At 37.9% G+C, this 288,358-nt stretch overlaps 13 protein-coding genes and 2 long non-coding RNA genes across 37 annotated transcripts in view; 7 read left to right on the forward strand and 8 right to left on the reverse strand.

Moving 5' to 3' along the window:
• Positions 1–1,784: 1,784 nt before the first annotated feature.
• Positions 1,785–28,834, forward strand: LOC114142930 (rho family-interacting cell polarization regulator 1-like). The gene is made up of 17 exons (XM_028014526.1): positions 1,785–1,942; positions 6,441–6,525; positions 6,641–6,772; positions 6,858–6,936; positions 7,818–7,841; positions 8,362–8,415; positions 10,471–10,620; positions 11,380–11,443; positions 11,518–11,561; positions 11,653–11,778; positions 17,008–17,156; positions 17,250–17,358; positions 24,908–25,450; positions 25,525–25,748; positions 27,429–27,519; positions 27,592–27,685; positions 27,762–28,834. The coding sequence occupies exons 3-17, from the start codon at positions 6,681–6,683 to the stop codon at positions 27,803–27,805; spliced, it is 1,887 nt and encodes a 628-aa protein (XP_027870327.1). The 5' UTR covers positions 1,785–1,942; positions 6,441–6,525; positions 6,641–6,680; the 3' UTR covers positions 27,806–28,834.
• Positions 28,835–29,261: 427 nt separating this feature from the next.
• vrk3 (VRK serine/threonine kinase 3) lies at positions 29,262–41,429 on the reverse strand. Of its 3 annotated transcripts, none has more exons than XM_028014530.1 (16): positions 41,332–41,429; positions 39,595–39,779; positions 39,377–39,511; positions 39,116–39,241; positions 37,864–37,992; positions 36,641–36,793; positions 35,070–35,110; positions 34,833–34,899; positions 34,542–34,626; positions 34,360–34,462; positions 34,177–34,269; positions 33,049–33,181; positions 31,881–31,998; positions 31,735–31,793; positions 30,686–30,826; positions 29,262–29,670 (listed from the first exon to the last, which is right to left on the reverse strand). In XM_028014530.1, the coding sequence occupies exons 2-16, from the start codon at positions 39,776–39,778 to the stop codon at positions 29,657–29,659; spliced, it is 1,581 nt and encodes a 526-aa protein (XP_027870331.1). In that variant the 5' UTR covers position 39,779; positions 41,332–41,429; the 3' UTR covers positions 29,262–29,656. The 3 variants fall into 3 exon arrangements, with proteins under 3 accessions (XP_027870331.1, XP_027870329.1, XP_027870328.1); XM_028014528.1 differs by having other exon boundaries at positions 35,070–35,113; positions 39,116–39,238; positions 41,332–41,428; XM_028014527.1 differs by having other exon boundaries at positions 35,070–35,113; positions 41,332–41,428.
• Positions 41,430–42,211: 782 nt separating this feature from the next.
• On the reverse strand, positions 42,212–58,003 carry rab27a (RAB27A, member RAS oncogene family). 3 transcript variants are annotated; one of them, XM_028015290.1, is made up of 7 exons: positions 57,658–58,003; positions 48,781–48,824; positions 48,518–48,686; positions 47,165–47,250; positions 46,981–47,084; positions 46,636–46,759; positions 42,212–44,208 (listed from the first exon to the last, which is right to left on the reverse strand). In XM_028015290.1, the coding sequence occupies exons 3-7, from the start codon at positions 48,668–48,670 to the stop codon at positions 44,013–44,015; spliced, it is 663 nt and encodes a 220-aa protein (XP_027871091.1). In that variant the 5' UTR covers positions 48,671–48,686; positions 48,781–48,824; positions 57,658–58,003; the 3' UTR covers positions 42,212–44,012. The 3 variants fall into 3 exon arrangements, with proteins under 3 accessions (XP_027871091.1, XP_027871089.1, XP_027871090.1); XM_028015288.1 differs by lacking the exon at positions 48,781–48,824 and having other exon boundaries at positions 57,658–57,999; XM_028015289.1 differs by lacking the exons at positions 48,781–48,824; positions 57,658–58,003 and adding an exon at positions 57,441–57,622.
• Positions 58,004–59,587: 1,584 nt separating this feature from the next.
• Positions 59,588–60,101, reverse strand: pigbos1 (PIGB opposite strand 1). The gene has a single exon (XM_028014035.1). It carries the CDS (start codon positions 60,053–60,055, stop codon positions 59,897–59,899), a length of 159 nt encoding a protein of 52 aa, XP_027869836.1. The 5' UTR covers positions 60,056–60,101; the 3' UTR covers positions 59,588–59,896.
• Positions 60,102–61,763: 1,662 nt separating this feature from the next.
• Positions 61,764–66,465, forward strand: pigb (phosphatidylinositol glycan anchor biosynthesis, class B). Its single transcript, XM_028014033.1, has 12 exons — positions 61,764–62,148; positions 62,255–62,378; positions 62,719–62,836; positions 62,930–63,034; positions 63,785–63,915; positions 64,544–64,684; positions 64,763–64,814; positions 64,878–65,089; positions 65,166–65,230; positions 65,301–65,520; positions 66,030–66,207; positions 66,282–66,465. Exons 1-12 carry the CDS (start codon positions 62,037–62,039, stop codon positions 66,393–66,395), a joined length of 1,572 nt encoding a protein of 523 aa, XP_027869834.1. The 5' UTR covers positions 61,764–62,036; the 3' UTR covers positions 66,396–66,465.
• ccpg1 (cell cycle progression 1) lies at positions 66,361–81,414 on the reverse strand. Of its 3 annotated transcripts, XM_028014032.1 has the most exons (12): positions 81,285–81,414; positions 80,753–80,833; positions 79,801–79,918; positions 78,968–79,053; positions 78,706–78,895; positions 78,523–78,597; positions 76,982–77,296; positions 76,770–76,885; positions 75,776–75,895; positions 73,917–75,208; positions 73,792–73,843; positions 66,966–67,111 (listed from the first exon to the last, which is right to left on the reverse strand). In XM_028014032.1, exons 2-11 carry the CDS (start codon positions 80,810–80,812, stop codon positions 73,813–73,815), a joined length of 2,403 nt encoding a protein of 800 aa, XP_027869833.1. In that variant the 5' UTR covers positions 80,813–80,833; positions 81,285–81,414; the 3' UTR covers positions 66,966–67,111; positions 73,792–73,812. The 3 variants fall into 3 exon arrangements, with proteins under 3 accessions (XP_027869831.1, XP_027869832.1, XP_027869833.1); XM_028014030.1 differs by lacking the exon at positions 73,792–73,843 and having other exon boundaries at positions 66,361–67,111; XM_028014031.1 differs by lacking the exons at positions 73,792–73,843; positions 78,523–78,597 and having other exon boundaries at positions 66,361–67,111.
• An 8,280-nt stretch (positions 81,415–89,694) lies between these two features.
• Positions 89,695–93,454, forward strand: LOC114143642 (uncharacterized). The gene is made up of 2 exons (XR_003595286.1): positions 89,695–90,303; positions 90,864–93,454. It is a non-coding gene; the product is annotated as an uncharacterized LOC114143642 (long non-coding RNA).
• Positions 92,691–131,460, reverse strand: prtga (protogenin homolog a (Gallus gallus)). The gene is made up of 19 exons (XM_028015874.1): positions 131,322–131,460; positions 129,109–129,411; positions 119,146–119,290; positions 118,750–118,883; positions 117,118–117,414; positions 116,877–117,036; positions 115,513–115,760; positions 114,395–114,559; positions 112,476–112,781; positions 111,308–111,496; positions 104,877–104,972; positions 104,611–104,797; positions 103,457–103,584; positions 103,189–103,359; positions 99,923–100,102; positions 99,709–99,832; positions 99,477–99,618; positions 98,639–98,758; positions 92,691–97,562 (listed from the first exon to the last, which is right to left on the reverse strand). The coding sequence occupies exons 1-19, from the start codon at positions 131,386–131,388 to the stop codon at positions 97,188–97,190; spliced, it is 3,537 nt and encodes a 1,178-aa protein (XP_027871675.1). The 5' UTR covers positions 131,389–131,460; the 3' UTR covers positions 92,691–97,187.
• Positions 131,461–137,815: 6,355 nt separating this feature from the next.
• On the reverse strand, positions 137,816–175,919 carry nedd4a (NEDD4 E3 ubiquitin protein ligase a). 3 transcript variants are annotated; one of them, XM_028014053.1, is made up of 30 exons: positions 175,783–175,919; positions 173,663–173,736; positions 171,665–171,691; positions 169,740–169,818; positions 169,609–169,647; positions 168,803–168,856; positions 154,473–154,523; positions 152,852–152,913; positions 152,638–152,740; positions 152,051–152,211; positions 151,832–151,952; positions 148,267–148,431; positions 148,033–148,116; positions 147,719–147,838; positions 146,283–146,528; positions 146,120–146,197; positions 145,928–145,982; positions 145,772–145,830; positions 145,380–145,445; positions 145,070–145,299; positions 143,123–143,244; positions 142,946–143,016; positions 142,764–142,859; positions 142,616–142,689; positions 142,471–142,531; positions 142,332–142,391; positions 142,138–142,245; positions 141,953–142,049; positions 141,137–141,209; positions 139,698–139,800 (listed from the first exon to the last, which is right to left on the reverse strand). In XM_028014053.1, exons 1-30 carry the CDS (start codon positions 175,831–175,833, stop codon positions 139,698–139,700), a joined length of 2,790 nt encoding a protein of 929 aa, XP_027869854.1. In that variant the 5' UTR covers positions 175,834–175,919. The 3 variants fall into 3 exon arrangements, with proteins under 3 accessions (XP_027869853.1, XP_027869854.1, XP_027869855.1); XM_028014054.1 differs by lacking the exon at positions 171,665–171,691; XM_028014052.1 differs by lacking the exons at positions 168,803–168,856; positions 169,609–169,647; positions 169,740–169,818; ... (1 more) ...; positions 173,663–173,736; positions 175,783–175,919 and adding an exon at positions 162,446–163,717 and having other exon boundaries at positions 137,816–139,800.
• Positions 175,750–211,444, forward strand: LOC114142671 (testis-expressed protein 9-like). Of its 5 annotated transcripts, XM_028014058.1 has the most exons (9): positions 175,750–175,938; positions 176,048–176,070; positions 208,532–208,583; positions 208,679–208,781; positions 209,003–209,094; positions 209,352–209,525; positions 209,657–209,734; positions 211,127–211,261; positions 211,347–211,444. In XM_028014058.1, exons 3-9 carry the CDS (start codon positions 208,563–208,565, stop codon positions 211,419–211,421), a joined length of 678 nt encoding a protein of 225 aa, XP_027869859.1. In that variant the 5' UTR covers positions 175,750–175,938; positions 176,048–176,070; positions 208,532–208,562; the 3' UTR covers positions 211,422–211,444. The 5 variants fall into 5 exon arrangements, with proteins under 5 accessions (XP_027869859.1, XP_027869860.1, XP_027869856.1 ...); XM_028014059.1 differs by lacking the exons at positions 175,750–175,938; positions 176,048–176,070 and adding an exon at positions 205,789–205,896; XM_028014055.1 differs by lacking the exons at positions 175,750–175,938; positions 176,048–176,070 and adding an exon at positions 207,164–207,386.
• On the reverse strand, positions 178,740–205,651 carry LOC114142669 (DNA-binding protein RFX7). Of its 2 annotated transcripts, none has more exons than XM_028014051.1 (9): positions 205,434–205,651; positions 194,353–194,386; positions 191,992–192,077; positions 191,074–191,196; positions 189,044–189,160; positions 187,392–187,476; positions 187,082–187,298; positions 185,616–185,896; positions 178,740–184,945 (listed from the first exon to the last, which is right to left on the reverse strand). In XM_028014051.1, exons 1-9 carry the CDS (start codon positions 205,628–205,630, stop codon positions 181,976–181,978), a joined length of 4,110 nt encoding a protein of 1,369 aa, XP_027869852.1. In that variant the 5' UTR covers positions 205,631–205,651; the 3' UTR covers positions 178,740–181,975. The 2 variants fall into 2 exon arrangements, with proteins under 2 accessions (XP_027869852.1, XP_027869850.1); XM_028014049.1 differs by having other exon boundaries at positions 185,616–185,899.
• A 1,767-nt stretch (positions 211,445–213,211) lies between the features above and the next one.
• On the forward strand, positions 213,212–218,470 carry LOC114142497 (testis-expressed protein 9). The gene is made up of 12 exons (XM_028013811.1): positions 213,212–214,493; positions 214,766–214,896; positions 215,146–215,209; positions 215,347–215,423; positions 215,572–215,617; positions 215,760–215,839; positions 215,921–216,060; positions 216,760–216,851; positions 217,020–217,193; positions 217,306–217,440; positions 217,964–218,098; positions 218,175–218,470. The coding sequence occupies exons 1-12, from the start codon at positions 214,446–214,448 to the stop codon at positions 218,250–218,252; spliced, it is 1,200 nt and encodes a 399-aa protein (XP_027869612.1). The 5' UTR covers positions 213,212–214,445; the 3' UTR covers positions 218,253–218,470.
• A 985-nt stretch (positions 218,471–219,455) lies between these two features.
• Positions 219,456–235,946, reverse strand: znf280d (zinc finger protein 280D). Of its 2 annotated transcripts, XM_028014960.1 has the most exons (19): positions 235,475–235,946; positions 235,148–235,271; positions 231,279–231,406; positions 230,214–230,419; positions 230,028–230,127; positions 229,738–229,947; positions 229,574–229,648; positions 229,379–229,473; positions 228,681–228,871; positions 225,662–225,819; positions 225,469–225,569; positions 225,226–225,372; positions 224,273–224,407; positions 223,957–224,192; positions 222,969–223,109; positions 222,812–222,880; positions 222,618–222,733; positions 222,493–222,526; positions 219,456–221,069 (listed from the first exon to the last, which is right to left on the reverse strand). In XM_028014960.1, exons 1-19 carry the CDS (start codon positions 235,689–235,691, stop codon positions 220,691–220,693), a joined length of 2,862 nt encoding a protein of 953 aa, XP_027870761.1. In that variant the 5' UTR covers positions 235,692–235,946; the 3' UTR covers positions 219,456–220,690. The 2 variants fall into 2 exon arrangements, with proteins under 2 accessions (XP_027870761.1, XP_027870762.1); XM_028014961.1 differs by lacking the exons at positions 235,148–235,271; positions 235,475–235,946 and adding an exon at positions 234,022–234,169.
• On the forward strand, positions 234,316–236,274 carry LOC114143164 (uncharacterized). Its single transcript, XR_003595184.1, has 2 exons — positions 234,316–235,087; positions 236,156–236,274. It is a non-coding gene; the product is annotated as an uncharacterized LOC114143164 (long non-coding RNA).
• A 9,838-nt stretch (positions 236,275–246,112) lies between these two features.
• Positions 246,113–288,358, forward strand: part of tcf12 (transcription factor 12) — an 83,271-nt gene continuing 41,025 nt past the window's right edge. For 2 of the 9 annotated variants that reach the window (XM_028014726.1, XM_028014729.1), the window contains exons 1-8: positions 246,113–246,304; positions 247,097–247,185; positions 248,152–248,224; positions 258,420–258,493; positions 264,790–264,892; positions 284,613–284,674; positions 287,364–287,496; positions 288,195–288,247. In XM_028014726.1, the coding sequence (XP_027870527.1) occupies positions 247,114–247,185; positions 248,152–248,224; positions 258,420–258,493; positions 264,790–264,892; positions 284,613–284,674; positions 287,364–287,496; positions 288,195–288,247 (570 nt within the window). In that variant the 5' untranslated portion in view covers positions 246,113–246,304; positions 247,097–247,113. Of the gene's footprint in view, positions 246,305–246,757; positions 246,953–247,096; positions 247,186–248,151; positions 248,225–251,602; positions 251,621–255,390; positions 255,512–258,419; positions 258,494–264,789; positions 264,893–284,612; positions 284,675–287,363; positions 287,497–288,194; positions 288,248–288,267; positions 288,291–288,358 lie in introns of those variants that run through there. The other 7 variants (XM_028014730.1, XM_028014731.1, XM_028014732.1 and 4 more) reach the window with 6 other exon arrangements.

The raw sequence follows: 288,358 nt of genomic DNA on the forward strand, positions 1-288,358 counted from the left end.
AATGATGTTACTGCGTTGGTCTGACTTTGAACCAGCTCCGAATTTTGTGCCCGAGTGATAAATATTCACAAGTTCAGGTATGTGGATTTCTTTTTGGATCACTGGAGCAACAGTAAGTGCGACTCAAATAATAAGAATTTGAAGTTGTTTTAATATACAATTATAAAACTCCTATAGAATATTTTTTCTCTGAGTTCAATTTCAGCTGCAAGACTGAAATTTGGGGCACATTTTTTGCCCCAAATGTGCATCCATAAACTTTTAATAACTGTTGCTCAATTTCATTTGCACACACTCAGAATGTGACCATAAACTGACAATGGTGTTTAGATTTCACGTGGTTTCTGAGAGCCACCTAGAGTTTCAACACTGATCCAAAGCTATACATAAAACAAATAAAAATGAAAAATACTGTAACTGAATAACTGCATTAATGGAGAGCAAAAGTTTTATTCTACTCGATGATAAAACTACTGGCAATAACTCTGTTAAATCTAGTTTGCTGACTACAGATAGTATTTTGTGGTCAGTTTTTTCTTTCTGTATTATTTTAACGCACACATTCCTCTGTTGACATATAGGGCAGGCAGAGTTTTAAAAAAAATACATTTTCGGTCTTTTTTCCATCCTTATTACATGTTTTCAACCAAGTTCTTCCTTTTAATGTGTTTGCTTGTACATAATTCTTTTGAGCTACATGTGGAAAACACTGCATGGATTTTAGGAAAATTTGGCACAAACACGTGGAAGCAGTTTGCAGTTCAGAACGGTGTTATTTTTAACCTTCTGCAAAGGGAATCCACACTTTATTATCCCAGTAGCATTAAGTTTATTCCTCCTAATTTCTGTGCCTTGTTTCCCCGATACTGTAATAATTAGTCGAAACAACATAATTTACCCAGCGGTGCAGCACACCACACGCTGTCAGCAAGCCAGCTGTATTTTATGAGTGAAAAGTGCCAGATGCTCGCCCCCATCGTCCCTTCATTCTCAGCCTGCGGGTCCAACTCGGACCAACAACCCTCGGGGCATCTACAGCTCAGATTTATCCGTCGGAACCGAACCGAACAGGCCGCTCATTGTGACCGCTGCTCTGGGAAAGCGTTCGTCTCCTGGTCCTTCCTCTTTCTCGGAATAGTCATGGCTATTTGTTTCCGCTGCTTTCTCTGTGGTGTCGCCAGCACAGAAAAGGGCTAGCAACGGAGAAAACAGTAACTGAGGCTGAGGGACATGTTTGTTGTCACAGCAACTAGCCAGGCCCAATTTCCGGTTGAGGGAGCCAGATTTCAAAATAATATCAATAATAATGATATAACTTTAAACAAGTCTTCAAATGTTTTGGAACAAGCAATAATAATAATAATAATAATAATAATAATAATAATATACAATATTATTGAATATTGAATACTCAATTTATTTCAGCAACTTTATCACTAAGTGAAGCATTATATAGATTAAATACACACCGATTAATGTTTGAAAATCCTTACATCTGTTATGATTATTTTCTGCTTACAGTTAATGTAAACATGACATTTAAAATTAGAATATTACATCACACTAATAATATAAAACATGTTTTTATACAAAAATGTAACCTTAACCTTTTTTTTTTTCCTAAATCAAATTTTGTCAATAAATAGGGAGAGATGTTTTTGCAGAAATCCCTTTTGACAAAAAAAAAAAGAAGAAGAAAAGTTTTTGGCCATTATTTTAAGAAGGTCACTAAATGTAACTTGCTGAGCTTTTATGCTGAAATCTGATCACCGGAAGTAGCCTTGGGTGTTCGCAGCTATCTTGATTTGGACACAAAAAACTGCGAAATCAGGGAGAAGGACAGCGCCCAGAATAACTGTAAACCTCTGCTAAGTGAGAGCAGCATCTCGCTGAGAATGGGACTCCGGCTCTACCCTCCGGGCTGTTGGACGCTAACACAGAGGTAGGACGCTGAACATTTATTTTATCACCAAGGTCACTGGAGGAACCCTGAGTGTTTTCTCTGGACATGAGTCCGTCCGTCGGGCGTGAAGAAGTTGTCTCGCTGTGATGTTTTCCAAATAATAACAGTCTGCCTTCAGGCTCTGGTCGGCTCTTCTCTTGCTTTGTTTATTTTTTTTTCTCGACTGTTTTGGTGTTTAAAATGCGTTCGGAGTTGATGGGGGTCCTTGTTTAGGACGGGAAGGGACTTTTTGTGGCCTGTGATGAGCCCCTCTGGTCGGCTGTGGGGAGGGATATGAACGGAATACAAAGTGTGGATGTTGAGAGAAGAAGCCTCATAACTTCAAGCTCCATCCCTCTCTGTTAGTGCGGGGAAAAGATCTTTGCGGTGTGTGTTTATTCGCCTGAGTGGCCTACTGCCACCGCCGGGTAAAGATAATCCAGTAATCTGGAAAAGAGGTGGCTGCATTTTATTGTAACACCACTTCCCCTTCCTTTCCACCTCCTCCTTCTCCTCTTCCTCCTGAAGCAGAACCAAAGTATGGGTGAATGCAGCTGTGGAGCAGACACGGTTCCCTTTAAGACTCCCAAAATCACTGATCATACTCACCGTTAAATAGTAATTGTATATTGTATTCAAAAACATAATCAGATTGAGGTTAATTTTACACGTTTTCAGTTAAAATTAGGGGCGCACTGATTGTCGTTTCCTGGCTAATCGCCGATTACCGATGTTTTTAAAAACCTGACCTACCGATTCCGATTTTGGCCGATACAATTTTTTAAAAAAATCAGAAATATTGCTATATCTATATATAGCAAGAAAATCACCGAGTTGATAGCAGTGGGATGACTATTATTAACTGCAAATGTGAAGACATGACTTGGTGGGTCCATTTATCAGTCAAACCTCTCTCACAGAAGAGGACAGTGATTGATTTTTAGACCTTTACTGAGGTAGCTAAGATCGGATTCACATGCAAGTATCAATCGATCACCAGTCTCCCAAAATGAAGTAAATCAACGCCAATAGATAGGTGCACCCCTAGATAAAATGCAGTCGGAACTAATTTTACGTGATTCACCTGATGGAAAAGAATGTATACCGAAAAATAAAAATCAGTGCAGTAATTGCTTTTATGAGTCACCTAATTAGTAAATGGAGTCCACCTGTGTTTAATTTAGCATGAGTATAGATCCAGCTATTTATTGAAGGTTTGTTAGAGAACATGAGCGAACAAACAGCCGGCCAAGGAGCACAGCAAACGGGTCAGGGAGAAAGTTAGGGAGACGTTTAATGCTTTGAACAGCTCAGAGGTCTGGTTACAATAAGACGAGATAAGATGAAGTTCACGTGGACAGAGGCAGAGGTGTCAAAAGTACTCACATTTTCTAGAAGTACAGGCTCTTGTATGAAAAAAATACTGTAGTAAAAGCAAAGTAAAGGAGTCCAAGTTTTGAAATGTACTTAAAAACAAAAGGTAAAAAGTCATTTTCACCTTGGAGAATACAAAATGACTTTTGACAAATCTAAAATACTTAAAAGTTCTAGTCATGGGGCGTGCTGTGGTGGCGCAGGGGGTTAGCACGCCCCATGTTTGGAGGCCTTAGTCCTCGACGCGGACGTCGGGGGTTCGACTCCCAGTCCCGACGACCTTTACCGCATGTCTTCCCCCCTCTCCTCACCCTCCTTCCTGTCTGCCAACTGTGGAAAAAGTATGAGCCACTAGCGCCGCAAAAACTCTTCGGAGAAAAAAAAAAAAAGTTCTAGTCATACCAAATACGTTTTTTTGCTCATAGAATGCGCTGTGTTGGTATGTAGGTTTTTAAAATACCGATACGGTCGAGTTTTTCTTCAAACCAAATCTCTATCAGGATAATTTAGATAACACAAAACACAGCACATTCGTCACTAATTGTCTTTTAAGCCAAAAATAGAATTTTTTAAAATAAAGCCACAGATGGGGAATGTCTTGATGTCTCTGAATGTGTTCCTCTTTTGTTTGTGATGTTACTCAGGTTAAAGTCTCCATTAATGTTGTTTTTCTCATGCCACAGTGTGCTCTCCTTCTTCTGCTTTGCTTTGGTTGCATCCAATTGAATGGAGAATTACTGACACTATAACACACTTTCTGTGCACAGATTTTGTCCTTGATTGGACCTTTTATAAAAAAAAAAAAAAAAATTTAAATCCTGTCATACACGCACACAGACACCTACGCTGTGAATTTCTGTGGCTATAAACAAGAAACACATGAAAATGAAATCAGAGAAGCTAATTCACCACAACAAAGTAGATTAGTTGATTAGTTCAATGAGAGTATCGATAAATTTGAAAATATGATTAATTGCGTGAAGTCTAGTGATTCACATCTCCTTTATATGTGACTGGTTTCCTAAGGAAACACATTATAATTTTTATGTTTTTCAGGAGCAGTATTGATTGTGATTGATTGTGTTGCTGTTTCATGTAGTCACAGCTATATAGTTACATAACAAACAAAATATAAATAGTTATTTTTGTCACTTTTATCACAATAGTACCACAAAGTATTGTGATAAAACCTTCAGTCCATATCGCCCAGCCCTGCATTGCATGACAAAATGTGGGAAATAAAACTGAATCCTTCTTCTGAGGCACTGGATGTTCTTTCTGTTTTGTTTTCCCAAGTCTTTGCTTGGCTCCTAATTTGAGACGAACAACTTACAGATTAAACAGCGAATGTGGAACGTTGTTCACTCACCAATGTATGGATTAATTTCTGGGATTTTTCTCAGCAGAAACAGCTGTCTGAACTTGTACTTTCACTGATTGTAATAAAGCTTTTCTGTTTTTTTTTTTCTTAGAATAATGTACTCCAGTCTTGTGAGGTGTTTGTGAACAGTGTCCTCTTTGTGTGCAGCTCCGTACAGAGAGGATTAATCCAGTTAATGACCTCTATGTGAAAAAAGGGATGAAAGCACATCTAACAGGGGGCAAACTGAGCGATTAGCTCTCATAGTTATTAATATAAGAGCAGCCTGCTGAGGAGGACTTGATGTGGGTCTAAAATGCATGGACGTGAAGAGATAAATTGGATTATTTCTGTCAGATTATCACAGCAGACGTTGATAGGCCATGTTTAATCTGTGAAACTAAAATTGATCAACTCCACCAATCCCTCCAGTCGACATATTCACACTGTTTTCCTAAAAAAGGTTAATCTTATTATGTAGCAATAATACTTTGATCAAATAAAAGCCATAATCTGAGTATTTCCTTTAGGACTGAAACGATTAATCGGATTAATCGAGATGAATCGAATTACTGAAATAATTGCCATCTAATTTAGTAATCGATTAATCATTAACTGCAGTATATAGGCTCAAAAAAAGGCAATTTGCTGAAAGAACAACATATTAAGAACAGTATTTTGGCCAAAACTGTACAAAAAATATACATGTAAAAAAATAAAATAACTATGTTCTACTCTGATCTCTTTAAGTGACAGATTTAGCTTGACTTTGTTCAAATTCAGTAAAAAAAAAAATCTCCTATTAAGCACCTTTTGCTATCAAATTAATAATCAATTAATCAAAAAAAGTGAACAGATCATCTCTACAGTTTTAAGATATTAAGTTAAGCAGAAAGATGCTATAAATGAAAAGCGAATACTAGCAGAATCTTTTATTATTGCATTTTAGACAATAAAATGTTTTTTATTATTTAAAAAATTAATTGTTTATTGGTATTTCTAATATTGCAGAAAACAAGCTTAAGTAGTTCAATAAAAAAATCTGCAGAATGTGCCAATTAATCGTCAGAATAATCAACACAATAATTGCTTTTAAAATAATTGTTAGCTGCCGCTCTAGTTTCCTCTGCAACAGGTGGAGCGCCTCTCTCCATCTGCCACAGTGAGACTTTCCCCAGCAATGCCGAGCAGATGCTTTGGTTGCCGTCCCATCCAAGCTCCTGCTGGACAGATTTGCTTTGCTTTAACTCTCTAATCTCTGTTGTGAGAAGATTATTACTCCTCCTGTTGTAGTTTCTGCTCCTCGCTGAGCTGAAGCCTCGACATTTTTCTTTTTTTCTTTTCTTTTTTTTTTTTAGCCTCTTGCGCTCAGTGGAGGGATGGTTTTCTTATTCTTAGACCAAACTTGAGTGGAGAATTTCCTGTCTAGCGTCGGCCAGCATCAACTTCCTGCACTCCGGTGCTGGACGTGGAGGAGAGGGAGGGGAAAGGGAAGGAAGGGGAAGAGAAGCATAAGCAGACTGTACTCCCTGCTGCTGTCAGCTGTGGCCTCTGTGGTTGCTGCTGACATGCTGCTCGCCATCTCAGACTTTCAACAAAGCGGCCTGGACAAACTGAGGAAGTGAAACGCTGTGCATGTCCTCCATATTCCTCCTCCCATTCACCCCTGTAATTACCAGAATCTGTAGAGAATCTCAAAACAACCACGTCAAATACAGACAGATGTGCTTTCCTTGTTAATGTGACCTCCTCATGTGATTGCAGGACATGTACTTCGTTTGTTTGTTAAAGCCGCAAAGCTACACTCAACCCTCCAAGCATGCAGTGATCGTGTTTCTCTGCTCAGCAGGTGAGTGGCGTTCCTTCTGCCTTGTTTCGCCGTCGCCTTGGTGCTTTCAGCTGGAACAAATCCCAAACCTCTTTATCAGAGAAGATAATTCTCCCTCTTCCTCCACTCTGCACAGTTTGATCCAAAAAAGAAAACGTGCCTTGTAAGGCAGCAGGATGTTCACAGGCTCCACCAAACTGCCACCCACTAAAACTCCCCAACCTGAGCGGCTGGATGAAGTTTATGCTGCTCTACGCAAAGGCTTACAGTGAGTGGAGGCATGAGTGGGTGTGGGTGGCTCCCTGGTGGAATATCAATTGGGGGGTAAAGATGTTTTTCCTTTGTCATGTCAGGTCATACCTGCAGGTCCACCAGCTGGAGCTGGACAGTCTGGGTCAGCAGATCAGAGAAAACAAGAAGAACAGTCGCCTGGTGAGAGCCTGTCCAGTCAAACCAGTCACCCCAGTATCTGTATCAACAGTGGCTATACAGCTATTATTGAGGGGGAACTTCATATTGAATGTAGGAATGCAAGCAGTTAATGGTTTGTTACAGGGTAGTGAAACTCGTTTTTATTTTGGGCCGAATCAAGATCAAGAACCGGTTGTGGCAGAAAGTATTAAGAAAACCCATTAAACAAACTGTTGAAATATGAATAAATAGCTGTGTCTGCACTGATGCAGACACTTCTTGAAATTAAATAATACTAAACATATTTTCACCTTGATCTAATTAGGAAGAATACAGATAAAACTCCTTATTAATTAAAATAATATTTAAGCACAAAGCTGTTATATTAAAGGTTTTACTTCTAAAATCTAGGGGCCTCATGAAAACCTATGCAGACTGGATTTGGCCCGCGGACCATCAGTTTGACACACGTGGTTTATTAGATTAAAAGTAGTTCCAATATATTATATAATACTGTATATTGACGCCTCCTCGTAGTGTTGTAGTTTGGCCGCCATCCAGTAGAAGGCGCCGGCGTTCACCCTTAATCTGAGCCAGTTGATGTAGAAACAAAGATGGCGGCTAATCCTGAACAGAAAAAGGGAAACGATCCAAACAGAGCCCGATTTCGGATGTAATATTTACTTTAGGTGGTTCTGTTTCGAAATATAAACACTCGATAAGCTCCTTATGTTTCACTTTTATGGCGCTCACTCAGTGGAGCTGCATGACGGAGCGGCCATTGAGGTTTTAAAGAAAATGTGTGCTTATAATCGTTAGTCGATTGGTAAGATCAATTTAGATTAACTCATTAGTCGATAACCTGTCTTTCTAATTGATTGTTTTTATTTATCTCTTGGCAGGGGTCTCTGTATGAGTTGGATAAGGTGAGTTTCATTCTGATTTATTTTTATGTACGAGTCTTATCGTCTGAACCAAACTACATACAGATCCATCTGAATTCAATGGATTTGGACATGTGTACAAATACTTTTGGCAATATAATGTATGTTTTACTGTGCTGGGGTAAAGAAAAAATTAAAATGTTCTGGATTTTATTCATGTGATTGGCTCCAAAATCATCTGAATTTGTCTACAAAATGCTGTAAATCAAAATTTAAACTATGTAAATGCTCAGACATCTAAATGTAAACATCTTTGTTTTTTTTTGTTTGACCTCGATGTTTCACATGTGATTGGACTCATTTCTGCCTGACCGTTTAGGCTTTGACAGGACACACTTTAAATGAGATATTAAGTTTTTATAGGTCTTTTCTGAGTAAATTAAGTAGAACAACAAGCCCCATATACTGGACTTATTTTGTTAATGCCAGCTCTGAAAACCTTTGTTTTACTGTCTATTCTCTATGTGACTGAATTAGCTGATGTATATTTCTTTTATTATAGCAAGTGAAAGCCATCGAGAGGTTCATGCGTCGCCTGGAGTTCCACCTCAGCAAGGTTAGTATGTAGATCTGATCAATTTTCTGGCATAAGGGTTGGAAAAAGACACAATAAGCAATTCTGTAGGAGAATAAAAGATGATTCCTGCAAAGATGTACAGCTTTGCAGTTTGTTCTCAGTTCTGTGGAGAAACATGTGATCTTGCAGCTCATATTTTAATTTTAATGGAGGGCGTATTCAATGTTCACTATTTTGATTCTCCATTTTTGTCATCTGCTAGCAGACTCAGTTATTATGAACTAATCTGACATTTCAACCTCTGGATTTTTAGCTACTGTTAGTTCATTGCAGAGCTTTAAAAACAAACATTAAGAACTTCATTCTGTCACCAATTGGAAATCATTGGAGTGACATCAGCTCACCTGTTATATGTTCACGCTTTCTACAGAAGCAGCTACATTTTGATTTATTAAACTCCAAAACTGAAAGCCTGGATGCTTGTTTTCTCATGGTTGGATGTCTTGCCCTATGTATCGTGTAACTGATAATTTTCTGCTCACCAAAAACACAGAAGCAGTATTTTTATGGCTGTAATAATAACAGCAAATCACAAGGTCATGTAATAACAAGCTATTCATTTTGCCCTCGGTTCTGTGGAGAATGTTATTGGCTTTCAGCTCATATTTTTAGTTTTATTGGCTGACATAGTTAATGGTAACCCTCTGGATTTTTCATTTTCATCACCAGCCGGCAGACATGCTTGTATCCCGGGCCTCAGTTATTGACACTTAAGTGTGTTTTTTTGTCATTTAGACTTTACGTTTTAAATTGATTTAAGTTTTGGTTTCTATGACTTGCTGTGTTCCTGGAGTACAAATATGATGATTGCAAGCAATAGTTTGATTGTTTCTTTCCTCTTAGCCACAATTCAAAACAAGAAAGATGAGAGAACATGCTGCTTAAGTAAAATAGATGTAATGCTCATATAGGATTCCTACAAATAATAATTACTCCTCTACATTTATCTGCAGTCCAAACTATATTTAAACCATTTAAAGCAACTATAGACCAAACAAGTTCCCAAGCTTATCTTGGTACCAAACAGAGGAGAACAAATAGAGATTAAAGTAACAATAACAAAAAAACAAATAATCTCCAACATCCATCCATCCATTTTCTGTTCACCCTTGTCCCTAATGGGGTCGGGAGGGTTGCTGGTGCCTATCCCCAGCTACGTTCCAGGCGAGAGGCGGGGTACACCCCGGACAGGTCGCCAGTCTGTCGCAGGGCAACACAGAGACATACAGGACAAACAACCATTCACACACACACTCACACCTAGGGAGAATTTAGAGAAACCAATTGACCTGACAGTCATGTTTTTGGACTGTGGGAGGAAGCCGGAGTACCCGGAGAGAACCCACGCATGCACAGGGAGAACATGCAAACTCCATGCAGAAAGACCCCGGCCGGGAACCGAACCCAGGACCTTCTTGCTGCAAGGCAACAGTGCTACCAACTGCGCCACTGTGCAGCCCTAATCTCCAACACTGTAGAAAATATTCCAGTTTGAGAAACTGTTTTATGGCTTTATGGGATATTTTTATTTTATTTGTTTTTCTTTTTTAATAGATTTTTTTCAACATGAATAGATATTTTTCATTCTTTTCAGATTTTATGCATATTATACAGTTTATTATACATTTTTATTTCAGTCATATAACACGGGGGTTGTTTGGAATAGCATTTGTTTAGCTTTTTTCAAAACCTTTCAAAGCAGCCGTCACCATCTTTAATAAAACTTTGAAGAATCTAAATTAATGAGTTACAATAACACTTAATTTTCCATTGGGATTACTAAAGTATTTTTGAATTGAATTGAATAATCCTGGGCATCTAATGAAGCATTTAACAGCTAAAGAGCAACACATAGACTTAAAGAGGTGGTTTGAAGTTAATGTTATCATTAAATACTTCTAATTTAAAGCTTGAGTGTGTGTTTTGTTGATTTAAAATAAAGAGTTCACTTTATAAAATAAATCTGTGCTTTCTGATCTACTATGATAAAAAACCTATCAATGCTTATCAATTGTTTGTTTGTGATATTCCCAGGTGGAGGAACTGTACGAGGCTTACTGTATACAACGGCGACTGCGTGATGGAGCGAGTAAGATGGTGGCAGCCTTTAACTCGGCCACAGGCAGCAAGGAGGCCCGAGAAAGCCTGAGCGAAGCCAATAAAGGCTACAGGGAATACACAGAGGCAAGTGGCTGACCTGGAGTCTGCTCGTTTTTACATAGCATTTAATCAAAGTCTCCCTTGCTAATTAATTTACAAATTTTGTCCAGGTCAGGGGTGTCTAAACATTTTGCTATGTGGGCCAAAATAGTCACCTCAAAAGCCATTGCAGGCCAAAATATCATTTTTAAAAACTAATGGCACCAAAAATTGTTGCAATTTTATCTACTCAGCAATAAACCAAGCATAAACTATTTTAATTAAACAAGTCATCAGATTTGTTTTTGTAGGAACGGGCTTGTAGATCTAAAATTTCAAATGGTTTTAGTATGCTTTTCTTTTTAAATAAGTTATCAAATTTGCTTATTTTTTTAAATTTATTGAAGAAAACAGACATTTTTCTCCTGATCTTGGCAATAAAAACAGGATGTAGGTCGGTGTTCATTTGAAAACACTTGCTTTGTTTAGCCAAATTTTAATACAGCAATTAAAAGCAAATTTCTGTGCACCAAGTCAATGAGGACATGTGGTCCTAGTTACCATGACAACAGAAGGAGACCAGAAAACTCGGACAAGATGATCACTTTGTGTTGCTTCTCACATTTTTGCAAGTAGATTTTAATGTAAAAGTTGCAGTTTTGTCCTAATTTCTTACTGAATTGTAGCTTACACTGAATTGTTCAGTTCAGTTTCTCTAACAGAGAAAGTTAGAAGAATGAATGAATATTGATTTAATTATTGATCTGTTAAGTGTGAGCCTGTTTTTTTTCCTTGCCTGTGTAGCACATGTGCTCCCTGGAGAACGAATTAGAAAGCCAGATGGGAGAATTTCATGTGAAGATGAAGGGTGAGTCACTCTTCACACTTGCTTTGCGACTTCCTTCTCGCGGTCCAGTTCTCATTTCTTTGTTGACGTCTCAGGCCTCGCTGGGTTCGCACGGCTGTGTGCTGGCGACCAATACGAGGTAAGGCGCAGCCACGACGGGCAGACACAGTCAAACCGTTGGTTTCTGCTTGCAGTGGCGTCATGTTGTGGTTTATTTTGGGGGCTGGTAGGTCCTGATGCGGTACGGCCGGCAGCGGTGGAGGCTGCGAGGTCGTGTGGAGGTCAGCAACAAGCAGATATGGGACAGCGAGGAGTTCACTTTCCAGCCTCTGGTCACAGAACTGCTGTCTATCAAGGTAATTAAACTATTTACAGGATTTTTCTTTTATAGTAAAGTCAAAAATGACTGGAAAAATGTAAATAGAAAATAAAATCACCTGGTGTGACTCAGTTAGAGCACTAAGCAGTGGTCCTTAAACATTTGATGGTGTAATTATTATTTTGTTTATTCAACGTTTCTAGGCATTACAAAGGGTGTATGGAATAAAGGGCAACTAATATCAAGAATATAGAAGAAATGTACAACTTTATTTCCATCAGAACAGTATTATACAGGTATTTAGCTTGCTATAGTCTCACTACATTTTTACTATTTCATTAATTTTGAGAGAACAAATAATAAATAATTTAATCGTGTGATTATTTAACTCTTACTGCAGAAGTAATGTAATTAAACATTGTTTCTGCAGTAAAAGGGAATGACTTGGTTATATTTAGTTCTTTTTGTTTGTATGTACATTATTTTATGGCCACAATTTCTTAAATTTTTCCACATTTCCTTTTTCTGCACGTCCCTAATAGTTCATTCTTTTACGCTTCTCTCTGTTTGGGAGGATTGCAACAATTTGCACCAACTACTGTACAGGAAATTAGTAAAATAACATTTAAAATGAATCAAGCTCTGTCTTCTCAGTTATTATGTCAGACTTTTTAAGCCACATGTGTCAAACTAGAGGCCTGTGGGCCAAATCTGGCCCGCCATAGCTTTTTATGAGGCGCTCTAAGTTCTAGACTAAATGTGCTTAAATATTATTTTATCAATCAAATCAAAGCATTTTTTATCTGTTTACTGCCAAATTATATCAATCAATCCCTCTGGTTTCTTGTGAATTATCGTGGAAATTCATGCAAAATCAATAAATCCCCGCACTTTTTTGCACCAATATATAAGTGGGAGTTTATTGTAGATTTTTCTCAAAATTGTCAAAAACTTTCTTATTTGTACTAAACAGCTGCCTCAACCTTAATTAATGTCATGATCTAATCTAATACAACAAGTAATAAAATGTTGCATTTACTGTCATAAATAAGCACAAATATTTCCAAATTAGTACCACAAACACTTTGATTTTTATTGCATAAAATCACAAAACAGTTGGGAAATGCTTTAGGCCCTGCAAAAATGTTCAATATTATTATTCACTTTTAAGAATGCACTGATATCTTTGTGAACAGATTTTTATCAATACATTCTGGCACAACTGGCCTTTTAAGAGCATTAATGATCTTGATTTGACCCAAAACAAAAATGAGTTTGACACCGCGGTTCTAAGCAGTTCTGACATGAACACAAACGTCTCCCTCCTAGGAGGAGCCACTGCACAGGTCTGAGGAAACATTTTGAATTATCTGATGTTGCAACTTCAATCTTTACTCCAGTATGGTCTTGCATTATTTCAAATCCTTATAAGCCAACAAATACAACCTTTAAACTGGTCCTGCAACAAACAGGAAGTCCTTGGAGCAATGCCAGCTCATGTTATGATCATATCTCCGAGCTCCTGCCCAGACATGAGCGGCTGCATTTTTTCATGTCATTGATGTGTGAAGCCAGAACTGAAAGTGTTTGTTTACATTTTCTCATTGATATATTATATGTATAATCGTATCTGACTAGATCTCGCTTCTAAATGTCAAAAAAGTAATTTTGTATGATGTTTTAACAGATTTTTAAAATTCCTTCTGTAAAATCCTGCTGGTTGGCTGTAAACCGTGAAATGTTTTCTGTTTTGTTTTGGCTTAATAGTGATCATATCAAAGTGATTTATTGTTGGATGGATTCCAGTTAGCAGGAGTTTGAAATGAGAGGGTGGAGGAGATGCTTTTGGGTTTGTGTTGACAGTGTGGGAAAAGGGAAGTTGATCAGCAGAAAGAACCTGCAGGAATAACCCAGAACCATCAAACTGGAATAAAGGGAATAAATCACTGCTATTGACATTGTGCTCAGGTTTCTGTAAAGTGGCAGAGAGGTGGTAATGAAAGGCTCATTACAGCAAATCTGGCTGGTTTAGAGGTTGGGCATCCTGAAATAAACAAAATAAATTGACACTGCAAGTCATTCAGAGAATTTTAAAGGATAAGAGAGACTTCTTTCCATTAATTTCCATGAGATGATTTAACTATTGAGAGTTAATCAATCATATAAAGCTTTGAAATTTAAAGGGGTCAAACTCATTTTCATTTTGGGCCGTATCAAAAATCTGAATTGTGTCAGAATGTTTTGCTTAAACCCATTTAACCAGTAAAATATCAATGAATAGCTGGTTCGTTCCTCATTCAATATGTGTTTCTTTAAATTAGATAATATTGCTAATTTTTTCACACTCATCGGTCCATCCAGGATTTTCTGACATCAAGAAAGGCCGAGGCGCAGTCACTAGAATGCCTGGGTTTTCGATTTCTCCCCAGAATGGCTGAACAGGGCCAAAAGGCCCTGAGTCCACCCTGATGACTCTGATGGCTCAAATTAGCATTCTTCTTCAATTGTAAATGTGGCCGTTGACCGTCAGGCCAGAATGTAGGAATGTGAATAGTCCATGTTCGAAGCATACATGAAGTGTTTTTGGAGAGATGTGACCTTTTGCAGCTGATCCATGATGTTGTGCTGCATTATCCAGGTCATTTTGCCAAATGTACATAGAGTTTGCAAAACATACAATCTGTTTCAAAAAATATGCAAAGGTTTTTCTAAAAGAAATTAGTAATGTTTCTCTTTGAAATAAAGCTAAGAGGGTATAAAATGACAGTTTAGAAATAAACTAACCAAATTAATTGTGTTGATCCACCTCAAAAAAATCATGAAAAAAGTGTAAGCAAAAGAGATCTGGGTCTCAGGAGGTTATAATGATTTCATTGTGCTTTGGTGCGCCAGTAATGGCTTTATTTACAGAACAATACGCCTGATGAAACAAGATTATAGAATGCAGGCTAAAGTTCTTCAGGTCAGGTCAGACGACCCATCTCTGGGCTACAAAAGGTAGAAATGTAAAACGACCCTTATCTGGTCATTACCGGGGTTTTTGACCTCCCTCCTGAATACAGAAACTGAGATTGGCATCCCTTCTTCAAGTGTGAATGTGGCCATTGACCGTCGGGCCAGAAGGTGGGAGTGTGAATAGTCCATGTTGGGGGTGGGTATCTATGATACCTACAGGAGATCAGATCTCCTGTAGGTAGTGCTCTTCAGTTTAGTTTCGAAGCATACATGAAGTGTTTTTGGAGAGATGTGACCTTTAGCAGCTGATCCATGATTTTGTGCAGCATTATCCAGGTCATTTTGCCAAATGTACATAGAGTTTGCAAAACATACAATCTGTTTCAAGAAATATGCAAAGGTTTTTCTAAAAGAAATTAGTAATGTTTCTCTTTGAAATAAAGCTAAGAGGGTATAACATGACAGTTTAGAAATAAACTAACCAAATTAATTGTGTTGATCCACCTCAAAAAAATCATGCAAAAAGTGTAAGCAAAAGAAATCTGGGAGACTTAGCACATGCAAATTTGCATGCAGCCTTTTGTGCTGTGGAGGATAAATAGGTGACTGCTTCACCTATTTAGTTCACAAGAACTAGGTACCTTGCACATGTACATAGCTAAATAACTTCTATTTTACTGTCAGTCCTGCACTTTATATTTTATATTTAGATTTATATTCATATTTTATACTGTATTTTATTTTACTCACAACATTGGAACCTCAAACATTATCCTGAGCCGTATGCAACGAAATTTCGTTCTGTATACACCCTGTGCATTGAAAATGACAACAAAGTCAGTCTAAGTCGAAGTCGAAGTCTAAGGAACAATTGTGCAACTGTGAGATGCGTTGAGGCCATTACCAGGGTACTTCTAAGGTAATGGCCCTAGGTAATGGCCCTATTTACTGAACAAAAGGGCTTCAGTGCAACGGGCTTCAGGCCAGTTGGACTATCTCTAGCCTGAATAGGTATATGTCAAAATGGCCTAACTCCAGCCATTCTAGTTTAAACACAATGTTTTCGTCCAATTTTGAGAAGAAAATTGCAGTAAAAATTATTTTAAAAAATATATGGGGATCTGTTGATTTTGTGGGAATTTATGAAAAACTAGAGGGACTTATAGATGTAGTCTGGAGCCTAGAGGGCCATGTATACAGCTGCGGCGGGCCAGAGTTGGTCCCCGGGCCTTAAGTTTGAAACATGCATTTTTTTATTTTAATTTTAAAAAATTGGTTTATATTTGTACTTAGCTTGAGATTATTTAACAAAAGATCTACCCCACATACTAATATACAAAAACTCATTTTTGATTGTTCTGATGCATTTTTTAATTTAAATTTCATTCTCTTAAATTATAACTCCGTCACAAAACATTTTTTGAAAATTATGCAGAAGTTGATGGTTTCTGTCTTTTAAATTTTTTATATATTTTAAAAGGTCCCAGAATTTCAGTACAATTTCAGTTTAAAAAATAATGGATAATAATGTAGGTTTCCAATAACCGAGTATATGTTGTCATTTGATTGTTTTTATTTTTTGTATTGCGTACCATACTGGGTTCCTACGGGTGATTCAAAACCTTGAAAATGTGTAAATTTAAATTGCTTTCAAGGTTTGGAAAGTGCTTAATATTCAAACATTCTAACATTTGATTAAAAGTGTAATTTTGGAAAGCATTATTTACAGTTGAAACCAGATATTTTTATACACCTGAAAAATACGGACATTTTTATTCTCACTGTCATGTTGAGGTCGTTTACCTTAACATGATGTGTTTGGATTGTTTCGATATGATGAATATTTATTACTCCTAATGACTCAGAGATTTATTGGTCTGTTACATTAAGATCGGCTTATATTTTATACTTTAAATAACTTTATTGAAATTGGGGGATTTTTCTTCTTTTTTTGCTGAATTAGGGTGTCTGAGAGATAAATTTCAATACAAAGTTTTACTCAATTTTCTCCATCCTTTAGAATGTAGAAAACCATCACAAAACCTTATTAACAACAGTAATAGATGATGTCCTATAGTACTGAATTTACCCTCTTTTTTTATTTATTTAAATGTGGTTCTGGAAAAGTTTGAAAACCTTTAAAATGCTTGAAACTGTTTTAATTTTACTGCGTTCAGAGTGTCTGTAGCAGCCAGACGACGCAGGAAAGTGTCCTCCATGCTCTGTTTGCTGCTCGCCCTTTCAATGATTATTTCATGTTGAACGGTTTCTGAGCGGCCGCGCCTCGTGTTTGCTCGTTTCTGTTGTCAAGGTGACGGAGCTGAAGAGCCTGGCCAACCATGTGGTGGTGGGCAGCGTATCCTGCGAGATGCTGGATCTGTTCTGCCCGCTGCCGCAGACGCTCGCCGTGGACATCAACGACCTCGGCACAGTGAAGCTCAACCTAGAGGTCACCTGGAGGTCATAAATTGTTCTCTCTCGGCGCTTCTCTCTCATTGCTGCAACTGCTTTTATCATAAAATCTGACTCCCTGCGTTGTTTTTGTTTGTTCAGTCCGTTTGACAGGGACGACCAGACGTCCTCGTCCAGCACGGTCTCCAAACGACTGCTGTCCAATCAGAGCCCTCCGGACACGCCGTCCATGCGGGAGCAGGTCTTTTACGTGAGTCCAATTAAACTGATTTGACTGTTTTCATTAAACAGTCGTCTTTATTTACACTGGCTCAGAAAGGTATTCACACCTTTTGAACTTTTAAGCTTTTTGTCACATTACAACCATTAACTTTAACATTTTATTGGGATTTTATGTGGTGAAACAATAAAAAGCACAAAACTGTAAGGTGGAAGAAAAACAAGTCAATAAAAAGTCAGAAGGGTAATGCATGAATTTCAATATCTCCCTTTATTCTGATTCATTTTAATCTCAGTACAGCTACAGCGGTTCTGTGAAAGTCTGGAAACATTAGTGAACAAAAAGGATCATGAAGAAGACAACAAGCAGGTCAGGGAGAAAGTTTAAAGCTGCATTACATCTAGGGCTGGAACGATTAATCAGATTACTCATGATGAATGGATGTTTGAAAAATTTAGTAATCAAATAATTAACTGGAGTATAGAGATTGAAATAAGGTAATTTGCTAAAAGCATATGATCAGTAATTAAGCAAAAACTACAAGAAAATACATGCATTTTGCATTTTTCTATAAATATTTACTAACTAATTCCATAGAAAAATCTCCCGCTAAGCCCCTTTTGCTATGAAATTATCAGTTGGTTAAATGACGAAACATAATCAACAGATCAGCCCTGCACTGTATCAATAAGTTTTTCACATGTTGATGCTAGCAGTATTTATGCAGATGCATCCTTTCCTACAGATGGTTTTTATTTTAATTATGAAAATGGCCACACGACAGTCAAAACAATACAAGAATAAAGTTTTAATTCTACCAGAATAAAGTCATAATATTAGGAGAATAAAATAGTGACTTCATGAGCACTCCTACATGAAAAACAATGAAACATTAAAATGAGGAAGGCTTTGCATCTTGTGAAGTTATACTTGGGTATCCGCCTTACAGATGAGGAAACACTTCATCTTTTAACACAACGAACTATTATCAGTAACAGGAGGTTGGAATATATTTTTGAAAGAATAACCACACAGACTGAGCTTTTTTTCTTATTTGAACAACGTTTTTCTTTTATTTTTGCATTTTTATTCTGCTCATATTATGACTACATTCTTGTAATTAAACAATAATAAATGGTGTACTCTGTTACAACTTACAGAAGAGATGTTAATAGCCACTTTTAGAAAATATTTTCTTTCATTTGTAATTTCTTCTTTAGAAAAGAAAGTAAGGGAAATAAAAATTATTAAAATCAGATATCGGATGTGGTATGAAATAATTTTAAGTCCAGCCTGACTTACAGGCAGAGGCGGGTAGAGTTCCCACAAATTGTACTCTAGTAAGCGTAGCACTACTTCAACATATTTTTACTCGAGTAAAAGTAAAAGCAGCCATCCAAGAAATTATTCAAGGAAACTAAAATAGTATTTGGTGAAAAGTACTGAGTAACTGATAAAATGATCAATCTTTTAATGTTTAAAAATTACATCATCAGACAGACCGAAATATAAAGTCAAGTGGAAATTTTGGTATTTTAAGGACCGAAATGACAATAATTCGTAAAAGTAACAAAATAAAGAAAAAGAAAAAATTTCCCAAAACAGTTTCTTTCAATAAAAAAACTTATGAAACTTTAACAAAAACTGTTTTTGGTTAAAACATGTTTGTTTTTCATTCAGTGGGTAGAAAATCTAGAAGTTTTACTCAAGTAAGAGCAGAAATACTTCATAATAAAATTACTCAAGCAAAAATAAAAAGCATAGCGTAGTAAAATTACTCCTAAAAGTACCGTATTTTTCAGACTATAATCCGCTACTTTTTCCCCCCACGCTTTGAACCATGCGGCTTATAGCCCGCTGCGGCTTTTCTGTGGATTTTTCTTCAACCACCAGGGGGCTCTGTAGCAGGAAGTGAATCACTGGAAGTCAAAATTGGAAATCAAAGAAAGTGTTTCATTTAGAACGAGCACATGCTAGCAGCACGGAGAAATGTTTTCAAACTCATAACCCCCTCATCATGGAAACAACACGAAGAAGTTCATATGATGCAGCTTTTAAGTTGAGGGCTGTTGATGTGGCAGTACAGGAGGGAAACAGAGCCGCTGCCCGTAAGCTCGGCGTGAACGAATCCATGGTTCGGCGTTGAAGACGGAGGGCTGCGTCCTTAATAGCAGATTTATTAAGTTGAAAAACCGAGAGCAGCAGAGATACCAGGGGCTTATAGCCCAGTGCAGCTTGTATATGTACGTTTACATAAAAAAAAAAAAAAAAAGAACTTTGTGGGTGCGGCTTATGGTGAAGAAGCCCGCTGCTATAGTCTGGAAAATATGGTAATTTTTTCCCAAACCGTTACTCAACTAAATGTAATTAGTTATTCCTCAACCCTGCTTACAGCTGTAACATGTGAAAATGTTAGTTTTTCTTTAAATAAACAAGAAAATGCTCTATTTTGTACTAATCTGTCACATAAAATCCCAATAGGTTACGTTTTTTCTTACACGACAAAAGGAGGGAAACATTCAAGTGGTTTGATTAATTTAGCTTTTTTGTGTGTGTATGATTCATGTTTATTCCTGTCATTTCACCGGCTTGCTCTGTTTCAGCTGCTCCCCAGTTGTTGTGTGTGTAGCCGTAGCTCTGGAGTGTGTGACGGGTTTCACAGAGGCTTGTGTGACCCAGCGTGTGGCTGTGGGACCCACGGCGCGAGTGGAGTGAATGGCAGCAGCGGGGGCTTGTTGTGTGGTGGCAGCAGCATGTTTGAGCGAAGCTGTGGCTGTTTGATAGTGGTTGAGTAGTGCTCCAATGTGTCCCTGCTCCTCTTCCTCACCCTGACGAAGAGCGTGCCTCATTGCGGGCCGCGCCACGGCCGCTCGCTGGCGGCGGCTTTTCCAGGTGTGGCGTCGTCGCTACGGTGGGAATTCAGGCGAGCGAAGCTCCACTTAATCTCATCAGAGCCGGTGTGTTGGGCCGTAGCTTTAGCGTAGTTTGTAGTTTTTAAAATCAAATTGATTGTTGTTGATTTCCAATCAGTTCCTGCTAACGTTTAATTTATGTTTAAACTAGTGACAACGAGGAATGGGCTGGGTGTCAGTGTAGAGCACATGTGTCAAACTCAAGGCCCGGGGGCCAAATCTGGCCCGCCGTAGCTTATCACGTGGCCCTCTAGACCATCAATAATTCCCTCCAGTTTTTCACAAATCTACAAAATTCACACAAAATCCACAGATCCCAATATTTTTTTTTCTGATTTCATTGAATTTTTTCCCCCTCAAATTTGGCCAAAAACATTGGCTTTAAGTGACTGCTCCTTATTTGATGCCAAGTTATAGTCTGTGACCGATACAGCGATTAATAAAAAGTGGATGGATTTTTTGATTGTTTTTTAATCAGTGTGAAAAGATGTTAAATATTGTTTCATTTTAAGAAGCACTTATTGAATGCTGAAACAGCTACTTATTGATATTGTTAGCTATTTATTGGGTTTTATCAGTACATTCATCCGGCCCTTCAAGAACGTTCAGATTTTTAATACTGCCCAAAATAAACCTCTACACCAGGAGTTTGACACTCCTGGTGTAGAGGTTTTAAAAAGACACATTTTTGCATTTATGTTTGGACTTAATGTTGGATGTTAAATTGATTTTAACAATCAAATGTTTGGTTTTTGAAGATGAAGAATAAAGTAGCAATTTTATGAGAACTCAAACATGAAAAATAAATTAAATGAGGAATGAGCGTATTGTAAATATACTTTGGTATATTTTTTTACAGATTATACTTAATACTTAATAGAAATACTTAATGTTTTAACAAGTTATTATTAGTAGCAGAACTTTGAAACAATTATGCAAACAACTGTCTATTCCAAAAAAGAACCACATGAACTGAGCTGCTCATGTCAGATCCTCATGAAGCTTTTCTCTCTCAAACTTGTCTCGTAATTTTAAGACCATTTTCTGGTAAAAAATTAAATCAATATTCTGATAATGGAACAAAAATTCTTGTAGCCTGACCCTGATTCTCACAGAAGGGATTATTGAAATAAAAAATATTATTCAAAAGGTGGCTTTTGTCATTTGTATTTTCCTTTCTTTCTTTTTTTTTTTATAAAAGAAAGCGTGGAAAAAAAACTTCTTAAAATTGGATCTGTTGTGAAAAAAAAGAGATAAATTTTTTTTAGCCATGTCACGCAGCTCTAATCTGACTACAAGAAAAGTCCAACTTTGATATTTAGAAATATTGTCAGTCATAAAATACACAACTATTATTAAACTAATAATACTTTGAAACTACAGGTGCAGGTTGGCTACCTGAGCAGATAGGCCAATTAATTAACCAACTCAATAAAATCAATAAAATGGCAAAAAGCACAATACCTTTATAACAACATTCATAATCTTTTCATTTTAAAAATTATGTTAAAACCACAAACTACATTGTATTTATTGGGATTTTATGTGATATACCAACGTAAAGTGGAACAACACTGTTAAGTGGAAGGAAGTTAATGCATGATTTTTAAAATAAATTATATAAAGTTGTGAAAAGGTGTGTCACATTACATGGACCAAACACATCTGTTCGTTGGTAGTAAGTTTATGTTTTATGTGTCTGTAAAAAGAGCTACTTCAAAAACCTCCAGATTAACAGGCACTGTGCCGTTACCTAGCAACCTCTGAGCCCAGCCCGTTACCTAGCAACCCAAGCATTGGTTCAGTTGCTTTTACTGCTTTATGCTGCTGGAAAAGACAAATGTTTTGTTGTTGACTTACCATTCAGAGAAGATATTTGTATAATATTTAGAGACAGTTGTATAACTGGGCATCTGTTGGCAGTTATTTTCTTGTGCGAGTGCAAATGTTAGTTTTGTAGGCTTATTTGGATTTTAGGTATTAAAAAAAAAAGTAACAAACATGTTATGTATAGGTCATGGACCTTTCCTAACCTCTTCAGGAAAGCACATTAAGTCACCTCTAAGATAAGCTCTTTATTTCCAGATGATGGGTTAAACAATACTGAGCAAGATGTTCAAAGCTGTGGATATTGTTTTATAAACTAACCTTTCTATAAACTATTCCACTACTTTATCCCCAACCTATCTGCTGTAGTCTTGGGATTTATAATGTTATTTATTCACTAATGTTCTTTAACAAACCTCGTAGGCTCTCACAGGACACACAGTTGTACTTTATTAACTTTATTTGGTGATTTGTGAAAGATTTAGCCTAGTGGCTTCAGACTGGAGAGCCTGAATACAAATGCATGCCGCACCTTTCAGAGTATATTTGTAAAAAACAGAGAAAACCATTTATCACATGCGTTGATCAGTCTCATAAAAATCCTAATAAAATACAGCGAAGATTAAGATTAAAGCCAAAGTATCAATAAATTAATATTTTCTGTTTTTCATGACAATGTATTAGGATCAGGTTATTTTAAATTTAGGTGTTTTTTGTTGTTGTTAGAATCTCATACCATCCCATGTTTACTTACAGCTTCATAAAAAGAAAGGCGATCATTTAGTTGGTTAATTATTTGCCAATAAAATCAATACAGCAACAAAAAGGAAGCTAAATGAATCATCTCAGCTGACCTTTCCACGACATCTTTAAAAGCAAGATGAGCCTTATTTGGTTGAGTTTTAATATCTGTTCCTCTGTTCATGTTGGATTCAGTCAAGTTTAGTACCAAACATCCACCGTCGTCGGCTAATCGGCTGAAGTCAAAGCATTCCTCTCCGTTTTCTAGTTTAAGATTTATTAGCTTCTATTCACAACTTAAAGTGCTTCACTCAGCAAACCAGATCCAGATTTTCTCCGTGTTTTTGTTCGCAACATGAAGCTCTTTTAATACTGCATGTTTACACACTGAGGACATCTGGGAATTAGTTTTCTCTCTTAAAAAATTACTTTTTTCCTTCTCCTGAGGTAAATTCACTCAGCAGATATGTAGATGATGCTCAGCACTGTTCAAAAAGTTTTGAATTATAATTTTGTTATAATTCAAAATTATAACATATATTATTATCCATATAATGGAGTAATATGTTAATATTACTCCATTAATATTTTAATGGAGTATTTTAATAAATTTCTTTGTTTTCTGGAGTTTGGTTCAGATCTTGAAGGACGTGAAGAAGCGAAACCATTTATTACAGAACATCTGTGATGAATGGTTCTGCTCCAGTTTAGGTTAATTTCTGCTGTTTAAATGGGACCTAGTACACAAAATTCATATTTTGCATCTTTTTCTACTTTCACTTGGGTTCCTGCTGGTTCTAAAAAACAAAAGCCAAAGTGCTTAAAAAAACACTTAGTTGTTTTCCTGGAATAAGTTGATATTTTTTGGTGTCTGGAAAATGAGCCGTTTCAAAATCCTCTCAATTATTAAGTCATATTTGACAGGCACTGCGCCTGATAGGTATTTTCCTTTCGAACCTAAATAAAAGAAAGAACCACAGACAACGTATATGAATTTTATGTAGAGCTTTTGCAAAAGGAGAAGGCTCTGTCAGAGTTCTCCTCCGAGCAGTTCTACAGAGCGTTCTGATCTGCTCTCACAAAAACTCCTCTTTTTATTGTCAAAGAAGAACAGGCAAAGGGGCAGTCAGGAAAACAACAGAGGTCGTAAAGCTTCTAACCCAAACATCTAACAACCGAGTTCCAGATGTGATATCTGATCAAAGGTCTGAGCCCGGTTCAAATCTCGGTCAGTACTGTCAAGAAAACAAAATACGACTGCTCAGAAGTAGTTACTAAATTAGGAGGTGTTCTTTAAAAGGATTTAAGGTCTGAGAAACTTAGTGTTATCTATTTCTCGTAAAGTTGAACAGACAGTAGTGACCTCCATACACACGTAAGGAAGAGAACACTTTAAACAGAAAATCACAATGATCTATAGGCTGAATGTGAACTAAAGTCAGAATAAAATGATAATACCAAAAAATCTCTAACAGCGCCATTACCCATCAACCCTCCCAAGCCCACCCCGTTACCTAGCAACCTGGTTTTGGTCAGCTGGTTTTATCGCTGTTTGCGCTGTACAATGGCTGCTGGAAAAGACTGGTGTTTTGTTATTGACTTACCATCCAGAAACTTGCTGTTTTCTTGTTGGTTGTGCAGGAGGCTCTACTTCTGCTTTTTAAAGACGTGTGGTTGTATAGTTGTGCATCCATTTTCATGTGTGAGAGTAAACGTTGAGTTAGTGGGTGGGCCAGCCGCAGATTATTTGGATTTAAAGTGACAGGAGGACCTGAAACATCTCATTCTGAAAGAGGGCAGAACTAATCAGACTAAAATATCATCTAAGAATGATTTTGTGCAAAAAATGTGATGAACATGTTTTGTATAGACCATAAATCTACCCTAATCTGTTCAAATCATCTTTAAATCTGGACCTAAGATGTGCTTTTAGTTTTCCACACCTATATAAAACACAGCTACTGTAGAGATTTTCCGTCTTCTGTTTATCCCTTTCAGTATCTGACTCATAGTTTGTATTATTATTGTTATATATTAAATTTACATTACATTTACTAACCTACGTGTTGAAGTGACAGGGATAATTCTTTCTTCACCAGTCTCTGCTGAAGCGTCAGGGAGAAATGGAGAACGGCACGGTTTGGTCCAACTCCTCTGAATCATCAGACGACTCCTCCAGTCCAGCTCTGGCTCATCACACTCAGAGGCTGACGGCCTCCAACCTGCTGCAAGCTACTCCCACCACTCAGCTGTCTGCTGCGCTGCCCAAGTCAAGCGTCTCCACGCCGTCGCTCTCGTCCAACCAGGAGGAGGACGAGACGGAAGGCGTGGACGTTTTCCCTCAACCTGAAGCGGTGCCGAACGGCCACCTGCGGGCCTCCTGCTCGGACTGCGGTGCCGCCGACAGGGCGTCTGTTCAGTCGGAGGACCTGATCTCTGAGGCCTCAGCCGACCTGAGCAGCTGCTGCCCCGATGAGTTCTCCACGCAGCTGGCTGTGAACGTAAAGACGGAGCCGCTCGAGGAGCCTACAGCCGAACAGACTGAAGCTGAAGATGAGGAAGAAGTCTCTGCTGAAGCTGCAGGAAGACTGCAGGAGACGCAGACCGTCCAGGAGAGCGAGCCAACGCCGGACGCTCCGACGGTGGGTTGAAGGCTAACTTCAGCATGTCTGTCTGTGACGCCGGGCGCCAACCTGCTGCGTCTGTTTCTCCTCAGGCGCCTTTTCCTACGTCTGCCAGCTTCACTCAGGAAGTCGAGACTGCCCTCGAAAGCTTCGACTTTCTCAACTTCTCAGATGTGGAAGAAGAGGAAGAGGAGCAACAGCAGGAGGGTGAAGACCAAGAAGAGCAGGATGGGCAACAGGAAGAGGACCAAAATGAAACGCAAGACGAGAAAATAGAAGAAGAAGAGAAGAATGTGGAGATGTTCTCTGAAGGAAGGTCAGTACCTACAGGATGAAATAGTTCCTCTGATTCTTTCTGCTCTGCATGTTTACTACAAAAAATTACAATTCAAAAATACTTTATTGATCCTAAAGGAAAATGAAATGTTGTTGTAACTCATATCAATTCAGATTATTCAGAGTTATTGTAGATAGTGATGGAAAAGTCTAATTTAAGACTTTTTAAGATCTTTTAAATGCGAGACTGTACAAGCATGAGGGCCACGCTAATAAAATAAAAAACAAATAAAATGACAAGAGTTAAGTCAAAATAATACGAGAAAAAGATCATAGTAATTCATGAATAAAGTCATAATTGTCCAATATTATTCTGGTAATATTATTACTTTTTTCTTAGTATTGTCCTAAAACTCCATCATAAGCTTGAATGAAACACAGGGCCCCATGGTTGGGGCCCCTGCTGGCTCCTATGGGGTTGGCAACAGAAGTGGCAAAAACAAACGTCGTCCTGCCAATTAGTGATTTATTTCCACTTACCCACGATGGATACAAAAAATGCTAGCTAGCTATTTAGCAACAATATATTAGAATATTAATGACTCAAACTTAAATACTAGATTGAATAGTCCTGCAACAATATTTAAGACCTGTGATTAATGTATTTAAGACCAACTTACACTTCTTATGATAAATTTAAGACTTTTTAAGAGTGTGTGGACACTATGGATAACTTTAAACACTACAGACATGTTGAAGGCAGGATGTTCTTAAAGAGACAGAGGCCCAATTTGAAGGCGTCAAACTGCAAAGGTAAATTTCTTTTAAGTTATCTTTGACATGTACAGCATCTTTACAACTGAAGGAAACTTATGTGTTAAAATGGCACTTTGTGCCTGAAATATACATGATGTGTTTGCTTTAGAAATGCCTTGATCCTACTGGTCAGCCTGTATTCAGTCTTAGGGAAGGAAGTGAAGTGAAATGAAACTTGGATTTTAAATAAATTTGGTTAATGGTTCATGATTTAATGAGGAGAAGCAATCATGTTTGAGTGTTTATAAAGTGGGATTCAAGGGCATTTCCAACAACAATTCAAAAACAAATTAAATAAATTGGAACTAAACTATGAATATTAATTTAAAACTACTTACTTACATCTTAGATGTAACACAAAGTGATTGTGTTTTCCAAGCTTCCTGGTGGTTTCTTTCTATTTTCATGCTAACTGGGACATCTACTCATTGACTTACACTCTAAAGTAAACCAGCCAAATGATTTAATTGCTCAATTAAAAACTGGGCTAATGTTTTCAAATTTCCTTCAAAATAATAAACAAACTGGGCGCCTTTTATTTAACAATGAAAACATCAAAAACCATTTGAGGTTTTGGATCCTTTTCTACAAAGAAAATTTTATTACTTATTTATTTAAAATATGTCATACTTAGTTTATTGATGAGTAGGTAAAAAATGAAACTTTTTTTCTGATTTTAGTTTCTAAAAATGACATTTATTTGGCTGCAAGTAATTTTGAGCTGGTAATTTTGGCCCAAACGACATTCCTGATATGGAGTTTGGTGATTTTCCCTTTTAAGTGATAGAATATGATGTTTTTAATTTTAAGATTATTTTTGATCTGACAGAAAGCAAATCATGAACAAATTTGTAAGGGTGTAAAAACGTTTTCGTCTTGCTCCGGTTTTTTTCTGTCTCATCAGTGATGTAGAGGAAGTGGATGGCCTGGAGTTCCTCATGGAGGCTCCAGAAGGATTTAGGAACTCGGACGAAGACCGTTTCTCAGAATCGCAGGTAAACAGAATCCTCTAGAAGCTCCGGTGTCACTCTGGCTGTTTTTATGTAAATATTTGTCTGATTTTAAAGGAGTCCAGTGTGGCGGATGCGCAGGATTTGGGCCAAGTGGAAATTCCAAACGATAAAGACGAGCGACGCAGCGAAAGCGGAGACGGACCTCCTGGTGAGACGCGTGTTAGTAAACAGAGGTGATATCTGTGAGTCGGACCGCCGCTTTATGATTCTGTTTCACCGTTCAGGAGAGGAAACCTCACAAGACCAGAGTCCTTCCACTCCCAGCTAGTCGGCCACTGCTGTTGCTACTGACTCTAACCCATTCGTCCCGCTCTGACATCCCGGGGCCATCGCGCTCTGCAGAATCGCACACCTCAAGGACGCTCCACTCAACGCTCAGACAAACAACCTCCGCCGCCACGGCGGAGTTTGTGCTCGTTTTTTCGCCTCGTTTACCAGGAAAACATGAATCACGCTCGTCTCTGGGTTAAAGTGGGACTGCACTTTTCACAGTTTACATTTCCATATACTACTTGTGTCCAGAAACATTTCAAGAACAGATCAAAGCGGCCTTCTGTTTTTTGCATTCGTTCGTGCATTTTATAAAAGAAATTATTTTGAAATGATTTTATAAGTTTTTCTTTTTCAGGCCTCAGAGAAGCATTCAAGTACCTAGTTGCATTAGAAGGTTTTAAGACCAGTAACCACCAGAGCTAAATCAGCCCGACGCTTTCATTGTCAGAGGAAAGACTACGAGCATGTGATGTTTATCTGCAGACCAGAAATTGTTTCTAAAGCAGGAATGTTCCCTGAAAACAATCCTCTCCTTCAATATCCGTCTCAGCGCTGCAGCTGAATGGACACCATCCATAATCTGCGAACATTGAGGAGTTCAGAACTCCTTCTGGGCCGGCCATCTGCAGCGTGCGACTATATTTAAACCTGCATGTGTAGCTGTCTCATGCTGCCAGCATGTCTGTATTAATAATAAAGCTTAACTGATCGGTTTAAGTGTGTAAGCTAGACTCTGCTCCAAGAAAACCCACTGTGTTCCAAAAAAAGACTGCCTCCAGGGGGCGCTGTCGTCTTTTAATGTTGTGCTTTTGTCTGTTTCTTCAAAAAGTGCCTCAAGTGACATAAAGAGATGTTAAAAGGTCCAGCAGTGGACGATGGCAGTGTTTATTTTCTGAATCACTTTAAGAGTGTGCACAATGAAAGATATTTACAGTTTCATATTAAGAATTGTATATGTCCCGACCTGTTCAAAAGGTTTATGTTCAGAAATGTTTAAACTTTATAAAAGTTTCTTTAAAATGAACATGTTCTGCTGGATTTGTCATTTTTCAGAGTTGCAGGAACCAACACCACCAGTATTTGTGCTTTTTACGTACTACTTTTAACTAGCTGACAATGTTCTGTTTCTCAAATATCTAAAACATCAGAGCTCTAAATATGAATAAGAAATGTTGAATATCTGTTAACATGCACGTTTGTGTTTTGTCTGAAAATAAAGTGCCTGGATAAACGGCAACAATGGCTCAAGTAAAAACAAAACCAGAATGGCTTACAAAAAATGTAATTATTTGAAAACTATTTTGTATTTACCCAGATTATTTTGATTTTAAAAGTTTATATTTAGACATTTAGAAGTGACAAAGTCAAAACGAACATACCTGTAAGAGGGAAACATTTTAAATACAAGAATTTAAAGTATCCATCAAATATGCAACATAGTGAACAACAAATATTTTAAACAAGAAATTCAGCTTACTTGGTTTAAAACTGTTTATTTTAACTTACTGTTGTAGTTAAATCTTCAACAGGAACGATGATGTAAAGAAAACAGTAAACCTCATCCTTTATTCACATTCAGAAAGATTCAGAAGTAAAAAAAAAAAAAACTCACAAGTGAAGCAAAAGTTTCCCAACCTGATGAAGTTTCATTAGAGCGGCGTCACATTAAACCAGCAGTGTCAACATCCTCCTGAATTTAAAACCAGTTCAGCTAATGTTAGAAACCTCACAGTGATGGTTATTGCTTGAAATGCCGACCAAAAACTTTGAACTGTTCAGGATTCAGTGCCTCGACAACAATCACAGATAAAAATTCAGCTATTAAAACCAAGAATGAGTTTTCCTCCTACAGTCTGGATTCTGTGAAAAGAAGGAGATAAAAAAAAAGATTCAATGCATTTACTTTTATACAACTGCTTTAAATATGTCATTAATGAAATCACAAATCTGACAAGCCATTTATTTAAACTTTTAGAGTTTTGAATAATCAATTTGTTTATTGTAAAAACATTTAAAGCAGACCAGGCGGTATCTGACAGATTAAAATAAAATCATCAAATCCCCAGAAATGATCTTCTATAACGCAGTAATTAAATAAACAGCACAATAAAGAAATTGTTGATAATTTTAACCTGAAAGTGAGAAGTCTAATTTATATTCACATAATAAGCATTTGACTATTTTCTTTGCTGGTTTGACTCCTTCATAGAACAACATGATTTTTACTGATATTTAATTACCAAGTGGTAGATTCTACACTGCAAAAACACAAAATCTAACTAAGTACTTTGGTCTAGTTTCTAGTGAAAATATCTTACAAATGACTTTTCTGCGAGTTACAGTATACTGTCTTTAGTCAATAATTTCTTAAAAATATTAATTCCATGGGCAGACTATTTCCCTTGTACCATTGGAAAAAAGTGAAATAATCTGCTGGTGGAACTAGTTCTGTTTTTATTGAGTTAAAACAATCTCCTGCATCTTTCTGAAAAGATAGTTGTAATTAGTTGTTTCAGAGTAAAGAGGGCTAAAAACTACAATGACGTATTAAGGCCAGGCTAAGAAAGAAAAATGTAATGACGAGAATAAAGCTGTAATAAACACATCAGCCTGAGATTATCATCAGTAGCAGAACACAGACTGTTACTGACGATAATCTCATGCTGATGTGTTGACAGAATACAATATTTATAAAAGAAAAGATGAAAAATCAAGCACCATCTCGTATCCTTCCACTTTACAATCATGCACTACTTAATGTTGGTCTACCAGATTAAAAAAGCTCCTTGTTGTGGGTGTTAATCTAAATAACTACAGAGAGATTCCTGACATCATGGTGGTGTTTTCAGTCCGGGCTGCAGGTGGAGTTACTTACCTAGGGGTAAATTGAGAGGCTGCTCCACCGACCCTCCCAGCTGCTGCAGGGCAGCACTGAGTCCAGTCTTCAGCATGGAGTAGTTTGGTTCCTCTGTGTACTGCAGAGACATCACTGCTGTCAGGAAGCCCTGAAATGCACCTACACAAAAAAACAAACAGGTATAAACAAACAGCAGGCCGTCCCATATGGTCAAGGAAAAAACAAGTGTGATATGTGCAACAGCATTTTAAAGCCATTATAGGTAGAAAAAAGGAGTAAATTTCCACCCAAAAAATGACATTTTTAATCTCAGAAATTTTCTAGAAAAAACAAAGAATTTATGAGTATGAAAATTTGCTAGAAAAAACCGAAAAATTTTAAGTTAATCTCAGAGATTTTGGGGGAGAAAAACATTAACATTTCTTAGTTTCAAAAGTTGAAAATTTCCAACTTTTAAACTCAGAAATTTCCAAGATTTTTCTGGAAAATGTACGATTTATTTTCCAATAAATTTGCAATTTTTCAAACAGAAATCAACTTTTTTTTCTAGACATAAAAAAACTAAATTATTTTGAGTTTTTCTTGGAAATGTACTCCCTTTTTTCTATTTACAATGGCCTTTATACGTTGTTTTAGATATGGACTAAAATCACTATCATGTATTGATCACTTCACCTCGATAACGATAAATTGATAACAAGGATGAGCTTCAGATTTTTCACCATTCAAAAAAACGACGGAAAATATTACGTTAACGTGACCAAAATGTTGCCAAACGATTGATAACGCATTTTTCATTTCTCCTCAAACGTAGAAGCAGCTAGCAAGGTTTCTACGTTTGAAATGTCCTCCATTTTATTCGTTTCTCGTCACTGATTGGACGGGGTGGGATCACGTGACTATAGCGTCTTAAAGGGTCACAAGCATAGCCTGCCTTTATGCAGCCAAAAAATGACGAAAACGATTACTTTTCTTTCCAGGTTTTTTTAAACATCGAAATTATCGACATGGGCAAAATGGCGTCGGTCATTGTCAAAAATGTGGGTGTCGGTTAATTTTCGGCTTACCTGAAACTTCCCTCTTCCCAAAGCAGTCTCTCAGCAGGGCTCTCACGTCTTTCATATACCTGGAAGAAAATATGTCAAAAGTTTTTAATATTTCTTGTTATTAACTAAAGGTATGATGAAAGTTTTGGGGTATTTTCTTTCTTTACCTCTGTTTCTCAGCGGTCACCAGCTTCGGATGGTGGAGCTCAGCCCACGGCAGCGTTCCCGTGTGCCACAGCAACATGCAGTAACCCAGTGACTGCAGGTCACTGCGACGAGACGGGGCTGAAACACAGCAATGTCATATTTTACCTCCATTCACGGAAGAAACAAAACACAACGTTGCTCATCTGCAGCAACCTGCCTGTTCATTGATCGTCGCATTAAAGAGTCTGCACAACATCACAATTATATTAGCAAGAGGAAAATCACATCTATGATTATGTTTGCCAAATGACCAGATGGAGAGTGGGTGCAGAGCTGGAGGAAGGAAAATAAATCTGACAAAGATGCATTAATACTCCAGTAGTTTAAAAAAACAACAACTTTCAAACAGGATTTAACTAAACAAAGCAGCTTCTGATTGCATTTTAATTTAAAATGTTTCAGGTAAAAACATTTTTTAACCCCCAAAAGCATTACCAACTATGAGAAAAAGATTTAAGATCACCTCTATGGAGACTTATTAGCTTGCACTACACTTCTTCAACCTATCGCTATTATAAATAAGCTTTTCGAGTGGTTTCAGTTATGGCACTTCTGACATGTTATGAGGAAGGAAACAGACATGCTGGTAACGAACCACTTAGACCTGAGCAGGGCATAAAGATGGACAGACACAAAAAAGGAACGAAGGAAATAAGACCAAAATAAAACAAGAAGGGAAGGAAATAAAGGAGGAAAGTCACAAGAAATAAAGGAAGAAGGATGCAAAGAAGTAGGACAGAAGTAGAAAGGAAGGATAGACTTGAGGGGGGGATAAGGAAGAAATGCAGGAAATAAAGAAAGGTTAACAGAAGGAAATAATCCAGTTAAAAAGGAAAGAAATACACAAGGAAGGAAGGATTAAAGAAGGAATAATTAAAGGAAACAAGCAAACAGAGATGGCTCGAAAGAAAATAAATAACGAAGGAAAATTGGCAGGAAATGAGCGAGGACACGAGGAAAGAAGAAACAAAGAGAGAAAGAAAGAAAAAGAGAGGAGGAAAAAATTAGAAAGACGTGGGGGAAAAAAGGACACAATCACAGGACGCAAGGGAGAAGAGAAGACCCAACTTCAGGTAATGTGGAAAAAAGTCAGACAGTACCAGTATTTTGTAAAAAGAAAACACACACCTGCTCCTTTGTGTGTGTCCAGGCTGATGAACTCTATGGCGCCCTCATGTGGCATTCTGCTGGACTCGCGGTACTCCACATGCTGGCCTCCTGGACAGTACCTGAAGGCATGGCAGTATCCTCCCAGGTACACCTACCAACACACACACACACACACACACACACATTCCAGTTACTGGACACTGCCAAGGTGTTGCTAGCCACAAAACCTTCCGCTGACATAAAATAAAAAACAAAACTAGCCAAAATTTAACATTTTGTAATAAACATAAGACAAAAAATCCCAAAAAACCTGCTGTTTGGAGAAAATATATATATAATGTCTCAGGTTGACTTCACAACAGACACACTCAGGTTCACTTTATTTATTCCAACAAAACAGTAAATTAGTCCAGCAGCTAATCGGCAACGGAAAAAGGGGGACAAGCTGTCAGTTACTGGTTGCCATGGTAACCACCAACCGTCACCGTTCACTCATTGTCTGAAAAAAAACCCGTTTTGGACTCAAAATTAATTTGAATAATAAATAAAACAATTTTGACAAACTTCACATCTATAATATTGTAAAATGGTTACATATATTTATATTATTGTTATATAAATAGATATACACACATATTTTCTCGTAAAATAACATGCTATGTATTTAACGTATGTATGTATGTATGTATATGTATTTATAATTTTGTATGCTATACTTAGTGTTTGGTTTGTTCCTGCAAAGTGACCGAGTGCTTAGAAAAGTGCTAGACAAATAAAATGTATGATTATAACTATTATTTATTATCATAACTATGACTATTATGATTATTATTATATATACACTTCAACACAGACCTGATTCACAATTTACAAACACAAAACAGAAATCAGAAAAAAGCCACAAAAATAGCAGAATCTCTAAGCCTTTTAATTTTATTAGTGTGAAAGCTTTAGGAATTCAGGCTCCTGAGTGCCTCCACTTTTTTGTGTATACCTTTTGCCACAAAACTACTTTCGCATTCAGTAAATATTGCATTTTTGCAGGAAATGCCAATTTTTCTAGTTTTTTTGAAAATTTTATTTGTTTGGTTTTGTTACTCAGAGGTACCACAGAGTCAAGTTTCCCACGGAGACGCTTTGTTTCACCTGTGATTTCTGCCCAGGTTTGACGTAGATGTTCTCTGCGTTGACGTCAGCATGAACGTACTCTTTTGAGTGGATGAACTCCAGCACGTCAAGCTGAAAGGAGCCGACATGTCACATTTTACAAAAAAAAATGTTTTCCTGAGAGCATAAAAGGCCGTTTCTACCCAACAGGATGACACTCACTATCCTACAGGCAAGCTGGAGAACGGCCTTCTCAGAGAGAAGCTCGTTTTCTTCTTCTAAGACGGATTGGAGGGAGCAGCCCATGTCGGGGAAAATCAGAAACCTACAATTTAAAAGGAGAAATATGTGATTCAATGTAAAATGCCATGACAAAAGGGGGAAAATGGAGACTGAATTCACACCTGTATAGGTCTGCATGAAGACCAAAACCAACACAGACGGGGATCCCCAGAAAATCCAGTTTGTTCTGCTTGATCCACTTCTCCACTACAGACAAAACAAGTCTTAAAACAAAGATCATCACGCAACATCTGTTTACAACCTGATCGCACATGAACATGAAAGCTAATGACAGATTTGTTTAAGGTTTACAAATCACACTGAAGCATGAGTCTGCTGTAAAACAATCCAAACAGGCAGAAACCTTAGTGGCGACACCGTAAATCTGCTATCAACCCATAATAAACTCCTACCTGATGCAGATTTAGCAGCTCTTTGCAGGAAGTTCTGCTCATTGAAGATTTTCCCATCTTTAGCTCCCTAAAATTTAGAAAATTAGTTTGATTACATTGATTCTGCACTGTAAAATTAACATTACTAAGAGTAACCAAAAATGATTGAGAATTAAGCATCGTTAGATGTGCAATTGAAATCACAGTGTGTTAAAAAATTGATGAATCTATGAATAGAGGACTCAGAAAACCACGGACCAGTTTGAGGATGTGATCGGCTTCTTCTGAATTGGGTTGAGCCGCTGAAAAGTACAAAGAAATATTACTGAATGTCACTGATGTCAAGCTCCTGGTGTTTGTTTTCCTGCGGTCAGTGTCCATACAGAATCAACTGCAGATTAAGAAGCTGAACAATATGCTTGTGTTGAAGAACTTCAATAATGACATTTAACAGAACAATTAAACCCTTTAAGCACTAACAGTGTGTGATGAGGAACCAGACAACTATAAATTATTCAATTATATTAAACCGGCTACAAAGCTATTACTTTGCTATAAAGGCTGCACATATAAACAGGGAAATAAAATAATCAGCTTAAATATGTGACATTAATCAAACTCTAATAAAAGTACTTTATCTGGAAATTCTTTCATTTTGTTAATTAAATCTTGTCTTAAATGTCCAACTGTCAGTCTTTATAGCCATAGAGACATTTAATGGCGACATCCAGATTTTTAGTCTTTATCAGACTAAAAAGATTAATTAAATTAATTAGAAGCTGTAACTAATTAATCATAATTAACTGCATTTTTTATGAAACACCAGTACATGCCAGAGAATAAAATTATATTTGAATAAAGTTTTTCAATGCCAACATGTTTTGACTAAAGTCTGAAACAATAAGTGATTTACCAACGTCTCCATGGCAACGAATGGATACAATGATCCACATGATGGAGCTACATTCCAACAGGTTGTTTAAGAGTTACAACGCGTGACGATGTGTAGCTGGACAGCCAGCGAACAGCTAAAGGCCTCCACACGAGGTTTACTTTTATTCATTGAAGATCTTTTATAAATGGATTCTTGGTAAAAAGGACAAAAGTTTTCAAAGATAGAAAGCGCACGTGAGTACATTATTCATGAGCCGTTTGCTGTCTCCTAACTGCTGAAATTCTTGTTGACATGGTTACCGGAGAACTATACGTCACAGATAGTTTGCTGTTAAGAGCGCTCACTCTGTCATATTTCTGCAAATACAACTTGACGAAGATCGTCTGTAACACAAATCTCACGCGCTGATCAATTTTCAAACCAAAACATTTTTTAGCCATTCTTAGTTAAACAATTTGCGAACTATGAACTTAACTACCAACTTATTAATGTGACGTATTTCCACAAATCTACAGTATTTGACCGAATGGCATCTTACATAAACGTTAAACAACAAAAGTTTGTTTAACTGGATGACATCATAAACTCTTTGAAATAATTTTACATAAAAATAAAACACCAGAGGAAAAAATGGTTCAGTGAACAGATTGCCATCTCAGTCCCCAGACCCAAATCCTGTAGGAATAGCTGCGCAAGGTGCTGAAGAAAACATTAATTTTGTCAAACATAAACATTTCCTAATGCACTAAATACTCAAAGTAAAAGCTGGATTGTTTTTTCAGATTTGAGAATTTGAAATTATTCAACTGCAATAGAAGTTTAATTTACTCTAAGGCTTCGTATAAACCTTTACAAAGGAAGGCAACAAATGCGACTGCAAAAAAAAGACACCATTCAACTACTGATACCTTTTTTTAACATCACATTATTTTACCTTCGTACAGGAGTTCTGTCATGTTCTGATCAATCAGCTTGATCAGTTTCCACGTCTTGCCCGACTGATCTGTCAGCTGCTCCCCTTCCGGCAGCGGCTCCGGCGAGGACGCGTGCTTCGCCTTCTTCGATTTGCTCCACCCTCCTGTTACTGCTGTTTATAGATAAACATAAAACACAGTAATTATAAAGTTTGGAACATCTAAGTAACTGTGTATGTTGCAATTTACACCAAACTGTTCATCAATTTAGAAAATAGCAAATAAAACAAACAAAATCAGACATATAAAAAAAATCTAATGCACAACGAGGAGAAAGATTAGAAACTGATCTCTCCACTAAAGTCTTCACTTATTTATTTTCATCAATAACAGTAATGCCATAGAAAAATCAAAACAGTTAAACCAGATGATATGTAAACCGATTTTGAATAAATAAATATCTTTTAAAAAAGCTAAAAATACAAGAAATAAAAACAAAAGCATTTTTAAAACTGGAATATGTACATGTGACATACTTACTTTCTGTATTTTCTTTTATTAAACTGTCCTACCTTATCCTTTTTTGTTTATTCACATCTTTACTGCAACCATTCCTTATCATGTTGCCATGTCAGAACCAATAGTTAAGTAGATAAAACAATGTTTATCCTTAAAAGAGCAACAGACAATTTCTAACTGCGTCTCCAAAAACTCAAATTCTTACCAGTTGTTTTTGACTTAGATTCTGGTGCAAATATCTCAGTACAACTGAAATAAGGCAAAACTAACTTACAAGTAACTTTTCAACAAGAAAGACTGATTTAAATTAAATACTAATACTGATTTAAAAAGTACTAGCTCCCCTGGCAGACATTTTTCTAATATTATAAATAATAATTGTCATTAATAAGTGAAATCATTTGTGGAACTAGAACTTTTTGAAAATCTATATTGAGGGATTATTGACTTCAAACAAGCTCCCATATCTTGGTGAAAAGTTGCCTCTAAGTTAATTTTGTCTTATTTCAAACGTACAAAGATATTTTCATTAGATATTAGACCAAAAATCCTTGGTAAGATTTTGTGTTTTTGCAGTCTCCAGCTCTCAGTTTAGCAACTTTTTTTTTTTCAAAGAAGTCTGACATCTTCTGTGGACAGCTAACAAAACAAATATAATACAGGAGAAAATACTACACTGTTTGATTTAATGAGGATAGCATAGAAGTGAATAAATGCAGCTTACTCTTCGATAGAAACTTGAAGGAAACAGAGCGCTCCATCTTTGATTCCTCTGTTGCCGTTTCATCAGATGCGATCTTTCCTGCTGCTGCTTCATTTTTAACGGGGCTGGAAAGTTTCCCTTTTCCCCTGACTGGAAAAATTAAGAAAATTTGAACTGTTATGGATTCTATCTTTTCCTCTATCTCTTTTAGCCTCTTTCATCTGCTTAACAAGCCGCAGCTTACATAACCATGCTTATGTGTGACTGCTGTCAGTCACGTGTAAACAGACTGAAACTGATTAGACTGCCCTGTAGGGAGGGTACAGATTGCAGAGAAGAATAAAAAGCTAAACTCGCGCTTTGCCTCACTTGGTTACATCCATAAGATGCTCACACTGAGCTCAGTGTGACCACAGGGCTGGACGGTGAATGTAACTCTGTGTCTGTTCCATTTGTATGACATGTATGGCTTGTAACATTTGATAATTTTTCAGCATTAAAGCCTGCTTTTATATATAACCAAATCTCATTATTTCTCAAAATAATAACACTGAGGGGTTCTGGTCGGGTCCTGAAACTGGTTTAATGAACCTGGGAGGTGAACAGAGACAAAAATGGAAGAACTCCAACCTTTCTATTAACTGTTTGCATCACTGCACAGTGTCTGCAAAAGTATCTGCACTTTTACATTTTTCTTTGTTATTTTATAGCCACAAAGTTCAATGTGGTTTAGAGATTTTATGTGATGGACCAACACACAGGAGAAAATAACTGACCTATTTTTCATAAACATTTACAAGCAGTCTTTTGTGTATCTGCATTAATATCCCAGAGTCTACATTTTACTGCAGCGACGGCCTTGTAATTATGCAAGCTTTTTTCACACTTTTCGCGCTTTCTAACGTAACTCTGCTTTAAACTTCTCCACTACTTTGTCCCTTACCCGTCTACTGAGTTCATAGGACTCCATTAAGTGCTGATTCTTCACTAATGGCAGCTGGATTTATAATAATTTTAAATTACACCCATGATGTCTCTTTAAAAAACAGCGGATGTCACTGGATTTTAGTTGGGGCTATTAAAGTAAAAGGTTTTAACGACCAGGCACATCACAATTTTTCTATTTTACATTTTGAAAGTTATCATTTTCCTTTCACTTTAAAATTCTGTGCTTCTGAAATTTGAGGTTGTAATGGGACAAATAATTAACATATTTAACTGTACTCTGTGTATAAATAGCTAAATTAAGCAGATTATTATTTTTTTAGCTCACCCTGTCGAGGAGATTTCACAGCAGAAGGTGATCCGGCCTCTGAGGTTGGTTTTGCCTCTGGTTTAGCTTTTACTGTGCCGATTTGCTTCTTTGGATCAGATGTTTGACTCCCAACACCCTGAACTACTAAAACAAACCAAGAATGTTCAGGTTCAGGACCACAAACTCTCATTCTCTCCTCCTCATCCTCTGGGTCAGAAAGTGCAGCTAAAACTATAATTTCTCTTCCATTTCTTACCATTTTTCTAGAATTTTTTGTACCTTTAGTCTTGTCATTTTTGACTGGAGATGATGAAGGCTCAGTGGATTTGGCAGGAGTTTCCTGCTCCAGGTTTTTTCGGGTCCTTCTCAGAGGAGATCGAGGTGAAAGGGGAGATGGAGTTTTACGGCCCGGGGCTGCAGGATGAAAATATTTACAATCCTAAAAACGTACATTTACAGACAACACTGATGGGTTTCGCAAACAACTGTTGGCTCACAGGTCAAAGTTGAAGGAGGGCTTGAGTTAGTTACAGCTGTTTTTGTTTCGTCCTTCAAAGAGACAGCTGAAATCTGGAGTCCAGCTTCATCAGGAGAGCTGGGAAGTTTCTCTCCACACGACGGGCAGAATCTGAAATCAGGCTGTAGCTTCGTCCCGCATTGTGGGCAAAAATGGAAAGGCATCCTGGAAGGGCAAACAGAGGCAATCAGTAAGGCAACTACAGATTTATGCAGTTTTTTATACAGACAAAAAATGTTATTGTACAAAATGTGGTTCCTCGCTGAATGAATATCAGACTCAAATCTTTTCATCTACAGAAATGTTTTTCTTCTGATTTTTAAAAATTCTAATTACTTCTCAAGATAAAAGTTAGTTTCCCAATGAAAGCTTTAATGTCAAATTTGACAACAGGAATCTCAAACCAGGTTTTAGATTTATGTTTTAGGTACTGGGATATAATTCATGATACATCCTACAACTTCAATGAATTTTAAAATGAAGAATTTGGTGCTAAAGCAGTGCTGGATTTTCTCTAATCAGTCAAATTATACAGCATTGACAAACACCTGCAAGGAAGCCACACACTTATGTGAACATCAACATAATTCTGGTGCTTCTTTTGGATTAGTTGAGTTTGTGTAACTTGGTCGAGTTCTTGGCACTGCTGCAGCTTTTAAATTTAGTTCACAGGTTTTCAGTGAGGTTGAGCTTGGAGCCATTGCTGATGCTTCCAGCAGTCTTGTTTAGCTACCAACACTTGTAGCTACACAGACCCTCAGCATGCTTCTACCACCGTCATGGTTTACAGTTAATACTGTGTTCTTAGGACAGAAAGCCTCACCTTCACCCATCCAAACATATTTCTTGTTATTTTGGCCAAATGTTGTAATCTTTTTCTTGTCACAGCATCCAGAAGATCTGTGGCTTTTCCATAATCAATCAGGCAGCTGCAAATCAAAAATATTCTTGAAAGTGTCCATTTTGAATAAGGAGCTTTCTTCTCAGGGTTGGTAACTTGGCTCACAGTGAGCCGGGCCCAGTTGTTCCAGTATCTCCCAGTTTGTGGTCCAGCTGACCCGCGATAATTTATGAAAATCCTGATGAATTTGTTTTCATTAAAGAAAACAGTTTGGGTCAAATGAGTGAAACTTTGATACGTTTGGGTGTTCCAACAAGTGTGGAAGCTGAACACATCCAAACTGGTTTCCAAATAGATAAATTTGATTAACTTTAATAAAACTTGCGTGTACAACAACCTGTAAACATTCAGGGGTTGCATCTGTATAATTGAGTCTGTAAGGGTAGTTTTAAATGTGGATTAGAGAAAATTGGGTTAAATTTAAACTTATGCACCTAGATTTTTAAAAAATCTTAGAAGTTGTTTGCAATATCACCTTATTAGATAATATCCGTATTACATAATGTGATGATATTTGGCCCTAGTAACAATACTCACCATTTAACTATATGATAAATAAAACAGGTACCATTTTACAGATATATAACAAACCAAAAATCTGTGTTTTTAACTAATTTATCTCAAACGTCTTCTATTTTTTTTACCTTGTAACTTCAGCTAGGTTAACAAACATTCAGAAAGACATAAATAGCAGCAATAAATACGCCTGTAACCTCAACTCACTGCCGAGTTTTACTTCTAACACATTATAACTTCGTACGATTGACTAAAACTCTCATAAATCTTGTATAAGCATTTTAGAAATATTTCAGATACCTTTTAAACACAACACCGCTGTGTTTAGGTTTCGCTTGGAATTCTTCTTCTCGGAATTAAATAGTGCTGCAAGTCACACGGTGGAGCAGATATGCCGCCCCCTGCCGGGCTGTACAGGAGAGACAGGCGGGCTTCGGCTGCAGCTCACATTGTTTAATTGGTTAAAACTCACAATGTTCCCGCTCCGGTTGTATTATCCTCGGTAATCGTTATCTATCCACAGTGGTTCATTTATTACCGCATAATGTTGTTCTGAAACTTGTGAATCAAATTAAAATCTTCTCAACAATACAAGTTTTGTATTTAAAATATAATACAAAACAGGGTCAATCTCAAACTTGCAAACTTCCATACTAGAAACACTTTCAATTACAGATTAAAACATTAAGTATTTTTTCCATCATTGTATTTCTCTATGCAGAAAGTGGTGAAAGTTGGTATTTGCCTATTTAAAAACATGTACTTAAAAACTGGAAAATGCTTGAAAATGTATCTTTCCTGTGAATAACTTAATATTTAGTTTTACATTTGGGTTGCACAAAGTTGTCCAACTTCTGTAGTTCCTCTGCATTATTTTTGTTTTTCCTCAAATGTTCTTCATTAAAAAATGGCAACTCCACAATTCATAAAATGTTGCATCCTTTCTTTCTTGTGTTCAAAGTACGACAGCTATTATCTGAAGTGACTAAATAATTTAAAATAGTATTCATGCAATATTTATTACATTGCAGCTAGTTCTAATCTCAATTAGGGACTTAAAGTGTCAAACATGTGACCTATTCATGGACTGGTTTCTTAATTTTGTCTCATTACACTCAGGTTTCTTTAACTTTTCCCCTGCCTTAAAACTGAGCACATTAAATGAAGAAATGAGTCATGATTTTACATAAATACAAACGTTTATTTCAGTCTTAATATACACATTTTAATATGAAAGCATGGCACATGTGACAGCATAATATATCCTAATAAGATCAAACCCACGAATGGAGGAAAAACATTCAAATATTTAAATCTGTGCACAGAAAGAAGATTATATGATAGTCTAAAAACACCTTTAGACATACTAAATAAAGTGTAAAAAATGTAAAGTGTGTGGGGAAACTATAAAAGACATCATTCCAGTGTTTTATGAGATTTATAGAATAACAGAAGCTCAACAAGCAGAAGGTCTTTAGAAATCATGCAGTGATGTTCTGACATGCTCATTTATAAAACGTGCCAACAGAACAAGCTCAGCTGATCGGGTTTCAAGAAACAACCCAGAAAATACAGACTTCTTACAGTGACAAAATAGATTTTATTAAGAAAAACTCTGATTTGGTACGTGGCAGATACACTCTACCAGGACTATCTAGAATAATAAAAAATTTCAGAAATGCATCACATCACCACCAAGAAAAACAGCCACACCTAACCCCTTATTTATATCCTATAACAACCATTTAAGTGTCTTTAATTTACTTTTTAAGCATTTTTATGTCCTCAGTTCTCCATTTTTGTTTTAAAGCGCCAATGGACAACATACTTTTGTAATATACTGTGAAATAACAGGGGACATTAATTAAATATATTGTTTTTTGCTTAAAGGCTATAATTATCACCCAGACACAAGTTTAATCTCAAACTAAATCTTGAATTTATTTCAGATTAAATGCCCAAATGAATTTACGTAGACCAAAAATGATGGATTTCAAATCTTCAGCTGATGAATCCAAACAGACTTTCAAAATAAAGGCAAAATGAGATTATGCAGAAATAGTTTGCGGTACGGGCTTCATAAAACAGTGTTTTATGAGGACCACTGATCTCCAAACTTAATCCTGGGTACAATACTTATATTTTACTGCTCAATTGAATTTCAACGTTTCATATTATATTTCAACATAATTTGTCACAAATTTAAGTACAGAACTGAATTAAATCAAATAAAGAGCCTATAAGCTAGAATTTTACGCGGAAAAAAAAAATGTTGGCAAAAATATTTCTTGAATTCCGGTTTCCTATAGTTTTATTAAATAACTTGCTTATCTTATCTTATCTACATATTGGAAAGTCATTTTTCTAACTGTTGGCAAAACCTGCACTTCAATAAAAGTACAGATTAAATAATCATGTAAACTGTCCACCAAGCAAACGCTGGAAGACAATAAGAGGTACATGTTCTCTGGCGGTGGCACTAGTGAGACTGCAGTGATCAACAAGGCGCTCAGTGAGGCATCACTGACACATAATCGGTGACCTGAAGTACATTCATTGCATTTTTTTCTCTGTACAGCAGTTGAGGAGTCCTGACAATAATATCAGCACAAGTAACATACAGGCTCAGTGTTCTTTAAATATCTGAATCTAGGATCCATTTCTAACTTTAACTTAACATGGAAACTGGAGATATACATTAGGATTTATAAAGGAAAATAAATACCCCACACTCAATAATAAGATTGATGTATTGAGAAAAAGGTACACTGACTACTGCTGACTCAGCACGTCAGTGACCGTGAACATGTAACACTCTGGATTGTGGGGAAAAGCGGATGGATAATGTTGGTGTTAAAGTTTTACTCGACAAGGTAATAAAACTCCCACTTTGTTTTACTTGGAAATCTTCCTTTTCTCCGCCACCTGATTTATAATGAAACAAAGATGTGCAACAACAACAACAACAAAAAATAATCCTTCTAACATGCACATTTGCCTCTATCGGACCCCTCAGACAGATCCGGGTTGGCGGGTCCGTTGGGCCGCACGGTCCCGTCCGGGATCCAGGACTTGTCGACGCACCTTTCCATCCTCTTCATGATTAGATCCAGCAGAACGTCGATGGCCTCGCTGACGTTCTGCCCGCTTGCAGCACTGGTCTCAAAGTATGGGATTCTGTAGAGAGGTGAAATGGTTTTTACTCAAGTAAAGCAATCAGGCCATTTTGTTAATTAGTTAAGCATCTTAAAAGAATCCTGGTTTAATGGTTATTATAAGGTCTACTGTCATTTGTCAGGTTTGTCAGAAATAAAATATAACTTTTTTTGTGCATTATTTAAAACTTTTCATGAACCAAAGGTTAAAGTATCATTTCATAGAGTTTTATGTGACACGCCAACAGAATAGAGTATAGTTGTTATGAAATGGATGCATCAGAAATGCATCGCATGCATATTTATTCCCCCGCTGTGACTCAATACTTTGTGGCTTCCTTGTTAAAAAAATATTCCCACACCTAGGCCTGTCGCAATAAATCAAATAATCCCATGATAAATTAAAATGAGCTCAATAATTTCCACTTCCATGATTTATTGTTTTTCTCTTTCTACCAAAAACTAGATGAGAAAAGCCTTCAGTCTGGCGCTTTTATCTCAACTAGCAAAAATTTTTTGAAGGATGATTTTTGTTAACAGTCGTCATAATTTATTTTCTTTGTTGTTTTGTTTATTTACTTTGGATATTTATTATGTCTTCCTGTTCCAGAGTTAAATGTTTAGTAGAATTTAAAGTTTATTGATTTTTGAGAATGTGTTCTTGCATTATTATGCCGTTACCATTATATTACTTGAAAATGGTCTCAAAACAACAATATTGTTGTTTATTGCAATAACTTCTGGGACAATTTATGGTCCAGCAACATTTGGTATTGTGACAGATTTACCCACAGCATTGCCTCCAGCACAAACAATAAGCATAAGGCAAGTGGTTTCTGGATGGTAAGTCAATAACAAAACACTTGTCTTTACGAAGCGCATACAGCAGTTAAACCAGTTGACCAAATGTTCTCCAGTTCCGTTGCGTTGCTAGGTAACGTGGCTGGGCGTGGCTGGGATTGGCTGGGGTTGCTAGGTAACGGCGCAGTGCCTGTTGAGTGTGACTTAACAGTTAGGAGGTTTTTGAAACGGCTCCTTTTCCAGAGCAACTTATTACAAAAAAATTTCAAGCACTTAGGTTGTTTTTAGAACAAATTAAGACCCAAATGGAAGCAAAAACAACATGGAAAATTTTGAATTTTGCGTAAAAGTCAGAGAAAAATCTCAGGATTTCAGAAATTCTAAATGTTTTCCTAAAATGTCGTCACTGTGAGCTACCTTTAGTCTTAGGTTTCGTTGTGAATACGTCCCTGATCTTTTGGGTGACCTCAACCTGTTGTGTGATCTTTGGTCTTTGTGATGCCGTTTGTTCACTAATGTCAACAAACGTCTGAGGCTTTCATAGAACATCTGTGTTTATGATGAGGTTAAATTACTCCCACGTGGAATCTGTTTTAGGAGACCTCTGATGACGACTGGTTACACTCCATTTTATAGGGGTATCTGAATAAAGAGGACCAAATTAAAAAGCATGGCAGTTATCAGATGTTTTATTAGCAAAAAAATATCATTAAGAACCTTGTATTTAGGTCTGTCATGGTAAATTTTGATGAACAATAAATTGTCCCAGTAATTATTGCAATTCTTTTGAGACTATAGTGGCAGATTAATGTAAATCACCCTTTTAGAAGCCAATAATTTAATTTTGTAAAGAACACTTTACATTGGAAGATATTTTAAATATCCAAAATAAAACATGACAACAAAATACAACTGTGGAAAAAGAAAAACCAACTTACCACCACAACCATGAAAAAAATTAACTATGAAGTTTCTGTAAACAAATTTGCCCTTAATAAAATAACTGAATGAAAATGATTTGAGTTCTTTTTAATTTATCGTGCAGTTAATTGGTTATTGCAACAGGCCTACATGTATTATGCAAGATCATTTTTACCGTCACATAAATCCCAATGAAATATATTGAAGTTTGTGGTTGCTAAGTGCAAACAAGTAAAAAAAACGTTTAAAAAAACTAAAAAGAGAGTGTAATACCTTTTCAGGGAAATTGTAATGGGATTTTTAAATTAGTATTTGTAAATCAAATTACAATTATGTATAATCAAGGAGCATTTAGGTTTCTTTAAGCATTTTTAAATGTCAACAAAGGTCTGCAACTATCACTTATTTAAGAGTCAAACTTAAAAGTTTTTCCGTTTAAGTAAAGATTGTATCAAAGTTAATTATCTGTTTACTTAAAACACCTGAGTTTGTGGTAATTTCACATAATTTATGAACTGCTGCTTGGTGAACTTCAGTAAAGGTGTGTCTAATGGCGTGAGACCAGGATATCTTACACATGTAAGCAAATATTTGCTTTTCGAGGAGGACCAGCTGCGTCTCTCAGTCTGCAGAGCAGAGTTGGGTCAACAACGCAGCCACTGCCTTCTTGACAAACTTTTGAGGGAGAGGTTTGTGCACAGATGGATCAGAAACCAGGCAGACGTACCCGTATTTCTCAGCCAGTTCCCGGGCCTGGCCTTGGGTCACGGCTCTCTGGTCACTCAGGTCACATTTGTTGCCACACAGAACCACATCTGGATTTTCACAGTATGCATGAATCTGTAGCTGACCTATGGGAAACATCCAGCCTTTAGTCACTTCAAAGCTTTAACAAGACCAATACATTATATTCAATGCACTGGAACAGTAGGAGCTGCAGAAGCTCATCATAGAGTTTGTTTATGTTATTACTGTCTGTTCACCAAGATAAGTCGGATATAATAATGTTACTAAATGTAAATGTGTATTGATTATGCCTCAGTAGCATTCAACCGGCCCCGTCAGGACTCACTCATCCAGTTTCTGACGTTCAGGAAACTTTGTTCATTCGTGAGATCAAACAGGAGCAGGAAACCCATCGCATCCCGGAAAAAAGCCGTCGTCAAACTTCGGAACCTGAAGAAACCATCAATGGAAGTAGATAATGTCAGTTAGGATTAAATTCAGAAACAGGAGCCATAAGGTGACCGACGTACCTCTCCTGTCCTGCTGTGTCCCACAGCTGCAGGTGGATCTTCTGTTGTCTGCCTGTTGTTCCATCTGGACCTGTTGAATTGTAGATCTGATGGGAACAAGAGACACACCAGGTCAAACATTTAATTCATCATAAACCTGTAGAAGGAAACTCCAAAACCCGAATGAAGTGTATCAAATTGGTAAAAAAAAAAAAAAAAATTAATAGAATAAATTTGCCACAGATTATTGATGGCAACCAGAAAAATGTACCAAAGGTTTAGCTGTGTACTAATAAAGTATCTGACTTTTTGGGTCTGTTTTTACTAACTTCGCAAATCTGGAAAGGGAAATTTATTTCATTTTTCTTTGCAACACGACTTGAGCTTGGTAAGGTTGGATGGAGATCGTCTGAAAGGTGAAGCTTGACCCCAGAATTTTTTTTCTTTGCTCATTTTGCATATTTTTCATTTAACTACGTAAGCTTTTAGACAATATTAGACATATAAAAAAAAAAAAAAAAATTTTTTTAAATATTAAAACATTTTATTGACTAAAATGCGACAAAATAACATTTTCCTGTAGAGAGCGCTTGATCACTTGTAGCAAAGGATTCATCTGCAGCTAACAAGTACGTCTCAAATCAACACGAGAAGCTCAGGCCTTTCTGCTTGACTTAATACAGTGTAGGTCTGATTTGTTGGTTATGATAAATAATTGGATAAAAAAGATGCTCAATATGAGATTTCCTTTACAGAATTTGAACAAAGTGAAGCTAAAACTTTGACATTTAATTTGTTCTGGGTAAAACATATTTAGACACAAAGGTTTTATTTAATCATCTTAAATGCAAATCATATTTTTTAACAGTTTTGGGTTAATTACTGCTCTAACTGTGCTGTTCTCTCAGCAAATTGTCTTTTTCCGAGTCTGAATCCTCAAATTAACAATTCATCAATAATCATAAATCATTAGGATGAATCACTTCAACCCTAACAACTACTAAGATTGATTTAGTCTGATCAAAAAGCCAATTCTTGCTTTTCAAATAAATATATGCAGATAAAACCAGATCTCCTTCAAAGGTTTTAGGTTAGCACCTCTAAAGGAAGACTACTGTAAACAAGAATCAGACTCAGCTGTTTGCCAATGGTTTGAAGTGTTTAATCTTCAGAAGGGCGTTGCCTGCTGTTAATTATACTTCATATTTCAGTAGCGACATCGTTTGTAAGTGCTAAACAAGTATTGCATAATATAATGGGAATACATTTAAGCCCCAAACCAGGCAGTTATGTAGAAACGCTGGTGTGGAGCCCAAAATCTGAATAATGGTATAAATCGTCACATTGGCTGTGATGAAAATCGTGATTTCTTACCACTCTCCGTTCTCTGAAGTCTATTCCCACTGTAGTGATGAACTTGTTGTTGAACTTGCCATCTGTGTATTGGTACAGGTAGCTGGTCTTTCCCACACCAGAGTCACCCAGCGCTAGGAACTTGATGAGGTAATCATACTCCCCAACAGACATGGTGAGTCCGTAATTTCTGAAACATGAAAAAGGAGCTCAACCAAAGCGTAAAAACACTGAATAAAGCTGTGGCTAGTGCTGATGTGGCTTAAAGTAGAATTTATTCATACCAGATCTGATTTTAATCTTTCTTTTTTTTCCCTCACTTTCTTTCCTAAAAAAAAAGAAACTGAGTAAAATATTTTCAAAAAGTGTTTTTTAATTCACTCAACCCTTCTGTTTTTGTACAACGGATTATCAGGGCAAGAATATACCAATAATAATATTAACAGAAAAGACTACATTTTACCAGAAAACTCTCCAAAATGTATATCAAAGTTTGCTCAACATTCCACATTTGACTTTTTTTATTTTTCATGTTCTCATAAAATGACAACTTTATTCAAAAAAAAAAATAAATAAAAAAAAATCTGAGCCTGGCTCTAATATTCCATCATACAATGGACCAAAATTCAAAGTCCAAATAAACAGAATGTTGTGAATCAAGATGGCCGCCCTTCAAACGCTGACATCACTCTGAACGATGGAAACCCAACAAGTTCATTGGTGAAGAAAAAAAAATCCCAATTTTTCAAAAGTTAATTCTTCAAAAACCAAAAATTAAATGAATGGTAAAATCAACCACCCAGCCCTACTTGTGGTAATTTCTCAGATATTACAATAAATTGTGTATTATAGTGTTGGAATCAGAATAATTATAATTAGTCTGACATTATATTGGCAGAAATATTCACTCCTTTAAATCCAAAGGATTTAATATGAAGTGGGTTCACCCTTTCCAGTTATACCAGCTCTGGTAGGAAGGCTCTCCAAAGGGTTTAGGGAATATCTGAGCATTCTTCAAGAAGAGCATATGTAAGGTCACACACTGTTGTATGAGAAGTGGAGCTCAGTCAAGACGGAAAAGGAAAGGATCATCTTCAAACTATTCCCACAAAGTTGGGGGCATGAAATTGTCCAAATATCTCAGTTTAGCGCAGCATTAAGAGCTCCTTTCAATGCAACCAAAGAGCCAAGCCCACAACATAATCCTCCCTCCACCAAACTTTACAAAATGCCTGCGCTCACCTCCTGCTAACGGCCAAACCCAGATTAGTTTTGGATGATTCATCTTTCCAGAGACACATCTCCACCGCCCTACAGTCCAGCAGTACGTTGCTCAACTCCACTGCAGCCGTTGTTTGCATACACATGAAAATGTAAGGCTTACATGTGACTGAATGTTGGTGGAAACCCAAACCAAGAAGTTTCCTTTCTACTAACCATTCCTGAAGGCAACATAAAGCTCTCCACCACGTTGCTACCAAATATTCTACAATAAATCTTTGGCCTTATTATTACAAAGTGAAAGAAATGTATGACTTGACTTATGATGCAGTGGAGTCCAGGGCTGCAACTAATGATTACTTTAATAATTGATTATTTTGATTATTCTGACTATTAATACAACTTTTTAAAAGTGGCACATTCTGCAGACTTTTTATTTGACCACTTAAGACTTTTTATACAGTATTAGAAAAACATTACAAGATTAAATTAAACAAGTAAAATTCCTCTTTTTGAATCAGAAAATAACATTTTATTGACTAAATGCAATAACAGCATTTCTTTAGTGTATGCTTGATTATTTTAGAGAAGAAACAAAAAATAAAATAAAATACTTCCAAAATCAGCATGTAAAAAGCTGAAAGCTGTTGTGTTGAATTCAGGGCATAACATATTTACAGAAAAATAAGGATTTATTTTAATTGCAAATGCAAAATGTATATATTTTTTGAGCAGTTTTGGGTGCTGTTCCTTCAATAAATTGCCTTTTTTTTGCATCTGTATGCCCAAAATACTTTTTGTAGTAAAGTTTATCTAAATTACTAAGTTTAAAAGTCACTACCACTCTACAAGTTCACCCTTTTATAGTAACAACTGGTTGCAAAAAAGAGCAAATGTATAAGAAATAAGGGGGATTAAAAAAAGAAAAGGTAGCCTATAATGCCACAGTGAGTACTAGTATGCTGTCACCAGTAAAACAATTACCCCTCTGTGCCTTTTATTCAAATAAATGGAGCAAACATTACCTTTACTGACCACTGCCTGGCTTTTAAAACAAACTCTTCAACAATATAGTTCATACCATCAAGTTATAGTTTCTATCTTAAATGTGATACTTTTTTCTTCAGAGAATGAAAAGCAAAAACAATCATCACTTGCTGCTAGTAGCAAGAAGATGAAGCTGTTTTTGACCGTAAACAAACCTGAAATGAGCAAAATTAAGACTGAATGCAGACCTGTGTTCATATTTGCATGGAAACTCTCTTAACTTGCCCAGACCATCGAAATGTAAGAGTCACTTCTTTTACGTCTGAAAATGAAACTGCCAGGGTCATCCACAAACTGTTTAAGTCAATTACAATAGAGACCTGTTTTAATTCGTGAGTTCATATTGAAACCTGTGAAGTCCTACTTATGACCCAAAATTACAAAAAATAAATAAATTGCTGAATTTCAACTATTTTAATATTGTAATAAAATGTCTGCTTTTTAGTGCTTAGAATAAACACAAATAATTGACTTGTCAAAGTTACTGGATTCAGCCAAAGTCCTGTCGCTGTTTCTTACTGTCCAACAACATTTTAAAGCTTAAAAATAGAGACTAACATTCAGACTTGAAGCAAAAAGATATTTGGGTTGAGTTAAATCCTGAAATTAAGAAATCATATTTAAAATTTCAGATGAAATCGAGGCTTTGCATCGGCTAATTAGGCATGTTCTCAGATGTGAAGTCAATTTATTTTTATATATGAAAAAAGGAAAATAAATTGACAGACTGGTTAAAAATAATGCTGCTCATCTTCAGGTAGCAACCAAATCCAGCTTTGTTGGACCAAAACATTACCAATTTATGCCAGTATTTTATTTAGAAGTACACAAATAATGAACAACAGTAGGATTTAGTAAAAAGGCAAGAAACACAACTTCTAGCATGCCACAACATCTAAAGTCCTATAAGTGAAAGTGTTTATTTTACAAAGTTGATCAAAGCAGCACTGATCCAATTAGAAAAGCTTCAGACATTCAACAGAAGGAAGTTAGTCAGTTTTCCTAACAACAATAAAAAACATGCCGTGCTCTGCTGAGTAGAAATGAAGCACAATCTGATGTTGAAAACTGAATTCTGTCTCACATTTCCTGCAATTCAACCCGCCTCCCTTCACCCAAGTTGTGAAACTGAACAGCGTTACAACAGGATTTGGTGAAAATCCCTTTTGCATGTCACTTTACTTTTGGGTTGCAAAATATTATGAAAACATTGAAACAGACAGGAAACACAGTTGATTATTGCAGTAACAAAACGAAGCGATTAATGCAACGTTTCCTTGCTCATCTCTAAATCGCGTGTGGGCATCAAGGCTCATAGATTTTAATCAGCATGCAGACCGAAAACACATAATGTGTTACAGTTACCCACTTACTGCAGACCAGAACGCTGTGCACCAAGTGAAATCAAGCATGCATAACACTTAGATAAACATTTCTAAGTGTTATGTTTATCTAAGTTGATAAATGGTCTATATCAACCATATAGACAATATGGTTGATGACAACTAATGTCATCAACCATATTGATGACATTAGTTGTCATCAATATGGTTATTGATGACAACAGAAAATATTTGCCACAACACCTACGTCATGGGCAAAAAGTAAAATCTTTTCACTAATGGTGCGTAAATTTATGTAATACGAAAACAGCAAATTCATCTCAACTCTAAAAAAAACAAACTTCTTCCAGGCACATAGTTCCATTTTATAGCATAATCAAGTTCAGTTGTTATAAAAATGCTATATATATATATACAGTATATATATAAATATATATATACTGTATGTATATATATATATATATATATATATATATATATATATATATATATAACCAGTATATATATCAAATATGACAAAATAAATGTTGCTTCCTAATTTAATGCTTTGAAATTGGGCCTCTGTTTCTTTAAAAACTCCTGCTCGTTCTGAAACCCCACCTTCAGGAAGTAATCACAAAATGATTGATTAACCCTTTAAACAGTTTCATTGAGAAGTAGCTGGTATTATGAGCTCAGTAGATATTCAGTTCCACCAGGTGTTTGCCAATTGCTGCTGGCTAGTCTGAAGGGGCTGAGAGGGAGAGGGCTGCTCTGTGAGGCAGAAGCTCCTCTGAGGAGGAGCTTCACCTAGAAAAGAGGAGGAGATAAACATTCGGTCCCTCCAGGCGTTTTGCAGAGCTGAATGGTTGCCATGGAGATTAAAGGATTTCTCAAACATGCATGAAAGAATCAAAGCAACAGTACAGGTATGTTTTTGATGATGGCAACATCAAATCATGATGTAAAGCTCAGAAAAGTTGCCGCTTTAAAATGAAATCCTGGGAGAAAAACAAAAATACTAATATGATTTCTGAGCCTCTATTTTATAACTTTTACTTTCTGTCTTGGTCTTCTAGCTGCTGGAAAATATGCAAATCATCACCAAATTTAGCCTGAACTACTGAAAGAAATTGCTCTCGGTGTTTTACAATGATCTATGGCAATCTTCTTGGTGAGTTCTCATTAATGCCATTCCTTTAAAACAAGGCGTATTATTAGGATGCTTCACTGCATTACTTCGTAAGTATTCTTCCTATCTGGTCTAAATGTTGTAAAAACTCTGTCAGTAAAAATCAATTTTCAAAGCATTTCAATGTCCAAATTTTATAAACATTCTGGCCAGTAAAAAACCCACTTCGTTTCGACTACTGGGTGCAAGATTTTCATTAGCAACACTTCACTAATTACTGGTGAAGAAGTTCAAAGAAGGCAAAGATGTGTCATATGATCAGTTAGGATTTCAGACAAGCCTTGCATTCTTTCCCTGCATGCACCACTGAGCCTTTCATCCGAACCCATAAGCTGATTAGAGGCTTGTGCAAAATCTGCAGTCATGGTAAATGTGGTGGACTGTAAATGGGTGCAAGAAACCACAAATTTGACCAAAAATGGTGAGTTTACAGTCCAACTTCTAACTGCAGTCATGAACTAAAGTCTTGTTTTGATTCACATAGGCAAGATGTTCAGGGTAAACTTTTATGTGCACCTTGCAGAGATTTCTGAGCTTCTAGATGTGACTCAAGCAGAATCATCTGGCAGAACAAATCTTGAAAATTTGAGTTAATTTTTTGTGCTTATACCAAATGAGTTACTTTTTCCTACAGATTAAATATGAATAAAGATGTTAGAATTGCAATCAAAACATAAAACTGACTTCTATTTTTTTAATTCCCTTAATTTTACTTTAACAGAAGCCCATTAAATGGAAAATGTCTAAATTAGATGTATTTTAATACACAGTTTAAAATTAGATCTCAATTTTAAGATAAGATCTAAACTGTAGCACTGCCACAGCTTAATGCCGCCATTGCTGTGGGTCAGAAAGAAAAATAGACAAGCTATCTTATGTCACATGAACAAGAATACAATATTTAAATATTAACCTATTTAGTAAGCTACAGTTTTAGTTATAAGGAAGTTGATAAACTGAAGGCTTCACACGTTTTGCAAACTTTCCACTCCTTTGACTGCTGCAACTTTAGCCCAGATTACACCTTTAAACTCCTCATATTTGTTTAGGGTTAAAGTTTTTTCTTTTAGTGAGAAAGAAGGTGGCTCTAGATCCGTCAATTTAGCAATAAATATCTGGTAACCAGGAAAGTTGATTTCAAGTTTATAGTCTGCACAAATTGTAAAAGGAAAAAAAATTGATTGCATAAAAATGTTAAAGGTATTTGTACTTGTTAAATAGTAAATTATGTTTGACGTCTAGTCTGCTTTTTATAGGAACTAAGGTGACCAGTTTTGCTGCTTAAGTCAGCCAAATATACCCCAGATTATTTCAATTTGTAAATGCCAGAATAATAAAAACATTTGAATTGTTTTTAATTATTTCTACTAATTCTGACATGTACATACACTTCCTTAGCATTTGGTAGAAACCCTATAAACTACATGACTACAGGTGTCCTTCCAGAGCTTGTATAGTTTGCTGTAATTTTGACCCATTTCTCCTGACAGTTCTGATGCATATTCTTTGATTGATGCCGATTGTACTTATAAATGGCAATTCTATCTCTTAAAGTAATGGCTTCTTCCTGTCCAAGTGGCCTTCAGTCCATGAGGACTTGTATTATTAGATAATGGAAACAGTCACCATCTGGGGGTTGATATTCATATTCCCAACCAAAACATTAAACAAAATTAAATATTTACAAGCTAAGTAATATAAAGATTATGTCAACTTATGAATCTGAAGAAAGTAATAAATTCTTTAAAAGGTGTCTCTTTAATTTGATATTCAGAACTGACCAAAAATAGGACAATAATACCCTAATTTTATGTCCCCCAGAAAAAGAAAAACATGTAAACATCTGATTTTAACTGAAAATCAATTACCATATTTTCCACACTATAAGTCTTGCATTAAGACTTTATCCCTATAGTTTTGCTGGTCCTGAACTTGTAGTTAGGAGCAACCTGTGCAGGGTATTTTTTTTACTCTTCATGATGTGTTTTTTGCAATAAATATTAATTCATTCTGAAGGAAATGAACCAAGAATTAAACATTACCATCTGCAGCCACGAGGAAAACTAATCACCAGCTGAAAGCTAGATGGCCAGAGCTGGAAGAACGAGTCCACAGTTGGATACATAAAAAAGATGCTGCTAATGTTTTGACAATTTGTGCTACCTCATCAGATTTCCCATCTAGATAGCTATATGCGTTGGTGCTATCTTTTGAAACCGCTGGAACAGCTATTGAGGCTGACAGTGTAGATGCAAAGGACACAAATACATAAATCACTCATGACTTTCCTTGGTGTTACCGCTTCATACAACGCAATTACCTTTCTATCACCCCAGATTCACTGCATGCGTCTCTGCTTCGCCCCGCTGCGCACTTCGCCAGCAGAGCCGTTCCTCACCACCCTGATTGTACTCCAGTGCATTTTTTCCTCTTCATGTATTTTGTTGATTAAAGTGACTAGTATTCCATAAAATACAGTATATATAAAGAGCCTATATTGTTGTTGTTTATTTATTTCTAAAGGAACAATGCACATCACATAATATGCCAGAGTTAGCCACAGAGGCTAGTTTTCATCTGTAGTCCCTTTGCATGAAAGCGATACATCAAGTTGGAGCTCTGGTACTTGATTGTGGTAAGGCACAAAGAGCTTTTCCTGTTTTCACTAATTAAAATCTAGTAAATTTGAAAACCGTGTCGTTTAAACAGAATAGCCACAACCATAGAGCACAAAAGCACACTTTTCCTCTTCTTATAGTCAACCTTAGTTAAACCCCTGAAAATAAACTCATTATTAGTATTTAATTAGTATTTAATTTCAGCAAAACCAGGTCACAGAATTACAAAACCACAAAGCTGGAAGTACAGATTGCGTCAGCATATTTCTGAAGATTATATCTGCCTAATCAGACGTTTCCTTACAGAGTACTACCACAGTTCTAACATGTCTTAATCTTGCCCAAGCTAATGAGCTGAACAGGGAAGTACAAGTCACAGTATGTCGTGTGTGGCATTTCTAACACACCAAGTCTTTTGCAGAACCATTTCTAATTCACCTTGCTACTCCCAGGTCCTACCACAGTTGTGCAAAGGAAGCCAGAGCATCATCTTCCGTTGTGTTGAGCAAGAGAGCAAAGCACTTTCGACAATTTTAGATAAGGTTATTCAGAAGCTCTCCTGTCTCCATCAGTCTGGAAACTCTCCAAATTAGCAACATGATACTGGTTTCATGACAAACAGGTGGAAATGTCCTACACAATAAATCCTGATCTGACGTAAGTGCCTGCAGCCTTTGTACAAGCCTAATATGTTAACTTTAAAAAACAGGCTTTAATTGCTCAGAAAGCGTGGGAGTTAATCTAACTTGGAAGCAAAAAGAAATGAGATTAAGACAGTCTCATGTTTCACAGAACCTTTTAACAAGTGAGTCCCTGTTCTACCAGAAGACCAGACCTCCCTGGAAAAGGCCAGAGAGAGGGCATTTAAATAGCATCACAGAATAACCTCTGGTGCCTTCTTTAAATCAAATTATTTTGTGTTATTTTAAGTAACAGAAGTTACTTGAAACAGTTTTAAATAAAGCACATATCTTGAAAGTCTGAGCTGAGCTCAATGCATTTTATCTCTTTCAGTGGGAGCGATCCTTGTGGCTGTTTCTGCCAGCCAGAAAAGCTTTAATCATTTGTCAAGGATAAAGTGGAGGACCCACCCTGGGCAGCGGTCCAAAGCAGTGGAAGCAGTGGGGATGGGGGGAATAATCCAGATATGCAAATAAACACTTCTGAGTATCTTATGGAGCTACAAATAAAGAAGGGCCAACATGAACCAACCAGTATCTTGAATCTTTATAAAAGTTGCTGCCACATTGCAGCACCATGTGAGGACTTATCAGCAGCAGCAACAGGTTGTAAGACGCATTTCAAACCGATTTCCACGCAAAGTCACCATCATCACCAATCAATTAACTTAAAGAAACAGAAAACCTAATGATCCTCAGCTGGTCCTCATGTGGCTGCAACTGAGGGGTCACCTGACCTCATATACATGGAATAATCCCCTTTCCTCCCAACTCTGAACTGAACTCTGGATTAAAAAGTCAACTTTCCAACTTACAGAGCCAGGAATATATCTAATAAATATCTGAATAAGTGAGGAACTTTACCTCGTCTTGTTAGTGTCGGTTATAGCTAACAGCTCTGAGACAGAGCAGGTGGAAAATGCTCCTCAAAGTAAGTTCAACATGACTTTTTAACGCTCCCACGAAGCAAACGCCAAGCAGAGTAAAGTTTTAAGTTTTCAGCGTCTTGCTAACTCCTGACGGATGCTATCAGCCAGCCTGGCTCTTACGGCTGACATTTCCTGAAAGCGGAGTTACTCACCAGCCCCGGGGCGTAGTTGCTGCTCGCTGCCTCCTTCTCTGTAGAAAAAATAAAACTCCCTAAAATAACCCGAGAATACTTTAGATTGACGTATTAAAGTAGCGCTTTAGTTTGTCCGTCGCCTGTGGCCCATCGGTGTACGTGGGAACAGCCTCATTGACTCTGAGCACCACCTTAACTTTCCGAGCTGTGCGCCGTCAGCCCCCCGGTGAGAAACGGCTCCTCCCCGCGGAGCTCACGGCGGTTAACCGACGACTAACGGCCGTTAACACAACGACAGCCGGGTCCACTGGGCTCCAGGGGGGGATACTTCACCAAAACCGAGACGATAGTCAAACCAGGATTGTCTGCTTATCCTGATTTAACCCATCATTAATTCAGTTTCACAAAAGCAGCGCCCAGGGCCGGCCCAAACTTGTTCAGGGCCCTCAAGCAGAACTTGATTTGGGGCCCTTCAAGCTCCTGCTGTCACCCTCTCTCAGGGAAAATAGCAACTGGCAAGAAGTCGCTAAAGTTGTCATTGCCTACAATGGATTATTTTCCATCTGCATGTAATTTTAAAGGATATTGCAGAGGAGAAAAAATGTAAAAGGAAAAAAAAGTCACTTTTATTATATCTGTAGCAGTTTCTTTTAGAAATTTTTCTCTTTTTTTAAGGATTTTTTGACTCTACTGGTCTTTATTTCACAGTAGATAGACAGAAAAGTGGGTTATGAGAGAGTGGAGAAGAAGAAGAAGAATTACTTTATTCATCCCAGCAGGGAAATTATTTCACAGTTACAGCAAGAATTTTTTATACACAGATTAACACACACACACACACACACACACACGACAGGAGCTGCGTCTGCAGGCAGCCAGCTGAGCCGGCGCCATTTTTGAAGGAGGACATGCGGCAAAGGTCGTCGGGACCGGGAGTCGAACCCGTGTGTCTAAGGCCTCCAAATGTGGGGCGTACTAACCCCCTGCGCCACCACAGCACGCAGGGGGTGGCGCAGGGCGCAGACATTCAGCAAAGCTCAACAGGCTGGGCTCGAACCTGGAGATTTTTCTTTTTTCAATGAATGCATACTTCGTATAAAACTCACAAGCCGATATCGGGTGAGTTATGTTAACTTTGGGGGGATTTCTATGAATATAAACAATATTCAAGTATTAGGAAATTATGAATTATAGTCAGTTTCTTTGGGAACAACATGGTGTTATTGGCCACAGGACATATTAGATCTACCAGGCATCAACTCATGTTCACTTGTTCACGTACTGTGATTTGCATTAGTAAAAATGACTTTTCTGAAGTGAACAGGGCACCAAAATTAGCTCCAACCCTAAATTTCTTCTGTTTTGTGCCACCTAAATGTTTCAGATCAAACTAATTTTAACATCAGACAAAGCTAACCTGAGTAAATACAAAAAAAAAAACATTTTTAAAAGGAGACTGTGCCTAATCTGCATAAACATGAAAGCTTTAAATCATGAATAATCTGACTCACCTAAATAGAACCCATGCAACAGCATCAAGAAAACATACACACAAAAATCTAGAACATATAAGAAACAAAGAGATTAAATAATATATATAATATTTCCCCAACATGCCAGCCAGTCCACTTCTAAATAAATAGAAACAAAGAAGATGCTTTATGTGTAGCCTAGTCAAAGTAGACTCATGTCTGATTGAGATACAAAATGTTTTCTCAATTTCATTGCATCAACAATTTTAAATATAACATTCACTAAATGTTTACAAGATGATTTTGCTTCCACATGAGATAATTTAGTGTCACTGGAATATTTTGTGTCATTTTTGTCAGACCTCTTGCCTGCATCTTTTACAGTAGCTCATGTATCTTAAGGCTCTAAGTGAAAGTTTGGCATAGAAAAACAAAACACTGGAGTGTATTGAAAACATTGAGAAAAATACTGCCAGTCATGATTCACTCAACATGAGAAAACATTTTTATTTTTTAGTTCACAATTCACTTAACACCATTTGCATTTACAAATGATTTCTTACGAATAATTGTAAGGCAGGTGGGTGTTTAAAACTGAAGAGTCACAGCATTTTATATCATGTTAAAAAAGTGATGTCATAGAATAAAATATTTTATTTTATCATTACGCAGGGTAACCCATAATAGCAGAAATTTATCCACACTGGTTTGAGTTTTGTTTTGCTTCTAGTCCAACGGTTGTAATTGTTCAGTCTATGAAGTGTTTCCTGGGAGAGGTGATATGCTCAGTCCGTGTCATTTCCTTTCTTTGGCACATCCTGGTTTTGGTGTTCAAGGCCCTTTAGTCGTGAATCAAAATAAGGTCTGTAGATGTAGATGCCACCAGCGACCCCGAGCACTGTGGCTAAGAGCAGCTGTGAGAACGGCAGCCTTTGTCGAAACATTACTCTTGTTTGACAAGAAATCCAAGTCTACAGACCCCAAACCATCCTGAAAAAGATGACAAACAGGTGAATTATGAGAACGGTTGAACAATTTCTGTGCTGTGTTGAAGTTTACATGCATAGCTTTTAAGACATTCTAACCTCACAGGCTGTTGAAGTTATCTGCTAATGCAATTTAAAAAAAAATATCGATATCTGGCGGTATACACCAGTATAACCACACTACAGATTTTTTATTTTCAAAAATGATACCAAAATGAAAAGGTAGTGTGTACAAAACACATTCTCACAGTTTCCACATGTGAGACAGAAAGTTGGGTGCAGAAAATTAAATGTATTTGATAATCTCATCATCATCAGTGCGTGCAGACACACTGCCAAAACAAAAAGATATAAACATTAATATATATATGAAAAAAAATAAAAATTGCCCCACATCAAGCTGGGATGCAATACCAAAATATATCTAAAAATCTGTCATTCTAAAGAATTGGCATCTGCCAATCTTCCCACGAGTGGGTGGCTTGGTTAATTCAGTTGAGGGTTGTAATTTAGAAATTGTATTAAAATCCTAAATCTCACTTTTTTATAGGCCTAAATTAGAATGTTTAATGTTGACAGGAAGATTGGGAAAATACTAAATAAGTATGGTTTATTTAAATAGGGTTGTGAGGGAAAAAAAATCCATCTTAATAAGACTCATACCAACTGTCAAGCACTGGAGGTGGAGGAAACCCAACTTTTATACACACATTTTACTTATTATTTTAAAATAATAGAGCATAAATATACAAAATGTAAGACTCTGAACGGTGTAAAGCTTATTTGAAGTATAAAACCTAAAGATAAAGGACCATTGATTCTTATAAAAGATAATTCACCAGTATTCAACAAACTCCAACAGCAGCACCGAAATGGCATCTTATTTTGAAAAGTCCCGACCGGATAATGCGTGTGTGACACCACCTTGACAATATGCTAACCTTTTCATTGAACAATGATCAAGCATGACATTTTTAACTAATGCAGAGATAATTATCTGCGACCTTCATCACTCACCAGTGAAGCACTTTATGTAAAGTGTCTGTAGTCACCAGACAGAAACGGGGAACAGGCAAATAAAAGAGAGGAAAGGCGTTAAAAGAGAAAAAAGAAACGGGACACTTATGTACGGACGGATAGCATTCTTCTTCGTCTGTTCTGACAAGTCTAGAAGACGCACAGCGCCACCGAGCGAATGACAGGAATTAAAACGTGGGTCATAAGAACAATGACAGAATCCATGTTATTTAATAAAAAAAACACATTTTTAAATAAAATTAGCCACATTAAGTTTTACTAAGATAGAAAACATCTATTAAAAGTTGCATGGTAAAGGTAGCCTTTTCTTTCTTTCTTTCTCTCTTTTGTTCTTTTTTTATAGCAAAAATAAGATTTCGTTTGACATGATTGTTTATATTTGGAGTCCTTGTTTTAATTAATAATTACAGATTTTTATTTGGTTCTAGATTTGGTTCTACATCATAATTTAATAGGTTAAAATGACCTATTAAATTATATTGTGTAATTTCAAGATATATTTATTGTAGATGTATACTAATTGTACTATTTTACTTGAAGGACAAATAGAAACAAAACAATAGTAAGCCAATTTACTTACAATGAAAAAACTAAGCCGACTGGAAAAACAAGAACTTTTACTTTGAAGTTGCGACGCAACCAAAACACCGGAAATAAGAGTGAGTGCGGAAGTGTTGATGACCCTGTGCAATGTCTCCAAACTAGGAAGTTAAAGCAGATTAAAATGGTTTTTGTAGAAGTTAAATAAGCAGGGAAATTTACGGAGTCAACAGCTGCAATCTCGGGTTGTATTAGTTTATTTAAACTTTGCAGTACGGAACTTTCCCTGTGTTAGATTCTTCGGGCTCTCGGCCGAGTCGTGCTCTGACATGTGAGCCATGCCCCCCACCAGCACCTAAGGATGGAGAACCTGCGCTCTCGGCTGAAGCTGGGGAGCAAAGCAAAGGATGTGAAGCTGAGGAAACGGAGGTCCCTGCTTTACTCCAAGGAGGATGGGAGACTTTTAAACCACGGTGCTGTGACTTATTCACCTCCATCTGCCATTGTTCGCTGCTGCTGCTGTTGAGTGCAGTCAGGAAATTCCTGTTCCCACTCAAATGCAGTGATTTATCTCCACAGGTCTACTGAAGGTGGTTGTCTTCACTGTGGTGTTCAGGCTGGTTAACTGTGTCCTGGTTCAGACCAGCTTTGTCCCTGATGAGTACTGGCAGTCCTTGGAGGTGGCCCATCGGATGGTCTTTAAATATCCTTGGTCAATGTCCATAATTATTTAAATAAACATTTTAATAGCATGAATCAGCAGTTCAGAAGACAGGTTTTCAAGTAGGCCCGTCACGATAACAAATTTAGCTGGATGATAAATGATATTGTTGATTTGAGACCATTTTGAAGTAAAATTGGTAATGACATAATAACACATTCTCAAAGATCAATAAACTTTAAAATATAATCACACGTTGTAGCATACAGATGTTTTGCACGAATAGCAGCAGTGGTGTTACTTTTGTTTTTGCATGGGAGAGATAAAAATCAGCATCTTGTTCTCTGGTTTTATTGTGAGATATTTTCTTTTATAATTAAACATATGGGTATCTGACCTGGGAGTGGAAAGCAGGAATCAGAGGATTCACATTTCCATTGTTCTTTGCATTCCTGTACAAAATACTACACCTTCTAAACTACGACACAGTCCATCTCCTGGTGAGTTGCTCTATTTTATTCTCGGAACAACACTTCTTTTTTTTTTTTGACTACATGAATCATGGAGTTCATGTGGTTTTGTTGTGGTTTCAGATTTGGCTGCCTCGAGTAGCTCAAGCTCTCCTGGCTGCGTTCGCTGATGTGAAATTCTACCTGCTCATCCGAACATTGGAAACTGAGGACGTCTCAAGATGGACGGTAGGAAAACCTCGTCGTTGTCATGTTCCTCTCTCCAGGACACATTCCTTTCCGAATACAACAAACATCTGGAACCCGGCAAATGAATTAAAGCGAGAACAGCTTGTTCACTTATAGGTTCTTCTTGGATAACTCTGCAGTTTCACAAGGATCATACAGAGTCTTGAAAAGTCTGGGGTTTGCTTGTAATAGTTTACAGATTTGTTTAAGTGTGGGAAACGGCAAACTGTGGAAAAAGTTCAGAATTTCAGGCTTTCTTCACTTCATGAAGTACAAAATCTAATCATGAATAATAAATGCAGGTGTTTTGACACTAATTTATGTTTAGATGACAAGTTCTATCTATGATTTGCCAAATCATATTTGTTCACAAATCAATAAAGCACTATTTCACAATGTTTTTTTTCACTCTTGAAATTTTAAATTCAGGTTCAATGTGGGTCTTAAACAAAGTCTGGTTAAAAAGACACTGAAGTTTACAAACTGTGTTTTGAATATTGTGCATTCAGCCCTGATCTGGTAAGTCCAAAGGTTCTAGTTTGTGAAATAGAGCTGATCTAAGCTCATCCAGACGCCATAAAAGCAATGGAAAATCTTAAGACGTTTTCAGTAATTTGTTGTTGATCCACTGAATCCACAGTAAATAATCTTAACTCAAGTACAACAACGTTATAACAAGTGGGGGAACAAACATTTAGATTGAATCTGGAGAAATGTGGAGTTTTGAAATGAACCTGTTCTGGTTTCAAGTTCTTTTGCCACCTGTGCTCCTGGTTCTCCTGGTTCTGCTGCACCAGGACTCTGACGAACACCGCTGAGACCACCCTCACCTGTTTGGCTCTGTTTTACTTCCCTCTGCCGGGGTCCAAAACTTACAGCAGGTGAATGCAAGTTAGAACATTTAAGTTCACATTTTGCATGCTATTGTTCTTCGTTTTAGGTCTCTACTGGTGCTAAAAACAGTCAAATGCTTTAAAAAAAACCCCACCAAGCTCTATTTTTTGGGAATAAATTAATGTGTTTTTGTGTCTGGAAAATGAGCCGTTATAAAAGTTAAGTCACATTCAACTGGCTTGTGCTGTTACCTAGCAACCCCAGCCTGCCCAGGGGCGTTACCTAGCAACCCCCTATGGAAGTAGAACAAGTTTAGTCAGCTGGTTTTACCGCTGTGTGGATACTTACATCCAGAGAAGAAGTCTGTATAATGTTAAAAAATGGCTGTGTATTTGCGCATCTGTTTGCAGCCATTTTGACGTAAACGTTGAGTTTTGGGGGCGTGGCCAGCAGAGGGTCATGTGGATTTAAAGTGACAAGAAGCCCTAAAACGTCTCATTCTGAAAGGAGCTAAACGAAGTCAGAACTGAAATCTCATTAACTAAGAATAATTTTGTGCACAAAATGTTATGAAAATGTTTTCTATAGCTCATAGACCTATCCTCATCCATTCAAGGAAGCACGATAGGTCACCTTAAAGTGACTTTATTCCTCACTGGTTTTGTTATTTTCCAGTAAAAAGTACTTGTCTCTGGTGGCCTTGGCTGTGCTTGTGCGCCCGACGGCCCTGATTGTCTGGTTTCCTCTGCTGATGTGCCATTTCTGGCAGGAAGAGAACAAACTGAGACTCATCACTCGTCGCTACATTCCTATAGGGTGTGTGCTCTCAGCCTCATGAACGCGTAGCTGGGTCTCGCCTCCTTTCCTCACTGCTTCATGTTCTCTCATTTCCAGGATTTTGGCGGTTCTGATTTCAGCACTGATCGACTGTCTGTTCTACGAAAAGGTAAAACAGAGCCAGTAGCTTATATGTCTAAGGTCAGATGGTAACAGCTGGTCTCTGTTCCAGTGGACTTTGGTGCAGCTCAACTTCATAAAGTTCAACATCCTGCATGGTGTGGCAGATTTCTACGGCTCCCACCCCTGGCACTGGTACTTCAGCCAGGGCTTCGCCGTCGTCATTGGCCCCCATCTTCCTTTCTTTCTACATGGATGCAGCCTCGCCTTCAGGAAATACAGAATCCTGCTGGCCACAGTTCTGTGGACTATTGTTGTTTACAGGTAATCTGAACTGACAAGTAGAAAATCATGATTGTGAGGTTTGCAGAATTAATTCATTAGTATTTTCTCTCCTCAGTTTCCTTCCTCACAAGGAGTTCAGGTTCATCTACCCTGTACTGCCGTTCTGCATGATCTTCTGTGGTTGGTTCCCACCTTTAATTAAACCCAGAGTGTTGGGATATATTCATAACAGAGGTGTGTTTTATCACAGGAATATCCTTGGCTCATCTCAAAGCGTGGCGGCGACCAGCTGCAGCCCTCCTCCTGGTATCCAACCTGGTTCTGGCTCTGTATACGGGTCTGATACACCAGCGAGGCACTCTGGATGTCATGAGCCACCTTCAGAGGCTTTGTGAGGTCAGCAGCGACTCCGCCCGCCCACAGTCCGATGTCTTCTTCCTCATGCCCTGTCACTCAACGCCCTTCTACAGGTACACACACACCAAAAAACAGTGTTCAGTGCAGTGGACTCTTAATTTTTTTCCAAACTGTTTTTGTATTTTGCACCAAATGTGTCAAACTTTCTTGCAAATTTGGTGATTTGCAAGAATGGCTGTTAAAAACGTCTATGAACTCTACTGCTTTTAATCTTTTTATCCTCGCACTTAAAGCTACAAATCAGACATAAAAAAAGGCTCCAAAGCTCCACAGAGGAACGAAGGTATAATATATAGTAAATACTTTAGCAGGAAATACTTCTTAAATTAGAGTTTTTTTTAGCAGATAGCATTTATTTAATGAAATCCCAGAAAACAGCAAAAAGTGTTTTAGCACAGGGATAAAATAGTTATTTTTCTTTTAGACCTAACAAAAGCATAAAAAAGACATGAGAAAAGCTCCATAAGTTGTGACGAACCACTACAAGGTCTTGCTGCTTAGAAGACTCAGCTGGTCTTTGTTATTTACACATGGCAGCTGACAGTCGTCTGTCTCCTCGTAGCCACGTCCACTGTCCTCTGAAGATGAGGATCCTGGAGTGTCCTCCAGACCTCGGAGAGGACGGCTATGCTGAAGAAGCTGCACAGTTTTACAGCAATCCTCTCCTCTGGCTCCGGAATGCCTTTCCATACAAATCCTCTCTGCCAACACATCTGGTTTTGTTTGACGTTTTGGAAAAGGTAAGGCACTAGCAAAGACTCTTTGTGCAAATGTCTGATGTTTAGATTAAACAGGTGTGGTTTTCTAACTGTAGGAAATTTCCACATTCCTGCAAGTGAATAACTTCACGAGGACAGCAGAGATATTTCACACTCACGTTCCCGAGGGAAGAGTTGGAGGAAGCATCTTTATTTATGAAAGGCACTGAAAGAACCCCCAGCAGAAACACCAAGGAAAATGTAACAATTTTCTACTGCAATAAATATTTTAAACTCCAATGTTTCCGTTTTAAAATCTCATTTCCAACCATAGTGAATTAGTTGTTTTCCAGTCTTATCACAGAGAAGCATTTAAAGCTGAAATAAAACAAGCGGGTCCAGTTAAAACGAGGCTGAGGTGGAATGTTAGAAAACAACGTCTGAACTCTGAAAGCTGATCTTAACCAAAACACTAACTGTCTACAAACTAAACACCTCTAGGATTGAGTTTGACCTGGTATATGATTATAAGTTATGTAAAACTTTCCTTTTACATGGTACTTTGTTTCATTTTTTGTGAAGTATGTATGTTAATTTAGCAGGATTCATAAGGAAAGTGAAACCTTTATATTGTTAAACACAGAACAATATTCAGCAGCTCGACAAGGATTGTGCAAACTTACAAAAAAAATACAAATAGAGAATGTGCGTCAAAAATAAAACTCACAATTTAAGGGAAACCCTTATGAATTATTTTCAGTATTTGGGGTCAAAGGGCATTGGGCCCAGTTCGATTTTGACATCAGCCATGTGCCTGTCTGCATTTCTTCCTGATCGGCTCCACCTGCGACCGCAGTGAGGACGAGATTTGCCCCTCGGTTGCTTCCTCTGCTGGTGCTTCGCCCTCCACTCTTCCTTTGGGTCTTCAGGTCTCTGAAACGGCCCCCTGTGGAGTAGAAACAAAAAACAAATAAATCACCATGAGACACAGTTAAGAGTTTTATAAATTATGCTGCATAGGGGATGCAGAAATTCAGTGGAAAGTAAAACAGGTAAGGTACTCGTATATATATTTTGTCAAAATTACCACAAACTTTAACTTGTTTTGTAGGAATTTTATATGACAAGGCCACACAAAGTACCGTAGTACAAAATTATGAGGTGAAAGGAAATTTCTCATAAATTCAAATCTGAAGAGTGGTGTGCATTTGTATTCAGATCCCGCTCCTCTCTTAACACTCAATAAAATCACCTTCAGCTGCCATCTAAATGAAAAATTACTTAATCTCAGCATAAATGCAGATGTTCTATGAAGGTCTCAGAGTTCTGCTAGAGAACAAACAGCAAAATTAAGACAAAATATCAAAAACATGGCCCTCCATCTAAACCAGACGTGACCAAAGTGAAAACTTCAATTCAAGAATGAACCGAACGTGGCCGTGCTTCATCAAGATAGGAAATGGTTACAAAGTAAACACAAAGTTTTCATAGGAACTCATCTGTTCAGTGACTTTTTACTCAACTTCTCACGAACAAAGCTAATTCATCTAAAACCTGATCATTTGTTTATTTTTCTGTTTATTACTATTTTTATTCAGTTATTTAACTTGCCTTTGAGTTTCTTTTTTTTATTAATTTTGTTCTTTCTTTTGTGCACAATGTCAATAAAATTACTCCTTATTCTTATTCAGCTAAGCAAAGTCAATGGCTTCAACTAACTCACTCACTCTCTGGTTACCTAGCAACAACCTGTTGAGTAACTCACATTGCAGCAGTTTAAATTTTTTCCACCGTGTCTCATAACTGCTTAGAAAATTTAAAAAATCGGACTTCCGGTTTGAACGTCATCGTGATGGCCGCGCTGTGAACGGGCTCCCTAGAGAACCTAAGAAATTGAAATCCCAACCCCACTTAAACGACGAAAACATACCTATAAAGGTGAAAAAGAACTGGGGTGAGCGAAATACTTCAAAACTGATGCTTTGTAACGCCAATAAGCGGACGTTTAAAGTCGAGAAAATATTGCTAGCATTTTAGCTAATGCCAACTGCTATTCATCTCGAACCTCCGGTCTGAAAAATTACCGCTGCACTTTTTGACTTGAACTAAACAAACAACAGTGATACTATGGCTGAATGGGAGACGGTATTGCAGGAATTAAGAGGCTTCCGACAGGAAAATAATGCGCATCTGGGGGAAATAAAAGAAGAAATTCGAAAGATGAACACCAGACTAGATGAGGCTGAGGATCGGATTGAAAAAGCGGAGGAGAGGATTTTAACCACGGAGGACGCCGTCACTGAAATAATAAAGCTACAGATAAAGCTGGAGGATAAACTAATGGACCTAGAAAGCCGTACACGAAGAGAGAACATACGCATTTATGGCGTACCCGAGGCGGCAGAACGGGACTCGGCGTCAATGGGGGACTTTGTGGAGAAGTTGCTCCGTGAGGGCTTGGCGCTGTCCCAAGACGAGCTCGACATACACATTGAACGGGCCCACCGCTCTCTAGGCCCTCCGCCTCCAAGCGACGCTCCCCCGCGATCTATTGTTGTGAAATTCCTCAGTTTTAAAACCAAAGAACTTCTCCTTCGCAAAGCATGGCAGAAAAGAGGATTTACCTGGAACGGCAAGCAAGTGAATTTGGACCATGACTATCCCCCTCTGATTTTGAAAAAACGAAGAGAATACGCAGACGTGCGCAAGATTCTGAAGGAGCAGCAAATCCCCTTTCAGACTCTCTTTCCTGCCCGGCTGAGGGTGAAATATGGAGATGAAACGAAGATCTACAATACAGTGGTGGAAGCTACTGAAGACATGTCCAGTAGAGGCTACGCTGTGCGGGTCGTTAAGTCACCAGAAACGGCCCTGGAGCATCTGAAGCAGCTGACCTGGAGCAGAGTACGCGGCGGACCGGGGAGTGGGCCAGCAAACAAGAGGCGGGACCCCGCAGCCGGCTACAAAGAAAAACTCAGAGCCTTCAAGAGGTCTTCCCCCGCGCACAAGGAAAATTAAGGTTTATTCACTCAGTTACTAACAATCAAGACTTGTATTTGGTTTATGAAGTACAATAAGTAAATAAGGCAGGTTTCTCACGGTGCTCTCTACACTGAGGCCATAGCCACCAAGGGCCCCTTCATTAACCGATGAAGAAGCTGCCTCTGGAGGTGAAGCAGGGTTCTCATCTGAGACCCCCACCTTGGAAGTCAAGAGTTCAGTTTGAGTTCTGTTTGTTCTTAATGTTGACTTTTTTATATGTTTTATGTTCAGTGTTTTTTAGAGTGAGCGGGGAGCCCAATAATCTTTGTGATATAATTAAGAAATATAAGTTAGATGAGTAGCAGGTTGATAAAATTGGTGTCAAACAACATTAATGGCTTACATAGTCCAGTAAAAAGGCAGAAAGTCCTATCTAAATTTAAGAGAGATAAAGCCCAAATTGTTTTATTGCAGGAAACACATCTACCGGATAGCGAGCATGTTAAGTTAAACAAGATGGGTTTTAAACATGTGTTTTTTTCGTCCCACAATTCTGGGAGGCGAAGGGGAGTGGCAATTTTGTTATCTGGAATTCTTAACTATCAACACATATCAGAGTACAAAGATAAAGAAGGTCGCTACATAATGATTACGGGCAGGATTGATGGTATCATGACCACCATCCTGAATATATACATTCCACCGGGCAGTGATTGGTCCCTGTATAGACAGGTTCTCGAAATTGCAACAACGAGGAGTCAGGGAACTTTAATATGCGGGGGTGACTTCAATATTTTATTAAACACCAAATTTGATTCTTCTAGTGGGAAAGGCGATGGACGAAATATTGGTAAGAGGATGGGACACCTCATGGACGATTTAGGATTAGTTGATGTATGGCGAGAACATCACCCAACTAATAGAGAATACACCCACTTCTCTCACCCTCATAACTTATATTCTAGGTTAGATTACATTCTTACGTTCAAGAATGATTTGTTTAAAATTAAAACCTGTGAAATCGGTCCATGTACAATCTCTGACCATAATCCAGTTTACGCTGATATTTGTCTGAATGGGAAAAAGAGATCTACATTATGGAGGATGAACACAAATATTTTAAACTACCCAAACATTAAAGAGAAGTTAAAAAAAGAAATAGAAAATTATTTAGCTCAAAATGATAATGAGGAGGTGTCACCAGGAATATTATGGGATGCAATGAAGGCAGTGATTAGAGGGAAAATAATTAGTATATCCACCCACCTAAAAAAGGAAAACATACAAAAACGTAAATACCTGGAAGATAAATTGTTAAAACTGCAACACGAACACTCTGTGACTATGAACGACAGCATTAAATCGGATATAGCAAAATTTAAAAAAGAATTAGACGACTTAAGCATGGTTGAAGTACAGAGAAAAATAATTTTTAACAAACAGCAGTACTGTGATGTAGGCGGGAAATCATTAAAACTTCTTTCATATAAACTCAGAAAGCAGCAAGCAGAGAGGACTATACACAAAATAAGAAATCCTTTAGATGGCCAATTAGAAACCGAAGAGGAGAAAATTCAACAATGTTTTCAGAACTATTACAGAAAACTTTACTCCCAAACCCATGTAGATAATAATCAAGATGTTAATACTTTTCTGTCTAATTTGGAGTTACCAACAGTGACGGAGGAACAAAATAAATTGTTAGTATCCACAATAACCAGAGAAGAAATTCACTCGGCAATTAAAAGATTAAAAGGGGGTAAAATGGCAGGATCAGATGGATTTGGCCCAGAATGGTATAAAATAATGCAGGACCATTTGACTCCCATCTTGCAGAAAACATTTAATTGGGTAATGAAGGGAAAAATTGTACCCCCATCATGGAAAGAAGCAATAATCTCTATAATTAAGAAAGAAGGAAAAGACAACCTAAATTGTAGTAACTACCGCCCAATCAGTGTATTAAATATTGATTATAAGTTGTTCACTTCCATCATCTCTAAGAGACTTGAAACTATCCTACCAGGACTAATACATAATGATCAAACAGGCTTTATTAAACATCGACAAACTCAAGATAACATTAGGAAAGTTTTACATATTATGAACCAGGTTCACAGACAAAAAATAGAGACTTTAGTGTTAAGTTTAGACGCCGAAAAGGCATTTGATTCTGTGAGGTGGTCCTTTTTATACCAGGTTCTTGAGAGATTTGGATTTGATAAATCTATAATAGATACTATATCTGGGTTGTATGATAAACCAACAGCCAAAATTAAAATTAATGGAGACCTTACTGAATCACTCATACTCGAGCGAGGGACTCGACAGGGCTGCTGTTTGTCGCCACTCCTCTTCGCCTTGTTTATAGAACCATTGAGCCAGTGGATCAGACAAAGACGGGATATAATTGGAATAAGGACCATAGGAGGGGAGCAAAAATTGGCATTATTTGCTGATGACTTGTTGCTTGTTATATCTCATCCTACTCAGGCTCTCCCCAAGTTAATGAAAATCTTATCAGATTTCGGTCTATACTCAGGATACAAGGTTAATGTGAACAAAACACAGGTTCTAGCGGTGAATTATGACCCACCAGCTGAAATTAAAAATTGCTATAAATGGAAATGGGAGGCAGATAGTATTAGGTACCTGGGGGTGGTGATCCATCGTGACCCTAATGAAATGTTTGAAGCCAATTATGCCCCCTTGAACATAGCCATAAAGTCAGATATCCAAAGATGGAACGCCATACCTTTTTTAGACCTACACTCCAGGATTGAGTCAGTTAAATTAAACATTCTCCCCCGATTTTTGTATTTATTTCAATCCCTACCAGTTCCCGTACCGTCAAAACAATTTGTAGAATGGGATAAGATGCTGTCCAAATACATTTGGAAAGGGAAAAAAGCCAGAGTCAAATACAAAACTCTACAATTAAAAAAGGAAAAAGGGGGTTGTGGGCTTCCATGTTTACGAGAATATTTTTGTGCAGCTCAGTTGAGACCTTTGATATGTTTGTGCTGTCCGGATTACACTGCAGGATGGAAAAATGTGGAAGGGGAAACGGTCAAAACAATGCCGATTAAAGCCATAATAGCTGACACAAAATTACAGAGTAAAATTAATTTGGCAGATGAACCAATATCACAAGTAATGATATCTGCATGGAACGAAGCAATTAGAATCTGTGATTTAGAAAATGCCTCTAAACTCTTAAGATGGTGCGCTTATGATTCGGATTTCCCCCCAAATCAACAGGACGATAGATTCAAGAAGTGGATTTCAAAAGGCCTAACTAATTACTATTCCTTTGTCCATAAAGGGACGTTCCAATGTTTTGAGACCCTGAAAAGAAAACATGATTTATGTGCAGATGACTTTTTTAGATTTTTACAGGTCAGAAATTATTTTAATAAAGAGCTAAAAGTACATTTACATAATTTGAGATTTGTGGAAACGTTTATATTACTAACTAAATCAAAACCAGGTAAAACAATTTCCAGGTTATATGACGCCATCCTGCGGTGTAAGAAGGACAGCACTGTTTATATTAAAATGAAGTGGGAAAAAGAAGCCAGCCTGACAATTTCAGAAGAAGATTGGGGCCACATCTGTAAGATTCCATGGACAACAACAAGATCGAAGGTTTGGCGTGAATTCTGCTGGAAAAATATTATAAGATTTTTTATAACCCCAAAGCAGAAACGATACCAGGGAAGGGGTTTTACCTGCTGGAGATGTGGAAGGGATGACGCCAATCATTTCCATATTTTCTGGGACTGCCAAACCATTCAGCAATATTGGTCTCAAATCCATAACCATTTACAGAACATCTTCACGGCTAATTTTCCTTTAACTTTTGAATGCATATTTTTATGTAACATACCGGTTGACAAACTGAACTACAACGATCAAAAACTTCTGTTCATTTTACTGGCCGGGAGCAAAAAGGCCCTCACAAGAAAATGGCTTAAACGGGAACCTCCAACAACTGATGACTGGATAAATGTAGTGAAAGAGATCTATATACTGGAGAGACTATCTTTTTCCATTAATGTGCGGAGAGATGCTTTCTACAAGATATGGTCAAAGTGGACAGAATATGTTAAACCTGTTGTGTCTGATTTTTCGTAAACCTTGCTGTCATTCAGATTTATGCTCTAATTTGACATGTCAATTATTGGTCGGTACTCGGGTCGCCCCGCCGCTCCCATTTAAGTTTTTTTTTTTTTTTTTTTTTTTCCTTTTTTCTTTCTCTCTCTCTTATCTAAACTTAGAAAATAGAGAAAGCATGTAACAATGTGAATGTAATCGGCGCAATTATATAATTGTATTGTAATGTGCCTTCTCAATAAAAATGTTAATATAAAAAAAAAAAGAAAATTTAAAAAATCAACTGCGAGGAGTGAAAACTGGATCAAACAGGAAAGATCACCTCACCAGTTTGGCAGTATTTTAGGTATTTAAAACAAAAATAATTTATCGATTATTATTAATACAAACTGATATGAAACTCTTATACCATCACACATTTTTCGGCCACATCCTCCTGCCCTAATTAGATGGAGGCAGAAGACATAACTGTCTTGTGCTGCATCGTGTTTAATGTTTTCTTCCCTGGAATCAGATTTTATTCCTTACATTATTTTAAGTTAGAGTCTCTCAATGCAGGAATTCCTCAGAGGTTGCATGCCTGTAAAACAAACCGGTCTTAGCTTTGTGCACAGCAACATTTGGGAGGATATTTCAGTCTGCAGGGGACCTACCGCGGACCGTAGCTCCTGGCGTAGCCTTCTCCGAAGAAGTGCCTGTAGATGTAGTCGTCGAGGTCTCCGAACACGTCGCCGTCCAGGCTGTGGTATTCATGCATGTCGCTCAGGTAGCTCTCCACTCTGCCTACGAAGTCTGTGAAGAGCATGCGGTCGTGGATGAAGAGTCCGTTTTGAAAGAAGCCGTTGATGAACGTCCTGAGTTCGTTCCAGTGGTAGAAGTGGTCGACCTCCTGCTGCAGGTAGCTCTGCAGCAGGAGGTCGAACTCTTCGGCTCTGATTGGCTCTGTGGCTTTGTTGAAGAGGTTCATGGACTCCAGGTAGGCGCAGTCGAAGACGCCGGTGCATCCCTTCATGTTGCTCTTGTGGCTACTCTCATCCTCGTCCTGGAGGACCTTCCCGGCTGATTTCCGTGTGTTGTGGTGGTTCTGGAAGGAGTCGGGTGTGCGTCTGGGTTCCTTCGCTCTGTGCTGCCAGCACTCCTCTGTGTTTGCTCTGTCACATTTCTTGCTGTAAAATCCCTGGGCTTTGTTGATGAACGTCGAGGCCGAATCTTTAAAGTGTCTGAAAGTTGATTTGACGGAGTCAGAGAACTTCCTCAGGTTTTCCTTCACGGCCTCCTTGGCTTTCTTAATCTGCTCCTTATGGTGGTGGACAAACTCCTTGGTGGAGTTTTTCACAGCATCGAACGTCTCCTTCATTTTCCTGGCCACTCCTTGTTTAGCTCTCCTCACTGTGGATTCTCGGTCTCCTTTGACCTTTTCCTCCTTGGTTTCCACGTACAGCCTTTCCCACAGGTCGGAGCGCTGCTGCTCGTAGCTCAGCCTCTTCTCCAGATCCAGCAGACGTTTCTCCAAATCTCCTGCTTCTGAACCACTCTGCCTGTCAGAATCAGAGACGTGACTCCTCAGAGCGGTCAGCTCGCTCCTCAGTTCCTCCGTGACCTTCCTCTCTCTTTCCAGCTTCTTCCTCAGCATGTGAGCTTCAGCCGTCATGTCTTCCCTCTGAAGGTGGAAGTTTCTGATGGTCTGCTGCTCCTCCTCCAGCTGCTCTTTCAGCCTCTGGTTTTCAGACAGCAGAGAATCGGCTCCTGCTCCCCTCGCCTCCAGATCTCTGATTTGGGAGCGCAGGTTTCTCAACTCGTCCTGCAGGACGGACAGAGACTTTTCCTCGCGTGCCATGGAGCTTCTCAGCTGGATGTTTTCATCTGAGAGACTCTGCTGCAGAGACACGATTTCAATCCTCTCCTCGGTCTGTTTCAGCATCTGCTCCAGGTTATCTCTCTGAGCCTTGATGAGAAAAGACACATATTTACAGCTTGTCTAATACTTAACATCTAACTTTTTTTTTTTTTTTTTTTTACATATTTGTGAAACTGTCTTTATGTTCTGACGAGATAATCTGTGGGAAAAAAACTGCTTTCTCTGACTTCTCCTAGTGCTAACTAAGAACAACCAATCAGAGACAGGAGGCGGGTCTTAGCGCTATCAATCACTCTGCTCTCTGCTGTGCTACAGCTAGCACAGCCTGTCATGAATGCTCAGGCTAGTTAGCATAGCTTCCAATGACAGAGGACAAACTGTTTTCCTGTAACAAAGAGTTGTTTCTCCATCATTAGCACATTTAGCAATCAACACATGAGGATGATTGACAACGATCAGACACGCCTCCCGGCTCTGATTGACTGGTTTTGGTTGGAAACGGTGGAGGAGATCGATTTTTTCACAGATTATCTGTCTCATATTATACTGTTGCAACATGGTGACATTTTTAACAAATATGTCTAAAAAACATTTTTTTAATAAAAGTTAATTAAAGTGTGGGTTACATGTCTGAACAGGAAAAACTGGATTTACCTGGATGTGAACTTGTTTTGCTTTGAGCTCCTGGTTTTCTTCCTTTGCTTTTTTAATCACTCCCGAGAGCAAATTAATAACCTGCTGCTCATCGAGGTCATCTGGCCCAAAGTCGCTCCTCTGGGTGAAATAAAAGGTTTTTTTCAGTTCATACAATCAAAGCAGTATATTTAAATGATCCTGTTTTTAATTTTGACTTTATGCTTCCCACTGCTTACAGGACCTCTATCAACAATAAATTTGTGTCAAATCTGAAAAAAGTAATTCCAGTGTGAAGGCGACAGCACCACAGTGCTCCAAGTTGTTTCCATGATGTTTTTAAAGGGAATTTCTTATTCAAAATTCATATTTTGCACGTTTTCTTACTTCCATTTGGGTTTCAACTGCTTCTAAAATAGCCCACACGCTGTTTTTTGGTAATAAGTTTAAATTCTTTTGGTGTCTGGAAAACAAGGTGTTTCAAAAACCTCCCAAATATTAAGTCACAATTGGCAGACACTGCGCTGTTACCTAGCAACCCCAGCTGAGCCTCAGCCCCGTTACCTAGCAACTCAAATGGAACTTGATCATGTTTGGTTTTACTGCTGTACTACGGCTTCTGGAAAAGACACGTGTGACGTTTGTATAATGTTCAAATAAAAATTACTGAAAAAACCCAATAAGTGACAAATTTAGCGACTTTTTTCTGTTTGTTGGAAGGTTTTAGTGAGATGGTTTTATACTGTGTGGTGAAAAGCTGCACCATTTTAAAGAATGGGAAAATTCAATTGCTCAAGGATTGTACCAAAGGTGGCCAGCACTGACATGGTTTTTGGCAAAAATAATAAAGAACTCAACAAATTTACAAGAAAATATCCAAATTTGTACAGAAACATAAAGCTAGAACCCTAAATGATGTACCCAGACATTTTATCAGCATGAAAAAGTTGATTTAAGGCGTTAGTTACACTCTAAACTTCCTGTTCCCTCAGCGGTGAGGTGTGTATTAACTAACCTGCTTTGTTAAATGCTCATCTCTGATACGTTGCTCAAGTAGACCCCTCACATCCGGGTGTTCAATCCCTCTGGTTTTCTCCACAGTTTTTTGTCTTTCCTGAATCTGGACCGTGCCTGGAGGAGAGATTGGTAAAACGGATCATTTTCACATCACAACAGAGGTCTGTAACTGCAGGCCTGCACATGTTGACGTATGAAATCTGGCGTTACCATAGAAGTGTCCAAAGCCCATGCTGACGGCGATGATGAGGGCAAGCAGGATGCATCTGTTGAAGACGTTCCCGCCTCGGCTTTGCTCTCTGTCCTCGTTAGCAGCGTTTGGTCTCCCCTCCGCCCAACCAGGTTGCTGCTCTTCTTCACTGGACCACGACTCTGGCAGCACCTCCTCGTCCTCCTCTGGATCAGTCACGACGCTCGTGGTATTTTTCCTAACCCTTCGTCTTCGTATGACCGGAGTGGAGCTTCGTCCGACCTCGTCGTCGCTGCTGCTTGAGTTTGTCACCAGTGGTTGCTGCGCTGGGAAAGCTGCATTTCACATCAGATTATGACAAAGAAGAAAAGACACCAACGCACTATGACCCCAAGATTTGGGGTTATAAACTTCAGATTTAAAAAAATCTGAAGTTTTTTTTAAATCACACAGGCTTCAGAGAAATAAAAAACCTCTGAGAAGTTCACATTTAACCTGTTATTGCATAATATCGGCTATCAATATTTTCTAAAATACCCTAATTTTGTGGGATAATGTAAAGCCACTCCAGGCTTTTAAAAGGTAAAATTATCCATGTAGCATAAAGTCATGATGCGTTAGCAGAAAAACACCAAAGTGTAGTTACATGTAGTAGTTACATGTCAGTAAAAATTAGAAAAAGTTCAGAGTATCAATTAGGGGTAAGCATTTATTGTAATGTTTGTTATTGATTGTGACAATTTCTTGATTATAAAAATTTTTGATTTATTGGTGTCTCAATACATTTCAATTGAGGATGCTAAAAAAAAACTTAAATCATTGGAAATTAAATTTTTTACTATTTTCTCCACTGTTTGTTCCACAGGAGCATCAATAAATATCAGTAAATTTTTAAATATGTTAAAATGTAGTTACTGTGAGCAGCTGTTTGTGGCGCTATGAACGTTCACAGTCATATAGTTGAATATTAAATAGTTTTCCATCATCATTTTTGTCGTTATTATAATAATATCACAAAATATCAAGATAAAACTCTAAGTTCATATCGCCCACCCCTAGTATGAATACTTCTGCAAGGCACTGCAAGTTAGGTTTTAACTACCATGCTTGATGGGTGTATAAAACCCACAAATAAATATTTTGAATTTGTGATTCCAGTGGTTCAGATTATTTTTGGTGAATAAAAGAAAGAAACCTCAAAATCATAAATGTTTCTGTCTATCACTACACAACAAAGATGGAAGATCAATCAATCGTCTCTTCTAATATCAGCAGGAAAGTGAATAAAGATAAAAGATAATACGAGGAGATCACTTTAGGGAAAATATATAATCATAATAAAGTTTATTGGATTTTCTAGTCTGTCTGCAGGGTTAAAAATTATAATGATACAAAATGTCACACTCATGCCTAAAATGTGCTCATGCAATCAAACACTAAAACTACCAGCCCACATTTTTCAGGCTTTTGAAAGGCACCCAGTGTTAGTTTGGTATGCTGCTAAACAAGGTTAGCATCACGTTACATTCATTTTGATTTAAATCAAGAAACGAGCCACTACCAGGGAGGCGACTCCTCAGGCGGTGACTCAAGTTCACCAGAGTTTGTTGAAGTTTCCAGCGACTCAACAACAAACCTGCTCCAGAAGAGGAACATTTGGTATTTGAATCGTTGCTGTCGACTGTTGAGGAGGGATTTAAATTATTTTGCTGAAGAAAACAACGAGGTGTGCAGTGAGTCTTACCCGTTTCTGCAGCAGTGAAGGTGTAATGACTGCTGCTGGAGGTACCGAGGTAATTCTCCTCAGTGCTGCCTGCCTCTTCCAGTTCCTCCTCCTCTGCATGCTCGTCCTCCTTCAGGTCCCTCAGAGTCACAATGTCAGAGTGATCACTGGAGGAGAAGACTTGCTCTCTGACTGCAGAACCGTCTCTAGCCTGCAGACGGTCATAAAACTGTAATTCTGGATTATTCTGATATTTTCTGTGTATAAATTCAGCTCCTCTCACCTCAGGACAGCACAGTGTCTCATCTACAGCCTGTTCTCCCAGTGTGACATCTAGAGAATCCGCAGCTTTTTCTTCAACACATAGAGCTGGTAAAAATGTAAAAAGAAAAAAGTTCAGTATGATTAGAACAAGCCTTGGATAATAAAATCTGAATCAGCTTTATTAGCCAAGCTTGTGCACAGCAATTGTGCGAAGAAACTTTGTCAATTAAACAAAAATGTATTTAACATTTTTATATAACAAGTTATATCTAAGCATACAATGCTTAGATATAACTTCACAACTAACTAAACTTAAATACAAGATAAATGCAGATGTACATTTTATATACATAAAAAAAAACACAAATAAAGCTAAAAAAGAAACTAATCTATTTTGTTTAAAAGTAAAAAAGGGAGGCAAAAGTTAAGGTTACCTCAGACAAATCATTTTACAAGGTAAATTCTCATGATTTAATAGTTCAATTGAATGGTTCATAACATATTAAAAATTCATGTTTTCTCAGAATTTAAATTTAGCAAAGAAGATGCAAAATAAAATGTTTTTGTGCAATGTTTATGTTCTATATAAATTGGTAATTAGTAAAATATTCATTTTAAAGACAATCCACCAAGTAATCGTAAATAAAAAGGACACCATTGCTCTGATATCGCCTGCTGATGTCTCACTACCACTCTGCAGGCTGGGGATTGACATGAAAACACAGCAAATTTACTGCCTCAACAGTTTCTCTCACTCTGCTAAAAGTATTTCTGCTTATAATTATTTATGACCTTTAAAATCAGCACTGCAAGCAGGGCTATCTAAAGGACAGCATTTAGCCAGATATTTACCAGCAGATACAGAGACCTGTGACTCCAGCAGCTGTGGTTCTTCCAAAGTGCGGCGCTCCACCAGCTCAGTTCCATATTCGCCCGCAGCCTCCGATCCCAGTGTCTCTATATCCGAGCCCTACAAAAGCACATCAGAAATACTGAAAAACTGGAAATGATGAAGGAATAGCATAGTTCATGCTTTATATGTACAGTTATAATAATGCCTCATCCATTCCTGAACCAATTTAAACTGTAAATATAGAAAAGAAAAAAAAGAGACAAGAACCAGGAAATTTTAAACTCGATTATCCCCAACAGGTGGGGATAAACATTGAATTCTTTTATAAATCTTTAAAACTGTCTTTGTTGATCAGTATCCGTGTTTCCTTCAGACTGTGAGATAACAGTAGAGAGCAAGACTTTGAGCAAAAAATAGGAAGGCTAAGCAGAGGACAGCAAAGTTGCCCTGCTTTCTCTTTTTTAACATTTCTCTCCTGGAACATGACAACTTCTGAAATGTTAGGAATCTTTGGGAAATTTCATATTTAAACTAAGAATCTATACAAAGTAATACACAAGGGGTTTGTCCTTTTCTAAAGCTAACTAAGCTAATTGTGCTAATTTCAAATATAAGACACTAAAACCAGTTTAAAATGTTAACTCCATAATTATGTTGACTTGTTTTAAAATATTAGTAAAACCCTGTTTTACAGTGAATGTTTTCAAACACACATACACACCCTGTGGTAGCACACAATTATTAATGAAAACTCATAGCAGGTAGGTTAAAACAAAATATTTGTAGTATATAAAAAACACACACACATATGTGTGTGTGTGTGTTTTTCTTAAAGTGAGATCAGAGCAGTCTTAGTTACATCATCCACAAGAATCTGATTTGTGCCTCTCTAATTGTGACTGAACAACCATATGATGCATGTTATTAAATACTATTTTTATAACAGCTTACCTCATTACTGATAATGGTCCAGCCACAGGAGGACTCAGTGTCACTTGATGTTTCTGACATGTTTGTCAGCAACAACCAAGGCTGTAACGAACAAATAAAGAGTAAGCTTTCCGTTAAGGATGCTACTCGGAATAGAAAACATTAATAAGCATTTTACTTTAGCCTCTAAATAAATTACAACCACACGGGTGAAACAGCGGCCTCATGCGGCGCTGCGATGTATTACATCTACAAGACTATGCGAAGCCACGCAGCCAGACAACAAAAACAACCATAAAAAGCTCAGATATCCGCAGCTAACGCTGGAGCTAGTAACTACAGAACCCATTACTGCTGCCTCTTAACACCAAATAACAACATACAGCTGATTAATTTCGACTGGTTAAGTCGCTTAACGTATTTATTATTAGCGTCACCCCCCAAAACACAAACACAACATGCAATTACTGCGATGTAGACAACGCCCATTGCTTTTTAAATGTGATTCATCCTCGCCAGATGCATGTAAAGAAAGAAAAACTGCTTGATTTACCTGTGTTTTGTGCGCAGCGACTACACAGCTGTTTGTAAGCTGCTCCACAGTTGCAATATTGCCAAAACCCGAGTTATCCGGTAACGGCTCGCTGCAGAGTCGACATTTTGGGGAAATGTAGTTTTTGAGTCGAATTACTGAAGAGGTACATAGTGGTTCTTGAAACCTACAGAACTACTTTTCCCTTGAGGCCGCGCGGCTCAACGAGGACGCTGCAAGCGAATTTTGCTGCTGCGGAAAAAACATAAACAAGGAAGCGTGACGAAAAAGGCTGTTGACGTTGTTTAATATGAGCTCTAGACAGAAAAACAACACCTTTCCTGAGCTTCAGAGACCAAGTTATAATTATTCTACAGTTTAAGATACGCCCCAAAACACAAACAACTTAAACCACACGAATAGCTACCTAATTAGGGTATTTTAGCACCTGAATGTGCTAAATTAGTACATTTTATATTTCTCTATGCAGAATAATTACAGGCATATAGATAGTTTTTCATTGAAATTACCCTAAAATAAAGACTCGTCAAGCTTACATCCAGTAGTGATCTGTCAAACTAAATGTAGGCCCACTGTGAAAATAGAAGCTGGGTAATGATGTATGGATTTTTCAAAGCCAAAACCAAGTAAAAAAGCTGATTCTTGATCACATCCCAACAAGAATTGAGCTGCATTTATAATCCTAATGATGAATAACTTCTCACAAAGCTGCAAAATCTAAACTTTACATAACTGAGTATAGTCTTCTAATCTATAGGTAACATCACTGGTTGATGAAAGACATCTGTAGTGGCGATTGATTGTCAAACCAAACATCCAATAAAAGTTCCATCAGCCACTATAAGGCACTGGGGTCAAGATTCTTCACGCAGGCAAAAGAAGTTTAATGTCCAAACTTGTTGACTGTCTTGGTTGCTTTTATTTTCCTTTTCAGCAAACAATTACAACGTTCAAACTTTCCTTTGTTCTCCTGTCTACTTCTCTTGCTCTGGTAAAAACCAGAGGCCCCAAACCCAAATGCCTGCTGGTCCTTTACCAGTCCTCTACATTTATAGAAAGTGGACTGACCTACCTTACTTCCTGTCTGACTCAGACAGAATAAATAAGAAAAAATAATAAAACAAAAGATAAATAGAATCAACAATTATTAACCTGCAAATTAACTCTGTAAATAATACAAAAAATAGAAATTAAAGAATAAACTAACAAAATTCAAATGGGTAAAGAAATAAAGAATAAATAGCTCCAACAACATCATATTTGAAACAAGAAGCAATAGTTCAAGATCTTTATTTCAAGATATTTATTTATTTATTTATGTATTGGAATATTAAACTTGAAAACAACTTCGCTGCGGTACTTTTAAAGGCACAAACTTGCACTAACGGAGCACTAATGAAGTAGCCCGCTTTGGTTTGTTTTGGAGCAATATGGGGGCATGGTGAACTCTTTATGACCTAAAAAAAATAATGTTTAATATCTCATAAGGAAAAGCTGCACAAACAACAGTTTTAATGGCACAAACCTGCACAAATGGAACAGTAATGAAGTAGCTCACTTTGGTTTGTTTTGGAGCAATAAGGAGGAATGGTGAACTCTGGTAAACTCTGGATGACCTAAAAAGTATTTTTTAATATCTCAGAAACCAAAGCTGCATAAATACGGTGGCCCTGAGGTGCAAACCACTTCAACAAAATCAAAAACACAACAACATTAGGGTCACCGTACACAAACGACAGTTTTAACGGCACAAACCTGCACAAACGTAGCACAAACCACTCAGACTATTTGCTGGGTTTTTTGACGTGGGTGGGTGTCAGCTTCACTCAGCTAGTGGGAAGGGCTCACGTGGGAAGTCTGGCTCTCTTTAGAGAACCGGCTCATTTGGCTCAGATCAATAAAAAAAAGAGTCGACTCTTTCTGCTCCAAAGGGGCTCTTCAGATTTTTTAAAATATTTTTTTTATTTATACTAAAATTAAATCCAAGCTGAACATTTAAGTAAGATCTGTTGACTGATATTTGCAAAAAAATAATCAAAGATAAAGAAAAATGTATTTTACAAAACTTTAAGCTGATATAATTTAAAGATGGATAAAAAAGACACCGATATATGAACAGTGAAGAGTTTTAAATTAATGGCACACTTAAATAATTATTACATAAGCTAGTTATTGTAATTTGACACTCTTCACTCTCCATAAGAGTTGGGTCATACTGGAGCAGCAGTTTGGTGTTAAGCTCTGAAAATATAAAAACAAATATATAGATCTCTCTCTCTCTCTCTCTATATATATATATATCACTCAACTAGTGGGAAGGGGAATATATATATATATATATATATATATATATATATATATATATATAGATATATAGATAGATAGATAGATAGATAGATAGATAGAGAGAGAGAGAGAGAGAGAGAAAGAAAGAAAATATATTGTAAACTTAAAAGAAATCTACAGTCCTACATTATAAAAAATACATATAAAACTTTGCTATTTCTTTAAATTATTCTAAATATACATTAGGAATAGCTTATGAATAAAACCTATAGTGCTATTAACATGAATTTTATTAGAGGTTTAGATCTGCACTGTTTCTTTACAGTTGGGCAGGTTTTACAGGTTTAGTTTTACCCTGTTTGGACTGAAAAATGTCAAATCTGACAACAGTGGCTAATGGCGCCATTTTTGTTATTAATGAGCGTGACGCGCATGCGCCATGCTGGATAGAAATATGACGCAGCTTCTAGGTGGAGCGTTTTTTTTAAAAAGATGCGGCTAGCACCTGGCTGCACGAGACACGGAACTAACGGTCTGATATTCATGAATTTTGGGACGACCTGGATTAAAAATGATATTTTCTGATCTCCCAAGAAGCGGAATCCGAGCGGACGCCCAGACTTATGACTGAAACTTTTGTGGATGCGATTGAAATCGTGTCAGTGTTTATCGAGGCCTAGTTTGGGGCCTTGTACTTGACCTACGAGCAGGCCGCAGTGATGCCAAGTAGGCCGCGGGAGAGCCACGTTTGAAATCGCTGCGTTGGTTATTCGGTAAGTTATTTTTCCCAGTTTTTTGTCTTTTTCCATCGATGACGTTAGTGAGGGCATTTTTTGTGTCTAAACAGAGCAGCACACAAGGAGAGACCCGACCATGGCCTCTCAGCGGCAGTTTGGTTGCTGGCGTCCCTGAAACATCTGAGGTGATATAATGGCGTCTGGAGCTAGCAGTTGATCGATTCTGGATATACTACAATCAAGCTGAGGATTCCCTTCAATCAAGCTGAGGATTCCCTTCAATCAAGCTGAGGATCGCTTCCGTCAAGCTGAGGATTCCCTACAAGGTGCCTGGCGGATCCGCCCGACCCATCAAAGGTTGGTTAAGTCAAAGAACTGTTCCAATGGCGGGTCCAGAAGACATCTCAGGGTAGGAGCTGTTGCGGGTTTTGCTACGCTGCTAATGTTGAAGGCCAACGCTAGGCCTCTTGGTGTGCTGGTTTGGTTTGATTCTCTGCTGAGAGTCAATGAGCTGAGAAGGATTCTGCTGCTGTAAATCCTTCGGTCTTTGGCTTTTTAGTGTTTGAAGCAGTTGTTGTGGTCTTGTGACCTTTTTAGGTTTAGGTGCAACTAGAATCTGATGTCTACAATCTGCAGTTCCTGGCTTAAAGTCAGTTGTGATGTGAAAGAGAGAAGGCTGCCAAGAACTTGGCAAATACAGTTTAGAGACTGTAAGAAGTGATTCAGCTTAGGCTTTGTATATATCACTATAATAAACCTTGACAACATACCTACTTATTAGTACTAATATAATGTGTCTATATTGACATTAGTATAGCTCCATTAGGATAATATTTATCTTTCCAATGAATATCAAATATGTTTTTGGGTGAAGGTGAGGTCTTTATATTTTAACATACATACTTTTATATTTTTTTGTACCTATTTAATATTTAGCTCCATACTTTAATAATTCAAAAACTCAAACAAATTTAATTTACGTTCAATTCAAATGCGAAAACCGATTCGTTTTTGCGCCGAAACAACGCGTGTCCTCGTGCAATTTCGTCATTTGACTTCATTTCGTCTGGACGAGGATGGACAACGGAGAGATCTCCTGGAGCTGCAGGCCGGAGGTCCCAGAGGTAATGTTCACACTGTAATCCACCATCTCTTATTTACAGGTTTTCAGCTGAGCTCCATGTTTTCCATCTGGAGAGGACCGACTGGGACCTGTCCTTCAGTGTTTAAGTTTGTTTTAACCCATTTTTTCTCCTAGACTAAGCAACTGGAGGACCTTTTGTTACAAATAACTTTTTTTTCTCATAGATGAAGCCACCAAAGTAGCTTCTACTATAACTAACACTCTTTTCTCCTATAGAAATACTCCTGGAGCAGCTCTTTTTCTTTTCCTGTCTCTCTCTTTATTCTGTACTCCTGGAGCAGCTCTTTTTCTTTTTCTGTCTCTCTCTTTATTCTGTACTCCTGGAGCAGCTCTTTTTCTGTCTCTCTCTTTATTCTGTCTTTTCAAATCCCTCGGGGGTAGTGACAGATGGCCTTTCATACCTTTCATACAGAGCCAACTTCTGGTTCTGCTGGAGGGTTCTTCCTGTTAAAGGGAAGTTTATCCTCTCCACTGTCATTACATGCATCTTAAATATGAGGCATTGATTTAGCTTACTTAACTGTTAACCAATTAAAATAATTGGTGCCGTCTTAGCCTCATTTTGAAAAGTCTTCCTGTTAAAGGGAAGTCTTAACTTTTAACAATTTAAATAATTAACCAATTTAAATAATTGGTGTATTATCAACCTTATTTTGGAAAGTCTTCCTGTTAAAGGGAAGCATTTCTTTTTGAAAATCTTCCTGTTAAAGGGCAGTTTTTCCATTCTTACCACGTAGATCCTCAGTAGGAGGCATTGCTTATGCTTAAGCTTATTTATAATGAATTTATGTAATTGGTGTAGTGTTCATTTTGCTGGAAGTCTTCCTGTTAAAGGGAAGGTTTTATTTTTGGAAAATCTTCCTGTTAAAGGGAATTATTTCTTTTTGAAAATCTTCCTGTTAAAGGGAAGTTTTTCCTCTCCACTGTCACCAGATGGGGTCCTCAGTATGACTCATTGCTTAGCCTCTAACCAATTTAAATAAGGTGCAATATAAACCTTATTTTGGGAAGTCTTATGTGGCTCCTCAGTAGGAGGCATTGCTTAAACTTACTTACTTGGTGCATTGTTAACTTTTTTTGGCAAAGTCTTCCTCTTAAAGGGAAGTTTTTCCTATCCACTGTCACAGCATACATCTTCAGTATGAGTCTCTGCTTCAACTTGCATAACTTTTAATCAATGTTGGATAGCTGCAGCTTTTTTCTTCTTTTATTTTTGGTAACCACATGCATCCCCAATGTCTATGGCGGTGGATGGTAGTTTTGAGCTCATAGAGAATTTAAGGCCTTAAAACCACATGGTATAATTGGTGCAGTGTTGGTCTCATTTTGGAAAGTATTCCAAAATTAGACTTTTGGAAGCTGTGGTATATAGACCGGGAAGCTATGGTATATGGACATGATATGGACCGGGAAGCTATGGTATATGGACCAGGAAGCTATGGTATATGGACATGATATGGAAGCCGATCAACACTTTTTGTTGAGATGGAACGATTACTCCGAAGACACCAGATGGCCTCGGATTGTGAATACAAGGCCAGGAAATGTGGTTTGGTACTCCCGGTAGCCACTCCTCAAGGCTATGAAGTCATCAGATGAGTTCAAGAAATTTAGTAACTAACGAGTACAACGAAGGGGTCGATCCATTCCATGCACAATACTCCACGCAAGAAAAACACGGTAGGTCATTTGAAATGTAGGAGTTCTGATCTTGGTTACAAAGATCTTTTTGGTTAACCAACAGTGGTTATCCTTGGTAACCTTTTGTTACCGAGGGTAATAAAAGGTTGTGTGTTTGGTGTTTGTTTTCACACGCAGTTCCAAAGGGTTAGGATTAGGGTAAGGGGTTAGTTGCCCTTTGGTCGGGTTTGTGTGAAGACGAACCCTACCGACTGGTAAGGGGTTAGTTGCCCTTCGGTTGGGTTTGTGTGAAGACGAACCCTACCGACGGGTAAGGGGTTAGTTACCCTTCGGTTGGGTTTGTGTGAAGACGAACCCTACCGACGGGGAACGGCTTAGTTGCCTTTCGGTCGGGTTTGTGTGAAGACGAACCCTCCCGACGGGGAACGGCTTAGTTACCTTTCGGTCGGGTTTGTGTGAAGACGAACCCTACCGACGGGTAAGGGGTTAGTTGCCCTTCGGTCGGGTTTGTGTGATAACGAACCCTCCCAACAGGTAAGGGGTTAGTTGTCCTTCGGTCGGGTTTGTGTGAAGACGAACCCTACCGACGGGTAAGGGGTTAGTTGCCTTTCGGTCGGGTTTGTGTGATAACGAACCCTACCGACGGGTAAGGGGTTAGTTGCCTTTCGGTCGGGTTTGTGTGAAGACGAACCCTACCAACGGGTAAGGGGTTAGTTGCCTTTCGGTCGGGTTTGTGTGAAGACGAACCCTCCCGACGGGTAAAGGTATAAAAACTAACCAACCAAACTTTATTCTTCAGTCAAATATGTGTATGGAATCCATTATAAAGGTTACTAAGAAGGTAATTTAAGAAGTCTCTTGAGTTTTTGAAAAGTGACAATTTCAGAGTTAAAGGGATTAACCTTAAACCTGCACAGGTCTTGTTGTCTTTCTGTCCTGTTGTCCTTCAGGAATCCTCCTGGATCATCTTTTTTTGTCTCGGATTTCGCCCTTCATCGCTCCCCATCGGCCGACAGAGGAAAATGGCTGAACTTAAAACATTTATCAAAACGACTTCAGTTTATCTGTTTATTTATTTCTTCCTACCAAAAACTGGATAAGTCTTCAGTTTGGTACTTTGGCCTCATCCAGCCATTGTTTCTTTTTTTTTTTCTTTTTTTTATGGACAATTTTGTTTAGAGATTTCATTATTAATTTTGTTTTGTTTATTTATTTTAGATATGTAAAATATCTTCCAACTTCTGTGTTAAATGTTAGAATTTAATGTATATTGATTTTTGAGGATGTGTTCTTGCATCATTTTAGTGTTACCATGGTTATGGCGTTTATTGTGATCTGTCTGTATTTATGCTGCCGTTTGTCATTGTCTATTTCTGCTGCATTATTTATTTCAACTGCTTTTGTTTTCTCAGTTATTTTTCTCTCCACAGAAGCTACACCTGGTCTGGCGTTGATTAGCTGTGGTTGGTTCCTGGAAAAGGTCATTGGCTGACATGATGTTGCCATCACCTAACCGTTCTCCCTCTCCTTTTCATTTCCACGAACATGGAAAGTTCTCCTGATCAGTTGACCTGTTGTTGTGTCTCTGCTCTGTCTTCTCTCAGCTCCAGTCGGTCATGGCAGATGGCTGCTGGTACTGAGCCCGGTTCTGGTTCTGCTGGAGGTTTCTTCCTGGTAGAGGGGAGTTCTTCTTCTCCACTGTCGCTACATGCGTGTTCTGTATGAGGGACTGCTGTAAAGTGAACAACTGGACACAAGCGATTTGCTTTCGCCCCCTGCTGGTCAGATGGAGTGAATGCTGTAAGTAATGACTCTATACAATCTGCTGGGTTTTATTTGGTACAACTTTTTAAACTACTTTAATAATCAACTGAGCTTATTGTCCTAGAAATTGGAGTATATGTGATTGAACTATAGTTACTTCAAAGTGCATTGAGATGACATTTGTTGTGAATTGGCAATATATAAAATTGAACTTTCGAACTAACAAATAATCCCCACCAAAAAACAATATAAAAAAACAAACAAAAACCCCAATAAACAAATCAAGAAAGTTCAAAACCCCCAAAATAGATACCAAAATATTCAAAACCATAAAATTAGATACCAAAACATTCAAAATAATAAAAGTAGATACCAAAACATTCAAAATAATAAAAGTAGATACCAAAACATTCAAAATAATAAAAGTAGATAGCAAAAGGTTAAAAGCTTATAATTATAACGCTAATTCACAACAATGTTATCAATGCATTTTATGAAAAATCATTTCAATTTAGTCAGATTACTATTGATCCAAGTTATCAATTCATACGTTAATTTATAATTTAGTTATAAAGTAATTTAAAAAGTTGTACCAAATAAAGCCCAGCAGATTGTAGAGTCATTACTTACAGCATTCACTCCATCTGACCAGCAGGGGGCGAAAGCAAATCGCTTGTGTCCAGTTGTTCACTTTACAGCAGTCCCTCATACAGAACATGCATGTAGCGACAGTGGAGAAGAAGAACTCCCCTCTACCAGGAAGAAACCTCCAGCAGAACCAGAACCGGGCTCAGTACCAGCAGCCATCTGCCATGACCGACTGGAGCTGAGAGAAGACAGAGCAGAGACACAACAACAGGTCAACTGATCAGGAGAACTTTCCATGTTCATGGAAATGAAAAGGAGAGGGAGAACGGTTAGGTGATGGCAGCATCATGTCAGCCAATGACCTTTTCCAGGAACCAACCACAGCTAATCAACGCCAGACCAGGTGTAGCTTCTGTGGAGAGAAAAATAACTGAGCAAACAAGAAGCTTAGTTTCTAACTATACTTTTTAGTTAGAAAATATTTTGTTTCTAACTAAGCTGGTTGTTTAGTTAGAAACACCAGAGCGCCACCTTCTGGCCTCTCTCCAGATCAGTTCAGGTCAGAGAATGGAACTGTTTCTGTCTTTGTTTTTTCCCCTCCGTGGGCTGCCACCTTATCGTGGTGGAGGGGTTTGAGTGTCCCAGTGATCCTAGGAGCCATCGGAGGCTTCATGGCTCTATTTGGGTCGGGTCTGCCAGGACAAACTGGTCCTAGGTGAGGGATAGGACCAAGAGCAGCCCAGAGATCACTTAGACATTTTTTAATCCAAATACGCAGCAGATTGCTGATGGACGAGCCCCGCAGCTCTTCCACTGGGCTCAGCAGGTTTTCTGGAGGAAACCCTGAAAGCTTTTCCAGGTGACGCTTCCTGATTGTTCTCCATTTTGACTTGAAACTTTCTTAGCAATCTTCCTTAAGGAATGCTGCAGGTATTTTGCTGTTTATTTAAGTAATATTTAAAAGTGAGTTTTTGAAAAGTGATTTCATTCTTAGTCATTAGAGTTTAACTTGGAACCTGCACCTGTCCTGTTGTCGCCTTCCTGTCCTCAATTTCCATTTGCATGATTTGTTTCTCTTTCTACCAAAAACTGGATGAATAAAGTCTTCATTCTGGTGTTTTGTAAACAAAATTGTTCTTTAATAAAAGGTTTAGTTGAAACCAGAAACTACATAATTTATTTTTTTTGTCGTTTGTTTGTTTATTTAGAATATTTTAAATGTCTTCCAGTTCCAGTGTTAAATGTTCATTAGAATTTAAAGTTTGAGAATGAAGAGGACTTCTTCCCTTTGTTCCTCCACTCAGCAGCTTCTTTCTTCTCAGTTGGGTTTTTATTTTCCACCACAACAACATAATAAATGTTGGTGAAAATAATTAATCTTTGATTTCCTGTTTGTCCTTTTTATTTGTGTCTGAGCAGGGAGAGTTTCACCAGGTGTCCTACAGCAGATTGATGGTGAGCCGAACCAGTGTGTCGCTACGACTCGCTTATCTGAGGCGCCATTGATGGAGGAGATTTGAGATCAAACAGCTTGAAAATGGCCTCACCTGTTGAGTTTGAGTTGCTATGTCACATTGAGCCAATGGAGGCTGGAAGAGAGGAGACACAGTGAGCTTCTCCTGCTGGGCAGAACTGAGAGAAGAAAATGAAGATTTAACTATACAGTCCTGATGAGAAGCCAGATGAACTCCATCTATCCATGCCTGGTTCCCTTCATCCATCTATCCATGCCTGGTTCCCTTCATCCATCTATCCATGCCTGGTTCCCTTCATCCATCTATCCATGCCTGGTTCCCTTCATCCATCCATGGATGAATAAATTTTTTCCATTTTTTAATTTTATCTCCAGTGCTTAACATTGTCCTTGATGTTTAAGGTTATATAAGGTTAAATTGTCATTATCTGTATCTGGAATGTTTTACTTTATCTCCAACGTTTAATGCAAAAAAGGAAACTTTTCTGGAGATGAAATTTGACATCTGATAAACATTGCCAATTATGTTAAACATCAAAGATAACGGAAAGCATTGTCCTTAATTAAATAAAAAAATCGGGGACAACGTTAAATATCCTGGATATTAAATGCTAAACATCAGAGATAAAGTTAAACATCCCGGATGGCATTAAACAGCCACGATAACGATAACCATTGGTGGCTGAAGCTTAACATTGACAATGTTAAACTTTGAAGATAAACATTGGGGGCAACTTTATTTTCACACGATTTATTTGAAATTTGATTTCAAGTCTGAAAATCTTGGACCGTTAAAGTTTTTTTTTTTTTGTACTGTAGTAACCATTAAACAATCTCCCTTTCAGTTCAGCCTTGTTAGTAGAGACACATTGTTGATGTTTCCGTCATACAATAACTTGCAATTAAGTATTTGCAAAGCTCAATGTAATTTTCACAGGTGGTGGAACATTATTGTCAACAGCTGCTGAAAGTAACTAGAAAAGTTACTTTTAATGTAACTTAATTACTTTTCAAATCAAGTAATTAGGAATTTAAGTTACTTTTTCAAGAATTAATTAGTAATCCGATTAAAGTTACTTTTGCAAAGTAACTATGCCATCACTGGTCACCACAGAGACATGAAGTTACTTGGATCATGTCCTTATTTAGGTTTTAATTCTTGAGATCCGGCACCCAAAGTCTAAAAAACTTCAAATGCCTTTTGAAAAGCCTGAGGAACGACAGATTGATGGAGTGATTTAAAATTTCTGCAGTTACAAGTATGAATGTGAACTGTTAATTTTTTTATTCAGTATCTGATATCTTTCTATTGTCTTCTACCGTAATTACAATTTATTTAATTAAAAGTGTTATAAATGCAAAGTGTCTAAATGTAGAACTGTTTTCATCATGGTTAAGAGGAAGTTAATTTAAATTCAAGCTTAAAAAAGTCATTTAAGGCTTAAATTCAATATTGTTGCATCCTTTCTCATGTATTTTCTCACTTTCAAAAGTATTTTTCAGTGTCTGTGTGCTCCCACGTTTGCTAAATTAAATTATATTAAACATGTGACTGTGCTGTTAGATATCAGTCATGATCAGCGTCTGTGATGTTTTATTCATTTTAAAACCATATGTTTTTGTTGTGTGGAAAATAAATCTCTCTGAAATAATAAACAGCATACCAAGCAAAATCTGTGCAGTTTAAGTGTAGAAAACAATTCTTTTAAAAAATTGTTAAAATAATCTAAAAACATAAAAATTTAAAAACCATGTAAAGAAAACACTTAAGAGATTTTTGTAATTTTATTTAAACTGAGAATCAGACTTTTTCATAAGGCAATTGTCTAAAATCTTTCTAAACAATTTGGAAAAAAAACATCTTGTAATTTTATGACAAATACATAACATGAGAATAACAGAAAATATCAAATAACATACTAATTACAAAAAGGTACATTCAATTTCAAAGCTTGAAACCTGTTTTTTTTTATTTGAGGGGAAGCGGCTGTGGATCCCCCTGAGTCAGACTGTAAATGACCCACAGCGCTCCACGGCTCAGAGAAGGGAGAAAACAGAGAGCGCGTTTTGTCCACTCCGTGCTTTATTCCTTCAAATTCACATAATCGGACAGGAACATCATTCCAACACCTTTAACGAGAAAGAGCAGCAAACCTTCTGCACTGAAACAAAAAAAAGATCGAACAAACAAATGAGGTAGCCCTCGTTCACCTGCATGAGATTTAAAGATCCAACTATGAACCAGGTTTTATGACAACTGGACTTATTTCAGCCTTGTTTTTAAAAAGCAGGATGCAATCTTTATCACTGCACATCACTTCCTTACAAAAGCTGTAAGGTTAAAAAAAGAAAAAGTTGTCATATTCTAGATTGGGTCTTTAAGTCACAAATACATGAAATACAAAGACACTGAAATTAAACAGTCATTGTTTTATCTTAGTGGAAGAACAACAGCACCTTATCCTGATTTAAAACTAACAATACATTATTTAGGTGGAAATAAATCCAGTTTCCAGGTTGCTCTCATAGAAAAAAAGATATAAACTGTGCATCAAAACACTGATAATATCATTTGACACAAAGATAGGATGTTTATAAACTGAATTTGGGCCAATGTGCAGCGGTGAGGATTAGAAAATAAATCTTTGGTTCATATTGTTTGCCTTTCAAAAGAAATTGAAACTGATTGTGTCACTTGTCATCTCACATGATTGAATCCTCTGCAGAGTCCTCTGATTAACGACACAGAAGCATGGCAACGTTTGTGCACCCACTACGTCTACAAACAAAAATCCAGTTACATTTTGTGACTTTTAAAAAAGATGCATTATCAAAATATAGACAATAAATCTGAATATAATGACACATTTGTTCTTTTTTTTATAATAAAGTATTCTCTAAATTATTCTGTAGAGGAGACAATTAGTGGGTGCACATCTACCTGCACTGCTGCAACACAGACCACTAATCAATATAATATAACATATTTATCTCTTAATATCACCTACATCTGTTTGCAATAGCTTATGAGGAACTCTGCAGAAGGAAAATTTGGTCAGCGTGCATAATCTTGATTATTAGAAGTCACTCCATGAAGCTGGACACTTCCTCAGAGTTTCAACCCACAACCTCCAGGACTCTTCGTCGCGGGCCAAGGCCACTAATGTGCAAGGCTTTGTTTGAGGAGCAACGCCTCAACTGATCCCTGAAGCCACTTTGGTCTCCTTTGATTATTTCTCTGTCCTCCAAAGATCAGCCGAGAGGCCAAAAATAAACTCAAATAAATCAGCAAACAACTCTTTGGATATTAGCGTCACGGTCACCGCTGCATATTCACCTTTAACATAAACTACGTGGCAGACAAGTGCTAATCTTCACCTACGCTAGCAGATAAAAAACAAACTACAAAGTAACTACAAGGTGTACTCCTCTGAAGTACATCATCTAAGAAAAATAGATTCTTTAGAGGTAAAACATTTTATGGTGTTCATTCTTCACTTCAATCTCTGATTAAACACTTTCCAACGCTTTCACTACAATCATTCTTCATGTGTCGCATCCTCACGTGAAACGGCTCCCTCACCCAGACCGGGGACGCCGCCCACATTAAGGCCAATTATAAAGCTTTTCTGTTCAGATATGCCACTGCAAGCACTTCTGGTGTGAATGTTTACACAAATCAAGTGAACACTGATCCTTGTAAAAACAGACACTGCAAAAGGGGAGGGGGATCTATCCAACGTCTGAACGGCGTGCTCACAACGTCAGAGGTACATTCAATACATTTTCAGCTTTTTGTCTGAAGGTAATAAAACATTAAACAGGTTAGTACTGAGAAGATACCCTGTCAGTTCGCCATGTAATACCACATGGCTTTTCAAACGTACTAAACCTTGTTCCCTGAGTTTAAGAAGAGAGAACGACAATAAAAACAATTAAAACGAGGTAGTATAAAACGCGAGTAGCAAGGGCAACTGCACCGACATACAGAACAAAAGCTGACATTCATCATTTCTCTCAATAATGGACAAAAAAATTAACACAAATATTATTAATACTGGCTCAGTACCTCAGCAACATCTGAGGGGTTAAATAACAAAGTGAATGTGAAGTTTAAAGCCTTCATTCCACACAGCAGGTGGAGTGAGAGGAGGAAGCTACAGCGCCCTTACCATCCGCCAAATCAAACAACGCAAAATAAAAGGGATGACAAACGGAGGAAACGGTCATCAGGAAGTAGAGCAAGTGATGCAGCTGAAACAGCTCACCATGCAACAAAAGTAGTTATTAAATATTTAGTGAAAGGTTTGCCCTGAGGGTAACCGAGGTAGATAATCTGCAAAAAGGATTCACATTTCCCTTCTGCTCCAGTGATAAACTCTCATAAATAATCTCAGAAATGCCTTTTTTTGACATTTCAGACAATCTTTTAACATTCATGGTGGGTGAGATTTTTGTTCCAAAATATACAAAAAAATGAAAAGAAAGTAAAAAAAAAAAAGACATTCACAGACAGAAAAAGTTGAACAAAATTACTTTCATACTGTCTTTGTTGGTTCCTATTCGTAGGAAGAAGCAACAAATTGATACAATGCTTCTCTGTGCTTCTTTACTATGTTTTCTCAAACTTAACTCACACACATTCAAACCTTGTGATAATTTCAGCATCCTTTTTAAGTCAGTGTTTGATTAATTGGTTCTAGAACAGTAAAAAGGTAACAAAATCTACCTGTAAAGCAAAACATTATTTGTTGATTTAGTTTCTGGATGTGTACTTTTGCTATGTTGGAAGATATTCAAGCATTTCGGATCCAATATTGGCCCTCGGCACGTGACGTCACTCTCTTCGAAACGCCGCCCACTCCGCCATGACGGACGTCAAAACAACCAATGCGCTCCTGTAAAACCTGTCAAAAACACGTGCTAGCCTAATATTGCCTTTATTTAGTTGATTTCGCAGTAAAAATGGTCACATGGTGCTGCGCGGTCGGCTGCACAAACAGATAAGCGTGAAAACCAAACTTGTCGTTTTATTGTACAACTTTTAATGAGGAAAGATGCAGCGGGGATTGATAGCAGCCGTCAATCATAATGACTGTCAGCCCTCGATGTAATCACTGATTTGCAGCGAACACTTTTTACAAGGTAAGAAGACTAATGTTCATATACTTTAAGTAAGTATGATTAGAAAGATATCAAGTGTCGCATCTAACCATCAGTAACCATGGAACAATGCCCCACTGCCACGTAGCCTAGCTTACCAAAAAAAAAGGTTAGCATCTTGTCTTTAGTACGTTTCTAAGTCTCCTCCTGTGTAAGAACGCTATTAATGACATAGTGATACAATCATGTGGTTTGAATTCAGGCAAAGTCGTTAATTCGATCAATACGTCAGGAGGGATTAAGTACGGGTTGGTTTTTTAAGCTAGCTGTTTCAAACTTATGGAAATACCGCCATCTGTGAGCCCCAACCAGGTGTGTTACGCTCAAAAACAAATTAGCCTGACTCGAATAAGAAGACGCCATGATTAAACTGGCAAAAACAACTTGGGAAAACAGGCCTCATTTCCTACATCCATCATGGCGCTGCAAATAATTAAGTGACTAGTTGCAAAGAGTCTTTGTTTTAAATATCTGAAATACTGCCAAACTGGTGACATGGCCTTTCCAGTTTTATCCAGTTTCCTCTTGTGCTATTGCACGGATTTTCTCATTTCACTCCACACTCTTTTTATTTTTGAATTTTTAAGCAGTAATGTGGCACAATGGGAAAAAAACTTGAACTGCTGCTGCTCAAGTTACTTAACAGGTTGTTGCTAGGTAACCAAAGAGTGAGTGAGTTGATTCCGCCAACCTTGGTTCGCTAGCTGTGAGAGGTTGAGCGGTTAAAGCCTTTCGTCTTTCTACATCTCAGAGGAAACCTGTCGGAGTTCAGTAAAATTATTAATCATTCTATCAGAAATCTTTTCTATTGATATTGATCATGTTTCTTTTACTATATATTTATATATATATAAATTATATATAAGGATTATATATATAATTATATATATTAATCTTGATTAATTACTATGTAGTCAGGTAGTAGGTTGATTTTGTTACCTTTGTGTGAACTAATTATCTGCACTCTTAGTTTATAATCACCAAATAATCCAGATGTGGCATAAACATGCAAACCTACTTTTCACCTGCTGTATGATGCCTGATTGAATTACACTCCCTTTCTTCCTGAAACACACACACACCTACACCCCAACTCGCAGAAGCAGCTACACACTGAGTTCACTCTGAGAACTTCTCTGGACTTCCTGATGACTGCAGCTGGCTCGGACAGACTCCTTCAGCTTGAGGCCAGCGGGACTCTTCTCCAGCAGCTCCCCGCCACGGTCAAAGTCTCCTCCATCCTCCTCCGTCAGAGACGGCGGGCGGCTGTTGGGACCAGAGTTGGTCAGCTCCGTGTCGTCATGAGAGAAGCGCCCTGAGTCGCCCGTTTCGTGGCTGCCCTCGCTGTTGGATGAGCCTTCTGCGTCACCGGGATGACCCAGGAGGTGCTGAAGAGCGGCAGAGTTGTTTGGAGAAAGCTCCTCTTCGTAGGTCAACACGGTGGCGCCAGGCAGGTAAGAAAGTGAGCCGTTTCTCTCGTTCTGCAGCACAGAGAAAGTTTGGTCAAACATGATGAAAGAGACACTGTAAATAATCTTGACTTTGAGTTTCTCAATCCAAATTGTCGAGCATGTTCAACAAACTAGAACTGAAACGATTAATCATGATGATTTGATTACAACAAATTAATGATTAAACATTAACTTGATTAAAAAAAAACATTTCGAAAGAAACTATATATTCAGAGCAGTATTAAGCAGAAACTGTACAATTTATATACATTTAATATTTTTTATAAGAATGTTTTAATCAAAACTCATTAAGTGTCCTAGTTTTAGATTCTTCCAGTTCAAATTGACTACAGCAATGCTTTATTATTGCATTTTAGGCAATAAAAAAATTTATTTCCTAATTAAAAAAGTTGAATTGTTGAATTTTTATTGTGTTTCTAATTTTGTACAAGTGGTTATTTGAAAAATCTGTAGAATTTTATATTTGATTAATTGTCAGAATAATTGATTACAAAAATAATCATTATTTGAGAAACCATTCTGATAAAGTTATGTTTGGTTGTTTTGGACTATTTGAGTCCAATAGTGGCAACTCCAAATATTAATGCAGATTCCCTCATCGTTCCCAATCATCTCAACGTTCCCTATATTTTCTTCTTCTCCAACCAATCACTGCAACTCGACTGAATTTTGACCAATCCCCTTTAGCCTTTCTTTCTTTGTTTTCTTGATGAGCTTCAAGAGGTCGTCACCTGAAATGGTTTTCACTTCATAGGTCAACCTGCCCTGTCAGGTTAATAAGTGGGATTTCTTGCCTTATAAATAGTCATGAAAATAAAGAAAACCCATTGAATTAGAAAGGTGTGTCCAAACCTTTGGTCTGTACTGTATTTTCTTCTTCTCCAACCAATCACTGCAACTCGACTGAATTCTGACCAATCCCCTTTAGCCTTTCTTTCTTTATTTTCTTGATTAAAAAGATTTGTAGTGAGATGTGTTTGTATTTAGAGGTTCCAGTATAAAAACCACTGGAGATGTGTTTTTCTTATTTTTCTTCCAAGTCACAAACAGTCTGTGACAATTTAAAGAGAAGAACTTGAACCTACCTGCACAATTTTCCTGTCCTGTTTCACTGCACTTCTAAAGAAAGACCATTTCTTCTTCTCCTTTAAATCTGGGCTGGACTGAACAGGGCCATTAGAATTTATGATCAGGCTGGTTCCACCCTGCAATAAAAAAACCCCACAAACATTTATAATCTAAATGTTACATTAGTCCTGATAATACGGCACCCCACGAGGCACAAGGAGGATTTGTTTTCTTTTGTGCTCCCTTGCAATAATTTGCTGGTGCGGCACAATTGAATACTGAAAGCCTCTTAGCTATAGTTTAAGGTTTTTGTGAGGTCTTGTTTGTGAGATATCTGAAGCTTTATATCTTTTTATTTAGGATGGAAATGAACCACAAACATTTGTGCAAATACAAAAGCAAACAGGCCAAACATGGACTTTACATCCCTTCTAAGATATAAACAGAAACTTTCTGCACAAAGAAAAAAACAAAAAACATCCAAACAATTTGGACTATTTCTGAGTTATTTTCACGGGGTAATAAAATCATCAGTTTTGATTGTTTCTCTATTGTGTTGATAATCTGAAGGATTATCTCAAACTTTCACAAACAGACATAAACATGCCGTGAATGAATCAACTTTCAATCAGTTTTTGCACCAAAGAGTTAAGAGTACATACATGTTTTCTCTGAGATTCTTTAATTGTAAATCAACATTTCTGACTGTATACAAAATAACACCAGAGTGCATTTGGTAATTTAATTACGAGGGAACGCAAGAGAAAAAAGTTTCCCCATATGATAATGGAAAGAATTGCATTTTTTTATAAACAACTTCTGATGCATCTGAAGTCTGTCAGCAGAATAATTTACCTTTGCATCAATGAAATGACCTCGACTCATCATCGGTACGGTCACTTCGGCCATCTGCACGTCTCCCTCCGGTCCTACATGTATTGCAGACGCAGCAGACATGCTTTCCCCGTCTCCGTAAGTTTTCACAGCTGATAGTTTCCTGAAAGAAAATAAACACAAAGCGTGACACTTTAAGTAGCTGGAAAAATGGAGCAAATAAATGCCCCCAGCATTCAGAGACGCTGCGTACCTGTTTTTGCCTCTGCAGACTATGATGAAAGCGCAGATGATGATGCAGGTAAGAGCGATGCAGACGCCCACACTGATCCCCGTCATTGACTTTTGGTCCAGGTGGTAGAAGCCATCAGAAAAACCTGCAGTGGATCACGACATGAAGCAACACTATGTAACAAGCCAGGTCTCATTTTCAAAAGCAAGCTGGTGTGAGTGTGGCTTTCACTGACCTGTGGAGAGAGTGGAGCCACGGGAAAGTCCGGCATCATGACCAGAGGAGGGGTCTGCTCTTACTGTCAGCTCCACCACGTTAGAAAACGGGCCGTCGCCCATGTTGTTGGATGCTGAAACTTTTACCAAGTAAACCTGGCCTGGACTCAGGTTCTCCAGCAGCGCCATGGTGATGCTTCCTGTGGTTGGATGTAACACTTTCTGAATAAACAGCTGAAAACGATGTTTTCTTTTTTCTAAGTAAATGTTCTCTCATTTACTTACATATAAAAGTATAGGACTGCAGCTAATAATTATTTAGTAATCAATAAATAAAAAAACTCACATACTGCAGATGTTTCATTCAACCACTTAATCGTATTTTTATACAATATTAGGAATACAGAAGAAAATGAAAATAAACAGATAATATAATTCCTTTTTTAAATATGAAAATATTTTATTGCCAAATAGTTTGATCGACTGTAGCGAATGATTCATCTGCAGCTTTAAAAGTACTTGTAACATCAACATGCGAAAACCTCACCCTTTCCTCCTTGACTTAATGTCAAATCTACTAGTTTATTTATTTATTTTTTATTAATAATTAGCTAGTAAAAGATGTTTAACACAAGATTTTTTAGCAGAAATTGAACCTTTTGAAGGTAAAACTAGGCGACTTTAGGAGTTTTAGGTAGAAAATATTTACAGTCAATGACGGTTTCTCATCATAATCTCCACTCCTTTGAATGTTTATTTTTATTGCATTGTTGTAATTTGGCACATTAAATAAATTAAAGAAGAAAAGAATAATTGCAAAATGTATATATTTTTTGTACAGTTTCGATTTAATTACTGCTCTGATTGTATTGTTATTTTAGCAAATTGCCAAACACATACTCCAGTTACTGATTGTTTGTTTATTTAATCGGTTGACAATTATTTTAGTAATTGATTAAGCCGATTAATTGTCTGGGAGAAGAAAAGGAGAGCTTAGTCTGAGCTCAATTTAACTTTATACGTTGGTATAAAAAAACAGGAGAAAACTGAAAAAATTGACACTGGTTCACACTCTGTCAAAATGCATTCAAGGATTACAACATGTGCCAAATTTAAATATTGCTATTAAATTTGAAATATTTTCCATAAAGTCATTAAATTAAACTTATTTAAAAAAAAGTAACTTTTTCTTGTGTTCCATAGAAATAGAAATTAAAAGAACAACTTTAACAAAACCACTCTATGACAAAAGCAAAAAGCAAATTTTGTTTTCAATTGCAACTCTAACTTTTCTGTTTATGTTAAGCTAACCAGTGTAGAGTTTGATGCTGTGATGCAGCAAAAGTGAATCCTCACTAGTCGACCATCTGAGGGTCAAATCCGGAGGTCAGGGGGCATCAGCTCTGTCCACCCTGCTTGCTCACCACCAGGGTCCCTGCAGGGGCTTCTGGGAGGTGGATGGGGGCTGGGATGAAGGAGGCTTTGTGAACTGCTTCACTTCTGACCTCTTGGCCAGTGGCGGAGGGGGTTGCTATGAGCTCTGCTTGTGTGTTTCCTGGGGTCATCTACACTTTAAGAGAAGCTCTACTGCATCACACACCAGACAGCAGGTTTATATTACTAAACTGTGACACTTTAATTATTTCTCTGTACATGGAGCAATAATGTGTGACTTTAAGGTTTTTATGTTCTGAAAGGATGTCTGTCGAAAAAATCTGTTATAAGGTGAATTTTAATTAAAATAGTAAAAACCAATTAAGGTTAAATAGAGCAAACATTTTCTTTTTAATCATATATAACCTAGTTGTTTTTTAGTTGTTAGCAGCAAGTCTGAAATATTTTTGAGGGCTGCAACTAATGATTATTTTTGTGATCGATTTTCCAGATGATTAATCAGATAAAACAACTTGTGCATTTTTCATTTAACCACTTTAACCTTTTTTATGCAATATTAGAACTACATAAAAAGATGAAAAATAAACCAACAATTAAATTCCTGTTTTAAGAATGAAAATAAAGATTTTATTGCCTAAAATGCAATAACATAGCCTTCCTTTAGTTAATTTAAACCGGATAAAGATTGGGTGAGTTAGTTTTTTTGTTGTTGTTTTTTTACAGACAAGATGTTTTTATCACAAATGCAAAAAGTTTATATTTTTGTGCAGTCTTGACCTAATTACTGTTCTGAATAGGTTGTATTTCTCAGCAAATATCCTTTATTTCAAATCTGCATACCCTAGTTACCAATAACTGAATTAATTGATGATTATTTCAATAATGGATTCATTATGATTAATCCGAATAATCATTTCCCCCTCTTTCTGAGGTAAAAACAGAGACCGAATTACTTATTCCATCTACTGTGTATCCATACTTACAAAATATTCATTCATTCATATCTTTTAGATGTGGTTTGCATTTATCTTCCAGCAGAACATCAAACCCTAAACATCCAGCCAGAGCTGAATTGGTATTGTTTAGATCAAACGGTCTAAACCAGGGGTGGGCAACTCCAGGTCTCCAGGGCCGGTCTCCTGCAACTTTTAGATACATCTCTACTTCAACACACCTGAGTCAAATAATGAGGTCATTAGCAGGACTCTGGAGAACTTGACTGCACTTAGAAGGTGATTCAGCTGTTGGATTCAAGTGTGTTGGACCAGGGAGACATCTAAGAGTTGCAGGACACCGGCCCTTGAGGACAAAGGATTGCCCACCCCTAAACAATAGACCGTCTAGACCAGGGGTGTCAAACTCCAGTCCTCGAGTGCCGCAGTCCTGCAACTTTTAGATGTGCCTCTGCTGCACCACACCTGAACAGAATAATTAGGCCATTAAGGCTCTGGAAAACTGATCTACACAAGGAGGAGGTCATTAAGCCATTTCATTCCAGTGTTTTGTACCTGTGGCACATCTAAAAACTGCAGGACTGCGGCCCTCGAGGACTGGAGTTTGAGACCCCTGGTCTAGACAAAAAGTCCAGACATCAATCCAACTTAAAATCAGTACTTGAAAGGTGACGTTCACAGACACACTTGATCAGGTCTGACTGCATTTGAGCTATTTGGCAAAGAAAATACACAAATGTTTAAATCTATAACTGTTGATGGAGACAAACTACAAAATATTTGAAGATGCAATTGCAGCAAAATGTGTTTCTACAGAAAAGAAAATGTTGAAAACAGTGCATCCCTTTGCAATTATGTGCTATTTTGTGTCCAATCCCTATTGAGGTTTGTATCTGTGAAGAGTTGTGAATACTTTCTCCATTAGTTGTCCTCCTCACCTTCTCTTTGCAGGACCTGCCATTTACCAGCAATCCAGGCATTTTGTGAGGCGTACAGTATAGTGTAGTGCGTTACGGCTACATTTGGCTCATCTGGGAGTTTCCACGAAACGAGGGCGGTGTCTTCTTCAATCAGCGTCACTTTGATGTTGGAAGGGGGTAATGTTGGAGCTGAGAGATAATGGAGGAAAGAACAAACTCAAGATGTGCACCAGTACCATTAGATGAGCAAGTTTAGATTCAAATAATAGCTAAATTTCAAACTTACCTTCAGGGAAAGTGTTTTGATAGACCACAGGGCTCCAGGGGCTGGAGAGCTGGTTGATATGAAGGCGTACAGCAAATTCATACTTAGTGTTCGGCTCGAGATCACGCACAAGAAGGCTCTGTTCACCTCTGCAGAGAGAAGACATGACAGGTCAGAAGACAACTAAATGAAGCGCTTTGCTCAACTGATTTTTGAGCTAAAAGAGCAAGAAAAAGTTGTAGCTGTAAGATTTAGGACTAATCGTTTCAGTCCTAAAACATACAACATGAGGCCACTACTGATGTTACTCAGTTTATAAGCTGGGCCAGCCTGTTTAAAGTGTCCAGGAGATGGAGATGTGGAGCTGTGCAGAGGATGCAGGAACACCAGCAGCACATGGATACTTCAGTAGGAAGGATTTAAGCTGAAAATGTGAAACAATTCCTCTAAATTCAGACTAAAAAGTTAATCAAAAGTTCAAAATACTGCTGGGTTACACAAAATAGTGATCAGAAAAGGGCTAAAGCACTAAAAGATATAATCACACAGCTGGATGTCCTGGAAAATTCCTTTCTGAAAGTTAAAGGGTTACAACTAACAATTATTTTACCAATTATTTTAACGATTAATTGATTAATTGAATAAAAACAATGGCCATATTTTGCAAATAAATAAAATAAAATTCCCTTTTAAATAAAAATAATTTTATTACCTGAAATGCAGTAAAATAGCACTTCTTTAGTGAACGATTTGTGATCATTTGTAGCAAAGGATGCACCTGCAGCTAAATGAATACTTCTGATAGCAACATGTGAAAAGCTCAGCCCTTTCTGCTTGACTTATCAATACAGTGTATGGCTAGTTTTTTCATTCAGAATTTGGACCAGGTGAAGCTGAAACCAAGCCACTTGAGGAGTTCTGGGTAGAACATATTTATAGAAAAAGAAATTTTTTTAATCTTAAACGCAATCTGTGTATCAATTTTTAAAAAGTTGTGGCTTAATTACTGTTCTAGTTTTTTTTTTTTTTAGAGTTAACGATTAATCAATTACTAAATTAGTTGACGATTACTTCAATAATCGATTAATCACAATTATTCCAATTAATCATTTCAGTCCTAAAAATAAATAATAAAAATACTTGAAAGTTGGTTTAGTCATCATGACAGTTCTTACGTTTGCAGGTAGAGGACCAGGGAAGCGTTCTGCAGACCGACTGGGTTGCAGCGGATGGTGTAGTTCAGCGCATGGCTGGAGGTGAAGGCCGGTCGGCCCCAGAACAGAAACACGGCCGAGGAGCTGTTGGTCCGGGCCTGGACGTTGTGAGGAGGCGGTGGAGGCGGCACGAGGCGATCTCGGACAGCTACCAGAGACGACACGTTGAGATTTAGTTTAGCTAAAGTGAAGTAAGGAAGTCAGAAGTTTTCCAGTTTTGGACTTACAGACACATCCAAGGGTGCTGATGGTCTGATCTGCTTGGTACCCATCTCCAACAGAGTTGTAAGCCAGGAGCTTGACATGATACTTCTTTCTTGGGTCTGAATTGAGAAACAGTTACAACGTTTAAATGAATGTAACTTATTCAATATTGGGTTAAAAGTTCAAAAGAGAGCTGGACTGTGTAAGGACGGTGGGGTTTCCTGGTGTGGTGGGAAAGAGAGGTGACCCAGTGGAGCAGATGCTTGGTGATGGGAGTCCTCTGGTCAGTTTTAACCCCACAAAGGGCAGCAGAACAGAGGAGCTCTACTATCCATCACCCTGTCAGCTCGGGTCTTTTGATAGCAAATGACAAAGCCTTTTCTTGGGCCTCGGTCAGGCCTGCCGGTCAGTGGCCACTTTGACTCAGGGTCTGAATCTGGGGGTCAAACAGAGAGGCAAAATCCCCAGGGAGGGGGCGCTGCAGACAGTCAGCAGCAGTTGTGACCTCTGTGGCCACGAAGACCCACTGGCCATGTGACCAAATGAACCTTTTACTCCTCAAACAATGAAAAGGCCAGGAATTAAATGCTGCATACGATTTCAGATTTTAAAGGGGACATGTTATTCTTCCTGGAACAGGTTAGGGTAGGTTTATGAACCATGTTCATCGCATTTTATTTTATTTTTTTACACAAAATCATTCTTAGATTTTAGCCTGGTACAAGTGGTTTCTGAAAAGTTAGTCGACAACCAAACACTTGTCTTTTCTAACAGCAGTGAACAGTGCATAGAGTACAGTGTATGTAGTACACTGCATACACTGTAGTACACTGCATACACTGTAGTACACTGCATACACTGTAGTACACTGCATAGAGTACAGTGTACTGTAGTACACTGCATACACTGTAGTACAGTGCATACACTGTAGTACACTGCATACACTGTAGTACAGTGCATAGAGCAGTAAAACCAGCTGACTAAATGTGTGAGTTCTGCTTGGGTTGCTAGGTAACAGGGCTGGGGTGGGCTTAATAATCAGGAATGTTTTGACATTGTTACATATTAATAGTATTAATAAAATTAAGTAATATAATTACTTATACTATTATAGAAACGGCTCAGTTTCCAGACACCAAATAAACATGAATTTATTGTCAAAAACAGCTGGGTTTTGTTTTTAGCACTCAGGTTGTTTTTAGAAGAAGTTGAGACCCAAATGGGAGCAAAAGAAAGTGGAAATATTTTTGAATTTTGCAATGTAGGTTCCATTTAAGATTAGGACAATGTTTATTAATTTCATAAAGTTAGTTGGCAAGTTTTGAAAAACACAAAAAAAGACACATGACCTCACCGTATTTTGTGTGTAGTAGGAGACAAACATGCCTATCAGTTGCTGTAAGGACATAAGACAAGAAGAAGATAACAGGAGGACGAGCTTGTTTCCATGGAGGCTGAAAAGTTTAGCAGGGGTGGAGCGGAGCTGCCTGCACCCCCCATGCAGCCCCGAGGAGTTTCACTGAAGCCACAGCAGGGCCAGCAGGTCAGGCTGAGATAAAACCAAAGAATCCAGGGAGGTGGGAGTGATATATGAGATGAGAGAAGAGTCCTACGCTGCAACAGTTAGTTGCAAAGACAATAAAGAGCAGCGGATTAATGAGATGAATGGTTCCTGTGAGTTTTTAAATGCTGAAATTAATCAAAATTCAACGGAAACAGCATCACTTAAAGCTAAACTCAGAGATTTTGAACTGTTTGTCTTGACTTCCAGAGTAGCTTTTTTTTTTTTTTTAAGTTTAGATCCCAGTGTCCACCTCTTAACAGGAGGAGGCATTTAGAGCGCACCTCTTCCCAGCTCTACAAATACAATGGGCCTGCCGTAATTATGCGCAAGAGGAGCTCTGAGAGGGGGGAAGCTTTGACATCTGGGCCATGACCTTTGACATGGAATTTGGGCAAGCTGAATCCTGCAAAAGGAGGGGATACACATCTCACTCTGAAAGGGGGGGGAGGTCCAGAAGAGGAAGTGAGTGGAAAACCAGGGAATCTCACAAAAAGTGGGAATTAAATTGCTGCTTAAAAAGGGATGTAGCAACATCCTGATAAGAGACAACTTAGTCAACAGGTCTGTTTTTTGGCTTCCTGGTGTGAAACCAAACATTACGATGCGACTAAATACAAAGTTGCATCCTTATGTTTTGGTAAAAATGAGAGACAATCTACCATATGATCTAGGATAGCCTATTAAACACTGATTTATTTAAAAACACTAATACAACTAAAAAAAGCACAAAAAATATAAATGTTAATGTTATTTTGAATTTTGACTAAATCAAATACATAAATACAAATATATAAAGCAAATACAATTTCAAATATCCTGTTATATAATATGTTCTACTGATGGATGGGATGGACTTGATGTTTTATTATGATATTTTGTGGTATTGTTGTGATAACCATCACAATAACTTTTGTCGTAGCCTTGTCATAAGTAAGAACTATTTATTATTTCTTTTTTAGGTACCGCATGGTTGTGACTGCATAACCCAGCAATCATAGCCACACAAACACCAATATTGTTCTTGTAAAACATTTCGTAATACGCTTCGTTAAGACACCAGTCTCATAAAAAATGTCTAAACTGCACACAGTGACTGTGTTTAATCATATTTATTGATACTCTCATTGAACAAATATTGGAGAAAATAATACAAATAACAATGCTGACAATATGGACAGTTCTGGAGGTCATTAATTGGAATTTATTATAGCAGCGATATATCAAAATTCTTACGATAAGAAATTTATCACAATAAATGATAAATAGGATAAATGCTCACCTCTACTACGTGTCCTTAAATGGCTGCAGAGCTTGTTTTGGGTGCCAGAAATAAAGATACTCAGTCATTTGTATATTGTTATGTTTGAACCATTTGCAGTTCCCTCCTTATTAAGTTAAGGAATTAAGTTAAGCTGAAACTTAATTCTTGTTGGCCCCTGAAGTTTTGTTGTGTTGCGAAAAGCCCCCCTGGCTGCAGCAAGCCAGACCTGAACGGGGGCCATAAATGTCAAGTCCTGCATGAACCCCCACACCACGGCATCCATCATCCTCCCCGCCACCTCCTCTCTATTGAACTTACTCACACAAATCAACTCTCGGACGTACGCTGATGTACTCGCAGCTTAAGCATGACACAACCTTTTAAAATTCTGCCTTTTCGTGTGTTTTCAAGTGTTTCTGTACACTTTTAGTCAGAGTGAGACGGGATGCAGCATGGCGTGACATAAATCTACATTTGTGCACGCAGCGCCGACTGGTGCCAACAGGTATGACGGGTATTTAGGCTTCGGCAGTAAATGCACCTCCAAGCAGTGTACACATGTGAGACAGGGTCAAACCACTGAGCCATTTATACCCAGCTGGAGCCGCTCCAACACATTCCTGCCTCTCATGGTGTGCTTTTAATCATGGGGATTGTCATAAGCGATAACTGTAAATGGCGGTTAGGGGCGACAACGCTCTAGTAGCTGCTGACTCAGCAGAATCCAATACTGCCACAGTTAAAAGTTCAGAGATCAATGGTGCTGGCAGAAAAAAGACACAGCCTCTGTGTTTTACACCAACTGGATTGTAGGAAATGTCATTTACAGAGCAGGGAGATTTAATTTGGAGTGATCACCTGCTGTAAAAGATCAGCCTCAATAAGCCTCAGCAGCCTGCGCTGCTTCAAAGCCACATGGTTCAAGTTACAAGGGTCCACAGTGTCGTTTACAGTAGAATTAGTCAAATATAAATCAAGATAAAAGTGTTGCATGAAAATAAATGTTTTCCAAATATGCCCTCATCTTTTAGGTCAAGAAAAATCACCTCAGCTATCAGGTTAAGATTTCCTCGATGTTAAGATTCATTAATTGCTTTTACTTTTGGTTTACCTGCCTTAAACAGTATGAAATCATTTTTATGTTATTATAGTGAGAAATATAATCTTGGAGATTAATCTTAACTCAAAGGTTTGGTTCAATTTACTTGTATTGGACGTAAAATCTACACAAGTTAATTTTATGGAAAGTACATAGCACAAATCACCTGGATGTCTTAATAAATAAAAAACATTTTACCTACTGAGGAAATGTTGGACGAACACTTTAGAAGAATATTTTTTTTTCAAAGAAGTGTCTCTTGCTGATTATTAAGTTAAATTTTTAGATAATTAACAGAGAGGATGTGGGATGACCACAGGTGGATTTGGTTTTTAAGTAATTTTGTTGCTTGAAATCGATGACAACCCTCCATATTTTCCATTCCAATAATGTGCAACTTTTCAGCCTCTTTCCCATTTATTTTGCCAATTTAATGAAGAAATGCATCCACATTTTGTCGTATTCAAGCAAAAATAACATACATTACATTATGTTTTAACCTTACAACATTGCATACTTTACATTTACATCTGGTTGTACCAAGTGCTGCAGCTCAGAGAGGGAGTTCTCAGACCTGCCTATTGTTTGGGCAACAACTCATTTGGCCAAGGGATGCATTTCCTTCAGGTCCTGGCTAATAAACCCTCTTTGTGGCTCTGAAAGCCAAACACAATGAGACTCTTTGATCTCCGTGCTCCTCAAGCAAAACTGCTCAAAGCAGTCATAAAGCGCGTGTTAAATCAGCCTCCACAGAACAGCTTTCTTCTTTTTAACACACAACCCTGCAAGAGCCTTTTAGCAAACAGGAACAAAACAACTATTCTCTTCATTTCAGCTATATCTCTGTTATTTATTTAGCCAGTTGCTACATTTAAAATACATTTTATAGTAAGAAAAATATCCAAAAAGCATAATTACATTGGTATAAAACTTAACATATTCAGATATTGCCAGTTTTCTACAGCCTCTTAAGTACATTATGACTCTTGCTAATGATTTTCAGCTATATTTAACACCAGCTGTGATTTACTGTGGCTTTCTGATCTCCTACAATCACAGAGCTTCCTGATTTACAAGTTAGCCACTGACCAGCTGGCTGACCCCTTTGGCCACAGATGGTCAGATGTCCAGCACACTGGCCGGAGCCCCGGCTCCTCTTTCAAACAAAACACAGAAAATAAATCTGACCTAAAGGGTCCGATGTGCACCCAAAGTCTATTCAGCAGGCACAGAAAAGCCCCATGCAGAAATACTGCTCAGAGGTGAAAGGTCACAGAAGTGGGATGTGGTTCTGTTCTCTCTCTAGACCCGGAGAACCTCTGGTCAACACATGACAAGACTTGAGCCTATGAATCATTCACAAGTTTGGGTGTCAACAAACGCGACGACTGCTTCCACCTGAATCCAAGACTTTTTCTGAGATTATGTTAAGTTGGAGAGAATGTGGAATGAGATCAAGATGAGGGTAAATTAGGGTTATAAGTAAAATCTCTACTTTTTTTCCAACTAGTTCTGGTTTTAATTGATTTATTTTTCTGAAAATGAATTTACATATGACAGAAAATATTTTCAAACAGTGGCTTTTATTTCAATCATCCCTTCTTTGAGTTTTACGATGGAGTAAGAGGCTCAGGCAAAAATATTTGTTGTTTTAATTACGAGAATAAGTTCATAATATTAGAATAAAGACGCCATTTTACCAGGTGAAAGTTTTACAATTACAAGAGAAAAGCTGTTTTAAGAAGAAAAAACATTGGATAATTGTTGCTTTTTTCATGTTGGAGTTCTCTACTTCTTAATTCTCCAAATATTATGACTCTCATATTATTTTGACTTTATTCTCATAAAATAAAAATTCTTAGTCTGGCCCTTGTATGTTGTCAAAGAGTTGATCTGAATTCAAAGTCCAAATAAACAGAAGCTCTAAAAAATGCCTGTCAAACAAGATGAACGCTTTGAACTATGGAAACCTAAAGAGTGCAATAGTGAAAATAAATCTAGATTTACAAAGAAAATTAACCTTCAAAAACCAAAGATTTGATTTATTGATCAAATCGATTTAGCCCAATAGCAGAGGCAAGGAGACAATCCAGACTTGAACCTCATCACTAAAGACAAATTGTTAAAATGACCAGTGGAAACATGCAAACAATTAAAAGAAGGGTTTGATTCCTGCGATAATTCCTCTAGCTGTACATTTGTAGTTAAACCTAGACCAAACTATTTTAGTTAGGTCTAGGTTTGGTCTCTTTGAGAACTGGAGAGCTTCCTGAGGAGAATAACTTTGGATGTGTTTCCATCACTAAAACTCTGAAATGATGAAGTGATAAAGCCAGTAAGCGGGCAATAGACAAATAAAACCAATATATAGGTTCAATATACCTCAGGCTTTACCCTTTTTTAAATTCCAGAGTGTCTGTTTAAGGTTTAGGACACAATAAAAACAGATCTCCCTGAAATAATGAAAGGATAATTAAAGGAGTCTTAGTCTACGGAAAAAGCAAAAAGTAATATCTGAAGCGAAACTCACCAAGGCCTCCAATGGTGTGTTTGTGAGCGGAGGCCTGCAGCTGGAGTGGAGCGCTTTCCGGCTGACTTTCCTCGTGGTAGAAGAGCCTGTAGCCGCGCACGCTGGCCGAGTTCCTGGGCGTCAGATGCCAGCGTGCTGAAATGGTGGTGCAGTTCAGAGGCTCCAGGTACAGCTCAGGAGCAAGAGGAACTGCACAGAGACAGAGTTAGAAACGCCTACGTATTAAAGCAGGATATCGGAAATGTATTTACCAAGGTTTTACATCATTTTATTCTCTGTCAGTCAGAATAAGCTGTGCCATTCTGATTCACAGAACACACCCAGTAATGGTCGCTCTTCCTCTGATGACTTTGAACAAGGGAATTTTAAAGAACCCCACAAACTTTATCCAAAATCGAGCCAAAATCGACTCTCCTTGATGTAAATGCATGGTGAAAATTAATTTTGTTCAACACCAAATTAACTATTTTGATAAAACTCTGGGCAAAGCGTTGTTTGACCAAGGATTGATGACGTTCTTGGTCAAACAACACTTGGTCAAAGGATTGATGCCGTGTTTTACGTGGAAATGCGCTTAGATGGCAATATTGATATTTCTCCTCAACAAGTCTGCTTCCACAATCCGGTTGTTGTGTCCACACCAGACATGAATGCTTTTGAGGAACTTTTATAGTCACACAATGCATAATTATGTACAATTGTACGATTCTTTACTAACTTTAATAATCACACCTGCCATAGCAGGGAGTGAAATTAATCTAATGAAACGCTCTTTTAATAGACGGTAAATTGTGAAAATAACTTGTTAGATATTGAAAGTTTCAGTTGTTATGGATAAACAGGCAAATATATTTAGTCACAAGATATTTAAAGAACTGCATGCAATTAAAATAAGCAAAAAAATACAGGCGGAGATTTGAAACTTAGGTGTAAAAGGGTTAAAGATGACTAGTAAAAAATAATCTCAATTGTTAGCATTTAAAAATATGTCCTAATAGTTTGTTTCTTTAGGAACTAATACTGAAACCCTAAAAGCATAAACCTAAAGCCTGGAAGTAGCTAATTCATTATCTGAACAACATCACAGGTGCAACAACCATAAAGCTTTCACTAAAATTTAGGAGCTTTACGTCCTGCTTGAGTCTCATGACAAATCAAAATGGTGCACCTTGAGCACTCGATGCCTTTGGCGTGCGGTGAGACGTCCAAGCGGACTGCTCTCCCCACCCTACACCGGTGGCAGCCACAAGTCGCAGAAGGTAGATGGTGTCCGGCTGCAGGTTTTCCAGGAGATGTTGGGTCTTCTCTCCAGGCAGCTCTATTTGTGATACTGCGCTCTCCGAACTGGTGCGATAGGACAGGCGGTAGCTCGAAACGCGCCCACGACTCAGCTTCATTGGAAGAGGTTGCCATGACACCTGAATGTCTGTGGGGCTGCGGCTGGTCAGGCTGATCTCCGGCGCCCGGAGAGGAACTGTGAAAGGGAAATACAGAAATAGATTGTGAAACAAATGGTTTTCAGAAGTGAAATTAAAGGCAGCTCTAACCCAAAGGTAAAGTTTGGAGCATAAAATAGTTGCACAAAAATAACGAGCTGATATATATGTAGGTCTTAACTAAAACAAATGTACAGTTTCTAACAGTTCAAATTGATAAACTGCTTTTTGGTCTTCCAAGAAAGATAAAATAAACTATTAGCCAGAATTTTAACAGGAAGTTATATGATAGACATTGTTCTTGCTGTACAGATCAATCAAAGAAGAAAATTAAATTCATCTTCTATAGATATATTAATTGTTATCTAGTTTTAAAGCGATCCAACCTTTGGATTTAACCTTTCACCTACTGAGACCCTTTTCTCGTCTCTGCCCACTTTAACTAACCTGCTGGATTTTATGATTTAGCCAAAATGACTCAGTAGTTTAAGTTTCTTTCTCAAAAATACTAAATGTTTTTCTGACCTTCCAAATTTGTGGTACAGTTTTGCTAAAAAAAGAAAAAAAAAGAGAGACCAAAACAACAATACTTAGGTGATCTTTATTTAGGCAACCTGCAAAAGGTCGTCCCTTTCAGGTGCCGTAAACAGTAATGTTTTGGTGTATTTGTTGCCATGGTTACACCAAAATCCACTTCTGATTGGCTGAACAGTCTGTCAAGACATTTTCTCTCTCATTGTCCCGATAGGCTGCGTTGTTTTCAAAGAGACAGAAATAGAAACTTTCATCCTCAATGGAAATCGAACTGATCAACTCGTGAACTGTTGATCAGATCACGAGTTGATTTTCTACATTATTTTTATCTATTTCTGGGTGCAACTCTGTAAGATTCCCTTTTTGTTTTTCACAACTGGGTTGTGAAACATTCCCAAGTACGTCGTCCGTTTCTGAATCTAAAGAACCTGTAGACATAAAAACCTGGAATAAAAGAGATCATCGAGTTTTCCTCTGTGTTCAGGTCACTAAGGTAAAGAGACGAGCGTAAAGAAACCAAATATCTCTAACAACTAGTCCAAGAGCAGAAACAGTGGCAGCACAAGGCCCTTTATAATTGTCCTGAGAGGATTCTGGTGTGATTGTTGGTGGATTATTTGGTGATTTGTCGTCTTATTACTTTGCTTTTTTGTTATAGAAGTGGTTATTAGTTGATTCATAGTAAGTTATTCAATACAGTCCATTTTATTTGTAAAGCACAATATGTTTACCCAAAGTGCTGTACAATAGGGACAGCTAAACCGAGACATTAATAATAAAACAAAACATTAATAGCGGAGTAAGACAGTAAAAAGACTACAGGTGTTATACGATGGAAAACAACAAACCAATTCACATTTTGTCAAAAGCAAAAACAGCAACAGAAGACACTTGCCAAATATTTAATGGCAACTTGTTCTACAATTTTGGCACAACAACAGAAAAGAACCTCTAATGGGATAATTTTTCCTTCTTCTTTTTAGTGCAATCGTCACTAAAGGTATACAATTCATCCATTAGAGGCAATTCATTTTACGGGCACGTTATGATACCGAGCTGGCTTTTAAAAACCAATTAAACTGATTGATTTGTTGATTAAAATGTCTATAGGCCTCACCGTCCTCCAGCGTGTGCTGGAACACGTGGTCCGACATGCGACTGGCTCCCATGGGCATGTAGGCCACCACGTAGAAGGTGTAGTTACGAGCCGGCTCCAGATCATCAATAATGTAGCGAGTCGTATCGTTTCCGATGACTACTTGATATTCCTCGTTGTTTAATCCTGGACAGAAGATTAGATTAGGAGATGATTAAACTTTATCAAAATCTTCACTCAGATCCAAAAACCTTGGATAGAAAAGAAAACCAAGTCCATAATTTACATCCAATACCTGCTATAAAATTAATTAGTCTTATTAGGTGTAATGATGTTAAAATTTCCTGAGAGCTACAATCACTTGCTGACTAAAATCTGCAAATTCTCAACTAAGATTTGTGGCGCAGAAGAAAAAAAAGACCAGCACTGATTCTTGACCTGGTAAACAAAATACTTCAGAGTAAACAAAAAGACTCTCTAAATAGACCGAAAGCCTCAGCAGGCTTCAGTGAAAAGAAACAATGCTTCCCTTTCTGTCAAATCCACACCGTTTTGTTGTCTGGCAGAATACACACTTTTGAGCACTCCATCACACAGACTAATTAGTTCCTCCTTGCTGCAGAGCCTCTCTGTCAACAACCTCAGGTGCAGAGTGCACTGTCTGATACTCTGTCAATGTCAATGGACAGCTATTCTTTCTGAAAGAGACCAACGTGATTGTGTTGAAAAAAAAATCTATACTGAGAGCTGAAAATCCCTGACAGATATCAGGGTTTCAGGAACGAAACAGAAGGAATTTGCTCAGCTCCTGTTTTGACCTCTTTATCCAACACCATGCAGGTGGTCCTTTCTTCAAGTTGAATTCTGTACATTTCCTTTCCAAAGGAAAGTCAGCAGCTTTGTCGTTAAGTACTGTGCATTTTTTTTGGAAACGTTGCAGTGTTTGAATGTGAGTTTTGTCATCAGCGGAAATCTAAAATACTTGAAGGTTTTTGTGCTGCTACAATGCATTCCCGTTGCTTTTCAGGGTGAATTATCAGCCAGAGAAAAAGACTATCCCTCTTGAAATTCTTGACAAAAACGACGAAAAAAAGGAGAAAAGACTGACTCAAAATCCAAAGTATCAGGACATTATTTACCTTCTGCTTTCATGTAGTGCACAGAATATGCAATAACTTTATCAGAGTTGTACTGAGGTCTGTCCCAAGCCAAGAGGATGGCGGAGCTGGACACGGTGTCAGCTCGGATATTTCTGGGCGCGCTCGGTCGGTCCTCTGACATCACCACGATGAGCCTCGCCATGGACAGGACTGACCCCAGCTCATTCTCTGCCTGGCACTGATAGATGGCATCGTCTTCCAGGATGATCTGGTTGATGACCAGTTTGCTAGAAGATAGAAAAATAAAGATCATAAAACCCGTTTATCTTCACCAAAGTCTCCCCGTTCTAAAAACCTGAAACCAGTGAAGCCGTGAGTGAGAGTCTCTTCGAACATTCAACATTAGTTGCGTTTCCATCAATCTTAAAATTGCAGCCACTGCAATTATGGAATAAATTTGTTTTTACATCAATTTTGAAAGAAAGTTACGTTTTTTGATAAAAGGTTTTACCCTAACCCAATACTTGAACAACTTGAACAAGCCTATTCATGTCTGATTTTAATTCCATTTCTTATTTAAAGGAAATGCCACAATTGCACAATTGTGTTTTTGCGACATCGGCACAATATCAGAAAAAGTTTTGCATACATTTCTAATGGAAGTGATTCTTAATAATTTGGCTAAAACATTGGAAAACCAACAAATGTTTTAAAATACAAATAACCTATGCATACTTTAGCTATTTTTTGTGGTATTTTTGTATTAAATAAATCCTGCATTAAGTTTCAACAACAGAATGACACAAGTATTGGTAATATTTATTATTTATTCCCATCATTACTTTGGAAACCAAGTGTTTTATTTGGTTTAAATCATTTTCCACAAACATCATCAAAGAAATTCTATTAATCCTCTTTTGGTAAACGCTTTATGTTTTGTCTTGCTTTAAAATCTAAAAGCAGAAATAAAATGGTGGTTCTTTAAAAATGAACACAAATTTCCTATTGTAGATACCTGTTAAACATTTTTACGTTGTATTTTAACAAAGAGTTATGTAAAATGAGTGGCTCTAGACATGTTTATTTGTCTCTGGTTTGTAAAGGTTGCTGACCTCTTTTCTCTGCTGTTGTCGGTCTATAATTACTGTAACAAGCAACGACGGTTAAATAAGGAGCAAGAACACATTATTGGAAAACCAACTAAAATCCAATCTACACTGCTGTAAATTATTCAGTTTCCTTTTTACTGCAGGGACAAAAGTAAATTATTTATTTAAGCAGCTTAGAACTGGTTTCCAGCCACTCTTAAAGGACTGTTTTTGCATTCATGTAAACCAAATTGAATTGTCAGGGAAGTCATTTTAAAACACCGAACTTCAGGTAAATCTCTGGTAGGAACAGACCTGTGGTACATCTTGATGCGCCCGTTGGAGTGAACTTTCTCTCCGTTCTTGAACCACGTAATCTGAGGCGCTGGCGCTCCCTCGGCTTGGCACACAAAACGAGCGGTGCCAGCGCGCGGACGGGTCAAGCTCTCTGGCCACTCCACAAAGGATGGAGGCGCTTTACAGCGGCACAAAAGCCAAGTTTCAAAGTTATAAATCATCCAAATTAAATTAATATACTGAATATATAAATCTTCACCTAGCACTGTGACGTTAGCTGAAGCAACAGTAAAATTGCGTGTGCCCGGAGTGGTGGCTCTGCACATGTAGACTCCGCCATGTTGGGGCTTGATGTCTGTGATGATGAGGTTACCATTGCCCAACACTTTGGTGTTGTAAACATCAATAGACTTGCTGTCTGCGCGGCTCCAGGAGATCAGGGGTCGGGGATTCCCTGTGGCCAGGCACTCCAGGATGGCACTCTGGTGCAGCGATACAGAGACATTCTGAGGCCCAGCGATGATGCGTGGCCTCTGAGGAAGAATGAGGCCAGGAGCTTGGTAGAGACAAAACACAGAGAATCAGTGATTTCACCAAGAGTTTCAGTAAACATGTAAAATTCACATTTTGCATGTTTTTGTTCTACTATTTGAGGTCTACTGCTTCTAAAAGCAGCCCAAGCGCTTAAAAAAAAATCACATCCCAGTTTTTAAGTCACAATCAACTGGCATTGCACCGTTACCTAGCAACCCAAGCCGAGCTCAGCCCATCACCTAGCAACCAAGCGGAACTCCAACAAGTTTGGTCAGCTGGCAAAAGGCTGCTGGAATAGACAAGTGTTTTGTTGTGCACTTATGATTCACTATATTTATATAGGCCTGTCACAATAATCAATAAACCAATTAATTGCGTGATAAATTAAAGCAACTTCAAATATTTCCACTGGCATGATTTATTGTTAATCTCGATTTTTCTCTCTTCCTACCAAAAACCGGATGACAGTCTTCACTTTGGTGCTTTGGTCTCAACTAGCCCTTTTTCTGAGGACAATTTTGTTTACAAAGACTTCAAACTTCATTTTATTTGTTGTTTTATTTATTTTGGACATTTAAAATGTTAAAATTTGAAGTTTACTGATCCTTTAGAACAAGTAGTTCCCAAAGTGTGGGGCGCTGTGCCATTGCAGGGGGGAGGAGGGGTGGGAAGCGGTATGAATGAAAAAAACCAACAAAAAAACAGCTACACAAAGTGTTTCACTGTAAAGATGGTTTGTAGTTTGTTTTGTTGCAACCTGAAGTGTGAAATAAACTTCAGTGGAGTTTGAAAACAAAATATGTGTACAGGTTTATGTCTGGTTGAACGATGTTTGTGCCCAGTTGATTTTATTTTCTTTTTTGGGGGGAATTTTATTGTAATCCATAGGGGGGCCAGAAGAAAATCTTTGGGAACCTCTGCTCTAGAATGTGTTCATGCATTATTATTTTGCCATTACCATTATATTACTTAAAAATGGTCTCAAAACAACAATATTATCGTTTATCACAATAGCTTCTGGAACAATTTATTGTCCAGCAAAAGTTGTTGTCATGGCCTATAATATACATATATTATGAACAATTGCACATCTGTTTGCAGCCATTTTCAGGTGCGAGTGTAAATGTTGAGTTGGGGCGTAGAAAGGAGATCAAAGGAGATCTCACCAGAACTGACCAGACTAAAATCTCATAATCTAAGAATGATTTTGTGCAAAAAATGCAATGAACATGTTTTGTATAGCCAGTAGACCAATCCTAACCTGTTCAATGAAGTATAATAAGTCACCTGTCACTTAAAGTTATGCTCTATTCCCAAGATTTATATCAAATAATTTTATCTGTGTGGGTTTACATACCTGGGGCTACAGTGAGAGTGGCTTCGATGCTTCGCCGCCGGCTGGCGATGTTGGTGGCTATGCAGCGGTAGTGCCCAGCATCTCCTCGCTGCACGCCTTGGATCTGAAGAACGCCGCTGGGCAGGACTGTGATTCTGAATGGCAGGGAAGGAACTACATGTCAGATAACAACTAGAAATGGACAAATAAACTTGATGGGGAACTAATTAATATTCCCTTAGCTAGTTTTGATTGGTAGTTGAAGGGTCAAACTCTGATATGTGTGTTGCTTTTTACATGCGTTCTAATCTAAATAGTCCAATTATGTTCAGTCTGCAAACACACTTATTTTCACTATGTTCTAAAAGTGTTAAAAAGTAACGCACATGATTTTAAACTGTAGATGATGTTGCATACCTGTCAGTGAAGAGGGGTAATGTGACCCGGTTGAACTCCCAAGTGATGATGGGAGGAGGATGGGAACTGATTTTACAGGAAAACCTGGCAACTGAGCCCTCAGCCACCACTACGGACGACGGCTGGAGTGCAAAAGATGGCATACCTGCACAAAGGAATAGAAATAATAATACCCTGTATTTGAGTCTTGGAAAAGGGATGCTTTAGTAGCATGTTGTAGAAAAAAGAAGGAAAATCCATTCTAACTCTGCAAAGTTTTCCTTTGTATTATTGCTGTGTTGTACAAAAGTACCGGTAAATCTCACTGATCTTTGCTGTGAAGAAGCAAGCACAACTGAATGCAGGTAAACAAAAATAAGGTTTGATGGTTCAAGTGATTCTGTATTGAATTCAGTTCTTTTAGCAGTAGTTCCAGTAGTTATTACTGTTTTAGTACCTTTTTTTAAAACAAACTATCTGAGAAAGCATTTTTTAATCTCAAACTGTATCACAATTATCAAAACTATTCAATACAGAAAAATATTGATTACTTTCTTGCCTTGATTCAGTTAAAACGTCATTCAGCAGAATAAATAATGTTTTTTTACAACAGTTTTGTGCACAAACTTTGAAGTGATTCATGCTGCTTTTTACGTGATGAACGTGAAGGGGGCGCTCTATTTGGAAATTAGATTTACACTGCAAACACATATACTGATTTGGCAGTATAATTTGATCTGCAAAATCACATATACTGCAGATTTTGCAGTATTTGTGAGAACCAATATTGGTACTGCAGGCTCATGAATCTCCGCTCGCTTTTCAGTTGAATTCATTCAGCTTCACTTCATATGTAAAGAAAGACTCAAACAAGAAAATAACGTTATAAAAGACAGTCAAATGAAAGATAGCTATGTACATTGAATTAAAAATGTTTAGGTGATGAACTATGAACATGAATTAAGTCATTTAAAGCTGGCTGAACTGATTATAAAACTAGTTCTTATTAAGGTGAACTGGCACAGCATTGATTTGCAGCATCCGTCAGTCAGTCAGTCAGTCAGTCAGTCAGTCAGTCAGTCAGTCAGTCAGTCAGTGGACGTCGTGCCGTAAGACCTAAAGCCAGAGACGAGCCGCGTGCTGCAGGAAGGTGTTGACTGCAGTAGAACAGCTACATCCTGCAAGGATAAGGTTTCCCTGAAACTGAACCTGGGTCAACAACCAACTGACCCACAAGTAAATGAGACCCACTGGGAACTATCAGCAAGGCCTTTTATGCAACCACAGAAACGAAGGGAAAAGAAACAGAAAAAATACAGCAAAAGGAACAAAACGATGGAAGAAAAGTTAACAGAAATGCTTCAGTCTTACAAATATTTAAGTTGCTTTTTCTATTTTTGTCAGAAAAACACCAACGGATTTCTGAGTTGTAAAGCTCTTTATAAATGTAGATATAACTTGGAGTCCTTTTATTCTCAGAATCTGCATCAGAGACACAGCAAACAAGTAAACGAAATCTAAACGAAGATATGTTCAAATTACATTTCCTACACTAGAAATGTAATCTAATGTAATCTAGTGTAAGAAACACAGTTTCTAGTGCAAAAATCTACACTTAAAATAAGACATGGCAAATTTGAAGTCAATAATGACTGATTATTGATTTAAAAATCTTTTGTCACGTAAAGATACGTGACAGATTATTGTCTTGTAAGTGAAACTAGTATTTTTTTAATCAATATTAAAGAATTACTGATTAAAACGAGCTCCGGTAACTTTCAGAAAAGTTACTTGTAAGTTAGTTTTTATTTACACTATAAACTGGACAAAAAATACACAGTAAATTTTGTAAATCGTTTTTTTTTCTGACACATCGCTACCTCTGCTTTTGAGAAAGCTGTGCAGGAAATTCGTGTGCTGCAGTAAACGCAGCGTGGTGAGCACGGAGGAATGATGGATGTCTCTGTGTAAGCAGCGCTGCCAGGTGTTATGGTGCTAAACAGCAGGAGAGCTCGGACTTCCAAAGGAAACAAAACAATAAATTATGACATTTACAAGCCTGACAGCAACTTTCTTATAAATCACGCTGACATCCACGGAGGGAAGAACAGCACATTTCAAACAATAAACGTTTTATACAGGTTCGATTTGGTTCTGTTTGGACATGAGGCAAATTGTGGCCTGGATCAGACGTCCTCCTCACTCTGGTCCCGTTTAATCAAATTAGTCCTGAGCTGTTAGCGCGTTAGCTTCAGCTCCTTGGAGGCTGTTTGATGTGACGATGGAGGTGAGAAAAGGCCTTTCTGACCGACAGACCCACCATGTGTTGACGAGACGTGGCTACAGGCTACGAGCTCTTCTCATCCTACTCTACCTATTCTACAGGGAACAGTATTGAAAAACACAGGACGGTTATTGATTATTGGTAACCTATTAAGGCTAGATGGAAAGAAATCGATCTGAGCTTCTTTGTATATATTTCAACAAATTCTATTTTATTATTCCAGTAAATTTTAAAGGATTTAGAGGCATTAAGTTATGCTTTCTTTCTTTTTCTGTCTGCAGAACACACTTATTTTAGTAAACGTAAAAGCCTTTAAAGGTATTAAGTGTTGCTATTTCTTTTTTCTTTTACTTTTTATGTCTGTAAAACTTGCTTAGTTTTACCACAACAAAAACAAAACATTTTGAACTCAATCTTACCCACACAAAAAAAAAACACAGGGAGGTTATTGATTATTGATGACCTCTTAAGGCTATCAATAAGAAATCTATAGGATCTGAGCTTTTTTGTATTTGTTTCAACAAATTCTAGTCTATTCTATTATTTCAGTAAATTTAAAAGAATTTAAAGGCATTAAATGCTGTTATTTCTTTCCACTTTTTGTTCTTTTTCTGTCTGTAAAACTTTCTTAACTTTACTAAAAAAAATAAACTTAACATTTTGAACTCAACCCCACCCAAACAGAAAATAAAAACACAGGGACATTTATTGATTATTGATAAACTATTAAGGATAGGTGTAAAAAAAAATCAATACGATTTGAGTTTCTATGTATATATTTCAACATATCTTATTCTATTCTATTATTGTAGTAAATTTAAATGCATTAATTGCTACTTTTTTCCATTTTCTGTCTGTAAAACTTGTTTACTTCAGTAAATCTAAAAGCATTTAGAGGTATTAGGTTATGTTTTCTTTTCTCTTTTTCTGTCTCTAAAACTTGCATAACTTAACTAAAATGTGCAAAAACAAAAGTTTTGATTAAACATTTTGAACTCGGCTCCACTCAAACGGAAAATAAATACCTCTGCCATTTCCTCAAAAGCTTGAAGAAACAGTTCTGACCATCTGCCCCTCTCTGCAGTCTCACCTCTCACCTCTGACCTCCACAAATCCTGACTAACACTCGCTCAGGCAGCTCCCAATTTGACCACCCAAACCAGTCCTGGTGCTCACTGCTGCTTCACTTAAACCTTTCATTAAAGGATTTAAAATGTACTTTGTGAAGCAAAACAATCAACCAGCTGCAAAATATTATTATATCAAAATTAGATTATTCAGTTTTAAAGCTAAAACATTGTTCTTTGTGCTATTTTTAGGAATAAAAAGATGCCTCAATGACAAAAGAAATACAAAACAAAGTCTTTCTGGATTATTTTACAACTTGATCACCGTTCAGTCTAAACTAAAATACCAAAGTGAAGCATATCTACCAAAATACTGTAGACTTCAGATTGTGGCAACTCAACAAACTAGCCAACAAACTAAAGGTCAGTGGAGAGGTCAAGCCCAAACAAACGTCCTCTGCAAATGGCAGGAATTAGTTCAGCCCTCTCTCCTCTAGTCGCTATGGTTCGTTCATTAGGAAGCATCACAACTTATGTAAATAATTATTTCTGCTAAATACAAAAATTTCTCATCTTTTTTTGCTTCCGTTTTGTTCTGAACCAGTCGATTACGATTTCCTGGCGTTGAAGGGAAATTTGGTTTGTTTACTCAAAGGGCTGGATGATAAATCGACTTTATCAATCAATCAAAATTTGGTTTTTGAAGATTTAATTTAGGGAAAATCTGGATTTTTTTTCACAGATTCTTTGGGAATGCATCATTCAGAGTGATGTCACCACGCCCGACGGCCACCATCTTGTTCAACTAGCGTGTTTTACCGCTTTTATCGATTTGGCCTTTCAATTCAGGTAAACTCTACCACAAAACATCAGCGCCAGGCTACGATTAAGAAAACAAAGTGTGTGTGCAAGAATAAAGGTACAAAAGCACAATAACAAGAGAATGGAGTCATGTGAAAATAAAGTTCAAATAATGCGAGACTAAAATGTCAATTTTACCAGAATAAAGCTGTAGAAGAATGAAATATTAATCTTATGAAAAAATAAATAAATAAAATGAGGAATGTTGAGCATTTAGAAAAGTTTTGATCTTGATAACTCTAGAAACATTTCTCCCATTGAAACAACTTTTTTCTTGTAATTTTAATAAATTTCTTTTGGTCAAATTGCAGTTTTATTCTGCTCAAATTATGACTATAATGTTGTAATTAAGCAAAACTTCTTGTTGCCTGGTCCTAATACTCTGTTGATGATTCAAACAAAAAACACTTTTTCTATCAGTTGTCATTTCATTTTTAGAAAAGAAAGCAAAAAGGGAAATCGGATCGGGTCTGAAAACACAGTAAGCCTACTTACTCAGTTGTCTTAAAAGTGACATTAAATAACATTAATATTGATCAATCTTGTCAGACCTTGAAGGCAATAAGTTCACTAAATCAACCTACAAACTCTCCCATTTGCTTTTCCAAGTCCGATACGTTTCCATCAGTTGTTTACCAGATGCTCTTTTGCTTAGTTCCCTTAAAAAACACAAAAAAACCCACCAATTAATCAATTAAGCGATAGTTCTTCCTTAAGTTCACTGGCCCCTGTGAACTTTCATAAGAATATGAAAAATACGATAAGCTGCGAGACGAATGCAAAGCTGGAAAAGGCCACAAATCAATGGCTGGCTGTTTGGCAGATGTGCCGCTGCGTTGCAGAGTGTGCAGGACAGTCCAGTGACCATTGGCCTGGCTAAACAAAGACCTATTCCCATGAGCAGCGTGACCTCTAGACGCTGCAGTGGGGGAGCTCTACAGGCCATTCATCCACCTCCTCCAGCTCCTTATCTCTGTCACAAAGTTTTCCAATCAGTCAACAGCGACCCTCCTCCGACAACAGAGGCTTCATTGTTTTTAATCCCTGTATCAGATCAGATTTTAAAAGTCAACCTGTACACCTACCTTTGCTTGGAAATGGTTTTATTCACCACTCTGGAGCGGACAACAAATAAAACTGTAGATAAACTTATTTGAACTCATGTAAAATAACAGAGAATATTGCACAAAAATAGTAGCAGCAGATAAAGTTAGATGCCCATCTAGCACTATTGAACTAAAGATTATATCCCAGTCTCGGTCCGGCTGCCTTCCATCTATTTACCAGTTTTAGGGAACCTTTGACCTCAGGGCCTGCTGCTCAGGGGAACCATGGTAACCTTTCGTCTCCAGGAGAGGAGAAAAACAAGATTCCAGGCTTTGAATTGTCTCCCTTCAGGGCATTTCATTCGTTCACCTCGCTGTTCACACTGTGCAGGGTTTGCTTTTGACTTATAGGGGGGTTTCTAATAGTGTCAAGTCAGATGCATGCCTTAGCAACCTAAAGAAATGTTCCTGAGCTGACATCCTATGGGACACACCAGGGAGGTAAAAATAAACTGCAGCGGCTCCTTTATGGCCTGTAACGTCTTTATAGCTTGGTCTGCAGCAAGCATTAAACATATTAACTACAGGAAATTACAAATATTCAGCCGGAACAGTACAAACAGAGCCAACACAAAAGGAGGCAGAGATGATCCAATAGGAGGGTGATACATTTCTTATCATGTAAGATTTTAATTCATCATTGTCGCAATAAATTCCAATTAATGACGTTGAAAAACCTCAAAAACTGTAAATATTGTCATTTTAACGTAGGCTGAAGACAACAATATAAGTGTTTCATGTCCATGTCGATAATTATTGATTAGTGTTTTGCTATAAATATCTGAAACAGTGCCAAACTGGTGACGATTCCTGTTTTATCCACAGTTTTCAATTTCTTTTTATTTTTAAGCAGCTGTGAGGCACAATGGTGAAATCTTAAACTGCTGCTGCGCCAGTTACTCAACAGGTTGTTGCTAGGTAACCAAAGAAGGAATGAGTTGCTAGGTAACCAAAGATTCAGTGAGCCAGTTGATTCCTTGTTTAGCTAGCTGTTAGAGGTAGAGCGGTTCTGGATCGGACTTCAGTGGATATTCTATGTTGAATATTCAATGTTATCTATTGCTATTAATCATTATTGATTTATTGCCCAGCCATATTTTTACAATTTTACACTATTTGAGAAAGTACTTGTCCCACTTCCAGATTGTTTCCCTTGTTATAAGTGAAATAATCTGTCAGTGAAATTAGCACTTTTTAATCAACATTAAGGAATTATCGACTTAAAAACTTTCCTGCATCTCAAAACAATTGCCTGTAAGTTAGTTCAGTCTTATTTCCAGTGTACTAACGTTATTTGCAGTAGAAATTAGACCAAAACTACCTGGTACGATTTTGTGTTTTTACATTTTTGCCATGTTGGCAAGTTTTCAAAGGACGGCTCATTGACCACTCATTTGGTTGAGGTTTGATGGAGCGTCCAAAAGTTTTAGGAGAGCGACATTTGCAGAGCCCTATCACCAATTAAATGGTAAAACCAGAGGTATAAACATGTAATATTTAGACTGAAATAATGGAGAGAAATATGACAGCATCTTCTGTTGTCTGTTGTCTTCTGGTCATGATAAAAACATGGAGTCAACTTTAGGAGGCATTCTCTCAATGAAAATCGCCATCAATCTGAAGTCTGTTGACAAACGTCACGCAGTGAAGCTCGGGTGTCACATTCCTTCCCATCAAAGCCAAATCCTGACCCACCTTTGTGGTTTACGACCCAATGTTTAAGGTTACCCTCCATCAACGCCGTGTTCCTCTACTGACAGCCAGCGGCTTCGACCTGTGTGCGAAGGGTTAAAACGCTCCCACAGAGCATAACTCCTGCACCAAACACATAAAGCATGTCAGGAGAGTTGGCCACATGTCCTGACCTCCACTTTCAACCTGAGCCGCTAACATACGACAAGACCTCCAGGCGCAAAAAGTTGCTAAACATAATTTATTTTAAGCCTGTTAGTCATATATAAACTACAGCAAACCACCCTGACGTTTTAATCAAAACACAAACTTACTAATGATTAACTTTTACGATGACTGTAATTACACTTCTTACTGCTTATCTGTCCACCTATTTAAGGACAACTGCCCTCAAAGAGTCCCGTTTCTTTTGTGGATATGGGAGGCAGCGGAGACAAAACCGGCCGGAGAGAAAAGCCTTTCAGTCGTCCATGGGAGTGGTGAGGCAGAAAACTATTGTGTGCAAAGCCTCCAATTCCTCCTGACCTGGGAAGGCCTGCAATAAAGTTTGGTCATTTAGACACTCAGGGTAAAGCCCCCAGAATGCCGGGAAACAACAGCTCACACCGGTGTGTGTGTGTGTGTGTGTGGGTGTGTGTGTGGGTGTGGGTGTGTGTGTGCGCTCATCCCCCACTGCTCCTCCGGCCTTCAACTGAGCATTTCTCAGGTATGTGAAAAGTTTATGAGCTTCCAGATCTTCTAGCAGGTCTAAGTGTCCATCCAAAAACAAACTGGAAAAGCTCGGTGGCAGCTTTTACTACCACTTTATTTCAAGCTACAGAGCCAGCAGAGTATTGATTAATTGATAAAAAATATATGAACTAGTGAGCAGTTTCAGAATGGCAGACATTAATTTCTTCATATAATAGAAATGAATGCTAAACTCACCCATCTGAACGCATCTAAATGAAATGTTCACTTTAAAACCTTCAACAGATTTATCAAACAACAAGCAGCCTGAAATGGGATGATAAAGGATAAATTGATAAATTATCCCAGCAATAATCGCGATAAACGATAATATTGCTCTTTTGAGAACATTTTCAAGTAATATATTGACAATGGCATAATAATCCACCTTTAAAAAACCCAATGAACTTTAGTTATGTGAAGAATACTTCACACTTTAACTGCAAGAGATTTTAAATATTCAAAATAAAATGGAAAAAAAAATCCGCCTACAAAAAAGTCTCTGAACAAAATCACCACTCAATTTAGTTCAACAACTAATGATTATATTGGTTATCAATTACTCTATTGATTATTCTGATGATTAATATTGATACAATATTTGAAATATGTTAAAAGATACAAATAAACCAACAGTTTGATTCCTTTTGCCGACAGGAAAATAAACATTTTACTGCCAAAAATGCAATAAAATCAAATCTGCAGATTCACTTGAAGAGTAACATATTTATCATAAACATGTTTTATCATAAATGCAAAATGTGTATAATCTTTGAACAGTTATGGAATAATTACTGTTCTGAATATATAGTTTTTTTAATTAATCAGCTGCTAAAGTAGCTGACAATTATTCCAGCACTCAGATCGCCATGATTGAGCTGACTGATTGGATTAATCAGGATGAAAATGATTGAGCTCATTTGGCTAATTGCTTAATGCGACATGTGAACGCTGTCACTCTGATGGAAATGCGTTGGTCAAAGTTTGGTGTGGTAGGTAGAGATGGCATAAGGTCCCAGTGGACACATCTCTGACCTTCCTCCCCCTTAAAATACGACAGGCGCTGCGCTGGAGGGAGAGCATTCCTAAAGAAACAATTCCTCAAGTGATGAGGGTGCAACAACATGAAAGCCCGGCCCGTGAATAGGGGTCATCTGCTGGGCCAGTTTCCTGGACAGCTCCTAACCTTTCAAATCTCCCTCCCCTTCATTAACACACCAATGGGCTTTTTCCCCAATCCAACCAACAGTTCCTCCACTCGAACTCTGAACACTTTGTTCTGCTTCCACGCTGCTGAAGGCACCAAATACATAAATAACGGTACGATTTCCTGTTAAACTATGATTAACATTAAAACCTCTGTGAAGCATGACAAAAATAACTTACATTTAACGTCTAGGTTGCATGTAGTTTTATCAAACTGATCAATCACCAGAGGGTGAATTCGCTCCAGCCATGTCTGGGTCGGTTTAATCCAACTCTGCGGACCAAAACATCAAATGGTTCGCCTAAAAACCTCGGTCTCAGTTCAATTAAATTGAACTCTGGTGCGATTCGAATGCATATTTGAATGCAAGCAGACCGGACACCGCTCCAAAAGCAGGAAGTGGACTACAGCGCAGGGCATTCTGGGTAAATTCAACCAAAACAAACGAACGCTAGTAGGAGAAATGGGTCATGATTTGTTTTACGCATTACAAGAGAGAAATCCTATTTTTGCTGAAATCTGGTGTTGCTCCATTTTTTGTTTACATTTGGTGAAGAAGGAAATTGAATTCAGTGTCTTCTTCAGATGTTTTTGTGCCATTTCCTTCAGTGGTTTTTGGTGCAGCGCCACCACAGGCGAGGAGGGAAACGGGTTTTTCAAAGTGCAATATGAAAGTGAACCGCACCAGATGAAAAAGTAACAAATGTTGCAATTTTGGTCCCGACCGTGACAACAATTTTGATTTATCGCATAAAAAAACTAACAGTATTATCTAAAATGTTATTTTTACTATTTTTTTCCACGGTTTGTTCCACAAGCAGATCAATAAATATCATTAAAATGATATAAATAATAATGATATAAATCACCCAGTAAGTAAGCAGCATCTTGAAGATTTTAATTTCAAGAGCAGTATTTGTCTCTATGAATGCTGTGACAGGCAGTCATACAAAATACAACAAAATATTGCAATAAAAGTCAATATTGTCCACCTCTAGCACTGAAATATCTCCTAACCGAAGAACTTCCTGTACTCACTTGCGATTGTGAGATGGGCTTTCTGGCTCAGGATTGTTCCGTACTTGTTTTGAGCAAGGCACTGATAGCAGCCTTCATCTGATTTGTCTCCTCTTCTGCTTTCCACCTCAGAAATAAAAAGGGAGCCGTTGGAAAGCAGGTAGACCCGTTCATTTTCCACGACTTTCACTCCGTTCCTGAGCCATCTGACGTCAATCGATGCCTCTCCGCGCGCCTGGCAGTCCAAAATAACCGCCTCCTTCCGCATGACCGTGACGTCATGGGGCTCTTTGACGAAAAATAACTCGCTGAAGCTTAAAACACCTGTGGAAGAGAAACAAAGAGAGAATAGAAGCTTATTAAAAACCTCAACACTTACAGCTCATAGTGGCAGTAATTACGCGTGTGAAAGAGGTTCGGTAAACTTTAAATAGGTATGACCAATGAAAGTGGAAACAAATACTTGCTCCTGTTTTATTTCACATTTAAAGTTTGGAGGGCGGCCAAATGGAGGTTTACTGTCCAGCTGCACCAAACAGCATTTCTGCTCCATTTACTTTAAAGTCACCTGCTGAAACAAATGATCCTGCTGCTCCATGTCTACATGAAAACATCGATTCACCACAACCAGAAACACTTTGTTTTGTCAAATGACTTGTGGTTCACCAGCTGGGATGCTTTTTGTGGTTTTAGAGTTAAGCTTTCATTCCTAACTCTGTGTTTCTAAGGGGTAAGACGTCCCAATAGGGTACGGAGAAGGTAAAGGTAATGGCTTTTTAGTCCTAAAAACAGTAAAACAAGTTTTTAATGGAGGTGTAGCAGCGTATTAAGCTGCGTATGACTGTTAAATGCCATTAATAAGCATTCAAATATGACCAAATTACATGTTTTGCCAAAAGTGTTAGTATCAAAACCAGAAGAGTTTCGTTTAAAAAGTTCATTTAAAAAATATTTTTATATTATTTCAACATGAAAAATAAATAAAAAGCTAGAAAATCTAGCACTGCCTCAACATAAAATCAACTTTAAAGTCTAGATTAGTACTTTAGGATAAAACATTTTCCTTCACAATTGTAAGAATAATCTAATAGGATTTATAAGAAAAACCAACGTCTTCAAGCAGTGTCGCGTTTTAGTTAAACAACCTGAATTAACTGCAAAGGGGTGAAGAGCTGCACAATATATACTGTTATTGCAATAAAGAATGATAGCAATAATATAATATAATAATGTCTGCAGAATCAGTAATAGTAAATATGGACAGACTTCAACTTTAATGCCTGGATCACATTATATTCGTGATAGATTTTATAGGCTCATTTAATCAATATTGTTACCACAATTTTCCTAATGTCAAAGGGCAAACTGTGGAAAAATACACTAAAAGTAACAATATAAATCTTACTGTAATAAGCTTTGGTGCAATAAGTATCATTATTTATCATTTTCACCGCCCCAGGATGACTAATTTATTCCAATAAATGATCAGATAAAACAGCATCACTAGCAGAAGTGACCTTGTGACCTCTCCTGTTACTTTTATTTAGTTTTGATCAAAAGAACGTAAGAAATAAATCTCTCTTAAAGTTTTTAAACATATTTCAATCTAACATCAAGTGTACAAAAACACACCACAGATTCCAACATGTGTTAAATTAAAATTAAAATGAAATTAAAGTAAGTGCACCCTAAAAACTGTGGATATGAAACTTAAATTTATCTGTATAATCCCTATTTTATTTATATGTACACTGGAAAAAAGGGAGAATGCAGCTCCAACTTTTAAAACAAATAAAGTTTGTCCAGGTTGCTTGTGAAGATAAACAGACGTAAATAAAGTAAGTTCACTAAACTGAATGCAGTTACTTCAGACCAATTCACGCCATTTTCTGAAATTGGAGCTGGATTCTCTATTATCAGCGCAGAAAAGCTTTGAAATTAGTTGCAACTTTTATTTTATTCGCAGTCATGGTTACTGGTTAGTGAGAAAGTGGAGAAAGTCTGAATAGTGTCACATTAAAGCAGCGAGGAAATGATAAATAACGACAGCAGTTTGAGCTACACTCGTGTATAAATCGTTAAATAACTTCAGTTTCCTCGACAGAAGTGAAAAGTTGACGCGTTTAATCGTCACAGAGTGAATCAGTCCAGACAGATTGAAGCTGTTAGCCTCATCTCGTCCCTCCTGCTCGGCTTTAGCGGCTCTAAACCAAACCAAACCAAGTTTTTCTCACCTGAGATTGGAAGGAAAAGGGCCAGAAGCAGCAGCCGCTGGTGTCGTTTCCCTTTCAGAAAAGCCATTTACGGTAATTGTCCACGCATGCCAGCTACTCTCTCATGGCTGTTTCCTCCGCATGAGCCGCACTAACACTGACGAGCTGCACAGAGATGCACAGGGGCAGATTCCCTCCTCTGGGATGGACGGAGGCAATTAATCACCCCCACTGAGTCAGCGTGAGGCCCAGCGCCCCCTGCAGGCAGGACGCACACGCTCCGGTTCAGACGTGTACAGATAAAACCCAAGATTTGATTCACACAGGCTATTTTAATGTAACAATATTTATTTAAATTAAAGGAATCACAACAGATTAAAGCAGGCGTGTTCAAAGTGTGGTCCGGGGGCCGTTTGTGGCCCTCTGAATGACTCAAATCTGGCCAGCTAGAGCAACAAAAATAATTTCTGATTTATTAACAAGGCTTCTGCATTCAGAAAGAGCCACTGATTAATATATTGTTGCTGAAAAACAACCCAAAAAACTAGGAAACAGTGTGGCCGTCTTTTAATAAAGTTATTAAGGAACCTTAGTTTGATTCAGATCTACAATTATTTACTGATCCTTCTTGTGTAAAAGTCTCTTTTCAATAAAATCATGCACATTTAGTTCAGTTTACTGAGGAGATACAATAACAGAGGCACATCAAATTCATTTGAATCTTTTTTTGTTTTGGCCTTGACAGTTTTGTCCCTCATGGCAAACAGTTTGCACACCACAATGGAGTTAAAACTATAAAAGGGAACAATCGTTCCTTCTTAGTGAGCTTTGCTCTATATCAGGACTATGTTTGTGTAAAAGCAGTAATTTACAACAAGTTGTGTCTAATTTATAAATAAGATTCCCTCAGAGTTTGTATGTAGTGTGGAACGAAAAACCCCTGAAAACTATTAAACAACAAACTGTGATGCACCAGAGAAACCAGAGAAACCAGTGAAACCAGTGAAACCATGGCTTTCCCCATCAGGATCCTTCCCCTCATCAATACGTCACATCGATGAGAGCAGATCCATCAGGATCAGAGTCGGGCTGCTCACCAAATGGTCTCTGCAGACCCTGAGAAAGAGAAATGTTGATGAAAATGAGTTTGTCCCTCAAAGTGTGACCCGCAATTACCAGGAAGCATCGATGGAGCCGGACAGCTGCTGCATCAATCCACCGTCCGTCACTGATGGAGGACGGGAACACACACCCACCATGGTACCACACACACACACCCCCACCATGGTACCACACACACACACACACACACCCACCATGGTACCACACACACACACCCCCACCATGGTACCACACACACACACACACACCCCCACCATGGTACCACACACACACACACCCACCATGGTACCACCCCCCCCCCCCCCCCCGCCCCCCACCACCATGGTACCACACACACACCCCCACACACACACCATGGTCCCCCCTCCCCCCCCCACACCCACACACCCACACAGCCTCCATGTGTCATTCAGCAGCAAGGACCAGCTGCAATAGAAAAATCCATCCATCCATCCATCCATCCATCCATCCATCCATCTTTCTTTGCTCCAGATAGACCATAAATATTTGGTACACTGTAAAACATTTTAAGGTGGTTTAACTTGAAAATGAAATTCCACCTGCTGCCTTGAAAATGCAATTTAAGTCAACAAGAAATTTTTTATTAGTTTTAGCTCAGAAACTAAAGTTCCTGAAGTTGATTTAACAAGAGACAAGTTGTTTAAACATTGTTTTTTAAGTTCATTAATCTTGAATTGTGAGTTTCAACTTAATGCTGCAATTTAAACCAAATAATTATTTCACAATATGCAAGAAAAAATAACTGCCCTCACCTGGTTAAAGAGCCACATTTATTTTACTCACAATATCAAGTTAAAATCTATTTATTTTACTTTAGAATAATTGGGGCCTGCCCATAGCAATGCATAAGGAGAGCAGCAAGTCAGTACTGCTCTCCTTATGCATTGCATGGCAGGCAACTATTATTCTACACCCAATAGAACGTCTCTTTATATCTTTATTTTTCTTCCATCACCGTTAATGCGGCTCGTACCGCTGCGTGTACCCCCACAAAAGTGGTATCAAAACGTGCGGCTCGGTGCCGAGAAGGGAGCTATTATTTTTATAAGGAATCGGACTTACGATGGCGACGTAAAAAGCGTCAAACGAGCCAAATTTCCAACTGCCGAAACGCAGAGCATAACTGACACCAACTGCCGCTTTTTTAGAGTGAGAAATGAAGAGAATTTTTGACCCCAAATTAATTTTGAGATCGCCGTCACGCCCACAAATATCGCACGATTGGTATCAAACTCGGTCATGACATCGATACGCATGCCTGCTCCGGTAAAATGTTTTCGAAATTTCTCTAGGGCTTACGGTTTTCTGTTACGGTGCTTCAGAGCAAAGTCATGCGCAGGATTTTCTGTCGCTCTCTCAGGCTCTCTCCCATGTATTTTCATATATTTCTCAAAAATTTCAGATCTGGGCACACCATTTCTTTCTCTTATCACTGTTAATACTGTGAGTGACGTAGAGATATGAATTGCGGGACTATCGGAGACGACAAATAGCCCTCTCATACGCTTCAAACGCTTTTCGAATATGTATTACGGTTCCCGAACGGGAAGGAGTTGTTTCCAATGCTTTTTTTAGTTCAAACTGGCTGGCTCAAACAGAGAATTGTTTCCACCTGCATGTCTCACTCACAGCTGACAGTTGGCAGAGAGAATTATTTACCATAGCAACGGAACTCAGGAGGCTATTGGCTGCTGGTTAGGACTACAAATACGCATCACTGTAGTTCTAACTATAGTGGAAGACCAGGAGGACTGAACTGGCCTTTACAACTACTTGCTGCTATGGGCTGTATTTAACTGATTTAACTCAGTCACCGTTACACATGGGATTAGTTTGGAACATTAAAATGAAGCATACTGAAAATTTCAAAATAAATGCCTTGAATATTTTTACATCATGTTATTGCTCTTTTTGGCTTTATGTGACTTTTTTATCCAAAGCACTGATACACATGGGATTAGTTTGGCCTTTTGAAATGAAGCATAAAGAAAATTTCAAAATAAAAGCCTTGAATATTTTTACATCAACTACTTGTGTTTTGAGCATTATATAACTGATTTAACCCAATGACTATTACACATGGGATTAGTGTGGACCTTTGAAATTAAGCTTAACAAAAATTTCAAAATAAAAGCCTCAACATGCCCCTGAGGTTAGTGCACCGCCGCAGGCGGTGCACTAATATTATTCTGCATTATCTTTTTCTCTCAGGTCAGGGAACTGCCTTGCGCAGCAAGGCAGTTCATTGGCATTAGCATTTTAGCTTTAATAAGCTATTAGCTATTTATTTTACTTTTTAGCCATGTTTAGTATACTGAATGGAGTAAGTCCATTATAGAAAACATCCTAGTGATGTCCCACATGCTAGTGACAGCAATGATGCTAACATTAGCATTTTTGCTAATGTTAGCTGATACACTTACTTTATCATACTGAACGGTGCAAGTACATGTTAGTCAACATTCTTGTCATTGTCCTCATATGATTGCAGCTTTCTTTAGCATTGATGCTAATTTCTAGCATCATAACGCTGGGTCCAAACCGACGGGCACACTTTGGCAGGCTCCGGTTAAATTTCTTCAGGAATTTTCTAGTTTGAATTCTTGTTTCAAACTGTATGAACTGATAATGAATTTTATTAAACATCACAATAAATTCTGCTCTAAAACATTTAATGTGAACAGGACATTATGCTCTAGTTTTGAAAACTTAATAAAACACAATTAAGTATCAATGTGTTGCAAGACTCAGATCAATGTAACACTTCAAATCAGGATACAAAATCGAGCCGCTAAGCATTCTGGGAAATAGTTCCCACTCCTGTCTTTTTCTTCTTTCAGTTTTTTAAGTGCTAACCTAAAAACTCTAGTTTAGTCATCTGCTGGAGGTTTGACTAAATTAATAGAAAGTTAACAAACTCATTACTGTAAGTTTATCTTTCACAAACTCACAAAATCTAAAACTCTCTAAATTTATTTGACTAAAAGAGTAGAAGATAGTCGACACAGTTTTTACAATCAATCAATCAATCAATCAATCAATCAATCAATCAATCAAATTTTATTTGTATAGCACATTTCAGCAGCAAGACATTTCAAAGTGCTTTACATCATTACAAACACAGAATCACAATGCAATATAGAATCAATCATTAAGTAAAGTTCCATCAATACATTTGTAATTGATTACATTTCAAATACAATTCTAAACAGGTGGGTTTTTAGTTTAGATTTAAAAGAAGTCAGTGTTTCAGCTGTTTTACAGTTTTCTGGAAGGTTGTTCCAAATTTGTGGTGCATAGATGCTGAAAGCTGCTTCTCCTCGTTTGGTTCTGGTTCTGGGGATGCAGAGCAGAACCAGAACCAGAAGACCTGAGAGGTCTGGAAGGTTGATACAATAAAAGCAGATCTTTAATGTATTGTGGTGCTAAGCCGTTCAGTGATTTATAAACTAACAACAGTATTTTAAAGTCTATTCTTTGAGCTACAGGGAGCCAGTGGAGGGACTTTAAAACTGGTGTTATGTGCTCTATCTTCCTGGTTTTAGTGAGAACGCGAGCAGCAGCACACAGTGTGCAGTGTTTCTGCAGTGACGTGTTTTGAACGGATCGGTTCGGTTCTCTTCCATAACGTGGGAAAGCGAGCCTCTCCCGGTCACTTCCTGTCTCCGTTCAGTCAATCGGGTCCTGGGTTTGGGCCGCAGGCGGTGGGTGGAGTGAAGCTCTGGGCTCGGGTCAGGCTCTGCTGCAGCCCGATCAATGTCCTATCACTCGTTATCAGGTTCTGCTTTTTCTGTGAGCGTGTTGGTCCAGAGGAACCAGCTTTCCCAGTACCATCTGGCGTTGGGTCAGTGTGGCGTCCCCCCGCCTGCGCCCATCCCCGCTGACCTCCAGAAGAGTCCGAAAGGCTGGCCTGAATTGTGCGTGACCTTTCCGCTGACCCCCATGGAGGGAAGGGGCTTTACTGCCTCAGTGCAGGAGGCAGAAGGAGACAATAGGACTGCGGCTCTGCAGCCGAGGATCACCAGCTTTCAGAGACAGAGTCCATTTTATACCGCAGGACATCAGCAAATCATGTTTTACTGATCAACGATTTAGCTGGTTTAGAAATCCTGAAATCTCATCAATTACAGTGAGAATATGCAGTTAAAAAATAAACATATTTTTACTCACTGAAGTTAAATTAGTCCAAACATTTCTCGTTTTATGTCACTCAGAATTACCAGAATTACTTATTTTTGCAAAATGTTGCAATACTAACAACTTTTCAGCAAGATATTAAAGCTTATTATAAGTGAATAATTCCTTAATATTGATTTTAAAAAGTATTAACTCCACTTGCAGATTATTTCACTTATAACAAGACAATTTTTCACACGTTTTAAGTGAAAACAAATCTGCCAGTTGAACTTTTTCATTTATGTTAAGAAATTATTTACTCAAAACAAGCTTCTATATCTTGCTAAAAAGTTACTTATAAGTTAGTTTGTCTTATTTCAACTGAACTAAGATATTTGCACTAGAAAACTAGACCAAAAATACTTGGTGGTACTTTGTGTTTTTGCACTGACCAGCGGATCCCACAGCATCATGACTCTGCAAACATGTGACTCGCAACGTGAGCTTCAACGCCCCCTGCTGGATCAATTCAGCATCCAAACTACGACGTCCTCAACAAAACCAAAACCATTACCTTGTACTACAGAGTAATGACACTCAATGGAGATTAGATGAGTTTTTTTTTTTTTTAAATGAGAGAATAAGCAACAAATATCGCTGCAATTGCACCCATTTAAAAACATTAAAATTGATGCTAAGAGAAATTATTTTCTGATCAGATTCATAAATAAGAGCCCCATGAAGGAAGTGTTAATGCTAGATAGAAACTTTACATTTACACCAAGTGTACATGATAATACATGGAGACAAATATTTATACTCTGTGTGTCTGGAAAATTATTAAGGCCACACTAAAAAAAAAAACAATCGTACTTTTATTTTGACGGATCGTCTCACTGTGTGACATTTCCTGTTGCTAGGCAGATTTTTTGTGTTTATGTTTCTGGTTTTCTTTGTAGTTCTTCCAAGATGACTTTACCACACAACAACTTTAATGAATTTAAGAAACAAGAGCTGTGTAATAAAAAAAAAGTAAAAACAGAAGCGATCTGTAATATTTCAGCCTGTAAGCGTAATTATGAACATGCTTGTGCAACCAGCTGTAGTTTTTTAAATTCCTTACAGTTCGTTTTAAATAATCATTCAAGCATGACAAAAACATCGAAATATAGAAAAGCTGAACATATTTATACCCATGGTGAGATGTTCCCAACTGTATAAGAAAAAAGCAAATAACTTGACATAAAGTCATTGCATCCGGGGTTTTATGTGTTTATTTTGCAAACATTTATATTCAGTCTATAGATATACTATAGGTAGTTATAATTAATGAAAAACAAGATAATTCTGCCCTTTTTCTGCTGTAATGTCGTCTCTAGCATACACAGAGATATGGTAACACCTCTAAAGTCTACATAACGTGTCACAAATGAAGGCCTTGGTATTTCTCTTTAAAATGAATGTGAAAGAAGAGAAAGTGCTTGTTTTAAGCAAGGTTCACGTGTAAACATTTAAACACATGAAGCAAAAGATCACGAGTGATTCAGACAGTCTGCAGTTTGGCAAAGGTTCAGAAGTAAGACTCGTCAACAAAGTGCTTCACTTTATAAAAGCAGGAGTAAGAAAAACGTCAGACAGGAAGCGGGCCGCGTCGTCTCCCACCCTCACCGATCTGTAAACATGGCAGCTGGAGTAAACACATTTCACCTGTCCGAAAATGTCAAAACTACTGCTCAAGTACAGCCATTTCATACAAAGGTATCACAAATTAGTTCTCACTTTGAGAAGAACAATCTGTACACAAAAAAACGTTGAAGATGCGCTCTCAAAAACGGAGCTGCAATCAGACGCTCCCTGATGAGATAAAAACGATGATGTCACAGGACAAAAAACAAAAAAAAAACGTAAGTAAAACTATTTAACATGTTAAGGCCACAATAGGCAAAGGTTGAAATTAAAACCCAGAGATAAAAGGTGAATTTACATCGATTCTTCCGGTGCAATCAAAGTGGAGAAAGACGCTGAAAGTAGGTATGTAAAAGGCACAGGTGTGTCTGCAGGTACGTTAACGCAACGTGAAATAAACTAAAAATTTAAGAGACACTTGGCTATTTTACATCGATATGTACATGAGTGCATAGTATCCAACACTGTATGCTGTAGCCACTTCTCCTTCTCCATGGATGACACAGAAACAATAATTACTGAAGCTTTTCACTGGTCCAGGTTCATCACTACCTCAACAATCTATTTATTCACCAACACATTTAGATTAACTAGTCGCTCAAACGTGTATGTAACGCTGTCCGCTGTAAATGGCTTTAAGGTCCATGCAGCTAAACACCTGAAATACTGGAATGAAAATTTTAAAATACAGGAAATAAACTGATGAGGAAAAAAAAGAAGAAAAGCTGTTCAAAATTATTTTCAAACTAAATCAAAACGGTTAGGTATTTTAGGTATTTTAAAACAGTGACAAATTTTGTTTTTTATTTCACAAAGAAGTAAAAAATGAAGATGTTTGAGCTCAGATGGTGACTCTGACTAACAGATCGTCTTTACTGCTGGTAGCGACTGATATGTTTCTGTTCTGTTGTGAAAAGTGAATAAAATAAACATTATTTTCCTGCTGATTGACGTAAAGCAAACTGAATGGTAATAAATGTTACTTTTGTTGAATGAAAAGAATGAGCTGGTCTCTCCTCAGGTGGGAGTGAAGCTGCTGAAAGTCAGTAGAACCTCGCAGCTTTTTGCAGCTGGATGAAGTTGGACTCTTCCACACCAGTTTCTCAGATATGTTCAGGGAGGCATGAATTCATTAATTCACAGTATTTATGCATATCGGCTCACAAAAAAAGTTTAAAAAAATCAACCTGTGTTTAACACATCACAGCATTTAAGCAGAACAAGTGACAGTAAATACATACACCTCTGAGCGGCTCCCGATAAAGAATCTGATTTGTAAACGTTGAAAGATGCAGATAAAAACAGGATCTGTCTCTTTTTTCCTCCGTCAGTGGACCGAGCGACGGCTCTGAGGTTTTCCTTCATCTGACCCTCAGCTGGCAGGTCGAGGTCCTGGTCGGGTTCGCTTTGACTGCAGCGGCGTCCGCTCCCCTCGTCCAATCGCGGCGTCCGTTAGTCGACGCCGTCGAAGCCCTGGGCGTTCTCGATGGCGATGTTGAGCTTCTCCCTGAGCTCCTCGAACGACTCGTAAGGAGGGAGGTCCAGACGGTTGAAGCTTTAGGAGAAAAAGAGGAAAATAATCAGGATCAAATCTGCATTGGATGAGAATCTCTAATAGGGATGAATTAGAATATCATGAAAAATGATGAAATCATTTTATTTGTTGTATGTATTTCAAACAGGTTTTCAAAACCAAGCAATCAGCAGGACAGAAAACATCTGCAAACATAACCAAGAACAAAATTATTTGTTTACCACTAGACTTTTATGTTTGAAGATAATCCTACCCCTAATCTCAATGTAATGAAATATACAACTTGCTGACTCAATAATTATCAATAATTTGAAATTCAACTATGTTATAATATTCATGTGCCTGTTCAATGTACTGTGTTAAAAAGACAACAAATAAATTATATTATAGACAAAATGGTTACAAACCAACAAGACAAGAAAATCTACAGATGGTAATAATAATAATAATAACAACAATAGTAGTACTACTACTAATAATAATAATAATAATTAACAATTGGACATACAACATCAGAATAATTATCAAATCCTTACCAAATTCTTCTTAATCTGTGTTATGTAACAATAAATAAAATAAAAAACAGAGAAAAAAAACTAATGATAACAATGACAGACAAAATAAGCAACTATTAACACAGAAAAAGGAAAAACTCATATATGTTTTAATTCCCATCTTCCATCTTCTGTCCAGTGTGAGTATCATAGCGTTGTATTTATTTTAAGCCGGTTGATGTTTTGACATTGTTTTAGCTCCATATTCATTTCATTCCATTGTTTGACTCCAGCTACTGTGATACAAAATCTTTTCATAGCTGTTTGGATGCTGCATATTTTGAAATTCAGTGTTAAGTCAAAGTCTAGTACAGAAGCCGACTGATGACCCAGAATGGAAAGTTGAATGGAAGGAAAAAGTGTGGTTGAAATGCATTTAAAACTCTATTTTACTTTCATAAGCTGAGATGCTTTGACTGCTTCTGTGCATTAAAGGACTCACTGACAGTCAATCATAAAAGCGAAGCTAAATTATTAATATTTTTGGTTTCTTTTAAAAAGATACATTAACATGTTTAAGAAAATTTAAATAAGGAAATCATAATAGACTTGTATTTTCTCTTACAGGCGATATTCTAGTTTTTGGGGTTCTGTGAAGCAGTGATCAGTACTCAGTATGCTACTTGTAGTAAACATGGTTGACATGATCCTGTCACTGTATCTAATAAATATGTGATCCTGTTATCTTGAATTAACACAGCAGATCACTGGAGGAACCGATTTATGAGCAAATATTTATGTTTCCATACATTTTTAGCCCAGTTAAATTTGATCAGGTTGTTTTTAATGGGTGAGGCGCTCACCAGGTGTGGGCTCTGGGAAGTTTATCACTGGTTCCCCATTGCTCGATGGTAAACAGCTGCGGTCCGTTAGAGCCTGAAAGTAACGACAGAAACAACATGAGACTTTTTTACTGACATCAGTTCAGAAAAACACAATAAAAACCAAAGAAATACAGACAGAGAGTTAAAGTGAAGTTAAAGCAAAAACTGTATTTGTTTGAGCATATGAAATTAAATGTGACAAATGTTTATTTTTAAGTGAAACAGAAGAAATGACAGGTTTTTGTTTAGGGCTGAAGTGATTAATTGGTTTAATCGTGATTAATTGATTATTGAAATATTCATCAAACAATTTAGTAATTGATTAATTGTTAACTATTTGCTGAAAGAACAACACGTAAAATTAAACAAAAACATTTAGAACATTTTGAATTTAATTTAGTAAAAAAATAATTTTTCTCTGTAAATATGTTCAAACCAGAACTCGGTGTAGTTTTAGCTTCACCCATTTCAAATTCTGCAGAAAACCTTTTGCTGTCTAATTATTACTGACTTAATCCAATTTCTAAAACTTTTAAATAAGTATTTTTTAGCTGCAGATGCGTCGTTTGCTACAAAAAATCAAGTGTTCACCAAATGAATGACATGTTGTTGCAATAAAATGTTTATTTTCTTAATTAATGGAATTGAATTATTTATTTTCATCTTTTAATGGATTTCTAATTATGTGGTTAAAACATCTACAGAATGTAAATTTTTTTCATCAGATTAATAAATTAATTGATAGAATAATTGATTATTTGAATTAATGCTGCAGCTAACAAGTATTTGTCTCACCATAAAGTTCTGCGAACCCGTTCATCGGGACTCTGGACGTCCCCGTCACAAACTGCAGGAGCCGGATTCTCTTTTCTGCGTCCATCAGCAGCACCGTCTACGCAAATCAATAAACAATAATCAATAAACAATCACATCCCAGCCAAATAACTAAATCTGACCTAAGGTGAGGAAAATGCTCTTACTTTCCAGAACCACTGAATGACCATGTGGTCGCCACAGTAACCGTTCTTGTACTTGGTGTTCTGCCTCCAGTCGTTCACGTCCACGTCTCCCAGGCCGCACATGAGCAGCTGGGGAAAAAATGAAAACAAGGAGAGTAGATTATAATCTAGGCTATCTCACATTTTAAGACCAAATCAACTAAATAAAAACTCACCTCAAGCTCATTCCCATCAAAAATCCTGATCAGATCCTTTGGTATCAGCTCAAAGAATCCCTGAAACACAAAGAAATTTACTTTTCTTTTTCTTTTCCTCCATTTTTATTGCTTTGCCACCTCAGAAACATTTAGTTACCTCTTTGAAAGCCGTCATCTGTTTCTGTATTCTGTTCACAAATCTCCACTGCATCACCAGGCTGCCACACACAAAACGTGACATTATGATAAACCCCTCATTTGAGCTTTTAGAGCAATAATAAACGTATCTGAGTTGTTCTTACTCAATGTATTCCCTCTTGTTTTCATTAGTGACAACAATCTCAGAGCCATCCGGTTTCAGGTCATGCTGGCGAGTCTGCAGGATGATATTTATTATTTATTACGAGTAATTTGAATGAAATATCTGGAGGAAAGAGATGCTGAACATACCTCTCCAAACAGCTCCTCATCAATGGTGAACCTCAGGTCCAAATCCTCCGGGTCGTTGTCCAAAATCCACTTTAAGGAGTTAAAGTACTCGCTGTCCTAAATTGAAACAAATGCAGATTGAAAACAGTTAAAAAGTTCCAGATAATTTTCAGTTCATCATCTTCAAACGTGGTGAAACTCACGACAGACTCCATGTCCTGCAGAGTGATCGGCTTCTGCAGCATCATCTTGTAGAACGGCCGGATGAAGAATGCTGGAGAGATAAACCGAGAGAAAAGGCTCAGAAAACATCCATTGTCAGAGCAGGAGGTGTTTTTATCGAGTTTGAAGCACTTCCTGTACAGGCAGGAAGTGCTTACCATCAAGAAGTTTGCCGTGAAACACCGCCATGCCAGCCACACGACCAATGAACTTGAAGTAGGTGAGGTGGTCTTCATTACACAAACCGGAGTTGGGGTTGATCTGCAGCGTGTAGTTGTCTCTGAAAGGAACAAAAAATGAACCTTTTCTGTTAATTCAGTTCTTCTGTTTGTGTGCGCGTTTCTAGAGGGAGAAGTGTCAGAAGCAACACCAACTCTCTGACTGATGCTTATCTGAGGTAACGTGATGCACTGGGTTTAGTTACAGAGGTGGTTATAGGGTGTTGGATGATAAAGAACCGACTTTAACCAGCTGGCTCAGATGAAACCAGATGGAAGAACAGACAAGACGTCTTCTCAATCAGCAACAAAATAACAGCAATGCTCTCTCTCACGGAGACTGAAGCTTGGCCTAATTAAATCCCTCTGACCTGAAAACTAACAAGTAGGCAACAGAAAGGGTTGTTTACTTCTCTACGTAGCAACATACTGTAGAGGCCCTTTCCTATACTTTAAAGTGATGCTGATTAACAGTTTTCCAGTTGTTTTTGTTAGTTTCTTAAATTGTATGTTGGAACATAAACCATTTTCTATTTGTGAGGTTTCTACATGACCGTTGCATTTAAAATGCATTAACTCAGCAGAGGAAGCAAGGTCACTGCAAAGACACAAAACCTAACCAGGTATTTTTGGTCTAGTTTCTTCAGCAATATCTTAGAACACTTGAAATAAGACAAAACTAACTTGCAAGTAACTTTTCAGCAAGATATATGAGCTTGTTTTATGTAAATAATTTCTTAATATTGATTTTAAAAAGTACTGGTTCCTCTGGCATGGAAAAAATGTCTTGTCATAGAAATAATCTTGAGATTTTGTGTTTTCGCATTGTAACGAAGCAAAGAAAATATTTTAATAGAATCTTTTCTTTCTAGCCGTCTGTCACAAATACAGTTTATTCCCTTATTTCTTTATTTTATTTCTGGAATGTGATATTTACCAAAAACAGCAGTTGACATAAAATAACATTCAAGCAACAATAGGATAATTTCTAAAAACTATTAACTGAGAAATTGGCATCAACAGCTGAAGGACGATGCAGCTGCAACTCAGGAGAGTTTATTGTAAATATTTATTATTTCATAAAGACATGACTCCTGCTCTTCATATTCCTGTTTTTACATTTTAACACGACACTGAAAGCAAAAAGCAGCTAAGATTCTTATGTTTTAAAATGGATTTGAATCAGTTTCTATTAAAGTAGAAACATTGGCATATATCACATTTGTAAAGTATCTAATTTAGACCTTTAATCAGACAATACAAACATTTATAATAGCTGTTCCACTGTTAAATATATCTGTTTAAGATAATCTTCAACACTTTGAAGGATGGCAGCTTTTCAACATGGCTTATCTGGACATAGTTAATGTTTTTTTATGGTTTGTTTTTATGGGTGCACTGATTTATCGATGCTGATTTCCTTAATTTTGGGAGATTGGTGATCGGCTGATGCTTACATGTGAAGCCGATATCGTCCACCGATCTTTTCTACCTCAGCAAAAGTCTAAAAATCAAACGCCGTCCTGTCCTGTGACAGATGTTTGACTGACAGACCGAATCACCAGATCATGTCTGCATATTAACAGTTAACAATAGTCGCCTCACTGTTGCTGACTCATCAACTTTCTTGCCATATTTAGCAACATTTCAGACAAAAAAAAATTGGCATCAGATAAAATCAGAATCAGCAGGTCAGGTTTTTTAAAAGATCACAATCAGCGATGGGACAGAAAACTGCAACAGTTGTAACAACTTCTACTCTGATGCTACCTTCCGATAAAACAAACAGCTATCTCAGCTCAGGTGAAAGAAGAGGAGTTGATTTTTAATTTATTAAGAGACTGAACAAAGGCAAAAGCAAATAAGATAATGAAATTTTAAACATACGTGGCAGAATACTCGAACAGTCCATAGTACGGGTTGAACATCTCCTTGGACATGAGGAAGAACCACTCTCTGGCCAAGCCGCCGTAGTCCAGGCCCTTTTCTCCCTCGAACTCCACCCACAGTCGAGCCTTCAGCAGCTCCGGCCGCTTCACCGCCAGGATGCGTCTGTAGGAATCCTCCAGCACCGAGTTTCGTTTCAGCTTCAGCTCAAAGCGGTTCGGGATGTCGGCCTTTGTTGGAAACAAACGGCGTTCAGCTGTTACCTGCAGGATCCGATCTGTAATCGCTGCTGCTGTCTGATGAGACTCACCGGTTTGATCAGCTTCTTTCTGAAATACTCGTACTTCTGCTTGTAATCTCGAGAGTAAGGCACGGCCTGCGATCAGACAACGGCATTAAGAGACAAAAAGCACTACAGCTTTTTACTCACTGCAAAAACACAAAATCCTAAGTATTTTTGTCCTGTTTCTAGAGAAAATATCTTAATAAATGGAATAAATAAGACAAAACTAACAAGTAACTTTCAGCAAGAAACATTCCTTAATTTTGATTACAAAAAAGTACTAGTTGATTTGTAAAGTGTCTGAAGAGTTACATGTAAGTTAGTTTTGTCTAACTTTAAGTGTACTACGATAGAAATAAATCAAACCTACTTGTGTTTTTTCAGTGCTTTTATGGGAAAATGTATCTTTCTATACTCACTGGACCAGTTATAGCCGAGTTCTGCAATCTGGGATCTTCCCACTGTGTGACTTTGGTGTCTATAAAATGAAATATTTTTTAAATGTCATCCACAGACAGTAGGAAAATATTAATACTGCATGAATTCATTTTGTAATTATATAAAAGCGTACGAACTGTGATCAATGTAGAATATCCTGCCATCTCCGTGGATCCGCTCCTCCCATCCAGGCTGCAAACAAAGAAAACATCGGAAACATGTCACAGAACTTCATGTCCAACAAACATCCAGCGACCTAAATATATAAATGTACACAAGCATCCGTCCCAGCCACGTTGTTACCGAGTGTCTGTAACCAAAGAGCTTACTGGCAGCGGGCCGAGGTCTTTGGGGTCGAGTGAGCCGGTCCTCCTCTTCTGCACAGGAATCCTAAGCCTGGGATCTTCCTGAGGAGCACAAACAGGTTGTGTTTCAGTCACAAATAAATAACGTCCGTCAGTGACGGAGATTGCAAACCGTTTCTGCTCTTACCCAGGTGGTCGTCTTTGTGTTGTGATTGATAAAAAAAGGTCTTCCGTTTGGAGCGCTGCGCACCTCCCAGCCCTGCGGTAAGGAGCCGAAATCAGCGGAGGCCTCTGCGCTCGGTCCGGGCTGAGCGGCGTCTGCAGGGCTGACCGCAGCCGCCTGGGGCGGCGGGCTGGAGTTCTGAGGCGGCGCAGATTCACTCTGTGGTGCCGCCGCCGGTGCCGCCGGTGCTGCTGGTGAGTCTGCAGGTTTCTGTCCCACAAATAAACCAATAAAGTTTAGTATGAGAATTGGAAGAAATAGAATCAATTATTCTATAAGCAGGACAGCTTTTGTGAAACCAAATTTAATCAAAGTTTAAAATAAATCTAAAGCTAAGATGATTATTTTCTCTCTCCCGTTTTCTCTTTCCCATCAAGTATCCTCCATCATTTCTAATATCGTTCTCCTCACTGATTGTAATTCAACCGAATCATTGCAACACCTTCATTCTTTCTTTGTTCAGCCACTCTGGTGCAGCTTTAATATTAATATCTTGTTGCCTGGCCTAGTTGGGACCAAGCCGTCATTTGCATTGTGCTAACCGAAAACCCAAAAGTTCCCCATAAAGCAAACTGTAAAACGTCTGTTCTTGCAGAGAAGGCCACACTTCCAGCTGATTTGTTAACCAAGTTCATTTAACTGGCGTTGCCCCGTTAATGATCTCCTAAATCCAGTAAAAGCAGGTTGGATGGGATTGGTTTTTGGTGGCATTGATTATACATTTTGGGTTGGTTTTGTTCAGTAGTGGGAAGCATTTAAAAAAAAAAAAAACATACATGGACAAAATAAATATTTTCAATTCAAAAATCTTTTTTATTGCTAAATTATTCAATAAATAGACATACGTGCTCAACAACAAAGATATTTGTTTTTAATCTGTTATTTAACCATCAGTTTGGTGTGAAGTATTATCATAGCCATCCAGCTTTCAAGTGTTTCCGGAAACCGAGAACCTTCACATAATGTGGGACGTTGGTGCTTGCTGCAACATGTTTTGCATTCAGATGATATTTTAGGCTTGGATAGGACGCTGATAGGGCAGCTCCTTTTTGCAGAACTTGCACACAACACTAGTATTTTCCAGGGTCCCATCAGAACATCTTTTAAAGCACAAATTAACCACCAGAGGGCCAAGAGAGGATCTACTGTTGCATATTGTTGCTTGGGCGTCAGATTTATGACAGTACCAGAAACGCAGAACAAAGATCAAGCGACTAACTGAGTTAAAAAAAGTCCCACCCATAGTTTTGTCAGATAAACAAAAAATAAACCTCTGCTATTAGTTACTGTATGACGTTTTCTTTACTTAAGGGTGTAAATCTCCACTTATTTTGTATTCTACAGCAAAATAAAATATGCTAAGTGAGCAGTATCAGAGTATAAATAAGAAAGCTATGTACCTGAATGACTGGACGCACCCATGTGGTGGTTCGGGTGTTGTGGTTGACATAGTAGCGTCTTCCTTTATTGTCACGCTTCTCCTCCCAGCCTGGAGGCAACTGAGGTGACGAGGGAAGTAACTATTGAACAATACAAATAAATAACACTGATCAGTAATGTATCCCATCTGGACAGACATTGAGTTCAACTATGCAGCAGGGAAAGAAGGAGCACCAGCTGTGAGACCTGAGGCGGAGCAGAGGCACTAATAGTTTAGCATGTGATAAAGTGAAACCGGATTAGTCAACCTTTTGAGGAGGCAGAAAATACCCACCACGGGACTGATAGGTTGTTCCTCTCTTGCAGAAGTCTGAGAACTTTCTCTGAGGCTGGAATGGTTTGAATTACTCATGTGATTCTGCAGCAGAAGACATGAAATCTGTTATCAGACAATGCAGATCAGCTTTCAGCCTCCCTCCCTTCCTTTCTCAGTGGAAGCGGATGTTTGTTTATGAACGTTTGTTAGTCTGTTTATGAATTTCAGTAAGAGGAACCTTGTGCTTCTCACATTCTGTGAACTGCGCAGCTCTCTAGTTGTGGATCGTGAAACACAAAGGTTCCTGTTCTCGTCGCTGAACGCGGAGAACGCCGGCGGCTCGCTGGATGAAGTTGATGTGAGCTGATGGTTTCTGGGGTGCAAAGTGGATTCGTCCTCTGTGATGATCTCCCAGCTCTGGAGCATAAGAGACAGAAACTGTGAGGTTAAAAAGCAAAGGATTCATACACAAAGTAGTGCTTAGTAGGAAATAAAGGAATACAAAAAAAACCTTTAAAAACAAAAAAAAGAGTAAGAAAAATATCATTTAGATAAGAAGTAACACTGATAAAATGCAGATAAACTCATAAAACATTCTTGTACTTTGAAACTGTAGTGTTTTCTCTTTTTTTTTGCCCTGCAAGGGGTCTTTTTGTAGGCTCTAGTGTCCCTTTTTTTTTTCAAAGTAGGCTGACAGGAAAGGGGGAAGGAGAGGGGGGAAGACATGCGGTAAACGTCATCAGGTCCGGGAGTCGAACTCGCAACAGCCGCGTCGAGGCTACATTTTGCCTGAATATGGGTCGCGCTAACCCCTCCGCCACCACGGCACGCCCAAAACTGTAGTGTTTTCTGATTTAAAGGAGCCAACAGGTTCTGAAAGCCTCGTGGTTTCAGGAAGTTGTCTGCAGAGTGTAGTAGGGTCAAGACCTTTAAGCAGACCAATAAAGAGATTTTAAATTCAATGCTTCAACACACACAAAGTCAAACAGGACAGACTTTGTTGGACTGTTTTGGACTTTGGGAGGAAGCGGAGTACCCAGAAAAAACCCACACAAGCACAGGGAGAACATGCAAACACCATGCAGAAAGGATTCAAACCAAAAACCTTCTTGCTACAAGACAACCGTGCTACTAACTGAGCTACTGACCAAAGATCTTAAAACAAAAAAAGCCTGATTGAGCTCTGAACTTTCTTGGTTTTAGAAACAATTCTACACTCATTCATTTTTTAATTACAGACACACTTACAGAGAGTAAGGTACCAAGTCCATGTGGAAACAGAAATATAAATTTGTGTAGCAAGCATATAGATATTGTTGAGCTGAGGCTCGGGAATGGAGCCTTGAGGAACTCCATAGAGTCATGCCGCTCTGCAACATAAAACCTCTGAGATCTGGAAAACCCGAAACACCGCAGACCTAAACAAGTTCACCAGATAACCATGCCTCATATTTAAAAGTATCAGATGCATCAGTAACACAATATGTTGTCTGCAACTTTTACCAACACATCACTGATGTGGTCTAGATGAAAATCTGACTGGAATACAGCACTAAAGTTTTTCTTTCCTCAAAAACAAACAAATTTGGTAATTAACTGTGTTTCTATTGATCCCAGTCAATAATGCTATGTAAGATGTGGGCCCCACACTACTTATTATTGAGGCGTCTAAACTAACGGGAGTTTAATCAGAACACCCTTCAAAACAAAGAATCAATTACTTAAATATTTTTAAAGCACCACATCAAGCCAGTAGGTCAAAGTTACTTTAGCTTTTTTGCGGTTTTGTTAAAAATGCTAAATTTTTAATCCAGTTTTTAATCTAGAACAATAACAGTTTCTCAACACAACACTATACTGTTATTGATAAAAAAAATGATTTGGTAAGTGGGAACCTATTTAAACAATTAATCCCACAGACTGGAAGACTATTTCATTAAGTCTCTTCTTTTCCGTATTTGTTCTGTCTTAGAACCTGTGAAGTCCGGAGTTAAATATGTGGAGTGTGTCGTTTCCACCAGGTTGATCAGATCGTCACTCGCTGTTATCTGTTGGCATCAGGCAGATAACGGAACAATGTTTCCATCAGCTTTTTATCTGAAATGCTGACGTAAGAGGATCGCAGCTTATACTCATAAAGCGTGATAAATGATATTTTATCTTGGAGCTTTTTGCACATCTACTATTAAATCTGGAGGCAACGTAAGCCTTTAGAAGAAATAAAGTTTAGGTTTTAATATGAAAATGTGTGACTTCTGGAAGTAAATTCAATCAAGTGTCATAAACAGGTATGAAAAGTATTACATAAGGAAGAGCCTTTGTGTTATTTTTAAGCATTAGACCAAAGGGTTGTACTGTGTATCAAGATTAAAGGCTTATGATGAGCTGAATGTTATCGGTTTCATTAAGGTGGGGCTAACTACACCCAGAGTTAAAACTTTCATTTAATCATCCAAAAAACAATTGAGACGTAAGGGTAAAAAACATTCAGATGACAGAAGAAAAAACCCAAAATGACTCATGTTATTTGGTTAAAAGCTCTTAAATGATATTAAATATACGCTTATCTATCTATTACTACTACAGCAGCGAGGCAGAGTCACTGATATCTGTTAACTTTTCTTAACTTGCATGATTGTGAGTTGAAGTAATACGATAAATGTGTTGAGAAACAAACATTTTCATTACAGAACGATGTATGTTGCTAGAGTCAATTAAATTCCCACTGCATTAGCAAGTTGTCATGTAGCTTAATGGATCAGCAATAGGGCTGGGCAGCATGGCTTAAAAATAAAATCTTTGTCATATCAGATCTGATTGAGATCTTTCTTTTCTAAAATAGAAATTACAAACAATGGGGAATATTTTCAAAAAGTGGCTTTTATTTCAGTCATCCATTCTGTGAGTTTTATGATGGAGTATCAGGGTCAGGCTGTAAGAACTTTTGTTTAATTACGAGAATACAGTCATAATATTAGAAAAATAAATATGCAATTTTACCAGAATGTCTTAAAATTAGGAGAAAACATTTGTTTTAGTGAGAAAAAACGCTTCTAGATATCAACATAACCATCTCAGTCTTTGTGGTTTCTTTGAAACAGACTCAGTCGTTTGTGCGTTCGCTTCAAAGTCCTAATACTGATAAGTTAAAAGATAAATTATTTTATTATCTGTAAAACTGATAAAGTATAACTTCACAACATGCTCAACATTTAAGTTTTTGTCATTTTTCATGTTGGTATTTTGATAAAATTACTACTTATTTACGATTTTATTATTATGACATTATGACTTTAATCTCATAACAATCAAAGAAAGACCTTAAGGTTTTCATATCCCGTTGTAGAGTTGACCTGAATTCAAAGTCCAAATAAAGAGAATCTGTAAAACAATACTGCCAAACAAAATGAATCACTCTGATTTGTGGAAACCCAAGGAGTGGATTGGTAAAAAACATCCCGATTTACCACAAATTACTCAAAAGTCAAAAATTCAGTTAATTGATAAAAATGATTTATCGCCCAGCCCTAATCAGTAATATTATTTTCACACAGGTGATACTTCTTCTATGAATAAAGCATCGTGGTGGCAGGTGTTGTTTGTCCCTATAACCTTATTTGAAATGATCCAGAGGATGGAGTCTAGTTAAAGTCTCCCCTTCATTACTGTTGTAGTTCTAATTCTCCAATTGAGTTTTCGGTTCTGTCAAAAAGCAGTAAAAGCTTGCATGTTTTGCAGAATAAAAACTAAGAATCTGTTAAAGAGTTTCTTTAAAAAGCAACACTGTGGGACTGGACAGGAAGCAGAACGGTGTTACCTCTGGAGATTCCTGCGGCGTGGCGTTCTCATCGTGCTCTGAGATCTGTCTGCGTGTAATGAAGGCAGGTTCCACATCTGTGTTATTGTTCTGCGGCCGGTGACTCTCCTCAATGACCTGCCTTTGTTCCACAGACACAAAAACACATGTTGGCTCTCATCTATCGGGAATGAACCTGAGGAAACAATGTCACTCATGGAGGAGCGGAGGATATCCTACTGCATGGTGGGCCGGTGCCACTGCGTGGTTCTGGTCACGTGGTTGACGAAGTAGTTCCTGCCGAGGTTGTCCTGCCGCTCCTCCCAGCCCGGAGGAAGAGGAGGCAGCAGCTGACTCTGCCTGGGGCCCGACATGTCCTGATCCAGAAGCTCCCAGCCCGGCTGCACAGCAGCACAGAGGGGCATTTAAATCACTCAGTACAGATGTGGAAAACTACAGTTTTTATTTCTATGTCATATTAGTCAAGAGGTTGTAAAATTATTCATGGTTTAAGTTTTTTTTTTTCTTTTACAAATAAAAATCTGCAAAATGTGCATCTCCTCTTAGGCACTACTTTTTACTTTTTAAAATATATATTTATTGAGTTTTTGCATATATGAAAACATACATAAACAATGGCCAACCACAATCAACACTCTGGGTACAAAATAAAACTAAAATTCGGCTAAAAAAACAAAATGAAAAAATGAATTAAATATTCAGAATAACGACCTGTGATACTCTCAAGTTGAATCTATTTTATGATGATTTTGTCCAATCAGATGTAGCATCACTGCAGAGGAAAACTAAACGAAGCACTAGCTTACATCTGAGTCCTCTGTCTGATCTGCCGTCTCCTCTTCTGAGCCCAAGTTCTTCGGCAGGTAGGTCATTTTGAGACGCAGATGACCTTTGACCCTGGACTTATGGCTGGCCAGGAAAGAAAAAAAAAACCAAAACAGAAAACGTGTTTAGATGAAGCCAAGAAACGTCAACGGGGAAATGCTCAAAAGCAAAATGAAAGTGTGATGAAATGCAAACCTTCGTGGGTGGAGCAGAAAATCCTTGAATGTGTATGGTCTTTGTGCGTTAGGATTTTCTGTCTAAAGGAAACAAAAGCAACAAAAATAAAGCATGGAGCTTTAACCCACTGCTTAACGTGGCATTACAACAACATTATTTTTAAAGACATGGCAACGTGGAATGATGGTGGCGTTGGATAATGAGGGCTAATTTGTATTTACAATTAAACATAAGAAGAAACGTAGCATAAACACAGCGGGCCGTGTTTTCAAAACTGAAGAAAACGATGTGGAACAGACACCAGAATAAGGGCATACATGTTTACATGGAGACACAGGTGAGACCGTACAGTTAAAACGAAACACTTGCTGCTCTGCTCATCTATAAACAAAATATACAAAAAAACAGGAACAGTGAGCATAAATGAACACTTAGTGTCCTTGTCCTGATGGTTTATTCTGCTGCTTTATGTGTCACTTTAAGTTATTGTGTTTTTTTCTGTGAATAATATTTATTACACATCCTTTACACGTGCATCGTGTTCCTGGCAGTACTATTATTGAACTGCTGCTTGCCTTTCAGGGGATGTTCTTACAAAATCAATTTGAACAGGCAGAAGCCATAATTTACATATTAAATGCGAGAGTTAAGTAAAAGAAAAACACTGAGTAAACAATTCCTCAAAAAAATGTAACACCCAGTAAGAAGCTACCATATTTTAAGAAGAGCTTCAAAATACAGAAGGAATAAACATGAGACACAATTAGTCAATTTATCTAAAGATTATGTTCATATGATTGAAAATGGTAAAATCTGTGTGTAAATCTGAACTAGTACTTTTGAAGGAATTAAGAAACGTTTAACCTAAAACAAGCTCATATTTCTTCCTGAAAAGTTACTTGAGAGTTATTTTTTTATTTCAAGTGTACTAAGATATTTGCGGGCTGCACAGTGGCGCAGTTGGTAGCACTGTTGCCTTGCAGCAAGAAGGTCCTGGGTTCGATTCCCGGCCGGGGTCTTTCTGCATGGAGTTTGCATGTTCTCCCTGTGCATGCGTGGGTTCTCTCCGGGTACTCCGGCTTCCTCCCACAGTCCAAAAACATGACTGTTTCTCTAAATTCTCCCTAGGTGTGAGTGTGTGTGTGCATGGTTGTTTGTCCTGTATGTCTCTGTGTTGCCCTGCGACAGACTGGCGACCTGTCCAGGGTGAACCCCGCCTCTCGCCCGGAACGTAGCTGGAGATGGGCACCAGAAACCCTCCCGACCCCATTAGGGACAAGGGTGAACAGAAAATGGATGGATGGATGGATAAGATATTTGCATTAAAAATACTTTATAAGATTTTGAGCTTTGCAGTGAAATCATAACAGCAGGGCTACTCAAATAAAACCATTTTAGTTCAGTTTTGGAGTATCTGTGGTTAAGATCTGTAACTTAGATCAGCCTGTCTGAGTTTAAATCTTGTCTTCAATAATTTATCCAGTTTATGTTTTGTCTTCTGCTCCTGTTGCATTTTCTTAAAACTTGGCAGTGAAAAATGTGAATGCTGCTCACTTGGTTTTACAATTATGATCTGGAGTGTAAGTGAAATGAAACCAGCCACAGGGCTTATTACACCTCATTAAAGACAAGAACTCACCGGTATCTGATTTAAAGGAACGTCCACCTGTCCAAGAAAGTCATCACGTGTCTGAAAAGGAGAGACAAGTGGACATATGAGAATCATCTCCAAAACAAACATCAACAAGACTATCCTCCAAATCTTTCTACTTAAACCACTTCGAGGTACATCACAGTCAAATACATGGTAAGAACGAAGTTGGCAGGCAGCAATTGATTGGAAAGATTTCTGCCACTTTTCTAAACATCTTTCTCCCTCTCAGCAGCTGTCTCATGTTACAGTAAACAGAGAAGTAGCTCAAACACACCATCGTTCATTATTGAACAACCACCATCACTTGATCCAATGCATTTCTGTATATATCTCCACTTCATCTGGCAGGAATGTGTTTATCGGCTCCCAATAAATAACTGGTTTGTGTTATTACAAGAGAGCCCAGGATCAAATACTGTAGCATAAGCCAAATGCCGTGTCACTGCTTTAAGCACGAGATATGTCTACCGCCTGGAGGTCCTGCAGCCTGATAGGGGAGCACAATGCACAATGTCCGCCTTGTGTCCAAATCAACACCCCCGACAGGTCTAACTGTCCAACAGTGGGACAAGTGATTACATGTACGGAAATAGACACACCTGGTTCTACCTGCCTTTAATTACCAACAGAGAGAAACAAGTGCAGAGGAAGACGCTCCCATTCATCTTACTGAAAACTCAGAAAGTGACTTTAAAACTACAAGTGCATTGTTTTAGTCTCATTATCAGGGTTCAAACACTTTTCCCACTCAAGCACTTTTCAAGCATCATCAAGGGAAGCTTTCAAACTCTTCCTTACAAAAGCTTTTCAAAATGAACTAAAAAAAAGAGACAGTTCCAACTCACTAGTATACAGTATAATATAATTTATTACTTCTGTCAATAATGTCTTATGATAATATTCTACATTCTGAAGCAGAGAGAAAGTAAACTAAAACATTGCAAAATGTTGTGTTTTGAAATGTCTTTCTCACACATCTGACTGGTCGGAGAACAAAACACTAAAAATCCTCTCATTTCAGTAACTTTGTATGGTGTATAAAATACAAGCCAACTTTCATTTCAATTACACAAATCAAAATGTTATTGACAGTGAAACAAGCCAAACAAATCGTGTTAAGATAAATTACCTTCCTGCTCAAATTAATGCTAAAAACACAGCATACAAAAAATCTAAAAAATAAATAAATACATTTTCTCGCTGAGTTTTCTAGCATTTAGAAAATAGAAATAATTTTGGTGATTCTAAATGACTTAATACAAGAAAAGTTCAGTTTAATTAAACAAAAAGGTTTTTTTTACTATGTGTATGACAATATCTGGTTTCAACTGTAAATAATGTTTCCAAATCAAAATAAAGTAGATTGTACTTTATTACAAAACTGTGCAGTTTGAATATCAACCGCTTTCCAAAATTGTCCTTCAAACATTTTCAAGTATTTCAAGCACTCGTGTGAACCCTGTTTAGCATTATATTACTTACTCATCTCTTACAAGACATTTATCTGAAGTTTTATATTGCACGTCTTATTACAGGGGAGTGTGGTTTATTGCATTTCAACAACCGTGACCTTTCTTTCAGGAAACTTTCCATTTCTTACCGGTAGCTGCACGCTTACGCAGTGGATACTGAATGACGAATATTCAAGAGCTTAATCAGGACAGAGTCGTGCCATTCGGACCAAGTTTATTTACAGTCATTCACATCCAGCTCTCTTCAGGCACACCCTGCAATTTACTAGATTGTGTTGTTTATAGTATTTTCTGTGGCTGTAGCAGCATATAGAACATAATGTTTATGTTTACAAGGATTGATGGAAAACAAGCGCTTCCTGAAATACAATTATACACAAACATCTTAATTATTTTTAAATGGACTGGATTTGTTCTGGATTAGTGTGCAGCCTGTAAAATATGGATATATTTTATTGCATAAAACAACAATTGTTAGGGTTTTAACAATCAGATTTTAAATGTAAAAAACAGGAAGCAGGTCATTTTCCACTTTTTTACACATTTTGTTGTCTTGCAGTTTTAGTTCTTTTGCACTCTTATTTTACTGAAATGAAAAACAACCACCACGAACACTGCAAAAAGACAAAATCAAGTATTTTTGTCTTGTTTTTATTGGAAATATTACACTTGAAATAAAACGAAACTAACTTATGAGTAACTTTTCAGCAGGATTTTTTTTTAAAGTCAGTTCCTTGATATCAATACTTATTGCACTGGCAGATTTTTTTCCACTTGTAACAAGACATTTCCCCCTGTTTTTAGTGAAAAATCTGCCAGTGAACCTAGTACTTTTTAACTACATTCAGTAATTATTAAAATAAGCTCTTTTATCGTGCTGAAAAATTACTTGGAACTTAGTTTTGTCTTATTTTAAGTGTAGTAAGTTATGCGCACCAGAAACTAGACCAAATATACTTGGTAAGATTTTGTTTTTGCAGTGAAACATTTTGTACTGACCCTGGATCAGTGTACGTTAAAAGATAAATGGCTTGCATAGTGCTTCATCAAGAGGACCCTAAAGACCTTTATAAATTATATTTAGTATAAGGGTTGAGAGCTCAATCTGTTCCTCACGCAGTTTAACATCTATTCATATGTTGAAACCTGGAGCAGAAACCACTCACAAATTTGTCTTATCAATAAACATCTAATAACTTACAGCAACATACAGGATGGACAGGTGAGTCAGTGACATTTTTTACATTTTTAACCACAATTTTTAGGACTTTGTGGCTGTCCAAAAAATGTCTGAAACTCTGAAATGGACCTCAAGGTCTTGGACTGAGAATTAGCGGCAGCATAATGGATGCCCGGTCTAAAAGATGAGCTTCCATACTGAGAAGTGGAAGTATCTTCCAAGAAGGCAGGAAGTGGTAACTTAATGGATACTTAATTATATAACTGGCTATGAATTCATACAGTTTGAGGGAAAACATCCTTCACACACACCCTGCTACTTAAAGAGGTCCTGACTGGATGACCGCCTGAGCCCAAGATGAATTATAAAGCCTGCGTTTCCCTAAACATAAGAACTCTGTTGCTTAACTTGTTTACATTTTCATTTTATACTAATAAACTCAAAATGAGCATATTTTTTTGTGTAATTTTCAGGAAATATTCTCAATCGTTTGTGGCACAAAACAAATCTCAAACACATATAAAATTAGTGAAACCAGATTACGCAGACGACTGCAGTAATCTGTGAGCAGAGTAACCTGATTGAGCCTCACCGTAGCTCAACCAACGAGGCAGCAGCTTTTGAGGAAGTGGCGTTTATTCTTTCCAGTAAAGATGGACAGACTGGAAAAAAAACCCAGTGAGCAATGAAGCTGCTTTTATGGCCTTATTGAAGCCATGTCCTTGCTTTTGCTTTAATTTTCACACACCGAATGCTTTCCATTTTCAGATTTTAGATAGATTATTTACTCTACTTCATTGCTTTATTGATTTTTTATGCCATTTTATCTATCTATCTATCATTTTATCTAAACAGTAAAAGTTAATTAGATGAATGTCTTTTGTTGGCAATAATTTTTTGTACCATTTTATTTTAAGTCTGTAATTTTAAGTTTACTGTACAACACATTGGTGTAGTTAATAGCCATTTTTAAAATACTTTATAAATAATTTGACATTTTGTCCTAATTGTTTTGTTCATATAAAACAGTCTCACATATAGGCCTGTCACAATAACTAATGTTTGCTAGACGATAAATTGTTCCAGAGGTTATTGCGATAATGTTGTTGATTTGAGATCTTTTTTAAGTAATGTAATGGTAATAGCAAAAATAATAACGCAAGAGAACATTTTAAAAGATCAGTAAACTTTAAACTCTAATGAACAATTAACACTGGAACTGGAAGACATTTTAAATATTCAAAATAAATAAACAAAACAACAGATAAAATTAATTTTGAATTCTTCGTAATTAAAGAATGGGCTAGTTGAGACCATATCACCAAACTGTAGACTTTTATCATCCAGGTTTTGGTAGAAAGAGAAAAAACAGAGTGTTACGGCCCCTGGCCTCTTGAGGCTGTGCATGCTCTTTGTTTTTTTCTATTATGCAGGATCAGCTGTGCGGGCACAGCTTTCTAATTGGCTGCCTAGAAGCTGCAGGAGAGCAGCCACCCCATTGGATCAGCAAAGCCAATCAGACGTTGATGAGACCCACCTGCACCACATAAAAGATGTCTGAGTTCATTCCTCCAGTGGGGCAGCCAGCAGGAAGAGGTTGTGTACAGCTGACCCCCACCTTCCGTGTTTGGTGACTATTTTGGACAGTTTGAACAATTTTGTTCTCGCTTATTTTGCTAAGTGGTTTGAATCTGCTTTAGGTAAATCTTGAACAAGCTAGAGGCTTGTGTTTGGGAGGTTTTGGTGATCCCTTTTGTCCTTTCTTTTTGGTTGTTTTGAGTTACTTTAGACTGATGTGTTTGAACATCTTGTTATTTAATTTGCACTCTGATTTCTGAATTTGTTGGGCCTTTACTTTTGTTTAATTGGGTTAGGTTGTATTGTGTTTTGGTTCTGTGAAAACCTTCTTTTTGTAATAAATCATTTTTTCATTCCACTCTTTTCTCTGGACACATTTTTATGTTACCGTCCCTGAACCCCTAGACCTTGGGGGGCGTAACAAAGAGATAAATGATAAATCATACCAATGGAAATAATTGAGTTTGTTTTAATTTGTGATTAATTGATTCATTGATTATTGTGACAAGCCTACTCGTATATTGTTTAATAAATAAATAAATAAAAGATGTCAGCACATTCAAATCTGCCACACATGCTTGGACTAAATACTTCGGTGGCTAATTTAGTAAAATGTCACTAACAATAGTGTTTACCATCTGCTACCCATCATTTAACTCTTCATATCCTTTTCTTGGAAGCTTCCCTGGTGAAGCAGATTTTAAAACGAGACAGAAGTTCTGGATGCATACCAAGCGCTTAAATTAAAATTATAATGATGGATAAATTTCCATTCAGGGCATCCCTGAAGATTCAGGTGACAGTAAATGCTGCTCAGTTTACAGGGTGACATTAGGACCAGATCATAAACCGTATAAGCTGGAGACAACATGCATGCCCAGAAATATGTCTTACATGTGCAATCACAAACTGCTTTGACAGGTGGGAGAAAGAGCTGCCCAGTTAAATGTTATGAGAGCAGGCAAACTAAACTGTGTGGCGACGATCCATCCTGAAAGTAGTCAGAGTCCTGTGTCACGGTTTGAGATCCACTTGTTCATTGGACTTCAACCTTAATTTTCTCATGGAAAATGTGTAATATAAACATAATTAGTTCAAGTCCAATAGGAAGGAAAGGTCACACTCTTCCAGAATGGTGGCTGGAAAATAATATGTTGGAGTTGAGGAGGGCATTTTTCCTAATAGGGCTGTGACATCTTTAAAGAACATTCCTGCAGGAATTTGTACCAAATGACATAACAAAACCATATCCTCCTCAAAAGGTCCTCAGTAAATCCACCATACAGTGCCATAAAAGCTAAATTCCTCAAGATTATTCATTTGTATGATGAGATTAGAGCCGATTAGACAATGTAAACTGGTCTATAATTGCTTAAAGATGGTTTTCAAAATTATGACTCGTCCAAAAAACACAGAAATGGGATTTGAGTCATGCTTTCCACCTCGCTTGTGTAACACAGCCACATATGGTTGTTTATTAACTTTGCGGGGGTGCACATGTGATTATGAGGGCAAAACAGATAAGGGGAGCAAAGCTGAAGGTTTATTTAAACCTCACAGCTAGCTGCATCACTGCAAGCTTAATTAAAAGCAACCTGAAGGGGAAAGTATTTGAATTTGATGTTTTTCTAAACAGTATTGTAAGTCTGCAACAAAGTGACCAATTTACCATTTCTTTGCATGAACACCATTTTAAACAATAATTAATCTATGAATTATTGTATGAAAAAAGTAGAAATGTTTAACTAAGAGCTAATTTAGACATTTTGTAATTAGAGAATTGAAGCCTGAAAATCCTTTTGTTCCCTTTCCCCGTCTCTGGTATATTTGAACTATTAGTTACATTTGTTAGATGTCACTATAATCATGGCATGATTGTCGAGAGTAAAAATTAAAATCTACAACATTATGTAACAGTTTCTATGTAAAAGAGAAAACCAACTATTATTAATACTGCAGCCTAAATACACAAACCCTGATTATTACAGTTATGATGTTCTCTATAAGACTCATTTGTTATTATAATGCACAGATTGAAGAAAACGTTTCAGACAGTAGCTTTCTCTACAGAATAAGCTAATTTAGGTTGACTAATATCTTCATGAGAGACTATTTTATTTTAAGGAAGGGAAAATATCAAACAGTGATCAGCAACAAGTAGAGGCAGAGCAGCACTAGTTTTTATTCCTTTCTCAGAATATAAAAAAATTATTTTATCTGGTTAAGTAGTAATTATGCAGCAGGTCTGCAGCTGGATGCATTACAGATATTGTGTCTGAAAATATTTACCATTTGCATTTCTTCTAAAGGGAAAAGACACAAAGCTCCTTTCAGATAGCTGATCTGCAGTGCACAGCATTACTTTCATTTCCTTTAAACCAGAGAAATCTACCGTCTCTCCAATTCTTTCTTTGGCACCTTATTCAACTGATTTGAAAATATAAGAATGGTGTGGTGGAACATTTTAGTGGTTTCTGAAAATGCATTGTTTTGTGACAAATAGGCTGTTCATGACTGGAGAAAATATACGATTTAATTGAAACACTGACGTAGAGTAACTCTCAAAAGAGTAATACCTACAATTAAACCTAAGGAAATTGTGATTTAATCTTCAGAACAGGTAAAGGTGTAAAAAATACAAACTGATGTTTAACAAAAGGCATGAGTGATGTGTTGCTAACCAACCAAGTCAAACTGTTACCTTAATAGTCATCAGAGGTAATAATGAGACAGTATTCAGTGTGTAAGTCCAAAAATCGTTTCATGAAAAGACAAATTACTTAGGTAGGCCTTCTTTCTTGACAGCTTGCTAAATGTAGGGGGAGACAGACACCTGATATTTCACAAACACTACTTAGTGGGGGGAGGTACCCACAGGGAAGCTAACACACCATCCGATCGTTTACTGGGAAAGGCCAACACTCTTTGCCCCCCACACACACAAACACCCGCACACACACACGTGTCCACAGATGGCTGGCATGGCTGCTCTTGTATCATGCTCTTAAATTTGAATCCACAGGAGCCGGCCGTGCTTCAAACCACCAGACTATCTGGAGTCGAGGGGGATATTTCAGAGCCGCCTTATTTATATCAGCAAAGGGGGCACCGCGTTTCCCCAACACTTAAAATAACCACGGTAAATACGTTGATCACTCATGGGGTTTTCAGATTAATGAGGAGGAAAAGGAATATTATTCTGAAGTTGAGTTTGCACAGACGTGAATGAGACCTCAAAGATGGAAGGGAGCTGGTCTCTCTTATTTCAACCGTTCTTGGAAACTAATGTCCTGATGGATTTACTGTAACGTAACTGAACACCTGTGAATGTTTGTCCACACTGAGCTTGTTAAATACATGACTTGGAGTTAAAGACGCTCTCAGTTACTCTTATAAGCAGCATAAAGGGTAACGCTGAGTTTCATAGACTATAGAAGGAGAAAGTAAAGAAAAATTAACACTTGGATAATATATCTGCATTTGTTATTTCTATTCATAAAAGCCTGGTGTTGTTCTTTGGTTCTGTATGTAAAAGCAGCAGTCAGGAAGGTACAGTATTGTTAGAAGTCAAACCCAACCGTGTGGAATCTGCTTGGACTAGTTTAACAACATTGTCATCACATCCACAGAGCTCTGCCAAAGAGCCATTATCTGACTGCCTCTTCAAAAAAAACAACTTTCATGAGTTTTTCTACAGTCAGGAAACATCAGCGAATCTAAACACTCACCTCCCTGTTTCCTTTGTGGCTCTTTTTGAAGTTGTCGGGGTAAGCGGGGACCTTTGCAGGGCAGCAAGGAGACAAATGAATGTGTACATGTGGAGAAAGAGGGCTGCTGAGCTTTGGGTTTGAAACGTGACATGAAATCCCGGTGTTGGCGTAAGGCACCTCAAGGGAAAAGCTCCTCTGAATGGCACGATGACAGTGTTTCCCTTGACCCTTCCCTGATGAACAGACCCTACTGTTTTTCTCAGGTTGCTTAGATGAGGAAAACAAGCAAGCAGAGGTACTCCGATAAAGTTTTTTGTGGGCTTCGCCTTGTCTTTCAGAGAGTCCAGCCGGGTAATGAGCATCGGGGAGTTGTGAACTGCCCGAAGCCACAGATGCGGCTCGTTTTGCCGATGCCATTGGTCTTTGGTGGGCAAAGCGTAGCATCACGCTGCTAGAGTGAAGATTAGATGACTGCTCCATAACTGCAGTCTTGTCCTCCAGTTTGCATTTTGGTTCATCCTCTAGCGGGATGTTAAAGTGCACCGTGTGTTTTGAGTCCCTAAACTCGGAAGAGTAGTTTCCTTTTGGCTGATTGTGGCCACTTAGAGAAGGGCCGTTAGGCTCTTTACTCATCACTTCTTCGTCTGCTTGGAGGAATTCACTGGCAGGTGCCTGGAGAACCGGCTGATGAGATCCCCGTAACGGGGGCAGAGCAAACAGAGCCGCAGAGCCTACGGGAGACGCAGGCGGGGTGCTGCAAGGGCTCCTTGGAATAATGACTAGGGAAGAGCACCGCCGCAATGGGACCTTGGACCTGCGGCAGACCTGGGGCCTCTCCTGGCTGCTCCTGTGCTTTTCTGGAAGCTCTGGCTCAAAGATGCTGTTGCTGCTGCAGTACCCGGCGTCGCTGGCCATGCTGCTGTTGCACGATCCTCCGTCAGAACCGACACCAACGCCGGCCTCTCCATCCTCCACGCTCCCTTCCAACTCGCCGCTTGGTTTTCCGCACGGCTGCAGCGAGATTTGCAGAACGCTCTTCTTGTTGCAGCCTCCGGAATTAACCCTGGATATGAAGACTGAAGAGCTTTGACTGCTGGCAAACTCTGGTGACAGAGGAGTCACCTTCAAGTGGACTGAGCTGTGCGCCAGATTCTCTGCGGGGCCGTGCGCTGACACACTGACTCTGCTTTCCTCACCATGGCAGCTGAGGCCTTCAGAGAGGGGGTCCGTGTTGCTTCGTCTTGACGCAAAATGCAAGCGGAGCTGACGTGCCATTTGTTTAACTCTCTAATCCCTGCAGCGCTGGTGAGAGTTGCATGATCAAACTTGCTGGTAGGAAAAAAAAGTGGACGAAAGCAACTGTTCCGCACTCTGCTCTGTGATCTCAATCATTAGTGCCTGTGCATTGCCAAAATAGCTCCAGTGACAAGCTACATTCCTCTGCAGGCTGATCTCAGCTTTTAGCAGGGCATTGGTTTGGTTTGAAGAGATGGCCCAAACAGGCGACCCTTGAAGCCGAATCGACCCTCTTAAAGGAGCTTCTGCCCTACACAGAAAGCAATGCTAAACTAAAACTTAAAAACGGAAAAGCCAGCCAAACAAAACCATGGCAGTCCTCCACACCGAATCCTAGACTGAAGCTCTGGCCGCTAACTTGAGAGTCTTGCTGCTGCTATGCCACTAATGTTTCTGCCGCTCTGTGCCCCCCACAAATAGTTTTACCCGCTGCTATTGAATTACAGGAAATCAAACAGAATGAATGCCAATGTAATTCTGCATTAAAGCGAGGTTCAAGTTGGAAAAGATAGACAACACAAGCACACAAACGTAGTCAAACACCCTATGCAGGAATTAGGTATGACCGTTTGGAAAACAGAAGACAGAGGGCTGAAAGAAGTGTGATCATTGTGACATTAAAGTGGTATGACACTGGTTATATGACACCTCATGTAACAGTCTATGCTGGTCTTATTTCTTCTTCATAGATGTTGACAGTCCAATTTATTAATGGCAGTCTATTGTGGGCAGTGGCGGACTTATTTTAGACCATTACTCTGTTTCCAAATCAGCGTCAGGTTAATGTTTAATAGTAGGAGACACAGCCAGGATAAGGACATGACTCACTGGAGGAAGCAAGGAAAGTCATAACCCATTTTCCAAACTTGATAGTGACAGTGATGTGGCAGCCATATGATAAGACAGGAGCCCAAATATGGATATTACATGGATACTACAATATATATTGACAATAATATCGTCAAGAGCTTGGAATCAATAAGCGCCAAGTAAACATTGGGGACATTTTATTTAATAAAAAATTCTGAGACTCACAAGCTGAGTCAGAAAGGTGTATTTTTACTGGCAAAGGATAAGAAAAATATATTTACATTTATCAGCAGGTACAACAGGAACAAAATTATGCCTAATGGGTTTATTTATTTCCTGTTAATATGCATATCAACTACCCTACCACTGAAAGAAATGGGCTTTTGCCAGCTTTCTCTGGATGATGATATTTGGAAGAAAGTACAAATGACATTCACCATATATACACACGAACAAAATTGTTGGTACTCCTCGGTTGATGAAACAAAAACCCACAATAGTTTATTTTTTAAAGGAATTCCGTTGAAGCATGTTTGAAAAGCAATGCCTGACTTTCACTTGATCATTTTCATGGAATTTTTATTTATTATTACCTTTATTAGATTCAGAATAAGATTACACGTAGTAGTTTTTAAGTATATTAATCTTTCTGCTGTTCTGTTCTTTTTGGAGTAACAAGCTGGTGCATTAGTCAGGCTATCTGCTCAGGTAGCCAGCCTGCACTTGGTTGCTTAACAGAGGTGCTGCCAGTTCAAAGCTTGGAATTGTAGTTAAATGTTTATTAAGTTATTATCCTCACAGCAGTGATGGATGCCACTCCTTTAGTTTCCACATCTTGACTCTCTATGTGTTTTACAACTGGAAATATTTTCATACTGAATCAGAGTAGCGGACGTCTTTCTAAAAGTTGAAAGTTTGCTTCAAAAACTTTTAAAGTGAGATTTAATGCTACACCACAAATGTAAATATTTAATTTGTTCAGTAGGTTGGAGGAAAAACATATTACAATCAATCTGCAGAATCTTAAATTCAACAACAAAACTCCTATAAATCTTCATTACAAGAAAGAATAAATGTCACATCATTCTTAAAGGAGTTCAGGGACCATTTCTGATAAAGAAAAAAAATAAAGTCCCATAACTTTCAAATCCTCCATCGGCAACAGAAACAGGATGTGCTGTCTGTTTCAACATTAGTTTGTGGTGAAGACATGTTCTGCTGAAAATTGAGTGGTTACAACAGTTTATGACTCAGAACGCTGATGTTTAATAATTCTTTTCATTTTCTAGGGGGCGAAAACGCTCTTAGGCACTGTTATTTGGTAAATGTAGCCAATGAATGACGTAGATTTTAATCTAACTTTCCATTGAAGTCCTGCAGCAGGTAGAGGAACTGAGGATGTGGGAAGATAAGAAAGTGGTATCAGTGTCTGGAGGTTGTGGGTTATTCCCTTAATTTAGCATTATTTAATGACAAAATACTCTTTTAGCATGTTTGTGTGCAAATAAAACTACCGCCTGGGGTCCTGCATACATTCTAACAAAACATTTATCTTCCAGAAACTGGCAATGTAAATATCAGCATAAGCAATGAGGTTGATCTTCACAGGAACAAGGAGTACTTCGTGTAATTCAACAATTTTGTAAATACTTCAGTGAATTTTGTTCGCCTAATTTATTTTTCACCTGCAAACACGGGACGTTTTCTGAATCTGTTTATGCAGGCGGTGGTAATGAATTCAAGATGGAGTCTCTATAGAAACACAGATGGTATGCACATACCATCGTTTTATGCCTTTGGAGAAAATGAGACTCTGCAGTGTAAAGAATGACGTTACAGGAATTTTGCTTTAAGTTCCTTGTATTTTAGGCAAGCAGTGACAAACACATACGCTCAGAAGCACATTTACAGCACCGACACGCCCCTCAATGAAATCTACCTGGAGTATGACGAGGCAGGTCTGAGTCAGCCACGACTAAGTTCATGTTCTCATGTGACTGTAAACATGTGATGTTGTGAAGCTTTCTAGAAACCTCTCAGTCTACAAACAATAACCACATGCAGCACAATAACAGCTGGCAGTATTTGTTGTGTTCTATGAATAATTTAGCATAATGCCAAAATGACTGATTAGCACTTTGAGACAAATATTGTGCAATTAATGCAAAAACCCAAAGAGCTAAAAAGAAAAAAAAAAGAAAAAAAAGTAGAGCTAATAACTTCTTATTCTGAAGCTGTAATTGCTTTGTTCAGAAAGTTGCTCATATATTCACATGCAGTTTGTATATAACTGGATATTCAAGGGAAAAAAAGCACAGATGGTCCTGCCCTGACTTGCTCTACCAGGAACCTAAAGAGCCATTTCTTGGTAATTGCTGAGCAGATTCTGCCAGTAAGACCAGTAAATTAAAACTGTTTATAACGCTGATGGGGTTGCATTCAACACTACTTCTGAAAAAACAGTAAGAATCATTTATGAAAGCGTTGGTATAGCAAAAGCTTATGTAAAATATATAATGTTTTTTTATTTTCCCCTAAAAGTCAGTACATATTTATAACAGAGTACATCATGACTGTAAAGAAATAAAGAAAAGAAAATGTACAATTTAATTAAACTAAGTGATGCAGATAGGATTTATTCAGTTGCCAAAATTAATGGTTGTTTTTTCTTCCTTTCTTACTCTTCATCTAGTTGCAAAACCATCATTTGTAATTTAAATGCACAGCTTTTGCAGTTCAAGTGTGCAAAACAAAACTGACCTGGGCAGATAGGAGGAGTAAGGCAATATTTAAAAACTCAGGACTTCTGACCTGTTCATCTTGACTAACTGCTTTACAATGTTTCCATTATCCACACAGAAACACGGTTAGGAGGAAGTCTCACATAGAGCTGGCATTAGAGGGGTCTGACTGTTTTTGTGCCACAGGACGAACCTGGGCTGAGCTGTGATAACCTGCTACAAAAAGCCTCTCTGTTACTCTGCACCAGCACCACAAACTCATAGAGGTGAATAAGGCTCTTTAAGGCGTCCACAGTGACTCTTAATGATTTTGGACAAAAATGACAGGACAGCAGCAGTGTTAAATATGAAGGTAATTTTAAAAGTCTGATTTCAGTAGCATTTGCACAGAATTTTTAAATAAATTGTACTAATTAGACTGCAAATTATAATGTTTTCTAAAATGTTCTATGGAGAAAGTGTTTTCATTCTTAATTTTATGTAAAAGTTAGATATTATTCTTTGCCCTAAAACACCAACTGCTGCTTAGATTAAATTACAAAGTATTTTCATTTAGCAGGTAGTTGGTGAAAGGAATCTTACAGATTTTGTAGCTCTAAACAAACTGAATTTGATAGGCGGTTCCTTGGTTAGTATAGGTTGAGGATCTCTGATCTAGAACAAGCTTTCCGAGGATCGCATGTACAGGTTTTTTTTTTTTATGTTACCGTGTTTTATGGTAACATTGATTTCAAGGTTACCAAACTAAAGCAAAGACTTGGAAGAAAACATTGTGATAACATCTTTTATTCATGGTAATAGCACTAAACTCTGATTGCTGATGTTTGCTAACCAGTAGCTGATTTTTCTCATCACTTGAACTAATTTTCAACTGCTAGTTCCATGACAGCGTCAGTAAATATCAATACATTTAAAGATACAACTAAATGTGACGATTGCATGCTGTTTAGTGGGATGACGGGTTAAATGAAGGAGTACTTGCTAACACAGTGTGCATTCAATTGATTTCTGCCTAAGGATCAAAATTAAACCACAGCTAAACTAAACTCCAGATTTGATCCACAGCTCTTAATCCCCACCCTCACAGACGTTAGGATGTTCTAACGGAAGCCAGATTTACCCTTATTTGCAGTTCAGAGTAATAAGCTATGATATGTTTCCAGCAATATCCAGCATAATATGGCAAAATAAGGGCCTCCTGCATCTTTGACAGGCAGACAAAGCAAAGTCATTCTGGCACTGACTGGAGAATATCCGCATCTATGGAAATATGACACATTCTCCTGTTTGGCATTTATGGTATCCAAACACAGAACATAATATCACCTCAGCAGCTGCCATGAATCAAGAACAACTAATTATATTTCTATGCTACATCCACAAGAGTCCAAGATAAGAAATTCAAGATTTATGTTTGGGTTTTCATTTGACAAACTGACTTAAATTTGACTTTAGAGGGAACTAGAGCTTCTAAATAAGATCAGCCTACATTGAATCATTATAAGCTGAACAAATCTAAACAGCTTACCAGTCTGTTCTCATCAAACACCTCAAACAGCAGCCGATGCGTTCTGGGATTCACCTGAAACACAAAGTAGAAGATCTTTGTGTGGTTGCAACTTTACTAATCCAACAAGGGATATTGGGTTGTTTACATATTTAACATGCTTTCAAACATAATCCAAATTATGCAGTTTATCTTCCATTAGGGGCTGCTTGCCTTGCAGCAAGAAGGTCCTGGGTTCGATTCCCGGCCCGGGGTCTTACTGCACAGAGTCTGCATGTTCTCCCTGTGCATGTGGCTTCCTCCCACAGTCCAAAAACATGACTGTTAGGTTAATTCGTTTCTCTAAATTCTCCTTAGGTGAGTGTGTGTGCACGGTTGTTTGTCCTGTCTGTCTCTGTGTTGCCCTGCGACAGACCAGCGACCTGTCCAGGGTGACCCCGCCTCTCGCCCGAAACATTAGCTGGAGATAGGCACTAGCACCCCTGCCGATCCCACTAGGGCAGTGGTCCCCAACCTTTTTAGTACCGCGGACCGGTCAAGACTTCGCACATTTGCTACGGACGGGGGGGATGGGGGGTGAGCGCCGAGACGGAAGTATTTAATTATTTCTTCCGAGGCCCGGTACCAATTGGCCCGGGGGTTGGGGACCACTGCACTAGGGGACAAGGGTGTTAGAAAATGGATGGATGGATCTTCCATTAGTGACAACAATGTCATATCCTATGACATCCTATAATATGACAAATAATATATCCATGCATCCATGGAAATCAGCAACCACATTCATGCTTGAATGTGGTTGCTGATTTATTTTAAGTGTAACTTACTCGGAAATAGAATACTTCGTTCCATTTTGGATCCAGAGTCTTCAAGTAACATGAAATAAGAAAAAAAACATAAACATTTATACAAATACCATAAAATGAAGCAAGTTCAGGTGCTGTTTGAACCTACTCACCTTTTTAATGGTTTTAGTCTGCAGACTTGTGATTTCTCCATTGACGGGATCATAAAGAGACAGTCTGGTGTATGGATCACTGCAACAGAAAAGCAGAGAGAAGCATGTGATTAAATTTAGAAATCAAGAAGATTTGCTTTGGTTCTTCATTTTTTCTGTAACATTTTTTATTGATCTCTGAGGGAAGCAAAACATTATTTGTTTGACTTCAACAAGAAAAAACACACCGTAACATTAGTTCTGGTGACTCACTGCTCACATAATGATTGCAGTTACTGCGGTAATGATTCGAGTTAAATTAAAACCACATCCATCTTGCACATTACATTATTCATTACCCAAGCCTAACTGCTGAAGTGTTTTGGTATTGCATAGGGCAAAACCATTGATACCTCTTGAACTATTTCACGTCATGTTACAACCTCAATATTCAATTTTGGGATTTAATGTGACTTGCATACATGCGATGCTTTTGCAAATAAAAAATCTGGAAAATATGTTTGAGTCAACCACGTTTTGAAATGAATTTCCAGAAGTGCTTCATACTTTGCACTTCTGCTCATGTAATCTCACTTTCAAGTAATGCTACTACTTCTTTAGTACAATTTCTCAAGATACTTCACTAAATTATGAAGCTTTTAGGCCTGTCACAATACTCAATAAATCAATTAATTGTATGATAAATTGAAACAAACTCAATATTTCCTAATTTCATGATTTATCATTTTTCTCTTTCTACCAAAAACTGAATAATAAAAGTCTTCAGTCTGGAGTTTTGGTTTCAACTAAACCCTTTTTTTGAAGGATAAATTCAAAATTCAGTCCACTGTGCTATTTGGAGATCATATAATAAACAGTAGTTGTTGTTACTGGAAGTACTTTGCACTGTTCAACATAGATACATTACTGTACAGTACTGGTGTTTTTCTTCTCATTATTACAAAATGTGTTATTTTGTAATAATGATGTTACTTTTTTGTGTTTGTTTCATTATTTTGAAACCAGACCAAAACCTGCACATCACTTTTTTATTTATTTTTTATGGTTACATTATTTTCATAAATTAAATCATATCAAAGTAATTAAATACTTTTTGGTTTTATATGAATATTTACTGGATTAGTCTATTGCATTGACTCCCTACTTGTGGATGTAAATTGGAGCTGCTGGTTTAGTAAAAGATGTTATAAGGTGACATCTACTGTGAATCGGTTCTGTATAAAAGAGAGGTGACAGCAACATTTGTACCTGACTGGATTTCACTGGATTGCCCTAGATTTGATTTGAGTAAATACAAACGCACGCAAAAATATTTCTCTTTTTGCTTGTAGAGTATAATTTTCATCTGCATCACAGTAATCCACTACTTCATGTAGGTCTTTTACATAAAATCCGTTGAAGAGTTAAATAAATACATTTGAAAGGTTGCAGATAAAAGAAGGAAGAAAAGTCCCAGAATAACAACAAAAAAAGAAATCACCATTGTAGGTGTAAGTCTTGAAGAGGTGTAAATTACCAACATAAAACCAATAAAAGAGATGGAAAAATGTTAGCAACCCACCAAAGTTTTACCAGAAGTAGCTTCCCAAAAACTACAGTCAGACTCATGTCAGTGTTCCTGGGGCATCTATTTCTGATTCCTTAATTTTTTTTTTTTTTTTGCTGTTACGTTCCAATATTTTAAAAACACAATTGAAAAAATTAGAAGATTTTTCAAAGGTGTGTTCCTGCACTTTTTAACAAGTGTTGTTGGCTCTTAAAGCCTGGAGAAAAGACACAAAGGGTTTGGATACTGACTTGATCTTGGTTTGACCTTATTCTGGTAAATAGTAGTGAATAGTGAATAAGTGAAATAACAGGCCAGCAGTGGGCTAAATGTTAATGTAACAGCAGTCTATAGCAATATATTGAAAAAAAGTACTTACTGATATACTGATCTGGTCTCTTGACTCCTTGTCAATAAAACAGAAGGTGTAGGTGAGTCACTACCATGCTGCTTTGTTTTAATTGTTGAATGCTTTGACCGTACCTATTGTGGTTACTGACTTGTTAAAAACCTTTGCATCAATCATTGCACAAGAATAAGGATTTTCCAACAGAATTACAAAGACACAACACTTCTTGTTTACGCTGCAATGTTTTGCAAAAGCAGCCGACGAGCCACGAGCGGGACACTGGTGGCAGGTTTTCTAGCTTTCTGATGGGTTTAAAAATATTTTTGGACTAAACTACAGAACAAAAAACAACCTCAGTGTCATCTCTAATGGCAGAGGACACCTTGTGACTGTGCAGAAATGAAAATAAATGTTTCGTTAATTGCAGGTTTCTGTGATGACAGTAGTTTTTGTTTGCAGCATTCCCTTACCAAAAAAATCCCACGAAAATCACGTTTTCACATGTGATCACATGTGAAAGCATGGATGGTCTCTAAATTTCACATGTGAAAGCATGTGGGTCACATTTTCCACATGTGGTCAAGTATTTTGTTCATGTGTTCAATGTTCCTTGCATCTTGTGATCACATAATTCTCACATGTGCACCACATTTTTTTCACACGTCAATATCATTAGATTGCCTGTCATACCCATATTACATTTCTCAATATTTTTAAGTACTTGACTGTGTTATTATAGTTATACAGTTAAGATATATTTAATGAATGTACAACATATATATTCATATTTTTGAAATGTTATATGTCAACAATGGAATACATCTGACAAGTAAACACTGACATCCATCTGTAATGTAATTCTTTTTTTTTTTTTTACATTGAAATAATTTTTAAAAAATTGGACAATGCATATTAAGCAACCTGTCAGAAATAAAAATTGATGTTAATATGACAGAGTTGGCAGAAAATATCATTTTCATCAGTTCTCCTAAGGCAGACAATACAAACATAAAGTTACAATAAAAACAAGAAGCCCTAACAAAATATCCAAACTGACTTGACCAGACTAAAAGTATACTAAAGTTTATTTATTGCATTTATAGTAATCCTAACTGACCAAAGTGCTTCACAATAATTAAAATATCATAGATATTTTATGATATCTATGATATAATAATCATATACATAAAAAATATAATATATATATATTTTATAAAATATATATATTTATCACACTTAATAAAGACAATTAAGTGTGATAAAAAAAATATATATATATATAAAATTTGTTGTGAAATACCAAGAAAAATAACAGTACAAAACAAAATCAAAGTTTTTATATATATATGTGTATATATAAAAAATATTTTACACTAAGAAGGTTGTGAAAGCGGGAAAGAGATGAGACAGAGGCCACCATACATAGGTCGCCCTTACAAAAAATCCCATGAAAATCACATGTGACTTTCACATGTGACCACAAAAAAACCACACATGTGGTTCACACAACTTTTTTCATGAGAATGATGTGTGAAAGATGTGAATCATATGTGAAAGCACATGTATACGTGTGATTTTGGAACATTTCGTGGTGAAATCACATGTGATTCACACATTTCCACATGTGAATCACATGTGGAAATGTGTAAATCACATGTGAATAACATGTGGAAATGTGATTTCACCACGAAACGTTCCAAAATCACACGTATACATGTGCTTTCACATATGATTCACATCTTTCACACATCATTCACATGAAAAAGTTGTGTGAACCACATGTGTGGTTTTCATGTGGTCACATGTGAAAGTCACGTGATTTTCATGGGATTTTTTTGTAGGGATTTTTCTGATACTTTTGTGTTTTTTGAAGTTTGCATCATTCATGTGTTTGCTGTGTGTTTTCTCCTCCTGCCATCATTGTGTCATGACTGAAACTTATTGTTTATTTAATAGCAAGCTAACTTCCATTTACTTAAAAATTACATTTAAGCAATGACATTGTAAAAAAAAATTGATAAAAAATACCTTGCGCCCAGTATATCTTTCTTGGCCAGTCCAATTCCAGCAATGACTTTCACTTGAAGGATTCTGGATGCCTCCTAAATGAACAATAATAATTAAACAAAACAACAAGGAAATAAGATCAAAACAAAAGTTAAAATATGTAACAATGACTGGATTGATGTTTAATCCAGAGCAGTCATCATTTTGAAAAGTTATATAATCTCAATGAATTTGTTATTACTAGTATAAAACAAATGAAAATATTTTCACCTACTTTCTAAGTTCTTTGTTTTTTTTTTTTCCATTCATGAAACACCAAAAAACTCAGTTTTAACAAGCTAAATAAATAATTACACAAAAGTGGCTTCTAAATGTCAAATTAAAATCAGGACTGCAAACCCGAGTGGGGCTTGGAGTAACATGTCTTACAAAATGTGGGACGAACTAATTTAGACCAAAATAAGCTATGTGTGTAATATTTAAAAAATAACAATAATTAAAGATGAATAAAACAAGACAACAATTTAGGAAGCTGCTTACAAGATGATTCAATGTTTATGAGCAGATCATCATCTTTATTTTTGTCCCCTGCATGTATAGTTGCTTCTATATATCAGTATGTCAGTGTTGTTTTTGGCTCAACATAATATGTTTGATCAGATAACTGGCTTGTCTTGCAGTGATTAAATCTTTCTGGTGTTATATAAGGGCCTATAAAAGTTTATGGTTCATACTTGAGGAAAAGGTTCCTAGATAAAATGCACACACTGCAAAGAAACAAAGATTATTTTCAAGCGATTAACAATCATCTTGGACTTCAGATAATGAAGAATAAGCTATGATCAAACTAAACAGAATACTTTTACAAACCACTGCTTAAATAATCTTAGTTGTTTTCAGTTATAAACATACAAAACTTGCATAATGTTACTTTAAAAGCAATATACTCCTTAGAAACCCATTGCACATCGAATATAGCCATCAATATAGTTTATAACTAGGATTTAAGATTCACCAGACAACATATGCTATTGGCTGAATCCCTTGTATAATTTTTTAGCACTTGAAATGAAGTGTTTAAAAACTATCAAAATGTTCCTCTTACTCTTATAGAAATTCTGTTTTAGCTCCAATTGACAGAGCTACACAAACAGATCAGATTTGTATACAGAATATGCAACTAAATCAAACACTTAAGAGTGAAATTACACTAAAAACATTCCAATTTGAATCGTAGTTGTGATTCAATGCAGTCAAGTTCACTTTATTATACCAACACGTTTTCAATCCAGTTGACTGCATCAAGCAGCAATCCCTTCTCCGAGCAAGAATATGGCGATTTGTGAACAGTTGACTTCGTAGAGTTGTTAACTTTACAGCTTTCCGTTATTTTGGGGGAAAATTCAATACATTTTACTGATTAATGTTCACTAGCTTTATTTTGTTTTTTCACCAATTGTGTGACATTTCACACCTTTAGCTGCCGCTTAGTTCACCCATGCTTTGGGCTGGCTGGGCTTGCAGGTGAGCAGCAGAGACCAATAACAAAGTTATAGAAAATAAAATCATCTAAAGTAGTCCAAGTTCCACATGAATCCTATCAGCCTTTCCTCTCCTCCCATACAAGTACTGTTTAGTCTATGGGTGACGTAATTTCCTGACAGCGCTTGGCACCGGGACATTTCCCCCCGATAAACCCAGTCGTGACTTGCCTATTAAATTTATGAATCATCGTGAGATGTCGCAATCAGCGTCATCAATCCGGCCCACTGTGATGGGTCTACCTGGGGCCGTGAAGCCGCTGCTGAAAACAAAGTCTGTGTTATCAAAGTTTGGTGTTTGCGTGCTGAGCAGCAGGACCGCAGGCGTTGACAGTTGGCTTCCTCCCCGACAAACTCGAGCTAGGCTCTGATGTAGTCATATCGATTGTTCCCTCTTATCTTACGCTTCATTTTCTCTCGTTTAGCTGACACGAAATGACACTTGTCGAAAGTAAACCTATACTGGAGATAGCCGTCCGCGACTTTCCCCCCAGTTTTTTAAAAAGTTTATTTCGCGGATAACAGCGAGCGGCAGAGATGTCCAACGGTCGAGTAGCGCGAGCAGCCCCGGTCACTAACGTTTAGTTAAGTTTGGTTTACCTCGTCAGCCGGGAGCCCTCTGATCTGAGAGGCAGGGACAGCAGCCATCATGAGATCCTTCTTCTTCCTCCCACAGGGCGACACGAAGAACAGGCAGCCCTTATGTGCTCAGGTGTTGCCGTCTCTGCTAGTCCTTCCTACTGCTTATGCTGACAGGTAACTACCGTGAACCAGACCGAGTGAATAGTTGTGGCCTTGTCGTCATTGGTAATACCCATCCTCTTCCTCCTCCTCCTCCTTCTTCCTCCTCCTTTTTTTTTTTCAGGGTTCCTGCTACAACCGAGTATGGTAGGCCGTTTTCACATTAAATCAATCCACTAAACACTCCGAAGATGTCAGCAATATTCTCTTTTTGGCAAATTGCTACTTGCCAAAATTCTTACAGAGCGTTACTTACTTTAACTTATTTTTTTACTCAAGTTAAAGTAAAAAGTAGGCATTTAAAGAAATTACTTTAGTTATAGTTTTTAAAAGGTATTTGGTAAAAGGTCTACTCAAGTGCTGTTGTTTAGAAAACACACATTTTTTCCATAAAACTCAAATCACAAAAGGCCAAAATATTCACCTGCAGCAACAGTGGTGTTTATCCAAAGAGATATAAGATACAAATGAGTACGTTGTAAGTTTTTAGTTAATTTGGCAGCCATTGCTTAATTTTAAAGTTTAATAACAAGAAGATCCAGACTTGTTAAATTTAGAGATTTAATGTTTTCATTCTTTTAAACTCTGTGAAAATAACATATTTAGTCATTTTAAATTGAGTTATTATTGTCAAAGGCAAAGATATGAATTATTTTAATATTATTGTAATGCATTAAACTTTGTGTCTATGTCTCGTGAAAACTTTTGGAGTAGTTTCACACTATTTGTTCTCTCCTGAAACAGATTATACATATTCCTAACAAAATAAACAGATTCAAAACATTTTCCTTTCATTTTTTTCCCCCCAGCAGTGTGAGGAGACCTATTTTCTATGTTTTTTATGCTACTACAGTTCTGAAAATGTACTAACCGTGATAAAATGAAAAGCCTGTCATTTATTTATGGCTATAGGAGTTTTCCATTATTTGATCTCAGCTCTAATATTACCTCTGCTGCCTTGCAATAAAAAAAGTCCCTGGTTCAAAAACCTACTTTGGCAACAATGAAGTGAGTATAAAAATCTGTACCCAGAATAATTTTTTAAATCTACATTTTGGTTTTGATGTAGGAGAGAGTTGTATTTAAGTTATACAACAAACACACATTTCATAAACTAGAGACTTGTCTGAAAAAACATGCAACTTTCCTTTAACTGCCTGACAGTTTTATGATCAGAATTGATCTATTATGCAGGTATTTAGGATTTTGACTTTGACTAGGCCAATCTGACATGTAACTACAGTATGCGTTGACCTCAATAATTCCACTGGCTTTATGTTTAATCGTTTTGCCAGTATCCAAACCAGTCTCAGGTGTTTTTCAGCCTCTAACAACTTCCCCTGAGTCTGCAATTTATAGACTCTCCTCCTGCTTCTGTCTCTTGGGACAGACAGCAGCAAGGCTGAATGTTTTTTATTTCTTCTTTGCAAAACATCTCAGTCTCAGTCAGACTGGATGGAGAATGTCTGTGAACATCAGATTTTATTATTTTGCTACAAATTGGATTTTGATTTTCTTTTTGACTGGAGCTTTGCGACACATGAATACAATTTGATCTAAATCCACTGACTGCATGCATGGGTTAGTCCAATCAGTCTCCACTCTTATGCTGAGGAAAACAGCAGAAAGAAAGAAACATCCCCACAGCATGATGCTGCCACTGCTGTGTTTCACTAAGAGAGGGAAACATGATATTTAATACAATTTGCAAGGTGCTGTCTTTGTTTGTGTATCATTTTCTTGGTGCTGCGATAGTATTTTATGTTAGTCAAAATGCATTATCTTGCATATTTTCTATACGTTTAACTAAAATTTCAATTGAAAATTATTTATCTCCTCTTTGTGGACACAACATTAGCTTATGTTTGAGTTTAGCATCCTTTCTACACCAAAATAATTATGCTAGATTTAGGTGACTTAACAAAGAATGTAATGGCCTGGTTTCACTGCTTTAGTTACCTTTGATTCCTGTCCTCATTTGGCCTTAGATTAATAAAAATCAGACTAAAAATCCAGTCTGTAACATTACTCATCTCCCATTCAGTTATTTCTTTATTATTAAAGTATTAAAGTAATTGGGCAAATAAGGACCTGCATGTGGAGTCTCCTCTTTTGTTAATATAAAACCTCCTGAGCTTGATCAGGTACTGGAAGTTGAAAGGAAAGCATGACATTTAGAAAGTGTGAAAAACTATTAATAATCATTACAAGAAAATATTCTCCCTTGGCACTATACAGAGAGGACATTTGTTGCTATGGAAACTCAGACATCTTGCAATACTTCTCATCGAGACATGCATCTTTCACGGAAAAGGATTAGGGCCACTGGAAAAGAATTCTGACTTTAATCTCAGAATTCTAACATTAATCTCAGAATTCTGACTTTAATCTCAGAATTCTAACATTAATCTCAGAATTCTAACATTAATCTCAGAATTCTGACTTTAATCTCAGAATTCTAACATTAATCTCAGAATTCTGACTTTAATCTCAGAATTCTGACTTTACATCTCATAATAATGACTTTAATCTCAGAATCTTTTTCTCAGAATTCTGACTTTTTTCTCATAATTTTTTTTCTCAAAATTCTGACTTTAATCTCAGAATTTCTTTTTCAGAATAATGACTTTAATCTCAGAATTCTGAGAAAAAAGTCCAAATTCTTCTTTCTTTCCAGTGGCCCTATTCCTGCTCCGTACTATTCCCACGTGCCAAAAACATTCATGTCTAAGGTAATTTCTCATACGGGATCTTTCTGAAGTAAACCTCCTGCTTCATTTTCCTTCACACGGATATAAAAACCCGGCAGTCTCTTGTACTTAAAAATGTTTATTAGTTTTAAAAGGTGTTTTTTAAAAAATGCATCAAGCACTTCCTCTCATAAAAGCAATGTCTAAAATACAAAAAAAACGTCACAGCAAAATGATTACAGTGGAGAAAAGCTCTACATCTCGGCACCACTTACAAGAGGAAGGGTAAAGTCTTAGTGAAACATTAGTGCTAATGAACACACAGTAAAACAATGGAAACCTGGGGCGGAAAAATGCACACAACAAATATAAAGTCTGCTTTTTAGCAGTCAAATATAATCAGCAAGGTTCAAATGACTGCACTTTTAATGTATCCAGACATTATTCTTTGAGCAGATAACCATTACACACAGTGCCACTTCCACAGAAACAAGTGCAAACGTTTTTGGAGCTCCATCCTGAATCTAAGGAGCCAGGATGCATCTAAAAGGAAATTCAATAAAAGAAGAAGAGATGTACCTTATTGTGGTAGTATATGTTGATAATATAAAATGCTAGTTGAGTTATTGTGTTTATGCAACATTACATGTCTTAGTTCTTCTGTACAAACAACCCGGCGTAAATAAATAGTAGTAAAGCAACCAGAACTGACCACACTTCACGTCTGTACAAAACACAGCAGTAGAGTCAGATCAGAAAATCACCAATAAAAATTACAAACAGTAGATCAATTCGTCGCCTCTAGGATAAGTTTCCCTATATAAAACATGTTCCTGCTGCTTAAACAAAAGCATCAAAGATAGTAAACAGAGAGATTACTACATTTTAGAGACAACCGTCTTTCCAGTGCTGTAAAAGTCACAAGGTTTCTACTTCTTGTCGTACTTTCAAAGTGCAGTCACATGGCTTTTAGCTGCTAACACACAGCACTATTTAACATTGCACTCATTGCACAGTGCAAGTTTCTGGAGGAGACATCTTTGGCATGGACATAAGGCTCAGGAACCAGAGATCCTCAGGTGCATCTTTTGTTTAGCGTGAAGCTCCGCTGGGTAGGAAGAGAAGCTTCACATGGCAGCCGGAACACAGTGATTATTCTTGTTTTTATTGTAAAGCACAACAGATTGTCAGCGCTGTAGCCACAGGTTTATTACACAGCCCAGCCAATAAAATAAAAGCACCGCTTTCATTACGACAAGCATCGAGTCTGACGTTACGCATTAATGAGAATTAAACCATATTCTGCTTTTATTCCTCTGTGAGCGTTTCTGTTGACGTAAAGGTGAAGTTTTCTTCACCGTGTTTCAGGTAAAGTCTGACCCTCCGTTTAACTGTCCTGCCAGTTTAAACATAGCAGAGATTTTAAAGCACCTGGCTCGAATTACAAAATAAAATCCAGGCAATTCCTTTCTAGCATGCAGTGGTTTAAAATAAATATTCATAAAGCCACAAAAGAGAAGCAGGAAAGTTGCAAAAAAAAGAGAAAGATTACAATTGCTTTTCATGTTCATTATTAATAAAAACAGTGCAAGAACCACCCATTCAATGGGTTTTGTTAGTAAAGTGGTTTTATTATAAACATTTTCTTTTATTTAGTGGTTGAAAAGGACCCTGCTGGTGCGACATATTTTATTTAAAGCTATTTTTGAGAAAATTAAACAAAAATTTAATTTTTGTTTAATCTCGTAACATCTTTTTGATTGAAATCATGTAGTTTTAACGGAATTATTAGCACTAAATCTGCCAAGATCAACGATGTTTCTATTAAATAAAAGCATAAAACAAACATCAAAAATGTTTTTAAAGCTTGAAAATCTTTAGGAACATTTTTCTCTTCCGCTTAAGGTCCTGTAAAGATAACTTTTACACACATTTTGCAAAGAAAAACTCAATAATTTATTCTTTTATTGCAGTAGCATTGTCTCTTACAGGAAAATAACGTAAATAATCAAAGTTAGGGAATAACTGCATTTAACTGGATCAACAGTGGCAGAGTTATTGGTCTCCCTTCCTGTTTGAATCCCTTTTTTAAAGAAGGACATAAAGATAATAAATATGCATCATTATGCACCAGTGGCTAAAGCAAACAAACCTCTGTGTAAGGTATAAATAAATTAATAGTAGACATAAATAAAGAATAAATAAAAATGGCTTCAGCTACATTCATTTCAACATTTGCACCAGTGGTGATTTTGTAGAAATAATTATTTCTAAACACTGGATTTTTAAATTTCTACTCAAAGTAAGTGCTGGATTTTTTAAATAATATTTCTGTGTGATTCATATTTTTCTTTACCAGGGTTGAAAATAAATGTGGCTGGTTATATTTGTATATGATTAGATAGCTAAAACATGATCGTACATATATTTGTATAAAGATTAGAGCTACATAGATGAATTTGGATCAAAATCTCTTGTTGACATGACAATTTGATCCAAAATGTCATGTCAACAAGTGTGTACCTGGAAGCACAGACAGCTGGTTTAGATGGATCATTTTTATCTTTTTAGTCTAAAAATAATCCAAAAATAAAAAACATAGGTTACTTTGCATTCTTAACCAGGTTTTTGTATTCATCTCAACTTTGTAGTAAATAGAACCACAAACAACTTTATACACTTTATACTTTAGCTAACACAAAAATGTAAACTGTGTTCCTGACCCTTTACAATCTGAATACTTTGTTACCTTAAGTAAGTTTAGTTTGTTATCAGGCAGATAATGAGAAAATATGTCACAAGAAATGAATTTTTGTGTGTTTATGTAAAAATTTTAATTTGTTTGTCTTGAAACTTGAGAATATTAGATGTTGCGGCATCACAGGTGAGCACTTTCACACAGGTTAGTTTTTATTAATATCTAAGTAAACTGTTGAGTTTTATTCCTACATTAAAGTCTATGACACACAGATCTGTGGTAATATATATTAATAGTTAACAATAGATTGTAGTTTCATTTATATTATGTTCTTTTAAACATTGATGTAGTTTTTAAATGTTAAATACCATGATGTAACTGTATATTTAGAGAAATACACAACAGTGAGTTTAGGCAGGTGTTTATCTTTTTGCTCTATCTGCTTGCTGGAGTTACTTTTGATAAAAAGGTGATTTTTTTATTGTATAATTAAAGGGACGTTTTTGTGTTGCAGCATTATATCAGTACAGTGTGGCACTTAAACTGGACAAACCGCCAGTGTGTCCTCAGTTTTGTTAGTACATTAGAGTTACGGTATAAATACCTGATGAATACATTAAAAACACACAGCTACATCAGTTTTAAATGGAAAAAGTCTAATTTTTCAGCCCATCAGCCCAACAGTTGGGTGATCTTTGCTCTCCAGCCAGTCCAGTCCGCCTGAGTGAGGCGTGTCGCTGATTTGCTGGAACAGCTGGTCGTTCAGCTCCTCGGATGCGGCGCTGTGAAACCGGCTCTGCTGCTGACTGGGGTCAAACAGCAGGTTTGTGTCCAGCGAGTTCAAGTCGTTGATGCTGCCAGACAGCTCTGATGTCATCCTGATCTCACAGGGGAAGTCTGCCCCACCCGCGGTGAGCTCCGACACCTGCTCCATGAGTGGCCCCGTCAGGAGGTGGTGCTGCTGCGTGTTCCTGAAGTCCAAATGCTGATGCTGCGAGCTCAAAGCTAGCATTGCCGACTGAGCCTGCTGCTGCTCTGCAGAGGCTGGCTGAGTTTGGTTGTTGCCTGCTGAGAGACTCATTTGTTCGCCAACAGTGTTTTCTATGAGGTAGCCTGGCTGCTGTGAGCTGCCGCTGGACTCAGATGCCATCAGGCTCAGGCTGTCATCGCCACAAGAGCGGCTGGAGTTGGACTCCAGCATCTGGGTCAGGTTCATCCGAGCAGTGTAGGTGGAGGGAACGCCGTGCACGCCTAAACCGCGCAGCGCGTCATCGTGGTCCCCTTCCAGCTTGCTCAGAAGGATGCTGCTGATGCTGCTGCATTGCTGCACTTCGGTTTGCATCATGACGTTCAGCGGCACAGAGCGGCTTCTCTGAGCCAAGCTGCTGACCATGAGGTTTGCCTCGCTGTTGGCAAAGATGTTCAGCACCTCTGGCGTTACGGGAGAGTTGAAGGGGGACACCACAGAGCGCGGGACGTTGGGAAGAGTGCTGAGGTTTCTCTGATGCACGGCTGGGCTAACGCTGCGACAGCGAAACGTCGTACAGGTGGTTTTGTTATCCAGAGGCGCCGGCACGGCGAAGCCCTCCTGCCTGCTCATGCTGGCAACCTGCTGCTGCACCGGGGAGATGGGGGTCAGGCGGCCACAGTGCCCGTCATGGTGGCGCACATGGGGAACGGCGAAGGCGTGAGGTTTCTGAAACGGCTCATCTGTCAGGCCTCTGTAGCCGGTGAGGATTCCCATTCCGTCGTTTGATTTGTTTGAGCTGCCGCTGCTGCTGCTGTAGCTGCTGTTCATCCAATCCAGCCTGGCCTTGTCGGGGTGGGTCGCCGTGGGCCGCTGCATGGGCTTGACGGGGCTGCTGGAGACGGGGCTGCTGTCGTGGAAACACGTCATGCTGGAGTTGATGGGCGTGAACGCGAATGGGTTCCTGCACTCCACCGGACTGGGAGGGATGGTGCTGCTGCAGTTGGAGTGAGGCGTCCCGATGGGGGTGTGGCGGCTGCTGCCCAAGGCACTGTCCACCGGGGTGGTGGAGGCGATCAGAGAGCAGGGGCTGTCTCCGGTCAGGGCCTGGGCTCCACCCATCACCTCTGAGGTGGGAGTGGAGGTGTGGATGAGGCTGCAGGGGGCCTGATAGAAACCACTCATGCTCTGGTTGGCGGATGTGACGCTGTTTGGCGTCAGGATGGCTTGGCCCTGCAGCGGGCCGCAGCTTCCCAGCCCCTGCAGCCGTTTCAGTTTCATCTGCTCCTCCATCTGGACCAGTTCCTCCACGATGCTGTCCTGCGTCACATCATCATCGAAGGAGAAGTAATCCATGTGCTCCTGCATCAGGAGCTGATTAGGAGCTGCTTGATTCACAAATTGAAGGGAGTTTGCAGCAGAACTGCACTGATAAGCTGAGTTTGAAGTCACGCCTGCATGATTCTGGTAGCCGGGGTTAGCTGGTATGCCATGCATGTTACCCACTGCATGCCCCCTCTGCTCCTGCATCAAGGTGTCACCAGTTTCCATAACACTGGGAGTGTTTTTCCTCTGCATTGAGGTTTGTGTTTTGGCAACCGAGTTGAAGAGAGAGGAAGAACTTTGGACATGGACCTGAGAGGAGAAGACGCTGCTCATTTTCCTCTCTAGCTCCCTGGAGGCTGGTGCACTCTCTGGTCTACCTGAGCTACCTTGGCCTTGGACATAACCAGCACCCTCTGCTGACTGCTGGGGCATAAAAACCCGTTTAACTGGGGAGAGGTCTGAAGTGAGGCCCGAGCGTTTCCTGAAGCTCTTTGTTGATAAGAACCCGTCTTCTGCTTGGGCGGCTTCTCTGCAGGACAATAATCTGCTGGTGTTTGCTAAAGAAAGAGTGCTGGTGTTCAGATCAGAAGAGGTTAAGAGTAAAGAGCCGGCTTTATTGGCAGTATTACTGCTACTTTTGACCACAGACGAGGAGTTTCCACTGCTTGAGTTGGCCGATGTTTCCTCCAGACCCAGGAAGCCTTTGGAGTGAGGAATGGGCACACTAGCTGCTCTCTGAACTGGACCTCCAGCTCTGTTTGCTGCTCCGTCCTGGGTCAAAGCCTGACTGCTGGGATTTTGCATTTGGCTGTTCATATGTATTGCTTCAACTTCCATTTCCACATCCATGCTCTGAGTGTCTGCCCCGGTTATCGGGGAAAGGACGGCCACGGCGGAAGCGCTCCGTGCGTTCTGGTTGGAGCCGGCGTCTGCTGCAGCTGCAGAAGCGACGCCTGCAGACACCGGCCGCAGCATGGTGTTTGTGAGAGACGTCGTCTCCCCGCTTGTGGGTGCCAAAGAAATGGCGGTCATCTTGACCAGGCTGACAGGGCTGACTTGACATGTGGTCATCACTGTCTTAATGGGGCTGTTGGTGATGATCATGGTGGAGGGCGAGCGCATGGCGATGCCGGAGGTGGCAGAGGGCTTGGGCAGGATTTGAGCGTAACGCTGGCGAACTGGGCGTTCCCCCGCTGGACTGGTCAGGTTATTCTGGGCAGGTTTGGGGCTCTGCTTCACTACCTGAACCGGCTGGGAAACCATCTGGAAGTTGATCGGCAGAACTTTGCTCTCCACTGCTGCCACAGGACTCAGCGACATCAGCTGCCCGCTCTTCTGCACCTAAACACAAAAAACAATTATAAACACAGTTAGGGCTGAAGCGATTAGTCAGATGAACTAGGGTTGTTGTAAAAGAATATTTTAGTAATGGAGTACTCTATAGAATATTTTTACGATTAATCGAGTATCTTGTTCCTCTCTCTCTCACACGGTGACGACGCGGTTCCAACAGCAGAAAACCTATCGGACTCTGATAATCGCGCCACACAATGTAACAATACTTATTTGTTCCCAAAACCTGCTAAAACGCCGGACAATTCAACATCATGCTGCTAGCGCTTAGCAACAACTCCAAGGGCGGAAGTGAGAGCGCTGCCCACCACTAATAACGACCCGGGCGGAACACGGTGCGCTAAATAATAAAACATAATTTAACGACGCTTCGAGGCAGATAAATTTTCCTCTCGGAATTTTAATAATCGAGGTACTCTAATCATTGGAGGAATCGTTTCAATCCTAAGATGAACCCTTCCAGACTGAACGGATTGGCGTGGATCCAGCCAAATTTGCAGCGCAAAGTGTGGCGTAATTCTGCCACACTTTGCGCTAAATTAAAAATTCCAATGGTTTCTGAAAGGGGAGACGTTATGCTTTCCAGCCAATCTGGAGTTATTATGGTAATTTCACCCCCTTCTGTCTGGAATTAAAAGACATAATCCAGATTTCTTACTGTGATGGGACTTGGCACAGCTGCCACCACGATGCCGATGGTTGGCTGCGGGGAGGGAGGGCTTGGGCTGCCACAAGTCACGCTGTCCAGCATCCGCTTCGTCTGTTCCTCTCCCAGAACAGGAGACAGCATCTTCTGCTCCTGCTGCTTCCTCTGGATCTTCCTCTGCAGCTGCTGCTTTGCGTCTACAGACGGCGACGAAAACATTTTGCCTTGGGGCTGGAAAGGCTGAGCCTCGGCTGTGGGTGCAAAGGCTGAGACGGTCTGCTGAGGTTTGACCTCTGGAGACAAACAGAAGGACTTAAAGACACACTGCAACAACAATGTTATTTATATAGTTTACTGTTGTTCACAATGAAATAAATATTTTTCATTACTTTGTAGAGTACCCAAAAACTGCACATAAATAAGAGTATAGCACCGCTTCAACTTATTTTTACTCAAGACAAATTAAAAAAGTAAGAAATTACTCAAGAGTAAAAACGTATTTAGCAAAATGTCTACTCAAGTACTGAGTAACTGATCAAAACATCAATCAATATTTAAAAAACACATAACCAGAAGGACCAAAATATAAAACTATGTGAAAATTTTGGTATTTGGTAAGACCACAATGAAAATAACTTATATAAATAACAAAATCAGGCAAAAATAAACATTTTACCAAATCAATTTCTTTCGCTATAAAACTTAAGAAACTAACAAAAACTTCAGGTGTGTGTCTGGTGATTTTTTTTTGTTAAAGCAAGTTTGTTTTTACTAATGGAAGTTACTCACACTGGATAGAGTATCCAGGAATTTTACTCGAGTACAAGTACAGATAGTAAGAGTAAAAAGTGCAACGTAGTAATAGTACTCTTAAAATTAATGTTTTTCCCAAAAAGTCACCCAAATAGATGTAGCTAGTTACTACCCAAATGTATTTTAGAATAAAAGTTTTCGTTATATAAAAAATATGTGCATTCTAAAAAAACATTTGATCATTTTAGTAAACATATTTCAAGTCAAAAACTGATTTGACAAAATTAATCCAATTTACAACACACACTTAAAAAAGGAGACAAGGCAATGACAAAAGAACAAACGGTTGTATAAGGAAAAGACTAAACAAAATATACTGCTCAAAAAAATAAAGGGAACACTTTAAGTGTTAAACACCTGTTTAAGTGTTCCCTTCATTTTTTTGAGCAGTGTATATATACATTTCTTGATGAAAAGCATGTTTAAGGAAAACAAAAAAGAAAATATATCCTTTTTTTTTTATAAAAACGCACTTGTAAAGAAAAGGCAAAAGAAAATATTTTAATTTCTTGATGAACACATGTTTAAGGAAAAGGAAAAACAAAAAATACACATTTCTGCTTTAATTTTTAATTACGTCAGTTTTGGTCCTCCATAGAGTATGCAGTAACGAGTTGCTGCCACTAGATGTCTCCCCCACCTTTCGGCAGCGTTAGCTTGCTCACCTGCTGCTGCTGCGCCGGTCATTAGCGTGAGAGCTGCCAGAGACTTGTTGCTGATGTAATGGCTGTCGATCAGAAAGCGGGCCAGGTCTTCCACGGCATCAAACTGGCGCTTCAGAACCTTCTGGGCCCACTCACACACGAGATCACAGGCTGCAAATCGCACCTCCTCCTTGATGCCGCTCACATGGCATGGCGACTCCAGGGCGTCACACTGAAGCTGCTCGAGGCGGATGGAGTTATACAGGCATGAACAGATTAATAAAAGGTTCTCCAGCACTAAAAATGTTTTTAAAAAGTCCGGTTCGCTTACTCCATCTGCTGATTTATGGAGGTCCAAAGTGGGTAAAGACGGCATGTGGACGAAAGGTCTCTTTCTTAGTCCACTGTAGCAATATGTAACTCCGAGTTAAGGCCAAAATAGTGAATTTGTACTAGAACATTTTAGGAAGTATTTAAACAGGTTAGGAACGGTCTATGGGCTAAACAAGACATGTTCATTAGATTTTTTTCCCCCCACACAAAAGCATTCTTAAATAATTAGATTCTATTGTGAGCTTCTTTCATAACAAGCTGCTTACACTGCAAAAACACAAAATCTTACCAAGTAATTTTGGTCTAGTTTCCAGTGCAAACATCTTATTACACTTGAAATAAGACAAAACTAACTTAAAAGTAACTTTTCAGCATGATATAGAGGATTGTTTTAAGTAAATAATTCCTTAATATTGATGAAAAAGTACTTGCTCTATTATTGGCAGATAAATTAACTTATAACATGGGGAAAATGTCTTGTTATAAGTTCATTTATCTGCCAATGGATCTAGTACTTTTTCCATCAATATTAAGGAGTTGTTTACTTAAAACAAGCCTCTCTATATCTTGCTAAAAGTAAATTAGTTTTGTCTTATTTCAAGTTTGCTAAGATATTTGTGCTGGAAACTAGACCAAAATTACTTGGTAAGATTTTGTATTTTTGCAGTGTAGGGCCTCTTTAAATCCAAATAAGCTGCTGCTGGGGACACCCCCAACTCAATGTTTTTGTGAAACTGGCTGCAAACAGATGCGCAATTATACAACCCTACGACTTTGAAAAGCAGAAGTAGAGCCTCTTGCACAACCAACAAGAATGCAGGAAGTGGTTTCTGGATGATAAGTCGACAACAAAACTCTTGTCTTATCCAGCAGCCATTGTACAGCAGTAAAACTAGCTGACCAAACATGCTGGAGATCCTCAGAACCAGAATCAAGGAACAATCTTCTAGAAAACAGCAAAAATGCTGAAACATTTAGTTAGTTTAAGATGGAAACCAATTTGTTTAGAACTGCCATTGTTTAATAACTGGCACACTGACTGAACATCTAGTTTTATTACTTCGCTTTATTTTACCACTGAAGTCTAATGTTTCTTTTTTATCTATTAAGCACTTTAAACTGCATTTTTACTGAAATATGCAGTAAACAAAAATCTTGACAACCTACACAGTAAAACTAAAGTCTATGTTTTAGCTTTTTAATTCAACTTAATGTTAATAAAAAAAACGGTTTTTCTGAAGCTTTAATCTAAAAACCAGTCTCCCTTCAGCTAACCAAGATGTCTTTTTTAACCACTTGACGAAATTAAAGATATCTGACCCCACCTTCCTCTGAGATAATGACATTAACCTCAGTGAAGGTCATGAACACAAAACAAACAGCAGCTTGACGTCACGAGCTCAACAGGCACGGCTACGCATGAAGGTCAAGATTACAGAGACGCCCCCGAGGGTCTCTGTATTCTGCTGCTGCCTTTGAGGTAGAAGGGGGCTTCATTTCATTTCACATCTATATTTAGAGAGCTTATGAACTGCTGCAGCAGATGGTCTGAGACCAGACACACACACACACACACACACACACACACACACACACGCAGACAGACATGGGCCAGACTGGTACAGTACGGTCCATTCCAGTAAAGGATATTTAGATTTCCCTCTCATGCCGAGCCGACGCGCCTTCATGTTCGGGAAGACGTTTTTCATCATCTTCCCAAAATCTGCGGCACTCAGTGGATGATAGTTGAGATTGTCACAGAAGCTCCTGAATCATACAAGAGAGAAAATAAATGAGTGAATAATAACGGCAAAGAGTGAGAGAGCGCTCACATGACGTCTCGGCTCGGCGTTTCACTGTGAAATGCCTTTCAGAAGCATTTTTATCTCACAAACTTTTGCTTTTTGTCACATTGAAACCGTAAAACTCAATATAATTTTAGTCTCCGGAGCCACAAGTGGCTCTTGAACTTTACTTAATATCTTTGCTTAAACAGACGATATAGAATCAACTAATGTTTTTAAGTGTAGCTCTAATAATAAATCCAGGTTTTTAGTAGTTTTTACTTTTTTAAAAATAGATTTTGCATTGAATTTCCACAACAATACATGCTTCTTACGTAATTTTCTCTCTCTTAAGTTTAAAACTCTGTGTTTTTTATGTTGTGTCCTAAAAAATTAACATTCCCAAAACCCAAAATTGTTGTCCTTCATAAAATTTCAGTGAAGTTATTTTGAAAGGATTGGCAACAAAAACAAAACACACAGCCTCTAAACTTCACACATCTGATTGAGAAACAGCCTGAAACTGGAGTCAATTTTCTACATTTTATTTGAATAAAAATGAAAGTCATTCATTTTTATATTATATTAAAAAAAACTACATTTATTTGTTTTGGTGTATCACAAAAATACCAACAAAGTACAGTTAAGTTTATTGAGTTTATTGTTGTAATGTGATAAAATGTGGAGACATTGGTACGGGTATGAGAAGGGTGTGAATATTTTTGCAATGCGCTGAATTTCAGCATTTTTTGATGATACAAGAATGAAAAGAAGGAAGGACGTCTATGAAGGAATGAAGGAAGGTCACATGGAAGAAAGGAAACATTTAGAAGATCACCATCACAAAAATATAAAATCTTACCAAGTATTTTTATTCTAGTTTCTTGGGAAAATACCGTAATACACTTTAAATAAGACACAAAATAACTTACAAGTAACTTTTCAGCAAAATACAGGAGCTTGTTTTAAGTCAATAATTCCTTAATATTGATTTTTAAAAAGTTTTAGTTCCACTGGGGTTAAGACATTTTGTCATATAAGTGAAATACTATTTCCAGTGGAACTAGTATTTTTTAAGGAATTATTGATATTAGACAAGCTCCTGTACTGAAAAGTTACTTATAAGTTAGTTTTGTCTTACTAAGATATTTGCACTAAAAGCCAGACCAGAAATTCTTGGCAAGATTTGGGGTTCTTGGAGTGATGGGATAGGAATTAAAATCTGGAATTGCAAATCATTTTTAGAAACTCATTTTTTGTTTTCCAAACTGGCTGAATCAAATCCCAGACTTTTCCAGATTGTGCAGGAACAAACTTCACCTGTTGACACTACAGATCTATCAGGTTGTATCAATCAATACGGGTCCCAAAATATACATGTAAAGTTCACTAAAACCTCTGCCCTGGTTGATTATTGATTGATTATCAGCTGTAGTTCCCATTCACTTAGATAAACCTTGTAGGCATCAAACAAACACTAAGCCTGCTGCATATTTTGGGTCTTTTTTTAGCAGCCGGTCCCGAAGGCGCCAATGTTTCTGGAGGCTGCTGTATTTTTGTTCTGGTGGAGTTAAATAGATAAAAAAAAAAAAGTTATATAAGAGTGTTAGAGCTTTTCAATGGCTGTCTCAGATTTTCCATTCTAATATTACCAACACATGCTGCTCTGTGATTCTCATGCCTGCCGCATCTATTTATACCGACACTTTAGCCTGCAGTAATGTAGGGCAGGACGCGGCACAAACACTGAAAGGTGTTCGCACAAAGGAAAATTAAAAACAAAAGCAACTCCTGAAAAATATCTTATTTAGTGGCTGTATGCTAAAAGCAAAATTCTAAAGTTGTGGCTAAAATAAGTGGACTTCTGCAGCAAAGTTTTGCTCCGTCTGTCCGTACTTGTACTCATCGTAGACCTCCTGCTTGGGAAGCGAGGTCTCCGGGTATTCCTCCAGATAGTCGCGGATCCAGCCGAACGCGTGCATCTGCTGAGTGCGGCTGGACGACAGGGCGCTCTGGTCACTGAGAAAAGAGCCGAGTCACTGACTGCACAGAAACTGATTCAGCAACACAAAAACCTCCTCAAAGCCATCGATACGAACAGTTTATCGCAAACATGTTCTGTGGTTTGATCATGGATCGTTGTTATTGCTCAGGCGTTTATTTATCATGCAGGAGAGATCAGTGCTGGGTGACACGGCTTGAGGTAAAATCAGATTTTTTTTTTCATGCCAGATCTGATTTTCTTAAAAAGAAATTAGAGAGTGGTAGAGCGAGCCTATATTAAGCTAAAATTAGCAGAAAAACGACTCATTTTTATCGGAAAAATGTCTCAGAATACAGGTTGTTAGCCCAGTTCAAGTGGTTCTTTCTTCGAAATAGATATAATTGTTTGAGCAATCGTTTAAAAATCCTCCTACTGATAACAATCTGAATGTGCTAAAAGATTAAATATCTTTAAAACTTATACCGAAATATAAATTCACAAGAGTCTTAAAATTTCTCACTTTAATTTTTTATTTTAAAATATAAAATTACGACTTTACTCTCCTAATATTGTGACTGTATTCTTGAGTTATTTCGACTCTATTGTCATATATTTTTCTTGTAATATTATGACTTTACTCTTGCAATTTAAAAGAAAAATTGTAGCCTGGCTCTAATATTCTGAATTTAAAGTTCAAATAAATAGACGCCGCCATCTACGCACCCTGACGTCACTGAACTATGGGGGGAAAAATCCAGATTTTCCAAGAGCAAAAAGACCAAAAATTTGATTAATTAAAAAAGTCAATTTATTGCCCTGTGAGGTTTTACCTTTTCTCTGCGCTGCTGCTGGGACCAGTAGGCAACTTGAGGTAGAGGTAGAGTTTTTCAATGTCTGAGAACTTCTCCACATCTTGCTGCAGACGTAAAAAAAAAAAGAGGATAAAAGTTGATATTTTTAATCGGGGTGAATCCTAATTACAACACAAAGTATTATTTTTTGCAACTAAGCTTGTATAATAAGTAGAAACATTTTCATCCAGGGATTTTTACTGAAAAGAAAACTATGCTGCATCTAAATCAGCTTTTTTTAATTTATTGAACTCAGCTCAACACTGTAAACATTTTAAAGGAAAATGACCCAAATCCTGTTTTTATGTCTTGAGAATAAATTTGTTCAACTGAGTCCAAAAGAATTTGAAAATTAAATGCAAATGTTCAAAATCCTGTTTATGTTTTGTATCCGCGATAAATAACAAAACAAAACAAAAAAAAAAACAATTGGAAGACTTTAGTTGCTTCGTTTTATTTTTAGTTTTTTTTTGGCCAGTGAATACTTTAGACTCGATGATTTGGCCCATGTGACAAAAATATTGATTTTAGTGTACACCCCTTTTCAAGCAATAACACATAAATACATCATTTCACCTGGAGTTAAAAAAATTTGTAACTGTGGCATTTTTTCCTTGTAACCAAAAACTCGAGTGTACTTCACTGGTATTTTATATGACAGACCAACACAAAGTACAGTATCATGGTACTTTGGAACCCTCTGGTTCCAGACTTTGACTAGGTCTTTCTAACACAAAAACAATTCTCTAGTACCTCTGGTTTTATATTCATTGTGCTAATAAAGTGATCCTCCTCTTTTAGAGCCTCTAACAGGTTTTATCCCATCAACTCTAACGATTTTCGCTGAAATGAGGATAAAACATGGCCGCAGCAGCATGATACGACCACCACCATTTTTTACTACGCTGGTGTTCAGCTGAACATGCTGTTAGTTTCTGACACACATGTATTATGAAGTGACTCGGCATTATTATTATTATTATTATTATTAATAATTGACACTCATATTAAAACAATAGCTAAGCTAAAGATTCTTCTAAAGGTTTCAGACGTGTGTGTACCAGGGTGTGTTGACCTGTGATGGAGGGCGATCTGTCTGAGGTTTATCTGGTACAGTTTCTGCAGTCTTGCTGTCTTGTCATGTGGTTATATTGTGCCTACATTTTAATAAGAGGTTAAATGATTCAGAGTCTTAGGTTTGGCAGACAGTGGTGACAGCAGCTGAGTGAGCTCTGAGGGATTCATGTATCTGCTGTGTGTGCTATACTGTGCACACACTGTGCACACACTCAGTTTAGTAAGACACTGTGGACAGACGGACGGACAGACAGGCCGGCTCCTGTGGGGCAGGACGGTCTGCAGACTGAACCAGAGTCTTCTGCTGTTAACACGTCTCGCAGCACAGCTCCACTGATCCTCTCAGTTCACCCCCTGGCTTAAGGTCAAAGGTTGTCTGCAGCTTTCACACAATGAAACAAAAATAATTAAGGTCGCACATCAAGTGTAAATTTAGAGGTCATCAGTCCTAGCTCAGAGTTTGTACTTGTGTAGATAAAGTGACTTAATGTGACCTGTTAATTAGAGTGAAGTCTCAGTTCTAATGAATATTAATGCAGATTGTTTTCTTATTGGTTTATCAGAATCTAACTTACAGCCACTTATCAAATGAGTTACTTTTTATTTTTGTTTTAAAAATTTAACATGTTTTCTAGGTTTTTAGTTAATGTCACATTTTCAAAAAGAGAAAAAGTTATAATAATTTAGACAAAATAATAAAACTTAGAATGAATTAGTGGATGCTAGTGGTTCAGTATGATGGATAAATTAACTAATGGATGGATGGATGGATGGATGGATGGATGAATGGTTGGTTGGTTGGATGGATGGATGGGTGGATGAATGGATGGTTGGATGGATGGATGGTTGGATGTATGAATGGATGGATGTAGTAACTCATATTTATAAATTCAGTTTCCTGGAGTCGTTGGTCAAATCATTCAATAATTTTTACATTTTGATTCCTTTCCAGCAGGAAGTACTGTCCTGGATTTTCATAATAAAACAACCTGTAAGAAGCTACCATGTGAATCTGAAACATAAATGACTGAAATAATATTTAATCTATTAGTTGAAACCTCTGTGAGGAAATAAGTCTTTCTGAGAGACCAACAGGGACAGCTGAGGATCAAACAGCAAACTCCCAGCAAATGAAAACGATCGTCTCATTATTGGAAAAGTAAAAAAAAAAGAAAAAAAGTTGAACATCATGATTATCTTTATTTCCACAAACATCAGATTAACCAAAAGGTTTTAGTTGTACTTCGTAGACTGAGAACTCACCAGGATGTCTTCCACTTTTGACTGGACAGATTTGCTGTAAAACAAACACAAAATATGAATTAGCATGAAGCTGGTGTAACATGAACGCTTGTTCCTAAACAGTATTTATTTATAAAGCAGAGGAATGTTTGGTATGTGACGACCCTCCCTGCAGCATCTCTCAGGTCGTCTACTAGAGGAGCGACACGTTGAAGCGAACAGAAAAACATGTTTTCTAAGATGCTCCATCAATCAGGAAATTCACTCACCGTCGCTGAGAAAACCACATTCTGTCTGTCTAATCAAACATAGCTTCAGGCGTACAGCAGTAAAACTAATACTTTTAGTATTTTTTTACCTAACCTTATCACAGCATTTTCAGAATAAAAATGTGTGATGGTCTGAGGCTGTTTTGTAGATTCAGACCTGAACTAATTGTCATAATTGATCAAAATAAAAATCATTCTGCTCTCTACCAAAAACCCTGAAGGAGAATGTCGGTCAGGTTGTGACCTCAAGCTGAACGGACGATGCTTCAAACCACCCGTAAAAAACCCATGAAGCAGGTTTTATTATGCATGCAGCTTTTAAACAAAAAACATGCTCATTACATACTTGTTAAAATTATCATTATATTGTGACAGTATAATGTAAGACAAACTGTGAAAAACTGGATCTCATCTGCCTTCTCCCAGTGCCTCCAGTACAATCTGCAGAAATACACCACTTGGTCAGAAACAACCAATCAGAGCCAGGAAGAGGGTTTTCTCTCTGCTACGCTACAAGAAGGCTAAGGCTAGTTAGCATGACCACTGATAATGGCGGATAAACAGTTTTCCACCATTACCACATTAAGCAGCGTCTATCCGAGGATGATTGTCAGCGCTAAGACCCTCCTCCTGGCTCTGATTGGCTGTTTTTGACTGGGAGTGGAACATTTCTGTAGGCCGCAATGTTATCACTGGGAGGAAGTGGAGAAACTTGACATTTTTTCAGATTATCTGCCTCATAAGTTGTTAAAATATGAGTTTTAACAAATATGGAAAAAACAATTTTGCTGTAAAAGTTAAATATTGTGGCTTTAAGCGAGCTGATCATGCTCTAAAAACCTCTAGAGTGGCGAAATGAAACAATTTAGGGCCAGAATCCTCCACAGTGAACTAGAAAACACCAACTGTCACAAAGTAGTTATGTTTAGTTTGGAATTATATTTATCACATATGGTTGGAAAGGATTAATGATTAAAATAATGATTAAAATAATAATTAATTGAAAACTGCATTTTGTATTTACTCAAGTCAGCTTTGACAAATATGAAAATACTTTTTCCTGATCTAATAAAAAAACTAAATAAATCTGCAATGGAGAAAATGCTTTTAATGGCACTATTTGTACAATATTTTACATTTCCATCCATCCATCCATTTTCTGTTCACCCTTGTCCCTAATGGGGTCGGGAGGGTTGCTGGTGCCCATCTCCAGCTACGTTCCGGGCGAGAGGCGGGGTACACCCTGGACAGGTCGCCAGTCTGTCGCAGGGCAACACAGAGACATACAGGACAAACAACCATGCACACACACACTCACACCTAGGGAGAATTTAGAGAAACCAATTGACCTGACAGTCATGTTTTTGGACTGTGGGAGGAAGCCGGAGTACCCGGAGAGAACCCACGCATGCACAGGGAGAACATGCAAACTCCATGCAGAAAGACCCCGGCCGGGAATCGAACCCAGGACCTTCTTGCTGCAAGGCAACAGTGCTACCAACTGCGCCACTGTGCAGCCCTATTTTACATTTTACTTTTAAAAAAACTTTAAACCTAATTACCAGAGATAAATGTTTACCTCTTGTTTGCTATTGACAGTAAGCCTATGGTACACTCCACAAATATTTTATTTATTTATTTATTTACTTATTGAATTTACAGTTTAAAAGGAACATAAACAAAAATTTGAGGAAAAAATCTTGTCTGTCTATCTCTTAACTTAATTTGTAATAATATAAGCAACTAAGCATAAATAAACCATCCACAAAAAATACGTCTTTAAACAAAAAATGTAATATGTGTATATAAAAATTAGAATAAAAAAAATACATATAAAAAATTATATCTATAATTTATAATTATCAATTATTTTCTTTGTTAATAATGATAGGGAAAATAAAATCTGTTACATATAAAAAATTATATATATATATTACATTTTGTTCATCATAATTTGTTCTCATATTGCCTTTGTAATGAGAAAGCTCTCTATTGAATCAATATACTTCATTATTCCCTCATGGAATATATAATAATAAATACAACAGGTTAAGTCAAAAAACAGAAAACTAACAGAAAACTATTTTTAAATCCTTTATTCACTTTAATGTATTTAAATGAGCTCTCATGTTTAGATGAGTCTCTGAGACAGAAGGGGGCGATGGGTAAAGTCTCTTGGCGGTGCTGGGCGGATCAGAATCAGGAGATGTTCTGAGCCGTGACATGAGCGGCTCTCTTTAATTCGCTCTTACCAGGGGGCCGAGGATTTCCTGCTGCTGAAAGCCCGTCATTAAGCTCTTTGTGAGGTAGAGCTGGCAGGTAGGTTGAATGACACCTGACGCAATGATTAATGAATCTGTAAATGAGCATCATTGATTCATTAATCACACATATTTCTGTTCCAAGCATTTTTTCTGTTACTTTTGATAATTATGACTAACAACGAGTGAAAGCCCAAAAGTCAGCTTTTCAGAAAATGTTAATATTAAGACGAATAAAAACGTTTTTTGAAAATAGATGCTATGTTATGTTATGGCCTACTCAGTCGTGGAGAAAACTAGTGAGTTGCCAGATGTCTAGGTGACAATCATTCACAGGGAAAGTCATTGTTAAAGAAGCTGGCTGTAAACATGGAAAGTTGAGTGGAAGGAAAAATGTTTGGTTGAAATCAAGCAGGATAACTAAAGCCTAGAGAGCATTGTGGATGAAACTTATCCCACACTCTTGAAGAAATTGATTGGCAACATACATACACACACACACACACTTTTACAAATGTGATAAGTAATAATAATAATGGAGTGAATTTAATACCATATGGATCAATGTTTACTGTATCAAAACGCCAAACTGTGATTAGTTCAATGATAGTTTGATTTCTTGGAAATCAAAACTAAAAAATAATTGAATATTCAAAACTCCTTCATTCCAACACATCAGCTCAAACTTGATTAATAAGTTTGAAGAGCTTATTAACATGAAGAGCTTTCTGCAGAATAGAGGGTCGTGACCTTTTATTTACACAAAACTCTTGAAGTGTAGATTTAAAAACACTAACGTTAACAGATCCAGACAACATGCTGACTCTTACATTTGAAACGGCACAGGATTAAACATTTGGAGGCTAACGAGGACAGTGGAGGAACGTAAACAATGAACACAGAATAATAATTTCATTAATGCTGCTTGAACATCTTAATGGAAGAACAAATAAATCAGGACTGCAGAGATGCTTTTGTTAACCAGAGATCAGAACAAAGACATTTTTATCAGCTCTGATTGACGATAGGCCAATCAAATGCTAAGAAATCAGAAATTGTTCCTCCTATTCAATAAATACATCAAAACTAAGAACTCCCACCATTTTTGTTCTTTTAAAACACACGAATCAACAGCATGTCGTGTTTAATAGAAATAAAATACAAGTTAAAACGCATGCATTGATGAATAAATGGGGATGATCTCTTTCAGTTTCTGCTTGATTCAAAACAACAGATTCAATTAAAAACACACATTTTTTTCTAACTTATTCCCATATTCTTTTAAAATAAAAAAGATAAAATTTGTAAAAAATAATAGAAGACGCTGATTAGTGGATCTAGTGATGTTTGCAGACTCGACTAGGTTATACTAATAAAAAGCTCAAATGAGCTTAAAGTTACTGTCTGGGTTACAAAGTTGCTGCTAAAGAGTTATCTATAATATCAACAGTGATCAACTACATTGACAAACACAAACTCATGTGAGGGAAATAACTTCCTTTTGCCAGCGAAGGAACATTTTATGACACTCCACCTGTACTGAAGTACAAGCAGAGGTGAGCTGTAACTAGCTATTTTTACTCAGTTACTTTTACCTGAGTAACTTTTTGAACAAAATGTACTTATAGGAGTAGTTTTACTGCACCATAGTTTGAGGTCAATCTCTGGCTACTCTACCCATCGAGAGTTACTTCACTGAATGACAAACAAACTGAAAACACCAGACAGACCCGCATATTTTATGTTAAAGTGAGACTTCTTGGATATACTAAACTTTAATTACGGAGTACTTATACTTACCTTTCAACCCAGAATTGTCATGATGGTAGTTTTTAACAAGCCCACATGCAGAACACAAGACAGGAGAGGTAGGATCAGTGTTAAATGATTTAATAATGATCACACAATTATCAGCGAGAATCAGGATGGTCTGGTCCAGGGGCAAAGACAGTGACGGCAACAATGGTTCATTGTTGCAGATGAACGGAGTCTTGGAGGGGAAACAAAGTATGTCCGGGGTCTCGGTTCTTGGTGGGTCCAAGAACAACGGAGGAGTGCGGCGGGCAGCGGACAGGTAGGCTCGGGTGCAGCGGAGAGACGGAGGAGTGGTACGGCCGCCAGCCGTGGGGGTCCAGGAGATAATTGCAAAACAACGGAGAGGTGAGTCTGGGAACTCGGGCAACCTGTGGATACTTTCCACGGCGTCACGAGGGTGGTTCATAAACCAGGAATTCAACCGGGATCTCATCAAAGGATCACCTAAAAGGCAACGGAGTAAACAAAGATAATTACTAGAATGTTCAAGACAACTAGAAACACAGAGACGGGCTCAGGGGGCTCAGAGGTACCGTGACTAGCTAACACTCAGGCGACGCTGGACTGGCGGCCAACTCCTTAAGTCTGCGCCGCTGATGAAGATGATCACGAACAGCTGCGGATAATAATGCACCGCACTCCAACCGGAACCTGTCGCCATCTGGTGGTAAAAGGTAATAAGGGTGCACAGGAACTCCCACCATGCAGCCAGAACCCCGGAACATAACAGTACCCCCCCCCTCAACGGTCGCCACCTGGCGGCCTAGACGAACTGGAAGGCAACGAGGAACGATAGTCGGAGATAAGGGAAGGGTCTAGGATGGAAGAACCAGAGATCCAGGATCTTTCCTCCGGACCGTAGCCCTCCCAATCGACGAGGTACTGCCAGCCGCGACCTCGCCGACGGGAGTCCACGATCCGGCGGACGGTGTATGCAGGATGACCATCAATGTCACGGGGGGGTGGAGGGGGTTCGGCTGGAGGGCAGAGCGTGCTGGTCTGGACAGGTTTGATCTGGGACACATGGAAGGTGGGGTGGACGCGGAGGGAGGCGGGCAGACGGAGACGGACAGCAGACGGACTGATCATGGTTTCAATGGGGAAGGGACCAATGTATCGGGGAGAGAGCTTCTTGGAAATGGATTTGAGCGGAATGTCACGTGAAGAAAGCCAAACCTGTTGACCTGGGATGTATATGGGTGCTGGTCTTCTCTTCTGGTCAGCCAGGCGCTTATTTCTATCTGCAGTGTGGTTGAGGTTACGGATAATGGTGTTCCAGACTTTCTGACAACGGCGGATGTGATGACGGACTGAGGTGACTGAAATATCCTTTTCCTCTGAGGAAAGAAGAGGGGGTTGATAACCAATGGAAGCCTCGAACGGGGACATACCGGTAGCTGCTGAGATGTGGCTGTTGTGAGCGTACTCCACCCAAGGGAGGAATTGGGACCAGTCAGAGGGGTTGGTGGAGGTGAAGCAGCGGAGGGTGGTTTCCAGGTCCTGGTTGAGCCGTTCAGTTTGACCGTTGGTCTGGGGGTGAAAGCCGGAAGAGAGTGAGATAGATGCGTTGAGAGCCGAACAGAAACTTTTCCAAACCTGAGAGATGAACTGAGGACCTCGGTCAGAGAGGATGTCTTGTGGGATGCCATGGAGTCGGAAAACGTGTTTGATCAGAAGTTGAGCGGTTTGAAAAGCTGTGGGTAACTTATGGAGAGGAACGAAGTGGCAGGTCTTGGAGAAACGGTCGACGATGGAGAGGATGGTGGTCATGCCCTTGGAAGGAGGTAGGCCGGTAACAAAATCTATAGATATGTGAGACCATGGCCGTTTGGGGATGGGGAGAGGTTGCAGGAGACCAGATGGTGGTTGGTGAGAGGTTTTATTTCAGGAACAGGTGGTGCAGGCTTGGACATACTCACTGACATCTTTATGGACAGAAGGCCACCAAAACTTGCGGTTGACGAGTGCAATGGTACGGCTTATTCCGGGATGTGCAGAGAATTTTGAGGCATGGATCCAGTGGAGAAAACGGGCTCGGACTGAGACAGGAACGTAGAGCTTGTTGGGTGGACAGGTGTCGGGTGCAGGTTCTGTCAACTGAGCTTGTGTAATGATGTCTTCGATCTCCCAGGTAACGGTGGCGACTGTACAACTGGGAGGAAGAATAGTGGCAGGGGCCTTCTCGGAATCATCAGATGAATACAGGCGGGAAAGTGCGTCAGGTTTGATGTTACGGGAACCAGGGCGATATGAGATGGAGAGATTGAATCGAGAGAAAAATAGTGACCAGCGTGACTGACGTGGGTTGAGCCTCCGGGCAGACTGAAGGTAGGACAAGTTCTTGTGATCGGTCCAGACCAGCACCGGATGCTCTGCTCCCTCCAGCCAATGTCTCCATTCTTCCAGGGCTAATTTTATAGCTAGTAGCTCCCGATCTCCCACATCATAGTTTCTCTCTGGAGGTGATAATCTGCGGGAAAAAAAGGCACATGGGTGAGTTTTATTGTCGCGAGGAGAGATCTGGGATAAAACCGCACCAACTCCGGTGTCTGAGGCGTCGACCTCGACAATGAACTGTCGGGACGGGTCTGGCTGAATCAGGATGGGTGCGTTGGCGAAGAGGGTCTTGAGGCGTGAGAACGCCGCTTCAGCCTCCGGAGTCCAACTAAAAGGGATCTTGGAAGAGGTTAGTGCAGTTAGTGGTAAAGCTGTCTGACTGTAGTTTCTGATAAAACGGCGGTAAAAGTTTGCAAATCCGAGGAAGTGTTGGAGCTGCTTGCGGGTTTCGGGTGTGGGCCACTGCAGTACTGCCTGGATCTTTTCCTCCGTTGGCCGTACCTGTCCGCCCCCTAATATGAAACCCAAGAAGGAAATTGACGGCTTGTGGAACTCACACTTCTCAGCTTTGACAAATAGTTTGTTCTCGAGCAGTCTTTGGAGAACCATGCGAACGTGGCGTCTGTGTGTCTCTAGAGTCTGTGAATAAATGAGAATGTCATCCAGGTATACGAAAACAAAGATGTTCAGAAAGTCTCTTAAAACATCGTTTACTAGGGCTTGAAAAAATGCAGGCGCATTGGATAAGCCAAAAGGCATCACGCAGTACTCAAAATGGCCAGTAGGTGTCTTAAATGCAGTCTTCCACTCGTCACCCTTGCATATGCGCAGAAGATGGTAAGCGTTTCTCAGGTCGAGTTTGGAAAAAACTGTAGCACCGTGCACCGGTTCGAAGGCAGATGATAATAATGGCAGGGGATACTTATTCTTAACTGTAATATTGTTTAACCCTCTATAGTCTATGCAGGGTCTCAGGGATCCATCTTTCTTCCCTACAAAAAAAAATCCAGCTCCCAGAGGGGAAGATGAGGTGCGGATTATACCGGCTGCCAAAGACTCCTTTATATATTTTTCCATAGTGTCTCTTTCAGGTCGAGAAATATTGTATAAGCGACTGGTGGGTAACGGAGCCCCCGGCAGGAGATCTATGGAACAATCATATGGACGGTGAGGAGGGAGAGAAAGAGCCTTGGACTTACTGAACACAGGAGCGAGGTCGTGGTATTCAGAGGGGATTGTGGAGAGATCGACCGGGTCCGCCTCCTGAGGCTCAGCCGGCGGAGGACCTGGGGGAACAGCTGAGCGGAGACAAGATGAGTGACAAGAAGTGGACCAGGATTCTAGGTGTTTTTCGGTCCAGTTTATTTGTGGGTTGTGAAGTTGTAACCAGTGGAAACCTAAAATTATGGGGGAATTGGCTGATGAAAATACAAAAAATGAAATAAACTCACTGTGGTTACCAGAAATGATGAGGTGGAGTGGTTTGGTTTTATGTGTGATGTGTGGCAGCGTTTTTCCATCTAATGCTGTGACTCGCAGTGGAACAGGTAGTGGTTCGGTCTCTATTTTCATCTGTTTCACCAGGGAGTCGTCGATCAAATCTTGTTCGCAATCAGAGTCGACTAGGGCGGATAAAGAAAATGACTGGGTCTGAATCAAAATGGTTGCGGGCAACAGTAAGCGAGGAGAGTCTCTTTCGCTGGGATGGTCCGCCAACCTCCTCGCTGCTACGGGCGGACCGGGAGGTTTAAACGAACCGGACAGTTGGCCAGAAAATGACCCGGGGAACCACAATAAATACAAAGGCGGGCTGAAATGCGCCGCTGGCGCTCCTCAGGAGTCAGGCGAGTCCGACCTAACTGCATGGGCTCGGGTTCCTGAAAGGCTCGGGGCGGAGAAACTGCCGAGGGGGAAGCGGAGCCACCGAGGTGTCTAAATGGTTGGCTCCTACGACCCCAATCTCTCCTTCGGGACCGGATTCTGTGATCCAGTCGGATGGTCTGGCTAATTAATTCCTCTAGGGTCCTAGGTTCTTCAAAAGTAGCCAGCTCATCCTTAATGTTTTCATTTAACGCGTTATAATATGCGCTCTTAAGCGCGGCTGGGTTCCAGCCTGTCGCTGCAGCCTTGATGCGGAAATCAACGGAAAATTCCGCCACAGTTCTATTTCCTTGTTTAATATTCCACAACTCTCTGGAATTAAATGACTGGTCAGCATCTTGACAAAACACCTGTCTGAACTCTTTTATGAATTCATCAAATGAACAGCCATAGCGTGCTGGATCTGGGAAACGAGCTTCGGCCCATAACAAAGCTTGTCCCGACAACGAGGACAGGACGTATGCAATCTTGGAGCTGTCGTAAGGGAAGCTTCTTGGGGAGTGATTGAACATTATCGAGCATTGAAGGAGAAAACCATTACATTTTCTCCGGTCACCTGTGAATCTTTCGGGTGTAGGTGGACGGACCTCAGAAAACGTGGATTGGATCTCCGGAGCTGGGTTTGAAGCTAGAGCTGAGTCAGAAGCTGGAGCGGGATCTGGAGGAGAAGTTTGAGGGGCTGAACCTCGAAGGAAACGGGTTAATTCAGACAGTTGTTGGTTCGTTTCAGTTTGGATTCTACTTAACTCTCTTAATGCGTTTTCATGAGTTTGCAATGTAGATTGTTGTTCGGCTAAGGCTCTCCGGATTGCGTCTGCTGGGCTGATTTGTTGGCCTGAGTGTTCTGTCATGATGGTAGTTTTTAACAAGCCCACATGCAGAACACAAGACAGGAGAGGTAGGATCAGTGTTAAATGATTTAATAATGATCACACAATTATCAGCGAGAATCAGGATGGTCTGGTCCAGGGGCAAAGACAGTGACGGCAACAATGGTTCATTGTTGCAGATGAACGGAGTCTTGGAGGGGAAACAAAGTATGTCCGGGGTCTCGGTTCTTGGTGGGTCCAAGAACAACGGAGGAGTGCGGCGGGCAGCGGACAGGTAGGCTCGGGTGCAGCGGAGAGACGGAGGAGTGGTACGGCCGCCAGCCGTGGGGGTCCAGGAGATAATTGCAAAACAACGGAGAGGTGAGTCTGGGAACTCGGGCAACCTGTGGATACTTTCCACGGCGTCACGAGGGTGGTTCATAAACCAGGAATTCAACCGGGATCTCATCAAAGGATCACCTAAAAGGCAACGGAGTAAACAAAGATAATTACTAGAATGTTCAAGACAACTAGAAACACAGAGACGGGCTCAGGGGGCTCAGAGGTACCGTGACTGGCTAACACTCAGGCGACGCTGGACTGGCGGCCAACTCCTTAAGTCTGCGCCGCTGATGAAGATGATCACGAACAGCTGCGGATAATAATGCACCGCACTCCAACCGGAACCTGTCGCCATCTGGTGGTAAAAGGTAATAAGGGTGCACCGGAACTCCCACCATGCAGCCAGAACCCCGGAACATAACAAGAATAGGAGCATCTAGTTTATATACTTCACTGAACCCACAGCAGGAATTAGAACAAACTAACGTTCTAATGTTATTTTTTATCAACTTAACGTGTTGTCCAATTTGGAGGTCAATGTACGCTACATACACTGATCTTTGAAAAACTACAATTTGCATTTACTTTCATTTTTTTTGGTCTGATCTCATAATTACTAAAGGATATTATTAGATATGTTCAGCTATCAGGCTGAAGCAATTAATCGGATTAATGGTGATGAATACATTATTGAAATAATGAACCACTAATTTAGTAATTGATTAATCGTTTTTGCTGAAAGAACAACTAACTCAAAGCCACAACTATACAAAAGATATATAAACATTTTGAATGTAAGATGATGAAACTTTTTGTCTGAGTGGCCTATAGTTTTACCCTCACCTGGTTCAAACACTTTAAAAAAAGAGAAAATGTTCTTATATTATTACATTTAGGCAATGAAATATTTACTTTCTGTTTTAAAAAAAGTCACTTAATAATTTCTTTGTTTGCATCTTTTAATGTATTTATAATGCTGTATAAAAACGGCTCAAGCAGTTAAATAGTCTCTAGAATGTGCGCATTTTTTTTCAATTAATCGATAGAATGGTCGATTATTAAAATAATCGTTAGTTGCAGCCGTAATCAGGTTTTACCAAACATTTTTATAACCTCGTCTTACTTGAGTATTTATTTATTTCTCTATTTTATGGTTACTTTTTACCCTCACTTGAACACCAGAAGTGCTCATACTTGAGAACGGTTTTGCATTTCCATTGTCACAGAGACTTGCCAAAAAAAATACTACTACAGCTTATACTTACAACTACTACATTTTATACTGATTTTATCTCGTATGTTGCTCTAAATTTACAAAACCCACGGGTAGTGATGAGATGTCTTATCCGGCATGGTGCATGCCCAAACAGTTAGGTGTAAAACCTCACCAGATGGAGTTCTTGATCCTGAGCTGCAGAGCGCTGGTCTCAGCACCCTGCAGCCCGGGCAGCAGGCCGGGCTGACTCCCCGCTCCGGTGTCCGGCTGCTGGGGATCCTCATCGGCCATCGGGGTGCGCCTCTGAGCGGGACTGGCCTGGAATGGACGGGACTGGACGGAGACAGGAGGAGTCGGGTTAGCGGACATGGACCGGGACACGTTGGGGCGGGACAGCAGCGCGCCCTGTTGTTGTTGTTGTTGTTGTGGCCACCCAGGGCTCCTCCTTCGACATCGCTCGCTTCAGACTCCGGACACCCGCCGGCCGGCCGGTCGGTCCGTCTGGAGGCTTGCGCAGCCGAAATAGGCGCCGCTGCCCGGAGCCTGGGTGATGCGTGGATATAAATTAAAAAAAAGAAAAAAGGAGCGCAAACAGCAGAGCAGACAGCTGGAAAACAAACTAATCAGTCCCTCCGGTGAGCCCTGCTCTGCCCCGCAGGTTGTGGGATTTGTCCGCATGTGCATGGAGAGTAGTAGCGGCTGGGGACGCGCATGCGCCTTGGTGAAGCCAGCATCAAAAACAAGCTGAACTGTCAGCCGAAGTGCATCTGAATGATTACTTACTCCTCTGACATTAAGTTGAAATTATAGAAATGGTCGTGCACATTTATTATTATGCTGTTGATTCTGTTCGCTCCTACAACAGGTCCAGATCACCCAGTTTTATGGTTTTGACTGCTTTCATGGACAGTTTATGATCGGAACAAAATGTACCACAATAGCTAAAACTAAATAAAATCTAAATACACATCCTTATTATTACTCATTAAAAACATTTCAATTATTCATGTTCACAGATTTTGTTTGTGGTGGTTAAAACATTCCTCTTAGAAACGAGACTTTCCTTCGACAAACAACCTCAGTTTCCACTGATTCTCAGTATGATTTAATAATATTTCGGTTCTCTTCACTTCTCAGTCCTGCAGAAACACTTGCAAACATGATGCCAAATGAAAATACATCTGAACATGTCTTTAAAAATAGATGTATTTTTCATAAGGCTTGTTTAAAAAAAAAAAAAAACTTGAGAATGACCTTACACAAAAACACATTAGTATGCCTTAACTTACACATAATAATGGTTGGAGTGATGATAAAATTGTTTTTAGAGCTGCACTTCAAACCGGAAATAAATCAAAAGACTGATTAACATTGTGAAATACTGTATATTACTTTGACTATTTTTGCTCAGTAGCAGATTAGAGCACACCAAAGACACTAAATACATTATTGTACCTGCAGATATGTGTCAATCTTGTAGTTAAATGAAAGCTGTGTCCTTGAGAAGTCTCTTATTATGGGGTTTCTGCACATTGTTAAAACCTTCTGTATTGAATCGTGTGCTATGCCACCTGGTGGAGGGTTTAAGTACTGTGTTTGGTCAGTTCAGTTGTAATAAATAATTTTTTAAAACTGCATAATTAAATAAATTCTACTAGACGAATTGTGTTTTTAACAAAGTCTGACGTTTGTCTATCAGAAGTTGTTCAAATTATCAATACGACAAAGGCACAATATCAACATTTAGTCAAACAACGTTTGGAAAACGTAGAATTTTATTGTTAACATTTACTTTATCATAATTGAAAAAAAAAACATTTTAGGTGATGATGTAGAATTTCAATAATTCAGACATATTATTCTCAAGATTTTATGAAGTATTGTACTTTTGTACTTCAACTTACCTTAATGACCGATAGAAACACCTGTTTCAAGATTAACGCAATATGACCTTAATAACTCAATAATTTCAGCAGTTTTATTTTTATTTTATCAAAGTATAATAAACATTCACTCAAACAAGCATGTCCGTCTCTGCTTGTGGTGATTCATATCGCCAAATGTCCTTCAGAAGCCTCCGTACTTTTGGAGTCGTCGCTAGGCAACCAAAACTGTGTCTCTGCAGGTGTTAAAAGTTGTAATTAAAACATTAACGCCGTCGTTTAGCGGGTATGTGATGCTTAGATTGTTATATTAATGCCGGGAGAAACATATTTTGGCTTGAAGAAAAGTTTTATAAATAGTATTTCAAAGTGGACCGACTCAATCGTTGTGATTTAAACCCACTACCATGCCGAGTTTTTACTGCTATGTTCTTAATAATTCTTGTCAGGAGAGATGTTTTTGTTAGTTTCTGATTTTTAATCGTCGTCGATAACTGCAGTTCTAATAAAAATGTGGATAATCGATCAGGTTGAGATCAAAATTGGCCAAATTAATTTGGACAGACTCCGATTGGTGAAGAAATAGGCTACATTCACTACAGGCATTAAAACTTTCAACTCACCCTTGCTAAAGCTGAGTGGCAGCTTTTCATTCATAATAATCTTGTAATTCTTAATTTTTTGTTGCACCTAAACCTGTTATTTCGATCAGTATCTTCTGCTTTTGTATGTCATTGAAAAGAAAAGAACGAGGCCACAAAAATAATCAGTGCTAGAGAGCCTGAAATGTCAGTTTTGTACCTGTCAGTGTTTTTAATGTGTTGACTGTATCCCGTCTTACCAAATTAAATATACCAACAATTTAAATTAATTTAGCACTTGTTTTTAAAGCTGCACTTCAAACCAGAAACAAATCAGAAGACTGATTAACTTACAAATTAGTAATACTTTTTTCCTGCTATTACTTACTATAAATTGTGAACTGTATTCATAAGTGATGTGCTTTGCTTTCTGCTGTGTCAATCAGGCTGCTGAGTGTTGTGCTGGAAGCTAAAACAGCAGAACTATTAAAACAAGCAGAGTGAATTATGGTTATGAATATATTTGCTTTTACTCATGTGGCAAATTTATTGAAACTTATAGACTTAAGTTAGCCTGTTGATGGAGAAAAATGTAAAACCAATCAGGATTTCTTTCAAAGGTCAAACAGATTCTTATGGGTTTTAGACGGTGGAGAGTGAAGTTCAGTCAAAGCCAACATGCTGCTCTTGAATATGGAAGATAAACAGTTCCAGTTAAGAACCGTCAGAAAAGGCCGTCCATGTAGACGGATACACATCTTCACTGTTCATTCAAAGATAAATGTGTTTTGTGTCCAACTTCTCAGCTGCAGGATTTCAAAGTCCAAAGCAAGAGCCATGCAGGAATCTGGAAAGAAGGTATCAGTCCAGATATTTTCCTGGATAAAATTGTGAGTATTGTGGAGATGCCTTTTGTTGAGGCTAGAAACTTGATTTATTTTTGTAATCTTTAGAATTGGGCCAATAGAAGGGGGTCAGTAACAGCAAAATACATGGATTCTGACCATGAAGAAAAGGAGGAGAAAATCAATGGTTGTGTTCAGAAAAAGACTGCAGGTAATTTACTAAATGCTGAATGTTTGAGTCAACTAAAAAAAACCTCATAAACCCTTGATTTATTTGTTGATATTAATCAATAAATGTTGTGATTCATGTCATATGTATATATATATATACCACAGTATGTTTTAAAATTCATAATAAACTTAATGATTATGATTTATTGAAAGTTTAGTAACTATATTGGTATATTTTACTCATTCAATTTTCCTTTACAGCTCTTTCTGACCATGACTCCAGGGTTTTAAGAACCAAGCTACACATTGTGCAAGAAGAACTTGATCTGCTTTCCACTGAATATCATTATCAGGTAGAGTTATAAATCTAATCAAACTCCCATGCAGTTCAAACTTATTCTGCTTTTGTGGAACTTTACTTTATTAGAACTATCAGCATGTTTTCATTCTTCATTTTAAAAGCCCTATAATTCCCCAAATATACCGACAATGGTCTCTTAGCCTGTTTATGCAGCAGCATTTTAATTTTAAATGTATCTACATATCAAGATAATAAATATAAAAATGTAAATACACGGATTTTTCTAAAATTTTAACATTTTTCTTTCAGAATGATGAATTTGGAAAGCTTTTTGCAACAAATAAGAGGCTGGGCGATGATCGAGCCAGACTGCAGAAGACCATTTGTGTCCAGAAAATACAAATTGAGGAGCAGAAAGCTTCGATTAAAGATCTTGCCCACAAATGTCATGATCTCCGTCTGCAAGTGTATGACTTAAGCAAGGTTTGTGTCAGTGGCAACTGAAGCATGAGCTTGGAGAATTTTTTAAGTTTAATGTCTAAATTCTGACAATAATGTTGAATGGTTCCCTATTTGCCATAATAAATAACAGTAACCTTCATTGTTTCTCTAAGCTGGTTAGAGGTTATGATGAGGAAGTGGAGAAGATGAACTGCCAGCTGACTGCAGCCAATCTGGTGAAGAAGAAGAAGGTCTGTTGAATTTATTTCAATACTTTATATTAAATACAACAGACTAAAGGTATGTTTATCCTAAATATAGGAAAAAGATCAACTTGGAATTAATAGAAATAAATAAAATTATTTAGAAAGTTGATTAGTTGTCATCAAGGAATTAAAATACATGAAAGAGAGTATTTTAAAAGTAGAGAGAGTAAAGGTTTCCAGACTCTAGTGCAGATTGTTTATCCAAATGGGGAGTTCAGTTTAATAATAATTCTACACTGTGTGCACAATTATTAGGCAAGTGAGTATTTTAACCAGATCCTATTTTTTTGTCATATTTTTACTCCAAGCTGAAAAATGTGCAATCTGTTCAGACTATTTAAGCTTAGCAGGTGATGAGTATCTGTGTAATGAGGGAGGCTTCAGGAGGTCAACACCTTGTATCAAGGTGTGCATAATTATTAGGCAGGTTCTTTTCTTTAAGCACAATATGCCAAAAAAAGAGATTTAGCTCACTCTGAAAAGTTAACAATTACCAAAAATCTGTCAGATGGATGCAGCACTCTTGAAATTGCTGAGATATTGGGGTATGATCATAGATCCATCAAACGCTTTGCTGCAAATAATCAAGAGAAACGTGTTGTGAAAAAAGAAACCCGTACTGAACAAGACGCATGAGCTGAAGCGTCTAGATTGGGCCAAGAAATATCTGTAGACAGATTTTTCTGAGGTTTTATTGATGACATAAGAGTGACTCTGGCGGACCAGATGATGGATGGATCTATGGGTGGATCAGTAACGGGCAAAGAGCTCCACTTTGAGTCAAGCACCTGCAAGGAGGAGATGGGGGTTCTGGTATGAGCTGGTTGAACCTTTTGGGCTCAAAATCAACTCCCAAACATACTACCAGTTATTAGACGAGACTTTATTCAAGCACAGGTACAGGAATAAGTATGAGTCTTTCAAAAAGACACAAAGCTCCATGACATGCTCACCAGATGAAAAACTTCCTCACCTGAACTGAATCCAATTGGGAACTGTGGACAGTTGTTATAGCTCAGATTATAACAAGTAATAATTAACTGCAATAACTATGCAGATGATACACAGCTCTACGTTACAATGTCAGCAGGTGACTCTGAACCCATCTGAGTGATGTTTAAATACAAATCAGAATTCTTTATCTTAGAATTTAAAGAGGAATGATCAAGAACCAGCAGAACAGCTTCACCTATAATGACTAGAAACTAGTGATCAGGGGGGAGTGATTGAATTTACTCTGTATTTCTGCATATGCAATGTTTTTTTTTTTTTTTTTCTAAAGCCACAAGACCACATTTATTGTGACTTAGATCAACGCAAATAAACTGAACTCAACTGAATTGAATTTAATCATTTTGATTTCTTGTGTAAATCTAGATCCTGAGTAGTGAAGAAAATCTAAATATAGAAAATCTGCTGGCTGAGAACAAAAACCTCAAGAAGCAAAAATATGACCTTATTTTGGGTTTCAAGAAGCAAACCAAGCTGATCGACATTCTGAAAAGACAGATAGTAAGTATTTTTATTTTACTGCCGTAATCAGTTTTAAATGATTAAAATTTCAAATTTAAAACATTACACAACTTTTTGTGTGCAGATGCACCTTGAGGCAGCAAAGCTGCTGTCCTTCACGGAGGATGAGTTCATCAAGGCCATGGTGGAGACACAATAAACTTATCCTCACTGTCCTTCTTACTTCTTATAAAGTCATTTCTTCATGTTATGGGGCTACACTGTAAATCTAATCCTGTGTTAAACAACCTCAGTTTGAAAATGCATTGATTAATATTTTGTTCACTTATTCACTCAGAAGGGTTTTTGAAACATATTTTGAAAAATATATTGTTAAAGCATAGGCTAATACATAAAAATATATCACATAACAGAAACATAACAGAAAATAGAGAAAAGCTGGCAGTTCAACTTTTTTATCTTTATGTCTCCTCCAAACTAAAAATGTATATTTTAGTGTCTGTTGCATGTTTAGCTACACTTAAGGAAAGTATGTTTTTCTGTTGGCGATTATGCAAATACATACATGCATATCAGTTTGAATGATGTGTAAAAAAAAAAAAAAAAAAAAGGAAATAATTTTTTGTCTAACTAAACCAAACATGGGAGAAGTAGCATTAAGATTTTATGCTCCACTGCAGCTGAAATCCTGAGTTCCTTTAAACCAAAGGAACTCAGTCCACATGTAAGCTCTAAACATGTGGGCTAAAATCCCACATGTTTAGAGCTTACTTTGATTAGTACGACACTTTTGATGACATTTGAGAAATGTACTGTTTATTGTTTGTTTCATACTTTGAACTGGCTTGTAGCCGAAATGTGCTATATAAATAATCAGGGGCCTCAAGCATAAAAGAGTGCGCAGTTTTCACATTAAAACTTGGCGTACAGAAAAATTTAGAAAAGAGCAGCGCACAAAAAAAAAAAAAAAAAAAAAATCGGATGTATAAAGCCGTGAGCACGCACGTGGCCGCGCACCTTTCTTTTATAAATCCTAATTTGCGGGAAATAGAGAACAGCTGCTGGTCCGCCCTGTCGCCTCTATAAATACATATGTAAATTAGTATAAATACCCGGAAGTCTGCCACCACGTGAAGCAGTAACCATGGCAACGTCCTTGTTTGTAGCAGTATAAGTATTTATAATAATAATAATTATATATATTATTTAAATGGTTCTTTCAGGGAACATAACCTCACAAAAATAAAAATAATACATTTTAAAGAAAGAAAAAAAAATCCTAATAATAATAAAAAAAAAAGAAAATAAAGAGATCGTGCAAATTCCTGTTTCAACAGCAGAGCGTTCAGCCGGGATTTAAAGACAGACAGAGAGTCATTTGAGTGGATAAAATGGACGTTTATTATAAGTAGTGGAATCATGTGCATAAGTTGTACATTTAAAGAGTGGAGATGCTTTCTGTCCAGAAAGGCGCATTCACAAAGCTGGCGGCTCCCCTGAAGGATGACTGCAGCTGGACCGGTACCGGTACCTCACGGATCCTTCTATAAGTTTTGCTCAGAGCTCCGGGATAATCAGTCTGGATTAATCTAAACACTTATGAACCATCATCAACATTTCCCAGCAGATCAATATGGTCAATCGCTCCCTCTGAATCCTTCCACTGATCTCCATCAGAGCCAAACCGCTCCACAGTTACGCGGCTCACCTTTATGCAGCTACTTAAATATACGTGTGATTGTCTACGCACCTCCATCACCTTAAAAATAATCAAACCTGCTTGGTGTTAATCTGCTGATCCAACCACGTTTTATTCTTTTAGTGAGAATAAAATCACCCCAGATGCATTTCATTCGCCTCGGTGCACAGAACTCTGCGTTACATCTTTACGGGACAAAAACTGAGGAAATGTATTTTTTTACACGCTAGTGAGGTTTTCGCATCCTTTTATTTTTGATTTCTTTATTTTGTGTGTGTGTGTTATGTTATTGTCTGAGGATAAATGCGGTTCAGTTTCATTGCTTAGTTTAAACAATAAAATATTAAAATCATTAAAAACCCCCCCTAAAACATCGGGTTCGATGCTTCTTGGTCTAAATAACGCAAACTTTGACGCAAAGTTAATTTTTATACATGCCGACTTGTGCGTAAAATATGGCGCCGCACATATTTTGTGCGCACGCACGCTTTATGCACGAGGACTCTGGTCTTAATTTGAGCGACTTCTTTTGTTGTTCTCTGCTTTTCACTGTGAAATGTTCACACCAGATTAGGCTCAAAAGTTCTGAGAAGAAATTCTCACACAATAAACAAAACAACAATAAATAATTTACAGACTTTGTCTACCATTAATGTGACATTTATCCTATGCAGTTCACCTGAACAAGTAATGGGGGATGCAGTACAAAAATGAAAAAAAGGGCAATAACCCAGTTGCACAAATGTACTCACTTTGCTGAAACAGCTTTTAGAAGCAATTTCAGCATCCATTCTTCCTTGTTAGGAGCCTATCAGCATGTGTGTACCATGTAAAAGCTTTTTCTTTTTTTTCTTTTTTTTAAATCTACAGATGTCCAAAGTCCTCTTCATGTGTTTCAACAGATTTTTTTTTTTTTTTGTCTCTTGGTTAATTCAAAACATCAGTGAAATTTTAAAACATTAGGGTTAAATATCTCCTACTGTGAGTGAAAACAGTGTTTCCCCACTATGACACCAGATTGGCCCTCCAAGTAATATCTCAGATGATTGATATGTAATGACACCGGGTCATTCCTATACAGTCGGTGTTAATATGCAGCGCACATTTTTGCAATGCACCAAATGGGGGAAGAAGAAAAACAACGACAAATGTGAAGGATGTGGAGAAAAGGAATACATATTACATATTGTTATTATCTTATCTCTTAGGTCCACATGAGGTACCACCACACCCCTCCCCAGTCAGTGTTTCATGTTTTATCTGTTATATTAAAATTCAATTCAAAAATCTTTTATTTATCCCAAAGGGAAATTAAATGTTATTGTAATTAATTTAACTACTGTTCTCGAACAAATATGACCTCAGTAAATCACCTTATTTAGTATTTATTTGATCAAAAATAGCCGGCATGTGTCTTTGTGGCAGTAATCTCACGCTGAAATTCCATCCAAATGTCTTTCAGGAGCTTCCGTACTTTCGGCTGTTGGGCAGTTGTTGCTAGGCAACCCGGATTTAGCCACAACAATGGCGGACAAAAGTTGTAAGAAAAAGGCAAACGCCGTCATTTCGCAGGTATGTTATGAATAGGTTTAGCTTTGGGTGTTAGAAAAGTTCAAAACGAACACTTTCTCAGCTTATAGAACATTTTTTTAATTTTATTTTAAATCTCCTTAAAGACAATTTTACCCCCGTTTTGTGATTGTGCTCGAAGTGGAGAATGTCAAATTATTTACAAAAGGCTGAGTTTAGACAAAAATAAAAATTCAATCACAGTGCTTCTAAAGCTCGGGTTAAATACTAAATCGCTCTGTAACTCAGTGCTGTTGTCTGTTTTTGTGTTACAGACCAAGAAGCGTCCATCATCCAGTACTGCTGAGAGCTTCAAGAAGGTGGAAGCTAAACCAAAGGAAAGATGTAACTCGAGTCCAACAAAAAAACATATTGATGACATTTTTGCCAAGGAGGAGCAGTACAAGTAAGATAGTTAAACGTGTTAATGGCCTAATCACCTTTTTTCCCAAAGTAGTTAATTATTCCTCCATATAAGTGGTAAAATACACTCACCATAGACATAGACATACTTTAGTCATTCAGGTCTTCATTTAAAATGTACATGTTTAGTGAAATTTTGTTGCAAGGCTCCAATAATAATAAAACAAATAAACAATCAAAAGTTTCACAGCTTGTGTTCAAACTACATTATGCATCGTCTTGTTTCCATCAGGCTGTTAAATGCTGAGCTTGAAGCCAAAACATCAGAGCTGGTGAGACAAGCAGAGCAACTCATGGTACGTCGTGAATATGGATTTGAAATCTAATCTAGTGAATTTCAACACCTAAAAGATGCAGAAATATATGGAAAAAATGTAATGCATTTTTTCTTGTAGAAATCAAAAGTAAATATTTTCTGTTTGTGGCATTTTAGAGAGAGCAAAGTGAAGTTCTGTCACATCCTCTCTCCGATGAAGTCGCCTTGGAAACGGAGGATGGAGATGGTTTCAGGTAAGAGCTGTGACAAGAGGGCAGAGCATGCTGAACAATGTGCATAGGGAGATCCACTGTGCAGGCACATACATTCAGATCTTTGTTGCTCATGAAAATAATATAACTAACAATGTGTGTATGTGTGTGTCCGACTCCTCTGCAACAGAAACTCAAAATCTCAACCAAAAGCTGTACAGGATCCTGGAATGAAGGTATTAGATCAGAAAGGAATCTTTGGTTCTTGGTCAGATGTTTGTTTTTTAATCTGGAGCAGCTTTTCCTTCTGGCTGAACAATGTAATAAAAACAATCTAATAATATTTTTGCTCAGTATGATTTGTGTACTCCTTAAAAGGTGAGCAAAAAAACGGTCACATCAGCAACACAGAGTAAGCATGCTGGGAAACAAGGAAAGAAGCCACAATGTAAAACAGCGTGAGTTTGATTTTTATTTGCATTATCTGTTACATCCTTGTTTATTATGATGGCTTAAAAAGGACATATTGTTTATTCTAGCACATCAAAGGACTCTCATGATGCTGAAGCCCTATTGGATGAAACTGATCTGTTCTTAGCAAAGACTATTCTGGGCCTGGAGGAGATGGAGTCTGTTCAGAACAACGTAGTAGACAATGCTGAAGATCACGGAGGATCAGGTAATGACCAAAGTGGAATGAAGTCACATTTATTTGTTGATGCAAATGATTTGAACAAATTAGAAAACATTTCAATATTCAGCTTGGAAGGACCCAAACTTTTGTGCTCTTATTCTGAAAGCGCTAGATGTAGAGACGCACATTACTATTAGTTTGCGCTGCTAGTCGTAGTTGACCTGGTCTTCTAGCATTAACACACCCCAGTAGTTTTTCAAACTTGCAACTGGAATATGATTAAATTGAGGTAAGATCAATCCTGTTTCCAGATCAAAGTTTGAACTTCATAGGTGAAGGAAACTCAGCTTGTTTCTGTTTCCAGGTCTTTATGCTGGGAGTTCTGGAAATTTCTGCCGCAGCACTTTTCTTTTTGAAAGATTCTGATGAAACAGTAACTAATGTACTTGAACAGATCATGTTTTTGGCTGTTGGAGTTAAGCATCTCCCCATTACATTTAATCTGCTCAAATTTACCCTTTGAAAAAATATTATTAAAATAGCCAAAGTTCCTCAATCTGAGAACTGTGGCTCTACACCTTTGTGTAAGTTTTTCATTCCTGTAAGAAGCACTTGGATTCATACTGCTTAAAATAAAAAAAGTACTGTTAGAAAATTATTGATCAGTGTGTCTAGTATTTGATATTTATTGATTGTTGTAGAATGAGTAGCTATTTACTGTGATCACTTTATTTTCCTTTGCAGCCGTTTCTGATGTTCAAACACGAGTGTTGAAGGCAAAGCTTCGAATTATGCAAGAAGAGATCGACATGCTTTCTTGTGATTATCATAAGAAGGTAAATAAATAAAACACATTCCAGTAATTCATTTTGCTTCAGTGTAATCTTATCTAGCACCATAAATCTAAAGGAAAGGCTAAAATACAACTCCTGGACTATTTACACCTTCAGTCTCAAAAAAATAAGCAGACTACTGGTATTTAGAAAATGTTCCTCACCTTTCAGGAAGACGAAAATTCAAAGCTGGCTGCAAAAATTAAAGAGCTTGAGGAGGACAGAGTCCGGCTGCAGAGGACCATCAACATCCAGCAAACACAGACTGAGAAGCAGAAAGCCTTAGCTGAAGAGTCGGCCAGAAAATGTGACGATCTCCAGCTGCAAGTGTCTGCGTTATGCAAGGTCTGTGTCTATGGAACTGCTTAGACAAATCTGTCAGAAATGACAACCTGCTTCATTGCTCATGCAATCTGACCAGAACTTGTAACAGTGACGTCTGCTGTGCTTTGAATAGGAAGTAGAAATTCTGACTAGATCCAAAAAGCAAGCGGCGCTTATCCACAGCACCGCGGAGGTTCGTCTAAACAGAGCTGTGGAGGAGGTGGAGAGGTTGAAGTCTCAGCTCGCTAAGACAAAACAAATAAACAAGGTAAGAACCCGACTGTTTTTCATAGTGGATTAATACTAAATACCAGAAATCTATGTGTTATAATTATTTGAATCATGTGAGTAATTTTACTCATCATGCCACATGTCTGTAACAAAAACTAGTGGTTATCTAGCAACACAAGAGTATTTTTATTTACATGAGAAGATGAGAAGAATCATTTTAGTTGTGGTGTTACAAGTTTGTGAATTTGGTCAGAGTTCATATTTAGAAATGTGATTTCTAGTTTAAGGTTTATGTGTGTGAATAAAAACTTTAGTAGCCCAGACTTGCTTCTAGCTTTAAACAAAATAATTTAAAATATGACACTAAATGACCAAATGTTTATTAGCTACGACTTTAGTAGCTAATAATTCAAGTTATGTTTTATTTTATGAGGTAAAATGTTGTTCTTAAATTATTTTGTATATTCCGAATTTCATGTGATCTTGATACCTAAAGTCTTGCATGAAAAGTTGGTCTATGCTCAACTGTAACTTCTTAATTATTGTGTGTGTTAAACAAGGACAAAATCAGTGAAGAACAACAAAGTAAAGAAAATCTTTTGGCTGAAAACCAGGTTCTTAAGAAGCAGAAAACTGAACTTATTGCTGGTTTCAAGAAACAACTGAAGTTGATCGACATTCTCAAAAGACAAAAGGTGAGGATCTTTACTTCACACCCACGCTGTGTTCATGTTTTCTCTTTGAAAACGTGATATGACTTTGTGTTTGCAGATGCACTTTGAAGCTGCAAAGCTGCTGTCCTTCGCAGAAGAGGAATTCATGAAAGCTCTGGACTGGGGGAAGCCATGAACATGGAGATATACACAATTTATTTAATTATTTTTATGTTTCTTTTTTTCTTTTAAGAAAAACACTTCAACAGGCTCCTTTTAGAGATGGTTCTATGTTTTGTATTGTGAACTGTTTAGATTTGATTAGTTCACTGTAAATTGTTTCCTCTTAAGATGTCTTTTATGAATTTAATAAATGTTAACAGTCTAAATAAAAACGAAATAAACTTAAAAAAAATAGTTAAACTGAAAGTGTTGTTACTAAACCTACAAAATTCACCGCCACAATACCGCCATCTAGTGGTCAATAGGAGGAGAAACATTGTTTTCTGAAGTCTTCGCCGGTATTCAAGGTGTTTCATTGCAGAGGAAGCCGTCTGCTTAAATGTTGACCTGTTTTAGAAACACATGTGAAGCTGCATAAATGATGTATATTCAACCATACACAGCACTCTGTCTGCTACAACAAGCCATCAAAACTCCTGACAATCAACCAGAGCCTCATTTTTAACGCCCTAAACACTGGACTCAACTATGGATGTTTTTTGTTCAGTCTTTAGTGGATCAAAATGCTTAATGGTGGCCTCAAATAGTAGGTAATACATTCAATTTTAGAAGCTGATGTGACTTCATTCTGACAAAATTTCGATCTATTACGTTGACCCCAAAAGCAAAGAAGCTTAACTAGTATTTTTGGTCATGTTTCTAAGGCAAATATCTTAGTACACTTGAAATCATACAAAATCAACAAGTAACTTTTCAGCAACATATTGGAATTAGGAACTTGTTTTAAATAAATTTTTAATGATTAAAAAAATACTACTTCCACTGGCAGATTATTTCATTTATGATAAAAATGTATAAGTAAATTAATCTGCCAGTGGAACTAGAACTTTTTTAAATATTAAAAACCTACAGTATTTACTTAAAACAAGGTTCTGTATCTTGCTGGGAAATTGTTAGTTTTGTCGTAATGTGTAGATATTTGCACTAGGAACTAAACCAGTTCAAAAACAAGTTTTGATTTTTTAAAATGTATTTATTTAACCAGGTACGTTGAGAACAAATTCCCATTTTCAACTAAAAAAAATGACTTCACCGACTCTCAGAATTGGTCCAAAGGAGATTCAATTAACAGATTTTGCTGGAATTATTATTCACTATGTTTAACAAGTTGCAGGTGTAATATACCAATTGATTTAAAGTAAGATTAACACACAAATCTTCTATTCAATGTTTATTTACAGGGGGAAAAAACAGGAAACTGCTGCTATAATCCACAATGCAGATTCCGGCATAATGTGATGTTTATAGAGAATATAACAGGAATATCATCAAAACATTTATACATAGAAGTAAATGTATTTACAGGGTAGTTTTTACACGTAAAAAGAATTAAAAACAATGAAATTACTTTTGTCATTTTCACCTTTTTCTGAAGGGAACGTGTCAACATCTTTTTTAAGAGGAACTTTCAGCCTGGTTAAGACAGAAAACGTACATAAATATTTTCCCACTGTGCTCGTCTGAGCCACACCGTTCACAAAGCTGCACCAGAAACATTTCCTATGAGATCCTTAACAATTTTCTGCTCATGATTTAACTCATGGTTGAAAATCAGCAGAGTGCAGAATACAAAGTCAGTCTGGGGTGCTGCAAACTATCAGTCAATACTGAACGAAAGGCGATACTTTAACCTACGCACGCTCAAGAATTTTATGTAAACAATTGAACATTTTAATAAAGAAAGTTTGCTTCAGCTGATGGAAGATCACAAATTAAAAAAAATCCATCACACAATGACCAAACTACAAATTAAAACCAGGTTTAAAACTGATGTTAGAGTAAAACCTAATTCAGACCATTAAAATAAAAGAAAATCTAAATTAAAAATAGATTTTTCTGCAAAGGTTCGCACACTGCTAAAGCAATCCCCCAAACCAACTGTGTTATTTTTTTCAATGCATGGCAAGAGGATGACTACATGCACAAGCTTAACAGAAAAGCTTTTTCTCAAAATAAAACCATCTTAAAGATCTATTTAAGTTAAGTCATTAAAATTAAAGCAATTGAAAAATTGAAATTTCCATTGGTAAAAAGAAAGAAAAAGCGCACAATTATCTCGTTTCATAAAAGATGTTAACCTATGTGCTGCAAAGACTACATCAGCACTTAAGAAACACAGAATTAGCCTAAAACATTCAAGTCTAATGGCAAACAGACGGTATCCTGGAATCAGCAGGGATGCATTTAATGGGTTTTTTTTTTTTATTAAAAAGACAAGTGGTGAAAAACCTTTTAACCATATTTTAAATGATTGTTCTTGTTGGTAAACCAAAAGTCCAGAATAGCCAGAGCAGGAAAAAAAACATTAATATTGTCATCGTACTTTGAAAACAACGTTCAGATCTTTAGAGAATCATCTGCTTTCTTCTGCTGACGTTAGCGACGGATAATTTAAGGTGTTTTTTCTCCAGTCACTGGATCCAGCAAACCATCTGAGACGGACAGCTGCTCCTTGACGTGCAGGCTCTCTGTGTGACCCTCAGATTCCTCAGAGGGAATCAGAAGCACATCTGATGAAGACGGCGAAGCGGCCTCCGAAGATGGCTGTTTTAATTCAACGCCTTCCTCCGATCTGGGATTTGGCGAGTCGTTTTCCTGCTCGTCTGCTGGTAGTTTCTGCTCCAATTCAGGCCGGTCGGCATCATCAAGTGTCTCACTTGGAGATATGTCGTTATCAGGTGGTTTCCAGTCTGTTTCTTCTGGCTCTAAAGCCGTTGTCGTTGACAAGAGGGTCACCGTCTCTTTGTCATCTGCTGACTGCTGGATATGCCTGTGTCAAATTAAATAGAAAAGGATATTAAAATTCACATTTTTGTTCTTCCATTTGGGTCTGTACTACTAAAAATAACCCAAGCCCTTAAAACAAACAAGACAAAAGAAAACATCTAGTCATTTTTAGCAGTAATGTTTTTTTATTGTCTGGAAAAATTCTAAAGTCACATTCAAGGGCACTGCATCGTTACCTAGCAACCCCAGCCAAACCTAGACGGTTACCTAGCAACCCAAACGGAACTAAAGCACATTTGGCCAGTTGGTTTTTACTCAGTGGTTTGGCTGCTGGAAAAAACAAATGCACTTTGCTGCTGACGTAGGCTGCGTTCACACTGCAGCCTGTAGTGACCCAATTCCAATTTTTGCTTTTTAGACGTAATGCGACCTGTGCCTGATCTTTTTATTTGATGTAATGCGACCTGTGCCTGATCTTTTTATCACAGTCTGAACAACACAGTTCGGATTTTTTCCAAATGCGACCCATGCCACTTGAATATCCGATGTGTATCCAATTCAATCTGCAGGTCGCATTCATCCGACCTGAACGATATTGATACTCAACGTCACTATTCTACGTCCTGTTACATGCAAGCAGGAAGAAAAACAACATCCATGTGGGACTACTATAAGGATTAAGTTGTTAAGATGCTGGCTCTGGTTGGACAACAACTTCAAATGTGTAAGCTATGCTCCGTTAGCATCCATGTTTACTTCCGCAAACACTGACTGAGCACTACTACTTCTTTTTATTGGGGTTGGTAAAACACTGAGCACGCTCTCTATGTGTGACGTTATTGGGCCCTCTACTGCGCATGCAGGACACTTTCAGGTTTTTTGCAGTTCACACTGGAGAACATATACAGGTCGCACTTATTTGGAAGTGTGAATGGCCACAGCAAAAAAAAAACCAAAAAACTGATTTGACAAAAAAAATTGGAACTGAGTCACTTTGGGCGGCAGTGTGAACGTAGCCTAAGTATTCAGAAACCACTTGCTGCTTTCTTGTTGGTTGTGTGGAAGGCTCTACTTATACTTCTCAAAGATGTATATTTGTTTAATTGCACATCTGTTTGCAGTGTGAATAAAGTGAGTTGGGGGCTGTGTCCAGCAGCAGCTTATTTATTTTGATTTAAAGTGACAAGAGACCTTAAAACAGCTCATTTTGAAAGGAGCTAAAATCTTATTATCCAAGAATGATTTTGTGCAAAAGATGTGATGAACATGTTATAATTTGATTACTGACTCAGATCAGTAATGTTTGGCTGTGTTTATCTGTTAAATGAAGCAACTTCCTTACTTTTTCTTAAATTTGTAAATTAAAAACTGCTAATGGCTGCTTATGTAGGCCACCAGTAAGTCCCTTTAAGTAGAACAGCAGTTCTTTAGTTTAAGATTTAATGCCAGTAAGAGTTTCTACTCACACTTTGTCCTGGTCTTTGTCTTCAGGTCTGATGTCTGTTTAGTTAAACCGAGAAAGAAACACTTCCTTCTTTATTCACAATTATAAGAAAGCTTGTAGCAGGCCTCAGAATTTAAAAATACAAACCTTTTTCCTGAATGACTCTACATGTGTGATGCGGCTGGTCAGTTAAATGCTTGGACATTAGGTCTCCGCCGGACGCATCAACAAGCAGATCGCAGTTGAGACAGATGAGGGTTAATCTGAACAAAAGCAAGAAATCTTCCGTCACTTTCCGCCTCAGATCTTTTGCCTTTAGAGATAAGAAAAAGCTTTTTTACTTTATTCCAGGTGAAGTCTTCCTGCGATCCATTTTTAAAATCCTCTGTTTGCTGATGGTGCTATGAAATCTAATAAAAGGGGGTGAAGAGGCAAAGTTAGATTGCTTGTGATAGTCACGATAAGGGAAAGTGGCAAAAACAACGACTTGTTACTCACTTTATCATGTGATTCCCGAAAGACACTTTACATCCTGTTCGGTACGTGCATGCGCCACAGTTTGAGAGCATTGGAAAATGTGAAAAGAAGTCGTCGACCTCGCTGTTACACTCGATGCATGTGTAGCAACCGTCACCGGCACTGAAAACGCAGCACAAAGAATATCAGGGAGAAAGGCAGTCATTTTTTTAAGATTATGTTCCGGTTTGAAGTCAGCAAAGTTAAATCTTAGCCAAAATATCTAAATATAAACACCATTTTATAATGGTAAACCTACAACAACTAATTAATTTTGTCTGTCAAGAAAATGTGGAATCAAATCAGATTCTATTTGTATAGCACATTTCAGCAGCAAGGCATTTCAAAGTGCTTTACATCATATCAAACACAGAAACACAATGCAACACAGAATCAACAATCAAAACATGACATTAAGTCAAGTTCCATCAATAAATTTGTAACGGATTACGTTTCAAATACAATTCTAAACAGGTGGGTTTTTAGTCGAGTTTGCATCCATAAAAGGTTTACCTGTTACACTCCTACTGTGTTATATGGAACAAAATACCTATTGCTGTTTTTATTCCCACTCACGCTCACAATGACACAGTTTAAAACGATGTAAACAGCATTTTAATGGGCTTCTGGCTCCGTACACCTCTTTCACAGAATTTCGAGCAGGGACTCAATCGTCCCTCACCGAATTTTGTGCAATTCTATGGTACCTGTTAGTGTCTAGAATTTACAGGGTTTCCGTTACGCGCAATGACCCTCAGTCATTCGCTGTTTTTCTTCCGGCACCAGGAATGTGGAACTTCATGTTTCTACTTCATTCTCAGAGTGTTGGTGTGAGTGTCTTCTTTCAGGTCAGCTCTTTAACCATTATACAAAATACTATATAAGCTTTTCAGTTTCCTGCTCCGTCTTGTGTGTTTCAGCTGAAGCTGTCTGTGAATTTAGAGAACCTTGCAGTGAATCCTTAACGAACCTGAGATTCTTGAGTGCCAGGTTGTGCTTGGAAGGTCGACGTTCTTGCTTTCTGCTATAAGTAGACTTGGCCTTTCCCATCCTAGGATCTTTTATTTTAGACCTGGATAGGTTTACTGGAGCCTTGACTTTGAAGTTCGGGAAACCCATCGGCTCTGGAGTCACAGTAACTGCTGATCGATTGGAGCCGTGTGGCATTATCGGTCCCTTTCCTGTCAGTGAGGCTCGAATTGTAACCTGCAGCAACAACAGAACATGGATTCAGCCAGTTGAACTAAAATAAAATGTTCGAATTAATATCGTTGACCGGTTCAGACCTTTGTACCCGGAGGAAGACCCTCCAACGCTTTAGGCTTCCTAAAAGTCTTGTGGACGTGAGTCCGGTGCTCTGCTTTTTCCTTGTAGGTGAGGAAATGTAGTCTGCATTTTCCACATCGATGGATCCCTTTTTTCTGAAATATAACAATGTTTATTTGTAAAACATTTCCATTTTTAGACAACCCTGAAGGTTACTGCAGTAGAAGAGTCTGAAAGAGAGGAAGCTTCACGTCACATATAATTTAACCTCCAAGAGACATTTTAGGAGGCTTTAGAAAGTTTTTCAACGCACATCTTTACCTCTACCAAACATTTGTTCCCTTTATTATTCCAATATAATTAATTTAGGGCCAGGACTTTAACTGGTTAATTAAAAAAAAATGTATTTCAAAGATTTAAATGCGTTAAAAATGTAAATCACTTTTTCTTTTTTTTTTTAGATATAGAATCCTGAGCAGGAACCTTTGTATTGTGTCTCTGGTACAGCCTTAAATATGTCGCACAAGCGACATCTGGAAACAAAGGTCATGGACGACGACCTTTATTTCCACCTTGTCCCATTTTGGGGTTCATTTTTGAATAATAATTGAAAAAAAGACATCTGATTATGGGACGTTTAAAAAGACATCACAATGTTAAGCTATTCAGGCCTAAAATATCATATATAAGAATATGAGCCATCCCCAATGCTTATAATCCACATTTCTAAATACGTATGTTTTCAAAGAAGTTAAGCAATAAATGTCTTTGTTGTTGAGCTCATATGTCTATTTATTCAATAATTTAGCAGCAAAACCAGTTTTTGAATTAAAAATGTTGCTTATTTTGTCAATATATGGTTTTCATTTAAATTTATTAAATACATATCCTGTGATTAAGTCAATTAAAAATTTTAAATCAATTTCCACCACTATTATTATGTTTTGGCTGCTAATTTCTATTAGTGTCGTACCTGATGCTTCATGTAGTGCTGCATGTATATGTGACTCGTTCTCAGCACTTTGAGGCAGAACGGACAGAGCAGGTCTTTTGTATTCTCGTGGACACTTCGGAAATGTGCCTCCAAGTCTGAGAAGAAGGAAGACCTGTAATCGCAAACCTGTGGAGTCAGTTGAACACAATGTTAGCGTCTGGTTTCCACTTTTCACGAAACATTAGGTAAGCAATAGCTGAACAATAATGACAAGCAGTAGACCTGGCAGACATAAGGCATTTCACCGGGTTTGTGGTTGGCCTTCATGTGCTCCAGGAGCACCTGCTCCGATTCAAACGCCAGCTCACATATCTTGCAGTTGGCTGCAAAGTGAACACCAACAAAAGTAATCAACGCCCTAAGATTAAATCAAAAAGTTTGGGGTGGGGGAGATGTTTGGATCATGTTTTTTTACTCGAAGATTCAATTGGGCTGTGAGCGCTCTCGATGTGGCACTGCAGCTGGAAGGGAGTCATGTACTGCCTGTAGCAGTGGTGGCAGGTCGTGTGGCTTTCCCAGCTCTCACTGTTCTGCTTCTCCAGCTCCAGGTGGTGCTTCATGTGGTTCATGAACCTGCACAGGAAGACGGACACACCCTGAGTTTTACTTCCATAATTTTAGTTTATATGTTTTATTTTGTATTATGCATATTTTTTGTTATTGTGACATTTATTTTGAAAGGTTTCAGTAGGAAGTGGAATCCAGCATGTTCGCTGGGAGTCCAGAAAAAAGATGCACGACATATGGAAACTTTAGCAAGTGGCTGTAGAAAAGCTATTTAAGTTTAAAGAATTTATTGAATAACCTCATTTCTACTTTGAAAGAAGGGTCAGCCAGCGAGGTATGTTTATATGTCTTATAACATTTTTATGTCATTATTGTACTCATCTCATTTAAGTTTATGTTGTATTTTAGTTTGACGTTGGTGTTGGTGTCAGTGGGAACAAAAGTGGAGGTGTAACAAGAACAACCATAAAGATTTGCATTAAAGCTGACTTCATACCATCTGTTAAACAAACTCTTTATTGCCGTCAAGAAGAGGTGGAAGTGATAAGAGTCTCGAGAAGATATAGTTCTTAAAATACAGAGATGTATTTTACACATTGAGGTAAAAAGAAGCTTAAAGGTGACCTGTTATGCTTCTGGAACAAGTTAGGATAAGTATATACAAAACATGTTCATTACATTGTTTTTACACAAAATTGTTCTTAGATACTGAGAATTTAGTCTGATGAGATCTGCCTAAAAACAATTATGGAACTGCACATCTTTGAAAAGCAGAAGTGGAGCCTCCTGCACAGCCAACAAGAATGCAACACCGGGGTTTCTGAACAGTAAGCCAACAACAAAAACACTTGTCTTTTCCAGTAGCCATTATACATCGAATACAGCGCTAAAACCAGCAGACTAAACATGATAGAGTGCCACTTGGGCTGCTAGGTGACGGGCTGGGCTTTGCTGGGGTTACTAGGTAACGGTGCAGTGCAGAATGTGACTTAACAAGAAGTTTTTGAAACAGCTATATTTCCAGACACCAAAAAAATAAAGTTATTGAAGAAAAAATGGTTGGGTGTCGGGTTTTTTTAAGCGCTCGCTCAATAGGTTCCCTATAAACATTTGATTTAAAACTAAAATTAAAGACAACTTCAAAGAACCAATGAACAAATATGTTGTGCTAAACACATCAAGTTCAATAAAACGCAAAAAAATTCGGTTTTCATTACATTTTTTGGTATATTAGCTTCTCAAAGAAAATAAACGTCATTAAGATGTGGAAAGATAATTAATTATTCATGACTTGTGTACATTAGTCCCGATCCTTGGGGGTTTTAAGATAAATGAAGAAATCTCCCCACAACTCACTTTCTAAGTATGTATAATGGGCGTTATAATATCAGCAATTATATGGGGCTGTTTTTGTTCTTCCTAATGATGTAGTGCTCCACGGCTGCTTTCAGCACCTCTGCAGCTACCTGCCTCCGCTGCCCTGACAAGGCGCAGCCCATTTTTCAGCCTGAACATTCTGCAGCCTCAGCTCCCCAAACAGAAATTTTCTTGTGGATGAACTATGACCCCCGACTGTGAAGAGTGCTGTACCAGTACAAATGTGCTTCCCCATTAAAAGCAGCTTACAGAAGCTTTTTTTTTGCAATGTTCTGAAGCAAAGTTATTTAATCAAAGGGGTAGTTTTTACGCCAAGTAAACTAGAAGTCATTTTTCATTTTTAGGCCCAGGAGGGAAAACGGTGTGATGCAGTCATCTATCTGAGAGGAAAGTTAGCACTGTTCCGGCGTTTGCGCAAGACAGATATATTTCCAAAGAATTCCTTAAAGTCCTCAGGTGCTGTTTGACAACAAGCTCATCATAGTGTGATGGAGATTTCACAAACCACTCACTGATGGAAAAGGTTTGGCTCAAAAATGTTAATGAACAAGACAAAAAAGCAATATACTGTGATTTCAAGCACAGACAAGATACTAAAATGAATAAAAACAGATTTATCCGCACAAAGTTCACCTATAAAAATTTACCTTTCACCTACGAGCTTCTCCCTCCATTTCAGCTGGATTATATAATTAATCTAAAAAAAACAAAAAACTTTCACCCTTAAAGAGTCTTAGTTTCTAAAAATGACGACTGTTTTTCTAACTTTGCCTACAGTTGGGCAGTTTTGCTTCTCTAACCCACATTAAGGACACTGTTGATATGTTGCCATAGTAACAACAAAATCGACTCGCAATTGGCTGATCAGTGCCACATGATGACCCCTATTCCAGAAACATGCAAGGAACCACATTCTCAAGAGAAACTTTTGTTCATTAAAGGAATAAGTCACAACAGGAAAACTAAAAAAAAAAAATATCACACTGTTACAAGGCATTCAAATTACTTATATGTATTACTTCCTATGCTGACTATTTTTGAGTAAAGCTCAGTAGGACCATTTTAAGTTTTTATGTGGGCTTAAATCTCCAATGACTTTTTTAAATTATTGGATTGCTTTTTTTGACCCCTAAACGTTTTCATTTAATAATTAAAAACCCACAAAATCTTGTAGCTTTTATTCTCTTCCTGATAACTTTAACATCTGTAATCCATTTTTACCGATATATTGAAAAAACTGTTTGTTTTTTATTAATTCTTCTTCTCTAAATGGTATGTAGTCATTTTCTTAAACGTTAATAATTAATTATATCCAACTATAAGAAATGGTTAGACATTAACTGACATTATTGTGGATTTTTCTCTACAACCTTTAGTAAAGGGTTAGATATTCCATGCTGATTGGTTTACTAAAATAATAACCTAAAAACTAAAACACAAAACATATCTTCTTGTTTTGAAGTTAATTACTGAGCTGGAATTATTTATGGCATATATTTGATCTCTGGATATAAATTAAATTACACCCACTTATAAAACAACAAACTTACCTAATGTTGTTTTTGAGAACTTTCAAACAGCTTTGGCACTTGAAGGTTGTGTTGGTCTTCTGTGCCTCCTGTTTTTCTGCATCTCCTTCAAAGTTTCCATAGTAGAAATCTGCGACTAGCATGATGAGTTTGTTAGCGCTGGTGATGCTCGGAGCTGACGGAGCTGCACCTCCTGCAGTCGCACAACAACGCTGAAATATAAAGACAAACTTTAGCTCCACAGCGCAGATTTGTCGTACCGCAGGGTAATAAGGGGCATATAGTAAGGGTGCACCGATTTATTGGCCAGCCGATTTATTTGTGCCAATTTCCTTAAGGGAGATCGGTGATCGGCCAATTTGAAGCCGATCTTATCCACCGATGGTATCAAACTCGGCAAAGGTCTAAAAAAATCAACCACTGTTCTTCTCTTTTCTCCTGTGAGAGGTTTTACTGACAAACCTGCTGACCAGGTCATATCTGCACATTTACAGTTAACAATAGTCACCCCATTGTTGCCAATTCACCAACTTTCTTAATATATTAAGTAACATTTCAGACAAAAAACTGGTATCGGCCAAAATCGGAATCGTTGAGTTAGGCTTTTTAAAAGATCGGTAATCGGCCAGAAAACTGTATATAGACTTAAAAACAAACAGAAATTTAATCCCTTATTCTTCAAGATTGAATCTTGCATGATTTCACAACAGTTTACTCACCACCATATGAAAGTTCACAGCCTCCTCTGAAGGAAAGTCTTCATGACATTTGGAACAGGTTCTCTTTAAAACGCCATTTTCCACTTGGATCGTTACTTTTGCACAGAAAAGTGAGAAATATTACAAATGACAATTTGCACTATTTTAACAATGAAAAAATATAAAATATATGCTCATTTTGAGGTGAAAACCTACCAGAGTCAATTTTGACTCTTTTTACTACTCTGTCAACCTCCGATGCCATCAATCCCCGCTTGACTGAGCTCTGATCTGAATGAGGTCAAACAAAAACATTTGTGGTCTAAATCACTTCCAGCTGATGCTAAAGTACAGTTTGTACAGCACATAAAGTCAAATACCACTCAAGTCCTTCCCAGTAACGATTTGAAGGGACGGCGTGTTGGAGCTTTGGGGCTGCAGCTGATTAGACTGAGCTGAATACGCGGCAGGGCTCTGGACATTCGCCAAAGTCACCACGTTGTTTCTGATCTGCTGAACCTGAGGCCGGTGGACCACACCAGGCAAACCCATGGCTGAAGAGACCTGCTGAAAAACCTGCTGCCGAGGGGCTGAGAAACGGAAGCAAAAAATATTAGCTGTAACCTGTTGTTTTCAAATCGGCTAATAAGCACAGCTAACCAGGATTTACCTGGAACAATTGTAAATGATGTTCCAGGGGGATACTGGGTTCCAAGAGTGGCAATAAGGTCACTGCTGTTTGCTAATTGTGGAGAAGTGACAATAAATCCCTTAAAGAAGAAAAGAAAATCAACATGAAATATAATTTTTTTTAGTCCTATTGATTATTACTCCTTATAAATCTAATTGAAAATACCTGATTATTAACTATAACAGGTTGAGGAGCCACTGTTGTCAGGGAGGGGGATACGGTTTTCACTGTAGTCACAGGTACATTCAGTGGCAGCACTATAGGTGAGGGGCCTGCAGGGGCCTGGAGTGGAGTAACTTTCTTCTGTTGTGTTCCTGCACTGGTCCTCTGAGGAGGAGCGGGGCTGGGCTTACTGTCCTTCTGGTTACCAGCTGTAAGAAAATACAAAGAGGTGATCACATGTTGCTGCAGGAGGTAAGCTGTAACTCCAACTTTCACCAAAAACATATTCATATTTAATTTCAGAGCTGCTATACAGGTGCATCTCAATGAATTGGAATATTGTCAAAAGCTAATTTGTTTAGGCAATTCAATTCAAAAGCTAAAATATTACTAATTTTAAATAAAACTGAACATTTAATTTCTAAAAAAATAAATAAATACAAACTATTTTTAATGCAGAAATGTTTTGCTTTTTCCCCAGGTAAAGCCTGCACTATCATGTCAGGCAGAATGTCAACAAAGGTAAGCTACAGAAAAAAATCAACTGCAAAGACTCTGCCAGTCCTGAGTACTGCATCAGAGCATATTAATGAATAAACTCACTGAACTCGTCTTGCCTTTGCATACAAGCGTATCTACGGACTGTTGTCAAGAGTAAGATGAGAGACAACAGAACCAATAATCCAGATGGGCTGAAGGCCAGTATTAGTCACAGTCTAATCTCCTCCATGCCATGCCACATTGATGCAATAATTCATGAAAAAGCAACCAAACATCCAAGTCTTTATAATGTGCAGGACATGAATGTACTTTTTAATAAGCTAGCATTTCAGTATTACAAACCTTTTCACATTGACGTTATATAATATTAAAATGTACTGTGAAACTGGATTTTAGGCTTTCATTAGCTACAAGCCAAAGTCATCAAAAATAACAGAAATAAACACTTAAAATGTATAATAACTCTGTGATACGAGTTTCAGTTTTCTTAATTACTTTTACACAAAATCTAGGATATTTCAATTTACTGATAAATGTTGAGCATATAGAGAATACACTTTTACATACAGAGAACTCCAACGAAGATGGGTTCATCGTCGTCGTCATCATCGATGAGATGAACTTGAGGAACTTGTTTCTGCCACGGTTCCAGCTCCTCCTCTACACACTCCATGAACAGCTCAGACATGGTGGACCTGAAACAGACATAAAAAAATTTAAAAAACAACAAAATTCACATTTATATACTTCATTTGGGCTCAACTGCTTCTCTAAAAACAGCCTAAGCTCTTAAAAAAAAAATTAAAAAAATACCCAGTTGTTTTTTGGCAACAAGTTCATGCGTTTTGGTGTCTGAAGAAGAAGCCGTTTCAAAAACCTCCCAACTGTTAAATCAGAATCAACTGACACTGCACTGTTACTTAGCAACCCCAGCCCGTTACCTAGCAACGCCAGCCAAACCCCAGTCCCTCGCCTAGCAACCCAAGTGGAATTCGAGCATGTTCGATCTGCTGGTCTTACTGCTGTATGAACTGCAAAATGGCAGCTGAAACCCTCCCCCCCAAAAACCTAAGTGTTTTGTTTGTTGACTCAGAAAAGGTGTTTGTTCAAAGACGGTTGGATTATTGCACATTTGTTCACAGTCATTTTCACATTTCAAACATTTGGATCTAAGGTGAGAAGAGGTCCTAAAACAGGCAGCTCATTCTAAAAGAAGTCGTTTTAAAAATAGGCAGAACTGAGCAGACTAAAATCTCATTATGTCATAACGAGGAATAAATGTGCTGAAAATGTTTTGACTCCATAGACCTAAGCTGTTCAAAGAAGCATAATCGGTCACTTTTACACATTAACACTTACATCTTCCCCTAGTTCAAGAGTCATGTGAGCAATCTATCTAGAGACAGACCTGTAGTAAAACTGCATTTTTTATGTTTGGAAGTGAAATCTATTGACTTTAGTTATCACAACTGAACTTTTGTCATTTAGAAATGAAATGTGTAAAAAACAAACATCTGGAAATATCCAACATCTTTCACACTCAACTTTTTCCTTTTTCCATATTTTTCCAGACCTTGACGATGATGGAAGAAACCCGATTCTCAGGTCCAATCAAACACAACATTACATTCCCAGGTCTGAGTCCTGATTTCAGAGCAGAATGGAGCAAACAGCAGAAATAAAAATGTATATTTCTGGAATTTTCATAAGGTTTTAAACAAATGGTAGCCATATTGGATTTGAAACCTGGGTTGTTTGAGAACCCTGACTTTTCAAGTAAGAATTCCAACTTCAGGATGGAAACAAAGTCCACCATAAAGCCTTAATTAAAGAAGGTTGTTTAACTGCCTTCATAAAGGCAGAAAGCTGCCTTTACCTGACTGCAGGTTTGTTCTGGTTAAAATGGAGTCTGTCTTTTGGATTGTTGCCACATGTTTGCTCAGAAAGAGAGATTGCTTTTAACTCAAATTGATGCAATCATCTGTCAAGTCGCCATATGCTTGCTCAAGTGGATTTGCTGAGGAAGTCGATGCAATTGGTGGGGCTTCTTAACTGAGTAACTTTTTGCCACTTGGCATTATAGTCTGAAGTTAACAGTATAGTAATATAATTACAGTTAAACTTGATTTTATGGAATTTCAATAGCTCTTTACAATTAGGTTGACGTCATAATATTCTGTGTGACATGGATTAGTTCCTTTTCTCCTATAAAAGGATTTCCCAAAATGAGGGAAATCGACATCGATAAATCAGTGCATCCCCAATTCTTTTGGATGATTTTTGTTGTGAACTGACACCACAGGAATAAATTTAAACAACTTGAATCAAAGTCAACAGTATTCATTATCAATTCATCATCAACTCAGGAAGGCCAGCTGTGTTGTAGGATGACCCCTCCACATAATGCACTGTTTGATAATGTCACCCACCCCAAACATTAGGCTGTTACAGATCTGAAAAGCTCCTGAAGACAAACTACTGCATCCTAGGTGCACATATGAGCGTTACAGGAGATCCTTCCTCCAAGTAGCACTTTCACTGTTGTTGTTTGCACTTCTTATAAACAAGCTGCTGTTGTTTCTTATGCACATTTTTAAATAACCCCGCTCGTCTTGGCTAAGCATACTAGAGTATCTATGGACTGTTGTCAAGAGGAAGACATAGCTGTTCATTTTTGTGTAAATCTACATGCTCTGACTTGGCTGAATACACCTGAATATCCCCACTGAGGGGCAATAAAATTGATTTATATTAAATTCGTTAAAGCACTACCCGGATAAAACCTGTCTATAAAGGCTTTTCTTTCTTTTACCAGTAATTTATTAATTATAAGCTGATGAATATCGACCAGTCAGAGGGCTAATAAACACAAAGCATTGTAATTTGACTGTAGGAAATCAATGTTGAGTAAAAAAAAAACAATCCCCCACCCCCCAAGAATTAACAAAAACAACCTAGCTACTACTAACACTTTTTAATCCAAATAAGAGTCCGAGCAGCAGACATTATAAGCTACAGTCTGGCTCCTCTAGCCCTTTCTGCAGACAAGCTAATGCTAATGTTGGGCTTTTGCAGAGCTTTTGTTCTCCACGTTGATGCGTCTGCTTTCAGCTTTCAGCACAAAGGCAGACATTAAAACCCTTTTACATTTTAAAATCTTCTCTACAACCCAGCTTCGCGCCACGTCGTAACAGCTGTTGATTATCTATACCAGCTAATGTTGCTCCATAACAGCAGCATTGGCTAGCTAGCATTAGCAGGAGGGATCTGGCACAAAGACCTGCTGAAGAGGATTGGTTTGTCAGCTCACCTTTTTTACTCCCACTTTCTGGGTTCAGGAGACGAAACTTTCTACATGCGATCTACAGGTCAGTAAGAGTCCTAAAAGCGGTGAGTTTGGCTTTTTTTTTTTTTTTTTTTTTACCGCTGTACATCACACAGAGGAGAGGAGGGGGTCTGGTGCTGGTCGGTTAGCTAGTCCCAGGCAGCGGAAATGCTCGGGGAGTCTGGACCAATCACATCCCCGGGAACAGACTGCTTCCCAGTCCCTCTGGCGGGGTTTTAATTTGCTCCATACGACTTTAAATACTTCCAGAGCCTGTGTTATGTACGCATTTAGTCTGTTTGGTCTTAATATTTCTCATTTAGCTTCTACAAAGTGAGAATATAAAATCCAAGAAGCCTCCAATTCAATCTGACAACGTGTTTGCTAACAATTACACTCCGATTTTATTACTGCATACACATCTCGAACTATATCAGACCCGACGGCACCAGTAATTTTAAAGCCTTTTAAACGCTGGGTCCATGCCGAGGCCGGACGCAGTATGTTTCCAAGAGAGAATAGCATAAACATTTTGTAATTAAATCATTAAAAATCATTAAATTAATATATACATAAAATGCTGCTGTAGGATACTCGTGAGCAGAGTTAGGCAGTAACTAGTTACATTTACTTGAGTAGCTTCTTGTAAAAAAAAAAAAAAAAAAACAATTGGTGGGTCGTAGACACGTGACCCGGATGTCGCGCGAAATTCAGATGGTTTTTCAGGAAGTGGATTTCTCCGGTTCAAAACAGAGCAAAGTGGATCACAGCGAGTGCGCTAATGCCCTAAATGGGCTGGCACAGACGAGGTATCGCGAACAAATACGCGTATATTTAGGATATGATCCATATTATCTCGGTAAAAAAAAAAGACTTGTCATGTAATCTTGAGGATTTACCCGGTGTCGAAACGATCCCCGTAACTATCTGCTGCTGCAGACCTCATATTATTCAACGAGCCAGATGAAAGCTTTCAACAGCCTGGAAGGATAGGATTATTTAGTTTCAGTTTAAAGACGCATTAAATGGCCGTCTACTTGTTTCTGCCCGGGTGAGTAGTGAGTTTTTAAGTAGCTAGTCTATGATAACAGGTGCAGGGAGGTTTCCGTGCCTTAGCTCTTTCCTCCGCTGTTTTGAAGCTTCTGTTTGTGGCCTCTTGTTAATTCTTTGGTATCCCAGGTGAACAGTGGGGGCCCAGTCTTGGGAATCTACATCACCTGCTGCGCTCGGACAACCTGAAAAGTGGTAAAGTAAGACGTGAAATGCCAATGTGAGCCCTAAGCTAGCTGCTAACAACATTAGCACTCAAACACTTTCTGGTCTCAACCAAGCTAGGGCGTAAAAATAACGCATCTTACCTTACGTATGAATGTTTGTGTTTCTAAATAACTGTCCAATAAAATATCTGAAAACACAATTTAAACGATGCGGACCTCACCTGTTAGAAAGTGGTCGCTGCAAACTCTGGCATGTATACTTTGCGCAGCTCTTGCGTTTAGTCGTAGATTGTTGATCCACGCTTCTCGTCTTTTTTCGGTAAGTTCTTTAAAATTAACTCCTTTGTGACCAACTACTTTCGGAACACGAAAATAACGTTTGTCCTTCTCTCTGTTTGATCGGTTGAAACAACCGTACACGACACACACTCCAGGCATTTTGAAGCTGGATTAACAGAAGTCAATTGGCTGCATTTACTCCCTGACCCCCATGTGCGTTGCATGACGTCGGTACTACGTCATCTTCAACCCAGCAACACTTTAAGGACTATTTTAACTAGACTGTACTTTTTTTTTACTTTTACTTGAAGTATCGCTACTTTCACTTGAGTAAAATTCCTGGATCCTCTACCCACTTTGAGTAACTTCAGTGAATGAAGAACAAGTTTGTTTTAAACAAAAAAAATCACCAGATATTCACTCCTGTGTTTTTGTTAAAGTTTCAGAAGTTTCATATGAAGAAATTAGTTTTGATCTTTTTTTTTTCTTTTGCTTGACTTTATTTTGTAATTATGTGAATTATTTTCATTTTGATCTTTAAAAAAAATATTTTCACATAACTGTATGTTTTATTTGGATGAAATTGATCTGAAAAAACTTTGTTGATTTTACTTTTACTGCAGTAAATATATGTTGAAGAGGCACTGCCACCTCTACTAGTGAGTCACCTGCCTTTGCTTTCCAGGGCACATAAAACAAAAAAAGTACAAATATCTAACTTCTTTTTTTTGTTACAGTTAAAGTAGAAGATTAAGAAAAACTAAGACAAAAAATAACATATTTTTAAATGTACTCTTTATTTATTAATCTTCTCTAATAAAGGTGTTCTGCTGTTTGGTTACACAAATGTTTCATTTCTCTTTAATGCAGTACGTTGCATAAAATCCATCCTCCTGTCTATTGTAACAGAAAGTTGACTCTTCCTTTCCACCACTGTGTAAACATTAGGAGCTGTAGTTATGTAAATATGAATAATTTATAATAGTGCTTTAGGGGCTTATTACATTAATTTAATAGCTCTTTAGTTTGCATTTCTTCTTACTACGATCTGGGGCTATTAACACAACAAAAATCATGAAAACGTTTAAAAAGAGGAAGTATTTATTTAAGATAAAAATAAATTTGGTCATCAGAGGCCTTTTGGAAATACACTTTTTGTTTAAAAAATAAAATGTATATCTTTGAAATGTTTCTTTCTGTGACTCTTATGATATCTTATGTCTAAAATAGTTAGATTTAATAACACCAACAACACATTTTAACAGAGGATTGTTTATAATGGCCACAGGAAAACTGCTGACTTGACAAAAAAAAAAAAAGGCACCGACACCCTCCACCAGGAGGGTAAGCCAGAAAACGTTATTGCCTCTGACTGTATACAGTGTGTTATGTCCAACTGTGTTAATGGAAAGTTGAGTGGAAGGACAAAGTGTGATTAAAAAAGGATGCATTGGAAATATTTATCCACAACCTTATGGGACAGTGAAGCAATGTCCACTAAAGCGTTTTGAGCAGATTCACAAGATTTAAACCTGAGTCACCACACACAGAAATATACAGAACATGGGTATGTTTCAAAACACTCCTTGTTTTAAGATACTGTTGAAACAGAGAAAGTGCCAGAAGCTTCTTACATGTTATAAGAAGCCTGGACTGCTCAGTGATCCAAATTCCTTTTATAGAAATAAAAGTAAATGCTGTATTTTATTTTAAATAAAAGTTGTATTTCACTGAGTCTGGAGGAATGAAGAGAAAATAAGAATAATTATGTTCATTATTATTATTATTGTTAGTATTAGTATTATGTTGTTGTTGATAACGATTAAAATCTGTATATACAGTACCTGTGTACAATGTGGAAAAGATACATTTCATAATAAATATATAAAATGAAGACGTTGTGGGACATAAAAAGACTTCACAAACTTCCAATGATATATGAGTGAAGAAAAACCAAGTCCATCCTTGTTAATCCATGCAATAATTACAGAGTACAGCTGGGCGTATTATAATTACATAGTACCAATGAAAAGATGGAAAGTAAACCATTCCTTTACAGGATTTACAACCGGCTGTATGTCACTTAATATGCAGAGAACAAGCCTCAAAATGCTATCTTGTTTTATTTTTTAATTGAAAATGTCTGATCTGATACTTTTAACTAAGACATTTAAGGATAAGAGTTTATTCCATGATTTATGCTAAAGTACTAATACTGAGTCAACATCTGGTGCATTGTAGAAACTAGAGCATCTGAATCTTAATGTATAGACTGTAAAAAGTCTGGAAAAGCTCAGCATGTGCAGTTTTAATTTTAACTATTCATTTTGCATTAGTTTGCATTTTGCGAGGAAAGGAAAGATGCTGTTTCAGAGGGAGAGTGGACGTATTTTGACCAGGTTCCAACAATCTCAAGAAGCAAATCAGCTCTGAAGAGTCAACTTTGGTTTATTAGGAGACACCAGCACTAATGCAGGGTAATTGTAAGTGTACAGAACAATATAAAGTATTTTAAATTTCATGTTTTGTGCTTACAGATAACAGAAAATACAATGCAGTGCAGTGTTTTCAGTATTTTCTGGGTAAGTAAAACAAATAATGCTTACAAAATAATTATAAAAGTATATTCTAACTCTTAAAATGTTCAATTTTGCACATGAAGATTAGTGTGGAGTGATAAAATACAAAATATATAACTCTAAATGTGGGTTAACTTTCTGATAGAGTAGCTGCTGGGAAAGTTTGACAGATCTGTCCAACAGGTGGCAGTCTGGAATTAGTAATCCGCAGCAAAGGACCCTCACACACTTTCATTTAAAAACAAGGATAAAGCTTTAAATCTGTGTGTTTTGGTGTTTTTTGTTTATTTTTTAATCTTGACTCTGTAAATCAGCCTTTTTGTTCTTCAAAAGCTGCTGGCATTTAGTGCATTATGCTCAAATTCATGCAAAAAAGTGTTCTTCTGTTCTGAGAAATGATAAAGAAAAAACTATTGAACGCTTTGTCATCATGTTGCAAACAAAAGGTTCTTATGTATAAAAAAGTGTTTTGAATGTACATATGATAAAAGTCGCATGATTATTTAAGATTTCACAGTTTTATGGGGAAATGTTAACTATTTAAAGTCAGATACAAATGATTTTATTGTAATGTTTTAATAAACCATTTTTTAAACAATATCTAGTTTTATCACTCTTTCTTAATATTCTTTTTCACATTTTTTGCATCACAATGATACACTAGACTTTATTTTTACAGAGCTAGTGTAAGATACAGTTCACCACTTTCACTGGATACAGAAGATTTCTGAGGAATAGATGCAGTAAAGGCATTAGAAATATTTGTGTCAGAAATAATGTGTTTGGCGCTGTAGGGTAAGATAAAGTCAGGGCATTTCAGGAAACATTTAAGAAGGATTTTTTTTTTTAGTTATTTCCAGAAACAGAGATCAGTAACAAAAAAACAAACTAAACCAAATCAATGCCTGATGTGGATAAGTTTCGTCTTCACCTTGAAAATTCCCACACATACAAATGTTGAGAAAGTTGTTCATGGCAGTTAAAATACTATGAAGAAATGGAGAAGAGCTCAATTTATAAAGACCCCCCAAAAATAATGATGAGAGAAGAAATGTTGTGTGATTTGATGGATTTCAAAAATGTGTGGCTCAAGTCAACTTAAGTTCTTTCACTTCACACACAAAAAACATCTTCTCTCGTATTGTAGGGTCCATTGTGTTAAAGGAAAAAATAGACATTTTTCTCCCACGTTAGATAATTTGTTGAGGACGGATCCAAATGTGTTGGTGGTTCTGGCATTAGCACTGATAAAGGTGTGGAAAGAACAGGCCTCTGTTAGTGAAACATCTGGATCTGATTGGAGAGGAAGCCTCTGGTGATGAACCAACACCCAGAAACAAGGAAAAATGAACGATTACAAATATTTATTTTACCTAACCACTTGTCTTGTTGAAGCAGTGGCCTAATGGTATTTTCTTATGTACAAAAAATGGACTAATGACAGTTCAAAAAGGATGATGATGATGATGATCAGACAAACCTGGATCCCACCCAACTGATCGATTTCCCTCCTCTCTCTATTGAAGCAACATCACTGCTTGCCTGCAATCCAAAACAAGAACATAAAGCTCAACAAAGTTTAAACATTTATCATCATTTAAAGTAAAACACGTTAAAGTTTAAGATCATTATGACACAAGCAGAATTCAGCTTAAAGCTTCCCTCAGAAAATCCACCAAACACCTGATTTGCCTTACAAACCTGCATGGGGCACATTCAGAAAACTGTAAAACAGCTGAAACACTGACTTCCTTTAAATCTCAACTAAAAACCCACCTGTTTAGGATTGTATTTGAAACGTAATCAATTACAAATTTAATGATGGAACTTGACTTAATGTCGTGTTTTGATTGTTGATTCTATGTTGCATTGTGTTTCTGTGTTTGTAATGATGTAAAGCACTTTGAAATGCCTTGCTGCTGAAATGTGCGATACAAATAAAATTTGATTGATTTTGATTGAATCAGTAGGTTTCACAACTACCCACAGTTTGGACCACTGATTATTTGCTCTACACATGAAACCTAAAATCAGAACAGAACTGCAAGAGGTTTAATGAATACGTTGCTGGAATTTACAATGCAGGGTAGAAAAAAACAAATACTTGAACCTTTATGATTTTTTTTTTTTAAAAAAATCCAACAGTCCTGCGACAGACTGGCGACCTGTCCGGGGTGTACCCCGCCTCTCGCCCGGAACGTAGCTGGAGATAGGCACCAGCAACCCTCCCGACCCCATTAGGGACAAGGGTGAACAGAAAATGGATGGATGGATGGAAATCCAACAGTCTAGTTTCAAACTCACAAATTCACACATCAGCTGATTTGATATGCTAAAACATGCTTTCTCGCAAATTTTGGTAGTGATGCTACTGGCAGGACCTGGAAGCACATACAACTCTGGAAGAAATTAAGAGACTGCTGCAAAATGATCAGTTTCTCTGATTTTACTCTCTGTAGGTTTGAGTAAAATGAACATTGTTCTTTTATTCTATGAACTACTAACAACATGTCTCTGAAATTCAAATCGAAACTTTAGTATTTATTTGGAGAAAATTAGACATGTTCAAAATAACAAAAAGAAGCAGAGCTTTCAGACCTCAAATAAAGCAAAGAAAACAAGTTCATATTCATTTAGAAACAACAATATTAATGTTTTAACTCAGGAAGAGTTCAGAAATCAACATTTGGTGGAAAAACCAGGAGGTTTTCAATGGGGTTCAGTGCAGTGGGCTCTTAATGTTTTCCACAGCTGCATATCTAATTATTTTTTCCACTAACACATTAAAAGCAGAGTAAAGAACAAAATCCAAAGTTATTTTTTTTATCCTCCAAAAAGTAGGTAGTATAATCTACAAATGAACATTATTTAACCCTAAGATAAACACCAGAAAGTACAGATTAAAGATACAATATTACAAGTACTCCAAAAAGTAAACTATAAATGTATGACTTATCATCATAAAGATAAACTGTGATGCCCCAATATGTAGGGTTCATACATTCAAGACATAAATTACATCTGAGATTCATTAGACAGTGACCAGGTAGGCAGCAGTTGTATTCCTCTCTTTAGTCTGCTCTTCGGTAGACGGATAATAAATAGAGAGCTTTAAAGAAGAAAACGATTACATAAACCCACTTCTGGGTTCAAATAGATCCTATGTAGAATAACAATAAAGCAAACTAAACCTATCCATATCTGTATTTGCAAGTTGGCATTAAGTTAAAGAGAAACTGACATGGATCAGTAAACACAAGCAGAACTTCTAGTTTAAATAAAATGCAGCACAAGTGCTAGGAAGCAACCAATATGGCTCAAGGTGTCAAATAAATTTAATCAAAAGTATATATATAAAAAAAGACATACTTGAGAATCGTAAACTCTGAAATGGACCACAGCAGGTATTTTTCATGTAAACATGATCAACAACCAGCTGAAATAATGTCCAAAAATCATCAAGTTGTGGGTTGTAATATGATAAACATGCCGTGAATGAAGCAGAGGAAGGCATATTTGGTTTAGCTTCATGTTCGACTATTTTTGTGTTTTATTTGTGTCTGCTTAATCATTTCCATCTGTTATTGTTGCATCTTTATATAAAAAAAAGAAGCATATTTAGCTGTGCTTCCCTACATGATGACAGCGCAAAAGCTCTACTGTGGTTATGGACCTTTTTAAAAGACGTCCTTTGAACATGTTTACAGTTTGTGGTAATCTGTTTAGTATGCACACCCCTCTTCATACTGTATATAGAGGGTTACTTTGCTGTGTAAGCAGTTGCTCCCAATGCTGGAACAGCAACTTTTCAAGAACAATTTTCCTCTACTGAGTCATTTTTCCTGCTAGTGGTGGGAACAGCAAGTCTTTTTAGGTCCTTATGAAATCCCAGGATATTTGTATGTGTATTTGTGGTTTTTGATTGCCAAAAAATAACAGTAATGCAGACCTGAGACAGGTGAAAGTTGCACATTATGGGTTAAATTGTTGTAGTTTAATAATACAGCCATAAGAAGGCAGGGGCTTGGTTAGTTCAAACATTGTTCCACCACGGAAATGCAGGGATATTGTGGAAATATGTGGAAAAGACGAGTTCTTACATTAAAATCAGGTGATCCTTTTATCTGGTTTAAAGGAGACAGACTTTTGCTTCCTTTCTGTAGAAGATTATGTTTTCACTGGTAGTTTTATATACAGCTGTGGAAAAAATTAAGAGCCCACTGCACTGAATCCCATTGAAAACTTCCTGGTTATTCCACCAATTACTGATTTCTGAACTCTTTCTGAGTTAAAACATAAGTATTGTTGTTTCTACATGAATGTAAACTTGTTTTCTTTGCATTATTTGAGGCCTGAAAGAACTGCAGCCTTTTTGTTATTTTTTGCTAATAAATACCAAATTTTTGCTTGTAATTTCAGAGACATGTTGTCAGTAGTTCATAGAATACAAGAACAATGTTAATTTTACTCAAACATTTACCTATAAAGAGTAAAATCAGAGAAACTGATCATTTTGCAGCAGTCTCTTAATTTTTTCAAGAACTGGACATATAATTTTAGTCTTTTAAACATGAATCAGTTTTTTGAATGTGTTCAAAATGGTTCACTGCCCAGGGCGTCATTCTGTCTAGGGGTGACACAAGCACTTGAAATATCCATCAGTTGTGTTCAGATGTATTTTCTATTGGTTTTTATAATTCACACTCAAACAAAATTTTGGGATTATGATTAAATATTGCACATAAGTCAGCTAGCTAATGATGCTAAAGGAAATATCTGATTAGCGATTCCTATGTATCATTGAATTTAAAAGGTATTTTTACTAGTCTTCTTTAGGGATTTTGTACAATTTGAGAGTCATTGTGCTGGTAAACTGGTAGTTTGAATTTTCTAAAACCCTTCTCTTGTTTCGGAAAAAAAAAAAAACCAGACTACCTTAACTTGAGACCACTTGAGAAAACTATGATTCATGTTTTGGTCAACCTGAACTAATCTATTATGCACTGGTAACAGGTTTGATTTGTGGATCATAAAATCAAAACATAAAACCACTACTACTTGTAAATATATTTTTAGAACATTTTGTTAGTCAGGTTTCCTAACTCCACTATTTTAAAAATGAACGAGGCTCAGACTTGAGCAAAGTGTTGAGTCTCATCAGTCTCAGCTGACCGTACAAGAAAAGTTAAATCATTCCACAGTTTAAGCAGTTAAAGGAAGTTAAAGTCTTGCAAATAAAGGCAAGAATGAGACAACTGACTGAGAGGAAGAAGGAAAACAAAATGGAGTTTAAAAATGTCCAATCAGCCAAAGTAAGCATCTGTAGGATAACGAAACTGGATTATCAAAAATTTGGTCTGCTTGTTGAAAGCCTTTAACAAGAAGGCTTTAAGTACGGCGTGTCAAACTCTTGTGGAATAACATTAGGTTTGAACAGTGTAAAAATAGTGGCTTAAACTTATGCTATTGTAGAGTTAAAAGGGAATTATTATGTAAAATCAACTTTTCTTTTTTAGCTTTATATGAAGTTATAATGTTTTCCCCTCATAGTCACATCTGGAGTGTTGCTTTGATTCTTTCATGAATGTTTGAGAAATCCTTAAATCTGCCATTCGGGGTGCCTAGACGTTTGATCTCACAAAGCTCCGCCTATTTACCCAAAGCTCCGCCCATTTACCCCAAACTCCACCTATTTACACAAGAGCTCTGCCCATTTACCCCAAACTCCGCCTATTTACACAAGAGCCCTGCCCATTTACCCCAAACTCCGCCTATTTACCCTAAAGCTCCGCCTATTTACCCCAAACTCTGCCTATTTACCCCAAAGCTCCGCTTTGGAGTTGCAGTCTCCAGTTGAGCTTGTGCCTCACAGAGGAGCCCTCGTCTGTACTTCTCTAGGGTGACCATATTTTACTTTGGGAAAACCCGGACAACCTGCAGCAGGGGGGTCTTGGTGAAACCAGAATACCTTGGAGCGGGGGGGGGTGCCGCCCGCACTGACGCGGCTCAGGGATTACGTGACACGCAGCGCCGTGCGCAGTGCCCTACAATGCACTGTAAGCTATGTAATGTGTTTTGAGGCACTTGACCAAAATCCCGGACGATTTTTAAATTCCCCCCTGACATCTTTTTAGGTCTGAAAAGTAGGACATGTCCGGGAAAAAGAGGACGTCTGGACATCCTATACTCCTATAAACTAGCAGCAGCTATTAGCAAATACCTGGTGAAACTGCAAGTCTGCTGGGCTCATCATTCAAATATTTTTCAATCCAACACTCCTAAGAAAAGTAAAAGGCACAATGGCGAAGAATTGTTGTGATCACATGCTGTGTGTCGGAAAGGGGCAGGAGCTTCTTAAAGAGGCAGAGGCCAATTTCAAGGAGTTAGGTTGTGAAGTCAAATTTCTTTTAAGGTATGTTTGATATTTACAGTGTTTTTATAACACCTGAAGGTAACATAGTTTCTTGGTTGTGCCATAAAATGCCAGTATGTACCTGGAAAACATACAATACTGCCTTTTTAAATATATTTAGCTGTAGTGACAAATGCACTCAAACGAGAAATATTTGTATTACTATTTACAAAAGCAGTGAGTTCTCCCAGTATTCTTAGAACTGCTACAGCACAGTGTCAGAAAAAGACACAAAATTTAAGAAACATTCTGCTTGAAATCACTCTCACGTAGAGTAAGAAGTAATACATCATAAAAAAGTATTTCAAGGAATATAAATAGACAAAGCAAACAAATAGAAACATGGAATAATAGTGCTGTATGTACATCAGATGTAGAGACAAACACATTTTTTAATTTGTTTGAAAATTATTAATTTTTTTAATTTTTGAAAAAAAAGCTAAAGTACTTTTCCAAGTTGTAAAGAAATCCCTCCTACAAAATACAAATGAGTAGGACTATACGTTGATGAAAAATATATATTTTTAAACAAAATACATTATAGAAAACATATAAAAACAAACAGCAGCCCTTAGCAAAGAGCAAAGAAAGTTAATACAATTAATGTTTTATAAGATATGACAAGCAAATGTACAGAGTTAAAGACTGACACTGAAATCTGCAGGATAATCCAGTTTAGAAAATGATGTTTTTGATGAAAAATAGATAGCAAATCTGACCGAAACAAACAGAAAAACAAACAAAGGGATGGGCAATGTTTTGTAAAGATATTTGTCTTGGTTGAACGTGTTATTCACAAGGTATTTTGTAAGTTTGCTGTTTAAATTAGACTTTGTAAAATAGAGAATATTACAGAAAAATGTGGCGCATCTCAGTAAGTTAGAACGGCATTGAAAATGTCATTTATTTCTGAAAAAATATTCAGAAAGTGATGTTAAGATTCAATACACAAACAGAATAATGTTAAATGTTTTATCGTCCTTTTAATGGCCATAGCTTCTGGTTCTCAAAAAATTGAATATTACACAAGACAAATAAGAAATAACTTTTAAAACATAAACAGAGCTGAGTTATGATCCACAATTAGGGGTGAGACTGCCGACTTGACAGTTATCAAATAGACAGACAACGATGGCTTCTACAAGGAGGGTAAGCCAAAGGTCATTGCTAACGAAGCGGCTGGTCTCAATGTGCTGTTACACTGTTAGAAAGTTGAGTGGAAGAAAAAACTGGGATAGAAAATAAGACAAAAGCAACAACAATGACGACAGCCTTGTGAGGATTGACGGTCGGCTGTGCTTCTTCCTATCAAAGTCAGCAAAGCTGTAAACTACAACAGCTTTTAGACACACTTAAAATTTATTGACCTGTAGTTGTAGTTGTAGTTTAACCTTATAACACTGATCCATAAGCTCTAGCAGGTTTGTTGTTGAAACTTTGTCACATTGTGGATGATATTGTGGCCGCTGCTGTGCATAAAGCCATCACATATGAGGACAGTGGTAATGATGCGGGGATAGAGCTGCAGTTCATCAGTGACTCCCACAGCATCTCCCGCTGTGTGGGACCCTCGGCGGAGGGATACGACAGCCGCTGTCATCGTGGTGCTGAGGCTTTTTGCAAAGCAAAAATGTCTGCCTAAGGGAAACTCGTAACTGATATATAGAGGATATTTTCCCACGTATCGCCGTTTTAAACCCGATTTCTGCCTTTGCGAGGCGCGTCGGAAGAAAGCGACTCTTCACCAGATCACCCTAGTCCGGATTTTAATCGAGAAACAGGTAAAATATCAAGGGGAGTTTGCCAGAAGCTTTCGGACGCGTGAAAGAAGTTGGGAGTTGAGAGAGACATAGATCATCATTGCGTTTTGTTTTCTGGAGCTGCACACTGAGATTGTCACGTCCAGTGTTTGTTTGCCTGTGTTGCCCGTCTTTAATTTAGGTTTCAGCCGCCGAAACGACACTGTCTTCCTCGTTGTACGGCCAACAAAGCCAGTAGTAAGAGGCTGCATCTGCCCATATGAACGAGTAACCGCAGCTAGCGCTAGCCGCGGCTAGCCCAGAAACGTTAGGCGCTTCAGCGCAGGGAAAACCATCTCCCTGCTTGCACACAAGGCTCCAGAAATCACTGACATTAACGAGGCGTGTTGCAGCATTATCAGCGGATCGTATGCATGTGTAACAATCAGCATGCGGTGTTGTTACGGAGTGATATTGTTCCTGCGCCGATGCGGTGCTGCGGGTCCTGGGTTTAACGCGTCCATCCAGAGCGCTCCCTCAGCTCTCTTTACCAGCGAATGAAAGATACAAACCAAACGTGGTTATGACACGCTTTAGCACCTTTTCATCAATTACAATGCGTTTAAGTTGCCTTCATCTCTGTGATGATGATGATAAGGACGGCAACGACAGAGCCAAGTTTACTTCACGGTGATGGTCTTTTTTTTATTCCGCATCCATAAGAAATGCCTCCCGTGGAGAGGATTTCCAGTGTGGAACTAGTCCCCGCTGGTAAATGAAGCTGCAGGGATGCGATCTGACAGACTCTGTGTTTGTTGTTTTTTTTACTCCCAGGTTTCTAGATCGTCAGGATGAATCCTCAGCAGCGGATTGCCGCTCTCGGAACTGATAAGGAATTGAGTGACCTGCTGGATTTCAGTGCGGTAGGACTCCTTATTACCTGTTGGTGTGATTCATCTCAAGTTTGAGGTTTAAAAATTTCTTCACAGATATATAGTTGTTTTTGTTTTTTTTAATTTCACTATTAGTATGAGCTTATGTTCCATAACTGCGCTGTTCTTTGTGTTTTAAATTTGAACTATCAAGGTTGAATGCATCCATTCGCCACAAATCTAGCAGCCCACTCCCCTCCAAGTTATTGGTCCACCCCGTTTTTACGTGATTTATTTCTAAAATGTTCCCACAGTTATCTAGTTCTGTTTGGCTCTGCAGGGGAATCCAGATTCTCACAGTCATCACATTTTTAACCTCAACAGCATCAGTCAAATAGTAAAAGTGTCTGGTGTTGATATAATGGATATAAATGGATATAAATTATATCTATTTGTTTTTAGCTAAATGAAGGGGAAATGCAGGTCTGGAAATGATCAGGGTTTGAAAAAAAAAATCACGATAAGGTAATTGTGAAATAGTAAATGTAATGATCCAAGTTATTTAAGATAAAAAATAATTAATCTGGAGAGTTTGAGTTAAGCTCAGGAGTTACTTTAGTCTGTTCTTCCTTTAGTTGGCAGGTAAAAGTAGAATTTTTTTTTCAATTTCCTCTTCCTTAAATCAACCACATACTGTCTGATGCGCTTTGTTGCGTTTACTAAAAATCAAATGAAGCTCCAGCTCACATAAATGAGATGATCTTTTAATGCATTAGTTTTCAGTTAAATTACAAATATTACTTTTCTGTTTAGGGGCTTGCTGCACATTTGTTTTTGTTATGTCTTATTATACTTATGAAAAAAATCTGAATCGGTCAAAATTGGAATCAGCGTCTCAGTCCTCAGAGAAAAACGCAAATTAGTATCAGACAGGAAAAGCCTGAGCTGTGCATCTCTGCTCCACATAGCCGAGTCCTTGCTATGTTTTTAGATCCGTGTCTGTATTTGTGCTTTCAGATGTTCTCTCCACCTGTAGGCGGAGGGAAAAATAGGCCCACCACACTTGGAAGCAGTCAGTTCAGTGCATCAGGTAGGAACTGATCCCTTAAACCGTTCTCCATTTTCTGCAAACTTTTTGATTTGAGGTCTGTGTTTATTCCTGCTTAAAATCTGCACACAAGTATCAGTTTCTGGATGTCTTTTGCTTTTGTTCGCGTTGCTCCCAAAGTTATTTATGAATGGAGTCTGTAGGAAAAGTGTCTCAGCCTTCAGTCTTGGATGTAATTCCTCTGTGTGTTCTCCTCACATCTGGCGCTTGAAACCTGAACCCCCCACCTGGGGTTGTGGAGCAGCGCTGCAGTAAAGAAGTTGAACAAAGCACAGTTTAGACCATAGACATGTTTTATTGATCTGTGTGCAATTATAGCACACCGCTGTGAATGTTAATCATGTTTTGCATTACTGTCCGATGAATAAATAATGCACAAATCAGCCGTGTTTAGGCTTGAATGATCAGGTGCTGTGATGCTTGCAGAGGGTGTTATTACTGAGGATTTGCAGTGAGGTGTTTTAGAGGAAATTAGTTTCAGCATATGTGAGTGCTGGAGCTGCTTATACTGTGTAGTGTGAAGAGGTGGTGAAACATCTTGTTGAGCTTTTTTCCCCATTAGTGAGGGACTCACACTGATAATTGCTCCTTCCATTAAAGAAATCTCCCACACAATTACCTACCTTATTTTATATATATATATATATGAGCATCTTTATTCCCCTTGAGTGTTTGTGAATGGCTTAGTTGCACTAGCAAGAGTTCAGGCCCCTCTTCTTCTGGATCGCTTCCTCTAGAAATAAACACTACAGGACATTAATCTGAAGCGCGACTATTGTCTCATGTGCCACTAGAGAAAGTCAACAATCGAGCATTATGTTTCCTGAAAGCGTGTCTTGTGTGAATCCACAAAGGCCGTCGTTGTAGTGGGTTATCTGTGAAGCGAAAGACACACATTGAGGAGAAATGACAAAGAAACAAGAACAGAGCTGTCACACATGACCTGTGGAGCTGTGACGATGGCTTTTGTGATACCTAATCATTCATCTGAGAAGGATTATGTTTGTGGGTGCTCTTCAGTAAAACAAATGACAAAGAGTCTAGTTTTAGATTTGAAATGTGACATTATCCTGGTTTGCACTGAGATCTGCATTAAGCATTACAGAAATACAGCTATTTCTGATACAGCTGTTTCTGACTATTACTTTCTGCCTGACAGCAAAATGACATTATGAATTTATTTATAAACCTGTAAATAATACTTCTTTGCCCATATTTATTTTAATAACTCCATCCATCCATCCATTTTCTGTTCACCCTTGTCCCTAATGGGGTCGGGAGGGTTGCCGGTGCCTATCTCCAGGAGTTCACCCTGGACAGGTCACCAGTCTGTCGCAAGGCAACACAGAGACATACAGGACAAACAACCATGCTCACACTCACACCTAGGGAATTTAGAGAGACCAATTAACCTGACAGTCATGTATTTTGACTGTGGGAGGAAGCCGGAGTACCCGGAGAGAACCCACGCATACACAGGGAGAACATGCAAACACCGGGCCGGGAATCAGGTCCTTCTTGCTGCAAGGCAACAGCTCTACCAACTGCGCCACTGTGCAGCCCTATTTTAATAATATCAAATAATAATAATTATTATTTTTATTGTTTTCTACCCAAATGTCTCAGAACAAATGTGTAAAGATTAACTTGTGCTCAAAGCAACATGCAGATTTTCTAAAACTGGGCTGAATCATCAAAGTGTGTGTGTTCTCACAGAAAGGGGCGTAGCGTTGTGTTTGATAAATGAATGCAGTGACATGTGTAGACATCAAATGAGCAGACTGAGTTGTATGCTTTTTGGCCTCTAAAACAGTGTATTTTTGCTTTAACCTTTTATAATTTCATCTGAGTAAAATCTGACGAGGTCAGCCATTGTGATGAGAGTAAAAACACAATTTTCCTGACAGTGTTCAAATATGTTCTGTTTCAATCTACAAATGTCTTGCTCATTTCTGCAAAAAGGTTGTTTGGATATTTTGCTGCACATTTTTGATAATTGAATATTGTACAAGCTATCCCAGTGTTGCTAGGATACAACTAATAACTACTATTGTAAACTTTATTGGTTATTTCCTTATCACTCCATTGGATATCGGGCTTTCCTATCTGTAGTGTAGTAAGATAGTCTGCCTTAGGTAAATAAGCTCCAGCATCACTTTCCTAAGCAGCATACATAATTTAACAAACGCATTTTGTAAGCTAGGCAGGTTTTTTGGACACGTTAGAAAATTAAAAGACGAATATTGGGTGAGTGACCCAATAATAACATTGCTTAATCTCATACAAGACGATGAAGACACTCTTTCTGCGTTAATGGCTGAGTGTGGCATGCAGGATGTTTGAAGCTGAAAGCAAAACTGATATTCTGACCTACTTTCTAATTACTTCAGCTGATAATTACTTGACAAGTCGAGGGCTCTCACAGAGCTTTGCAATTTAATTCCCAGACATTCGGTTGATCATTAGATGTGAGAACATAAATGAGACAGTGACCTAATGTCCTGATATTATTTCCGACAGTCTACACCCTTGATCCCAGTGCAGATGCCCTGTTCAGAACGGGAGGGGATCAAAATCAAAACTTTAGTTTGAAAGACATGAAAAGACTCAATGTTCCATAAAACCTGGTTTGATGCATCATGTTAGTTCTACATGACAAATGTTTTTCAATACTTGTGCTACATTTTATTATACATGACAGGATAGCAAAAGATTAAAGGGAATTTGTATGACACAGGCGTGAACACTTGATAATGTTTTCATAGGTTTGGCTCATTGTTTCTCTTGCCTTGTCAATAGGCATGCTAAAATCAATTGGCCAATTTAAAACAAAATTTGCAATTTGATTTACCCAATTTATCATCCAATCTGCAGATTAAGAACTGAAAACATATTTTGCCTTGCTTACCAATTATTTGGTCTATAACCACCTTAATTCCCAGGATGTACTTTCATTCACTTTTTGAGTTTAATAAACATCAGAACAATTGTTGATTCTTTATTTCAGTGTGATTCAAAAGAAGCTGTAGCACATTTAATCTCTTTTAAGTCTTACATTTTAAGAGTTCTTTTTAAACATGACTAAAATGAGCAAATTAGACCTCAAAGAAACCAGTAATCGGTACTGGACAGCAGAAGCCTGGTCAGTGCAAATCTGTTTATAGATTTAATTGTCTGAAAGTTGGTCTGCTTCCATTCTGGAAGTAGAATAGAAACAATACAGACCTGGTAACTTAAATAGAACATATAAGAGGGAAACTCATGTTCCAATACATTAAAAACTACACAAATGTTAACTTTGAACCTTCTTTGTGCTGTTTTGCAAGAGGCCTCTTTGCCACACATTTACAAGAGGAGTCTGATCTGGACTGCTTACAGGTCAGTTGAGCACATTGTGTGTCTATGAAGTCATGTTTTTGTAAGTGGGGCAGAATGAGGTTTGGCATTGCCCTGTTGAAATGTCTGCAACTCTTATTGGAAAAGGTGTTGCCTTCATGCTAGCTGGAGTCCCTTTAAAATTCAAAATAAATGCCTCTCCATCAGCAGTGCCTTCACAAATATGCACCCCATACTGGCACAGATGGTTGATTTTGCATCTTTTTACAGTAACTGTCTGTAAATGGTCTTTCTTTGGCACATGGCACCAAATGTCTGTTTTTTTCCTGAAACGACTTCAAAGTCGACTGAACTGACCTCAAAATCCTGTCATCTGAGCAGAGTGTTGGCATTCATAGTTAATATATGGCTTTCTGCTACAGCCAAAACAGGTTTGTTGTACATTTCTAGATCCAGCAGCAGACCACACCAGGCAACAAAAGGTTTCCAATTGGCTACATGCGGCTGAATTGTTGCATAACACACACTCGGGATAACGGAAGCACTATGTTATATACAATGCATTGAAACCTTCTGAACTAGTGCCTCATATTCTGACAGTTTGGCATAAAGTGGTACACCTGTAATCAATTTTAAAATAGAAAAGCATTTTTCCATCAAGGAGAAGAAAATTTAGTGCGTCATAGAAATTCTAGATTGCAAATTTGCATTTAAAAGATGACCCTAGTTTCACGTTTTATGGATCTTTTAATACCTTTTTGCATCCTTGTCTAGTATTTCAGATTTCAACAAACTGGCCCCTACATGACTTTACCTCTGGAGTGGATTCTAATTTCAGGAGGCTAAAATTAGATTGCATCTGCACACATTTTCATTTGAATATTCCAGTACTGAGGGCCTGTGTAGGGTAAATCCCCCCTTCAGACTACAGTCAGAGCGCCTGTCTCTCAGATCTTCAAGGTTAGGGAAGAAGCACCTATATAAGTGCTAGTGAACTTAAGGCAAGTGAGTGTGCAGACACGAGTGTGGAAATTGCTGGGAATGAAGGTTTGGATTATTGCATCTCAGCTGGGCATAGCCTGATAATTGAACCAGAGTGGGACGGGCAAAGACCCTTGAAAATTATGCTGGAGAAGATGGATTGGGAAAATGGCTCTAACAGAGATTCATCGCTTCTCCCTTCCAGCTGTGTTGATGATGCAGACCTGATGAGCCTATTGTGAAGTAGCTAATTTTCTTTCAGCGCTGCATAGTGATGCATTGGTTGGTTGTGTGTAACTCATTCCTGACCACAGTCCTACAGATCCTCACTCCTGCCTCGCTTTATGTGCAGCTTTGTGTATCAGAATATAAAAAATAAAAAGCCCGGTCTGCAAAGATCAAAAATAACTATTGAACATTTATCACTAGAAGTATATTGCAATGTAAATACCAGAGACACTTTTAGTTTCTCTTCTCATTTCTATTTACAGATTTGATCAAATAAACAAATCCTCAATAATCCAAAAGTTGTCCTCTTGCTGCAGCTCTCATGCACTCATCCACAAAATGTAATTCAGATGAAAATCACATGTGGAGGTAGTTTGAATTGCCATTCAGATTAGATTTCACAAATTAGCTTACTTAAAAATCTGATTACTTGCAACTAACAGTGGTGACAGTCTGTGTTAAAGATCAGGCTTGATAAGCAAATCAGATGTACCCGCAGTTTCAGAAATCTTAGAAAATAACTAAAGCACACTTGATATGGGTTATTGACATTTTTCAAAAAAGGTTATATTTAGTGTTAAGTAAGTAGATCGAATTGCTAAAGGTCAATCAGTTTTCAATTCGGAGAAATCCGAGTGAAATTCAAACAAGATTTAGGCGCCTAAATCAAATCTATTTATGCTGCACCCACTGTGTGTCATCAACTATTGATGGACAGAGTTCAATGGGTTTTGCTTATCAGTGTATGTGACAGAGAGTTGTGTGTTTGGCCTTGTTGTTTTGTTTCTAAACTTGATTGGTTTCTCCGTCCTGCTCCCATGCCTCGCTCGTTGCTCGGCTCGTCAGTTCGATGCTGCATCAATCAGAAATAGATCATATTTTTTGAAGAGGGCAGCTCTACTTTTGGGATGTTTCTGAAACGTGTGTCTGTTAGAAACTCAGATATTGTCTGATGGGCATATTCACTCAGTGGTTGGACTGGGATGTAGCCAGGACCGGATTCAGAAACAATTTATAGTTTCTGAATCCGTTTCACTGCAGAAAATATAAATGACCAGATATGCCTCTGTTAACTAGTTGTTACTGTTGACAAGTGTGAATAATACTTGCTGCAGTTTTGGATGGTTCTTGAACATCTGGAGTATTTATTTTTTGTTTATTTTTTAAATAATTTTCAATCTAATAACTAACAAAGAAAAATGTTTTAAATGTTATCTTACAATGCTCACTCTTAATGTAAAAGAAAAAAAAAACATTTAAAATGTAAAAATCCATTTATTTTATTTCTTTTTTTGGGAGTACAGTTTAGGGGTGCAACTAACAAATATTTTAGTAATTGATTAATCTGTGCATTAGTCTAAGGATTAATCAAATAATCTGATATAAACATGGCACATTGTACATATTTTTCATTTAACTACTTAAGGCTTTTTATTTTACAAATTAGAAATACATTAAAAGAGACAAATAGCTCAATTTCTTTTTTTTAGCAAGAAAATAAACATGTTATTGCCTAAAATACAATTCCTTTAGTGAATCTGAACAGGGTGAAACTAACACTTGAGAGGTTTTGGCTAAAACATATCTACAGATAAAGATGTTTTTGTCTTAAACATATTGTTTAAATTACAGCTCTGAATATGTTCTTTCTTCAAATGACTGTTTTTAAGTATGTGTACTCAGGTTAACAATGGATTCATTAGTAAATTAGTTGACAATCATTTCAATAATCGATTAATCACAATTAATCCGAATAATCGTTTCAGCCCTTTTGAAGTTTTTGCATTAATGATAATGACAGGAAAAAAAAACAACTAGAGCTGCATGGCCCAGTTTTCATATCTGCTGAAATCAATTATGTCAAATGAGAAAGTTTCCAGTTTAAATAATAAATAGTTGACATTGAAGGGATTTATTCCGCTGATGACCAAGCTGATGCTCTGTGGAGTTTCAGCCTTGTCGCATGGCGTTGTATTGTAGTTAATATTTTTGAAATGTTCCCTTTCATGCCAAAACTCGCCTCTGTTTTCCTGTTGTAAAAGCTCTTGCTGAATCCGGGTTTTGAGAGGGTGCAGCTGTTTCTTAATGGTCCAGCAGAGAGCAATCAGTAATGAGAGGCAACCTATGGGCTTTCTTTGTCATTTCCCTTCTACAATTACTTTATGAAACAGGAATCTCACCGCAAATGTTGAGAAATAAAAACATTCAAATACATTTTACAAAGGAAACATAGAGGTAGCTTCTTCTTTTTGGTCACATCTGAGATTATTCTTATTATTAGGCTCTCTAGGAATCAGCTACTATTTAAGGAATGCTAACAGCAGCTTGGATTTCTGAAGTCCTTGTTCTTTCATTGAATCCAGCGCTTTCATTGTTTGCTCTAATTCTCATGGGTTTGTGAAGAGAGGGGTCAGGTGAGACTGCAAACACTGACCGCTGTTGCAGTTTGTGTGTGTGAAAGTTCTCAGTTCGGCTGAAATGCATCACAATGAAATAGCTCAAATACCTATGGGAGCGCTAGAATTAGTTACACAAGTATCAGAGCTAAAAATGTAAAACATCTCAACCAAAATTCGGAAAGTGAGATAAAATTACATGTGCAGTTTTTCCATAGAGGCGGTGCAGAAGAGGAAACGAATCTACAGCGTGCAAGCGGCAAAGCATCGTGTTTGTCAGGATGAAACTTCAAATCTACAGCTCTGCTCACTGGAGCGTGATTTCTGGGTAGTGAAATGTCACCAACTTTCTGCACAAGTGTATAATTAGCTTTATAAATTTCTTGTGAAGAACTTATTTCCATCAAGGAGGATAAAAATATGACTAACAGTAATAACATGAAATTTGAATTTTTCTGTATGTTTACTGTAACCATACCTCAAAAGGTTCTCTATTCTCATTAAGTTAAAAATAGGTGGACACATTGTAGTCTATGATTATTGATTGCAAGTAAATAGTTTTTTGAATGCTTTATTAATTTGACCTCTTTCATAACAAGGTCATTCTTGTTGCGTTGAGGAGTCTTAGTAAAATATGTGAAACTTGAATTGGAAAAATACACAATAAAATTAAATAAAATTGCTTCGTTCAGTATTATTGTTTTCAAATAGACCCATTTTTTGAAATCTGATTTTCTTTATTTGAACTTGAAGCAGAGCATATTATATTGCTTTCTACAGAGACAGATGGAATTACAAGAGGGATAATCAATAACGCGATAAATGTAGATGCTCTGTTGCTGCGGTTTTGTTGATACTGCAGGACAATATTGTTTTAAACAGCAAGAAGAAGCGAGGCATCAAATATTTCTTAATGGCTATATCACATAAATTAGATTGTAAATACCAGATATTATATTTTTCAACATATGCCAGATGGTCTTGGTTGACAGTTTGGTTGGCATTATTGATTTTTGCGTTTTTCTGTTTGTCTTTTGAAAGATTAGATGGAGGTTTTTGTTCGTCTGAAGAATTAGTTTTATCATGTTTCAGTTCTCAGGTGCTTAGCCTGGCCTGCATCAAATCATCCAGTTGCCTTTTGGTACATTTGGAGCATACTGTATGTAGCAATAAAGTCATCGAGGCATTTAAAGTTAAATAAACAAGATCTTGTAACTTTGGAACATTTGAAGATATTACATTTTCACATATTTTTCTTATGTATTGATGGCAACATAACAGAATAACAGGGTTACAACAATTCTCCACTAATAAGCTCTAACTGGTTACTGGCAGATGGAATTACGAAACAAAAATCCAGAGTTTGTTTCCATTTTCATAAAATGCACCAAGAACTTTCATAATTTTCAGCCTGTAAGAACAACAACCAACATCGTCAAATGTAATTAAAATTTACTTTAAAAAACTGAATTGGCAAAACAAAATCGACAGGTTTAATTTCAGACAACTAGAAATGGGTAAAACATTATCAGTGCATCTCTAAAACTGGGCCAGCCTTTCCATTAAGAGACGAGTGTTTAATACCAGTCACTTACATAAAGCAGGAGATTTTTATGTAATAAATTACTTAACTTATATAAAATAACCTAAGCATAAAAGCTTGGTAACGTTTTTGAATACATTATTTTGGTATTTTTTCAGATAGTAGGGCTGTTGTAAAAGAACATTTTAGTAATTAGTGATGGCATAGTTACTTTGAAAAAGTAACTTTAATTGGATTACTGATTACTCCTTGAAAATGTAACTCAGTTAGATTACTGACTACTTGATTTGGAAAGTAACTAAGTTACATTAAAAGTAACTTTTTTAGTTACTTTCATCAGCTGCTAACAACAACGCTGTGAAAATTACATTGATCTATGCCAATACTTAATTTAAACTATTTTATAACGGTAACATCAACAATGTGTCTTCACTTATAAGGTTGAACTGAAGGGGAGATTTTTTAAATGGTTACAGTACAAAAAAAACCAAAACGTTAGTAATTTGTGCATGTTTTTGTGTGGTCCACTATTGTCTGGAAAACTCTAAGAAGGATTTAACCCCCCTATCCCACTCAAAGTAGTTCCTGTTTTTCTGCCAACAAAATGCGCATCTCCCTCCTCCCTCCATCGTTTACGTTTCTGTCGCTGCTGATACTGTCGCATAAAAACGGCGATCACTCAACAAGACGCATAGAGGAAATAAAATAAAATTCCAAAAGAAAATAGTAACGCACAGTAACGGAAAATGATTTTGATAAGTAACTGTAGTCTGACTACTGGATATGAAATAGCAACGCGTTAGATCACTCGTTACTTATTAAGTAACGCGTTACTGACGTCACTGTTAGTAATTGAGTACTCTATTGATTATTTTCACAATTAATTGAGTAATCGGGTCTCTCTCTCTCTATCTCTCCCATACTCCAAGCATCGCGCCAGGCACTGTAGGAATACTCATTTGTCCCCAAAGAAATATCGAAAACTCGGAAAATTTGATATCATCCTACTAGCAATTAGCAATAACTCATAGGCAGAAGTGAGAGCGCTGTCCAACACAAATAATGATCCATCTGGAACACGGTGCGCTAAATAATACATGAGGCAGATACATTTTCCTCAAGGAATTTTAATAATCGAGGAACTCGAATCACTCAGGGAATCGATGCAGCCCTAGTAAATATCTACTAACCTGGAGGATTGCCACTTTTTAAAGCTTGCTATTCATTTTTCAAGGATTTTCCACCAAGTTTATTTAATTTTTCTTGTAAGATGCAAACAAATGCTGATATTTTTTGTTCAACCAATCATTGAAAATTAAAAAAGGATATCAAATTTTTAAGGTTACGAAACGGAATAGTGTGCGTTAATTTTTCTGTGACATTAAAATTAAACATCCCCTGGTTGTTCGTGTTGTAGATTAAATGAAAACAACCCACATCGTCATTAAGACTATTTAAAAAGTAAACTTATTTTTTTCTTATTATTAGATCAGATGCTTTGGTCTGTCTTTAAATCTATAGTATACACTTATAAACACAATGTACAATGCTAAAACTTGCCTGTTGTGAAAAATGGTTTGTTTTTCTTCATATACATTCATTTAAAGTGTGAAGCAGTGACTTGTCAATGTAGTTTGAACTGTGAGAGTTGAGGGGACTTGCTGACTGAATCGTGCATCTCTTGTTCTGACAGGTATGGATGAGCGGACCAACCAAGCGTCTTGGGCCCCAGGTGGCGAGTCCAGTCCTTCCTATGAATCCTCCCGGGTAAGATGACCCACAATCTAATGCCTCTGAGTGGCCTTTCTGCTCCACGGCGCATCATTTAACACTCATTACATTAAAGTGGGGAATTCACAATGTTTTATCTCACCTTTTTCCAGAGCCTGTTGTGTTATTTGACCTGTTACAGACACATTTCTCTTTGGCAGAGTGAATTCATTAGTTTTAAAATGTCTAAGTTCTTTTCATTTAAAAGAAAATGTGTTATTTTTCTCTTTTATAGCACAAAGAAAAAAATTTGTATTACAGTTCTTGGTAGGTGATCAGTGGTTTTCATGTAGCACCTAAAATTTCATTTTTAGCTCCTCCTAAATTCAGTTTTGCCTCACAAGCAATGTAAAACTACATCTTATATATCTGATGATAATGTTGAACAGGGAAGAAATATTACCTGGAGAAATATTGTTTGGCTGAAACACTGAACATTTGTTCAGTCTGATTAAAACTACAGAAATTGCAGTTTCTTTTTTTGTACAACAGAGTGATGCAAACCTAAACATTCGCTGGTTATGAGGAAAGATGTTCTACGTCTTACAGTCAAAACAAGCTTTTTACCTCCTGAGCATTTGAGGAAGTGTTTCAGATTTTTATGCAGCTTTTATTTTGAATAAACTATGATTTATCCCGTTTTTATCTTTTGAAACTGTGTTACCTTTCTTAGTGTAAACATTTATATTACCCAGTTTAAAACGTCCCATTAAAACGTCATGCAGTTTAAACGTGATATTTGTGTGATTATAACAACTTTACATAGAGGTTCACTGTAAATCAAAACTTTGTTGGGAGTGAATGTCTAAATAAGAAGCTCTGAGTGTTTGTATGAGCAAGTGTGAACAGCTCTGCCTGTTTGTTTGTCTCTCACACGTTGGCTGTTCCCGATGCCCTGTATGAATTCCAGTTAATGTCAATCTCCTGTCACTTTCTATTAGAACTCAGCTAAATGTCAGAGCCACTCGGCCTGCGTTACCTTGTTTATTTCTCGGTGCCCTTCCCGAATGAACATCTACAGGCTATGGTAACATAGGCGGCTTGATTTGAATTAGAAGACAGAGAAGCTTGAGATATCTTCGCTCCAGGTGCATATAAATGAGTGATTCTGACATTACGACGCACGGCGTCAGCCAGCAGACAGCTGTTTGCACATCCATAAGGCCTGCATGCACTCTCTGAAACAGCTGCACATCCTTATCCTCACAGACTTGAATATAAAGCTATTTTTTTACTATTTTATTTAACATTATCTTGTCCATCCATTCGGGATGGACATATATTGTATCGTTTATTATTTATTGTGATATACTACTTATAATGACAAGAATTTTGATTTATTGTTGTAATGATAAATTACAGTTAATGTTTGAAACCCCCCAAATTGTCCATATTGTCGGGATTGTTAGCTTTACTAACAAGGTTCTCTACTTTTTGTTAAGTGAAACCATCAAAAAATGTAAAAACCTGCTTAATACAGCGTCTGTGTGAAGTTAAGTGATACAAATAACATTTATCTCCACATTTATCATCATCACAATATAATATAAAACTTTTAAGTTCACATTGCCCACCCTTACCATCCAGCCATACATACATGAATGAATGAGTCTTTTACGTTGCTTGTGTCACATTGGAGGGTTTAAGGTCAAGCCACAGCATCTCATTTCACTCCAAAATAGGGATGGGAACTCATTATCTTGAATTAAAGAATTTTAGTGTAAATTTTGCCAATTAGTGTTTTGAAAAGCAAATGTTAACATTAGTGATTTCTGTTTCAAGGTTATGATTACCTTATTGACTTGACTGAACTCATTAGATATGATTAAGGTAAAGAATTGCTTGAATTACCTTTGCAGTTTAATAACCTGAGAACTCACCTAGCATAATACAAGATCAATAATTTACATAAAAATTATGAAATGAAAGGTTAGAATCATTCTAATTGCAAAAGGTTTGTGTGAATAATTAGATTTTATTTATTGATGTTTCCAAACCAAACACCCCCTACTCTGAGCATCTCATACTTTGTTTACAACAGGTTGGGTTAAATGCTGCATTTGCTTGCCTTATTTTGTTCAGGTATTTTTAGGACATGGCATTTTATTCAGCTAGTTTGAGTCGATGCATAATTTGCATATTTCTGAATGTTTTCCGAGATTATTAAGTTTCTAAGATTTCTCTTAAGAAATACGTTATATATTTAAGACCTTCCTCACATTTTCTTCTTTTCTTTCATTGTATAAGAAGAGGTCATAACAACTTCTTTTCACCAAAAATAGTGAAAAATGTCACTATTTTGCTCTACAAAGTGAAGCCGTGCCTATTACTTCTTTCTGTTTACTAAAAAAAACAGAATCAAAAACTTTAAAGAAAATCAATTTACGGTTTATTCACTAAATGTGTCCAAGGCTTGTGGAAGAAATTCTGCGTGCCTCATCCTTCAGTCTGCTACAAAGGGAATTCAGTCTTGTCCCTGAGCTTGTTTGCTGGTGCGCTATGAATGTGTGATCAGTCGACTGTGAACAGTCCAGAGACCTGCCGCGCTGACCTTGGCTCACAGCCAGCCGCTGTTTCCTGGGTAGCCGTGGCTGCAGACTGGCGCTCTGACAGGCAGGGCTGTGCCCGCTGCCACCGCACGACAACCCCCCTTCTCCCACGTGCCCTGCCCCAATTGATACCCGACCCCACGCGCATCCATCACGACCATATCATGACTTCCCAAGGAGCCGCATGCAGCCACACGTTCACCTGGGATACTGCCCAGAGTGAAGGAATGACTGTTTAAACAGTGTGGTGAGTGATCGGGGAGCAAGGCGTGAGCTCTGGCCTGCTTGCTGCCATAGTTATCTGACAGTTATTTAGCCAGTAGTGCAAACGCAGCCCCGTGGCTGCCATGACAGGATGCGTTAGTGTCTTGGATAGATGTAGGCCACCAGTGTTTGGGAATGATGAGGGACCTGTGATTGATGATCTAACTGACTCAAAGCAGCAAACACAGAGCAGTAAGACTGTTAATGTAGAAAAAAACACACAGTGGTGTCTTTGTGTTTCAGACAGGATGCTGATACTCTCTGGGTATTTGTTTTTATGTTAAATACCAGGAGAATTTTACCTTAAATTATTTGCATTAATCGGTTTTTGCTATTAGATATTGCAGAATTTATAAATGATGATGATGATAACAAAGCTTTGATTTAATCAATGTAATAATTTAAGCTCACATGTGAAGCTCAAGCTGGTTAAACAGACTGAAAAAATGTCACTGAAGTGTAATCCGTAACTCAATTTAATCCATGTTATTTTTAACATTGCCTGTTTTTACAAAAGAGAAGGAAAGAAAGAATAGTGTAATGAAAATAAAATATTTAATGTCAAAGTACAATAGCATGTTCAATGCTTCTTCTGAACAGGCCAACAATAAGAGCCACCAAACAATACAGGAGGAAAAATGCAAGAATGAGATTTAATAAACATTATACTCCACTTATTTAGTAGCTGTCCTAACAGCTAATAGTGATGTCATAACTTTGTTGCTGTGGATTTTGTAATTAGCTTGACCTTTCCCTTAAAGGTGAACTTTCACCCTTCTTGCTCTATGGTTGTCTGCTGATGATGGCAGACAAGCTTTTTCCTTCTGCCTCTGGGTGAACCATGTGATATGGCTCTTCGTGTTTGTCATATTTTAAAAATATTACATTTCAGTTTTATCCGTACTGTATGTTCTTGTCTCTTATTGCAGAGACAATGTTTGCTACTGGCTTTACATGCAAACCACAAACCGTCTGGATGCCGCACTCAGAGCTTTCCAGTTCCTCTTGTTGCATCCTTCACAGTTCGATTTTAATTAACATTAAGATAATCTAGTTTGGATTATTTGTAATCAATTAAATGCTTCAAAAAATAACCCAAAAAACAGCCCAAAAGACAAGAAGGATAATATTCTAACTGGAATACTTTGCAAGAAAATAAACAAGATTATTATGTCGAGTCACTTGTCTGTATTATGTTTTGCTGTAATTATCTCTAACTTTAAAGAGCAACTAACCCCTAAATTGTCTAAATAGTTTTTTTAGGTTTCATTCTTCATGTTTCTGTGCAAATTTTGATGTTATAGTGTAAATTTGTTTAGTTCTGTAATATTTTGCCTAAAACCATCAAAAATGTTACAACTCTCCCAGAAACATACGGATAAAACCCTAAGGAACCCATTTAGAGAGTTTATCAGAAAAAAAAAGTTAATTTAGAGGTTAATTGGATGACAACTTAAGCCAAACTTTACAAACTTCTGATCTGTAATGTACATAGTCTCCTTGGTCAATTAATAATTTGTGCTGCACTGAAAACAAAATATTTTAAAACACTCACATGTCGACCCGTTGGTTCTTCCTCAAGAGGAGAAAACCATTTCAACTGTGAACCAAAACATGCAACACTTTCCTTGTTGACTCCCGCTGATGAATCCTTGGTGTTCAATCTCAAGTATAGTTGCTCAGTAGTACATCAGTCTTATCTGAAGTGCGATTTTACAAATTTACGTGACCAACTGGGCTTATTTCCATGAACCCCATCCTCCTGGTAATAAAATCTGATTCTCTGAAGGAAAATGAAATAGGGGTTCACCTTCTAATTTAATTCACAAAACTCGCTCGTTGTTCTGCAGTTGAAAAGATGAAATGTTTTTCACTTCCTTCTTTCAGCGGTGTGTGCGTGAGGGGGTGTGCATGTGTGTGTATTAGTTTGCTTGAGCTTCTCACGGGGCTGTTGTTGTTATTGAGTCGGTTCATGGTGTGATTAACAGAGTGTGCAGGCTGGCAGGAGCACAATAGGGAATCCCTCGACGCAGCACAACACTTTGATGCCTTTGAAATTACTCCATCACCATCCACTCACAAAAAAAAGATAGATAATAAGATTTACTTCTTTTTTTTTTTTTACTCTATGTTGAATGCAAAGACTACGAGTTGGTGGGGAAAAAAAGAGCTTTATAGAAATGCAAGCGTACGCTGCTTGGTCCGTCTGGTGAAAGTTAATGTAGTTTTGGAAGATGTGTTCGACTGGAGGATTTTCACAGGGTTTGGGATTAACTCTGTAACGAAGCATCTTTTATTACATGGGACCCCAAGTTCTCCAAGACCACACTGTGACCGATATTTAGACCTAAGCCCCAGATGCTGATAACTATCATGAAAAGGCTGCGTGCAACTGCAGGAGAAAAGGGCAATTTTTATAAGCTGCAGGTGTCAGGAAACATCGTCTGTGTTTTCCCCCTTCCAGTAAACAACAGTGTCTCATGATACGCATAGAGGTAGCACAAATACGCAGGGCTCAAATACAGGTTTGGGTAATGGGGATTGTTTTGCTCTTAATAAACTGATGGATGAAGAATAGATGAAGAAGAAACAGTAAAGCAGTAAAATAAGGTTTTCATTAAATAAGTCTTAATGAAAGTACATGCATATCTTGTACCAAAAAAGTAGAAAGATTATTTTAATAATCAGTTCTTCTGACGTTTAATCGGATATTAAAAAAAAGACACATTCTGCAGGTTTTAAACCTGTTTATGCAACTGTAGCAGTACAAAAGATGCAAATAATTTGATTCATTTTTAAATGAGAATATAAACATTATGTTGCATAAATGGGATAGCAGCTTTTCCTTAGTGTTGATTATTTGTAGCAAAGGTAAAAGGTCTGCAGGTAAAATTCCTTCAACAATGTGAAAATCTCAGTCTTTTGTGCTAATCTGTTGATTGTTTTGGATTAATCAATTAATAACTGGATAGCAGAAGGTGCTTAATTGGAGATTTGTCAGAGAATCTGAGCCAGTTGAAGCTGGGGTTATTGAATTATCTGCTGATTATTTCAATAATTGATTCATCACAATTAATCAAATTAATCATTTCAGCCCTACAGAAAAGTGATAATATGCCACCAGAGCATATGAAATGCACCCGTAAAATATATTTGACATCCTTTAAAAATGTAGGTTTTCTACTAGAAAACTAAAGTCACAGCAAATATGCCAGACACACAAAGATAAAGACTTGATCTTTAGTGTTGATTGTTTTATTGTCTTTAATATCGTTTATTTAGATAATCTCAAGTAAAATACATAAAATAAAAGTGTTGAATGTCACTAAGATGAGCTGTAACCAGCTAATCCTAATATTTGTATTTTTTCTGGAGGATTATCCAGATTGCTCATTGACATTAATGACCAGATGTGTTCTCTTTTTGCTGCTCACTGAAGTTGCTCAATATTGTGAATAATACTCTGATCTCCTCCCCCAGGGTTTTGCAGACAGCCCTCATTACGGCGATCACATGAGTGACAGCCGATTAGTGTCCCATGAAGAATTGTCCCCAACACCTTTTATGAACTCAAACATAATTGGTAAGTAAGCAACTCCTCTTAAATCAGCCCTAACATGCCCTTTGGAGTTAGACTGTAAAAACATTGGTCTGACTGATGTGCAAGACGCACGATGCATCTGGAGGTTGAAATGCTGAAAACCTTGCTTGGGTACTAGACAGTATTTACTCCCCTCTGTCTTTTCTTCATCTCCCTCTCCCTCCTTCTGTGATGACCCACCCCCAGGGTAGGAGTCACACCATCAGTATAGCTTTCCGTCAGACGAAGAAGCTCTGTTCGAAACATGAAATTTGCTATCAGCTTCTGCTGATAGCAAATCTGCTGGTAGGGTTAATAGTTGATTTAAACACCTTCATTTTACATCATGATTTCTATGTGATATTCAGTTAAGGTTTCAAGTTTAAATGCTGCATGTAGCACCATCTAATTTTATTTTATAAATGCGATTATAAATTCGATTTTGTTTACGTTTTATGTAGTTTTAACATTGTTTCCGTTCTATGCTGCCAAACCATTCATTAAAATGGCCATCATGGGGCGTGCTGTGGTGGCGCAGGGGGTTAGCATGCCCCCTGTCGCGGGTTCGACTCCCGGTCCCGACGACCTTTGCCGCATGTCTTCCCCCCTCTCCTCAGCCTCCTTCCTGTCTGCCTACTGTCGCAAAAATACAAGCCACTAGCGCCGCAAAAACTCTTCGGAGAAAAAAAAAATGGAAAGAAAACGGCCATCATGTCCATACCAGGCTCTGGATAATGCACCTTTTCAACCTCAACATATTTTCTTTTTTAGCTCTGATCAAAATCATTTGCCAGCTTCTCCCCTTCCTTGCACTTTGTTATTGAGTGGCAACATGCGCTGACATTACAGCAATTAAAAGCTGTATGTTACTGGGTGTGATGTGTAACCACTTGACACTTTAACTATGTTTCAGCTCATTATATGATGGCCCTAAAGACTGGTTTTCAAGCACAGTGATTAATTCACAAATGGCTGCTGCTGAATTGAACTAAAATATTATCTCTCTTGTAATTGATCACGTGGCTGCTTCAGCAGTGCCTCTACAGCAGCAGGTTATAGATGCGATCTGTTGCTGCGAAATGTCAGTTCTCGACAGCATGATTGTAAACTTTGTATTGCAGTTTCTTATCTCAGGCTCAGAAGTCTGCAGTCTTATTGAATTGTTTTCCAGAGTAAGATCCGAGACTTGCATAAATCACGTTTTTTTTTTTTTCCCTGTGTTCTCATTAAATTAAGCCTGAAAGATTATTTTTCAACAGTGCTTCTGGCAGCACAGCCATGCAGTATAAAGATGCCATTAGATGCTGGTTGGTAGGTTGTGTTTCAAGCAACAGTTTTTGTTACCACAGAAGAAGGGAAACTTTCATTTAGTGGGTCCTTTTTAAACTTTTAAAGTAATTGCTTCAAATCTGAAAGCATCTGTGTGTGTTGTAGACTTTACTGGAGCGAGCTGTTGACTCAGATGTTTGTCAGTCCGCTTACCACATCCAGGATCAATTATTCAGGAAAAACATAAAGGAGCTTTGGAAAATGTTCACTGACAGGCAAAACTGAGGCTGGTGACGCAAACCTCTTAGGGATACTTCATACTTCCTGCCTCTTATTCAAAGTATCCTTCCTGATTGGAAGTCCCCGATACAAACCTAAAAGACTGGTCTACGTAATGTGAAGTTTATCAGCCTGCTAGATCATAAATGGCCTTTGTTTTTAAAAATACAACTCTAAATGGAAAATTCCTCTGGAATAAAATGCAAAAACAACCTGATGTGATTTTGTAATTGTTTTAGCCATTTCTTTCTTCTTGCTCACTACATAGAATTTACAGGCAATGGATAATTAGCTTACAGGGGTCTGTGGAGTTCCAGAATAAAGTGCTTATTTTTGCATCATGTTATACATAGTGTGCATTAAAAGCTTATAAGGAGAGATTCTTTTAATTCAGGGCTGAGTAGCCATTGGTCACACCGGTCTCTCAGCAGGCCTGGAAGTAAGAGCAAATTATAATTTCTTTCTCCACCTACATTTGCAACATGTAGGCTCTTACTGGTTTGCTCTGTGTACACTGCAAACTATCTGGTAGGGGGCAGCCTCAATGTCCATGTACACAGAACATCACAAGCAGTCTTAGTCACCGCCACATGAAACTCTGTGACTCAGCTGGTCGTAACAATGATAAACATGCTACTCTTGATGCTTTAGAGCTATTCTCAAGGGGATTTGCAACAGGTTTTGTATATTTATAGTCAGTCATCACACATGTACTCACATTATCTAATTGTAAGTGATTCACCAGTTGTTCTTCTTAAAGGACTGGGACATTTCTAAGGGCTGTAACTCACAGAATGGTGAAGTTATGCTAGAAATAATATTTTTGTATCCAGCAGAAAAGTAAGGAATTTCAAGATTATGTCCACTTATGCATCAACACATTTGTCTCATTTTTTTATCGGATTTTTATTTAGCTTAGAAAGGCTGAAAATTGTGAGTTTTTCTTTTTGACGCTTTGGGAATAAAATGTCTTGACTTGCTGATTACAGACGAGGACAAATCAGGGGATAATTAGCTCTCTAACTGATTAATTGGTGGATATATAGTAATTATTAATATTAATATGTGGTAAGGACATTTATCCTGTAAAAATATGTTACATTTACTGCTCTGGCGCATTAATTGACAGTCAAACAGTCAATTCCCAACTTAGAACAATTCTTCTTTTGTTTGGTCCATCAGTCCTCTTTCATATAAACCTTTAGTCCTGTAATGCCCCAGTTAAGTGCAACAAAAGCACAAGATTTAATTTGAATATAGTCATTGCCTATGTTGTATATTAAAAGTCAGAGGACAGAAAATTGTAAAAGTAGTTTTATCAGTGATTCACTTGAGGTCTTCTGTCGGTCCTAGTGGGTGTTTGGCCTCGATTTCCTTGTTCTAATTATTTAGCCACAGGGTTGGCCAAGTGTTCGTAGTACTGACAAGAAATGGTTACATCTGATTACCCGCTGAGAGTTTTTTCTGGTGGTGTCAGCTTGAAATGGGGAAGTCAGTGGGGAAGGCTCATTTCAGGCAATCTGGGCAATTACCTCAGGCAATGAGCTACACCTGACAGAGCTGCTCATTTAACTCATTTATATTGTGAGCGTAACCCACTGCTGGTAGCTTATGCCATTAAATTTCTGTTTTATACTCAAGATCAGGGACAATTTGATTTTAAAGTTGTTATGTAGGACTGAAGTGGCTCTAAGTTATCGTTAGTAACAGGTGTGATTAGACTGTATAGAAAAGAAAGAGACAGTAAATTGGTTATAGTCTCTAAGACTCTCCATGTCTAAAATAAGAGTTAACTTTTCAATTCAACATCTGCATTTCTTACAACTGTCTTTTTATTATTTGTCACTTCTAGTAGGGCTGGGCAAGTAATTGATTTTATTGATTAATCGAATTTTTTGGCTTTGAAAGATTTAATTTTTGGAAGTCTGGATTTTTTTCCACAAATGGACCCATTGAGTTTTTGTACCATATTTTCCGGACTACAGTATAGAGTGCACCATACTACAAGCCATATCTACAAAGTTAAAAAAAAAAAAAACACTGGAAACGTACATTTATAAGCCGCTGGTATCTCCGCTGCTCTCGGTTTTTCACAAGGTTAATAAATCATGGATTTTACCACAGGGGCCGCATTTCATTGGCTGATGCCCATTCTATTTTTAGCGCTGCTGCAATGTGCGTGGCCGTCTCACAAACACACGCTTCCCATTAGCTAAGTACAGCATAATGGCAGTACTGATACACCTTGAAGCCTGTCTGCTACACAGTCTTACGTTAGCTAAACAGATCAATATGCAATGTGTCTGTATCTGACATACACTAAAGATTTTATTTTAGCAGAAAAGGCTTTGGACTAAACTGTTACTGGTGTTAGCCACGCTAGCACCAAGTACAGTGTATCAGGCCTAGACACACTCAAACATTTGCCAACAAACCACAGGAATCACCCACTGATTTCAAAAGTAACCTACAAAACCATGAATGCCCGACTTATCCAGCCTTGTAAGAACAATAGGAATCAGTGATTTTGTCCGCAACTATATTGATGTAGAGGGTGTGTGGATCTGTCATTTTCCTCATCGAGCGAAAGCATTTTGCTGTGACGTGCACACCTTGCTCGAACACCTTGATCTCATCCAAAAAAGATGACCTGAACTTGTTAGTTCCTCAGTCCATTGTAGTAGCTGATATATTGTGAAAATCCGGTAGTAATGATGCACTAATCGAGTCAGAAATACACTGCAGAGAATCAGTCGAAGTGGAAGACGCCATGTTGACATAGAAACAACGCGCCAAGAGGCTTTGTTTGTGAGACTTGCGGCCACGTGGGATTTTCTAGGTCGGTTGTGGGCGGAGCTTGGTTCCATTAAGGACGCAGCCCTCCATCTCCAAAGCCGAACCATGGATTCGTTCACGCCGAGCTTACGTGCAGCGGCTCTATTTCCCTCTTGTACTGCCAGATCGACAGCCCTCAACTTAAAAGCTGCTTTATATGAACTTCTTTGTGTTGTTTCCTTGATGAGGGGGTATGAGTTTGAAAACATTTCTCCATCGTGCTATCATGTGCTTGTTCTAAATGAAAATGAGCACTTTCTTCTTTGATTTCCAATTTTTACTTCCAATGATTCACTTCCTGCTAAAGAGCCCCCTGGTGGTTGAAGAAAAATCCACAGAAAAGCCGCACCGAACTATAAACACCCCCACCATGGACTGTTCTCCCTGCTGCCCTCTGGAAAGAGGTTCCGCAGGATCCGGTGCAGGTCCACCAGGTTCCGAAACAGCTTTTTCCCACTTGCCATCAGACTGCTGAACTCTTAACTGGACTGCACTCAAAAACTGGTCTCCACTTCATACCTTGCACATATACATAGCTTAATAACTTCCATTTTACTGTCAGTCCTGCACTTTATATTTTATATTCATATTTATATTCATATTTTATACTGTATTTTATTTTATTCTGGAGTAACCTCACAACATTGGAACCTCAAAACATTGTCCTGAGCCGTATGCAACGAAATTTCGTTCTGTATACACCCTGTGCATGCAAAACGACAATAAAGTCAGTCTAAGTCTAAAAAAAGCAAAAAAAAGTAACTAAATATGGTAGTTCACAGTAATGTCAGCATGGCCAAAGCCAATTGATAAGCAAGTTTTAGAACTTTTATTTATTTAGACTTTAAATATTAAAGTGAGGCTGCAATTTATTTTTTTAAGGTTTTATTGGCTCAAGTGGCCTTTATTTGATAGTGAATTGATAGGAAAGTGGGTAATGACAGAAGGGGAAGACATGCGGCAAAGGTTACCAGGCCGGGAATTGAACCTGCGACGGCTGAGTCAGTAGCAGGACTTCGACCCAAATCACTGAGTTTATTTTGAAGAAAACAGCATGGACCAAGCTGGTCATGTAAGATCTTGATAACTAATTGATAAATCTAAGCATTTTTCTAATTAAAACAGTTTTTTACTTGTAATTTTAAGATGTTCTTCTTGTAAAATTGCATCTTTATTCCACAAATATTCTGACTATATATTCTTGTAATTAAACAAAAATTCTCGTAGCCTGGCTCTAGTACTCTGTCGGACAACTTACAGAAGGAACAATTGAAATAAAAGCTACTTTTTCTGTCATATGTAATTTTATTTTTTTTTTTAGAAAAGAAAGCAAAAAAAAAAAAACCCAGTTAAAATCGGACATCAGTTCTGGTACGAAAAGATTTGAGATTTTATTTGTAATCCATATCGAACAGTTCTATTTTCTATGATTGAAACATGCAGGCTATCCACGCTCAAAATGTTCTGCAATAAGATCTGAACAATCCCCCCTTCTTTTTCTGTCAGAAATTCAAATCAACAACTTTATCCTCTATTGTTGTAAAACAAAGTGAGTTCTCATTGGATACTCGCTGCTTAGTGCGAGAGTTTTTCACATCCATTTTCTCCTGCCATGTGCCTCGGGGCGTGACATCACAACTGCTGAGTCGTTGTTTAATACTCACGTTTCTCTGTCCTGCTTCATATCTACGGTTCATACGGCTTTAGTCTTGCATAAAAGCTAATCAGCTTATGGCGGTGTCATCTACGCATGCATACAGTCACATGCAGATGCCCTGTAGACAAACACGTGTGACCTTAAGAAGGCTACCTGACTGGCATGGCTTAATTTAGAAGCTGACTCATTAAAGTTTGTCACAGCCACTGATTTACATTGGACCTTACAAACTGTGACTGTATTTGTAGTTTCAAAGAGTCCATGTTTTAGTTTATTACACCAATGATAATTAACAACAGGAACCACTGCATGTAGTAGGTCTTTTCTGTCTCCATATAATAATTATTTTAAGGCAATTACTACAAATTATGCATAAACACAAAAGGTTTTTGCTTCCCGAGGCACTTCAGTGCAGTACAGTACAGTGCAGCAGGATTCCTCGGCTGATGATGCTGCGTTACTGAGCTGATTTATTTTTGACTGCTATTTATCAAATACTTCCAATGTGTGCTGATGTGCTGGTTCATGTAAACAATAAACTGAGTCTACAGAAAAGCACTGGGAACATTAGGACAGAAAAAGTAAATCTAAGTTTAGACTGTTTATGTAGGTAGAGTTTGAAATTTAATGTGCATAAAAATGTCAGCTGAAGTATCTTATCTTTAAAGAGTAAACTGACAGCTGCTCTTTTTAATTGTTGTATTATAATACACAGTACAGTGTAGCCGTGTCCTGTCTGGTCTCAAAGATTTGCACCAATTCCTATAAATATATTTATATTTATTTACAGGAAAGCCTACCTACCCTACAATTTGTGTTCGCAAAAATGGGATTTCTTTATATGAAACATTTGTGTCTGTGGCGTTTTCTTTTAAAAGTAATAAAAAAAGACATTGATTCTGCATTGTGCACAGACCAGCCCTTTGCAGATTCCCCTCTCTCCTTTTTCTTTTCCACTTAATTGATCCCCAAAGCTCTGCACGAGGTGTCAAATCCCACATCATACTGGCATCCCCAGTGTGTTTTTACTGGGGCAGGTGTCATCTGCTAATGCTTTGTCTCGTGGGAGAACATCCCCAGACCCAGTCTGTGATTGTGGCCAGGTGCTGTTCAGGTGTGCACTCAGTTTGCAGAGCAGCGTGGGTCACAGGTGCTGCCAGCGCTGCATCCTTTTACCTCGCTGCTGTTCATACCCACACACACGTGCACTCTGCAGGCCTTCAGGACATAATGTAGCGGCAACACATGCTGATAATGTGAGTCTGCAGATATATACACATTTATCAGGGCTGAAAGGATTAATTGGATTAATCACAATGGATCGATTATTGAAATAATTACCAACTAATTTAGTAATCAATTGGAGTATACAAAAACAAGCAAGCACAAATTGTACCAAAAAATGTATATGTTTTGCATCTAAGATGAAAAAAATATGCTCTTCCCCGACCCCCTCTATAGTGTTCAGTTCTTCACCTGTTTCAGATTTGGTAACAAAAATCTCTTACTAACAACCTTTTGCTATCCTGTTATTAATCAATTAATAACAATAATAATAATCAATTCTATTTTTCTTTTCATTAACTATTGTGTTATTGTTCTTGTATTACACTGTGCCGTAGTTTTAAAGGTACTATATAAATAAATTTGACATTGACGTTGACAAAAATAATAACCCTACACAGTATTTGACGCCAAGTCCAGCAGAAAAAGCTGAAGAGCTTTTCACATGTAGAAGTATTTTTTTAGCTGCAGATGCATCCTTTGCTACAAATGATGCACAAAAGGAATTATTTGGCATTGGATTAAAATGTTTATTTTCCATTTTAAAGAACAAATTAGTTTGTCTGTTTCCATTTTATTAGGTATTTCTAATATTGTATAAAAGGCGTAAGTGGTTAATAAAAATAATAGGCCTGTCACGATAACAAATTCTGCTGGATGATTAATTGTCCCACAAGTTAATGCGATAAACAATAATATTGTTGTTTTGAGACCATTTTGAGACCAATATTCCATGGCAACGGCAAAAATAATGCAAAAACAAATTCTCAAAGATTAATAAACTTCAATTCTAATGAACATTTAATACTGGAACTGGAAGACATTTTAACTATCCAAAATAAATAAACAAAACAACAGAAAAAAAACAAATAAAATGAATTATAAAGTCTCTGTAAACAAAATTGCGTGGCCGTCTCACAAACACACGCTTCCCGTTAGCTAAGTACAGCATAAAGGCAGAACTGATACAACTTCTACACCTTGAGGCCTGTCTGCTACACAGTCTTACGTTAGCTAAACAGATCAATATGCAATGTGTCTGTATCTGACATACACTAAAGGTTTTATTTTAGCAGAAAAGGCTTTGGACTAAACTGTTACTGGTGTTAGCCACGCTAGCACCAAGTACAGTGTATCAGGCCTAGACACACTCAAACATTTGCCAACAAACCACAGGAATCACCCACTGATTTCAAAAGTAACCTACAAAACCATGAATGCCCGACTTATCCAGCCTTGCAAGAACAATAGGAATCAGTGATTTTGTCCGCAGCTATATTGATGTAGAGGGTGTGTGGATCTGTCATTTTCCTCATCGAGCGAAAGCATTTTGCTTTGACGTGCACACCTTGCTCGAACACCTTGATCTCATCCAAAAAAGATGACCTGAACTTCTTAGTTCCTCAGTCCATTGTAGTAGCTGTTAAAAAAAGAGCTAGTTGATACCAAAACACCAGACTGAAGATTTTTCCAGTCCAGTTTTTGGTAGGAAGACAGAAAAGAGAAAAACAATAAATCATACAAATGATAATTATTGAGTTGCTTGTTTTAATTTATCATGCGATTAATTGATTTATTGTTTATTGTGACAGGCCTATGTACCAATTGTTTCTGTCTGATTAAATGGTCAAAATAATCAATAGAATAATGGATTACTAAAATAATCATATATATATATATATATATATATATATATATATATATATATATATGTAGGGGTGTGTGTGTGTGTTTATAGTGTACAGACGGGCACAGTGTAAAATGGGATGTGTGCTGAGCAAATGAGATGTATGCAGCACTGTTTAGTTGCTGTAGCTGTTCATTATGCAGAGCTGCTGGGTGTGCTTATCTGTTACTGTGGTCAGTGAAGCGTGAAGAGCTGAAGATGAGCTGAAAGGGCGAAAATCCCATTTCTCCTTCCCCATGCCGCCCATGCTTCCCACACCCCGCACCGCCTCCATGCTTCCCTCAGCCCATCTCGGCCCCGCCCCTCCCTGCCTCACGTCCTCAGGTCCTGGCCCCCAGCGTGAGGCTGGCGAGGCTGACCAGCTGTAGAGGATCAGCTGTATACTGAGTAATACCCCAAGGGCCGCCTTTCTAAAGAGGATGGAGGAGCAGCAGTGGTATAGCCAAGTTATGATGACATAACCAGTCTTTCAGGAAGCAGCTGCAAGGATCAGAGAACCATACTCTATAAATTCTTACAAGAATTAGAAAATGCAGTTTGTTTGAGTTTCTTCTCAATAGACTTTTAAACTTTTCTAAAGGAAAGTTGGATTCCTAGGGAAAGGTCAGCCATCTTTGTTAGATTTTTGTAGGTAGTTGCATATAGACGTTAGAAGAAGAGTTTAATTTTTTTTTCAAAGAACTTTTCTGCTGATGGGGCTTATAAAAAAGTTCAGTTAAACCTAATATCTGCTTCAGAGACAGGCTGTGCTTCTACCTCCAAGAGCTACCTCTTTCTTCCTCTTACCCTCCCTGTTTCCTCCCTCGCTTCATGCTGCCTGCAGCTGTGGCCAGTGTTACTGCTGGAGCTCATATAATACAAGTTCAATACTGACAGAGAATTATTCATAGCTCAGATTAGCAGTGGACTTTAAATTTAGCCTAACATTTTGGATGCTCTTCCCATATTAACAGTTTATTTTGCATATAGTTTAAAAGGTTTAAAAAAATACTTGAGTACATCTGGTATCCACAGATATTTAAAGTTAGTCTTTCAGTGGGTCTAATTAAATTATATTATCATTGAAGTGTTCTGTAGTTTCAGTTTTGAATCACTTCAAAACTGGAAAGAGAGCGATCTATTTCAAGTATTCATTACTTTTAATTTTGTTAGTCAGAAAATTTGATTACATGAGACCAATACAAGCTGGTTTTAAATACACAAAGCCTAATTTGGTCTGCATAGACATGGGGAAGGCTGCTGACATCGCCCAACAGATAGTCATTGATACGCTCCACAAGCACAGTAAGTCATAAAAGGTCATTACTAAACTCTGGTTGTTTAGAGTCCAGGCCTATTAACGGAAAGTTGAATGGAAGGAAAAAGTCTGGTGCTATCATGACGGGGTTGGGACAACACAGAAAAGATAAATAAACACAGGTAACCTATAGAGGAATCTAGGCTGCCATCTTGTTTGACAAACATGTTTTATAGCTTATATTTATTCGGACTTTGAATCCAGGTCAACTCTACCACCAAATATAACAGTCTGGCTAAGATTTCTTTTTTTTTTTATGACAGAAATAAAGCCGTAATGTTACTAGAATACTGTCTTAGTACAAGAATAAAGTCAAAGTAATACATGAGTAAAGTTTTTATATTACCAGAATAAAGTAATAATATTAGGAGAATTAAGTAGTAATTTTATTGGAACGCCAACACAAAAAAATAAGAAAAGAAAATCAAGATTCCAAACCTTTTCCTTATTAAAACTAATTTTTTCTCATTATTTTAAGATGTTCTACTAGTAAAATTGCGACTTTAATCTGCTATTATGACTTTATCCTGGCAATATTACAACTTTATTCCTGTATTATTTTGACTTTACTTTCCACTTTATTCCCACTTGAAAGAATGATTAAAGTAAAAGCCACTTTTTGAAAAACAATTCTATTTGTAATTTCCTTTTGTTTTTTTTTTTTAAGAAAAGAAAGCATTATTTTTTATTTAATTAAAGTCAGAAATTGTATCTGCCATGAAGAAAATCTGATTTTATTTTTAAGCTATGTCACCCAGCTCTAAGACAAATCCAGCTCAGACAAAGTGGGATGATAAATTTATGTCTCCCCCAAATACTTTTTAAACAGGGTTGAAGCTCCACCTTTAAAAGGTGGGAGTGACGTCCTCACATCAATCTGTCCAAGATGGAAAACTTGGACAGGATGAATTTTGTAAAGCTTACTCTGTGATGCACCGAATACTGCCACCACTTTAGTCCGGTAGTGTTGGTGAACTTTCTTTCCCAGTCCTCTCCGACTCCCACAGCCACCACTGCTTGTCCTCCTGTGTGCATGCTGGGTGTACTGGCAAGCAAAATACTAGATAATGTTCCCCTCCCCTCTTTTTGCTCTGTAGTGGATTGTGATTGGATAATGAAATGCAAACATTTGTTTCGCCTTTACTCCCACTTGACAATGCCTGACATTTTCTCCTACGCTGGCACAGCCCCAACAGTGTAAAGTGTGGGAAGTGAAGAGAGAAGCACGTCTCTGCAAGACTTTAATGCCAAGGATATGGGGGTGGTTAGGTAGATTTTTTGTATTTTTTTATCAACTTAAAACCAGCAAGACTGTCTTCAATGGTTGCTCTAGTTTTTACTCTCCCACTGTGCCATCCCCACATAGAGAGATCATCAAAAGTTTCCCCCCTTCTGGCTGGTTGGATGTTTTATTTAGTGCAGCCTTGTGCTCTTAAACTCCAGAGCGCTCAGGGTTTGTGGGGGATTTTTTTGTAAGAAAATATGCCCACAGTGCTGTGAGTCGAATCAGCATTCCTAGCCCATGTGTGCACCCTTCCTCGTCCTTCACCTCTCTTTAGCTCTCCGTTGTTTTGCTGCTCAACAGTTGTTTGGCATCTAATACCAAACATTGACTCATTCTTTGATGTTGCATGGCGTCCTGATTCTAACAGCCAACAGGGAGACATTTCTGCAGCTTGTTAAACACGCTCAGTTTCTTTTTTTTGTCTTTTTCTTCCTTTAAAGCAATTTCACAACTTGACAGGGACGATGGCACTGAGCTCGTGAGATGCAGGAGAGCGTGTTACGGCGGCAGCATCCGTTACAGAGCTGGCGCTCGCATGTTGGGAGACGTTATTAGGGAGCTCATCGCCTTTCTCCTCTGAGAGAATGGATGCGTGATTATGAAGTCATCAGCTTTGAACCAGCGTGGCTACAGAGGAGCACCCCTCCTCGCGGGTCCTCGGGGTGCCATTGATTGGTGACCATGTGTTTGTGCCTGATAGACTGTGAAATGGTGTGTTGCTGCACGGCTGTGTCACACCTGCGTCCCACCGAAGTGATTGATTGGTTTGGTCATGTGGAATGTTCCCATCTGGTCCGCAGTAATGCATTTTTTTCCCCGTTTGTGAATAACAAGCACCGGCGGGAGAGCGGTTGGGATCGGAAAACGGCAAAGGCCAAGCGAAAACATTTTCCCCTGTCCGCCTCCCCCGTTTCTTCCCCTCCTTCTTTTTACAGAGTTAGAAAAAATTCAAATAGACCGAGCCGTGGCACCTGATAATCCTGGGAGGGGATAAACACAATCAGGAAATCCACTTTTCCTCTCTCTCTCTCTCCCTTTCCCCTGTGTTGCGATGGATTTTTGGAGAAAATAAACAGTTTAGCTCCAGATACTGAAAACCATATTTACCAAAATGTTGGATGTATGTGATTTTGCTGATTGCATCATCTTGTTTTGATTAGTAGCCTGATTTATAAAAGCAGTGGCGTTTATTTCCCCATGAGCCTAATGTGTTATCCTCTTTCTTATTCCTGTGTTCTTCCCAGTTTGATTTCTCTTAATCCCTGTCCCTTGCCTTTAATTGATCTATTCATTTCACCTAATGGCTAATTACACATCAAGCTGCATGAGCAGATACATTCATCATCCTAGTACGTAATAATCAGTGACATTTCAACAAAGAAAAAAAAATAAATATGCAAATAAGAACTCATTAACATTTGCTCTTGCTTTGAATAATGTCACATGCTGAGAGGGCTGTACGCAGAAATTGATGTGGAGCTCAGGGCAGAATAGCCATGTTTCCTTGGTGTTTTGTTGCTCCGTCGTGCTCCTCTATCCCACTGTTGTTCCTAATACTGAGCTGCAAACAGTGTTCCGACAGGCAGGGAGGAAGCTGATATGATACAGTGCCCCTCCGCCCCCTTATTTCCTCATCCGCGCTCCTGACCTAACCTCTAACCCAGCCAGCTTTTACTTACAGTGGAGAAAAAAAAGAAAACCCGAGGGGAAGCATCAAACTGCTTTGACAGAATGGACGTACACAAACTGTTAAAAGGGAAACAAAAGGAGGCATGTTAAAAGGTGTGAAGAAAAGGCGAATGAGTGAGTGTACATCCGATGTGTTCCCGTGCCGTCTCTGGTTGCCAGAGGAATGTATTAGTAACCATGGAGCCTGTCTAATTTTACTTCCAACGCAGCCAGACAGGCCGAATCCTGAACTTTATACGGTGGAGATCTCCCTGGTCTTCATTTTCTAATCTTTTCCATGGATTCATAGCTCCTTGTGATTAGGTGCTAAAAACTTTTCTCTTGTTTATGTTTTGCGTCCCGTAATGATCTAATTATAGGAATAATGTTTTGCAGTAATGTGCCATGAATCTCATCAGACGGGAACATAAGCCCCAGACATCAACACCAAACACATAGTTAATCAGAAAAAAAGAGAAACAAGTGAGCTGGTGCATGGTGAAGTACATTTGGTTTCTACATTAACAGCATACAGCCATTCAGTATCTTGTGTTTGTTTTCACGGTCTTGGTTTTCCTTGGAGCAAAGAATATACACTCATTTCTTTTGGATGGAAAATAGGCTCTTGGAATGCATCTGAGAGGCAGTGAAGCACGCTCACTAATTGGCTAAGTTTTGTGGCAATGGTTTTGAATTGATCCCAGTGGACGGTGAGGTCACCGCCGCTCACTTTATCAAAATAAAGAGCTAAACAGAGCATCATGCTGCGCTGTTCTGCTGCTCTTTGATCAGTAAGGATGTGATCTATGAGGAACTGGCCAACTTGGCTTTTTATCCGGAAGGATTTCATCTAAAACTATTGTTGTTAATTCAATGCTGATGGGCAACGAGGCACACATGATTGTCCAATCTTAGCTCTGTTTTCTGTGAAATCAAATTCAAATCAGACCAAAAGCTTCTGATGATCACAAATGATATTAATGTGAGGTGATGTGATAGAGCAAGGGTGTCGAACTCAGTTTGATTTTGGGCCAAATAAAAAATCTGAATGTTCTTAAAGGGCCGGTTGTGCCACAATGTATTGATAGAACCCATTAAATTGTTAAAATATCAATAATTGTTACGGCATTCAGTAAGCGCTTCTTAAAATTAAACAATATTGAACATCTTTTCACACTGATTTTGTATCCACGATTTTGTATCACATATTTTGTGGTGCTAATTTAGAAATATTTGTAAGGATTTTTAAAAAAATTTTTGCTAATGTATGATTTTAAATGTGACTTTTTATTAATCGCTGCATTAATCACGGACTACAGCTCGACATTGAGTAAGGCTGAGCCAATAGTCACTCAAACGTAATATTTCTGGCCAATTTTGAGAAAAATATTTCAGTAAAATCAGAAAAAAAAGTTTGATTTTTTGTTGATTTTTTTGTGTGAATTTTGCAGATTTGTGAAAAATTGGAAGGACTTATTGATGCAATTTAGAGTCCGGAGGGTCACATAAAAAGCTTCGGCGGGCCTGATGTGGCCCCCGGGCCTTGAGTTTGACACGTGTGATAGAGGGTTGACACAGTGAAAAAATATAAACTCGATACTGAGTAAAATACGCAACAGTCAATGTCATTTTTGATGCCGCAGAACCATTTTTTGATTGCATATGACTCAAATATTATCAAAAAAAAATCTTATTTCAAACGGCAGATAAACTGACACAGATCCAGAAAGTAAGATCTTTAGGCATTTATACTGGCTTATAAACACCAAAAAGAATATTATAAACACAACTTTCTTGTTTGTCATGTAGGGTGGTAATTTATTTTTCATTGTATTTCTTAGTTTCTGCTTTGCTCTCAACAGCGTCGTTTCCCACCCAGTTCTATACTTGCTACACATTATATTTAGCTCATAATAAAGTGCTGTTTACTTCACTATGACACGGTGGTGAACATACACTCCGTTCTGCAGTGAGATGCCTCGCAAGCATGCTCACACCTTCACACCTTTGAGTGATATGCTAATTATCAGGCTCACAGAGCGTTTTCATCTGAACTCATGAAATCTTCTCCCCTCATGAGATTACATTTTCATTTGAACACGGACATACTAAGCGATGGTAGGCGTCGTACAATTTATTTGATTGATTACGACTGCAGTAATTAAATTGTTTTAATCATGGTAGTTTCTGTATTATCTGCCCATTCCTGATGTTTTAAGGACGACAGTGAATTTTACTTTCCATCAGCGCTCGCTCGCAGTTTAATTAATAGTTGTGTGGCAGAGAAAGAAAAACACATGCTTGGTTCCTCGTAGGGGTGCACAGAACAAATAGGCCTCTATGAGACGTAATAAAAACAATATTAGTGTTGCTCTTGTTGTGATGCTGTGATCTCACGGGCCCGTTCAGAGGAGGGAAAACAGAACAAGCCTGTAACATGTGAACAGACACATTCTGCTTTTAGCTCCTCTTCCCTTACAACATAAACAACCTACTCTTAATGAGCTGATTCAAACCTGAACATTTAAATTGTTTAGCATTTAACTTCAAACATTTTGTTTTTGCCAAACGCCGTTTATCATAGTGACCTATTTTGCTCACCGTGAGTTACAGCAGCTGAGCATCAGACAGGAGACTGTGTCACTGCAAGATGTTTTATTCAGCTAATTTAGGCTCTCTGCTTTGGAAGTGACCAACCCAGCAGTATGCTCCACTTGATGTATCACTTTGTTCTACTTTACCCCTGCAGCATGAACATACATTTTCCTGAAATTTGTGTGCAGATTTCTGTAAATCTTTGTGAACAAGCGGATGAAGCAGACAGATTTAAACATCAAATTACAAGAACCTAACGTGAAAAGTGGAGAGAAACCTTACAGGGTTTTTGTTTCTCCTTCAGTACTTATTTTCTTTGGTGATCTCTGTAAATGTTTTGGGGATCGGAGCGCTGATGAATTCATTTTTTAGTGGTTGATTCATGAGAAATGTAGCATGAACAGACTCAGAGTTGTGAGATTCAGCAGTCTGTTTGCCATGCCTTTTTTCCCCCACCCTAGTATTTATTACAAAGATCTGCACTAATCTAAAGCAGCTGTTAAAAGAAATGATTTTATGTGATTTATTTCATTTGAGAAAACTATTGAAAAGCTTTCTATTAAAATCAGAATTAAAGCTAACTAAACAAAGGCTTTATGATTTTTATTTTTGGATTATTTAAGGTCATACAGTTGAACAGATGGTTGCCAGATTTAAAAGTTGTGCATTACTGAAGGTATTAAGTTCTTGAAAGATGTAATGTTAAAACACATGAGCTTGCTTGATAAAGAACTCCTCAAGTATAAAGATACCCAAAAATATATATATATAAAAAATTCACTTCTTCTTCTTTCTTATTTTGTTCTTGGACATGTTTTCTCTGTCCTGTTTGTTTTCTTGATTTTAAAAGCTGTTTGAAATAAGTGAAAATTTAAACGATATTGTGATAATGCTGTTGTAGTGAAGACGGAGGTCACACCCAGCTGGCGCTAATCTGAGCTGAAAGGAAACCTGGTGCTGCTGTAGCGTTCGCTCAGCTCCATCTGAAGTGATGAGCTCCAACGCTAAAGCCAAAGGGAGGAGATTAGATTATCTGAAAAGCTAAACTTCTTACCCGGGTTGACTGTTAAAAATAGCAATGGATAAACTGAAAATGTTGATTTTTTTTTTACTGGGTGCCGAACATTAAAATCTAAGCAGATATAAATATTTTTTTACTCTGCTATGATGGAAGTCCAAAAGACAAAGTTGAGTCTTACAGTTAAGCCTAAACTAATTTATGCCAATGACATTTAGATTTAAAATTATTTTCAGTCAAGCAGTAAGTTTGTTTCTGTTCGGAAATGAAACAGGCATTTTGCAAAAGATTGTAAAACAATATATTTATGTGAGAATCAGTTTTAAAAATGTATGTGTACCGATTTAAAGATACCAAATAATATGAATCTCAATAATCAATGAAATCCTTAATATCTTTTCTGAACAGCTTTCCGCATGTTGACAGGTGTTTTTGGCTATTTGGTTTTCTCAACTCTTTCATAAAAACTTCTCCTAATTCCCTAAACAGATTCTGACTTCTGTCTAAAGCCAGTAAAATACTAACTACTCATGAACTTGTTTTGCACAACCCTTTTAAGAATATTGAGTCATCTCTTTAATTTAGACTTAAACTGTGTCAAACTAATTTCCCAAATGGTATACAGCCAAGCTTGTTCTTCTTTAACAAGGCATTTTTTTAAGTTGAGATCTGAACTGCTGCTTTATTGCATTATCTTGTAGTCGATGTCTGTGTTTTCACATCTGTCTGCTTGCTGGGCCTGAATTACAACAGTGTCCATCAATTATTCATGTCAAAACCAGTGTGTGTGACAAAACACATGCTGGCAATGAATATTTAACTCTTGCACTTGAGCAGACCTTGTTTCTAAAGAATAAGAAATGATTCTTACTGGACCACTTTTGCATATCAGATGGAAAGTAAAGAAATTGAAATTCTCGTCACAGGAGACGTTTCATCATCCTGCCATTATAGTGAATGTTGGTGGTAACCGACAACTTAATCCTATTTCCTTTCGCAAGAGCAATGGCTCAGAACAGTATCGCATTATTGTTAGAGGAGAAGCAGCTTTGCCAGTTAAACCATCTTCCCTGATTTCCTCAGCTTCTTGCGTCCCCAGAGACGGTGTGCACAGATGCAGAACAACTGTCTCCTTCAGGAGTGCTCAGATAAGCACAAGTGGATTCTCTTAGATGTACCTGTGTTCACCTGCGCTGATGGAAACAGGGCTCAGATCAGTCACTGTGGAACAAAAGATCCAGGCTATGCATGTTTTTTAACGCACAAAAAATATATATTTACTGCATCCCCAGAGTACACAGAGTTTAGTTCCAGGTTTTGTGTCTGTGCTTGTAATATTTGGAAGTCTGACAAAAAAATAATGCATGATGGTGTTAAAGTTATTCATCATTCTCCCTGAGAAGCTCTCATTTGTTTATCTGTTTGTTCTTCTAGGGGACTAAAACTGCTGAGTTTGGATGTTGTGATGTGTGTGATTCATGTATATTCTGCGCTCAGATTTTTATTTCTCCCCTGACGGCTGCTTGCTAGCTTTCCGTTAAGCCGTGCAGACTGGAGGTGACACTGATCGAAGGACTCTGACAATTGTTACTCTCTTAATTAATTCACTGAAAACATCCTTTGCTTGCTGACATCGCCATGAGTCATTACACTTCTGCTGAAGGATGAGATTTCTTTTTGCATGCATTAGATTATTTTTAGTGTATTTATGCTATATATATATATGTGAGAGGTAAAGGAGAAAAAGCTGAGTTCACTTTAATGTGATTTATACATTTGGCAGAAAACTTTCCTATCAGACTGGGAGATTTGTCTCCAAAGTAAAGAACAGAAATGTGTTATTAAATCCAGATTGGTATCTTCTTCTTTCTTTTCAGTTTTTATCAGCTAAAGATCTAATATATGGGAGTAGTGGCACAATACTGCACTGGAACTATTTCAATAATTTAAACAGTGAAACTCATTTAGCAACTATTTAGACTGCAGAGTGAAATATTTTGCCTTAATTTTTGTACATTTTTATACTAAATTAAACTGCAAAATTTCATTTCTCAAAAAAGTGGAATACCACACAAAGTTTGAAACAGAAGTGTTATGTTAAAAATCAATTAATTAATTAATAGCATTAAATGAGCTCAATAATTGCCATTTAGATGATTAATATTTTTGAAGGCGTTTTCATACGTTTCATACGCATTTTGTTTACGTTTTCGGTGGTAAGTGCTTCTTTTATTTTCGTTTTATTTATTATTTTTGGTTGTTGTCTTTTATGTTTGGATGTTTTAAAAACTTCCAATTCCAATGCCGAGTGTTCTTTACAAAATTAAAGTTTATTGGTCTTTGACTGGGTGTGCGTGCATTTTTATGCTATTATCAATAAATCACTTGAAAATTGTCTCAAAAAAAAAGAAAAAACAATATTATAGTTTATTGGGATAATTATTGGGACAATTGATCCCCCAGTAAAATTTGTTATTGTGACATCAACACAATTACAGGCTGTCCAGTAAAAGCCATTGACAAAACAAGCCAGAAAAGAGTTTTTATCCAAGGAAAATGAGAGAAATGCTCACAAGCGACAGAGATAACTACAGCCTTGAGACGGTTGTTGATCAGAGCCCAGCTGATGTTGTTCCACTTTGTGAGGTCAAGTCCAAGGTCAGCGCCGCTGTGGACCAGGACATTTCAGAGCACTTCATGATTCCCTCTTCTGAAAAGTTTTATAGAGAACCAGCAGGGCCCGGTACCTGTCCACACTGCCAGAAGTACTAAAGACCAAGCTTGACGACAATGTGGCCATTGTGCAAAACCCCATTCAGATTTTATTTCCATCCTTTGTGTTGTTACAGGTAAAACTGAGAGGGCTTCGTTTCTTGGCTATGGGAGGGATCCTGGAGCATCTGGTAGCCAGGTAGGTTTCATAGACAAAAACATTATACTACAATGAGAACTCTTTAAATCAAGTGAGAGTTTTACTCTTAGCTGTTGTGGGCTGTCTGTTCAGAGAAAACAACTGAAAGTGGTAAATCTCAGAACAATAAAGTGTGTTGTACACAAACTCAGTGATGAGTCAGATATTGTTGCAGCTCCTCTAATAGAAACTGAGCGGTTTGGTGGAAAGGAGTAAAAGCTCTTATATTACTGCTGCAAACTGGAAGTCATTACTTCTTCCTAATTAATAAAATTTAGTAGAAGAATTTAGCAAAGAAATTTCAGGTAAACAATTTGTAGCTTTTTGTTAAACAGGTGACAGGCAATCTGTTTAGAATCCCAAAAATGGCTTATTTTTGAGTGTAAAATCTAATTAACTTAATCTGCAAACTCATTGTGGTGACGATATTGATTTTAATCAAACCTAGTTTTCTGGACACTAACAGATAAATACTATTGGTGGACAAAAATGTGAAAAGAAGGTTGCTAGGTTTGCTTTTACAACAAGATATTCATCATAAGTACAGCTTTAAATCAGCTATAAACTCCCTCAAGCTGCAGGTTATGTGTTATCTTTACCATCTTCTTATTGTTAGTCAAGTTGCCTTGCTTAATATAGTTGAATATAGTTGATAATATGAACTGAAGAAGAATTAATTAACTCAAAGCATGAACAGGAAGATAGTTCTAGTGATCTAAAATTTGCTAGAGGTTGTTTTGTTTTTGACAGAAACTAAAATGTTTGACCTTCATTTCCATTTTTCACTAAAGAAAGTTTTTGTTTTTATAACCTAAGATAACTTGTGTTTACCTAACAGCTCACAGCAACATGAGTTGTATTTAAACATTTGCTTGCTACAGTTGAAGTAATACATAATTTGTTTGTACTTCCTCTCTGAGTTTGTTTGGTCCAGATGGATGAACAGTAAACACAAATTTAATCAGGCTCTCTTCAACTTGTTTTTTCTTTTTTGTTTGATTTATTTTTTATTTATTTGGTTTGTGTTGTTTTCTCCTACCGTAATAAAACTCATATATCTGCTGAGTTCTTGGCAGAGCTGGAGGAAGAGAGTGCTGTCCTAATCTGTCGTATATCACTTCGCTAAAACTGTTTCTGTTTGGCTTCCTTCCACATCGGGTTTTCTATGATACATCTGAGAATTTTTTGCCACAGAGTCTCACACAGAACTCAGCTTTTGCACGTTTACACTCTTCCAAGCTGTGAAAATTTGACTCCTGGTTTCTCCTCTTCTGTTGCCTGTCTCTCTGTGAGGTGAACAATTTGCTGGTAATTGTATTAAATTTTAATTCACAGGAATTTGGAGAGAGATAATGCTCAGGATTTACATTTTGTTCAGCTGGAAGTCCAGAAAAGCAAATCTGGAGATTCCTCACTATTCTTGAAACAAAGATTTTGTTGAAACCTGTTTTTTTTGTTTTTCTTTTTATGTTTTTTATTCCTATCTTCTCATACAGTGTTGTGTATGCAAACCTAAGAATCCTGATCCTATTTTGTCATGTTTCAACTACAAACTTTATTATATTTATTGGGATTTTATGGCGTGAAAATCAGTTTTAGATTAAATTTGTGATGTCCATTTTCTTCAGCCCACCAGAGTAAATAGTTTGTTGAATCACTTTTGTGGAAAATGTTCCCCCATTGTTCTTTGCTAAATTTCTCAGGATGAACCAGATAGGAAGCCTGTTAGCATTGATGTCCCAGGTGTTGCCACAAAATAAAAATGGGATTTTGCTCTGGACTTCATCTGAACCTTTCTGATATGTTTATATGGTTTTATATAAATCCTCCTGTTGGAATCTGAACTTCCGACTCTGTCACAAGTTTCTTCATTTGACAGGTTTCCTCCTGGGCTGGCCTGTATTTATCTGCATTGATATTTTTGTAAATTGTAGCCCCAAAGCATGATGCTGCCATTACCATGTTGATTTCTGAACTCTCCCTGAGTTAAAACATTAGTTTTGTTGTTTTTAAATTAATATGAACTTGTTTTCTTTGCATTATTTGAGGTCTGAAAGCGCTACAGCTTTTTCATTATTTTGACCATTTCTAATTTTTTGCAAATAGATACAAATTTTATTGTCAGTAGTTCATAGAATAAAAGAACAATGTTAATTTTACTCAAACATAAACCTATAAACCGTAAAATCAGAGAAACTGATCCTTTTAAGTGGTCTCTTAATTTTTTCCTGGGCCGTATTATCCCAATAAAATTTAATGAAGCTTGTTGTAACATGACAACTTGTGAATTATATGAATGCCCTTTCAAGACACTTTTTATTTAAAAGTTATTAAAATGAAAAGCCTTTTCTTTGAGGTGTGTGTGATCATCGTGTCAGTCCTCAGCTGACTCGGCACGCTTAGCCTGTTTTCAAGCCAACTACTACACATCACTCTGAATAGTACTTATTCCCATGATCCTTACTCTCTGCAGCAGATTAGTCTGATTAGACCAAGCCCTTAAATGGCCGCTTAACCCAATTTGTTGAGGCTGTAGGGGGTCAAATATATTCGCGGCAACATGATATAGAGATGCTTTAAAAGCTTCTGCACCGTTTTGGTTGAATTTGTTTTGGTCTTTGTAATTTTATAAGTGTCTATACTTATGAGTTACTTATGTTATTGTCATTATGTTTTCTTTACCTTTCAGGCGTCTCTCAGGCCAGATGCAGCTTTGACTAGTCCCAATTCTGTGACTACGTCGGGGAAATCCACTGCTCCGTTTTACTCCTTCAATGCAGCCAATCCCAGAAGACGTTCTCTGCAAGACGCTCCACTCATCGGTTAGTCATAACGACTTCAAAGAAACCTCTGAAATGTCTCTTAGAAAAATATAAAGCAGATTTTAGAATAATATTTAAAGTTTCCGAGGCAGCGTAGGTTTTAATGTATACAATCGTGAAGTCTGAAGCTTTTAAAATGTTTCTTATTTATTCCACTACTGGTCTAGACAAGTGTTTATCAACACACTGCGCTCAGGGACGCATGTACAGTAAATCTCAGTGCCCTGGTTTACAAGCAGGCAGCTGTGTAAAGCTGTAAAAAGCACTGCTACCTTTTATAGCTGCAGTGATTGATAAATTAGTGTTGAGGCTTATCAAACATACAGAAAAAAATCTTAAGAAAATTACAAAGTAAAGCTAAAAATAGGCCCTTAAAATTGTCTATTTGCTAATTTCCAGAATAATGAGAAAGATTAGTTTTAAAATGTTTAAAAACTTAATTTTCTGAATGTTATGTGCGTGTTGTTAGCTTAGTTTAAGCTCTACCCGCATTTTTCTATTGGGCAGAGATCAGAACATGTAAATAAATCAATCATCAATCATCCCTGCTCCACGTTACTGTTGTGTCTAAAGTGTCTTTTGTTTTTTCTTGTTACAGTCATAATGCATCCGTAACAAGTTTTGTTTTTGAGTTGTTTTTTTTTACTTCTTTTCCTTTTTGCTTTTGAATGAAACTGTGCGCTTTCATCTTTTCACAGATCCACTACAAACAAAAAAGGTTCGCAAGGTCCCTCCTGGCCTGCCTTCATCTGTGAGTGGAAGATCATCTACCTCTCATATAAATAGATTTCACAGTGAGCCTACCTGAGCAAACACACACACTTCTTTTACTGCTCTCCCTTTCCACGCATGTACACAAAGA

The sequence above is a fragment of the Xiphophorus couchianus genome, chromosome 4 (genome assembly GCF_001444195.1).
Source record: "Xiphophorus couchianus chromosome 4, X_couchianus-1.0, whole genome shotgun sequence".
Classification (NCBI taxonomy): domain Eukaryota; kingdom Metazoa; phylum Chordata; class Actinopteri; order Cyprinodontiformes; family Poeciliidae; genus Xiphophorus; species Xiphophorus couchianus.

Coding starts and splice junctions, on each gene's coding strand:
- LOC114142930 (XM_028014526.1), top strand. CDS start 6,681: ATGTTCACAGGCTCCACCAAACTGCCACCCACTAAAACTCCCCAACCT. Junction 6,773..6,857: donor GCTCTACGCAAAGGCTTACA/GTGAGTGGAGGC, acceptor TTGTCATGTCAG/GTCATACCTGCAGGTCCACC. Junction 11,779..17,007: donor CAGAACTGCTGTCTATCAAG/GTAATTAAACTA, acceptor TCTGTTGTCAAG/GTGACGGAGCTGAAGAGCCT.
- vrk3 (XM_028014527.1), bottom strand. CDS start 39,778: ATGCCTTTCCATTTTTGCCCACAATGCGGGACGAAGCTACAGCCTGAT. Junction 34,463..34,541: donor CTTCATGCAGACCTATACAG/GTGTGAATTCAG, acceptor TTTAAATTGTAG/GTTTCTGATTTTCCCCGACA. Junction 31,999..33,048: donor GGACACACACAAAGGAGCAG/GTGTGTGTTTTC, acceptor GCTGTGTTTCAG/CCCCGTCTCGTCGCAGTGAC.
- rab27a (XM_028015290.1), bottom strand. CDS start 48,670: ATGTCTGTTGGGGAGTATGATTACCTCATCAAGTTCCTAGCGCTGGGT. Junction 46,760..46,980: donor GAACGTCAGAAACTGGATGA/GTGAGTCCTGAC, acceptor TGTTTCCCATAG/GTCAGCTACAGATTCATGCA. Junction 44,209..46,635: donor GAACTGGCTGAGAAATACGG/GTACGTCTGCCT, acceptor ACCTCTCTACAG/AATCCCATACTTTGAGACCA.
- pigbos1 (XM_028014035.1), bottom strand. CDS start 60,055: ATGTTTCGACAAAGGCTGCCGTTCTCACAGCTGCTCTTAGCCACAGTG.
- pigb (XM_028014033.1), top strand. CDS start 62,037: ATGGAGAACCTGCGCTCTCGGCTGAAGCTGGGGAGCAAAGCAAAGGAT. Junction 62,149..62,254: donor TGGGAGACTTTTAAACCACG/GTGCTGTGACTT, acceptor TTATCTCCACAG/GTCTACTGAAGGTGGTTGTC. Junction 62,837..62,929: donor ACGACACAGTCCATCTCCTG/GTGAGTTGCTCT, acceptor TTGTGGTTTCAG/ATTTGGCTGCCTCGAGTAGC.
- ccpg1 (XM_028014030.1), bottom strand. CDS start 80,812: ATGTCAGAAACATCAAGTGACACTGAGTCCTCCTGTGGCTGGACCATT. Junction 79,919..80,752: donor GGACCATTATCAGTAATGAG/GTAAGCTGTTAT, acceptor GTGCTTTTGTAG/GGCTCGGATATAGAGACACT. Junction 76,886..76,981: donor GGGCTTTGGACACTTCTATG/GTAACGCCAGAT, acceptor TCTCTCCTCCAG/GCACGGTCCAGATTCAGGAA.
- prtga (XM_028015874.1), bottom strand. CDS start 131,388: ATGGCTTTTCTGAAAGGGAAACGACACCAGCGGCTGCTGCTTCTGGCC. Junction 118,884..119,145: donor TTACCCCTCTTCACTGACAG/GTATGCAACATC, acceptor CCTGCCATTCAG/AATCACAGTCCTGCCCAGCG. Junction 97,563..98,638: donor AGGACAGGAAAATTGTGCAG/GTAGGTTCAAGT, acceptor TCTGTGCTGCAG/AACGAGAGAAACGGCTCACT.
- nedd4a (XM_028014052.1), bottom strand. CDS start 163,702: ATGGCACGTCAGCTCCGCTTGCATTTTGCGTCAAGACGAAGCAACACG. Junction 151,953..152,050: donor TGGCACCGGCCCACCATGCA/GTAGGATATCCT, acceptor TGTGGAACAAAG/GCAGGTCATTGAGGAGAGTC. Junction 146,198..146,282: donor ACACAAAGACGACCACCTGG/GTAAGAGCAGAA, acceptor TGTGCTCCTCAG/GAAGATCCCAGGCTTAGGAT.
- LOC114142669 (XM_028014049.1), bottom strand. CDS start 205,630: ATGTCCGCTAACCCGACTCCTCCTGTCTCCGTCCAGTCCCGTCCATTC. Junction 189,161..191,073: donor GAGGTCTACGATGAGTACAA/GTACGGACAGAC, acceptor TGTATGATTCAG/GAGCTTCTGTGACAATCTCA. Junction 187,299..187,391: donor TCCATAAATCAGCAGATGGA/GTAAGCGAACCG, acceptor CGCCTCGAGCAG/CTTCAGTGTGACGCCCTGGA.
- LOC114142671 (XM_028014055.1), top strand. CDS start 207,286: ATGTCCGTCTCTGCTTGTGGTGATTCATATCGCCAAATGTCCTTCAGA. Junction 208,782..209,002: donor TGTTCAGAAAAAGACTGCAG/GTAATTTACTAA, acceptor TTTCCTTTACAG/CTCTTTCTGACCATGACTCC. Junction 211,262..211,346: donor ACATTCTGAAAAGACAGATA/GTAAGTATTTTT, acceptor TTTTGTGTGCAG/ATGCACCTTGAGGCAGCAAA.
- LOC114142497 (XM_028013811.1), top strand. CDS start 214,446: ATGGCGGACAAAAGTTGTAAGAAAAAGGCAAACGCCGTCATTTCGCAG. Junction 214,494..214,765: donor CAAACGCCGTCATTTCGCAG/GTATGTTATGAA, acceptor TTTGTGTTACAG/ACCAAGAAGCGTCCATCATC. Junction 214,897..215,145: donor GCCAAGGAGGAGCAGTACAA/GTAAGATAGTTA, acceptor TGTTTCCATCAG/GCTGTTAAATGCTGAGCTTG.
- znf280d (XM_028014960.1), bottom strand. CDS start 235,691: ATGCCTGGAGTGTGTGTCGTGTACGGTTGTTTCAACCGATCAAACAGA. Junction 235,272..235,474: donor CAGCGACCACTTTCTAACAG/GTGAGGTCCGCA, acceptor ACCACTTTTCAG/GTTGTCCGAGCGCAGCAGGT. Junction 225,820..228,680: donor GTTCTCAAAAACAACATTAG/GTAAGTTTGTTG, acceptor CTTCCTGTGCAG/GTTCATGAACCACATGAAGC.